This window comes from Pelobates fuscus, chromosome 5, assembly GCF_036172605.1.
Source record: "Pelobates fuscus isolate aPelFus1 chromosome 5, aPelFus1.pri, whole genome shotgun sequence".
NCBI lineage: Eukaryota > Metazoa > Chordata > Amphibia > Anura > Pelobatidae > Pelobates > Pelobates fuscus.
Genome location: NC_086321.1, coordinates 25,228,330 through 25,516,687, shown reverse-complemented (window position 1 = coordinate 25,516,687; position 288,358 = coordinate 25,228,330). Strand labels below are relative to the sequence as shown.

Below are 288,358 nucleotides of genomic sequence, written 5' to 3'. Positions count from 1 at the left end.
CAGTGCACCTGGTGGTAAGTACCCATTAGCAATAATTGTTTGTCCTATATAAGAGTGTTTTTAGTGTTTAGATATTTTGTGTCCTGATGAAAGCTCCTGTGAGGAGCTGAAACGTCGATTTTTTCTCTTCGAAATAAATGAAGATTTGAAGCATTTTCAATCCTTGAGTGCCGGTAATTTTGTATCCTGCCTGTATATAGGAGTAGTTAGATAAATATGATGCTAATTAATAAAAGTAATACCTCTGTGTTGGCCTAAAACCTGCAATTATCTCCCATCACTTCCATAAAATTCCAGAACTAGTGAATGACCTCTACTAACATTCTGGAGGTAAAAACACAAATATATACTGCAAATAGTCTTCTGAAATCAAACTAGACTAATTGCAGCTTCCTACGCTATAAATCTACTCCGCACATTTTTGTCTTTAGGTCTCACTGATGGTATATACTAATAAGTGTATATATTTAAAGTCTGACATAGGTCCCTAGTGAGGTCTCACGGGAAGCTGGGAACATTGCTTATACTTTATCATTACAATTTAATGAACCTGTTCAGAACTTGCTGACAGGAGAACTCACTAATAAACAGCAACTAAACTTCAATAAACCCCAGCCAGTGAAGACTGCTTCATTATCGCTTTGGTAGTTGTGGCTCAGCTGCAAAATCAGTATTATTCATCCTTGTGGATACTCACTCAGTGTATGGGCGAGAATATTCAAGCATGGGGTACTGCTGAGCTGGGAGATAACAACTTGTCACAGCTACACATCAATAGGAATATTCTTTAGGAAACAGACTTGCTTTTCTTTTGAGAGAAGACTTTCTGGTTTATTCCTAATGACGCAAATAATGGGTTATGTGTCCATTAAATGACCTACAGACAAACTGCACACTCATTTTGTATGATTCACTTATACGGTAAGTGTAAACTGTCCAACATATTAAGAGAATATTCTTTTAACTTGTAGTTCTGTGGGCAGGCAGCGGGGGCGATGTAGTGCAGGAGTCTGCCTAATAGTCAAGAGGTAGTAATTAAAAGGAACAGTAATAGTATGGAAAGGGGTCTTTTTAAAGGAGTGTTTATTCTGACTCAGAAATAAGACAGTTTATAAGCATTTTAAAGGGATACTACAGGTGTCAAATCAATGTTAGCTTAATGAAGCAGTTTTAGTGTAAAGATCATGCCCCTGCAGTCTCACTGCTCAATTCACTGTCATTTAGGAGTTAAGTCACTTTTGTTTCTGTTTATGCAGCCTTAGCCACACCTACTCTGGCTGTGATTGACAGATGCAATCTGCAAGTTAGCAGTTTTTTTCTCCTGCTTTGTAAATGTAACTTTAATTACACACAGTAGTCTCCTGCAGGGTCTAGACATTTCTTAACATAGCAGATACAAAATTGTAACTTTAACAGACTGTGAAATAAAGGAAATTTAAATGTTATATCTTTACAGGAGGTGTTTAGGAAGGCTATGCAAATCACATGAAGAGAGGTGTGACTAGGACTGCAAAAACAATTTTATATTTTTTTAAATAGAAAATGAATCAGTGAAACTTAGTGGCAGCTGGTAAAATTTTAAGATAGTGGGGTGCCATTATTTTACTCCTCCCTATACAGTACAGAGATATATAGAGCTGAGCATAATACAGAGATGATCATACAATAAAAAAAGCTGGGCACAACATAAAAATATTTATACAAACGACTACCTTCTCACCAGGACTGACCTGACTGCCGACATAGGGGAGACGCTCAAAGAATACTTTGTGACGAACACGGCCGAACAGACCTCGCCGACCATCAGATGGGAGGCTCATAAAAGCGTTGTTCGCGGGCACTTCATTCGACAGGGCGCCACCCTCAAAAAACAGACAGACAGCCGACTGAAAGAACCCGTGACGGAAATAAAAAGACTAGACGAGCTCAACAAAAATGCACAACACAGGGCACACCAGACGACATTACTACAACTACGACGGGACCTGACCAGCCTCCTCCGCAGGAAACACCACAGGGAAGTAGTCAGACACAAAGCCTTTTTTCTACTCCATGACAACAAAAGCGGTAAACTGCTAGCCAGAATGCTCGCAAAAAAGACACAAACGACGTACATCGATAGAATGAGGGACACACAAGGCACCCTGCAACACTTACCCTCTAAAATCCTAGACATAATACGGGGCTACTACTCAGACCTATATGCCCTCCCACAACCCCATTCAGATAAGGCGAAAGCCTGGCGGCCCACCCCCTCCCGTCTATAGACAAAGAAGCCGCCGACCAACTAGATGAACCCATCTCTATGGAAGAACTGACCCTGGCCATCAAAATGACAAAGCAAGGCAAAAGCTCGAGGCCCGGATGGGCTACCATTGAGGTATTATAAAACATTCACAGACCACTTATACTCCCCTCTGCTAGACGCACTAAATGCACTACGGGAAGGACATCACCTTCCCAAGCAATCACTAACAGCACATATCACAATCATCCCAAAGGGGGACAAAGACAGAGAATACTGTAGAAATTATAGGCCCATCTCGCTCATCAACTGCGATGTCAAACTAATGGCGAAAATCCTAGCTACACGTCTTCAAACAGACATTCCCCAATTAATACACCCAGACCAGGTAGGCTTCGTCATGGGTTGGGAGGCGAGGGACAATACGGTCAGGGCGTTGACCCTCATGCACGGACAGGGGGGGGGGGGAGACGGAGGCCTTCTTCTGCTGTCCACAGATGCAGAGAAGGCCTTCGACAGGGTTAACTGGCAATACATGTTCCATACACTGACACACATAGTGCAAAAATACAATATGTGTGTACACAAACCACAGTGCAATAAGTGCTCGATAGAGTACAAGCAGAAAAGAACCTCCCTGGACAGGGTAGAACTTCCCCAAAGACTTCCTCTTGTCTTCAATGAAATATGTACAAAAATAGGGGATAATCTGCTAAAAAAATAATAATGAAAAAAAGAACATAGCGTATAACTGTGTTTATGAATGAACCATAGGTGTAAGATTCACAAGTGGCCACTCACACTTTCACTGGAGTTAAAAAGCCTTTAGCATAGATTTTCTTTTGGCATACAAGCCTTTTCCAAATCAATTTCTTTCTTCTATGTTCAATGTCTCATAGACCAGCTGAGAAGTATGTGCTCAGGAAAAAAGATGCAATAAAATTGTAGTGCACATTCAAAGATGTAATAAAAAAGTATATTTAATAACTTACATCACAGTATAAAACAAAGGGTGTATTCTGTCTGTCACCACCAGGGGTCCTACATGTTTCGTCCGTGTATGGGACTTCCTCAGGGACTTCAGTAGTATACAATGACAGGATACAAGTGAATAATAAAAAACCCTTCCCTCCTCCTCCCTTTATACCTCCCCCAATGTCCACATAACCCATTATTCAGAGCAGGTGTTTCGTTTTTCGGTCCGGTTTCTATGATGTAATTCCGTGCGCCATTCAGTTCCTCATGCGTTCCAGCATGCGTTTCATTGCCGAAACCCAGAAGTATCTAGATACTCGATTGTTTTTTTCTCTCTCAGTGTCAGAACACGGACAAAGGGCAAAGAAAAGAGTGGGGGAAGGGGGGGGGTATTAGAAATGGCACTACTATGTTTAAATGTGCTTAGTGCACATACAAATCTATACATTTGCTTCTATATAAAAAAATATATGAATATATTGTAACATTATATATAAAATATAAAAATAAGTACAAAAAACGTCCTTTTCCATCTATAGAGCACACACACTTTCAAGTGAACAATATATGTTGCATTTCATCCATTTTTCATAAAATATGGAATATCTTTAATAACTCTCAAATAATTATTTCCATGATTAGGGATTGTGACAACAAAATAAATGAATAGTAATTATATATATAAAAACTATATTTATATAAAAAATAATAAAATAATAAAATAAAATAAAAATAAAAGTAAAAATAAAAATAAAAAATAAAAATAAATAAAAATGAAAATGAAATATAAAATAGAAATAAAAATAAAATAAAAATGAAAATGAAAATGAAAATAAATAAAATAATCTAAACTCAAAGAAAGTTGAGTGGTTTAATTAGAATATAATTCAATTTATTTAGAATTAATATAGCTTGAATGTTAAATTTAGAGCTCATACAACTATAATTCAATTAGAGTTAAATGATTTCGTTTAATTAAACTCTAATTTTAAATTCAAATCGGGGATAGTTCAATAATGTGTATTTCCCCCTTTAAATATAGTGATATAAATCATCTAAATATGAATATAAAATGGGTGTTTTAAATACTACAATAGGAACATGGATGAAATGCAGCATTTACATCAAAAATATAAAGGAAAAGAAGCATTCAATCCTCAAAAAAACTCCATAAGTCTATATCTAGGTTCAATCCATGTGGTTGTAATGTCTTTAATTTGTTGATCCAGAAGGTCTCTCTCTGTGAGAGTTTCTTCATTAGATTTCCCCCTCTCCAATAGGGGTCAACATGCTCAATGCCCATGAAGAAAAAGTTTTTCCAACTGAATTCTCTACAGTTGGTACAATGAATTGGCACTATATGTTTGATTGAATTTTTTCCAATATTATTTTGATGTTCCAATATTCTTTCTTTTAATATTCTTTCTTTTCTGCCAGTTCTTCCCACGTACTGTTTCCCACATGGGCATTGTAGCATATACACCACACATTTGGAGTTACAATTTATATTAGATTTAACTTTAAATTTTTCTTTAGTAGTTGTGCTTATACATTCCTTTCTTTGTATATATCTCTGATTTTTACAGACCTTACATGAATTACAGGGAGTGAAGCCTTTAATGTTTAAAATAGTGCCTTTTCGTGGAATTTTTAGGGCGTAACTTGGATCTAGTATGTTTTTTAGATTTTTAGTTTTCTTGAAAATTATTGGTGCTTTTTTAGGGAGTACCTTGCCTAGTATGGGATCTTTGCATATGATATCCCAATGCCTATTTAGAATCCTTTTGATTTTCCAATGTTGTGTTTTATATTGTGTAATACCGTATATACTCGAGTATAAGCCGACCCGAATATAAGCCGAGGCCCCTAATTTTACCCAAAAAAACTGGGAAAACTTATTGACTCGAGTATAAGACTAGGTTGGGAAATGCAGCAGCTACTGGTAAATTTCTAAATAAAATTAGATCCTAAAAAAATTATATTAATTGAATATTTATTTACAGTGTGTGTATATAATGAATGCAGTGTGTGCGTATGAGTGCAGTGTATGAGTGCAGTGCGTGTATGAATGCAGTGTGTGTGTATGAGTGCAGTGTGTGTGTATGAGTGCAGTGTGTGTGTATGAGTGCAGTGTGAGTGCAGTGTGTGTGTGTATGAGTGCAGTGTGTGCGCATATGAGTGCAGTGTGTGTGCGGATATATTAATTGAATATTTATTTCCAGTGTGTGTATATAATGAATGCAGTGTGTGTGTATGAGTGCTGTGTGTATGAGTGCAGTGTGTGTGTATGAGTGCAGTGTGTGTGTATGAATGCAGTGTGTGTGAGTGCAGTGTGTGTGTGATGCAGTGTGTGTTTGTGTATGTGTTGGTGGGGGTGGGCATTTTGATATATTATTAATTATTTTATTAATTATTATTTTATTTTTTTATTATTATTATTTATTACTCTATTAGCTCCCAGCACACAGTGTGCACATTGCTACAGCATCAAGAGATTGATAGACTCCAACAATGTCAACTTCTCCTGACTGACTATTAGCTCTCAGCACACAGTGTACACAGGGTTAAAACAGCAGGATACTGATAGACTCTTTGTTACGTTTGCAGCTAGCAATATAATTCATCAGCCAAGAAGTAGCTGACATGGTTAACAGAAGCAACAATCATTACAGATTAAAACAGATTAAAATCAGATTAGTCCTCAGAGTCACAGCCCCAGTCCTGCAGCTTGAAGCTTCACAACTTTTCAACTAACCAGAGTGCCTTAGTTCTCAACTGTTGAGTGACTGAGCACTTTAAAAAAGTGTAGTAGGAGTTATTAAAACTATTAGTGACAGGCAGCACCCTGGCTAACCATCCTTTCCTCCCAAAAAAATCTTAGTGTTTCTAAACTACTGCAATAATCTTTTCCCACACAAAAACTGGGTGTTTAGCAGAGCACAGTATTTTTCAGACTGCTCTCAGTTTGACAAAATTACCTGCTCAGGGACTCTTGGCAACATAACCATATAATTGATCTTAGTCTACAGAGCAGGTCCACTTATTCAATGTAAGGAGTACAGCTATTTGTGAGGAATAAACATTGTATCGAATACATGTTTGCTTATTAGGGGTTTATGTGATAATAATAGACCCCAATAGGAGGCTCCTGATTGTCGCATATTTTCCATGAGAGGGAGAGGTTGGGATATAGCTGCAGACAGATCCATAAACTATTACACAGTATGTCTGCAGGGATTTTTTAAAATGTACAGTATCTCACAAACGTGAGTACACCTCCCACATTTTTGTAAAAAAATGTATTATATCTTTTAATGTGACAACATTGAAGAAATTACACTCTGCTACAATGTAAAGTAGTAAGTGTACAGCCTGTATAACAGTGTCAATTTGCTGTCCCCTCAAGATAACTCAACACTTAGCCATTAATGTCTAAACCGTTGGCAACAAAAATGAGTACACCTCTAAGAGGAAATGTCCAAATTGGGCCCAATTAGCTATTTCCCTCCCTGGTGTCATCTGACTTAGTGTTACAATGTCTCAGGTGTGAATGACGAGCAGGTGTTTTAAATTTGGTGTTATCGCTCTCACACTCTCTCATACTGGTCACTGGAAGTTCAACATGGCACCTCATGGTAAAGAACTCTCTGAGGATCTGAAAAAAATTATTGTTGTTCTACATAAAGATGGCATAGGCTATAAGAAGATTGCCAAGACCCTGAAACTGAGCTGCAGCATGGTGGGCAAGACCATACAGCAGTTTCACAGGACAGGTTCCACTCAGAACAGATCTCGCCATGGTCAACCAAAGAAGTTGAGTGCACGTGCTCAGCGTCACATCCAGAGGTTCTCTTTGGTAAATAGACGTATCGGTGGTGCCAGCATTGCTGTAGAGGTTGAAGGGGTGGGGGGTAAGACTGTCAGTGCTCAGACAATACGCTGCACACAACATCAAATTGGTCTGCATTGCTGTCGTCCCAGAAGGAAGCCTCTTTTAAAGATGATGCACAAAAAAGCCAGCAAACAGTTTGCTGAAGACAAGCAGACTAAGGACATGGATTACTGGAACCATGTCCTGTGGTCCGATGAGACCAAGATAAACGTATTTGGTTCAGATGGCGTCAAGCGTGTGTGGCGACAACCAGGTGAGGAGTACAAAGACAAGTGTGTCTTGCCTACAGTCAAGCATGGTGGTTGGAGTGTCATTGTCTGGGCCTGCATGAGTGCTGCCGGCACTAGGGAGCTACAGTTCATTGAGGGAACCATGAATGCCAACATGTACTGTGACATACTGAAGCAGAGCATGGTCCCCTCATTTTGGAGACTTGACTGCAGGGCAGTATTCCAACATGATAACAACCCCAAACACACCTCCAAGACGTTGACTGCCTTGCTAAAGAGGCTGAAGGTAAAGGTGATGGACTGGCCAAGCATGTCTCCAGACCTGAACCCTAGGCCAAGCATGTCTCCAGAGCATCTGTGGGGCATTCTCAAACAGAAGGTGGGGGAGCGCAAGGTCTCTAACATCCACCAGCTCCGTGCATCTATGGGGCATCTGTGGGGCATCTGTGGGGCATTCTCAAACAGAAGGTGGGGGGCCGCAAGGTCTCTAACATCCACCAGCTCCGTGATGTCATCATGGAGGAGTGGAAGAGGACTCCAGTGGCAACCTGTGAAGCTCTGGTGAACTCCATGCCCATGGAAATAATGGTGGTCACACAAAATATTGACACTTTGGGCTCAATTTGGACATTTCCACTTAGGGGTGTACTCACTTTTGTTGCCAAAGGGTTTAGACATTAGTGGCTGTGTGTTGATTTATTTTGAGGGGACAGCAAATTTACACTGTTATACAGGCTGTACACTTACTACTTTGCATTATAGCAGAGTGTCATTTCTTCAGTGTTGTCACATGAAAAGATATAATAAAATATTTACAAAAATGTGAGGGGTGTACTCACTTTTGTGAGATACTGTATATGTCTTTTCCTTTGCTTTGCAAGAAATCACTAAAATAAAAAATACAAATAAAAAAAGAAACTTCAGATATAACCGTAACAGATACGTTTTGTTCTAACACACACACTACACTTATCAGTAATCCTCACAGGGCCAATACATTGTAATAATGTTAAATTTAATTAAAACTAGGGGTGTGCTACGCCACCTGCCCTACAGACCAGTTTCCACTCCTGCCTTTTTAGTTAAATCTAATATATTTTGTGTAATTAAAATAATGTTTTTCTCTATGGATTAGTTGTCCAAGCAATAAGTTGTCAGATCACGTACAGCAATTGTTCAGATTTTTATTCTTAGCATCATTCCAGCACATTTTTCTAATGCTCGTACAAAGCAAATCATTTTACATAACCTCTTGAATGCATATTTGTTTTACACCCTACATGATGTCCATATGTTCTATAGTTAGTGTTCCATTTGTATTACTGTATTTGAGTTGCCTAGCAATTGCATGAGTGATGATCCAAATTCAGTTGGAACTTGTAGTGGATGCATAACAAGCAAAGTATTTTACTCACTCGATATCCTGCAATTTTATTTTTGTAAATTCAGAAAATATTTATATAAAGTCAGTGCTCAGAGAAGAAATATTTCTTGAATATTGAATATTGAATAGCATTTATCTTATCGCTGAATACTAACTAGACTTTTTACCACCTTTTAAAAATAAAAAGAACGGATGCCATTTTGGTATGTTCTAAATGATTAAAACACATTTTCATATGATCATCAAATGAAAACTGACAGAAATATAGTTACTTTGGTCATAGTTAGATATACCGTATATACTCGTCTATAAGTCGATCTCGTGTATAAGTCGAGTGCAGTTTTTTGACCAACAATTGCGAAATATGCTAAGACTTGTGGATAAATCGAGGGTACGTTATTCAAATGGATTGTGCTGCTTATGTTCGGTTACTGAACAGACTCTGTGTGGTCCCCCTTGTTAACACCTTGTAATCACGAACCACCCCTGGCTGTTAACCACAAACAAGCATTCCCTAGGTGGCCATCATTCGTATATACGAACGCATGTGTTGTCTCCCAAATGCAGGCAGCAGTACATGGTCGTCAACGGCATGGCTCTCTGAGTCGACTACGCAAGCCCGCGAACCCCAATGAAACTTGTACCCCTGCCCGTTCGACTTCCCGACCTAGGACAGGGTAGGCAACCTTTCAGCAGCATTGTGCCAAAATAGGATTGTGATGTTCCATAGCGTGCCGGTTGTGCATGTTGCCATATTCTTCTTGTGTTATTTTATACTGCAGTTGCTTTGTATCATTGTATTTGTGTGTACATGAGCTATTATATTGTATATGTTCACGATTAGTTTGTCGTATCGTGTATGATACATATGAATGTGGGCTGTGTATGGGGGCTGATTGTGGAATTGTGTGTGTGGATGGATTTGTTACATTGTGTGTTTGGTAGTGTGTGTATTCGTGGGGCTGTTTAGGGTATTGTATGTAAGAGTCTGCATGTGGGGTTATGTGCATGTATGTGGATTGTCAGTGGTGTTAAATTTGTGAGGATTGTGTGTTGGCTGTTCATATTATTTGTATGAGGGGAGGGTTATTCTGCATCTCTGTGTATATCTAGCAGTGTGGGTGGCTTCCCTGGCTTCCAGTGGGTACCAGGCTGGCCAGGTACAGGTCAAGGACAGGAGCTGCAACAGTACAACTACCGTGTGGATTCCCATTCACAAGTGCTGGGAGGAAGTGATCTGAGATCACTTCCTCTATGTGCTGCAATGCATAAAGTGAGGATTGTCCTTCACCACCTTTCCGTATTAGCAGATATCTGAAGTTTCACTGGGACTCCTAATAGGCCAGAGCCTGTTTGGCTCTAGCAGCCTTGAGTGCCGTGCAAAGACACCTTGAGTGCCGTGCATGGCACCCGTGCCATAGGTTGTCTACCCCTGATCTAGGAGAACAGCGTTCGGGAGTTGACATTGCCCTTCATTCGACTCCCGATCACCAATCGACTGCCGAATGCCATACAAAATTCTATCAAAACTAGCACTGATCCGTGGAAAAGCTGACGCTGCATTTTAAAATGAGGTTTAAGACTAAAATTTCTCGACTTATACATGAGTATATATGGTAGGTCACTCTCCAATGACCAAATATTAAAGGGTTATTAAAAGTCTCAGAAAATGTGCAGTCCTGATCTCTTGTTCCAGGTTGATTAATGACGCTGCCGGAGGTTGATTTACAACTTCGGCACCAAGGCCAAGGCCAAGTTCTCCCAGCCTAATCCGCCTCCGCTGATGTCACTCCTTCTACAGAGGGATGAAAGGCTGAGGATGGGACATGGGCAGCACAGGGGAAGCAGTGCTGCCATTGGCTGTCTGGCACCAGCGTGGATGTCAAATATTCACAGAATTCTTATTAATAATGCCCCAATGACCTGGCCGGAGATGGAGTTACACCTCCAGCAACAGATTGGCTAAACTCTTTATGTGCAGAGTGTCATAGTAAATCAGTGCATATAAAGCCTCCAGACATCATGGCCACTTCAAATCACTAAAGTGGTCATGGTGCTTGGAGGAAAAGTTAAACAGTATTATAAAACTTTCTCTAAAACCTATTTTGCTATAACTGGAATTTGTGAAAGTTATTTAGTCATATACACTGATTAGCCACACTGTTAAAACCACTAACAGGTGAAGTAAATAACATTGATGATATTGTTACAATGGCACCTGTCAAGGTGTGTGATATATTAGGCAGGAAGTTAATAGACAGCTCATTTCATGTGTTGGACGCAGGAAAAATGGGCAAGTGAAAAGATCTGAGTGACTTTGACAAGGGCCAAATAGTGATGGCTAAAAACCTGGGTCAAGAATCTCCAAAATGGCAAGACATGTGAGGTGTTCCCGATATGTTTGTGGAGTCCATGTCTTGACGCATTAGAGCTGTTTTGTCAGTGCGAGGGGAACCTACACAATGTTAAGAAGGTGGTTTTAATGTTGTGGCTGATCAGTGTTTGCCATATCTATGTAGTTATATTTTGCCACTTACAAATCTACACAGTGACACACGAAAACAGATTCACATTAACACACAGCCAAACACAGTTGAATACAAACTTACACCCACAGTTGTACACAGTTACACACAGACTCACACATACAGCAATATTCTTAATATTTATAATGCTGTTTCCTATATCTTGGTGTGAATGGTACAGGGTGTGACATCATACCCTGTTACCTTCGACCACAGACATCCCAACACCTGTCTACATAGTCAAAGTAGCTTTACAGGGCAGCTCCCACTTAACTACTACTACTGGGAATTGTGGGTAGCACGAACCTACTACCACATTTTTTCTCAGATTTTACTGTTTATCAAAAAACATGCAATAGCAGTTTTAAAGGCAATAAATGTTTGGCCATTATATATTTTTTGTCCGTTAGCAATGTCAGTGAAAATAATTGGGCTTATTAAATGTATCACTACGTACTATATATCTTATTAAACCGCTTTTGAGTTGGACAAATGCCTACTGCTGCAAAACAAATTTATTGCAAATAAAGAAACATTTGTAGGAGATATTTTTATTTTAAAGGTCATTTGATCTAAAAAAATAAATAAAACAGAGCATGTTAAATTATTGGTGCACATTTAGAAATGTTTTAATTAAATTTCAATAAATCTATGCTAAATGTAAAACTATATTAATGTTAATAAATCTATGCTAAATGTAAAACTATATTAATGTTAATGTGGTAATAAATAGGTGAGATATCTTTGGATAAAAGTAAATATTTACATATAAATTATATTGTAATGGTTATGTAACCAGGCTGTAGATCCTACAGTTCCTGGTCTATTAGTGCCTTGCCCTCCCTTCCTGTAACCTGATAGACAGTTTACCCAGCCAATGAGGAAGGGGAGGAACAGAGGCTAATGGGAACAAGAAGAGGCTCCAAGATTGCGCTATAAGCCTGAGCTGCGCATTTCTCTATCTGTGCAATCAGAAAAAGTGACTACAGTCGGTTTGAGAATCACCCTGTACCAAACAGTCTTCCTCATCTGTAGAGATAGAGAGAATGAGAACTGCAACTGCTGTCCCAGTATCTACTACAAAAAAAATACTTTTGCTAATTACCAGATGATGAGTGCTGAATTGAAGACCCAGCAATCTGGTGAATAATACTTATCGAATCTTCCAAATGCAGGTAAGGAAGGGGCTACAGTTATAATAATAATAAAGAAATGTTCCTGAAGGAATTGTACTCCAGAAATGTTCCTGAAGGAATTGTACTCCTTCCTCCAGGGAGTATAAAAAAACAGAGAGAATTGAATCCCACTCTACAGTGCTTCTTTGCTGACTGCAATAGCTGCCTACAATGTCCCTCTCAGTACAGATGCATGGTTATAACCATATAGCGCACGTATCCTGTATGGAATACGTCATAATAAAGACATTATTTTAACACCCAGATGTTATCTCCAAAAATGCAATTCGGTTACAGATACCACTAAGCACAGTACTTGGCCATTTTCGTCACACCTACATGTTTTATTTCTTCTTCTTTGCTAAAATAAGAGCCTAAGTCTGAAGTACTGCAAGTTAAAAATTACAATATAATTCCTAAAACTTTTATCCTTGCAGTAGGGACACTATAGTAGCCAGAACAAATGCAGCTTAATGTAGTTGTTCTGGTGTGCATAGTATGCCCATCAGGCATTTTAATGTAAACACTGCCATTACAGAGAAATGGCAGTGTTTACATTGCTGCTCGGGGACACCTTTCAGTGGCAGTCACTCAGATGGCTACTAGATGTGCTTCCTGGGTCACAAGGTGCGGCACTAAAGTTCAACGTCTCCAGCTCTGCATTGATTCAATGCATCTTTATGAGGCAATGCTGACTGGTGCAGAGAGGCATTTCGCCTTGAATGTGCGATAGATTATCAATGTTTTGCTATAGGAAATCATTGGATTGGCTGAGATGATAAATTTTGATGACCTCAGCCAAGAGGGCAGAGTAAACTCACCTTTTACATTGCTTACAGGAGGGCTTGTCACCTAAATAATGTTTTCTCACCTATACATGTTTGTATTCTTGTCACTATGGTGTTGTAAAATTAAAATTGAGTGAATTTACATTCATAAATATTGGAAAGTATTCTATACACATACTTTCTGTCTGGTCTATTTTTTCCATTACATGTTATTTTTTTTCAAATTAATGTTACTTTTTTGTTTTTAAATAGATAGAGGTTTGAACACGCACTAGCAGTATTCCTCTCTATGTCCAAGTATGGCACAAGCGAACCGGTAGCTCACTCCTTGTAATTATAAAACTAACGAAAACTGAATTGCAATTCGTTCTTCATTCGTTCTTTTTCGTTTTTATTTGTTTATTCGTCTTTCTGACGAATGAATGAAAAGACGAAACTCCTGTCTGAATGCCCAAGTGTTAAACTGGGCATATGCGGGAATTGCACAGCATGTGTGGGCAGATGACGACCCTGCAGGTCATGTCATCTGGGAACACTAAGATGGCAGTGCCTAGGAGATTGTTCCGGAGAAGAAATAAAGGAAAAACCTAGATGCGGCCATGACAGTGCCGCTTTAAGTGACCAGGGTTCTGGAGTATCTATTTTGTAACTGTATTATTTATCATTAAATAACCTATACATCACCCAGGTGAGATTCTTGGCAGATTCAGATGATGATACATGTCTCTTGATTATGAATGTCTCCAGAACCCATAATGACATTATTTTCATATAGTATGTAATGTACAATTATGTACAGGTATGTACAGTTATTTTTATATAATTATTTGTACGATTTATATAATTATTCTTTTTATATATTACAGTTAGGGCTTGAGTTAGTGTTAGAATGTTTGTGTTCCTTTAATCTCACGGTAGCAGAGCGATGTACAGGTTCCAGTCTACCAGACACTGGTTCAAGCTACATATTCAAGCAGAAACTGATATTTCCTTCCGCATCTTCATCTAATTCTCTGATAGAGACAGGCAAAGAGAGGAACTGAGGAGACAGATGATGGATGACATAATCCACAGTGCAAAACGGGTTTTGCAAACTTGATTAGCCCATTAAAACAACTGGCTGGCTCATTTAATATAGTTAACTCTCCCCTTCTAGTGTTTTTTTCCATTTCACTCTCTGATGCTTATCCAGAATATTTATGAGCCACTGGAAGAATGGTGTCTATTTTTTCCTCTCTCTCTTTGTTTTTCTTCCCTCCTACTCCAATTAGACCTGTTCACTATCTGCTCTGATGTTGCTTTAACCCGTGTATCACAACTTAAATCCAAGGTGTTTGTTCAGAAATACACTAGACTTGATAAAAGGAGGATATCCCAAAAGCTACAATACTAAAATACTAAGATTAGCAATTATTTTACACAAATATATATATTTACATTGTAACACCTTTTAGTAACAGGTTGACCATATTATTTACAGATCAGATGTTTAGGAAACCATTAGATGAAGCCATCTCAAAAGCAGCCGAAGGTAAGAAAGCCCTTCTCCCACCATATAGAAGAGTCACAAGGTATTCCAATGGATGGTGGAAGTGGAAACAGAGAACAACCTTTCCTTCAAGGCTCCAGATCTTATAAGCCAGGAAGTGAATACAGCAAAAATTCTTACTGGAAATGACAACAAGGACAAGCATCTAAAGGTGTGAGAGGCAAAGGAAGAGGAAAATCATACTGATAGGGGTAGTATCCAAATTGACATGGCGGAGTCCACCTCAGAGAATCTGGACCTTGCATGTAAAGAATTATAAAAACTGGGTACTTTCTAGAATTTGTAGAAAAGTCTGTCAGAAACATCATGGTCAGATCTTCCATATCAAGTTTAACCCCTTAAGGACCAAACTTCTGGAATAAAAGGGAATCATAACATGTCACACATGTCATGTGTCCTTAAGGGGTTAAAAGAAACTCCAATGAGAGAATTTATTCAGAAACTTTTACAGCAAGAGGTAATTTGTGCAGTTCCTTCCACAGAATAATTTCAATTAATATACACTCCAGTATTTCTAGCCCCCAAACCAACGGTGAAATGGAGAATTATTTTGGATTTTAAAAAAACTAAACACTCTTCTAAAGAAAAGAGCATTCAAGATGGAGATCCCATTCTTCCTCAACTACACTCAGTGGAATGACTCATTTCAGTAGATCTTCAGGATGCCTACATTCCCATTGCACTCTAGCATAGGAATTTCTTTCAATTTTTGATTTTCCATCACCTTTACCAATTCCTAAGGATGCTGTTTGAGCTCAGGTCTTTAAAAAAAAAAAATATGAGTCTCATAGCAAATAGGGTGAATATAGTTGTTGTTTTCTAGTGCTAGCAATACAAAGATATTTGGTCATCAAAACCCTATGGAAATTTGGATGGGTGGTGAATTTCAAGAGCCAGCTGGTACCATCCCAAGATATAGACTTCCATGGAGTCCAGATCAGCATAAGGGAAAATTAGGTATCCCTTACAGAAGACAGAATCACAAGGCTTCACAACAAAGTGATGGCTGCCATAGGTCTCAGGTATATAAAAGCAACAACATAAGCCTTCTGGGTACCTTGGCCTCTATGATCGGTCTTGTCAAAGGGGCCCACTGGAATCTCAGTCCTGTTCAAGAAAATTCCTTAAAACAATGCATGCATGCCGATAGAACTAGGATCAAGTCATTATCTTGACAGAAGAAGTAAGACTTCACAGTGATGAATGCAAGACTGCAATATCAGGAAAGGATCCAGAATAGTGAATAGTAACAAAAGACAACAGTGGGAAAGGTCGGGAAACAATTTGGCTCAAGGAGTCTGGCCAATACAAAACTAAAATCTACAATCAAAGCTTCTGGAACTTCTCAGCAATATACAAAGATATTCCTTCAAACATCTGCTGAATAACAAATGGATCATGTCCAAGTAGACAATGTTAGAGCAATGGCGTACATAGACCATAAAGGTGGGACAAAGAGCCATAGAATTGGACCTTTCATTTGGGTTATGTCTTTTATCCTGTTCCATAAATTCTGAGAATCCTCAAGAAAATCTGGAAGGACGATCTCAAACTGATCGCCATTCTCCCATACTGGCCCAGGTGACCTTGGTTTCTGTTTCTAACCCTAAAATGTGTGTTCCTTATTGCCATACCTCTGCTTGTAAGGCCTCAGAAACCCAGACTCTCTCCTCAGATGCTCCATTTTCCCAATTTGTGGGAGAAGCTGCAGTCCTTTGCCCAGTTCCGGAATTCCTTACAAAGGTCGTCTCTAGGTTCCATATCAATCTGGATATTGTTTTGCCAGACCCGCCTCCCATAAAGAGGGTTTGTGGCATACTCTAGATGTTGTAAGATTTGGATAGATCAAAATAATATCAGAAAGTAAGTAGTCTGTTCATCATTCCTTTTGGGCATCTCAAGGGCCTGGCGGCTTCAGTATCCACTATCCGTAGGTGGTTTAATCCTGCTATTCAGAAGTCCTACCAGGTAGCCTAAAAATATTCCAGAATGCAGTAGGGCTCGCGCTAAAAGGGCTGTCTCAACATTCTTGGCTTCATTGACGGACACTGAGGAGATTTGTAAAGCTACAGCAAGGTTGTCATCCAGCACTTTCGTCAGATACTACAATCTGAATGTCACCCCCTTCTCTATCTCTTTCTTTGGGAGAGGAGTCCTACATTCAGCCATATCTCATCAATAAATGTAATTATTTGGGAAGTTATTACTGTTTACTCTATGGTATTTCCTACCTGTGCAAACTTTGAACATCCCATAGGTGATGCTGACATGGATTAGGCAGGAAAAATATAAATCTTTTTCAATACTTACCAGAATTTTCTTTTCTGGCTATTATCCATTTCAGCATCAAAGTTTCCCTCGCCCTTTAGTTGACTTGGTTACATGACTGCGGTTTAGGGGGCAGAGGCTCCTTTTATAATTTTCATATAAATATTACTGTCCTATCAGCTAAGGGGGAGGATCTTAACCCATAGGTGATCCTGACATGGATAATAACCAGGAAAATAAAATTGTGGTAAGTATTAAAAAACAAATCTGTAATACTCTATAAAAACCTTCAGTAGTGCAGGGCGTAAAGCGGTTTATCTAATGCAGACAGAAAACAGATTATAGAACCACCTCCATAGTGGCTTGGAGAATTTATGTCTCTCATTATCTATTCTTTAAATAACCTACAACTACTTTTTTAAATAGCATGTGTTGATGGACAGCCATGATTTTGCCTGCACAGTGAGTTAGCGGGTTAAGGGAGACTGTATTTCTTATTCTCCACATTTGATTATATTTTATTAAGATGTATTGAAAAAATGATACAACAAATAACTGAATTCACTGCAAATAAGATGGGGTCGTTTTCACTTATATATGTCGGTAACTGTTTGTTGTTTATTTCTACGGCAAGTCAGCACTCTTGAGAGCAGAAAAAAAGAAAGCTCAGATTTATGTCCTACCAGAAGATTAACAAATGTTTTGTGTCCTTATCGCAGAGAATCCAGATTTGTATTTTCCATATAGCCAGAGTAGACTGAAATACAAATTACCTGTGGCAGTAATGGAAATTTATGATATTTTCATCCCACAACTAATCAAATCAACCTCCTCTTTCTTCTCTTTTGGTAAACGTGCAAGCTGTTCTTTCATTATTGCATTTTAGAGCCGAGATGAGAGAATGTGGGCAATTTTTCTTGGATTCTGAACAGGTTCATAGTCACGCATGCATCACCTTCAGGGCTTCAGTGATTAGGAAAAAAACAAAGCTAAAATGTAGCAAGTACTGTCAGGCAATTAAAGTAGTATTGAACTGGCACGTAACACCTATAAACATTTCATGCCATTTGTAATATGGAGCAAAGCTAAATATGTTTCTACAAATTGGAAACGAGAATTATTCTCCAATCCATATTCTGAATGAATCATTTGGCTGCCAGGGAGCAAACTATCTCTCTCCCTTCTTAGTTGAATTCTCTTTAAATTTAACTCTATTTTATTATTATTATTATTATTATTGGCATTTATATAGCGCCAACTTATTCCGAGGCGCTTTACAATATTATAAGGGGGGAAATTTAACAATAAATTAGACAGTTACAAAATGTTACAGGGACAATAGGTTGATGAGGACCCTGCTCAAACGAGCTTATTATAACAGCAGATAAGAACCACTCAGCCCATCTAGTCTGCCCGATTTTCTAAATACTTTCATTAGTCTCTGGCCTTATTTTATAGTTAGGAGAGCCTTATGCCTATCCCACGCATGCTTAAACTCCTTTACCCTCTCAGTAAAGAAATACTTCCTGATATTATTTTTAAATCTTTGCTCCTCTAATTTAAGACTATGTCCTCTTGTTGTGATAGTTTTCCTTCTTTTAAATATAGTTGATTCCCTTTATATATTTAAACGTTGAAATGTATCTATCATATCATATTGCTGGAATCCTGACGCACTCTTCATCTTTCCAGCCTTGTACATAGGAGCATTTCTGGGAAGCTCCCACCCTACCTGAGTAGAATGCTCTCCCCGGCTGGTCCGAATTCCTATAACCTCCGATCCAGTACTAGCACGATGTTTAGCATACCGCAATACAAAGGTAAACTTTGTTAAATTTACATGTGTGTGTGTATGTATGTATATAGTTTGTATATTGTATTTTTGTAATATTGTATCCTATTGTATCAATTCAATGTTTTGTGGACCCAGGACATACTTGAAAATGAGAGAAATCTCAATGTATCCTTCTTGGTAAAATATTTTATAAATAGCTTAATAAATAAATAAATATCCCCCTAGTCTCGTCTTTCCTCCAATCAGCATGCCAATCAGACATGCATTGTGTAACTCCAAAAACGGTCATATCTTTTACAGCAATTAGAGATCATTCTGAACATTCCCAGCTGATAACATCATGTACACATTGTTAGTTCACAAACACTATGGATCAAGGCAAAACTGGACAATTCTGGGGCCTTGTGCACATTTTATTGCAATCATCACAAATATTCCTTTCGCTTCCACGTGTCTATAACAATACATGTTACGCCTTGCCCCAGATTTATTTCAGACCAACTTTACTTTAAATATCACTTTACTTAAATTGGCTGGCACAGCTTAGAATCCATTATTGGAACATTACGCATTATGTTCTAGGTTTCTTTACTATGTATTTTCTAAGAAATCAGAAAGAGAAAGGATGAGAACTCTGACAACAGACAAAAGTTTAGGGAGACTCAATAGATTGCCCTTCGGTACATCCCCGCTCAGGTCTCAAAATAGTTTTTGCTCACTTGTGCCATTCCAGAGAGAACATATCTGAAGCATATCACACGGGTCCCACCCGTATGGGCAGTCCAGATCTGAAATGCCAGCAAGTTTCCTGAGCGGGGATGTCCCGAAGGTCAAGTTATAAAGTCTCTCTAAGCTTTTGTCCATTCTTTTTTCCTACAAAATCCACTTCACTGTTGCAGAGGTAATCTGTACTATTATTTTAGCACAGATTTTAGCGCTCTGGGCTTTTTCGTTGTCTGGTTCTGACGGAAGGTGATACTTGGAGAGTATGTTATATAACAGATAGCATTAAAAATGAAGGCTAAGAAAAAACTCATAAATGTAATAATCAAAAGTCAATCAATATTATGTAAACCAGCACATATTGCTTTTAAGATGATTTTACACATTATGATATGCTGTTTATGTGAAAGCAGGGTAATAAATATATCAATATTATTGACTACTTGAGAAAAACTCACTAAACAGTTAATTGTGGTGTTTTAAAAGCCAATTTGACATCTATTACAGCCATAATAGTTTATCTTCTCAAGGTATGATCAAATCCATTACTTTGCAATTGCCAAAACAAAATACCAGATTTGTATGGATTCACTTCTGTCTGTTCTTTGCTTCTTCTAAGTCGGTGGGGGCTTATGTGGATCGTCCTTCTAAAATAGCTCAAATATACTGTTGTAAAAAAACACTCTTATCATCGTGCTATATTTCTTTAGTATTGTTTGAAAGTGATCAATGGTAAAATGAATTTAATATTTCAATATACAGAGGGTCACACCTGGCGGTTATATCTAAGGATGTAAAAATACTGGACCCAGATTTACTTGGACAAAACAAAGCCATATTGGAAGAAAATTCCAAGGTTGCTTAGTTGGAGTTTTGTACCAAATTCATACAGTGTAAACATTATTTGTAAGGTGTTATTCGGCCTATTATTTTACACGTGATGATGTGCTGTTTTATCTAAGTTTTAGACGTTATAAATATAGCAATGGATGAGTTACTGTTTTAAAGCTAAATCCTTCCAAATTAGGCATGCTGAGATGAAACATTCCAAATTGTCCTTAGAATCTAGACCTGCTATACAAACGTAGAACCCCCCAGCTATTTAACTAAGAGCATTTTGACACTTTTCATTTAATCTTGTATCGCCAACCTCAATCAAATCTGCTGGTTATGTCTACTTTTCTGTGTTTTTCCATACTTGTGACTTACTTTCACGGGGAATTCCATCGACCACATGTGTGCTATTACTGTAAAGACCCCATATTTGTATTCTGCTACTGTTCTCGAATATATTGATAACCCACATGTATACCTTTGCCAGGTGTTTACTGTAGGGTTAAATAACAGGCATGCCCTACATTTGACATGCCTCTGTGCTTACTTACTAGGAATTATATTTTCTACATTGACACTACAGTAGTACTAAGCATTGGTTCTATTTATAAACCCAACCCTACCTCTAATCCAATCTCTTACTTAAAAACTGATCCTAACTCTGCTTAAAGGGACACTACAGTCACCTGAACAACTACAGCTTAATGTATTTGTTCAGGTGAGATCTATAGCTCCCTGCAGCCTTTCTCATGTAAACACTGTATTTTCAGAGAAAATATAGTGTTTACATTGATTGATAGAAATACCTCTAGTTGCCGTCACTCAGACGGCCACCAGAGGGACTTCCTATCATGTATGGCCCTAAAAAGGCCATGTACACGTCAGATGTATTAAAATACGTCTGACGTGTGCAGGAGAGAGAAGGCACTGTGTGCGCGCCTTCTCTCTCCTGCCTGTCAGCAGATGAGAGGGGGCGGGCAAAGACCGCGAGCTGAGCTGTCAGTCAGCTCAGCTCGCGGCCGCGCACACCGCGCGCATGCGCAGTAGTGCGCTCAGGACTTCAGAGGGTGACATGAATGCCGCCCTATGAAGTATGTGTGCATGTGCGTCTGATTGCTCCCTGCTCGCGCGCGCGAAAATGACGAAATAGGGGGTGCGGCTTCACGAGGCTCCCGGCGCTGGAACCAGGTGAGTAAAATCCTCTGCCTGGAGAGTCCCTTTAAGCAAGTATTTATCAACAACTTTTCATCGATTGTCTACCCAAATAGTCAAGACATTGTGTATTAAAGTACTCAATTCTTGTAACCTTCTCTTTTGTTTTATTTTATAATACTCTCATCAGTACACATAAGAAACACATTACTATATATGACTCAAAGAAGAATTTAAAACAAAGGAAATAAAAAATCACCATATAGAGAGTAAGTTGCATTGGAAATTTCACATCCAAAAAGATAGGTTCAAAGTCTTGTCAGTAAAGCTTTGAATGCCATAATTAAAGGAACACTATAGTCACCTAAATTACTTTAGCTAAATAAAGCAGTTTTAGTGTATAGACCATTCCCCTGCAATTTCACTGCTCAATTCATTGTCATTTAGGAGTTAAATCACTTTGTTTCTGTTTATGCAGCCCTAGCCACACCTCCCCTGGCTATGATTGACAGAGCCTGCATGAAAAAAAAAACTGGTTTCATTTTCATACAGATGTAATTTAACGTAAATAATTGTATCTCAATCTCTAAATTGAACTTTAATCACATACAGGAGGCTCTTGCAGGGTCTAGCAAGCTATTAACATAGCAGGGGATAAGAAAATCTTAATTAAACAGAACTTGCAATAAAGAAAGCCTAAATAGGGCTCTCTTTACAGGAAGTGTTTATGGAAGGCTGTGCAAGTCACATGCAGGAAGGTGTGACTAGGGTTCATAAACAAAGGGATTTAACTGCTAAATGGCAGAAGATTGAGCAGTGAGGCTGCAGGGGCATGTTCTATACACCAAAACTGCTTCATTAAGCTAAAGTTGTTCAGGTGACTATAGTGTCCCTTTAAGCATATAAAGTAGTAATAATTTTAAAGGGACACTATAGTATTTGCTTTGACCTATATTATGGTTAAAAAGGTTGTGTCTTAGTCAATCGTGGGTGTAGCTGTCAGACAATGTTTCTTAACCAATGAGCCTGGACCCAAAATTGGTTGTCCATGTTATTTCAGTAGGCATCCCGTGGTTGTAACAATCATATTCATCAGGTCCTGGGAAACAGCATGCAATACATTGTTTAGAGCACCAGCACTGCATACACAAGTGATTGAAAGCTTAATTGACTTGAGAGTTTAATGAAGGTATTTGAAAAATGTATTTTCTTACATTGCAATTGAACAATATGCCACTAAGATAATTTTATGACTGATGATCGGGTTGCCAAGCTAATGCTACTGTTGAAATTTAGACTTACGCAATTTTTATAGCACGTTTTTTCCTAAACTAAAATAACTGTGTAGCGGAGCACCCTGTACCCCGGCTGGGTACCTCCGCCAAGGATCGCTTCCTAGCTGGAACAGGGGAAAACCTGAGCGCTTCTGCCCCAGTCGCCATGGCTTGACTGGGGTCCTCCTCGAGCCTCTCGGTCCTGCAGCAGGATAGGCGAGCAGCTCTATTCCCTCCCAGGGACTGGACAACACACAGTCCTGGGAGCTCTAGTACTTAAAAGGACTTTCCCTGTCGAATCCTCCACGAGCTGGAACAAGGTGCTGAGTATCACTTATATCCCTTCCCCTCCCAGTAACTAGACGACACATAGTTCTGGAAGTACAATTGATTTTAATGAGCCAAATTTGGCCTTTTTATGCACAGACCCCAGCAGGGGGTCTCCATTGTATTCAGCTCAAGCCCCTCCCAGGAATCTCTGGGCTTGGGAGATAATTGCATTAAAGACTGGTAAGCTAATTATCTCCCAGGAACAGAGAGCCAAACACAAAATTTAAAAACATAAAATAACCCCACAAATAATACATTGTTAAATAGCCCTGATCTGAGTGCCCAAATTCTCCAAATAGCGCTCAGATCCATGTGTAGGGGAAACGCCACCGTGTTAAAGTTCTGACTGGCCGCACACGTGGTCCTATGCCCAAAATAGTTCCAGGACGTTTGGTGCTTTTGCCGGTTAACTTTCAGGAGCTCCTGCGGCCGTAATACGGGTGCTCTGCCTGGCTCTTAGGTAGCGTTTGTTCCCTTAGTCTCAGGCATCTTCCCTCCAAAAAGCACTCTCCTGGCGAATTTCAAAGTGGTTTAAAGTTGTCTGGGAACTCCCCGGTCACCTCATGCTGAAAACTGTTCCATAACATTCAGAGCTAAGTCCCGCTGAGGTGACTGGAAACCCACAAAGGCCTGATGTCGAATTTAGTTCCACAGAGGTCGCAGCAAAGTACCGCTGGGACTATTCATGGTTCGGTTCATGCAAACGGCTGCCAGAGAGCCTTTGTTCGGTTCTATTCTCATGAAGGAAAAGTTCCGAACCAGGGGCACCTTGGGGAAGCTACTAGTGGCAGCTGGGCAGGGTAACTCCCAAACGGTGTCCCAGACGTGGATCATAGTCGGTGGGCAGGAGGCCGGCTTCTACACTCCTCCAGGAGTCCGTGGCAAATGTACGTGGGAAGGAGCGTTTGTCACAAACTAATTCCTATAATTGGATATATTAACGATTAATGAAAATAAAAAACTAATGGTACAAACAGGGTATTTTTTAAAGGTTCTAGTTATACTTTTTTCTCCTGGAAGGCCTCAGGACAGTGCGATATATTTTTTTCTCCATCATATTTCTGCAAGTAACAAACATTTGTGGTGGCTAGGTGTTAACCAGTTAGCATTATTCTACAGTCTTGCTATTAATATTAGTCAATATAAGGGTTTTATTTTTATTTTTTTTCTGCTGTGCCAGGTAAGTCTTGAATAAACAGGTCAAGTAAAATCAACTTTAAACCTGACTGTTTTACCTTAACATTTTCTTTCTCAACAACATGTATCCAATTGATTCAATTTAACTTGCATTGACACTGCAGAGAAACAATTCTCTACATTTTTGCAGAGAGAGTGAAAACGTGGGCTATCTCCCTGCTTCTAAAAGCTACAGCATGCTTTCTAGGGCAAACATTATGGCTGCATTTTATCAGCTAGCAATAAGTAAAGGAAATATGAATGGTTCTAAACACATCAAGTTCAGGAATTAACCTGTATAGTACCAATATATGGCATGATTTACTGTTTGAAATATTGCAAGATTAGATAAATCATACAATATCTGTAAATATTGAGAATTGTGCATAATAAGATTTTTTGATGTCTTACACATTGTTCTTTTATAAACCATGCATGTGCTATAGATCCCATGCTACAAATAATATCATGCTAAATTATTTAAGCTGAGAACCAGTTTACAAACTTTAGGTCAAAATTGTTGAGTTGAATAAAATGACTGATACTTGTACATTGAAGGAAGAAAAATGTTAACAAGAACACAGTGACATTTTAGATGATGGCCTCTTAAATGAACTATGATTTAAAGTGATCAATGTACTTTCAATGTACCTTGTACAAATAAAAAAATAACATGAGGGCAGACAGACAAGCAAGTACTAGCCAACCAACCTGACATCATGGTGGTTGACAAGGAATGGAAGACTGCAGTGGTGGTGGATGTGGCTATACCCGGTAAACAAAACATCAAGAAGAAGGAACATGAGAAGGTGGACAAATACCAAAGACTGGAAGTAAACCTAAAAAGGATGTGAAAAGTGAAGGCAGCAATAGTCCCAGTTGTGATAAGAGTAATTCGGGCTGTGACCCTCAAGTTGTGGGAGTGGCTCCAGCAGATTCCAGGTGGAACATTCGAGATTGCTGTCCAGAAGAGTGCAGCTTTGATACAGCTAATTTACTGCGCAGAACCCTCAGACTTCTAGGTCTCTGGTAGAGGACCCAAATAATGAGGAATATATACCACCCAGGAGGGGTGAGAAAACACATTAAAAAAATATTTATATTAATATTGTTTTTTAATATTATAACAATAGTTTTTAATATTAAAGAAAATTGATACACACTTGTGCCCCCTGCTGTCTTCTATATTGAACATTTACAACACTTTAATAAAGATGATCAAAATAATGATAGAATAAAACCGCCACTTTTTAGAACACTTTGATAATTAGGATGTAGATGTGTTCTGCTGTCGTATTTGGAAAGGCAGAGTTATATAGAACAGGCAAAAGTTGGAGCCATACATGCAAATAACGTATACCAAAATTAAAAAATGTAAAACAGTTTATTTTCAAAAGATTGAAAATGAATAACAAAAAAAAACAAAAAAAAACACATATATTTCACGATTTGATAATGTCCAGCTATGATTTCCCTATCATCCCTGTCGTAATTAATACTGCAATATTTGTATCAAGTTGCCTCTGATAGACATTGTATTTGCGACCTGATTCATATAGTGTATGAAAATCAGAGTTTGATATCATTTTAAATATCTTGCTATAGATCATTTAAGGATAATGAAGAGTTTTATCAGAAAGAAGTCTGAAAACCATTTTCCAAAAATTATTAAAATATTTCATATGTCAGTTGTTAAAAACAAATTTGCATATCTTTTAGAGCATAACTTGATGGAATAGATGAAGGATGGTTACTAATAGTATTTAATGTATTGCAAAACAGTCTAGATGCATTAGACCTTAGACAAATGAAACAGTTGCACATACAAATTGCAGAAAAATCTTTTTTTGACATTTATGGAACCCATTAAATAGTAGAATTACCTACTAATGTTATTCTGTTTTAATTAATGTTAAGAGAAATAGCAAAGTACTTATAAATCTGCAAGCTGTTTTAAAAATATATAAAATAATAAAAAAACAAATGATTATCACAAACAGCACTCAACAATCACAATCATACATAGTAAGAAGGAATATATTCTGGGATAAATGAATTAATATATCAAGAACCAACGAACCGACAATGTGTTTTAAACACATGCACCCTGCATTTTTCAGAATATAAGAGATATCCTATTATGGGACAGTCCAGGTGGAGAAAACCTGACTGTTCCCAGGATCAAAAAGGTAGTGTTGCACATTTAAGAGCTCTTAGTTGAGGGGTATCTCGCTAAATGTTCCAACAGTATACTAATAGAACCATTCATGTAAGGTGGTTCCTAAAAATGAGAGAGTGGTAAGTATAAGAGTGACCATTACCGAGACCAGGGGTCCAACCAGTAGCTACAACTATACTAGCTAGGCTGGTCTCCCAGGCAGGTATCATCCCCTCTGCCTGTGCTGCCTCTTTCCAGGCAGGTCTTGTCTCCTCTGTTTGCTCTGCATTTAACTAATGCCTTTACAAAGGCACTTTTGGCTTTATTTGCACTCAGGGACTATACCCTATGCACATTACATTATACTTATGGCGACAAACATAATCCAATACAGAAAACATAATCTGGTGGGGAATCATACAAAAACTTATAAAACAAAACACAATATTCAAAAAGTGTTGGTGAAGACAAAGACTAACAAGAAATATGTCCTCTGCCTGCATAAACCATAATATACAAATCTATCTGAATATGCAAATTACCAAGCTTTGCTATTCAGGTATTGCACATAAGTGTTAAAATAAACCTGATTTATAACTAGCAGGTAGCCAGACAGGGGATTAAACAAGACATTTTCCAAATAACATTATGATACACACCCTGCACCTATAATGAGTACAGAGTGACTGATACATAAGAGTCATCCAGGAACCAACAAGTGTCACACATACGCTTCCAGTGATGGTGACTGTGAAAAAATCCACTTCGCCACTGGCTTTTGGAGGGGCCTGTGTGCCAGCCTCCTACCCTGGGACTATGGGCCCTGTGATAACCCATGTTCAAAAGTACTGTTTCTGCTCCTTGGACTTTTAACTGGAACAGATTCAAACATGTGGCAGCAGCCATCTTAAATTGTCCAGCAGTGTTTTGTCGTCGAGTTGTTTTTTTCTGTTTAGAGTTAATTGAGTTAGCCCTTTGTTAATTGTATGACAGGCAGAGGGGAGGGATTGTGTGCTGTAAGTGGGAGTGTTGGACATTGTTGTATTGTTCTGATTGGTTTTTGTCCTTTGTGTGCCTGTGTTCGATCAGGTCCAGGGGGTGTGCCTCTGGCCTGAGGAATAGTATATAAGCAAACCTGTACCAATAAAGCCTAAGACTTGTTCTACCCTTCATGAAGTCTTGGCTCATGTTTGGGGAATTGGAAAACTACACTCTGGGGATTGCTATAATCACTATACTCCCCAGAGTATAATCACTAGAGTATAATCACTCTTGTAAGAGCTGTTCCTGTTCCTGCTCTCTGGATTACAAGAGAGGTCTACCTACTTGAAGCTGAATCCTGGTCTTGGGTCCAGAGTGGGTGGACGACGGCGAGACCCCAACCAAGCTGCAGCGGTTCGTGGGGTCTGCGGTGGTTATGGTGTCTAGTGGAGTGCTTGGAACCCTCGGGAAGCACTAGGAGCTTTCGTCAAACGGAGGTACCCAGTCGGGTGCCAGGCAATCTATTACAGTGGTGGCAGCGGTGGGATGGCATCCTAGTGTGAGGAGAAGCAGCTTGGTGACACCGGTATTGTATGAACTCTAATTGAGGGCAACGCTAGTATCCGTACAGTGCCCCTGGCTACAGCAGTATGAAATCGGCTAGTCTTCGGACAGCGTTCCATGATGAGGAGGAGGCAGCCGCGGACTACAGGGATGCAGCCCAGTGGTGGCGGGGTGAGTGTCTCCCCAGTGATGAGCAACGACTACAGAAGCGTGTGGCGATGCGGATGTATCTATTGGGAGAGCAGCCCTTGGATGAGTGGGTGACAAGACTAGAGACTCTAGTATGGCGAGAGATTTGGCTAGACAACGCATACCAGACCCTATGGTGGTATACTGTTGAACTACCCCCTGATCGGCCGAACACAACTTGCCCGAAGGTGATGATTATGATGGCCCTGGTTTGCTATGGGATGCCTTGGAGGAGGACATTGATTTCGGCAGCAGGGAGGAGTCTAGGTTTTGGGACATCTATGGCTACCGGATGGGCATGTATGTTTGGGCTGACGACCGCGAGGTGAGCAAAGACATGACCCATCTGGTAACAAGGGAGTGGGAGCCCGGGCCGGACTGGGGATACAAAGCATTTAATAAAAATTATGCCTGCCCCATACACAATCAATATATATATACATACCTACATACATACACACACACACACAAAAAATCACTATAGGGCTATTCATCAGGGCAATAAAAAGATAAACACTATATATATATATATATATATATATATATATATATATATATATATATATATATATAAAAATATCAAAAAATAAAGGCTTGCACTCACGGTCTGTTGTTAGAATTAAAACACTTCTTCTTTATTCAAAATTGCTTAAAACATAGTTGCTGTCATCTTATCGACGTTTCAGCCACATCAGTGGCTTTCATCAGGATCAACTCGGCTTTTTGTAAGCTGAGTTGATCCTGATGAAAGCCACTGATGTGGCTGAAACGTCGATAAGATGACAGCAACTATGTTTTAAGCAATTTTGAATAAAGAAGAAGTGTTTTAATTCTAACAACAGACCGTGAGTGCAAGCCTTTATTTTTTGATATTTTTACATATGTTTTGGCTATGGCTGGAATGCACCCGGCATTTTTTGACAATCTGTGAGTGTGTGTGCTGGGTACAATTGGATAATATATATATATATATATATATATATATTGTTTTTGGTATGTCCCTTTTTCAAATTCAAAATATTTGGTTGTTAGGGTAAAAAGTTTAATTATACAGTAAGCATACTCACATGCAGACACAGACAGACAATCTCACCGACTCATTGATACAGCTCATTGATACACTGGCTCACAGACAGACAACCTCATTGATACACATAAGCTCACTGACATAAAAACATAAGCTCTCTGATATACACACATGCTCACTGACACACACAGACAAACTTACTGGTACACACACAAACTTAGTACAAACTCAAACACTCACACATGCTTACTACTGAGAAACTCATTCATATACACACGATTACTACAGACAAACTCACTGACACACACATGCTCACTACAGACAAGCTCACTCTCACACACACACACACACACACACACACACACACACACACACACAACCACTGTCATGGTCTGAAGCAGAGAGTGTAGACTTTGTTTAATGTGTATATGTATTATAATAATAATAACAATAATATATCACTATTTATTTATTTTATTACATTTATGTATTTATTCATTTTTTGGCTTTTTGAAAAATCCTACCCCCCAGCCTTTGGAATATTATGCAGATAAAATTGTTTATTGAGTTGGTTTAACTATATATATATGCAATGACTACAGTACACATCAGCCCCAATATATAGTAAAAACAAGTTACCAGCGCTCTCTCCTTAATCCCTATGTATTTTTAAACAAATGGAGGTTTTTTAGTTACCTCCAGTGGCCATGAGGGGATGAGCCCACCTCATCCTCTCATAGTAATATTGGGGCTGATGTGTACTGTAGTCATTGCAGCCGCCCAGTGATGGGAGTGAGCGCAGGACTTATCTTTCTGCATTTGTATCCATTTTTTGTATCACTCAGCCTTGTTACAATGCAGCCGCCCATCCCATGTGTTCCCTATTAAGGGTTAATAATGTATACGGGTGTATATAAAAAATACCCCTTTCTGTCTCAGTAGAGATTTTTGCCAGAGGCTCAAGGAAGCAAGGTGAATGGTTAGAGTTAGGACCCACCTAGGGGGGTCTGCCTTGACGTTGGCAGGTGGGCTCATCCTCTCATGACCATTGGAGGTAACTAAAAAACCTCCATTTGTTTAAAAATACATAGGGATAAAGGAGAGAGCGCAGGTAACTTGTTTTTCTTTTCTTTTTACTATATATTGGGGCTGATGTGTACTGTAGTCATTGCAGCCGCCCAGTGATGGGAGTGAGCGCAGGACTTATCTTTCTGCATTTGAAAATATGTATTTATACTCTGTTTACACCCAAAAAAAAGGAAAAGAAAAAGTTATTTCAAAAGAAAATAATAATAATAATAATAATAATAATAATAATAGAAATAATAATATTAACAATAATAATAATTATTATTAAGTGGCGAAGCAGTAACTCTACCAAGGCTTGCTCTTAGACAGGATTCTAGATTCCACATCACAATATTTAAAAAAATATTTATATATATTTTTTCAGCTTAATAAGTTATCTTTTATATTGAGATTAATTCACGAAACAGCGTGTTGTGGCGAGTTGGAAACAAATTTAGGGGGAAAAGTTGATTTAGTACACCAAATTGGAGTGAATTCAAAACCGAATTATAACATTTAGGCTAAGACAGCAAACAGGGTTATGTATGAAAGTGAACTTCAAATTTAAGGCCAGTCCAGTAGTCGACCTAGAAGCATAGCTGAATTTTTTTCAGTTCGGCAATTTTAATCTAAAGTTTGAAGTTCACTTTAAATTCTCACTTTAGTAAATAGCTTTGTATGACTGCAACTGAGACATTTGTAAACTGAACACTTTTCCCCCAAATCTTTGCAGTTTGTTTTTCATTTTGAATGAATTCATTGTATAGAGGTTACACCCCAATTTTAAACTTACTTTCAGTCACTGTTTAGTGAACGGATTCTTGTATCCCAGTTAAGTTAGGATTGATTTATTCTATAGACTATATTATAAGGAACTGTGTGAATGCACAGTCTTTTTTTTTTAATTTTTTTCTTATTTATGAAATACATAGATTAGGTTTATAGGCAGTGATGTATTTAGGATTTGTGCTGCCCTAGGCAACGAGGCTCGGGCACCCCCCCAATTTAAATTTTCCCCACCCCTTCCTGTCAAGGCCGCACTTTGACTTACAGACGCACACTCACTGACAGACGCACACACTCATTGACAGACACACACTCCCATATACACTGAAACAATGACATGCACACACACTCACTGATTTGACACACTGATAGACAGACACACACTATTACTCGGACACACACTGACAGACACACTCACTGACCGACACACTCTTACTGACAGACGCATGCACTCACATTCACTGACAGACACACACACTTACATTCACTCACTCACAGACACACACATTGACTTAGACACACACACATTCTCTTAGACACACACATTTCCACCAACACTCACAAATTATTATTTTTAAACTTTTATTATAAATACACCCAGCCTCCCTGGGAGAGCTAGAGTGGATTACTTACCTGTCCAGTGGGGCTGCTGGTCGGGCAGGCAGGGGGTGGACAGGCAGAGTAGGCGGCGAGGGAACTTTAATCTTCCTACCAAGCTCCCTCGTGAGCTGCTTAGTGATGCCGGGAGCTGGAGTACGTCATATTCCGGCTCCCAGCTTTATTAAGCAGCGCGGAGGTAGCTGAGCAGGAAGAGCTCAGGTGAGTATGCTCCCTTGCAGCCTGCCGCCAACCTCAGGGGGGCTCAAAAGTGGCCAGCCGGCCAGCTGTTGAGCCCCCCAGGACACGAGGCAAACAAGGGGTCTGCCTGGGTGTTTTTGGTGTGGCTTTTTTGCCGTCCCATGCACAGTGCAGCCCAAGGCAGATGCCTTGTTTGCCTCATGTAAGACACGTCCCTGTTTATAGGTTTGAGAAACAAAAGATCTTGCTCATGACAACAGATCATTTAATATAACCTTTCTAAATCAGGTCTCTGTAAAATAATTCCTGGATTATATATTTAATGTTAATAAAAGGTGCATGGTAAAAAAAATAAAACAAAAAATTATATTTTTATATATTTATTAAAATTCTGCTTTAGAAATTAGTGGAATCTGAAACTAATTTCAGAAAACTTATTTTGTTATATTAAGAAAAATAAAACTCAAAGCATATATATATTATTTTTAAAATGCCACAAAATAATTTATTTTGCTTTGTGACCAAATTAATTTGTACATTTAAAATACATATAATTTAGGCAAAATCAATATAACCAGGCAAATTTGTTTAATCAGAGAAACTAAAAGATAAGGATACATAGTGTAAAGACAAAAGCAAACATAAAATGGGATAAATACATGGAAATCTGTGAAAGTGCATCCATAGAGTGTATAAACTGTGTGGGCAGTCAACCATGGCAATCACATGTTTTTAGACTCAGTCTTTACAATTCTCTGTCCCCCAGGAGTTATAGGCAAGTTTTAAGTAAGTGTACACTCTAAAGCACCATGGCAACTTCCCCTTACTTACCTGTCACAGAAGGCTGTGGGAGACAAGGAGCACTGGGAGGTGATGCCTCCATTTTCTGACCTCTTCCTTCCAGGTCAGCAGTGTGTGGGGGTGGAGCTTGCTCACAGGAGGTGGGACTTGCATCCGAGAGGCAGGACTTGCTTCAGGGGGCGGAGTGTAAATGGGCCACCAGCCCCTCCCTGGAGCCCCAGCCCCTCCCTCCCTTCCTTCCCTCGGACTGACACAGGCTATTACTGTCAGGATCCCGCGGGCGGCTGCGAGGGGAGGCTGCAATCCGCTCGCGGCACTCACCCTCCAGCCGTCCACGGTCCCCTTCCTGCCAGGTGTTCGGCGGGCGGCATCCTCCCAGCCACGGGTGCCGCCCGCGTCTTCTTCCGGGTCCCCCAGTGGCAGCATGCATGACGCTGCACGCTGGGAGACCGGCCAATTTGTTACACGCCGGGGTCAGTCACCTGACCCGGCGTTAAAGGCACAGTGCCTCAATCACAGTGGGAGGTTGAGATATCTCCCACGTGTGATTGTTAATTCTGATTGGAAATTAGCCAATCAGAATTAACCTTCTGGTTTATATACTTACCTTTCCTGTTCCTCCCTGCCCTGTTGTGGTCTTTGCTTTATAGTATTGATACTGAACGTGTGCTTTCTGGTTACGTACTCTCTGGCTTGTTATACTGACTTTGTGACTTTCTCCTACCCTTTGACCCCGGCTTGTTTCTCGTTATTCTGTTTTCTGGTTCCCCTTACTTGGCTTGTCTCCTGACTATTCTGTGTGTGCTTAGCCCGGCCACTCTAAGGACCGGTATGGCACACTTTCTGTGTGTGTGTCTGTGTGTGTTGGCGTGTTGGGTTCCCCGAATCGTGACATTACAACAGGGCCATAATGGAACCTGCTGACATACCACAGCTCCTAGTTAATCAGGAGGCTAGAATGGATGGCTTGGACCACCGTATGGATCAGTTTGCTCAAGCTTTGCAAACCATACTGGCTCGCACTGCACACTTGCAGCCTGCCGTTCAGGAGGTTGCTGCTGCTGTGCTCGAGCCCATTCCCACTCCGGCACCCGTTCCTGCCCATGTAGTGCATATGACGCCGCCACAGCGCTACAGCGGTGACCCGGCATTGTGTCGTGGTTTCCTCAACCAAATTGACATCCATTTGGTGATGAATCCACGTTCCTATCCCACTGACAGATCTAAAATAGCCTTTTTGATAAACCACTTGTCAGGGAGAGCTTTAGCATGGGCTAATCCCATGTGGGAGAATGCTTCCACAATGTCCTTTGCAGACTTTTTGACCGCTTTCAAACGCACATTTGATCAACCCGGTAGGGTTGCTTCTGCTGGCAAAGCTCTGCTTAGGGTACGACAGGGTAATAGATCTGTAGCGGATTACACTATCGAATTCCGCACTCTAGCAGCTGAAGTGGTTTGGAACAATGACGCCCTCGTAACAGCCTTTCAGGAAGGTTTGGCCGCTTACATACTGGATGAAATAGCATCCAGGGAATTGCCTGTTCTTTTGGATGATGTTATAGACTATGTGATCCTTATTGATAACCGCATTAGAGAGAGGCGTAGTCAAAGACGCCTGGATACACGGGTGTTACCTGCCCTACCCAGCACTGCATTACTAGCACTACCCGCTCCTAGGCCACTATCCCCTGAACCCATGCAATTAGGCGCTACGGGGTTAACTGAGGCTGAAAGAGCGTACCGTAGAAGGGAGGGGTTATGCCTTTATTGTGGTAAGAGGGGGCACCGCTGTAATGCATGCCCTAAGGTACAGGGAAACTACAGCACCTAAGGCCTAGAGAGGGGTCGGCCTCGGGTGTTATGACCTTGTCCCCTCATGTGTCCATCTCCAGACCATTTATTACGGTTTCTCTTTTGGTCAATAAAACCACCATAACAACTAAAGCCTTGATCGATTCAGGTGCGGCAGACAACCTTATGGATGAGAACTTTGCCAAAACCGCAGCCTTGACTTTGATCCAAAAGGCCACACCCTTGGCCGTTGAGGCCATAGATGGTAGACCGCTTGAGAAACCTCTGGTAACCCATGAAACCCAAGAAATCATTATGTCTGTGGGTGCTTTACACAAGGAAAGGTTAACCTTTCAAATAATTGACTCCCCTACTGCTTCAATCGTTCTGGGTTTTCCCTGGTTAGTTAAGCACAACCCAGTACTTGACTGGGGTTGTTTAGATATACTCTCCTGGGGGGAATCTTGTCAACAAGACTGTATGGCTCATGTACATCCTGTTTGTTCACTCAATGTGCCCACGGCTAAACCACTTTCTGTTTCTGTCCCTTCTGTGTATGCAGACCTTGCATTGGTTTTTGAAAAAAGGGAAGCAGATAAACTACCCCCACATCGGGAGTATGACTGTGCCATAAACCTGTTACCGGGTACTATGCCTCCTAGGGGTAAGGTCTACCCTCTTTCTGAGAAAGAAAACCAGATCATGGAGGAGTACATACGGGAATCCTTAAGTAAAGGTTTTATTAGAAGGTCCTCCTCTCCTGCTGGCGCTGGTTTCTTTTTTGTGGCAAAGAAGGAGGGCGACTTGAGGCCATGTATAGACTACAGGGGTCTGAACAACATAACGATTAAAAACGCCTACCCTATCCCCCTCATCACTGAGTTGTTTGATCGTGTGAAAGGTTCTAAGTACTTCACCAAATTAGACCTCAGGGGGGCTTATAACCTCGTCCGTATAAAGGAGAATGACGAGTGGAAAACAGCGTTTAATACGCGCAGCGGGCATTACGAATATCTGGTCATGCCTTTTGGACTGTGTAATGCTCCTGCTGTGTTTCAGGACCTCATAAACGATGTCCTTAGGGATCTTTTGCATGTCTGTGCCGTGGTGTACCTGGACGACATACTTGTGTATTCCCCTGATTTGAAGTCACACCATAATCATGTTAGGATGGTGCTCAGGAAATTATTACAGAACGGACTCTACTGTAAGTTAGAAAAATGTTTGTTCGATCAAACCTTGGTGCAATTCCTTGATTATATAATTACTGAACAGGGTTTCAGTATGGATCCTGCTAAATTGGAAGCCATACTGTCCTGGCCACTTCCCCAAGGACTTAAGGCTATCCAGCGTTTTATAGGATTTGCCAACTATTATAGGAAATTTCTAAATAACTTTTCACCCCTTATCTCTCCTATAACGAAGCTGACTAAAAAAGGTCTACACCCTAGGGTTTGGACACCCGAAGCCCTTAAGGCCTTCGAAACTCTCAAGAAGGCATTTGCCTCTGCTCCAGTACTGCACCACCCTAATCCTTCTCTTCCCTTTGTTATGGAAGTAGACGCTTCTGAGTCAGGTGTGGGAGCAGTACTGTCACAGAGGTTATCGCATGACGAACCCCTCCATCCCTGTTGTTTCTTTTCAAAAAGGTTGTCCGATTCAGAAAAGAATTACGATGTTGGGAACAGGGAACTATTAGCTATTGTGTTAGCTTTTAAGGAATGGAGGTACTTATTAGAGGGTTCTAGACACAAAATCATGGTTATTACTGATCATAAAAACCTCTCCTATATAGCTGACGCTAGACGGTTATCTGCCCGGCAGGCTAGATGGTCCCTATTTCTTTCACGTTTTCAATACGTTATTACCTATAGACCTGGTTGCCGTAATGCCAAAGCTGACGCTATCTCCCGACAGCATGAACCTTTAGAATTTGTTAACCTGACTCCTGTACCTATTGTTCCTGCGTCTCAGATAATAGCTGCTACCCGTTTGGTTGTTTCATCTCCTTTTCTTGATAGTATTAAGACATACCAAACCCAAGCACCCCCTGAGACGCCGGCTGGTAAACTATATGTTAAAACAAAGGACAGAAAAAAGCTGTTAACTTTATTTCACACCGCCAAAACTGCTGGTCATCCGGGAGTAACCAAAACCTATAAGGGCCTCCTTCAACAGTTCTGGTGGCCTTCGCTTAAGCAGGACGTAGTAGATTTTGTACAGGCTTGTTGGGTCTGTACTCAGTGTAAGTCCCCTAATGTGAGACCCCAGGGTCTACTCTTGCCTCTGTCTATACCAAAGAAACCATGGACCCACTTATCCATGGATTTCATTGTAGACCTTCCTCTTTCTGATGGTCAGACGGTGATTTTGACTGTGACGGATAGGTTCTCTAAAATGGCGCACTTCATTCCGCTTAAAAAGCTTCCTTCTGCGAGTCAGTTGGCTCAGGTGTTTGCCAAAGAAGTGTTCCGCTTACATGGGGTTCCTCAGGATATCGTGTCTGACAGGGGTCCTCAATTTGTCTCTCGGTTTTGGAGGGGCTTTTGTGCTGAGATGGGGGTCTCCTTGTCGTTCACTTCCTCCTATCACCCGCAATCTAGTGAACGTGCTAACCAGTCTGTGGAATTGTATTTGCGCTGCTTCACTAATGCGCACCAGGACGACTGGTCTCACCTCCTTCCGTGGGCTGAGTTTGCCAGGAATACGGTGTCTCACTCGTCTACTGGCTTAAGTCCTTTTGAGGTTGCTTATGGGTTTCGGCCTTCTGTCCTTCCCGGTGCGTTCTCCGACAAGGGAATGCCCGCCTTGGACCAGCACCTCGCCTCTTTGCGGAAGATGTGGGATCAGGTCCATGTTGCGCTATCTCGTTCAGCTGCTGCTCAGAAGAGGTTTGCTGATCGCCGTAGGGTTGCGGCCCCTTCTTATATTCCGGGTGATAGGGTATGGTTGTCCTCCAGGAACCTCCGTCTCAAGGTTCCCTCGATGAAATTTGCTCCCAGATTTCTGGGTCCCTACAAGGTGTTGCGTAGGGTTAACCCCGTTTCCTACTCCCTTGACCTGCCTCCTTCCATGCGTATTCCGAACACGTTTCACGTCTCGCTTTTGAAGCCCTTGCTGTGTAACCGGTTCTCTCGTCCCCTCGGGCGGCCCGTTTCCCCTCGCGCGGTCTCCAGTGGCGTGTACGAGGTGGCTGCCCTTCTCGACTCTCGTGTTTCTAGGGGTCGGTTACAGTATCTGGTGGATTGGAAGGGGTACGGCCCTGAGGAGCGGTCTTGGGTTTTGAGCTCTGATTTGCACACTCCCTCTTTGGTCCGCTCCTTTCATGCCCGGTTTCCTTTGAAGCCTTCTGCTTCCCGCCCTCCGGGCGGTCTTCAAGGGGGGGGTAATGTCAGGATCCCGCGGGCGGCTGCGAGGGGAGGCTGCAATCCGCTCGCGGCACTCACCCTCCAGCCGTCCACGGTCCCCTTCCTGCCAGGTGTTCGGCGGGCGGCATCCTCCCAGCCACGGGTGCCGCCCGCGTCTTCTTCCGGGTCCCCCAGTGGCAGCATGCATGACGCTGCACGCTGGGAGACCGGCCAATTTGTTACACGCCGGGGTCAGTCACCTGACCCGGCGTTAAAGGCACAGTGCCTCAATCACAGTGGGAGGTTGAGATATCTCCCACGTGTGATTGTTAATTCTGATTGGAAATTAGCCAATCAGAATTAACCTTCTGGTTTATATACTTACCTTTCCTGTTCCTCCCTGCCCTGTTGTGGTCTTTGCTTTATAGTATTGATACTGAACGTGTGCTTTCTGGTTACGTACTCTCTGGCTTGTTATACTGACTTTGTGACTTTCTCCTACCCTTTGACCTCGGCTTGTTTCTCGTTATTCTGTTTTCTGGTTCCCCTTACTTGGCTTGTCTCCTGACTATTCTGTGTGTGCTTAGCCCGGCCACTCTAAGGACCGGTACGGCACACTTTCTGTGTGTGTGTCTGTGTGTGTTGGCGTGTTGGGTTCCCCGAATCGTGACAATTACAGTCCGAGGGAAAATTATTTAAATTACACATTAGGGCTTCCTGCCAGCCCCAGGTGCAGCGGCCCACCGGGAAATTCCCCGGTATCCCGGTGGGCCAGTCCGGTGGGAGCTGGAGCAGGACTACCAACACCTGCTCAGCTTCGTTCAGCCCCAACATTTTTTCAATTTTTAAATAACAATTCTAGAAATATCACTCTCACCAGTGAATATAGTACCTCCCATGTAAATTTTTTAGACCTGGTTATCTATATAGAGGATTCTTGTATTAAAACCAAAACGTTTTTTAAACTGGTTGACGTCAATAGTTACATTGACACAACCAGTTGCCATTATGCCCCTTAGATCAACAACATGCCAAAAGGACAATATATAAGAATGCTGAGGAACTGTACAGATCCCCATCAATTTGATAACCAAGCAAACACATTGACGTCATTTTTTAAAGAGAAACATTATGATCCTACAGTCCTGAAAGAACAGATTCAACAGGTGAAGAACATGGATAGAGTTGAGGTATTAAAACCTAAACCAAAGAAAGATATAATAAGTAGGGATAAAGAGTATGTACCTTTAATTTTAGATTATAATACCAACTCTAAACAAATTAAACACATAGTGAATAAACACTGGCATATTTTAAAAACGGATGGGGATCTTAAAGATATCATAGGTGAGAAACCGAAGGTTATTTTTAAAGGGGCTAAAAATATTAAAGATCACTTGGTTAAAAGCTTTATTAATTGCAAACAGGGAGACAAGAATGTTTTTAACCAAAGACCAGGTTTTTATCCATGTAAAATGTGCTTACCGTGCAAGAATACTACTTTTAAGAAAGATACACAGAGCACGTTTAAATCTAATGTTACAGGAACTAGTTTTAAAATACGCGATGTTGTCACATGCCACTCCAATAATGTGGTGTATCTCCTCTGGTGTCCCTGTGGGCTCCAGTATGTCGGCATGACCACTAGAAGCCTAAAAACTCACATTATGGAGCACATGGGGAACATACAGAGGGGATACACTAAACATAGTGTGTCAGCACATTTTATTGAATCTCATAATGGTGACACTTCTCTCTTAAGTTTTATGGTTATTGGGAAGAAGCGGATGAATTGGAGAGGAGAGGATAATGTCCGAGAACTTAGTAAGTTAGAGGGTAAATGGATTTTCGCTTTGGACACTATGTGCCCTAAAGGTCTCAACATAGATTTTGAGTTAGTCCATTTTTTATAATATAATATTTTATATATTTTTTAAATATTATATTTACATTTTTATATTAATATCTTTTCTTCTAGGACGTTTCCTCTCCCTTCCACATCCCCCTGAGTTACATTTCTTCTATTTTATATATGATGTTTTATATGTACCTATATTAACAAATATTTTGTATTTTATATTTCTATTCCGATTTATTTATTCACAGCTTACTCAATTTGTTTATTTATTCTACTATATTATTGTATTATTTGTTTGGGCAAATGCCCTCTTTCAATATGAACACTTTCTGTAGTCAATTCCACCATGCCCGAGTGTGGAACGCATGGTGGAACACAAATACATCACATGACCGCATCCAACCGGAAGTCACATGTTTTTTAAATAAAAAAAAATATATATATTTTTTTTTTTTTCCAAAACCGGAAGTGATATGGCTGGCGGGATTTCTGAACCACAGCTGGATGCAGTTGGACTTATCAAGGGGGCTACTTAAGCCCTGAAGGTTCTCCAGGAATTTATCACTGAGGAAGGCCCTATCTAGGGCTGAAACGCGTTTGCACTTTACTGGACTTTTTACTGGGACTTTCATTTGGCGGTATTGTTATTTTGTGTATATGCTGTGGTGCTTTGCTGCTTTTAATTTTGGCCATTATTGCAGTACCATACCACGCTGTATTTTATACATATATCTGCCTATTTTTGTCCTATATTATTAATATTTTAATATAATATTTCATCAATTAATAAACCCTTATTTACTCTTGAATTCGTGGAGTCTGGGTCTTCAACTGAAAATTATCGAAAGCCTGAATAGGCACCCGAGAGCGAAGTACATAGAGCCTAAGAGGCTCCATCCTTGTGAGTTCAATCCTCATATGATATAATTGTTTGTTTTTACCTATATGGAAAACACTATGTATGTCTCATTTGTTTTACAGATGTAACCACCATATCTATATCTGCAATAGGTGGTATATCCTTTTTACTCTGTATATTTTTCTAAGTGGGTGTGAATTATTTTAATTGTTCAACTTCCCCTTACTTACCTGTCACAGAAGGCTGTGGGAGACAAGGAGCACTGGGAGGTGATGCCTCCATTTTCTGACCTCTTCCTTCCAGGTCAGCAGTGTGTGGGGGCGGAGCTTGCGCACAGGAGGCGGGGCTTGCATCCGAGAGGCAGGGCTTGCTTCCGGGGCGGAGCCTAAATGGGCCACCAGCCCCTCCCTGGAGCCCCAGCCCCTCCCTCCCTTCCTTCCCTCGGACTGACACAGGCTATTACAGTCCGAGGTAAAATTATTTAAATTACACATTAGGGCTTCCTGCCAGCCCCAGGTGCAGCGGCCCACCGGGAAATTCCCCGGTATCCTGGTGGGCCAGTCCGGTGGGAGCTGGAGCAGGACTACCAACACCTGCTCAGCTTCGTTCAGCCCCAACATACCCAACAAGCAGAACCAGACCTGCAACCCTACAGCTGGGAAGACATGGCTGAGGTACCCCCTGCTACCCTACCAACTACCGAAGTGGGGGACCTCACCGACTGGTTCGGGGATGACCTCCAGATGGCAGGTTGAGATGGGACCAAGGTCTCTGCACCAGCCCTACAAGGATGCTGGGCAGCCGACCCAGATCCCCAGCTACAGCCAGAGCTACTGGGAGAGGAGACAGGCGGTCTCCCTCCACAGCTGCAGTTCATCTCACAGGGAGAGGAGACAACCCACCTCTCTCCCCAGCGGCATTGTGAATCACAACGAGTCAGGATAGTCAGTCCTACTCCACAGCAGCAATGTACCATACAGGGAGAGGAGACAACTGGTCTCTCTCCCCAGTGGCAGGGTGAGTTACAGGGAGAGGTGATTGTTGGTCCCTCATCCCAGCAGCAGCAGGCGGTTAAGCACCAGGCAGCGTTACCAGGAGTAGAGACAATTGGTCCGACTCTCCAGCAGCAGCTTACCTACCCGGGAGAGGAGACAACCAGTGTCTCTCCCCAGCGGCAGTGCATCTCACAGGGAGAGGAGACAACTGGTCTCTCTCCCCAGTGGCAGACAGTATTACAGGGAGAGGAGGTTATCAGTTCCTCATCCCAGCAGCAGCAGGCGGTTAAGCACCAGGCAGCGTTACCCGGAGTCAAGACAGTCGGTCCGACTCCCCAGCAGCAGCTTACCTACCAGCTTAACTACCGGTCTCTCTCCCCAGCAACAGTGCATCTCACAGGGAGAGGAGACAACCAGTCTCTCTCCCCAACGGCAGTGTATCCTACAGGGAGAGGAGACAACCGGTCTCTCTCCCCAGCGGCAGTACATATCACAGAGAGAGGAGACAATCGGTCTCCATTCCCAGTGGCAGTGTGCAACACAGGGAGGGGAGACAGTCTGACTCCCTCCCCAACTACAGGGGGACAGCACGCCGGACCTCAATGGTGCAGATGGGACTGCGGTCTCTGCACCAGAGCTACAGGGATGCTGGACGATCGGTCCAGAGCCCCAACTCACCACGCCTGAATACCAGGAGGAGGGGTTAAGTGATTTCTCCCCTCCACAGCCAACTCCCAACCAGGTACTGGGGTCAGTGAATGAGACTGAAAATCCCACTGGCCCCCTTCCAGCAGAAGAGCTGTTATCAGGGCAGAGCGATGCGGGTCCCTGCCCTAACGTTCCCCATGTTACATGGCAGGACTATGTACCCGTTCCCCAAGCAGAAGCGCTGGCACCAGGGCAGAGGCCAACTACTAGTAGTTGGCCTCTGCCCACCAAGTACCTGCAGCTGCATGCCTGGGAGTGCAATGGAGACCAGAAGGACCAGATGCCCACTTGATCACTGGGGACATACAGGACAGAGATGGGCTACAGGCGTCAGTCCAGTACTTGCTTGTTGTGGGTTCGACTAACTCAGGCACCAACCAACAGAAGGTCAGGTACCTGGTTAGTCTCCCCCGGAAAGGGAAGGTGTGTGATGAAATCCACTTCGCCACTGGTTTTTTGATGGGCCTGTGTGCCAGCCTCCTACCCTGGGACTATGGGCCCTTTGATAACCCATGTTTAAAAGTACTGTTTCTGCCCCTTGGACTTTTAACTGGAACAGATTCAAACATGTGGCGGCGGCCATCTTGCATTGTTCAGCTGTGTTTTGTCATCGAGGGTATGGAACTGTTTTGGGCATTGGACCATGTGCACGGTGGGGAAAAAATAAGACTTCCAGGAAATTCCTGAACCCCTGAACTGATCTGGGGAATTTTTGGAAATGTTGTCCACCCAGATCGGGGCTATCAGGGGATGTGACTATTTGTGGGGATATGTTGTATTTTGGGGTACTTTTTGGGGTTTGTAAAAATTTATGTTTTTTCTCATCAGAGTTAATTAACTTTGTTAATTGTATCACAGGCAGAAGGGAAGGGATTGTGTGCTGTAAGTGGGAGTGTCGGATATTGTTGTATTGTTCTGATTGGTTTGTGTCTTTTGTGTGCCTGTGTTCCATCAGGTCCAGCGGGTGTGCCTCTGGCCTGAGGAATTGTATATAAGCAAACCTGTACCAATAAAGCCTGAGACTTGTTCTACCCTTCATGAAGTCTTGGCTCATGTTTGGGGGATTGGAGAACTACACTCTGGAGATTGCTATAATCACTATACTCCCCAGAGTATAATCACTAGCTCTTCTAAGAGCTGTTCCTATTTCTGCTCTCTGCATTACAAGATAGGTCTACCTACTGGAAGCTGGATCCTGGTCTTGGGTCCAGAGTGGGTGCACGACGGCAAGACCCCAACCAACCTGGGGCGGTTCTTGGGGTCTGCGGTGGTTATGGTGTCTAGTGGAGTGCTTGGAGCCCTTGGGAAGCACTATGAGCATCCGTCAAACGGAGGTACCCAGTCGGGGTGCCAGGTGATCCGTTATAGTGACTACTGTCACAATAAGATACAATTACTCAGTAACAAAGTAAAACTACGGGGGGCGGATCCTGCTATCACACGGCACCAGACGCCATTTCCATTCACTCCCGACTAAACAATCCAATCTGGGCAAAATCCGCAAAACTGGCACCCATCCAGCCTTACCACCCACACTGCCAGGACCAGCAAGGCAAGAGGCACAGATAGATGCCGTTTTTTCAACCCCACAAGCTCCCCAAGCGGAAACGCAAAACCGGGGCCTACCTCACGCCAGCGATCTGGGACCTAGAGGAACTCCTGTTCCGGCCATGGACTGAGAGGGAAGGGCATCCACTACCCCCCTCACCTACCGAAACACCAGCTCACTTACCGGCAATGGGACGCAGATCCCAAAACCCAGCGGCTGATGGCAGAGATATAGGCGTGCTGCTGCAACGCCCAGCACCGCCGCGTCCTGCTCCCATGCCGGTGGGAGACGAGCGGGAACCAGACCACACTCCCCACTCAGAGAAGGTCCCCACCAGAGACTCCCCCGGCCACGAAGACAACGCTGATACAGCAGCCTGACTCCCCTGACGATGCAGCACCAGCCACTAAGGGAGATCTCAAACTCCTACTCACTGACATCCACAGGCTTTTAGCAGCTGACACGGCCCTCCTCAAGACAGAGGTACAAACGGTCACAGACCGGGTAACAGCTGCAGAACAAGACGTGGGGGAGGTTAAAACACACCTGACAACATTGGATGAACAGGGACAAAATATACAACACCACCAAAAACTTATGGCACTCAAAATGGCGACCATAGAAGACAGACAAAGGCGAACACATATCAAAATTAGTGGAATCCCAAACACAATCACTGCAGAAGAACTGCCTCATTACGTTAGGCGCCTCCTGGCCAGCATACTCCCCCACGCAGCTGCAAAGAAAATCGCCATAGACGGAATCTACCGGCTCCCGACCTACACTCACCTGAAATCACCGGCAGCACGAGACGTCATCTTAAGATGCGTCACAGTCCAGTACAAGCTCCATATCATGGCGGCGCTTAAAGACCGAACGCCACTACCCTTCGAAGACTCAGAGCTGACCTTCTACCAGGACTTATCTAGGGCCACTACTGTGGCGCAAGTCATACGGCCCGGCAGCAACACAGCTACGCGCTGCAGGTATAGCCTACAGGTGGGGAGCAGTGGGCTCCATGAAAGTTACCCGCGCAGGGACAACACAAGTCCTCACATCGCCTGAGGAAGCCTCCAAATATCTGAAAACCCTCGGCTTGCCGTACCAGACCCCGAAATGCCAAGGAGAGCACATAGAACACATGACCACCTCTCTTCATGCCCCGGGAACGAGTGGACTGGAGGCACAGGGCCCGTGAATACTAACCGGTTGGCAAAGCCCAAGATATGATTAAGACGGACTGATATCCCACACCGTCCTCATCCCAATGAAGGAGAAAGCCTCCAACATTATGTTACTGTTTCATGTTCATTATGCTTTTTACTATAATTTTATATTTCTTTTCCTTTTGATCTGACTACCCCACTGACACTCAGGTCCTCAGGCCTGCGACCCACGTGGACATGGGGCTACCTGAGCCCTACTACCACTAGGACTAGACACCACAGAAGACGCCCGACTGGACACATAGTCCACAAAATCATACATCTTCCACCCCCCCCCCCGCCATCCCCACGGTTAGGGGTCCCTTACCTTAATGCAGAGGCAGAGCAAGACACCCCAAGCACAGCCCAAGGCCCAGCTACACCAGAAACTATCGCAATGCCCACGCACGCGGCTTACTACACTCACAGCAGAATATATACAAGCATGGAAGCCTAAAAATACCTACAATGCCCCTCCTGAGAGCATACGACCACCCAGACACACTGCTGACACAAGCCATTGTAGTGCCTTTAAACTACCACGCCTGCCCAGGATGTACACCCCACCACGCCCAGCTAGTCGCACAGTAGACTGCAACGTATCACACAGACTACATAGCCGAACACCACACACAGCTAGACCAACTTCACTGTGACTAACCTAACTGTTACATTTTCCTGTTATTCCATATTGGAAAATGTGCTTCTTACATTTATGCCATGTAATTGTCTTTCTAAACATATTATATCTAAGCCTGTTACCACTGAAATGGCAGCACAACAAAGCTATGCACAACAAAATAAAGAATTAAAAACAACAAAGTAAAACCACTAAAGTGGAACAAGTAGTTTGAACCCCTTATCAGACATGCTAAGAAGAAAGAAAGAGAAAAAACAGACCTGTGTTCTGTGTAAAGTAAAAATGTTCTAAGTGCTAAATTCCTTGTAATCGGGTATACTTGTTGTAGCGGACTGGACCCTGCACCAGAGTCTGCCCCAGTTTCCTGGAGGGGACTGCTTGCTTGCCTCCTGCCCAGTGATTATGGTCCCGGGAAGATGGGACCCTTTAAAGCACTGCATTTGGACATATTGTACTTTATTGTACTTTATTGTACTGTGCTGGCCTTTTAACAACAGTGAAGGGAAATACTGAAACTTTTTGGACACTTCCTCTTCCCCTCCCCCGGATCCATTGTTCTCCAGCAGGGTCCCAGGGACACTGCCAGACTCTTATGAAACTGGTTTGGGCTGGAAAGCCATGCTGGCAGTGGGTTTTAAAAATACTTTTGCAGACTTTTGAACCCCTGGTCTGATTCGTGCCATTTTTTAATATGTTGTTCCCCTGAATGGATTGATTATGAAAATGTATGTTTTATGTTTGTGACTAGTGTTGTTGCGAACTCGAAATTTTCGGTTCGCGAACGGCGAACGCGAACTTCCGCAAATGTTCGCGAACCGGCGAACCGCGCGAACCGCCATTGACTTCAATGGGCAGGCGAATTTTAAAACCAACAGGGACTCTTTCTGGCCACAATAGTGATGGAAAAGTTGTTTCAAGGGGACTAACACCTGGACTGTGGCATGCCAGAGGGGGATCCATGGCAAAACTCCCATGGAAAATTGCACAGTCTGCTTTTAATCCATAAAGGGCAGAAATCACCTAACATTGACACCTGTCCTCAAAGCCCAGCCCTGATACACACTGACACAGAGCAGAATAGAGACTGTTCCCCCTACATAGGGTCACTTGGCAGATATGGATTGACACCTGTCCTCAAAACCCCTGATACACACTGACACAGAGCAGAATAGGGACTGTTCCTCCTACATAGGGTCACTTGGCAGATATGGATTGACACCTGTCCTCAAAACCCCTGATACACACTGACACAGAGCAGAATAGGGACTGTTCCCCCTACATAGGGTCACTTGGCAGATATGGATTGACACCTATCCTAATGATCCCTGATACACACTGACACAGAGCAGAATAGAGACTGTTCCCTGTCCACAGAGACCATGATACACACTGACATAGAGCAGAATAGAGACTGTTCACCGTCCACAGAGACCATGATACACACTGACACAGAGCAGAATAGGGACTGTTCCCCCTACATAGGGTCACTTGGCAGATATGGATTGACACCTGTCCTCAAAACCCCTGATACACACTGACACAGAGCAGAATAGAGACTGTTCCCTGTCCACAGAGACCATGATACACACTGACACAGAGCAGAATAGAGACTGTTCACCGTCCACAGAGACCATGATACACACTGACACAGAGCAGAATAGAGACTGTTCCCTGTCCACAGACACCATGATACACACTGACACAGAGTGTCCGCGTGAAATAGGGCCGTGAGTAATGACGTCACGGGTAGCCTGCCCATAGTATCGCATAGGGTGGAAGAGCTGATAGGACATCTGAAACGTATTGGGATGGAGATGCTTAATTGTTCTCCAAAATGCTTGACACCACCCCATAGTGAATCTCTGCAAACTTTAATACCATCAGAGGAGGAAGAATGTGGCAGCCCACTGGGATTATTCGAAAAATTTCAAATTGATGATTTTCCAGACCCTGGGGTTGACATTAGTCCAGATTTACATCTTGTGACCCATGAGGATGTTCCAGGCACTACTTGTGAAATAAAGACAGATAATAAAGTGAATGATCCTTCTCCTTGGGACTTGCACCCTGTCGTTGAAGGTGGAGTAGGCAATGGCAAGAGCATGCTGTGGGTAGTCAGTGCAAACACTCTCTTCCCGGTGAATAATGAGGAGACTAACTATGATGACGTTATTTGCGTTGAAAGTAATGATGCCAGAGATCTTTTGAAACCATATGGAAGGAACGAATTGGTTAAAAGAAAGGCAAGAGACCACCTGCATATAGACAAGAATACGCATAAGAGAAAGAAGAGAACAGGTGAAAAAGAGAAGCTGCAGACTGCCTATCTGCAAATAGTTGAGTTATGTCCTGAAGATGTCCGTGTTACCACAGTGCAGACTCTGTTTGATACACTACTGAGGAGAGTCAGAGGAACCCCAGATCTTCACGTATTGGATGAGTCGGTGCGTGGAGTTGCAGAGAACGTAGAACAAGAAATATTTAAACTTTTCCTGTGTACTGACAGCAGATATACATAGGGTCACTTGGCAGATATGGATTGACACCTGTCCTCAAAACCCCTGATACACACTGACACAGAGCAGAATAGAGACTGTTCCCTGTCCACAGAGACCATGATACACACTGACACAGAGCAGAATAGGGACTGTTACCCCTACATTGGGTCACTTGGCAGATTTGCATTGACAAATCCCTGACAAACAGCTACCACATGCAAGGAAGGCAGCAGGGGCGCAAATGACCCACTCCCGACGCGGGAAGGTAGTAACGACAAATAACAATACAGGACTCTTTAGAGGCCCTGTAATTGTAATCAGTCCACTTGAAATCCTTTAACTTTGATCAATTGGAGGGAAGTCTGGTGCAGAGCCACTGACCCATGCGCAGGGCCAGCCTTAGGCCTTTGGGCGCCCTGTGCAAGAAATCTTCACCCTGTCACACCCATGTGCAAGAAATCTTCACCCTGTCATGGGGTCACTTGGCAGATATGGATTGACAAATCCCTGACAAACAGCTACCACATGCAAGGAAGGCAGCAGGGGCGCAAATGACCCACTCCTGACGCGGGAAGGTAGTGACGACAAATAACAATACAGGACTCTTTAGAGGCCCGGTAATTGTAATCAGTCCACTTGAAATCCTTTAACTTTGATCAATTGGAGGGAAGTCTGGTGCAGAGCCACTGACCCATGCGCAGGGCCAGCCTTAGGCCTTTGGGCGCCCTGTGCAAGAAATCTTCACCCTGTCACACCCATGTGCAAGAAATCTTCACCCTGTCATGGGGTCACTTGGCAGATATGGATTGACAAATCCCTGACAAACAGCAACCACATGCAAGGAAGGCAGCAGGGGCGCAAATGACCCACTCCCGACGCGGGAAGGTAGTGACGACAAATAACAATACAGGACTCTTTAGAGGCCCTGTAATTGTAATCAGTCCACTTGAAATCCTTTAACTTTGATCAATTGGAGGGAAGTCTGGTGCAGAGCCACTGACCCATGCGCAGGGCCAGCCTTAGGCCTTTGGGCGCCCTGTGCAAGAAATCTTCACCCTGTCACACCCATGTGCAAGAAATCTTCACCCTGTCATAGGGTCACTTGGCAGATATGGATTGACAAATCCCTGACAAACAGCTACCACATGCAAGGAAGGCAGCAGGGGCGCAAATGACCCACTCCCGACGCGGGAAGGTAGTGACGACAAATAACAATACAGGACTCTTTAGAGGACCTGTAATTGTAATCAGTCCACTTGAAATCCTTTAACTTTGATCAATTGGAGGGAAGTCTGGTGCAGAGCCACTGACCCATGCGCAGGGCCAGCCTTAGGCCTTTGGGCGCCCTGTGCAATAAATCTTCACCCTGTCACACCCATGTGCAAGAAATCTTCACCCTGTCACAAACACACACACAGGCAGACAGCCATACACACGCACACACACAACTGCGACTGACTAGGTTTGTCACCTCCTCAAAAAGGACGCATGAGCCTACAGGCATTGCGCATGAGCATCCAGTAACGTGGCAAAAAAATTCCAAGCTCCCCAGAGGCTGTCCTAGCACCCCGGTCATACAAATATTCATTAACAGCTTTTTCTTGTTGGAGCAGGCGGTCGAACATTAGGAGTGTTGAATTCCAACGTGTAGGGCTGTCGCAAATCAAGCGCCTCACTGGCATGTTGTTTCACCGCTGGATATCGGCAAAGTGAGCCATGGCCGTGTAGGAACGCCTGAAATGGCCACACACCTTCCTGGCCTGCTTCAGGACGTCCTGTAAGCCTGTGTACTTATGCACAAAGCGTTGTACGATCAGATTACACACATGTGCCATGCACGGCACATGTGTCAACTTGCCCAACTTCAATGCCGCTATCAAATTTTTTCCATTGTCACACACCACTTTGCCGATATCCAGTTGCTGCGGAGTCAGCCACTTTTCCACCTGTGCGTTCAGGGCGGACAGGAGTGCTTGTCCGGTGTGACTCTCTGCTTTCAAGCAAGTCAAACCCAAGACGGCGTGACACTGCCGTATCCGGGATGTGGAATAGTACCTGGGGAGCTGGGGGGGTGCCGTTGATGTGGAGCAAGAAGCAGCGGCACAAGAGGACTCAGCCGAGGAGGTTATGGAAGAGGATGGAGTAGGAGGAGTAGAGGAGGTGGCAGCAGGACTGCCTGCAATTCGTGGCGGTGTCACCAACTCCTCTGCAATGCCACGCATTCCTTGCTTGTCAGCCGTCAGCAGGTTTACCCAATGCGCAGTGTAGGTGATATACCTGCCCTGACCATGCTTTGCAGACCAGGTATCAGTGGTCAGATGGACCCTTGCCCCAACACTGTGTGCCAGACATGCCATGACTTCCTTTTGCACAATCGAGTACAAGTTGGGGATTGCCTTTTGTGAAAAGAAATTCCGGCCGGGTACCTTCCACTGCGGTGTCCCAATAGCTACAAATTTTTTGAACGCCTCAGACTCAACCAGATTGTATGGTAAAAGCTGGCGGGCTAATAGTTCGGACAAGCCAGCTGTCAGACGCTGGGACAGGGGGTGACTTGGTGACATTGGCTTCTTACGCTAAAACATGTCCTTGACAGAAACACATGACTGTGGGCAGATGAGCGGTAACTGCTCAAGGCGGGAGACGGAGTGGCGGATGGTTGAGAGGGGGCAAGAAGGACAGCAGTGGTTGACGTGGCTGAAGATGCTGGACCAGGAGGAGGATGGCGGCTTAGAGTAGGTGTGCTGCTTGTACTCATGTGTTGATCCCATAGGCGTTTGTGATGTGAGATCATGTGCCTACGCAAAGCAGTTGTACCTAGGTGGGTGTTGGACCTCCCACGACTCAGTTTCCTTTGGCACAGGTTGCAAATGGCATCGCTGTTGTCAGAGGCAGACACACAAAAAAAATGCCACACTGCTGAGCTCTGCAATGACGGCATTCTGGTGGTGGACACAGCATGCGTTGATTGGCGTGCTGTCGGGCTGACCCCGGGTGCCGATGCATGCTGTCTGACTGTGCCACTAGCTCCTTGGGACGACCCCCCCTGCTTCCAACTCGTCTCCTCCTCCTCCTCTCTGTCTCCCCATCTGAACTTTTGCCCTGTTCTTCTTCTTGCCGAGCGGGCACCCACGTGACATCCATGGACGCATCTTCATCATCAACCGCTTCGCTTGTATCTGACAACTCAGAAAAGGAAGCAGCAGCGGGTACAACATCATCATCATCACACCGTACCTCCATGTGTTTAATGCTGCCTGCCTGAGACATATCCCTGTTATCTACATCCTCTAGCAATAATGGTTGCGCATCACTCATTTCTTCAAACGGGTGTGTGAATAACTCCTCTGACATACCAAGTAAAGCGGCTGTGGTGCTAGTTTTGGTGGTGGCGGCAGGCGGGTGAGTGCTATCTTGAGAGGTGCCTGAAGCTAAGCTGGAGGATGGTGCGTCAAGGTTCCGAGCGGAGGCTGTACAAGATTGGGTGTCCTGTGTTAGCCAGTCAACTAAGTCCTCAGAACTTTTCAAGTTCAGGGTACGTGGCTTCTGAAAACTGGGCATTATTCTAGGGCAAAAGGGAATCACAGCACCACGACCACGACGGCCCCTGCGGAGTGGCCTGCCTCTGCCTGTCATTTTTTGGGGGATTTTTTGGGGGATTAGTGGTACTATGCGTGCAAGCTACTGTGAGACCAGATATGATTGGCAATGTGCACTGGAACAGTTCTGCAGAGCACACGCTGAAGGAAGGACTGACAGAGCCGCTTGAAGACAAGTAACTGCTATTCAATCTATAACAGTGAAAAATTAATTTTGGTTTTAAAAGCACGCTATAGAGACACCAGATATGATTGGCAATGTGCACTGGAACAGTTCTGCAGAGCACACACTGTAGGCCTGAGACACCCGCTTGAAGACAAGTAACTGCTATTCAATCTATAACAGTGAAAAACAAATTTTGGTTTTAAAAGCACGCTTTAGAGACACCAGATATGATTGGCAATGTGCACTGGAACAGTTCTGCAGAGCACACACTGTAGGCCTGAGACACCCACTTGAAGACAAGTAACTGCTATTCAATCTATAACAGTAAAAACAAATTTTGGTTTTAAAAGCACGCTATGGAGACACCAAATATGATTGGCAACTGTCAAAGCACGCTGGAACAGGTCTACAGAGCACACGCTGAAGTAGGCCTGACTCCCAGACGCTTGCAGACAACTAACTGATCTTCTATTACAGTGAAAAAAAATGATTTCTTTAAAATCTAAAGCTTAACCAATTGTTAAAACAGATATGAGTAGTGGCACTGGGCAAGTAGGCACAGTATCCAATGTGAACCTCACACAGAAGCTGGCAGGCAGGCAACTGCTCTTCTATTACAGTGGAAAAAAATTATTTATTTTAAATCTAAAGCTTAACCAATTGTTAAAACAGATATGAGTGGTGGCACTGGGCTAGTGGGCACAGTATCCAATGTGAACCTCACACAGAAGCTGGCAGGCAGGCAACTGCTCTTCTATTACAGTGGAAACAAAATTTTGGTTGTAAAAGCACGCTATAGAGACACAAGATATGAGTGGCAACTGTCAAAGCACGCTGGCAGGGTTGTGCAGGGCACACGCTGAAGGAAGGCCTGACAGAGCCGCTTGAAGGACACTGACTGTCTGCTATTAGCTTACACTGGAAACCTTTTTTCTTTGTAAAAGCACGCTAAAGAGACACCAGATATGATTGGCAACTGTCAAAGCACGCTGGCACAGGTCTGCAGAGCACACGCTGAAGTAGGCCTGACACCCAGACGCTTGCAGACAACTAACTGCTCTTCTATTACAGTGAAAAAAAATGATTTATTTTAAATGTAAAGCTTAACCAATTGTTAAAACAGATATGAGTGGTGGCACTGGGCAAGTAGGCACAGTATCCAATGTGAACCTCACACAGAAGCTGGCAGGCAGGCAACTGCTCTTCTATTACAGTGGAAACCAAATTTTGGTTGTAAAAGCACGCTATAGAGACACAAGATATGAGTGGCAACTGTCAAAGTACGCTGGCAGGGTTGTGCAGGGCACACGCTGAAGGAAGGCCTGACAGAGCCGCTTGAAGGACACTGATTGTCTGCTATTAGCTTACACTGGAAACCTTTTTTCTTTGTAAAAGCACGCTAAAGAGACACCAGATATGATTGGCAACTGTCAAAGCACGCTGGCACAGGTCTGCAGAGCACACGCTGAAGTAGGCCTGACACCCAGATGCTTGCAGACAACTAACTGATCTTCTATTACAGTGAAAAAAAATGATTTCTTTAAAATCTAAAGCTTAACCAATTGTTAAAACAGATATGAGTGGTGGCACTGGGCAAGTAGGCACAGTATCCAATGTGAACCTCACACAGAAGCTGGCAGGCAGGCAACTGCTCTTCTATTACAGTGAAAAAAAATGATTTCTTTAAAATCTAAAGCTTAAGCTATTGTTAAAACAGATATGAGTGGTGGCACTGACTGTGCAAATGGGCAAGGCATCCAACCTGACACAGAAGCTGGCAGGCAGGCAACTGCTCTTCTATTACAGAGAAAAAAATATATTTATTTTAAATCTAAAGCTTAACCAATTGTTAAAACAGATATGAGTGGTGGCACTGGGCTAGTGGGCACAGTATCCAATGTGAACCTCACACAGAAGCTGGCAGGCAGGCAACTGCTCTTCTATTACAGTGAAAAAAATGATTTATTTAAAATCTAAAGCTTAACCAATTGTTAAAACAGATATGAGTGGTGGCACTGACTGTGCAAATGGGCAAGGCATCCAACCTCACACAGAAGCTGGCAGGCAGGCAACTGCTCTTCTATTACAGTGAAAAAAAAAATATTTATTTTAAATGTAAAGCTTAACCTATTGTTAAAACAGATATGAGTGGTGGCACTGGGCAAATAGGCACAGTATCCAATGTGAACCTCACACAGAAGCTGGCAGGCAGGCACCTGCAATTACATTACACAGAAAAAAAAAAAAAAAAAAAAGCAGCCTGATGTTATAGCCCTAAAAAGGGCTTTTTGGGGTGCTGTCCTTACAGCAGAGATCAGATGAGTCCTTCAGGATTGTAGTGGACACTGAATACCCTAGCCTAGCTATCAATTTCCCTATCTAATCAGCAACTTTCCCTCCTCTCACTAAGCATGCATCTTCCGAATGAATCGAAAATGGATGCTGGGAGGGAGGTTGAAGGGTGTGGAAGGGAGGGAGTGCTGCTGATTGGCTGGAATGTGTCTGCTGACCGAGAGGCACAGGGTCAAAGTTTGCCCAATGATGACGAATATGGGGCGGATCGAACTGCGCATGTGTCCGCCCGCCGCGGCGAACGCGAACACGCTAAGTTCGCCGGGAACTGTTCGCCGGCGGACAGTTCGGTACATCACTATTTGTGACATGTATATTTTAGAAGTTATAAATATTGTGTAAAAACTGTATTCCTCTGCCTCTGATAATGAGATTAACCATTGTGTTCAGTAATCAAATCACAGGCAGAGGGGAGGATTTTGTGTGGGAGTGCCTGTGTGTATTGTACGGATTGATTGGTTGTTCTGTAAAACCCTGTGGGCTGTACTGTGTTTGGGGATTGGGAATAAAAGAGGCTGTATGGGCCAGGACAGAGAGTTCTTGTTTTAACCCTTAAAGTGAAGTGTCATCTCATTCTTGGTGGAGGATTTATTGTATGCTGTTCCAGTTTGACTGCTAGGAGTGTAAACCTATTCGAATGGTTTCCTATTCAACTGTCTACAGCATTCATATGCTTGAGAGGATTTATATGCTTCTTCGGTTCGGTGATTGTGGTGCCTGCCAGAGTGCTTGGAGTCCTCAGGAAACGCCAGGAGCATCCGTTAACGGAGGTACCCAGTCGGGGTGCCAGGCGATCTGTTACACTTGTGATAATGTGTGTGGATGTGTGTTGATACAAATTTCCACTTGTCAGGGTACCTGTGGTCTCTACCTCCAAAAGAGGTAGAGACTTAGCTGTTCCACCTTCCAGACGGTCTGATGACTCCCTTCCCCGCGGTCTATCCGGTCATACAAGGCCGGCCGCGAGGGAGTGACTGCCTTTTACACCATCTAGGCAGGAAGTCATCATCAGGACACTCCCCCGGATCGACCTGTCAGTCAATTGCTGCAGGACCAATCAGGACGTCTCGGAGGTGTGGTTACTGCTCTGAACAGGGTATTTAACAGAGCTTCCTTCATTAGCTCATTGCCCTGTCGTGGTTCTAGCTTGCTCTAGTCACTCAGTGCTTGTGTATTCTATTATCCCTTTTGGTTTTGACCCGGCTTGTTTACCTTACTCTGCTTATCTCTGTTACCCTTGATTCGGCTTGTCTCTCGCTTACCTGTCTTCTGTTACCCTTGACCTCGGCTTGTCTTTGACCATTCTATACGGTACTACTTACGTTAGTCCGGCCATTCTAAGGTCCGGTATACGTATCTGGCTACTGTTTGTACTCTGCGTGTTGGATCCCTGTCCCGATCCTGACATTACGACAGGGCCAATGGATCCTGCAAGTACAAACAGTCAGCTGGCTTCTCCTGATCCTAGGTTTGAAGCCATGGATCACAGAATGGATCAGATGGCGCTTGCGCTACAGGCTCTATTATCTCATGCCAATAACCCACCAGAGGAGATACGTAATACCCCTGTTTTTCCTGTCAGTTTAGGTCTAGAGGTAGCCACAGTGGGTGCTTCTTCTCGCATTACCCCCCCAGTACGCTATGGTGGGGCTCCTGAGAAGTGTCGTGGTTTTTTAAACCAAATTAGTATCCACTTTGAATTGCAACCCCGCTCTTATCCTACAGATAGGGCAAAGGTAGGATTTATTATCACCCTACTTATTGAGAAAGCTCTGAGATGGGCCAACCCACTATGGGAGAACGATAACCCATTAGTGTATAACTATAACGCATTTGTAGCTGCTTTTAGAAGAACATTTGATCCTCCAGGTAGAAAGGTTAATGCAGCCAGATTACTGTTGCGCCTGAGACAGGAGAACCGAACACTGGTGGATTATGCACTAGAGTTCAGGTCTCTGGCGTCAGAAGTCAAGTGGAATGAGCAGGCGTATATGGATGTATTTTTGAATGGCCTATCTGAAGTAATCCTTGATGAGGTTGCTACCAGAGAACTCCCTGAGAATTTAGAAGATTTAATTTCGTTCATCTCTTGTATAGATGAACGTTTAAGAGAGAGACAGAACACTCGAGAGAGGAACCGGAGACCTTCTTTTAGGTTAGCCCCCGCTTTTCCAAGTCCTGACTCCACGGTATCTTTGCTTCCTGAACCTATGCAGATAGGTTATACCCGCCTCTCTGAGGAGGAAAGACAGTACAGGAGAAGAGAGGGTTTGTGTATGTATTGTGGAGCCAAGGGTCATTTACTCTCGAACTGTCCTAACCGTCCGGGAAACGCTCGCACCTAAGTCTCTCTAGAGGACAAGCCTTGGGTGTTTCTATTTTGTCCTCTACTCCTAATTATAAAGATCACAGGCTTCTGCTACCAGTTTCCTTAACTTGGGAGAAGGAAGTAGTAAGGGCTATGGCATTGATAGATTCCGGTGCTGCTGAGAATTTTATCGACCAAGACTTTGCTATTAAGAACAATTTCCCATCCCAGCTAAGGGAGACACCCTTGGCCGTTGAGGCCATAGATGGTAGACCACTACTAGACCCTGTTATCTTTCGTGAAACCATACCCATTAGTTTAAATGTTGGTATCCTACACGTGGAGAATTTATCTCTTTTGCTCATTTCATCCCCTTCCGTTCCCATAGTTCTGGGGTACCCATGGTTGAAGAAACATAACCCTATTATCGATTGGGAGTTAGGGGAGATACTCTCGTGGGGCCAGGGTTGCCAGGATAGGTGTTTATGCAAGGTTTCTCCATTAGCTAATGTTAACATACCTGAGACTCCTATTCAGTCCACAGAAAGACAGATACCAGACCTTTACCTAGACTTAAAGGCAGTATTTGACAAGAAGAATGCCGATTCTTTGCCGCCACACAGGCCATTTGATTGTAAAATTAAGCTTCTACCTGGGACTATGCCTCCGAGGGGCCATGTATATCCTTTGTCTGTTCAGGAAAACTTGGTTCTAGAGGAGTATATTCGGGAGAATTTAGAAAAGGGATTCATTAGGAGGTCTTCTTCCCCGGCCGGGGCTGGGTTCTTTTTCGTTAAGAAAAAGGATGGCACGCTGAGACCTTGTATCGATTACAGAGGCTTGAATAAAATAACTGTCAGAAATGCCTATCCTATTCCACTTATTACCGAGTTATTTGATCGTCTTAAGGGCTCCAAAATCTTCACCAAGTTAGATCTCAGAGGGGCATATAATTTGGTGAGAGTCCAGCAGGGACACGAGTGGATGACGGCGTTCAATACTCGGTACGGTCACTATGAATACACAGTTATGCCGTTTGGACTTTGCAATGCTCCTGCAGTATTTCAGGATCTGATTAATGAGGTACTTAGGGAGTTTCAACATGATTGTGTCATTGTCTACCTAGACGACATACTGATACACTCTAGGGAGATTGAAACTCACCATAGACAGGTCAGAGCGGTATTACAGAAACTTCTGCAACATGGTCTATACTGTAAATTGGAAAAATGCAGCTTTGATCAGTCTCAGATAGATTTTCTTGGTTACGTGATTTCTGGGGAAGGTTTTAAGATGGACCCTGACAAACTCCAGTCTATTTTAGATTGGCCATTACCTAAGGGACTCAAGGCTATTCAGAGGTTTATTGGTTTCTCCAATTATTATAGGCGCTTCATTAAGGGTTACTCGTCTATTATTGCGCCCATTACCAATATGACCAAACAGGGGGCAGAAACTAAGACGTGGTCTCCTGAAGCTCTCGCTGCTTTCAAGAGGCTCAAAGAACTTTTTGCTTCTGCTCCAATATTAGTCCATCCTGATACGACTTTGCCGTTTCTACTCGAGGTCGATGCCTCTGAGACAGGAGTAGGTGCGGTTCTGTCACAAAGATTAGCGGTAGATAAACCATTACACCCGTGTGGTTTTTTTTCCAGGAAACTTTCTGGGGCTGAGAGCAGATATGACATCGGAGACAGGGAACTGTTAGCAGTCATTAAAGCCTTAAAGGAGTGGAGACATTTGTTGGAGGGGACCCTACACCCTATTACGATTTTGACAGACCACAAAAACTTGTCATATATTGGGGAGGCTAAGCGCTTATCCTCTAGACAAGCTCGTTGGTCCTTATTCCTGACTCACTTCAATTATGTACTGACTTACAGACCTGGTTCTAAAAACTCTAAAGCCGATGCATTATCTCGCCAATATGAACCTTCTACTGTACCTGAACCAGTTCTTTCTTCTATAGTTCCGAAGTGCAATATCATTGCTAATACGAATCTCAGGATTCATTCTCCATTACTGGCCGAGATCATTAAGTTGCAACATCTCGCACCTAAACAGACCCCTGCGGGTCGTCATTTCGTTCCTCCTGCTTTTCAACTGGAACTTTTACAGTGTTTACATAATAGCAAGATGGCGGGACATCCTGGTATTCGCAAAACTTACGCCTTGATCTCTAAGGACTTCTGGTGGTCTACTTTACGGAGGGATGTTGAGGAGTTCATCGCTGCATGTGAAGTTTGTACTAAAACCAAACAACCCCATACGCTTCCATGTGGACTCCTGCAACCCTTGGAGGTTCCAGAGAAACCATGGTCCTGTTTGGCCATGGACTTTATTGTCGATCTACCTATCTCTAAAAGACAGACTGTTATCCTCACCGTGGTTGACAGGTTTACTAGGATGGCACACTTCATTCCCCTGCCTAAACTTCCGTCTTCTCCCGAATTGGCAGAGATATTCGCCAAGGAGATTTTTCGTCTACATGGGATACCCTCTCAGATTGTATCGGACAGAGGCTCCCAATTTGTTTCCCGCTTTTGGAGGTCCTTCTGCTCTCAACTTGGTATTAAATTAAACTTTTCTTCTGCCTATCATCCTCAGTCTAACGGAGCTGCTGAACGTACCAACCAGAAAATTGAACAATATTTACGATGCTTTGTTTCTGAACACCAGGATGATTGGGTCGGTTTGATTCCTTGGGCGGAGTTTGCACACAACAATCTCGTTTGCGATTCTACTCATTCAAGCCCCTTCTTCATGAATTATGGTTTTCATCCGTCTATTCTTCCTTCGGATTCTCCTTCCCAGGGGGTGCCGTCGGTTGATGTTCATGTTGCCAATTTGAGGAAGTTGTGGGATCAAACTCGACAAATCCTTGTGCACAACTCTATGTTGGTCAAGAAACACGCTGATAAACGTAGAAGGGCGGCTCCGGTCTTTGTTCCAGGTGATAGGGTATGGCTGAGCACGAGGAACATCCGTTTAAAAGTGCCCTCCATGAAGTTCGCTCCTCGTTATATTGGACCCTACAGGGTGCTGACCCGTATCAATCCGGTTGCGTATCGTTTAGCTCTTCCTAATACCTTACGCATTCCGAACTCGTTTCACGTTTCATTGCTGAAACCACTCATATGTAACAGATTTTCCTCCACAATAGCCCCTCCTCGCTCCGTTCAGGTGGAGGGTCAGGAGGAGTATGAGGTCAACTCTATTATTGATTCTCGAATCTCCCGGGGGAGAGTACAATATCTGGTTGATTGGAAGGGATATGGTCCTGAGGAGAGGAGTTGGGTACCTCAGGAGGATGTTCATGCTCCCCGTCTCCGCAGGGCGTATCACTCTCGCTTCCCATCTCGTCCCGGTTCATTCCGCCCGGTGGGCGTATCTGAGAGGGGGGGTACTGTCAGGGTACCTGTGGTCTCTACCTCCAAAAGAGGTAGAGACTTAGCTGTTCCACCTTCCAGACGGTCTGATGACTCCCTTCCCCGCGGTCTATCCGGTCATACAAGGCCGGCCGCGAGGGAGTGACTGCCTTTTACACCATCTAGGCAGGAAGTCATCATCAGGACACTCCCCCGGATCGACCTGTCAGTCAATTGCTGCAGGACCAATCAGGACGTCTCGGAGGTGTGGTTACTGCTCTGAACAGGGTATTTAACAGAGCTTCCTTCATTAGCTCATTGCCCTGTCGTGGTTCTAGCTTGCTCTAGTCACTCAGTGCTTGTGTATTCTATTATCCCTTTTGGTTTTGACCCGGCTTGTTTACCTTACTCTGCTTATCTCTGTTACCCTTGATTCGGCTTGTCTCTCGCTTACCTGTCTTCTGTTACCCTTGGCCTCGGCTTGTCTTTGACCATTCTATACGGTACTACTTACGTTAGTCCGGCCATTCTAAGGTCCGGTATACGTATCTGGCTACTGTTTGTACTCTGCGTGTTGGATCCCTGTCCCGATCCTGACACCACTATTACATATTATGTGTACATTATTGTAGTCATTCCTCTTTCTTAATTTCCACCAATAATTCTACCATTTTATCTGCCTTTTCTGTAGTACTCCAAATAAAATTATCTTCAGGACACAATGTATTCTTCATTTTTTGCTCCATTTTTATGATGCTTCTACCATTTATTACATTCACAAAGTAAGAGAAATTAGTAATATTACTATGAAAAAAATTTCATTATCGATATTTTGAAAGATTTTTTAAACATTGAATATTAAAGGAACACTATAGTCACCTGAACAACTTTAGCTTAATGAAGCAGTTTTGGTGTATAGAACATGCCCCTGCAGCCACACTGCTCAATCCTCTGCCATTTAGGAGTGAAATCTCTTTGTTTATGAACCCTAGTCACACCTCCCTGCATGTGACTTGCACAGCCTTCCATAAACACTTCCTGTAAAGAGAGCCCTATTTATGCTTTCTTTATTGCAAGTTCTGTTTAATTATGATTTTCTTATCCCCTGCTATGTTAATAGATTGCTAGACCCTGCAAGAGCCTCCTGTATGTGATTAAAGTTCAATTTAGAGATTGAGATACAATTATTTAAGGTAAATTACATCTGTGTGAAAGTGAAACCAGTTTTTTTTTCATGCAGGCTCTGTCAATCATAAAACTTCGGGATACGGCTGAAAATAAATCTAAAAGGAACATAAAAATATACTAATAGTGAAGTACAATTTACACACTTAATCATGCGCTGTACATAAATGCACTCACAGGATTATGTAGAATATATCGCTCATAGGGTGCCTCCCCCGATGAAAATGGGGGGCTAGTAGTCCCTTGGTTCCTTGTGACGTTTCTTAATAATGCTCAGGACTTCAGATGGAAAATGGTAGGGAAAAACAATGCTATTTATTGATAAAAGGTGAATAATCACCATCAATATAAAATATAATATAAAGAAAAACGGTATGGTCCTACGCGTTTCGTTCTGCGAAGAACTTCATCAGGGACCGCAATTATAAATAAAATCAGTGTACAAATACAGCATGTAAAAAAACATCCTATTCCCCCCATCCCCAAGTCCCCTTTAAATAGGGCTAATCCCTACGTCCATTGGTGGTTTCGTGGGTGGTGTCAATCATCCATCACTTGATTGGTCCCACAGGGAAACTGCTCAGCTGTTTATCATCCTTATCGTATCGCTCAAATCAAATTTGGCGCGTCCGGATAGCCGGAACCGGAAGTGTATGTTGTTCCGTACAGTTTCCCTGTGGGACCAATCAAGTGATGGATGACTGACACCACCCACGAAACCACCAATGGACGTAGGGATTAGCCCTATTTAAAGGGGACTTGAGGATGGGGAGAATATGATTTTTTTTTTGTATGCTGTATTTGTACACTGATTTTATTTATAATTGCGGTCCCTGATGAAGTTCTTCGCAGAACGAAACGCGTAGGACCATACCGTTTTTCTTTATATTATATTTTATATTGATGGTGATTATTCACCTTTTATCAATAAATAGCATTGTTTTTCCCTACCATTTTCCATCTGAAGTCCTGAGCATTATTAAGAAACTTCACAAGGAACCAAGAGACTACTAGCCCCCCATTTTCATCGGGGGAGGCACCCTATAAGCGATATATTCTACATAATCCTGTGAGTGCATTTATGTACAGCGCATGATTAAGTGTGTAAATTGTACTTCACTATTTGTATATTTTTATGTTCCTTTTAGATTTATTTTCAGCCGTATCCCGAAGTTTTGTGTTTTGTGGTTGTCTATATATGGAAAGGTCATCTTCTTTGGGTAATGATCTTGGGAGGCTGCATTATAACTTTTAAGTTAAGTAGTTGTATATATTCCACTACGGTTATTAACCATAGTAGTGTTGATATTGTATTGTATTATCTGTCAATCATAGCCAGGGGAGGTGTGGCTAGGGCTGCATAAACAGGAACAAAGTGATTTAACTACTAAATGACAGTGAATTGAGCAGTGAAATTGCAGGGGAATGATCTATACACTAAAACTGCTTTATTTAGGCGACAATAGTGTTCCTTTAAGAAATAGGATTTTGAGCCATAGAACTGATTTTGGAGCTCATAGAAGCTCACGCTAGAGCTCTGACAGAGGGTGAATTACAAGGATTTAGTAAAAATGGATGGTAGGTTGACAAGTATACCTTATTTTTTTTTAAAGAAGCAATCTGTGCCTCAGACTTGGTGCACATTTCACCAGTTCTTCTTACAGGCTTCTAAACTGATCTCATCAACTATGTTTTGTGAAAAGTGATGCATTAATGGTCTTCAAAAAAGAGCTGTCAATGGTGAGGGCCTGTAAGGATTCAACAAAGAGCTACCCAGTTCAATCAAACCGAGTTGAGTAGCTGAAATCCTTTTAACGGCAAAAGATAAACATACCCGAAAGTCTAGTCATATTTGAAATAATAGTGATCCAAAGAATGGTGGAAGATTCCACGGTTTAACTAGTGATCATAACCCAACTGTCCACGAGGTAAGTGTCATGACAATAGTAGGGGTACTACATGTAAATTCCCCCACTCCCTACTAGGGCTGCGTAACTTCGAAAGAGTCACATTTACGGTAAATAAACATCTGTAATTTAAACGTTTCTTTGTCTTTTAAATAACTTTAAGTATATTATTTTAAGAATCATTTTAAAGTAAAAAAATTAACATGATAAAATAGAGTTTTTGTAAATTACAAAATAATTACATAAACTTAATTGTGCGTTAATAGAATGCTTTATGAATTATATGTTTAATGTATGTATCTGTTTGCTTAACTCTTTGCAGGTATTTTATCATCAATGCCGTATTGTTGAACTATAGCCTGTTTTCTGGCAGAGAGGCTTTTATAAATGCATTAGACACACATCATCTACCTTAATTACCATTTTAAAGCTCCAATGCTTCCTTTATCTTTTGTATTTAATAAGTTATTTGAATATATTCACCTGAAAGTGTAACTTTTATTTTCCGACATACAGTGAAGATAGAATTCAATTAAATTGTTTTTTCTCCTACATATATTTCCCTTTCAAATTACTTTTCAACCAGGAAGCAGTCCTTGAACTGTTTTTGCTTCGTTGGCAATTTATTTCCCTACAAAATCGCACAGTTGGAATTTAAACATTAGGCAAAATGTAACTATCCATTGTCATTATTAAAAAGTACTGGATAACACCAGCTTCTTGTTATTGGAGCTGGTAAAAAAAAAATCCCAAAATATTTTTTCTAACGCACATGACAGAGTGATAAGTTTGTTGGGAAAAGGTAACATTTTACGTGATAATGAGCAAAAAGTAGTAGAATAGCACAAAAATAGTCGGTTCAATGTTAAAAAGGTACTGAAGTCCAATGGTCAATAAGCACATGATCTGTCAAAACCTTTCAACTAACCATGTAGCACCCTTAACAAAAAGAGAAATATGGACTGCTTACTGGTATTGTCATCATAACTGTTATTTTCAAGGTCTTCCTCCATTATTTTATAAAAGTTAAAAATAAAACAAAATATTGTGCCGGTTGTCTGCAGAATACATAGATAAACTACTTGTCAAGGTCTTTTTTAATCCAGTGAAAGTAATGCAAAGAGAAGCAATAATAACGTGAACTGGATTTCACTGGGTTCTGCATGCTACCCAGCCAATGCATCGTCCGTAGGTGATAATTGGGAAAATCACACAGGGGTCTCAGGACTTTCGTGTAGAGTCTCAATGTAGAAAGACTCCTATTTGTCCAAACTTGGTGTGCATGAGGAATTTATGTTTCAATGGGCAATCTGTAAAAACTGTTTTGGAATCGTCACAGTTAAAACTTCTTAATTTCTTCTTGTCTTCAGTTGATTGATATATATACGTCTTTTGTATATATAGTCTTGGGCTAAATGCTCGCCACAATAATATATGTCTATATTATTGAAAAGTACTAATACGCAATCTGACTTACAGTTTCTTCAGGTTTATTCTTAGTTACTGATACATAATAAAACAACAAATGATGTTACAGGATAATGGACATGCAACAGCAGATGGTAATTGCTGGGCTTCTTTGCACCCTTACATCTTTACATCGAGAGAGAACCAGAGAGAGAGAGAAGAGAGCCAAGAGAGAAGAGCGAAGAGACCTCGTGTATCTTTGTTCAGTTACTATAAATGTGCCCATACTGACGTCAGAGCATGACTCTTGCCATATAAGGACAAGACCCCGAAATCCACATTCCAGAGCTCTCAGACAAAGAAAGCCATGTGACTTATTGATACCATCTGTTACTTATGTCAATCCACACATCCATATATATAATCAATAGAAACATAGAATATGCAATATTCTACACAATCCCAGACTGATAGTGACTTATGCCCCAATCTCTCTTCTCCGGCCAATGTATAGCTGCTGTGATATGCAAAAGTTGCATGCTATATCACCATTGCTCAGACCATCTTATAATCTGAGAGTTACCCGAGGGCAAGTTCCATATCTGTAAAAATGTTCAGGATAACCCATTTTTGCCTTTAAAAACTCTGACTTGGACCTTGACAACCATGAGATATTTTATTTAAAGTTTTGTTTGTAAATCAGGCATGTATTGAGATTTGATTGATTCCAGTTAGTGGATCTTAGAATAATGACCAGAAAGAGATTATGTCCAGAGCCAGATAACATGATAATGGTGGTAGGTGAGTTTACCAAGAAAAAATGTGGATCATTCTGAGCAATGTAAATACACTGACTTTTTTTCAACCCATTTTGTCTACCGAGGTTCCTTATTACAGTTGATACAGGGTACAATTGGCTGTCTAACCTTTATTTTGTCCAGAAGGTTTTTTTTTTTAGTTATAAATAAGTTTGACGGAGTGAACAACCTTGCGGATACCTTACTCTGAAAGAATGAGGAGTGCAAGAACACGTACCCTGGATTTTACAAGTTGACTGGCTACTCTGTGGTAGGCAAAACACTCAAAAAGTTCAATGGTGAAACTTCAAGCAAACTACTAAAAGGTCCAAAAAAGCACCAGGTCAGTTAATTTATCAAAACATATGGAAGAGCATAAAGAGTTTTTAAGAGCATGCAGCTTCATGAAAACGAGTGTATCATCGAGCTTTTGCTTAAGGCTTTCAGGCGTAAGTTAAGAACTATACAGAAGGTAAAGAGAGGAAGGTTGTGCCAAGGGAAAAAAAAGAAAACTTATAACATAAAATATGGCCGCCGATCATGTGACCAACTTTAATACAGTTTTTATCTATGTTATAATGTTTATTTTAATGCCAACATTTATACACAAGTCCCTTATATAATTAACTAAATGTATGTAAGATTTCTTTTGTAATTTGAAAATGTAATTTTTTAGTCTATGACATCATTTGGGCGCCAAATTTGTAATTGCTTTATTATCAGTCCCCTATATATACCCTATTTTACCAAGCATGTCTTTTACCTCTACTTGAGAAAACCTTCATAGGTGAAACGCGTTGTAGATATTTTTATATTGTGTTTAATAAAGGTTCCTTGGCTACTTTTAACTACATTGATTGTGCAATTTTACTTTTTTAGTACTTTTACTACTACTTTTATTTTTTTACTATTGCTGCTTGGTATTCAGATTTTATTATTGCAGTTGAGTACTACTCCAAAGAAATCCTAGGTGGGGATTATACCACTCATGCCTTATTCATTGAGCAGTTTGCCTGCTCAATTAAATGTGAGTACACGCTTTTATATATATATTCCTATATACTCCTACTATCTTTTTATACAGTGAGCACTATCTGTTGTCTCCTTTTTTTAAACCCATTTATGGTCTACAAAACTGCTGTGATATTTTAATCTCTTCACATATCCTATAAGTGGAGATTGTACCGCTGTATGCCATTCATACTAGAGCTGGCTTAACCCCTTAAGGACACGTGACATGTGTGACATGTCATGATTCCCTTTTATTCCAGAAGTTTGGTCCTTAAGGGGTTAAACCTCTATTACACATGAGTTGGACTACACTAGACCCTGTTGCCTTAGAAATATATGTAGTTATTGGACTTATTCATCCTTTCTTTGTTTCCACATACAGATCCCACAAGTTGTTCCCATCTGGCCCCTACAGAGAACATTCCTCCCAAAAGACTGTAGGTTGTTCCATTGGCAAAATTTGGATTAGGACTCTTTATGGCATTGTTTGTGGTTTGAGTTTGTTTCTTATTACCGCTGTTATTTATCTCTTTTAGATATTTTTTCTCAGTTATAAGTTTTCTTTTTTTTCCTTGGTGCCACCTTCCTCTCTTTACCTTCTGTATTACTCGTGTTAGTAGGGCTTAGAGAGAACCCTACTTTAGGTTTGCTGCCCCCTATATATTTTTTTTCGTGTATGTTTTATTAGGTTTTGTACACATAGCATACAACTGTGCCAATATATATCCGAAAGGAATAAACAGGTCAAGATTATTTCAAGGCTGGAAACAATGCAACAATTTCACCTCTAATAAAACAATATAAGAAAATAAACATATAAGTAGCCTCGAATTTCAAGGCATATATGCATTTCAAACTTTAGACTATAGCGTACTTTGGAGGGTCGTGCATAGAGCAGCGGCTTTGGGTCATTGGAGGAGGACAACGTGAGTGTCTCGGAGCCCTAAGTGACTGCAAGAGATCCCTCTGCATTCCAACGATACTTAATTGAATGATCTCTAAGTATTCTGGCAGTTGGTGCCAGCTGCCTGCGTTCTGTGAGGGCAGAGAACAGGATGTCACTGTAACGGATCCACTGGCACCCCGACTGGGTACCTCCGTTGAACGATGCTCCTAGCGCTTCCAGAGGACTCCAAGCACTCCACCAGACACCATAAGCACCGCAGGCTGCAGCTATCTCCCTTCAGAACGAAGCAGGAACAAGCTCTTACAAGAGCTCAGTGATTATAGCAAGGGAATATGCCTAGCATAGCAATCCCTTGTAGCAGATTCCCCCAATAAGAGACAGGACTCAAGTTGAGGGTAAAAATAGAACTCTCTGGCTGCTAGCTTGCAGCCCTTTTTATTAGGTGCTCCCATGAAGGGGAGGAACACACACAGTAACGTACATTAACCAATCACACAATAGTTACATCCCACACATAGCCCTCCCCTCTACCTGTTCTGGATTCCCCTTCATCCTGTGAGTCATCTGAGACTTCTGGCTCACTCGGGGGCACAGACACCGCTATAGGAGGTAAGTGCTGGGCCGGTCGTTCAAATGACAGCCTGATGTCTGGGAGTGCAGGCCTCTCTATATGGTAAGGCTTCTTGTGCTTGCGTCCCATTATAGCCTCTGGGGATACTGTGATTTCCCTCACTGGTAAGGGGTGGGGGTGTGGGGGAATTGTAGAAACTTTGGTGGTCTCCTGAGAGTCTAAGAGCAGCAGGATTTGCCAACTCCTTACGGCCTGTGCGTAGTAGACTTCAGTTCTGACCGTGTCTAGGTGTGCAGAGTCCCGGTAATTCTGCCCCAAGACAAATCGAAATATTAGCTGCCCGTGGTTCACAAGGTATGGGGAGCGATCAGGGTCGTATGTGCTGATTTTTTGTGGCAAAAGTCCCTTTTATTATTTAGGAACGCCCGGAACTCTTATGAAGTGCGTCTGGCCAGCTCAGCGGTTTAGCTCAGTCCCCTCTTTTATAGTATTGGTTTCTTTAGCGCTGTTTCCTTTGTTTTGTATTTTTAAGTTAAGAACTCACCATAACAGGCTCTCTCAGAAAGAACATGGAAGGGCACATTAAACAAACGGTTCAGAACACAGAAAATATAGAAAGCTGATAAGTTCCTGGAGGTGAGGTGAAACTTTATACGAGGTATCCCATTGACACATTACCTGTCCACTCGGTCATGCATCAGTCAGGAATTCAATCTCTCTGTGTCTGCATATGGGTAAATCCAACGCAGAACCAGAGTACTGTTGTAGTCTCTCTCACTCAATAGCATGTTCTTGTTCTCTGTGACCTTTTAGTATTATGACCTGACCTGTCCTAACTTTCCTGCTCTCGGGTATCCTCTGACTTGGCTCAGTATAACACTCACATGTACCTGTCATGTCCTTGATCTCTGCTAGTAGTTTGACTATTCTCTGTCCATGCGTTAAGTGTGGCCACACTACAGACTGGTAATATGCTTTCTACCTATCCTCTTATCATCTGATATGTTGGGTAAAAGGTACACTATAAGCCCATACAGTCTCACTGCTCAGTTATCTGCCAATTAGGAGTCAAATCACTTTTGTTTCTTTGTTTATACAGTCCTAGCCACCCCTCCCCTGGCTGTGACTCACACAGCTGCATTGTTTCATTTTCAATCAGCACAGTGTGTTTACTTTAGAGGTTTTTATCTACTGCTCTGTTAACTGAACTTTAATTACATACAGAAGGCTCCTGCATGATCTAGAAGGCTATTAACAGAGCACGAGACAATACATTCTAAATTAAACAGAATGTGCAATACAGGATTGAAACATTAGATCCCCTTTTACATAAAATGTGTAGGGAATGTATGACTGGGGCTGCATAAATATAGTGATTTAACAACTAGATGCAAGGGATTTGAGCAATGAGACTGCAGGGGCATGATATATACACCAGCAAACGTTTAGTGGTCTTTCATCTACAAAACCAATCAATGTGGAGAAAAGAGAAATTATATTTTTATTAAGTACAATCCCACCCTGTTATCAGCCTGCATTATAGCATGCTTATCCAGCTGCCTGATACTTCATTAATTTACCTCCTCATGCTCTTTGCATCTCAACATTGGCTGTCAGTATAATTTAATTTAATTATTATTGCCATTTATATGTTGCCAACAGATTCCGTAGCGCTTTACAATATTATAAGAGGGAGGATTTAACTATAAATAGGACAATTACAAGAAAACTTACAGGAACGATAGGTTGAAGAGGACCCTGCTCACATGAGCTTATAGTCAATAGGAGGTGGGGTATAAAACACATTAGGACAGGAAATCATGATTCCTCTTGTCACAGCTCCCCATTGTAACCTTCAGATTGTAAGCTCACGGCCTATCTAGAGCTTTAACTGCAAGTTCACGGGCAGGTCCTTCTTACCTCTGTTATTTGTCAATGCATGTTTTCCATTATTGAGCTGCAGTTTGTTGGCATTTATAAATGCCAGTAAAATAATAATAATAAAATGAAAACCCGCATTATTAAAAAATAAAGTTGTTTCCTAAAGGAGGTGAGCACCCTCAAATCTAAATTTTAATAGGTACTATAATACAATGTTTTGTTAAAAATAATTTTAATTCATTTTTTTTTTATATAGAAAATTGCAAAGTCCTTGTTTTCAGTGAAGAGATGGATTAATTAATTTATGTTTTGTACTGCACTTACTCATTAATTCTCTAAGGGTTTTGAAAACCAAACCATTAAAAGCTTTTAATTGTTAAATCTATCATGACTAATATGAATTTTGGTTAATACATTTGGAATAGTCCCGAGAATAGTTTCATGTTTCAAGTTGGTTGAAGTCTGTTGTTAAAATATGAAAGAATATATTTAGAAAGATCATTTTAACACTCTATTGATTAATGCAGTTTTATGAGGTGACAAGTAGACTTTGCCTTTGAAACAATGACATCACTGAAAAAATGTCAAAATTGTTCAGTTATATTTTATTCATTGTAATAAATTATCACTGTTCCTGGGTTGGACATTACGGCTATTTTATTTTACTTTGTGAATGAACAAAATTATTCAAATTGAATTTAGGAATGTGTATTAATGATTCCATTTATTGTAAGATGTTTGAATTGAAGAGAAAAATAAAAATAATAGAAAATAATCAAAATGCAAAAAAAATAATAAATTATCCAATGTTGTCTATACATTTGTCTACCTTATGTGGTTGTTCATTTTACACACTTGAGAAAAAACAAACTTTATCAGTAGTAGTCCAAGCTTTTTATGTCCCGTGTAGGCCCCTATGCTCTGCCGGAGACCTGGTCTAACCTCTGTTCGTACTCCTACTTCTGATGCCCACTTTAAAGACTTCTTTAGGGCTGCACAGTTCCTATGGAACATCCTTCCCCTCTCTGTTAGACTTTCACCCAGTCGTCACTCCTTCAAAAAATCTTTGATAACGTACTTTTTCCAGAAATCATATCAATTAAACTGTCAACAACTTTGCCGCCTCACATCCTGATTCCTCTCCTGCAACGGTCATCAAAACAAAACACTTAGTCCTCAATGAATACTATCCTAGCAACCTACTTTTCTACCCTACCATTACCTTTTGTGTCACTATACCCCACTCCCTCTAGCATGTAAGCTCATTGAGCAGGGCCCTCAACCCCTCTGTTCCTGTGTGTCCAACTTGTCTGGTTACAACTACTGTTAGTCCACCCATTGTACAGCGCTAAGGAACTTGTTGCACTCTATAAATAATAATAATAATTATAAAATGTGAGCTGAAACATAATATAACAGAGGGTGAGGCAAAAAAGAACTGGGGTTGAATTTAAAAGCTGAAAGAGAAAATTTACTAATTTATACTTTTTTTTGCCAACAGGGTTATGTACTAAAGTAAGGATTATAAGAGGGTTCAAAGTCAATTTCAAATTTAAGGGCACAGTAGTAAAAGTGCAAGTGTGGATCGCCTGGAGAATTTCCCCAGTTCTGCTATTTTGACATTAAATTTTAAATTCACTTAGAATTCTCACTTTTGTGATTAACTGCAAATATCAATAATATATATATATATATTATATATATTGCTACGGATGTAATATAGAGCTCAATACAAGACAAGCTGAACCTACTGCTGTATGTTGATTCTTCGTTCAGACGAGCATGTACAGACCTCGCAAATCAATTCCTACTTAACAAATATAAAACACGCTGCAGCTAACTTTAATACGCCATTAAAGACAAAGAGAAACCAATTCACAAGTGTTTTTAATTGATAAGAATAATATCCACAAGTATCCTTTTAAAGATAATCACCGTCATTGTCCACAAATTACCAAGAACAATTGTCACTCGTTTCCTTAATTAACTGATTGAACGGAACAAAGATCAGTGGTATGACCTTTCAATGTCTAAGTGCTAGAAACCACCGTGTAGCACAGTTAGCGGATGTGAGCTTATCAACAGATCTGACACTTGAAAACAGGAAATAAATATAGAATGTTTCTTCCTTATTGTCATCAGGACTCCGCTCTGCTATTGAGGTGAATACATTTAAATCGAAAACTGGAACATCCTGCCAAAACCTATGACCATCAACCCTATGACCATCAACGGTCGTGGGAGGCCACAATCTGTGGAAGGGTCAAATCAAACAGCTATGTATACACTGGATGACACATTATGAAAATAACCTTTAACCAGCACTTAATCTAATTTCATTGTAATAGTTAATTCTTCAAAAGACTGTTTCAAGTATCTACTACACTTTCTATTTCACTATTACCCTTTTACCACTTCGTCTTGAAGGCTGTTCCATATATCTAATATTCTTTGTATATCAATGTTAGCCTCTTCCACTGGTAGGTTGTGATATTGCAAGGGAAGTAGATACTTGGAACGACCTTCCAGTGAAAGTGGTAGAGGCTAATAGTGATATAGAAACCGACTTCCAGTGGCAGTGATAGAGACAAACAGTGAGTGTTCTGCATGTTATAATTTTGTTCAGTGTAAGTTTACCAAATTAGGGAGGTATTTACTAAATAGGTGGAATGTCAAAATTAAGAAATAAGAGCTTATTATATATGTCCATCATTTGCTTTTGGATTTCTGAAATTAAAAGTACACTATAGTCACCAGGACAACTACAGCTTATTGAATTTGTTCTGGTGTGTAGAATCATTACCTTCAGGCCTTTTGCTGTAAACACTGTGTTTTCAGAGAACATGTGTTTACATTACAGCCTAGTGATAACTTCACTGGGCACTCCTCAGATAGCGGTTAGAGATCCTTCCTGGGTCATGGCTGCCTAAAATGCATCCAAACATTCAGTATCTCCTCCCTCTGCATGCAGACACTGAACTTTCCTCATAGAGATTCATTGATTCAATTCATCTTTGTGAGGAGATGCTGATTGGCCAGGGCTGTATTTGAATCATGCTGGCTCTGCCCCTGATCTGCATCTTTGTCCTTCTCAGCCAATCCTATGGGGAAGCATTGTGATTGGATCAGGCTACCACTTCTGCTGATGTCAGCAGGCAGTGGGTAGGTCTAAAGGAAACAGTGACAATGCAAGCAGCTCCAGACTTGAAAACAAGTAAGATTTCTATATTTAGGGAGGCATGAGGGGACCAGGGTGGCTAGATGGTGGTTTTAACCCTGTAGGGTAAGGAATACATGTTTGTGTTCCTGACCCTATAGTGCTCCTTTATGGATCAATTCATTCTGAATGTGTTACTATTTGACTTGATTAATTGTGTAGAAATTCTGAAATGTGTTCACTTCCAAATTGCTGAATTAGTCTAAATATGGACAAAATTTTATTCAGAACGAGACAAATGCCTGTCCAGTATTTAATAATAAGTTTAACTTTATAACACTTGAAAAGGTGACATAATTTCATTCTATTTTGTTACTTTACATTTAGTTAATGTAGGGTAAATAACTTCCATGTTTTTTTCAGTTGTACAGCTCATTAGCTTTTAGCAGATTATTTTATTACAAAAGTATATGCGGTATACAGGGGCATAACTAGAAACCTCAGGGCCTCGGTACAAGATTCTGTTAAGGCCCCCCACCTCGTTATAGAGTACATATACAGTGACACACACACACAGGGACTCACTGCCATACACAGAAACACACATATACTAACACAGATTTTACTATATACTAGCAGACAGACAAATTTACAGACTTTGCCCATGAAGTGTGAGCAGATGGACAGCATGAAGATCTGGGTGGCTGTGTGCCCCAATACCTTCGAGGAGGCCGCGAAGAACAAGCTGGGGTTCATCGTTGTCTTTAACCATGTGGAGAGCAAGTTTGCAGTGACCTTTCACAAGCTGACTGTGCAGCGCAAGAGGGGGATGGAGCTGAGTAGCTGGACCGGCATGGAGGATCTTCAGTACATTCACCGTCAGGTCAGCTCGGTGTGCAGCCAGCTGGAGCCCTGCTTCCCCCACATGACCTGCCGGATTCCCTGGACAGCCTGCGGACGCCACTCTTCCCTGGCTGTATGCTAGAACTCACAAATGAAGTTTGCCTTAATGCTAGCAGGGGGGCTTACACTTTAATGGCCATATAACAGTGGTAATAAAAACCTCTAAAGTAAATTTAAAGAGAATTTACCTTTTTTTGGCAAAACTGTTAACTACAAGTGACATGGAAATTATTTCCAGTTATATATTTACACTTTAGAAAAAGCTCTGTCATTGTTGTTATTGTGGTTTATTGGTAAGAGGACTATTGTGTTAATTAATATCAAATTATAGCAGCACCAAACTAAAACATGCATTCTCTTTTAAAGATATTTTTTATTTATGTTTCAAAACTATCAATAAATCCATGGAGAGGAAACGGCATATATACAGCATATCAGAATAAAATGAGGGTAACATTGATAGACGATAATGTATATAGTTCATTAGGGTCAACATAAATATTAGGAAATTATAAAGTAGTCTTAATTAAATTGAGGTAGCCGAGGGGGTAACCTAAGACAGAAAGGGGAGAGGGGAGAGGTACAAGAGTAGCACAAAGTAATAACTGGGAATTAGGTGAAATTACCATGAAATTGAAAATTCTATGCCTAGAACGCTAAATTAAAAAAGAAAAGTTTCAATTTTTGCTATTTATCCTGCTGTTACTCTGGCCAGAACATTGCAATTTCCTCATCAATTCTCCATAATTAATTTCCCACAGAAAGGAGTGCAGGCGATGAACACTGGCTGAGCAAATAGTATGAAGTACATGATGCCTTACAGCCTGTGCTGCTGAATATTCAATGTTTACAAGAACAGAATTATAACACTCTCTCCAACCATGACTTGGTCTATTTAAAAGTTCTAAGCACCGAGTATGGATACATTCATCTAAAATAAATGTGTCAAATTTAATGTGTCATCTAATGAAGCTAAACATTGGGTGGCGTTTGCTCAGGTACAGAATCGAGGCACTGTACGGAAGAAGTCTACAGATTCGGTTAATGCAAGGTGTGAGACTCCAAATTCCAATTCTCTTCTACTTTGTGGACAATGAATGATAAACGCATAATGAGGTGACTTGTAAAGGGGATTAAAGGCACTTTGACAACAAAAAGAGTCTATTATGTGAAGTGTTTTAAATCAGAGCACATTAATGCTTTTCAACAAGAGTAATTACAATCAGCTTTCCCCATTTAAAGCAATTTTTCTATATCAAAGCCACTGAGCATGTATATATTAGCTATTACAGAACATCGACTTTCTGAACTGCTGCAATTTCTAGTTAGAAAAACTTCTTAATTCTTGTGTGATATAATTGACTTCACATACAAATGTGCTTTTGCTAAAATGTATATGTTATATCTGCTTCATTCCCACCTTGATGATTGCTATTTCGTGTCCTAATGTGTTTTATACTCCACCTCCTATAGACTGTGAGCTCATTTGAGCAGGGTCCTCTTCAACCTATCGTTCCTGTAAGTTTTCTTGTAATTGTCCTATTTATACTTAAATCCCCCCTCTCATAATATTGTAAAGCGCTATGGAACCTGTTGGCGCTATATAAATGGCGATAATAATAATAATAATAACATAGGGTTATTATCTAAAGCAAGCATATCAAACTCGCGGCCCAGAATGAACTATCTTGCAGCCCAGCCAATCAGGGGCGCCCGTTGAGAGGGCACAAAAATCACTTGTCTAACTGACAAGTGATTTTGCACCGTCCTCGTCTGGTGCTCCCTGCGCACCCAGGCAGCGTACGGCTCCTTAAAGGAACCGCACACAGAGTACACAAGGAGGGCAAGCGCATCCCTCTTTCGCTTTGCGTAGGAGCGCCGGGTGTCACGTGACCACCCTGCGCTCAATCTGTCAGCGTGCTGCAGGAAAGTGAGAGGAGAGGCTCCCCTGTCAGGTAAAACGGAAGGGCAGAGCAGAGCCGGCGCTACCTTAACCTCGGGCGCCGGCTCTGTGAGAGTACAGCTGCCTGAAAATAGGGAAAGTGGGAGGGAGTATAAAATGGAAGGGATAGGAAGGGAGACATGAGGGGGGAGATATTAATGGAAGGTGGGGGGAGATATGGATGAAGAGACACATGGATGGGATGTGTAGGGAGGGAGATATGAATGGAATGGGGAGAGGGAGATATGAATGTAAGGGGGAGAGGGAGATATGAATGGAAGGGGGAGAAGGAGATATGAATGTAAGGGGGAGGGGGAGAAATAGATGGAAAGGGGGGATGGATATATGGATGGGGAAGAGAGACATGGGTGGAATGAGTAGGGAGGGAGACGTAGGGGTTATAGATACGGGAGGGAGGGAGACATGGGAGGGAGACATGGATGGAAGAGGGGAAAGGGAGACATGGATGGGAGAGAAATATGGATGGGAGGGTAGAGAGACATGGAATGGAGGGTAGAGAGACATGGAATGGAGGGTAGAGAAAATAACAACTCAAAAAACACGGTGTAATAAATATCAAAAAAATAAATAAAACGGGCTGCAACACACATATACAAGCGACTAGATCTGAGTGTAAGCTCACGATATAAAATGCATGTGCGCACCTAAATACATTGAAAAAATAAACAAAAATGTTTATACCAATATAAATGTATTTATTATTAGATGATTAGTAAAAAGATAGATTAGTAAAAAGATGGAGGGTAGAGAGACATGGATGGAGTGGACGGAGACAGAAGTTTGCAGAGGGACTGAGGGAGGGGGCGGAGCGGGCACTCCAGACGGCGGCATTACTACTGAGACAGTAAGTAACTTGAAGAGAAGCTTTTGAGTAAATTATTTGAATGTACCCAGGATTACATATTGTTTGCATGAGAATAATACAAGTCATTTTAGTTTGTGTTTGTCTAGGTCTAACTTTTTTTTTGCGGCCCACATAAACTTAAACTTTGTTTATTTGGTCCTTGCCAGACTTTGAGTTTGACATGTTTGATCTAAAGTAAATTTTACAATTTAGGATAAAATCGCCTTAACTGGAAAAAGTCTCCAATCACGTGTTTTCAGTTTGGCTGTTTTTGCTGAAAATTTTTATATTCACTTTGAATATCGTGACAATTTATACTTTAGTAAATAACTATGGCCAGAACCAAATATATAAAAAATTATTGTGCAGCAAATTGGAGTAATCACTATGGAGACAAATGAATAGTTCTTTAACATATAGACCATTATGATTATGCTTCCCCCTCCCAAACATCCTTAAAGGGAAACTATAGTGTTATACAAAACAAACTTGTTTTCCTGGCGCTATAGCTTCCCTTCTGTGAAGGCTCCCTCCCGCGGCACTGAAGGGAGCCTGAGTTCAGTCACTTACCTGAATCCAGCGCCAATGCCCCTCGGCACTGGCTCAGCTCCGCCCACGCTCCTCCCCATCAGGAGACCTAATGCGCATGCGCAGCGATGGCCGCATGCGCGCACTAGACCTCCCCAATGCTTTCAATGCTTTCTTATGGGGATTCCGGTGACACTCGGTATCCTCATGCAGAGCGTCGAACGTCATTTAAAACACTTTTAACGTCATTTAAAACAGAACATGGAAGCACCATCTAGCGTCTGTCTTAGAGATAGCAACTAGAGATGGGATTAGCCCTGTAATCAAAACACTGCAGTTTTTAGACACCCAAACCACTACATTAGGCTGGAGTCATTCTGATGACTATAGTGTCCCTGTAAGGTTTATAATAGGTGAACTGGAAGCATAGTTGACTGGGAGAGTTTTTCCAGTTTTAATTGAACTCACTTTGAATTCACCTTGAATTCTCACTTAAGCAAATAGCCCTGATAATGTTGTATATGGGGAAAGTCCGAGCACTTTTGGAACTTTGTCTTGAACATGACAGATTCAAAGCTAAACAAATACATAAATATGCAGATATGTTATAATTTATCGCTCCATATTATAATGTATCGCTCTATCCTAATTGAAACTGAATAATAGAATAATTATCTCGCTTATGATTTCATCTGGGCTACTTTAGTTCTTTGAATTCTCCCTTTAGTGAATAACTCTGAATATGTTTTAGCATAACTCCCTTAAAGAGCAACTGTCACCTCTAAACTTTTTTTTTTTAAAGGAACACAAACATGTATTATTGACCCTGTAGTGTTAAAATCACCATGTAGGTGGCTTGCCCCACCTTAGCCACCTTAGAAAGGGTTAAAACATACCCTATTTCTATGTGCCGCCACAAGCCCAGCCTCCAATCTGCCTCTTTGGCTGACTTAATCAGAATGGATTATCTCAGCCAATCTAATGATTTCCCATAGGAAAAGCATTGGATTGGCTGAGATCATCAAGGAGGCGGACAGTGGCCAAACGCCGGCCCGGCCAATCGACATCAATGCATCTCTAAGGAGAAAGTTCAATGTCTCCATGCAGACCGTCTGAGGAGTGGCCACGTGAGTTGTCCCTATACAGTAATGTAAACACTGCCTTTTCTCTGTTAATAACAAAAATCCTGAACGGACTGAGTATACTCACCAGAACAACTATATTACGCTGGTGACTTTAGTGTCCCTGTAATATAATAATCCTTTCATCAAGTATTCTATATTCTGGTGACTTTAGTGTCCCTGTAATATAATAATCCTTTCATTAAGACTTGAAAGGAAATTGTAGCAGACTTATTCCCCTCTCTGTATGGTTGTCCGTACCCCCCTTGTTTGTATCCCGAATGAAGATGAGTTTTCCCCTTTTTTTACCCACTGAACACTGACCACCGCTTGGCTTGTTATCTTTAAAGGAGTAATAAGCTCTAGTGCTTTCCCTGGGTGGCGACCATTCATATAACCGAACACACATGCTCTAGTGAATGGCGGCCATTTTGTCTCCTGAACGCAGGTAGAGGTACATGGTCGTCGACCGTGTGCAACTCTTTTAAGTTTTGGGCTACCACCTCATGGCCGACCAGTCAGAACTTTACCCCGAATGGTGATTATGTTCTACAAAATTGATTCTGAGTGCTATTTGGACAACTTGGGCACTCAGATCCGTGCTTTTCTGGGATATAAGACTATATAAAACTGTGTTGTTTTATATAGTTCATTTATGGTTCCCTGTAACTGAAAGATAATTGAGTTACCGTTCTTTGACTCAATTATTTCCCAGACACAGGGACGCCTTGGACGAGTTTTTGTTGTGTTGAATGGAGACCCCATACTGGCAGTTGTACTCCCAGAACTGTGTGTCATCCAGTTACTGGGGGGTTGGAAGGGGAGGGGGGGAGAGCTATTCACTTCACAGCTTCTTGTTTCTGAATTCCAGTTACTACGGATCTAGTGTAGAAAAGTACTCGCTACAGTAATAAAAGTTTTTTTAAAATACTTTATAAAGGAAATGGAATTTTAAATGAAGAATATGCAACAAAATGAGAAAAGCCCATGCCTATTTTAGTATATGACAGGGCCATTTACATGCACTCAGGGTCAGGCAGTGCTTGAAAACCAACATTCTCTGTGGTCTTCCTGCATCACTATGCGCACAGAAGCAGAGAATACCATAGAGACTAACTCAGATTTCAAACACTTCATTTAAAAAATTCTATTTCCTTTTAAAATGTGATGAAAAGGTTATTATATTAAGTTATAGTTTGAAGTAACAGTTGTCCTTGAAGCTCACTTTGCTTTGAACATTCTAAGAAAGAATTGTAGCTTGTTCGTGTTTCAGTCCGCAATGCGAATGCTCGTTCGAGATGGCATCAATTATGTGTGGAGTTGTCTTGGCTGAAATGTTATATTTTTGTTTCAGGTTGTGATCACCCCCAAAATGAACACTTTTTATACATACAGAGATACCCATTCTTTATTGAATTGCAGGCTACATTAGAAGGGTTTGTGTTTCCTCTGATAGAGCTTGAATACTGCAAGTTACATAAGGATCTATATCGGAGTGAGACTATCATCTCAAGTTTGGATTCATATTTCAGTGTCACAATATTTCCTACCTAAACTCATTTTGCCATCACGATTCCATGTAGTTACACTATTGAAATACCATTTACACCTAAACAACATCCTAAAAACATTTAACCAATTTCGATTTATAATGAATCTTTACTCGGTGAGATTATCCACACTGCCCCGAAGTTTTAAACAAAGCTTTGACAGTACTCCACATTAGAAACCAACACTCACTCCCCACAACATTATAGACACTAGGTCATCAAAACATATTATTTTGCCTATTCTGACCTAGTCGTACAGAGTTTTAATTTGACCCGTCAGGAAAAAGTTGCAAATAGTTCTGCAACAAACTTCTTCAGATGTAGTATAAATAAAATGCTGCGTATTAAATATTAACCGCTTCTTTATTTTGGGTTAGAACCAATCACTCTGTGCACAAGTTCAATAGTGTTTACCTATCTTTATTTAACGCACCAGTTTTTATTGCACTTTTTCTTTAATTTATTATTCTGTTTAACGCTACGGTGCCTATCCTTATTGCTTTCCTTTGTGAAATATGGTTGTATGACTGCTGACGAGTGAACATATTTGTTAGGATTCTTGCGTTATTTATGAGCTCTGGACATCTCAGAAATATGTGAGTGACTATATCTCTGAACATTTCAAAATCATAGCCATTTGCATTGGATTCATTTAATAACTTTTCTTTTTTAAATAGTTATCAAACTTTAAGACAGATTTCTTTCTGTATACTATACATACGGCATATTTTTTTTCATTGCGTATTAAAAAAAATCCCCCTCTCTGTGTGCAGCAGAGGATCATGGGAGTTCTAGTTCACGAGACAGACAGCCTACCCATGGTGCACAACAGACATTTGTTGTCAACGTATCTTGTTTAGCTGTCTTCACTCCTGGCAATTACATCATATTCGCCCTTTTAATCTGCATTTCCCATTTATTCTCTGCTCAATATGACAAACCACCCTGTCTGTCTGGGATGTAGATTAATAAAAGACTGCTGCTAGTACAGTAACCATATGATAAAAATCTGCAAAACTGCCAGCATGACAAGCCAACTAACATGGATCCCAGCAGGGGCTGTTTTATCATTGTAAGCTGCCAGGCACAGAGAAATGTAATCCACTAAGAGCAAATAGGCCTCAGCACATTGAAAGAAATGTAAAATATTATTTAACGTTAATAACTTGAACGAGAGTTACACTGCCAGGCAGCTGCCACCATTTTAATTTAACCTTTTTGCAAATCAAAAGGAGCTAGAAACGTTAACAAATATATGGCCATACGGCGTGACTAATTCTCCATATTTATTTGCCAGTACATATAGATTTATTTATTTATTGACTGCTCGTCCTTTTTTCCCCATATTGGTCACTTCTCACTTGATCTTTTAATAAAATAGACATTTATTGGCTTTACTCTAGACATTTATTGGCTTTACTCTAGCCTTTAATCATAATTTTTTTTTCCCGAATCATTCATTATTTTAATTTGGCTCCAAGGGCAGAATTCTAAATGATGAACATGTTTAGCCATCGCGCTACTTTTGTGCTCATTGTCAGGAATATATAGGGATCAAACACGCAGTGTGTAGTAGAATAATAATGTGTAGCGGATAGAGTGGTCGGGCTAACGTCACAAGGACAGAGAGTAATCAGGAACAAGCCGAGGTCAGGGGTGTCAGAAGTCAGGAACAGCAAGAGTATGAAAGCCGAGTCAAACGTAGCCAAAGTCAGAACTAAGAAATATACACAGTAATAACGCGCTATTGGGGCTATACAGAATCACAACAGGGCAATGAGTTAATTCATGGGATCCCCTTTTATAGTCTGCTCTTTACATTTGTAGCCATGCTCCCAAAACAGTTGAATTCAAATGTTTTGGTGGGCCGTGACATCACTAGCGTGTGCCAACACATAATGTACCCTCACTCATTTATACATTCGCAGAGTGCTCCGGGATATTGAATGCGGCCGAACAATCGATCGGCCTAAATTTGGACTAATTGCAACAGGGACAACACCAAATGCACAAATCAAATTTTAAGTAGCTTGGTAAGATTCAAAACTAACTTTGTTGTTTGGGCTGTTCTCTTAATCTGCATTTTACATATATTTTGGTCTTTACAGCAGTACTACTGTTAAAACATGCATGTTCTGGGTGAGAGACTGGAAGCGGTTTAAGCAATAAGAATTGCAGTTAGCATGTTTGTCTCGCATATTCAGTTTAGTGACTAACTTAACTCCCATTCGTGATTTTGTAGGCCTGTCCAGCTGTCCTAATTTCACCTGGACATTTCTATTTTAGGGTCCTGTAACACCATTCTGATTTTGTTCCTTGGTGTACCACATCCAGGGATACCAGGGAGCTGTCTCCATGCAGCACATCGAGAATATCATTAGATGTGCTATATCTTTCCCTTGGCCTCTACATTGGAGAGAATGGGTAGGGGCCAATCACCGTGTCCCAACCACGTAGATCTTTCCCTATACTTTTTGCCCTTTTAACGCTACAGAAAGGAGTAAAACAATTGCACTCATCACAAACACCTCTATTACTACGATACCACATATAGCTTCACGCACACAATACCACATGCAATCCCCAGTCACCCCCGCCCCTTATACACATAACACAATAAGCAGCCTCCCCAAATAATCACAATATCACAAACAGCCTCCACACAAACACACTGGTAATATAATATATAAATCTGTGTGTGAATGTGCGTTCCAAAATAGGAGAGTATTGCAGTATGCAATTATATCTTTTTATTGGACTAACAAAATACTTAAAGGAACACTATAGTCACCTAAATTACTTTAGCTAAATAAAGCAGTTTTAGTGTATAGATCATTCCCCTGCAATTGCACTGCTCAATTCACTGTCATTTAGGAGTTAAATCACTTTGTTTCTGTTTATGCAGCCCTAGCCACACCTCCCCTGGCTATGACTGACAGAGCCTGCATGAAAAAAAAACTGGTTTTACTTTCAAACGGATGTAATTTACCTTAAATAATTGTATCTCAATCTCTAAATTGAACTTTAATCACATACAGGAGGCTCTTGCAGGGTCTAGCAAGCTATTAACATAGCAGGGGATAAGAAAATCTTAATTAAACAGAACTTGCAATAAAGAAAGCCTAAATAGGGCTCTCTTTACAGGAAGTGTTTATGGAAGGCTGTGCAAGTCACATGCAGGGAGGTGTGACTAGGGTTCATAAACAAAGGGATTTAACTCCTAAATGGCAGATAATTGAGCAGTGAAGCTGCAGGGGCATGTTCTATACACCAAAACTGCTTAATTAAGCTAAATTTGTTCAGGTGACTATAGTGTCCCTTTAAAAGACAAGCTTTCAAAAAATTTCCTCTCTCACACACACACACACACACACATCGTGATTAATTCTTAATTATATTTCTTATTGGAGCCAGTGCCAAACTCTAATTTCTTTACTATTTATATAAAACACAGCTGTTAGATTGTCTATGTTTAATCCTAGTATTATTCTATGTTGAGAAATGCAACACTGTACTATGTGTGTATCTGAGGACTTACTTGAAAACTAGAACAATCTAAATATACTCTTCATGACAAAGTCCTTTTTAAGTGCAATAATTGAGCACAGCTATTTTGGTCTAAAATCTGAAATTCACGTTGAATTCTCCAAATTCTCACTTTTGGAAATAACCCCCTCAAACCATAACAACTTCAGTTTGATAAAGTTGACTTTACTTCTTCTGTATGAGAAGCATTTGAGAAAAACCATTACATTAAGATAAAGTGGTTTTGGTGCTTAATGCCCCTTTAATGATATACTAAATGTAAATGCTAGATTATCTACTACAGTCATACAGACCGGTAAAAATCTGAAGAACAGATGTGAAGGCTGCACAATAGCAGCAAGTTTAACCATAGTTTTTTCATAACTGGCAGTGAAACATACATTTTAGAAACTAGAAGAAAGGTAGAAAAGCCAGAGGCAGTTCACCTATATGAGTGGAGCATACAGTGATATTAATGGATACCTACCCTATAACAAGGGTCGTCTAGTCCTGATATTGTAGCAGTATCACTTTAAATTCAGCGTATATATACATAGAAAGAAAAACATATACAGCGAAATAATAGTGCAAATCTGTATGGTAATTAACCGTTGTGCAGTGATCAAAACAGAATGCTAACTCACATTTTTTAGAGCCTAAGATGGGATAGGCTCAAATCACTTGCGCTTTAGTACCGTCTGGTGGTACTTGTCCCCTTTTTTTGAAGCGTTGGTGGAATCCCTCAGAGATAAGAGCTACAGGGAAAACGTAATAGGAGATAATATAGTGTAGTAACTTAGGTTATAAAGGTGAGTATACTGTATCTTTAAATAGGTGCTCACCTTATTCAGAGCCAGGTACTCGGCTCTGAGTTTACCAGCTTGAGTGTCAATAAGGGAGACACTTTCCCTTCTTGGAGCAGGTTTGGTGAAGATCAGAGGAGACTTGAATTAAAAATAAACATTTATTTTGCCAGCAGGCAGTAAAATACAAACAAATAAAACAGAATAAAAAAATGTCCCATAAATATCCTTCACTTCCGAATTTACATTTTAGCCTGGGGGCCTTAATCACCTTTTACTTACTTTATTTAACCTGGCCACAGTTGCCCTCTCTCTGCTTATTCAAATCATCAATCCTGATGATATCAGCCAATCCTATGCTTCATCGTAGGGAAGAGTTGGGAGGGTAAAACAGAGACTATGAGAACTTGTAGAATGGAAAGAAGCTAATGCCTCGTTTCCACTGAGCGGTATGGTTCAGGTTCAACCGCACCATTCCTGGGCCCCCTTTTAGGCCCCCCCGGTTAGGGCGGAGCTACTAGCGTCACACTATACAATCCATTGATTGGCTGACATGAAAACGTCAATGCTCACGACAAATGACACACTAGGCATTTGATCTAAACCCCACATGCCCCCTGGCGGTCCGACTTGCAGTGGAAACGCTCACCTGAATAGACTGGACCATTCTAACCCTTCCAAACTGTACCGACCCGAACCGATCCGCTCAGTGGAAACGAGGCATTAGAGAAACTTCTCTCAAAATAGTTCTTTCTACTTATGCCATTAAAGAAAGAACCTATACAAGTTGAATTTTAGACTAATCCAACACACAAGGCGAGTCTAGATCTGACATGCTGGCAAGTTCCCTCAGCACGAAAGATACAGCAACCCAGACAATATTGCATGTGCGGTAATCACTATGCCAAACTAATCAGCATCTCCTTACAAAGATAAACATTGAGTCAATGTATCTCTATGGGGAGTGTTCAGCATCTCCATGTAGAACATGGAGATCCTGAACATCGGTTTGGCAATTTTTGTTGGACTGGATCCAGGAAGCCACTCTTAGAAACAGCAGCATTTACACAGCTCAGCCTGCAGGGACAGGCTCTTTGCCATAGAAGCACTAGATAGTGTAGTGCTTCTGGTGCCTAGAGTGGCCCTTTAAGGCCATCAGGTCAAAACATTGTATGTTTTACTGTCTGTTTAGAACAAACTTCGGTTAGACTTGCCGCTACCATGCAGCCAGTGCATCTTTTCTCGTGTCCACTAAAGGGGACCATGGATTCCACAAAGCTCTGGGAATGGGGATACACTTGGTTATTGTTCCTACATGCAGCACCCACGATTTGTTGAATACTAACAGTTAAAACAGTTAATCAAATTATTGATAAATGTATTCTATTTGTGAACAGTACTCTTGTAATCACTTACACTCACAAATCCGGTGTCAGCTGACTAAATTGTAGTAAAAATACTTTCATGCCCACCAAAACTAGCCTCATAGATTTCTTCTTACATAGCAAGTTCTCCTGTTTTATGTCTTGCAAAGTTAAATTCCATGTAGCCATATTATTTATAAATCACTGTTCCTGCGGCATCCCCCCATGGTGCATTCAGAGGGTCTCCATCAAACTGGCTTTGCACACGTGAAAAATTCCTTCCACTCAAACCTGAGTTTATTCAAAGGTATTGGAAAAATATATCTTTATTGTTAGAAAATTTTAAAAGAAAATTAGATAAATGTAATTAAAAATGGCAGGTTGTAAAGGCTATTACCCCTACTGCTAACCCAACGTGGGTGGGGGGCACAAGGTAGGTGGGGGGCAGGGCTCAACACATTTCTGATTCCAATGTATATTCCATTTATATTCCAAATATATATGGGTATCCTTCACTTTCACTATTGTCTGCCATAATCCATTTAAAATGTACCTTTTAGAACAGAACAATACTATTTATATGAAAACAGACTACACAGTACAACCTACCAGCTCGTGAGACTCATTTGGGGTCTTTGAGCGCATCATAGCCAGCCACTATGGTTGGAGTTTGCTTTGAGATTTCTTAACAAAACATTTGTATAAACCTTGGTTATTATGGTTTTTCACATTTCTTTTTTATTTCAATATGTTTTGAAAATTTTAAACTAAAATATCAATATCAAACTAAATATAAAATAAAATACAATAAAAAAAATTCAGTATGATAAATAGTTCTGTTGGAAAAGAATACATAGCTAAAAAAAAAAATATATCCAATTTTACTTATTTATTTTTGGCAAGGTTAATAAACATATTTGGCATTCTTCCAGGAATATTTAGAAATTCTTCTAAAAAAATGTTTCAATGGCTTCTGGTTCTCATCGGGCTATATATATATATATATATATATATATATATATATATATATATATATATATATAATAAAAATAACTACAAATTTGTCAAAACAGCTACCATTGAATGTCCAATAATTAAGTACATATTTATCAATAAATGTTTCACAAACCCCATAGAGACTCCATGTTAAATATAGTAATGGCTACCAGATGTCAACAGCGCTACGGTCATGGAACATTTTGATGCAGCTAATGTTAAGATTATTACCAAGAAACATGTGTAGGAGGAATACACTATATGAAAACAATTCTTCCAATTTGTTTAATTTCCAGGATAAATGCAGTTGTTATGGGATACCTGGTTTGACATGATGAAAAGAGACAAAGATAATATAGTACTCTAACGAACCCCTTAATGATAAAGTGCAGAAAATGGAATTGAAATAAAATTTAGCTTAAGTTTAAATGTTTATGCCAGAAATATTTTTTTACATAAAGAATAACTATTACAATGCAGATTATTAAATAATATTTCTCAACGTCTTTGTCACAAAGCTCTGATGCGTCGAGACATGGACTCGACAAGACCTCTGAATGTGTCCTATGGTATCTGCCATCAAGACATTAGCAGCAAATCCTTTAAGTCCTGCAAGATCTGAGGTAAGGCCTCAATGGATCGGATTTGTTATCCCAGCACATCCCACAGATGCTCAATTAGATTGAGATCTCATGAATTTACCCTGAGCTCTTTGTCATGTTCCTCAAACCATTCCTAACCAATTTTTGCAGTGCATCGGGGTGCATTATCCTGCTGAAAGGTTCCACTGCTATTAGATAACACCATTGCCATGAAGAGGTGTACATGGTCTGCAACAATCTCCAGATAGGAGGTACATGTCAACATGTAACATCCACATGAAGGCCACGACCCAAGGTTTCCCAGTTAAACATTGACCAGAGCATGATACATCCTATGTCTGTCGGCCTGCCTTCTTTCTACAGTGTATCCTATTGCCATCTCTTCCCCAGGTAAATGACACACATGCACCCAGCATACACTGTATGGTTTGAAACCTTTCTATCATGGCCAGCATTAAGTATTTCAGCAATTTGAACTACGCTAGCTCTTCTGTGTGAACTAGCCTTTGCTACCTACATCTATCAATGAGCCTTATAAGCCATGGGCGCCCATGACCCTGACGCTGGTTAACCTGTTGTCCTTCCTTGCACTACTTTTGTTAGGAAGTGACCACTGCATACTGGGAACACCCGACAAGACTTGTCCTTTTGGTGATGCTCTGATCCTGTCGTCTATTTGGTCCTTGTCAAAGTCACTCAAATCATTTTGCTTGCCCATTGTTCCTGCTTCTAGCAAATGAAATTCAAGAACTGACTTTTCCCTTGGTGCCTTATATACCCCACCTCTTGACAGGGGCAATTGTAATGATATAATCAATGTTATTCAGTTCACCTGTCAGTGATTTGAATGTTGTGGCTGATCAGTGTGTATTGAATATATATATATATATATAAAATCATTCCTCCTATTCTTTTCTTCCCCAACCCTTTTCCCAGCAGGGGCGGACTGACAGGTTGGGCAGATCGGTCATGGACCGAGGGCCCGAGGCAGTCAGGGGCCCGGCAGCACAGTCATGCTCTGGCTGAGGAGATCAGAGATCCACATCTGCTCCAACCTCAGATCAGAGATCTCCTCAGCCAGAAAACATGATTTCTCTGTTATTCCAGTGATATGCTGCAGGACCCCTGCAGCATATCACTCTGTAGTTAACCCCCTTCCTCCCTCACCCGTTTCCCCTCTCTCAGGGAGACCGGGCAGTGAGTATTCAGTTCTTGCTGCCAGGTCTCCAGCCGTGCGGTGCTGTGTGTGTGAGGAGGAAGAGGCGGGGCCAGGAAGTGACATCACTTCCTGCCCTGCCTGAAGAGCACTGGACGATAAGGAGCTGGAGCAGCCTGGCATACAGCACAGGTAAGCTTCTTATAATTTTAATTCAGGTCAGCACCCCCCTGTCTCCCTGTACCCACATCAGCCCCCCCCCAGTTCCCACACCAGTACCCACATCAGCCCCCCCCAGTACCCACATCAGCCCCCCAGTACCCAAATCAGCTCCCCCAGTACCCACATCAGCCCCCGCAGTACCCAAATCAGCCCCTCCCAGTACCCAAATCAGCCCCCCCAGTACCCAAATCAGCCCCCCAGTACCCAAATCAGCCCCCCTGTACCCACCTCTGCACCCCTGTACCCACCTCTGCACCCCTCTACCCACCTCTGCACCCCTCTACCCATCTCTGCACCCCTCTACCCACCTCTGCACCCCTCTACCCACCTCTGCACCCCTCTACCCACCTCAGCACCGCTGTACCCACCTTAGCCCCCAGTACCCACCTCTGCACCCACCTCAGCCCCCAGTACCCACATCATCCTCCCAGTACCCACCTCTGCTCCCACCTCAGCCCCCAGTACCCACCTCAGCCCCCCTGTACCCACCTCTGCCCCAATATCCACCTCTGCTCCCACCTCAGCCCCCCAGTACCCACCTTGGCCCCCCTGTACCCACCTCTGCTCCCACCTCAGGGCCCACATCAACCCCCCTGTACCCACCTCAGTGCCCACATCAGCCCCCCTGTACCCACCTCAGCCCCAGTACCCACCTCAGTCCCCACCTCAGCTCCCCAGTACCCACCTCAGCCCCTAGTACCCACATCAGCCCCCCTGTACCAACCTCTGCTCCCACCTCAGCCCCCCTGTACCCACCTCAGCCCCCAGTACCCACCTCAGCCCCCCTGCTCCTAGCTCAGCCCCCTGTACCCACCGCAGCCCCAGTACCCACCTGTGCTCCCACCTCAGCCCCCCTGTACACACCTCTGCTCCCACCTCAGCCCCCAGTACCCACCTCAGCCCCAATATCCACCTCTGCTCCCACCTTAGCCCCCCTGTACCCACCTCAGCCCCCAATATCCACATCTGCTCCAACCTCAGCCCCCCAGTACCCACCTCGGCCCCCCTGTACCCACCTCGGCTACCACCTAAGCCCCCCTGTACCCACCTCTGCTCTCACCTCAGGGCCCACATCAGCCCCCTGTACCCACTTCTGCCCCACCTCAGCCCCCCTGTACCCACATCAGCCCCCCTGTACCCACCTCAGTGCCCACATCAGCCCCCTGTACCCACCTCAACCCCAGTACCCAACTCAGCCCCTAGTACACACATCAGCCCCCCTGTACTCACATCAGCCCCCCTGTACCAACCTCTGCTCCCACCTCAGCCCCCCTGTACCCAGCTCAGCCCCCAGTACCCACCTCAGCCCCCTGCTCCTAGCTCAGCCCCCTGTACCCACCTCAGCCCCAGTACCCATCTCTGCTCCCACCTCTACCCCTCATTACCCACCTCAACCTCCTTTACCCACCTCAGCCCCCAGTACCCACTTCTGCTCCCACCTAAGCCCCCAGTACCCACCTCTGTTCCTACCTCAGCCCCCCTGTACCCACCTCAGCCCCCAGTATCCATCTCTGCTCCCACCTCTACCCCTCATTACCCACCTCAACCTCCTTTACCCACCTTAGCCCCCAGTACCTACTTCCGCTCCCACCTCAGCCCCCAGTACCCACCTCTGCTCCCACCTCAGCCCCCCTGTACCCACCTCAGCCCCCAGTAGCCACCTCAGCCCCCAATACCCACCTAAGCTCCTCCTCCACACAGCACATCTCCCCTTGCACCCACCTCAGCCCCCTTTCTCCCTGTACCCACCTCGACCCCCCTGTAGTAACCACAGCTCCACCTGCACCCACCTCAGCCCCCCTGCACTAACCACAGCTCCCCCTGCACTTGCCTCAGTTCCCGTGCACCTACCTCAGCCACCATTCCTCCTTGCACTTACCCCAGGATCTACCTATCCCTGTACCCACCTAATCCCCTATGCACCAACCACAGCCCCTATGCCACCTCCACGTACCATTGCTCCTATGCCTTCCAGTACCCACCACAGCCACTATGTCCCTCCCTGTGCCCACAACAGCCCCTTGTCTATCCGTACCCACCACAGCTCCTTCTGCACACACCACATCTCCCCCTGCACCCACCTCAGCTCTCCCTTTACCCACCATAGCCTCCTGTGTCCCTGCACCAACCACAGCTTCCCCTGCACCCACCTCAGCCCCGTCTGCATCCACCACAGCTGCTCCTGCACCCACCTCACCCCCCCTGCACTCACCTCAGCCACCATTCCTCCCAACACTCACCCCAGGATCTCCCTATCCATGTTTCCACCCAAGCCCCTATGCTCCCACCACATCCCTTATGCTACCTCCAACTACCATAGCTCCTATCCCTTTCAGTACCCACCACAGCCCCTATGTCCCTTCCTGAGCTCACCACAACATCTATGTCCCACCTCATACTCTGTCCAGCCCCAGCCCCACTTCAGTCCCCATGCCTCCCTGCGCCCACCTCAGTCCCCGCGCATCACAGTGCCCACCACAGCCTCTGTGCCTCCCTGCACCTATTTCAGCATTTATCCCCCTACACACACACACTACAGCCACTATCCAACTTATACACAGTAGAACCTCTATTATCCAAACACGCATACACTACAGCCCCAGTAACCACCAGATGCCTACTACAGATTCTATCCCACACACACTGCAACACAGCCAGCCCTCTCTACTCACATAATGCACTGCAAATAGCCCCATTCACACACGCAAAAACCCACAAGGAGCCTCACTGTATAGACACACCACAAGCAGCATCCCCACATACAAAATGACATGCAGCCTCCCTTCACATACACATCACAAACTGCATACCCACCATTGCAATACTGCACACAGCCTTCACACACACAACTTTTACAATCTCTTATAAAGCGCCAACATATTCTGCAGCGCTGTACAATAGGTAAAACAAGAGAAAGGATTAATCTAACACAACACTTGGACATACAGGGACACAACATCACTAGCAACATACCCACACACGCAACCCCACAAGTAGACTCCAAACACATGGGGCTAGTTTTAAGGTTGTACATGTGGGGGATGCTGCTTGTGATGTCCAAAGCAAAATTAGTGGAAGTGTGTAATTAAATGTGCTTTATTTTAATTGCTGGGGAGGCGCGCCAGCAAGGGTTACTCCATCTAAAAACAGTGTTTATTAAAACACTGGTTTTGGTTGGATTAACACCTTAAAAGTAAATCTGGCCATTTTGGGGGCACTCGGGGATGTGGGAGTCAGGGATGTGTGGCTCTCACACATCCATTCTGTGTGCTGGGCAGCCTACACATAATATATGTGTAAAAGCACCAGAAGGAAGGGGTAGAAGAATAGCAGGGAACCAGAAAACCTTGGACCAGGACCAGGAGGGCGGGCCCTTGATCACCCACTGCCCGAGGGCCCTGTGAGGTGTCAGTCCGCCCCTGTTTCCCAGTGTGAATTCTCCCACCAAACCTATACTTACCTTGGTTCTTTATCTTGTCTGCCAGTCAACTCAGTGCTATTCCACAAGCCTCTTACTTCTCCCACATTTACATTAACTACTCCTCTTCAGTTTCCTGTCATTGCCATAAACTCCACCTTTTCTGCTACCTTTCTATCCTTCAACCCTGAACACATTTGTTCCCTCTAATCACATTATCCACAACACCCATTCTATTTGTGCCACCACATTCTTTATTTATCCACTAATTATTCAATTTTCTCTCCCCACATTTAACTTCCATTCACTCAGTCTTATTACACTTTCATTCTTAGTACATCTATCTCAGCTCTCCTCATTCTTCTCCCCTTTCCATTCATTTATTTCCATGCTTTATTCTCCCATTTTCATGTGGTTTCTTCTTATTACATAATATTCCCTTTATTATTGTGTTTGCCCAACCCACAATTTCACAATAACAATAACAATATCCACAGGGCATAAAGGGTAGATAGGCCAAATTATATGGGCTCGGAGGTTGAAGGAAAGAAAACAAGGTATCAATTTGGATGGCATGTGAGGCCATGTGACAATGCACAACCTGAGATGAGATCCTGAATCTAAAATTAATATTAATAACCATGCCATTGTATTTAGTGTACTGTCCATTCATCCTCAAAACATACCATACTTTAAAAAATTATGAATGGCAATATATTATTCATAGTAACATACTTACTGTAAAAGCGAACATTTTATACAAGTGATAAAGCCATCATAGTATTAGGCACTGTAGATAACCTACAATAGTTTGTTAGTTTCAATAGCTTTTATATCCACTAAAAACACATTCATAATTTAATCCTGGTGCATGAAAAGTTTGAAAAAAATATTGATACCTTAATGAAATATATCTTTAGAACATTTTTTGAACTAACACATGTTCTGTTGGTAACACAAAAACAAAATTATTTTTTAAGGTTTAAAGTATAAAGATTGTTTCAGATGCAAAGTATAACCAAGATTATATTTTTAATTTAGGTAATAAAGACTTGCACTAGTCTTTATGTTTGGTAATTCGGCGTTATTTTTGTGCCGCAAAGCTTTAAATAGCGAACATAAGGCAAAAAGTAGTCAAAAGGCCCTTTTCGACTTATCTCTCTCCTTCAATGAAATTCTCTTGTCTGAAGTCAGGGAAAGGAATCCTGTCAATCATGATAGAAGTTTTTGGTCTGAGTAGTTTGAAGCCTAAGCCAATGATCGTATCACAATCATTTATATAGAACTTGAAACTAAATGCTAAATGTTTTGTTTAGGCAATAATATTTCTTTACGTATATAGCCACTTACATTCATAATATCGGAAAAAATTATATCTATACCAATTATTTTTTGCAAAAGTAGAACACTGTGTCAGGTGGAAGAATGAAAAATGAATGTTACTTATCAACTTAACGTAAACATAACTTTGCTTTAAACGTATACATTTACTTGCAAGTATTATAGAAACATTCGACAAACACAAAAGTGTTTTTTTTTTTTTCAAAAGTGCAAAAAAACACGGACTTAACGACAGATGGACTAGAAAACCAATTTAATATAATTCATAATTGTACAAACAATTAAATAAAAAAAACTATACATAAAAAATTGACAATTATTGTACAGCGATCTTCAATGAGAGACAATTGCAAATGTCTACAAAATATCATGTAGTCGTAAGTACCAGGAGAAATGACTCTGTAAAATCCAATTAAACATAAATAAGCAACCTCTGTCTAGTGGTTCTATATCCCTATGTACAAACAATTGTGCTTTTACCTACATTAACAGTGCTTCTAGCATGGAAATAATGTGCAAATACTGTCAAAAAGAAAATGCAAAAATGGCAAGCCCGTGACAAAACTTGCAATTAAAGAAATGTGACTGTAAGGTTTTTTCGTTTTGTTTTTTTATTGATAACTCATACAGCATTAGAAACAATTATGCAGCATTAATGCCAATAACCTTGCACATTTTATGTCTAAACAGTGACATTTAATTTCAGTGATAAGCAATGACAGAGCATTAATGTAATTCAGAAATTATCGTTGAGAGACATTTCGTTTTCATTCCTGTATGAAATGGTCACTTCTTTGGAAATTCACAATATAAATAAAACATGGAAAGTCATCTATAAGTTAAGTTAACCATTTCTTCAGGCTCCATTTTCTTCTAAATTGTATATAAAAATGTTAACAAGTGACATCACAAGTTTGTTCAGTCTGGGCACAACTAGGGCATTTAATGCAAATAAGGAGAATGGCACCATTGTTTCAATTTCTCCTCTTTCATGACAATGTTCAATGACAGAAAATGGTAACATTTGTAATGATGACTTCCAGGGAGGAAAAATGGAGGCGTCCAGTCCCAAATTAAATGTGTTAATTTCTATATTTAATTTTAGTTTTTTAGACCTCACAAAAAAAAACATATTTGCTAGCTTCAGGGGATAAGTAAAGATCATTTAAAAAATTCTGATTCTGGTATTGCTAATGTTAATGCTTAGAGTGTCCCTTAAAGTAAATTTATATTAATATCATGAATTTAGCTACGCGATTCTCCGTAGCTAACACAAGTGAACATGTATTCAAAAGAAAAATAAAATAAATGATAGAAACTATTATAAAGCACTTAAACATAAAAAGATCTCAGGCAAGTGAATTCATCACAATTTCTATACCAGCAGGATAATTCCCTAAAGTGAATTTCAAATGTGAGATGAACGTATTAAAATAAATTACAAAAAATAAAACATAAAAATATTTAAATCAGCTATGTTTTAGTACAGTTATTGTGACCTAAAACGTAAAATTCACTTTGAATTCACATGTTAACGAATAACCCTCCGTTTGTTTCAGAAAACACTCAACGCACATTTTCAGGACCAATTTAAATCATCTTGATTTTATGAAACATTTTGTATTTGATAAAAACATCTTTACTAAGTACTTGATTCTTTTTACTATGAGCCCTAATTGTATTGGAAAGCAATGCCTTTAGCATTATTATTTTCAAACTTATTTAATTATCTGAACAACCAATACATGTTTTCAAGCACAACTGTACAAACACAAAGTACATCGTTTTTTATTTTGTAAAGTGCAATTTAAGATTGCCTGTTTGGAGACCAATTTCACAGTTCAACTTTTAATTAATTTAGCAAAATGGCACAAATAATGGTTTTTTTTTTCCAGAGAAAATTGGTTCAGTACATTAAATGTATCCCTCGTGTTTAATACAAGTTTTTAAAAATAACATTATTGCTTATACTTTGGTGAAGCAAAAAAAAAAAATCAATGAAGAGTAGACACTGTGCTAAAGTGAGAGATAGACCAATGAATAATAAGGAAGGGTCTTGCTTAAAGTGAACATATCTTTCATAAACATATGGATGGATGTCATGCCACCCTTTAGTTAGGTCATATACTTTGAGCTTGCTGAAGTGCTTTATGTGTCTGGAGCCCGTAACATGTGTGACTGTGTCCAAAAGTGCTAGTTTCAATAGAAAACAGCATCTTTATAATTGGGATCAGAAACACTTGATTGACAGCCATGGAGCTTCTCTTCTGCTTCCTCGTGGGTCCAGCACAGCGACATCTCAATGAGAAGCCACTACTCGGAATGTTCCTCAACACAAACTGAAGGTCTATGCTGGGGAAAGAAGGGAGAGCTTGCAAAGACTGCAGACAAAAGCTGTTTTTAGATAAACCACCAATGAGAAAAATGCATGCATGTTTTTATTGGAGCTATATCTTTTTTTGAGGTGGGGCAATGAAGCGTTCCTTTAATCTATAGTTTCTGCTGTGGAAATATACAGCTTAATCCTTTAAGGACCAGATGCTACATTTTGAAAACATCACAATTTAGACCTTATGCAGCCATTGGTCCTAATTTGTATAATTGTTAGGCCTATATAGCCATGCCCCATGAATTAAATCTATTTTGCAAATGGGTCTTAAAACACCTCGTTGTATAGACCATCATTGGTCCACAAAAATGAAAAAGAATGCAAAGTTTTATGGCTTTTGTAATAGCATCAATGTAACTGTTGATCACCGTGATCACTGTGCAGAGATATAAGCTGCACTCTTTAGTATTCAATAACACTGTATCAAACAATATATAGATTTATATGAAATTACTTGCAAACGTGTTATCACACTAGTCTCCATGACAAACTCTTTTTACGTTAGACAACACTCTCCAATTTGATTCTATCATTGGAATGTGCCAAATGCAGCTACCAATTACTAGAGACACCATGCTATGACATTGATGATTCACTTGTTATTAAATAAACTCGGTAGAATGTTATAGGAGCTAAAGGGCTTTTCCTCATCTAAAAGAAAATTGAACAACTAGGTTATGTATATTTGGTTTGTTCTAGTCCTGCAACTCTACAAATAGGAGTAAAAAAAAAAAAAATCTGATCCCTCCGCACTAGCCCTGTTAACTAAATACTCAATGAGTAATTGACAATAAAATACATTTTACAGGGTACAAATAAAAAAAAAGACTTCATAACAATAGCAACATTAATATCAACCCTAGTATTATCCCAACAAGACTCGTACATTCAGAATCGGATGAATTGTAATTTGGTCCGATCTGCTGTTCAGTCAAATTCTGTATCTCCGAAGCACCAAGACAACCACTTTTGCAGGGATAGGCAGCCATCATCACTACAGATATTTTGGGCTACATTTCCCATGATGCTTTGGTAGCAGTATCACTGTAAGAGAAGTACGGGAGATGTAGTCCACACCATCTAGAGTGCCGAAGGTTGCCCACTACTGCACTAGTGCAATGGCCAACCATGTACGTTTGATTTTGGTATTCAGAGTTCCGTCCTCCTTGTAAAAAAAAAACTATAGATGATTGATGAGAAAAAAAAAAGATGTTTGATGACTTGGCAACAGCAACTAAATGTTGATTGTATTCATAAATCAAGTAAGAAGGGATGAATAAATGGAAAAAAGGAGGAGCGGTAAAAAAATAAAATAATCAAACTATATTTATGTATTATATATTTAATTAATAAATATAATATATAACAACATGATATACAAAATTCTGAAGACACGGAACAATCCAGCACTGTGAATATATACACTTTAAAGAATATACAATAATTTTAAGTTGATCTTCATTTACAGAGAAAATATTCACAATGTGTCAACCTGCTGCCTGAAGTGTGCTGTAAGAAATGTTTCTGGTTAGATAGGTTGTGTCAAATTATAGCTCATTTTATGACATCAAGGGAAAAGCTCTTTGTCAAGTACCTACACACGGCTTTTTTTATTACGTATGCCATGGAGGAAACATCTTAAGGAAAGTCACTGCCTTATTATTGAGGTGTCATGCTCGAGATACAAATAAACACGTGAATAGCTCTGAGACTGTCTGGGTGTGCTTGCTATAACCTCGAACATACTACGACAGCATTAGAACAGCTAAGTGTACATATTCACTAAGGTGGGTTGTTTTGCGTCTACAGAAGGTACCTATTGAATTTTCCTATATAGTTTTGCTGCATGTGTTTTGAGGGTTAAGTCAGTGGTAACTGTTTATCATTTGATATTTGAACCAAATGGTGGCTATGTATATATTTCGCAGTAAACTGATTGATCCATTATTGCACCTTTTTGGATTGTCTGAATATATTTCCATTGACTATATCCAGTTAAATCACTCCGCCATGTAAATGAGCGTCAGACATTCTGAAAACGTCCAACCGAATTTTCCTGCCAACATGTCTGATCCAAACTATATTATGTATAATATTGTATTTGCTACGTTACTCCTTGCTTGGAAACGCTTTTTCTAAGAATCAAGAAAGAATGACCTCTCTTGGCTTACTAAAACATACCGAAAACACTAAACTAGCTATTAGCCAAATCAGAATACCTAGAACCTTTGCTCTGTCAAACATAAAATAAAATGTTACCAGTAGCACAACAAGATGTCCGAATCAATAACTAGACAAGAATGAGCTCATGATACAAAACAGAGACATTTTACAAATCCTAGTTAGAGTTGTTTGCAAGATTTAGGAGAATGTTCTACAAGTATCCCTACTTAGCCTGCTGCCTCAATCACTTTTTACACTGTTTTCCATAGCACCTACCTTGAGAAACAGTACTTTGCTATAAAATAAGTGGACACATATTAACCAATATAAGCTAGGCAAAGAATCCAGATCAAATAGAATTCCATGTGTACTACAAAGAATCTAAAACCACTATCTTGCTCCACTTTATCATATCAAGTGTATAACATAACATAACAAGAAGAAATTATAGACATGAGCCAGCAAAAAATCTGCCTCTTTCTTCTAACGATTAAGCAATAGCAATGAACATTCCAGACATACTCATATTCTAGACCAGTGTTCTCCAACGCAGTGCTCATGGACCACCAACAGTCCAGGTTTTGTCAGTATCTCCATTGGAATAAAACAGGGAAATACATAAATCCTGGACTGTTGGTGGTCTGTGAGGACTGGGTTGGAGAACACTGTTCTAGACTTATTGATAGTCATAACACCAAGAGATAGTGTGAGCCAATCCGCCATGTGAATGTCTACTTAAAGCTACTTGTGAATATTAGATGAGATTTTTTTTTTTTTTTTTAAAGAAGGCTCTTGCTATCTTTGGCATTTGGTGCCTGGAAGCATATCCCTCACACATGTTAGCAACCCATAGACTAAATTAGAAATAATATTACTTGGATCTGTCTGTTCCACAATGAATGAAAATGTTTGAGACCTTGAACTCCTAATTTTATATATATTGCAGCAACCAATATTCCCCCAACTAACAGTGACACAACTAAATTTCAACCAATATTTCCAAGCAGGTTTGGAATGCTAAATAGCTTAAAAATTATCATCCCTTCTCTTTAGCAGAATGAAAAATTATGTGGCCTACCTTACTTCCTTCCCCATTTATGTGGGAACCACAAACATTTGGTACTTACAGCTGGCCATATGTTCTCCTGCTATACTTCCATCCATGCTGCTATGTGCTGTAGTATGTCATAATACAAAGCCTTTACATAAATTACAGACATCTAAAAACACAAAATCACAAGACATTTCCAACTAAGACATTGTCAATTGCTTTCTTTATGAGTGCTATTCTCTTATTAACATATGTAAAATTATACAAACTCTCTTCTTTATATGGGTTGTTCTTTGTATTGTAGAATGAGGGATTCTCCTTTATGTGCTTAAAATATGAAAGTATAATAATTGGTGCACCTTAAACATCTGGCTGGAGTTTAACTGGCCATAGAGACTTATGTAGACTATTTCACAAATGTTGCAATGCAATTACAAAATTCTTGGTCTTCCATCTTAAAGGGGCACTCCAGATCCCTAAAGCACTGTAGCTTGCTGAAAAGACTTATGTGTGAAGAGTGTGTCCTCGTTTCTTTCATTTGCAAGAAGTGCAGATTTCAAACGGACACTTTAATCTGGTTAAACCCCCTTAGCTTTCACGCAGACAACAGGTCCTGTTACTTCCTGGTTTGGTTAGCTTGGATGCACTAAACTCAAGAGGCAGCAATTACCCAGAGCACCTGGCATGCAAAGACTTCTCATTGAGCTGCATCGGGAGGTCTGTGATTGGACAGACACAGAAAGTCTGGGTGGAGTTAGAAAGGGGAGGGTTTGCACAGGCTGCAGACAAGAAAATTGCAGATTTTGCAAGCTGTTTTTATGTATACCCCAATGAGAAAATGCGTAGTTAAATGCATGCGTTTAGATTTGCGTATGTATTTTAAAAAGTGATTTTTAAAAAAAAAATGTATTTGGGCAATGGAGTGTCCCTTTAATACCCGAACTCACTCTTTTAGAAGGTTCCCAGATTGTCAGATGGTCTTGAAGATCCTTCCTACCCTTATGTTGGTTTCTCCTGGAATCCAGACAGTAAAAACTGTAAACTGCAAATATTTCCTCACATCACAAATCATCATTGTAATCAATTCCATTATGGAAAACATAATCCCAAATTCTACAAACCTTTTTAAAATAACTGGGAATCAAGCAACATACCTACAACAAACCATAATATACAATAACAATTCTTCTATCTAAAACATTGCTTAACCTTTTAAATACAAACAAATGCCAATCCATTACCAACTCAAGATTATCCAAATCTTCTATGCTACTGTACCTAACCTACATATCCTTTATACCCCTAACTACAATCTACTGGATCTAATTAAAAATGTTCATTATGTGTATACCCTGTGATCTAATTCCTGGCTTTCTAGTGCCCACAAATATCTTCCTTGTCTTTATTCTCTTTCTTATTTCTTCTTCAGAAATTGCATACTGTTCTTCTGAACAGTTTGTATGATCCTAAATAGAATATAAAAAGTAAACAATATTAAGTACTAAAATTATATTTATTAAAACTCAATAAGGAGCTGTGTGGATAAAAAAACAAGTTTAAAACATAGAAAACGAAGTAGTTTTTAACATTTACCAGTGTATAAACATTTTAATCTCAAAACCCGTAATATCTTAAAATACTCGCTGCTCGACTTTAATTTGTCTTTAATACTACTTTTTTCTTTAATACTGTCACACATAAACACTTTTCTAACACTTACATTTGAAAGGGGTTTAGATTTACAATCAAAATGCTTTATCTCATAGTTACATTAATGTATCAGAGTGTAAGGCAATAGCTGATTGGTATATTTTGCAATGTACTTAATTATTTAAAAAGGCGTCATATATAAAGAATACATAGTGGTGAATTCTGCATTATGAAAAAATAATGCTATCCTCAGGAGTTCTGCAGACATTTATAAACCAGTTAACCTTCTGTCTTGTGGTTTCTATTGTGTCTACAGAACGGCACAATGGCATTATTTTTCAATAATGTACACACTTCACTGATATGCATCATATTTATGTATTTTTGAGGTATGATCTATTCACCTCTGCCTATGCAAACAGAATACAAAGTAAAACTCTCATACATAATGATATAATGACCAACAGGGTTCTGAAAATAGTGTCTACGACACAAAACATCTGGAATTTCATATATCTCTAAATGTCTATCACTGCGCTCCAAGCACGCTGTAGTAGTTATAATGCTAGCCATGCTCGGTCTCCTCCACAATACCCAATTTAAGTAGTCAAACTATTGGCTAATAGTTTGGGCAACATAGCTGGGGTCGACCAAGCACAAGCCCATTCCCCCTGCACGTAGCTTCGATTTTGCGCTCCTGAGCTAAAACCTGATGTGCAGGGCAAGCTCATTGACTTAGAGTGTCATGCCATAGCGCTTACTCAATGAACTAAGCCCTGTACCATCAGTTTAGCTTCCAGCTCTCACGGAGAAGGTGACAAATGGCTGGTAGCAAACATTGTGGGGGCACTCCTCGCACCATTACCATTATAGCATGCTGTAGTGGTTATTGTGCTTGGAATGTTCCTTTGATGTAACACTGTATACTTTTGTAAACTTTGGGATACTTTTATATTTTAATGTATTACAATCAAAGCATATGTGAATATTAGACAAATACAGAAATTCAATTTGAATCCTTAGAATTTTATACTCACATTAACCCCTTAAGGACACATGACATGTGTGACATGTCATGATTTCCTTTTATTGCAGAAGTTTGGTCCTTAAGGGGTTAAATGTAAATGGGCATATTGGTGGACATTCTAAAGCCTCCCTCCACATCTCTGTCTCGAACAGGTATTCTGTTATAATATTTATTGAACTATGGTATGGTGCAACAAAGACTTATCCATGTTTTGTGTTAGTGTAATGGGTGCTATACCATGGATATTAAAAAAATCACAATATAGCATGGCTTCACACATTTCACATGATAAGTTATTGGCAATAACATTATATAGAAATGCTATGAAACACGCATTGATTTTGCCAACACAATAATTAAGAATAATTAACAAAAAGGCACACTATAGGCACAAAGACCACTTCATCTCATGGAAGTTGTCTGGATGCACTGTACCTGTTCTATTAATCCTGCAATGTAAAACATTGTAGTTTTAGAGAAACATCAATGTTTACATTGCAGGGTTATGACTGCCTCGGGTAGCTGTGTAGAGGCGCTTCTTGCAGTATCATGGAGTTTGACTCCATGAAGCAATGCTGGACGTCCTCACGGTTTGCATGAGGATGTCCATCTTGAAAAACCCGATAGGAAAGCATTGATTCAATTTTTCCTATGGGCAAGGCCAAATACACATGTGGCGCTCGTGTTAGGCTACCCCTATAGGCTGATGAAAGTGGAGGAGCCAGACCCAGCACCAAGGGACATCTGTGTTGGAATCAGGTAAGTGTTTAAAGGGTTTTTTCACCCTTGACATTGCCGTGGGGGAGATGAGGGGGACGAGGGGCAGAAGGACACTATCGTTTTAGGAATACAGCTTTATGTTACTAACACTATAGTGGTCCTCTAAATAGGGCACTTTTATGGGATATTAAGTTACTGGAGAAATAGATCCAGTGTTAACATTAGTGTCAGTTATTTGACTTTGACTGTGAGGAAATCTGAAGTGTGGCCAGTATTGTCCTATGGATTTGTAGCTACTTTGTGGTCATCTGGTACTCCTATCTGTGCATTATCTCATCCAGCCAACTTCGCTTCCACTAAAATAAGATACCACGAGTTTGATGGACAAAGCATCTCCATCAAATTGCTGATTCCTACCTTGAAGTCCACCTCTTATAAATCGCTCAAATCAATGTCTGCCATGAATTGCAATTAAAAAATCAGTTATAAAATTGGAATGTATTCAGAGCCTTCTTATTTAACATTTTTAAACATTGTTTCAGGATTTACATATTATGTAATACATGAAGTGCAGATTAACCTATCCCACATCCTAGTTTTCAAACTCTCATTGACGTTTACCGATGAAATATATACAACTAGATAAAGGTACAAACAGCATGTTATGTCAACAGCCAATCACAATCTGTAAATTGCAGAGTCACTCCTAAATAAACGTATAGGTAGATGTCCAATTGAATCAACAAAAGTGAAGCCATATTTATTTTTACAATGGATTATCTTATTGCAATCTGACACACAGTATGGACATGGCTCCAAGCCCTCTCTATTCCACTGACCACCAACTAGTTGTTAAACAATATCGCTGTGCTTTTTGCACTAGATACTAACAAAATATTCATTTTGAGTAATGTGAGAAGTTCCACATGATTACAGTTGCAATTTATTGTAATTTTCCTTCATTTTTCCAGGAGCTCATTTTCCACATTCTTTCTTCAAGTATTTTGTTTACATGTACTCGAAGTGTAATTCTATCAGTTTTATTTTTAAAAGACCAACTTTATAAATACAAAACAGTAAGCATTATATAGATTTCAGTGGCTTTAACTGCTGTGTACTTCATATAACCAAACAGAGGGAAAGTGGTAACCATCAACTTTATGTTTGTCTAAAGATCTGATTTAGTTTCACGTTGTACAATTTATCTACTATAATGCACTGAACAAAACGTCTTAGTGATTATGAACGTTTAGACCTTGGTAGTCAATAAGTAATTACTTTTATTGTACTTTTTTCCGGTTCTGTGGTAAGATTTGAAATACTTGGGCCTATCTTTTCCTGTGAGACAGACTGAATATAAAAGGCTATGGTGGACTAACTAAACAAGAATTGTGTTACATAATTGTGACTTTTAGCAAGGAACACTCTAAGAACTACCACCACTGTAGTGGTTATAGCGCCAGGATAGACCTGACACCCTCATTCACCATTGTAAGTAATCAAACAATTTTTATGGTTTGACTATTTACCTGGACTTCACCTCCACCGGGCACACCTCCCTGCCTGCCCGACTAAAGTTCATCAGCTGATGCTGATAACTTACAATGGGCGGTTGCTGGGGAACTCGTGGCAATGTGACTAATACAGCAATCAGTAGTGGTTATGGTGATTGGAATATTCATTTAAGAAATGGATGCTCCTCAAATTAGTTCATATCTAATATTGGGATACAAGTTTTAGTTTCTAATCTAATCAAACTTTAGACCCCCAGGGACTCGCCCCCCCAGTAATCTTTTTCTGTGGGAGTTCTACTTTCAGGGGTTATATTATTGGAATATTTTATATGCGTTTGCTTCGATAAATGTTTGTCCTTTTTACTTTTACATTTGTTAAATAATGCCGGGCCCCCTAAAAAAACAGTGAATTGTTTTGTTACAAATAACAAAATAATGCAATATACTTTTAAAACAAAGAAAATCATGAGCATTTTCAGTGAAACAAATATTATAGACAATACTTAAAGGTATTTTCCAGCAGCATAGCTTCGCAGTACTAAAACATACATTTCTTTATATTTACGTAATATAAAAACAAAACAAAACAAAATAAACAGAAAACGTTGCACATCTATACAAAATCATTAAAATCTTTGGTACCAAAAAGTAAGGGCACCTATCGTTTATTAAACAAAACATTCTTAAATAATACTGAAATTAAAAAGGTCTTTGTTTCTCCTCAGTAGCAACATGGCCGACTCACGGCCGACTCAAGGTTCAGTTTGCGCTAACAGGTTAAGCAGGGCATGATGCTACAGTTTTTTTGAAAAAAAAAACACACTTTTTTTCTTTTAAACTTTAACAGTTTGCCGGAATAGTATGCAATATCTCATTCTGGAGGCAAATTCTGGCACTTAAAGGGTTAACCAAGAGGCTCTAGTAAAATGATCTTTCAAGGCCATTTTAGACTTTTTTTGTATTCTGAGAATGTTTTTTTACTTTTTTTTTAAATTTTTTTCTATTTACATTCATTTGCAATTTCTACCCTACGAAAAACATTTTTTTTTTTAAAATAAATAAAAAAAAAAAAAATTACAAATCTATAATACAAGTGCAATGCAAATCATCAGGTGGAAACCATTAAATTAATACAGAATTATCAAATTGAATGTAAACTAGGAGCCGAACGTTCTTCAAACTTTATAGAACTCCAGTCACTTAAGCTGCACAGCTTTCTGCCCATCTGTTGCTTCAAGCTGCAGAAACGTATTCAAGTTCATTCTTTGAGTTAGTTGTGATTGCATTTTTAGGTCTTGTAAACACTAGTTAAACATTCAGGCTCTTTATTAACAAAAGTGGCACTTACTGTACGTCAAAACCCAGGCTTCTTAGCATTGTTTATAGCACCTTGCAACTGGCAGTCCAACAACCAATCATAACCCAGCCTTAAGTATTATGTTCCGGATCCCAAGAAATTGTTATTCCTAATAAAGAGCCCTCCTTTTCAAAGCTCTGACCACATCCCAAGAAAGATGGTTCGTTCTATTCAACCATTGAATTACAATGTATTTTTATTGCTCTAAGCATTTTCCAGTTGTCAGTTTAAGTGCTCCTTTGTTATGTAATAAATTCAAAGTCTTGAATTCCAGAGGCATCCGATGAGGTCCCGCATTGGAAAAATATTTATACTTAAGCTCATCGTAGTAATGATATTTGACGTGATTTCCATTAACATCCTTCGGGAACGGCCAAAATCCGTACAGATAAATTTCGTCACAAAACCTGGTTGCCAGTGTATACATTAGGAGGCCAGTGCTTGGTCTTTTAATTTGGACTTTGTTTGTTATCCAATACCTAGAATAAATAAAAATAAAAAATAAAAAAAATATCAAGAAGAGGAATTCAATGCGCATGTTAGTATAAGGACATTATTGCATGACTTCCGAAAATAAAACATCTCATCCTACTGGCCAAATCCTGAAATGCAGTTATTTCAACTGCCACCATTAATTCAGTTTGATATTATGGAGGCAGCTGCTGTGTGGGAGTTTTAACTCCCGTTAATCTTGGAAAGACGGGGAAATGTTCTACCAGGGATTAGGGATCATGATCTGTCCAGAGGTGAGGCATGATTTATCCCCGGTTTATTACACAGAATAATTGTACAGAAATCATCACTACCCATGCATCGAAGTATTCTAAAACAAAATCGCTCTAGAACAAGATTTTTTTTTTTAATGTACATAATACAGTGAAACCTTTTCCAAACTAGATTTAAAGCCTATAAAGTAAAAAAAAACAAAAAAAAAAAACAGAAAGTTAAAATATGACATGCATAGCATAATATTTCCATAACCATTGATATACACCATGTTGGCTGGTCCTTTTCAGTCCAAACCTAGTGACTGCTCTTTTGAGGTTGACCCACTCCTTTGGTACCCTGACAGAATCAATGGGCCAAGCAGTATCATATTGCGAACAGCAGAAATAGGCAAAGGGATAATAAATGGTAATACCAGTCTTAGAGCGGATGGAGTTTACAGAAAAGCTAACAGAGAAAGCACACATATCACCAACAATCCCTGTCATGGACCATGGACCAAGGCTGGTCACCTCTTATATTCAGGGGACTCCAAATTGGCAACAAGCGCTTGGAGAAGCAATAAATGAAAGACACAGATGGTTGTGAGTCCAGAATTACTTCTGTTTGTTTATTCAATGTAGGGTGTATTTATACACAATATTGTTACTGCTTAGCTTGAAGGTTTAAATATAAATAATGTAGTTAAAGATAGGAAAGTCAAAAGATAAAATTAGTTAATGTGGTTATATTTCATAAGATATAAAATTTGTTTACGAAACAATATGTGGTTACATATTTCATAAGATAGGAAGGTCGCAAGATAAAATTAGCTATGTAGTAACAATGTACAGTTTCCAATAAGTGCTCTGGTGGGGGCTAGAGTACACAGAAAACGCAACTTATGCTGACACGTATACAGCACTTTACAGAGAAAAAGTTCCTTACATATGAAGAGCATCAGATGTAGGCCTTAATTACGCTGAACATTGGAATCAAAATATATTCCCTCACATCCCTGGTCAAAAACCCAGAGGTTTTATACAGCAGATGTTGTTGTGGGTGGCAAACAGATTGATGAATAAAAGAACCGGGTCAGGAGTAGGGAAATTAGGATAGTCAATAACAAAATACAACATACAGAGCTGGCGCTTCCTATAGACCAAGTAGGCGGCTGCCTACGGCGCTGCTTTAAGGAGCTTTATGATCATCTGTGCCGCGGCCGACCCACTATCACATTGGATTATTTAATTAATCAGAGCGTGCTGCCGGCCATGTTACCGGGCGCTAGGATGCGTTTACATTGCTGCTAATTAGCGCCCGGTTGAACATCAGTCCGGCATCCACCTAAGCCCGCTCAGCCAGGGTCCCCTCCCAGTCATCCATTGCCGCAGCACCGTGAGGACGCTTCAATTTCTTGCTCAGGACAGGAAGTGAAGGCAGCCAGGCAAAGGAAAGATGGACACAGGAACCACAATGAAGGTAAGATGTGTGTCAGAAAATGTGTGTTAGTCTGCTTTAGTCAGTATGTTTGCGTATGTCAGTCTGCATGGGTCAATGTGTGTCTGTATGGGTTATAGTGTGTCTTCATGGGTCAATGGCATGGGTCAGTGTCTGTGTCTGTATGGGTTTTTGTGTGTCTGAATGGGTTATTGTGTGTGTCTCCATGGGTCAGTATGTGTGTCTGCATGGGTTGTTGTGTGTGCCTGCATGGGTCAGTGTGTGTATCTGCATGGGTCAGTGTGTCTGTATGGGTTATTGTGTGTCTGTATGGGTCAGTGTGTGTATGGATGGGTCAGTGTGTCTGTATGGGTCAGTGTGTGTGCCTGTATGGGTCAGTGTGTGTGCCTGTATGAGTCATTGTATGTCTGTATGAGTTATTTTGTTTCTCTATTGGTTATTGTGTGTCTGCATGGGTCCGTGTGTGTGCCTGTATGAGTCGTTGTGTGTCTGTATGGGTCAGTATGTGTCGGTATGAGTTATTGTGTGTCTGAATGTGTCAGTGTGTGTTTGTATTGGTCAGTGTGTGTGTCTACTTGAGTCAGCATGTGTGCTAGTCTGCATTAGTGGGTGGAGCGAATGGGGCAGCAAAATGTTTTTGCCTAGGGTGGAAAAAATGCTTGCGCTGGCCCTGACAACATACAAGATCTAGCGCACTCGCTTATTCATCAAACATCGATTTAAAGTTCAACAGAATGTAATAGTTTTATTTAAAAACACCTAACCTAGACAAAAAATAATGGGGGTTTAGCCTGCCTGCCACAACGTCAATGTACCCCATTCTTGGCAGGCCCTACTCTAGCAGCCTAATGTCTGCTATTATGAGATTAACCTTGAAATTAACCACTTACTTGAGAAATGCTTCCTCCTGGGACTCTCTGCATGGGTCAAGGTTAAATAAGGTCTTGGAATGAGGCACTTATGACAGGGAGGGGTGCAGAACCAGGGAGTGGGCCTAGACTCCCAAATAGAAATATATATATCCCAAGAGGCTGCACTCATCTAAACATGCATATGTTATAGGGTGCTGCTGTGTATGAATTGGCCCCAGCAGCACCCCTTTATATATGCATGTTTAGGTGAGTGCAGCCTCTTGGTTTCAAATAACAAAATACAGTCCTAATTGATTGAGACACTTCCTTGGCCATTCCCAGTAGTTTATTGTAGGGGGGCAGCAAAACATGTGCCTGCGACAGGTGCCGTGTCTTTGAAGGGTGCGGTGTCCTACACAGAGTCAGTACAAGTTGACTAATTAACAGACAGGTTTGCAGAGTATCTGCTGTCAAACATATATTTAACACGTATGGTTAACACTGCACAGCTGGTAAGCCTAACACAGCCATCGTTTGATATTCAAGGTTTTAATATGGTCCTGTAATAAGGCGTCCGCGCTTGGCTCAATCATTAGATTTTAGGCGAAAATAACAAAGAGAACGGAAAGGCAAAACTCACTTGAACATACAAACGTCGTGCTGCTGGAAAAACTGATATAAAACATACAACTCACTCCATCATAAATTAAAGCATATACAGAGAAGTCAAGGTGAATTCAAAGGGCGTTTCACATTTTAATTCACAATACACAAAACTGGGGAAATGCTCTAGATCCGCTATGCTTTCAGCTTGTCTATTCAGGCCTTCAATCTGAAATCACTTTGATTTCTTCCTTTAATAAATGACCCTGTATAAAGTTTATAACAATGCCTGGAGGTGTTAAGTTACCAAATCTGGTCACACATAGCAAAAGCACAAAACAGTCACAAAGTTCTATACCGCAAACAACACAATTGGGTGTATTAGACTCTAAAAGCTAGTTGAGCATCATGGGAAATGTAGAATAGAAACAATTTATGGTGTCAAGTTTAGGCATCACTGTTTCACACTATGCTTTTTAGAGACACGTCCCTGGTGTACCCAAATGTGGAACACCAGGGAACAAACCTGGGTCAGAAGAACATGATCCTAAAAATCAGGATTGTCGTGACGATTGGGGGGCAGAGACTATAGCAACAAAACCACTACATTGAGCTGCAGTAGTTGTGTTGCATGGAGTGTTCTTTTACCTTACATTATATATATATATATATATATATATATATATATATATATATATATATATATTACAAATTGATGTGGCTGCACTCACGGATGTTGCTTTAAAACTTAACTTTTATTCGGTTCCATAAAATAGATCAACGTTTCAGTCCAACATGTGGACTTTCATCAGGATCATGATGAAAGTCCACATGTTGGACTGAAACGTTGATCTATTTTATGGAACCGAATAAAAGTTACGTTTTAAAGCAACATCCGTGAGTGCAGCCACATCAATTTGTATTTATGGATAAATGGCCCTGTTATTGCACCCGGTTTTTTGGAAATAATTGGCAGCCTGAGTGCAAGGTACTGTACATATTTTTCTATATATATATATATATATATATATATCTTAGGGATATATTGTCACATATATTGAAACAATTATATTAATAGTGTCTTTCAACATAAATGCAAATAATATAACCAAAAATAAGGCAATATTTTTTTGATTAAGCCCTCAATATGTCCAGAAAAAATGAAAACAGTACGTTCTGTAGGCATGAAATCAGTTGACTTACTCAGATATCATTTAAATGCAAAAATGTGATGATACATTCCATTGTTTTTCCTAGGAATGACTATGAAATGCATTGACTTATTATGCTAGCTACACGTAAGGTTTCGGACTGCAGACCCTGCAAATTTCCTTAGTTATATATTTTCCGTAGTGTTATAAAAACATATTATTATATATATATATATGCAAAACTCCCGGTACCTGGTAAGTGTGTAAAATGTAAAACTCAGCTGGTAGTGCTGGCTTTGGATCTCAAATAAGCACTACAAGCTGCTTGTGGATGTCTATAAGTCTATATTCTCAGTAGGGCGGAATTCTTTGAAGTTGTCCAAACGTCTGTAGCAGTGTTTGAAATTCTAACAGACAAGCACAGATCCCTGTTCTTTCAGGCATGAGTTCCTTATTTTCTCAACCGTGATAAAAATTATGCAGTGCGCATATAGACAATAAAAACACAGGATAAAGTGCTGCTGAAATGCATACACAAATCTAGGTTTTAAACCAAAGAAACTGGTTATTTCTTTCTTTATATTTTAGAGTTAAGAAAATTGAGGGTGGAAAAAGATAATACTGAGAGATATTTGGAGACAATGTAACACCGGCAGACAGCAGGTAAAATGGAAGCCAATATACTCACAGCTCAATTTCTTATCAATATTTTACACATGAATGATGAGCATGTAAAATGAAAGAGGAAGCAAAGCATTATGGGTAATCTTGAATTAAATTACCATTTTGCTCAGGTTTACAGAGATAAAGACCAGAAGCCACCAAAAGTCTTTTGTATTCAATTGAGCCTGCCAAGACTGAAATTCAGAAAACACAGACATATTTTTTTCCAATTTGAAGCTTGTTAGTGCAGTGGAGCATTGTGCTCCATCCGGTGCTCTTATAAACTATTAGGAGGGAAGATGCAAAATATATAACGATTATACGATAAAATGAGCGAGGCACTAAGTGATGAGAAACACAGGCACGCACTGTCATCTTCTGGACGTATGTATGCAACAAACACACTTAATGAGAGATAAAGCACTAGATTGAACGATTCATTGCCAGATTTTTATTGTTCCAGTAATACCGTATATGCTCCAGGCGTTCGGCCTCCAGTTGTTCAGGACTACATCTCCCATAGTGCTCTTGCAGACAATGCTGGCAAAGCATCAAGGGAGATGTAGTCCAAAACATCAGGGGTGCCGAAGGTTGCCCATCCCTGTGACTATATAGACTTGTACTGATTGCAAAAGACAGCTTTACATGACATATGTTGTAATGTTAAAGATGCTTCAGTTACTTAAACATCATTAATTGCTCATTTTAAATCGTGTGTATAGTGTTAAAAAGAACTATTTGCTCACTGCAATATGGAGAAGATTCAAGCAATACTGACAGAGGTATTAACTAAAATATGACATGTTGGGCATTTGAAATTTGTGGCCAAAATATCTGATAAAAAAGGGGATAATAGCAATAAAAAAGGGGATCAGCAGGAGGGAGGCGACCAGCGCTCTCTCCTGTCAGTCCCTCTGTTGTAGCGTGGCTGAGCTCCGGTCCGCGGTACAGGAGAATCCGTGTCAGTCCGGCTGGGTACAGGAAACAGAAGCTCCTGTACTGTGGACCAGGCCGGAGCTTGGCCATGCTACAACAGAAGTAGGGGAGGGGGAGATCACGAAGGGAGGGATGGGGACGGGGGAGAGACCATGAAGGGAGGGATAGGGGAGGGAGAGGACCATGAAGGGAGGGACAGGGGAGGGAGAGGACCATGAAGGGAAGGAGAGGGGAAGAGAGACCATGAAGGGAGTGAGGGGGGGAGAGAGACCATGTAGGGAGGGAGGGGGGAAGATAGACCATGTAGGGGAAAGGGAGGGGGGAGAGAGTGACCATGTAGGGACGGAGGGAGGGAGGGAGGGAGGGGGGAGATACCATGGAGGGAGGGAGGGGGAGAAAGACCATGAAGGGAAGGTTTGAAGAGACCACTATGTGAGGGAGGGGTGGTGGTGGAGAGACCACTAAGGGAGTTGGCGGGTGAGGAGAGACCACTATGGGAGGGAGGGGGTGGAAGAGAGACCACCAAGGGAGAGGGGGTGGTGGAGAGACCACTAAGGGGAGTGGGAGAGGAGAGACCACTATGGGAGGGAGGGGGGAACCACTGAGGGAGGGGGTTGGAGGAGAGACCACTAAGGGTGGGGGGAGAGGAGAGACCACTATGGGGGGGAGGAGCAGGGTGAGGAGAGACCACTATGGAAGGGAGGGCGTGGAGGTGATACCACTACGGGAGGTAGAGGGGTGAGGAGAGTCCACTAAGGGAGGTAGGGGGGTGGAGTAGAGACCACTATGGGGTGGGGAGAGAGGAGAGACCACTAGTGGAGGAGGGGTGAGGAGAGACCAAGAAGGGACAGGTGAGGAGAGACACTAAGGGATGGGGGAGCACCAAGGGACGAGGGGGTAGGAGAGAGCTCTAAGGGACAGAAGGGGAGAGCACTACAGGGAAGGTGGCAGGGAGATCACTTGGGGGGGGAGGTCATGAGAGAGGATAGACCAATAAGGGACAGGGTGGGGGAGAAGAGACCAATAACCGACAGGGGAGAGCTCTAAGGGATGGGAGGGGAGAGCTCTAAGGGGCAGGGGAGAGCTCTAAGAGACAGTGGGGCAGGGGAGAGCATTAAGGGACAGTGGGGCAGGATACAGCAGTAAGGGACAGGAGGGGAGAGCACTAAGGGAAAGGGTGCAGGGAGATCACTAAGGTACAGGGGAGATCACTAAGGGACAGTGGGGCAGGGGAGAGCACTACGGGATAGGAGGGGAGAGAGGCTGAGGAAGGAGGGAAAGAGAAGCACAAAAGGGTTGGTAGGACTCAGCCCCTATCCTACCCCACAAACTCTTTATTTCACACTACACATACGCAATACATCCCTATACATACATAGAAACACACAATGCATCCCTACCCACACATAAACACACCATGCTTCCCTTACACACAGAGGAAATACACAATGCCTCCATTACACACACACACACACACAATGCAACACTTACACACAAAGACAATGCACCCCTTGCACACACATGCATAAACACATAAATGCATCCCTTACACACAGAAACACACACTGAAACACAATGCATCTCTTACACACACACTCAATGCACCCCTTACAGACACGCACACTGCGTCCCTTACATATACAGATTCACACAATGCATCCCTTACACACATCCAGAAACACACAATACATCCCTTACACACAAACACACACTGCTTTCTATCCCTTACACAAAAACACACTGCATCCCCTCCACACATACACTGCCTCACCTACACAAACTGGTATCCCTATTCACTACATTCCATAAGCACACACTTTAGATCCTCTACAATAACACAACACATCCCCTACACACTCTAGGCAAACTTTTCTTTTGCCTAGGGCGGCAAAAATCCTTGTACCGGCCCTGCCATCAATGATAACACATCATATTGCACAACAACACAATGCAAGAGTAAGACATCACACCGGCAGCTATCATACCGTGGTCACAGGGGTTCACAGCTGCGACTGGGCCTGTCACTCCAGGGGGCCCAGCCGCCCTGCGGACCTCTGTGACTGGGTGCCCGCCGCCATGTGTTGCAGCCCAGGCCGCGCAGTACAATTGCCGGGGACGCAGGTGAACAGGCCCATCGGGTGTCCCATGCTGTTAGGACCACCCGATGGAAATGAAGATCATCATCACAGTGGGCACGGTAACAGCGCGACCAGGCCCACTCTGATGATGTCAGACGCTGGGAGGAAGTGACTGCCACGGTCACTCCTCCCAGTAACCCCCAGGAGCCTCGCAGGAGGAAGTAGAGGGAGTCAGAGTGGGAACTCTGACTCCCATCAACCTGAGCCACTGGACTCCAGGGACGTCACCCTCCTGCACCTAAAAGGTAGGTAATAGGAGGGTGACTAAAATATTTTGCATGTCTGTATGTCTATGTATGTGTGTCTGTGTGTGTGTGTGTATGTGTGACTCTGTAACAACTATAAGGATGTGGAATCCTCAGCCTGAAGAAGTGGTTTTATCAGAGTCCATACAGATGTTCAAACGGCAACTAGATGCATACTTGCAAAAACAGAATATTCAAGGATATTATTTTTCAATGTAGGGTAATAGCGTCTTGATCCAAGGATTAATCTGACTGCCATTCTGGGGTCAAGAAGGATTTTTTTCTTAGTTTGTTGCAAAATTGGAAGTGCTTCAAACTGTTTTTTTTTTTTTGGCTTATTTTGGATCAACAGCAAAAAACAAATGTGAGGAAAGCTGAACTTGACGGACACAAGTCTCTTTTCAGTTATGTAACTATGTAATGGCAGGGTAACACACCATATTACAACAATGGGAGGGTAGCACACCAAACTACAACATCAATGGGTGTGTAAAACACTATACTATAACAACAATGGGTGGGTAAAAAACTATACTATAACAAAAACGGGAGGGTAACACACCATACTACAAAAGGAATGAGAGATTAACACATACCGCATAAGAAGTGCAAATATACACCAGTAATGAGAGGATCTAACTGTCAGAATCAGTAGGAGGATTCAACTCCATTTTCCAGCAAACAATGAGAGGATAATGAACTAATTAAACTAGTTTGTCTGTGTATCTGTCTGCCAGTCTTTCTGTCTGGCCACGGAAACCCGAGGTTGCATTAGAAGAAGCCACAGCAGCCGACGGAGATCAGAAGTTTACGTCACTGGAAACGTGTTGTAGAGGAATGCTTTCTGAATAACAAGAATTTGAATAACAAGAATAACCAAGAATTTGGGATCATTTTGGTAAAGTGCAGATTTTTTCAGCCATAGTTAACTTGAATGGGTTTATGACACTTTATGGCAGAGCTTTTTAGCACTTATTGAACTTGACTACTCAGGCCGACTGATGATTCTTAAAAAGACTATAATGTGTAGAAGTATCATAATGTAACAAAAAGAACTCACTTCAATCTTGTAAGAAAATGCTTTTCATTTCACATTTACTTTCATTTACCTTTTTCATACTGCATGCACCTTGCACATTTTAAAACGGTATTTACGCTAACTGGAGCTTTTAAAGGAACACTCCATACAAAATAAACAAATCAGTAGATATATCTGCGAAGATAAGTTCCATGTATTTTGTTTTGCAGGTTGACTTTGAGGGTATATGAAATATTGAGAAAAACAACAGAGTTAACCGTCAAATACTATATAGCATGCATATATATTTGACTTGAAATATAATATGAAATATTGACTTGCAATAGCTGAAGATCTAGTAAACCCTTTTTCCCCAGCACAGACTTTCTGTGGATGTTCAATATCATACTTCTTAACTAAAAAGTTTTGCAATGCAGCTCAATAAGAAGTCTTTGCAACGCAGGTGCTCTGAGCAATTGCTGCCTCTTCAGTTTAGCTCCACTGAGCTAACCAAACCAGGAACCAATAGGACTTGGTGTCTGATTGATGGCCGGTGGAGGGGGGAGGGGGGGAGGGGGGAGCGGTGTAACAATGTCAGTTTATAAATATGACAATTTAATCTTTTAGAAAATGGAGGACACAGTCTTCAAACATAAAGCGTTTCAGTAATGTTATGTGTTCATAGTGTTCCTTGAAGGCAGGGTTGGGTACATGGTAGAACTACAACTGCCATGATGCTTTGACAGCCATTAGAATGGCAAAGCATCTTGATAGTTACAGTTCTGCAACAGTAGACTGTTTGCCCTCCCCAAGACATGGTGCATAGATGGGTTGCATACTTCCCAACATTTCAAGTAGACAAAGAGGGACATTTTCATTTTAAGGGTGTGAGTGGGATGTGGCCAGGGGTAGGACTTTTCTGATAAATTGTAGGTGACTTACTAATAACAATTTCTACAACTGAAATGCAATTTAGAACATGAACCATGGATCTTATTTACAGACTGATTTCTAAACACATTTATCGTAGTTTAAAAACACATTACTGTTACTATTATTGCTGCGGAGCTCCGTTATACACTCAGACACACAAACAATATGGAGCTTTTAGAAAAGAGGAACATTACGATAGAAAAGAGAGGCAGAAGGATTTGGGCCCAAAATCGGATCTGGGGTTGTAATTGTTCCCAAATCACCACGTTACAGTCTGTATGAACATTATTAATGCTCTTTTTACTAAAATAACATTTCTCTGTACAGATCAGTTCTCTCTTCATGAACTACTCTGCAGAGATACAAATTGTTCCATTAAATGAATACGTTTTGCTTTCAAGTCTGAACTCTGATTCATGGTACTGACGGATTGGAGACAATGGTTAGGAGTGAGGAACAGTGTGTAAGAGTGGTTGGGTTAATAATAGGAAGTTAGACCTGGATCCTTTCTAGGCTCCCCTTTGTATTGATTGATATGTAAGCATTATGTTGTTTGAGTTGAACTGTTTTTTAGCTGAGATGAAGCTCCCCTTAGGTGTAACACTGAACTTGCTGACAATCTATCTCGGCAAATCTAATTATGAGAGATAGGGATTGAAGCAGAGAATACTTTAGAGAATAAATAAACTGATAACTATTGATTTTTTATGTAACAATTCTCAGCTGCAGTGTTTAACAAACAGATCATTGAAACGCTCACATTTGCTCAGCTTGGGGTATATCACGCTTAATATTTGAACATTTTTTTCTGATGTTACCTATGGGCATTGTGACTTGCTTCAGGACCCCCTTGCCTTCAGGCTCTGATTTCTCTACCCACTTTAAATTTACTCTAAATGCAAGAGAAGTGACTAATGAAATCTTGCTTAAAAAGACTACGTATTGTAAAACAACACTACTACAAACAACATAAAGACTTGGCATGGGTTTAAGTTGCTACGGTCACTATCAGCATGTCCATTCATATGGCATTTAATAATAGTGGTTGTTTGCAAAACTGTCCCCAATTCTTTGCTCATGTCCTAATTCATATATATCACATTCAGAAGATATGGTGTTAGCAGCTTACCAAGAGATCCACACTCAAGGAAGCAGGGTGAAAGGTCAGTGTAGGACCCATCTAGGGGGGGTCTGCCTTGACGTTGGCAGGCGGGCATTCCCTCCATTGGCCATTGGAGTAACTAAATGACCTCCATTTGTTCAACTATACATAGGGATTAGGGAGAGAGCACAGGTGACTTTTTCTTTGGTTTTACCAAGAGATCTTTTTATGTTTGCTGTACTCTAATGCTATGGATGCATTTGCTTGCAATGGATTCATCATAAACCGCAAGTGGGGAACCTCTCAGAGATGGTCTTTGTACTCTACACGAGTACCTGTATAACCAGGGGGATCATGGAGCCTGGAGTTCCCCTTAATATGTTCTATTATAAAGGTCACATGTACTTGAAGTTTGCTTAATGATATCTGCCCTCATAATGTGGGCCATTATACCTCTGCATCATCGCTGAAGGAGCCAATGTGATTGGCTGTGCAGATCCACAGACCCAGCCAATTAAATTGCTTTCTCCCTATTGAATCCAGTAAGGTCAATTCTCTGCATTCAAAGTATTCTGTATGTATTTGGGATGTATAAATCATTATGTCTGATAAGCAAAACTAAAAAGCAAGGTTACAAATGCAGTGAGCATACACCAGTTACATTGAAAAAGAGAAATCTTGAATAATGAATGGAATTGTAAATAGTCAAAACATTTTATAACAGTGGGCTTCATAACTAGGGGGCAGCTGGGTGACAATTACTGCCTTCTTCACCTCACTTCCTGTAGACCAAAGTGAAGGCAGGGAGCAGGGGCCCGGCAGACCCCAGTTAACAAGTCCAATTGTTCTAACATGGTTTGGCTACTTACAACGGGGGCTGACTTGGCACTACTGACACCATAACCACTTCAGCATTATGTAGTTGTTATGGTGCTTGGAGTAGTCGTTTAATAATAGCCACATTATATAGTTTATTTCTTTTAGTGCAAGTTCAAATGTTGGCCTACTTTCTCCAAAAACAATGCATAGATAGATGTTTTAGAATATAATTGATGTTTTGGTTTGATATATACAATATAATACAAAATAAAACTAATAATTGCCATAAGAGATGGATTATAAGAATATATCATTTAGAAGCCGCTCAAAGGTCTGCTGTAAACAAATTCCGTATCCTTCAAATTCGATTTTTCTGTGAAGGGAGCAGAATTCGACAGGCTTTTTCAAAGACACGCTGATTAAGCCCACTTTCCCTTTGGTTCAAAGTAAAGTGTAAAAGGGCACCTGACAATCAAATATTGAAATCTTAAATTAATTTAAAACTTTGCTATGATATCAATTCCCACTTGTACAAGTACAAACCTCTGTTCTAGAATTTGCATTTTGTATTGGCTTTTTGATTCCCTAAACGCAAGTGTTTTTGACACACGTTAAACTCACTTTCAATCCTTTAATCAAGACGCCTTTAGCCTTAGAGTCTGTATAATTTAATGTGAAAAAACAGATAAAAGGAAGTAAAGGATTTTGATTGATCTTGGCCCAACAACAATGTTACAATATATTTAAAATGACTTTACTGCAGCAAACATTTATCGCAAAAGTAGAAAAAAAGGCTGATATTCAATAATTATTTCTTCAATCCATATCAGTATATTTGCATTTATAGCATATTATCTGAATAGAAATAAAATAAAAATTACATGAACTCCTAAACGGTTACTCCAAGTATCATGACCATTATATCCCACTGTAGTAGTTATGGTGCCAGGAGAACCCTGATTTGCTTTGTCCCCTTTCCTAGGTCCTTGTCAGGCTCCGATGTTCTGGTGATGCACTATAGCCACCGGCATAGCCGCAGAAGCCAGAAGTTGCGGCCGTCGAATGATCTCAACCAATGACTAACATTCTTCGCAACGACAGTTGCATAGAATTGATTTAGCCAGCTTGGAACTCTTTTCTGGGGCTGGCTGATGACACCCCTATACCTCCAGTACCTAAAGGGGTTAATTTCTGTATTTGCAGAGTTTAAAAGGAAACGCAGCACATACTAACTCCAGGCACCAGTAATGTTTAAAGTTATGTATTTATGCTGCATTAATGCAGTCTAGTTTTATTAAATCATTTATTCCCCACTTATTATGAAGTAGAGGTCTAAGTATTTACTTTGTCAGCATTAAATCAGATTTGTAGTACTGTATTTATTTTTACATGTTTCATCTAGAATATAAAGCAAGCAGAAATTACAACCAAGGGAGACAATTACATTCATAGGAATTCTTGGGAATTATCGGAAATGCTAACAACGGGGGGACTTGTAAAGATGTACGAACAAAGGAATAATGACAAAACGGACATTGTGCACTTAGTGCAGGAAAAGTGTAAGTTATGAGGAGGAAGTGTACGGACTTCCAAAAGTAAGTAAACCATGAAATATCCGTATTCAAGAGATGATATTGACACCAACTTTAGTCAAGACAAAACAGACGTTCTCACAAAACGGCGTGGGTCACAAATAGAACCTGCAGAAACAAGATCCATTAGAAATGTACTCTAGAGTCCAGAAGGAAATAGAATTGTGATTAATAGGATAGCAAGAAACCTGCGTGGAAGGAAGCGGTGGATAAATAGTGTACAGAGGAAAGGAAGTGATCAAAATGTGTAAAAACAACAGCAAAGAAAAAAAAAACACAAACACAAGAACTGGTGGCTTTTAAAAAGTCACGTGGTCCAATTCTGCCTGCATGCAAATAAATAATTTATTGTTGGAACAAAGAAGGAAGAACAGGAAGAGAATATATCATTGACTAGTCTGTAGAATGTTAAATGTACCAGGATGAGGTCATGATCATGATGAGTGCTCTGGGATTTGTACCCAGGAATAATGAGCCGGCTGGCAGAGGTTTATATATGTGGATATTTATACGCAGTGAATCTGCTGATACGTGAGCTAATTTATTTCAAAGTGGACGTTTCATCCTTAAGGAAGCAAATAATATATATCGCTCTACATAAACGATTGATCTGTCTGTCTATCTCGCATGATCCATTTCTAATTCCATACGCACAAAAGCATACAGTACAATTTCAATATTATGATAACAGGGACAGTTATTTTAAACATATAGTTAATTCATCCCATTCATATAAAATATATTTTAAGACAGTAACAGAGTAGAATTCTGTAAAAAGACTAACACAAATAGAGGCTTTAAAAAAAATAGTTGACCACCTCGAAACAGCTGTTTTATCTAAATCTGTCAGGACTGTATAGTTAATGGTGAAACAGACATTCTAATAAAATAACCGTAATGTCTAAAAAAAAACTTTGACCCTCTGATGCCATCACATTTCCATGAACCATTTTCAGATCGTTGATGTGATAAAAGATACCGAAGAGGCATACGTCAGTGTCGTGTTCCATTTTTTCTAGGTGACCCTAATTCAGACCCTAAATGGTAACCCTAAAATGGGGCATATCTACTGCAGATTAAGAAATTGTACAATAAAGCATATATATATTGCTTTCAAGTTTAGGTGCAGCTTGAACTACAAAGTCATATTTCTGGAGAACAGCTGCTCATGGTTTATTTTAAACTAGGACATGTCCCTCTTACCTATTTTAACGTTCTGCAATCATGCAGAGGTTAGCACACAGTGAGATTGTACTTGTTTTTTTAGGCCACACATTACTTTCATCTGAGCCACGTTCCTGTGACCTACTCAAGGGACACCTGTTTCCTAAACTTCTTGGAGGTGAGCTGAAGGAAAGACTACAAGCTATTCATAAAGTGTAATTAAATAAAGAGGTACTTGTCCACTGGTGTCAATTTAATTAAAACATAACATCTAATATATCAGTTTTAAAATATTACTGTTGAAGATCAACAGATAAACTCAAAAGATAGGAGTTAATTAGCAATAATATAGACCAAACAAACAAAACAAAAAGAAAAAAAAACAAATACATATAAAAAGAAAACAAAAACATATATTTTTTTAATGGAAAAAGACTAATATCTAATTATCCAATATATAGTGTACAATCTATAATATTTATATCCATAATGTTTATATCCAAAATATTTAGATTGTACACTATTTATTGGATAATTAGATATTAGTCTTTTTCCTTTAAATTGACACCATTAGGCAAGTACCTCTTTATTTAATTACTTTCTACCTTGGGTTACCCCCCTTTTTTTCTTGCCACATCTTCTCTGACATTCTCAGTTCCTATCTCTTTCCTCATTAAAAAAGTCATAAAGTATAATTCATAAAGTGAATTTTAGTCTACGGAAAACTAAATTGATTAATTTTTTACTAAGATAGTTAAACTAATTTGGATAATTCTTTTGAACAATCAACTTTTTTTTTTTTACCAACTTCGTTTTCAATTAACTAGAATTTTGTTTTTAGTGTATAAATGCCCAAAAGCACAGCACACAAAGTAAGCCTTGTGGGATGAGAGTGCCATTTCTTATCAGATGTCATGAAGAATGGCTGGTGGGAAGAAACATCTTCTCACAAGGTGAGTTATTTATTTATAAAATATTTTACCAGGATGGATACATTGAGATTTCTTTTGTTTTTAAGTATGTCCTGTTTTAACTTTCTTTGCATCAAAAACTGGGAGCACAGACACAGCCCTACCTACCTCTATGGACCATCTCTTTTTACAAGGACAGCTTAATGTAGTTGTTTGGTGAGTATAATAGTTCCCTTCAGGCATTTTCATGTAAACACAGCCTTTTCAGAGAAAGAGCAGTGTTTACATTGCCCCTTGGCCACTCCTTAAATGGCCACTGGAGGTGCTTCCTGGTTCAGGGCTGCACAGTAAGCAGCCCTGCCGTACACTTCTGCATGGAGACGCAGAAGTGTCCTCATAGAGATGCATTGATTCAATGCATCTCTATGAGGAGGTCCCGATTGGCCAAAATGGCATTTGGCCCCATCCCTGTGGGAAAGCATTTGATTGGCTAAAAATCAGCCAATTTGATTATGTCACAAAAGGGGTGGAGCCAGCGCCTGCAGACCTGCGTGGCGCTGGAAATAAGGTGAGATTTAAACTTTTATAGGGAGCTAATGGGGGGGGGCAAGTCACCTAAATGGTGGGTTTAGCACTATAGGGTCAGGAATACATGTTTGTGTTCCAGACCCTATAGTGATCCTTTAAGCATGACTGCAAAGAACTGAGATTGTCAGGATCTTCCATAGACCCCCATTTAATATTGTTGTGTATGCACCATGGAACCAAGGTGATAAAAGTCTTGGCATGCCAAGGTTAAGGATGAAGATGGTGGCACTCAGGAGGTTAAAACTAGAAGTTTATAGACATTCACTTCTCTTTTTATCACTTTCCACCATTATACTGAAAATTGGCTACAACCCTTGTAGTCTAAAAACTTGGACTATAAATCTTGTATAACATAAAGCAGTACTGCATTCGGTGGTCATTTGTACCAATTTATTTGCTCCGCTAATGATTAACAAATGGTGGAATTTCTTGCTTTGGCTCTTTCTATTTCTTTTGCCGACTTTCCATGTGTGACAGAGGTCATATCTCCTATCTTTTTAAGTAGCTGATTGTGTTTCTTTTAAGAATGCCCTATTAGTTCAAGGTCATTAAATACCCTGTGGTTTGCTTACTGGAATTACACAGTAATTATTTTTCCTGGCAACAACTCCTAAAAGCGAAGCATCGTTTCAATCAATTACAGTCCTCATTTATAGTTTGTACCTTCCATAGTTCAGCTTTTGTATTGTTATACACTGGTTATCTGGCAGATCAGCTTTTCCATCAATATATCGAAATTAAAAAAAAAAAAGGACAGCAAAAGCAATTTAAAGTGATACATTGTAATAGAAAGCTAGCTACTGAAAAACAGCTTATGAGAAGTTCAACATTATGCAACAGAATAACAAATAATCTAATAAAATAGAGAGCAGCTCTCCTACAGCGAACAATACATTTTAATCATTCCCACAAAATACTGTATGTGTCTACAAAATTATAGATGACATTTCAAAGAAGATTAATGCTTCAGAATATGAATGCTTTATTATGAATTTGGAAGTCTGGTAGATATTGTAACTTGTTTTTTTTAAAGAACAGGAATTAAATTAAAATTGGTTGGACTTGCTGTATAATGTTTCGCCTGGATAATGAATAACAGAATGCGCTATTTAGAGGTTGAATAAAACAAATTAAGGTCTTTATCTACAAGGGTGGACTTGAGGTTCTTGCCCTCAGACCACCCTCCACCTAAATACTTTCATGGGATTCATGGTCTATCTTTCAATTTTTCCACTCTATTGGAATATCTCATACATGGACAATCCAGGATATAGGGTCATATCATGCTATAAGCAACAAGCAGAACAATTCTGGATGTATGTATATAAACGCCAAAAGCGTAATCTATAAGTAGCAAAATATCAGTATATTGAATAGTAAAATGAGACACCAATATACTCCAACCCCACAAACATAAATACATATACAAAAAAAATAAAAATAACAAGCATACCAGACGTAGAGAGAAGCAGGGACAGAGTCAATCACCAAAACACCCCCAACATTTTGGCAAAAAATGCCTCTATCGAGGGAGCCAGTGATTTGTGAATTTTCATAGTAAACTATATAGAAGTATAACGTTGTTGTATAATGAGATGCTTTAATAGTGAGATTATGGTCCTGTAAATACCCATGTATCTAGTCAGGTCTGGAGCGATTATGTTTTTGCATAGACAACATTCTTATTAATGTTTTTAATTACATCCACACAGCCCAGTAAGTGCAGCTGTTTCCGCACTTTGCACTTACTGGGCTATTAGTTTTAGGGTTTTAATTTAAATTTTACTATATTTTAAATACATTATAAATTTATATATATTACTCCTGGTTTGCACATATTGCACATATTGTTTTTTTCAGAGCATATTACAAACCAGACTTTTTAACCCCTTAAGGACCAAACTTCTGGAATAAAAGGGAATCATGACATGTCACACATGTCATGTGTCCTTAAGGGGTTAAAGAGACCAACTTACATGCAGGTCCAAGCACGTCTGTTTATCAGCGACATGCACAATTAAATATACACAATTTTGACTTAGTAGCTGTGGTATTCTACTGACCAGGGTAGTAAATGAAATGAGTCAATTAATACTTTAAACCACTCTACTTATATTACATAAGGCGATCTGCAATGGACTAATTGATTTCTTTGTGAGAAATTGCATATTTATTAAAAGGTGAGGTCATGAAGCAAAACGAGTTCTAGATCTCATCCGACTAAAAGTCTCCCAAGTGACAGTGTATCATCTTACCCAAAGTTAGTACCATGGTTTAACACAGTGGTTCCTACACCAGTACTCATGGCCCAACAGGCCAGGATTTATGTATTTCCCTTTTTTGTTACAATGGAAGGCTGTCCCCCTCCCAATTTTCTTCAATTCCTGCACCCATGGCTATAATCTAAGAGAGACACACTGTATGGTAATTTGCATATTGCATATAAAGTTTCACATTTCTGTGTTTAAAGTTTCATTTTTTTTATCTGGTTAGCACTATGTAGTTGATGCAGGCCAGTACTGAAAAGTTTGTTGTCAAAAATGTTATTCTTTATAACTCAAAGTATATTTATAATTAAATACATACACACCTACATATAAACATAAACATGGCAAAAGCATGTCCTTATCAGCCGTCCAGAAGAATGTTTTCCCAATATCACTTCTTTACACATTTTCCTACTCATTCTGATTAATTCTGTACACCCCTTTGCTGTTCTCCACCCAATGAACAATCAACTTAAACGACTAACTGTCACGTCCCGAGCACAGACTATTCCTCATTCCTTCATCCGAGTAAGCATAATTATGGTGTTTAATGGGTAAACAGCGCAGAGGAGGTAACCAAAAAGCGTACTTTTGCATTTTGCGGGCTTTATTGACCCATGATGCCTCAAGTGTGCGCTTGGTCATTTAACAGAGAGATATTCCAGGAGTGTGCATGCACCCTCATAATTCTCTTTCTCAATGACGTATGATCGGCACAAATGTGGTTAACTAATTTACATACATATATAAGTTTGAAAAATCAATAAAGAAAAATAAAAAAAAAAACCTTTAGAACTTTTAAACACAACCAATAATAATTTGTTAGCTATTTGGTTGTTTTAAAAGTGAGAAAGTCACAGTTCCCCCTTAAATGAATACTTACAAACTCCACCACAATTCTGCTCCCTACATAATTCCTAACTCTAAACCCTATTGGAAAACTCAATGTGTATGTTGTAAACTGCAGACTTACTTTAAAGGGACACTCCGGAACCCTAAAGCACTTTGGCATGCTGAAATGCTCTTCATGTAAACAGTGTTTCCTTTTTTATTTTAGAAAAAGTGCAGTTTTCTAAATCCATACTCCCAGTGCCCACCCAACGTGCAAAAACACAAACCATGACCAACATTGAAACAATGTGTCTGGCACTAAGCCAACCAAACAGAACCATGTCTACTATATACCATCTCCTTAATGATCGATAGAAGGACATGGAAAGTTTTATGGCCTCTTGGCACAAAGAACCGGTCACCATCCTCCCAGATGACCTATGGGAAAAAGCTTTTATCGCTCACAAAGGTAATACAGCATGCACAATCCATTGTCGTAAACTCCTGAGAAAACATAGAAACATAGAATGTGATGGCAGATAAGAACCATTCAGCCCATCTAGTCTGCCCAATTTTCTAAATACTTTCATTAGTCCCTGGCCTTATCTTATAGTTAGGATAGCCTTATGCCTATCCCACGCATGCTTAAACTCCCTCCCAGTGTTAATCTTTACCACTTCAGCTGGAAGGCCATTCCATGCATCCACTACCCTCTCAGTAAAGTAATACTTCCGGATATTATTTTTAAACCTTTGTCCCTCTAATTTAGGACTATGTCCTCTTGTTGTGGTAGTTTTTCTTCTTTTAAATATAGTCTCCTCCTTTACTGTGTTGATTCCCTTTATGTATTTAAATGTATCTATCATATCCCTCGTCTTTCCTCCAAGCTATACATGTTAAGATCCTTTAACCTTTCCTGGTAAGTTTTATCCTGCAATCCATGAACCAGTTTAGTAGCCCTTCTCTGAACTCTCTCTAAGGTATCAATATCCTTCTCAATATACGTTCTCCAGTACTGCGTACAGTACTCCAAGTGAGGTCTCACCAGTGTTCTGTTCAATGGCATGAGCACTTCCCTCTTCCTACTGCTTATACCTCTCCCTATACAACCAAGCATTCTGCTAGCAGTTTCTGCTGCTCTATTACATTGTCTGCCTGAGGAAAATTCTATGTTGCTGGTACTTAGTCCTAGATAAACTGCCACAAATATATCCAAACTCCTCTAACAAATGCTGGAGAAGCAACACAAATGTAGGGACGATGCACCATATCTGGTGGTCCTGCTCCATCATCCGCCCATACTGGAAAATGGCAGAAGACATAATAGCCAGCCTTCTGCCTTTGCAGCATTTGCTGACCCCCGAAAAATGCATCCTATTTATGTGACAAGAGGAGATATCTAAAATAGAAGAAAAATGTATCTTCCAAATCCTTGTGGCTGTCAATACACTGATAGCTAGAGCTTGGAAAATGCCAGAAGCCCCCACTAGGGGAGCACTGCTCAACCAGTTCAACACTAATTGGGACTATGAAACTTTAGCAAACAGGGAAATTAGACGAGGGAAACACACTGAGAAAGCTAGTTGATTTGGAGGGAATACTGGGAAACTGAAAAATCTCCTTTGTAAATCGAACATCTTACAAACCTATATTTTGAATCCCATACTGTTCCTAAGAACCTTACCTACGGCGTTCAGGAAACACCGGGACAGAACGCCTGCTACACCCCAGGCATACTTACACAGTAGGGGTAAAGAGATAAGATATTCCACATATATACCCCATTTTTATTAAACTACTCCCCACCTGAACCCAATTTTGTAGACACGAGGTCCGCTTAGAGGTGCCTACCCACTAAGTACATAGATTCTTATTGTTTTACATAGTGACTGACCTCCCCACCACACGGGTAAAGGCGGCCTACCACCACCAAGCAGCTACTCACAAGCCTGGCCACCAGAGGCACAACACTTTATAACAACCCCTCAGCATTCCGTACCAAGTGCCGAATCTCACACTTTCAAACTGTTACAAAGTGTATTCTCTACTGTGCCTTGATATGATTATTGCCCGCACACCCACATGTGTATCCACCACAATTTGTGTAATTGATTGACCTAACACCTAAACTGTAAACCGTGTACCTGCAAATGTTTATGTGCCTAATGCATGATAACATGTACAAAAATTATCATTGTCTAACTGAAATAAAAAGTGCAGATTTCCATAGAAATTAATATTGTTACACCACCCCTGGCTGTCAGTCAGACAGCCTGTCCTGTTACTTCCTGGTTTGGTTATCTCAGTGAAGCTAAACTCAAGAGGCAGCAGTTGTCCAGAGCACCTGCCTTGCAAAGACTTCTCATTGAGCTGCATTGGGAAGTCTGTGATTGGAGGGCTTGAAAAAGCAGCAGACAAGAGAACTATAGCTTTTGCTTATAGCTGTGTTCAGATATACCCCAAATGATCAAATTCGCAATTAGATGCAATGCATGTTTTTTATTTGGGATATATCTACTAAACAGTGATTTAAAAAAAAAAAAGGTTTATTTGGGCAGTGGTGTATCCCTTTAATAATATAAGTGAGGTATGTATTTTTTTTTATCTTTTAAGTGCATTAAGTTGAAATAAAAGCATTACTGCTTAAGCAGGACTATTCACGGAAGTGAGAATTACAGTATGGCTACTTTGGCCTTCAATGTGAACTCCCTGCAATTCTCATTTTAGTGAATAAAACTTTTAAACTCTTAGCACCCCATATTCCATTGAGTTGTACCCCGTTTATAAGAATTTCAGCCTTCACTTCTAGAAAAAAAGGTTCGTGGTTACCTGTAATGGATTTTTCCAGAACAAAACAAATTCCCATTTTGCATCAAACGTCAAAATTAAGTGCTTCCACTTTAATTTACATTTTCATCTCATTGTAGGTCTAACATAAGAGTGCACAAGATATATTTTTTTTCTTATTCTTTCAGTAAGCGGTCAAGTCTACAATTATGTACAGAGAGGGGCAATTTTTAAAGCAGATAACCTTTTCAATATGTACAGCAATGTAGAACGTACATTTTCCCATTATTCAAAATGATCAATTATTTTTGCAAGCTCACATAACTTACATTAAAAAAAAAAATAGAAGAAAATCTAACCAGACTTTGCAAGACTTTTTGAGACTCTCTTATAAAACATAGTATGCAGTAGTATTGTTATATAAGAGTTCAATTGGACAATTTAAACAAATGTATCTAATTTAGAAAAAAAATCTTCGATACGGCTATACCCACAGCTTGGTTATTCTAGCCAAATCGGTGTTAAACTAGTAAAGAGTTATGTTCAGAAGCCAGTTTAAAGCCCTATTTACTATCACTTCTTGTGGGCTAGCTTCATTTATACTTAAAATAGGGAACGTAAACAAACACGGCCCACGGTCACCACCCCAGCCCCTTGCTATATTCCTCTAGTGTAAGAACGGCCACGTTGTCACATTATAAAAATAGCAACAAGCCTGTTCCTGGTTAAATACATTATTAGTATTATTATTGCAACTCTCAAAGCACAATACGATAAATAAGTGATGTAATTATACATTTAAATACTCTGCACCTTCATGAGTTTGAAAACAGATATGTGATTCAAAATCACACAAGAACTTCAGAGGTGTGAAAACACCAATTAAGTAATTATAAGTGACTTATTCATACTGTATTGTCACTTCAGTGTATATTTACACCATATAGAGCCTTTAATTATCTAATCAGTGAATATTTACAACGTTACCAAGAAAATGCAACTCCCCTAGAGAAAGAATGACTAATTTTTCATCACGTTTCAACACTTAATTTCAATTACAGATCTAGAATAAGTTCACTGTACATCGACTGAACACTAGTCGGGCTTGTGAAGAACATTCACATTAAAATGTTTGTTTTCTTAATCAACAGAAAATGAATGATAGATAGCAATATGTGCAGATTTCATAGGTCTAGCAGAGAATGTGTCTTTATTCCTTTGTAGTGGTAAAAAAAAAAAAAAAAACAACACTGCGTATCGAGTCCTATTTCTCTTTTTCAGTGTTACTTTCCCATCACGTTTAATCTTTGTATCTGATATGCATACTCCTACTTATCTACTTAAATAAGCCCTTTAACTTTTTTTATTAACCATTTCCTGTGCTTTGGTTTCATTTGCGACTTAAAGGACCACTATAGTGCCAGGAAAACATACTCGTTTTCCTGGCACTATAGTGCCCTGAGGGTGCCCCCACCCTCAGGGTCCCACTCCCGCCGGGCTTTAGGGGGTGGAAGGGGTTAAATTTACCTCTTTCTCCAGCGCCGGGCGGGGAGCTCTCCTCCTCCTCTCCGCCTCCTCGGCTGAATGCGCATGCGTGGCAAGAGCCGCGCGCATTCAGCCAGTCTCATAGGAAAGCATTTACAATGCTTTCCTATGGACGCTGGCGTCTTCTCACTGTGATAGTCACAATAAGAAGCGCGGAAGCCCTCTAGCGGCTGTCAAAAACTGCTATGTTTATAGAAAAAAGGGTTAATCCTAGATGGACCAGACACCCAGACCACTTCATTAAGCTGAAGTGGTCTTGGTGCCTATAGTGGTCCTTTAATCACGCTAAATTATGTCTTTGAAGTGAAATGAAATGCTATTCAGAGACAGAAAAAATATATATACTCAACATAAGATGCTAAAACATAAACCCAAATCTACGAGTCAGTCAATCAGCGTGCAAAGAGACAGCCGAGGGTTTCACATAAGTTAGAAATAAAGTAGAATTAAAAATCCATATTAATTTATTATTATTTTATTTTTGTTCTTCCTTAGCCTCTTCTCGGTCTGTAGAGACATGGAAATCCAGTCTACTTTGCTTGTGAAAATTTAGACTGCAAAATATTTACCCACGCGGAGGTCAAATAAACGCTTATCTGACCAAATGTATGCAAAGTCCTGTTGCTCATAAATGCAAGTAAGCGTGCATGCATGCATTTCAATATTGCTGTAGCTGGATTCTGAAGAAATACTAAGTGCTCCCTTGGTGAAATGCACTGTATTATGGTATCAGAAAGCACATCTGGCCGAGACGCACATGAGTAGTTGCCAACAAAATAAAAAGTTAACAAAGCAAGGATTACATTTGTACCCTTACAAAACGTAACTTTTAAAGCCAGGAAAAATCTAAAGTGAAGAAAATGGTATATATTAAATACCCACGCGTTGGATTTAATTTCATCAATTTCGAATACTAAAAAACTTAAATTGAAACCAGTTACAGTTTATATAAAACTCTCCTTTATGCTCTCTTATGCTGTGCAGGTCATACTGATAAAGGTTGAAGGGGGTCACGCCTTCGAACGCTAGCAGCCGCCCCCTGTCAGACCCATGCACACAGAGTTCTGTGACTTTCATCAGTGGTATAAAACTATTTATTTGTACCCGCCCACAGATAAAAAGCTTCTAGTCCTCCACTGGGGCTAATTTGGGAAAATACATGTATGTCAAAAAGTCCACATGTAGAACATTGAGTGTCTTTAAACATGCTTGCAGCTCCAACAGTAGATAAGTAAAAGTGTGAATGGCGTGTCTATATAAAACCATAAAAAAAATTACAAAACAGTGCACATGATGCCCCTCTAAATAATTGTCCCCTCACGATCACCCAAAAGTAACCAAAAGAAGAAATAAACAGAGTGCGTAATGTTATACTACATTCCATCTTAGATTATCGTGTTAGCCAAGAGGAGGGTACCTGAATATGCATTCTATAGAGCTTGATCATGGCTCTAAGATATGTGAGTAGACAAAGTTGTCATTTACTAAATTTTTTTAATTTTATTGTTATGCTATGATTGCTTTTTTCTCTTTATGTCCTCTATAGATATTTTTCCCACTGATATCGTTGAACCCTTTAAGGACTGAGCCAAATGTACACGTTGTGATCAAAACAAAACGTAAAAAAAAACATGAATTTGCTCTATATGTCTGTTCAGGCGTAATTCGCCTCATATTATGTGCACCCACACTTATTATATATCATTTTATTCAGGGGAAACAGGGATTTCATTTAGCATCAAATATTTAGGTATGAAAATAAGAATTTTAAAACCTTTTTTAGTTCTATGTGACATTCTAACTGTGAATGTCATAATACTGTTTACTTTTACTGCAATAAAATACACATATTTGTATTCAGCGATGTCTTACGTGCAAAAAAGTACCCCCTATGTACAGGTTTTATGGAGTTTTGAAAAGTTACAGGGTCAAATAAAGCATGCCTTTGAGACCGTATGGTAGTCCAGGAATGAGAATTACCCCCATGATGGCATACCATTTGCAAAAGTAGACAACCCAAGGTATTGCAAATGAGGTATGTCCAGTCTATGTCAGTAGACACTTGGTCACAAACACTAGCCAAAGTTAGTGTTAATATTTGTTTGTGTGTGAAAAATGCAAAAAACTAATTTGAATGCCAATTTTGGCCAGTGTTTGTAAATACTAAAAAAGACTGGACATAGCCCATTTGTAATACCTTGGGTTGTCTACTATTGTAAATGGTATGCCATCATGGGGGTAATTTTCATTCCTGGGCTACCATACGGTCTCAAAGGCAACATAACCAACCTGGCGAATTTCAATGTGAAAAAACTGAAACGCAAGCCTTATATTTGACTCTGTAACTTTTGAAAACACCATAAAACCTGTACATGCATAGGCGTGCGCAAGGGGTGTGCCGGGTGTGCCTTGGCACATCCTAATCACACTTCCATGCTGCACTGCCTTAGGGCAGACTAACATGTCGGGTCCTCGGTCTATGACCGAAGACCCGACACAGGAGGGGGCCCTGCGGCTTGCTCACAATGCCACCGGGTGCGAGGCCCCTCCTGTCAGTCTGCCCTGATGGAGATCCAGCCTAAGTCTGCAGCTCCGCCAGGAGTGAGCTGCAGACTGAGGTGTCTCGCGATCTCCAGTCTGTCAGAGCGTTGCCGCGGCAACGCTCTGACTGGAGATCGTGAGACTCACCATGTGGTCTGCAGCTCACTCCCGGCGGAGCTGCAGACTGAAGAGAGAGGGCGCCCACTGGACCACCAGGGTAGGTATTTAAACCCCCCCCTCTGCCCCCTGTCACTCACTGCCCCCCACCCTGCCTCTGCCCCCATACCCCCCCTAATCCCTGTCACTACGACTCTAACCCCTGTCACTACCCCTCTAACCCCTCTAACCCCTGTCACTACCCCTCTAACCCCTGTCACTACCCCTCTACCCCCTAACCCCTGTCACTACCCCCTAACTCCTATCACTACCCCCCTAACCCCTGTCACTACCCCTCTAACCCCTGTCACTACCCATCTACCCGTCTAACCCCTGTCACTACCCCTCTAACCCCTGTCACTACCCCTCTACCCCGCTAACCCCTGTCACTACCCCTCTACCCCCTGTCACTACCCCTCTACCCCCCTAGCCCCTGTCACTACCCCCTAACTCCTATCACTACCCCCAACTCCTATCACTACCCCCTAACCCCTGTCACTACCCCACTGTCACTACTTGTGTGTGAAAAATGCAAAAAATGTCACTTTCACTGACGATATCATTGTTGTAATACATTTTTTTTAAATTCTTTATTTTTTCCGGTTGACAGAATTGACACGGATGTTGTACAAAAGGTATTGCGTGAGCTTATGCAAAAGCCAAAGTGCAAACAGTGCAACAATACATTGTGATACAGAGAGGTATATACAGGTAGAGTAGTTATCTGATACATTATTTTCTCGTATGCGATTCTGTTCTGTCGAGTTTCTAGACATTTAAACAAACCAAAACAAATATAAACAAGTTTGAACGTATGGTCATGTTTCCTTGTTACAGCACAAGGAACCGAAACTAAAAGTTAAGGGGCGAGAGGGGATTAAACTTCGAGGATAGAGTGTGGTTTGGGGGTTCCACACTTTGGAGTGTTGTAATACATTTTACTGTTTTTAAACTCAAACATGTGTGTTCAGCGAAGTCTACCGAGTAAAACAGTACTCCCCATGTACAGGTTTTATGGTGTCTTGGAAAGTTTAATAGAGTGCTAGCAAATTAAATTCCCTGGACTTTTGGCCTGGGTTGTCAGGCAGGTCCCGTAAATTGTAATTAATAAAATGACCTAATTATGTAAAATTATTACATAAATATATATGTAGAATTATTATATATAAACACACATGTGTGTATATAGACCATGGGTCGTCAACCTGGTCCCTACCGCCCAGTAGTGGGCGTTTCAGGATTCCAGGTGGGCGGTAGAGATTTCGGCGGCTAAATCCTCTGTTTGAGAGAGTGGGTGGCTGGGCTGGTGTGGCTGGGGTTGGGCTGACAGACCTAATCATTCTGATTAATCCACCCCTCAGACTGTGCCAGCCTGTCAGCCCAAGGGGAGGAAGGAAGGAGGAGCTGGGGGCTGGTGTGGCTGCCAGCAGCTGCAGGGAGACCTCTCAGTCTCCCTGCACACTCTAAAATCATTCCGGTTGCATGCCCCGCCCCCAAACAGAATCTCTGTCTCCCACCCACAAGCTCCGCCCCCACACACGTTACTGGGAAGCTGCCCACCGGACCAAGAGGACACTGAAAGGTATTTACCTTTTTCAGCCCCCTACCCACCATTCAAATGCCCTCCACCTCACAGACAGTCCCTCTACCCACTATACTGCCCCCTACCCACCTCACAGCCCCCTACCCACTATACTGACCCCTACCCACCTCACAGCCCCCCTACCCACCTCACTGCCCCTACCCACCTCACTGCCCCCTACCCACTATACAGCCCCCCTACCCACTATACTGACCCCCTACTCACTATAATGCCCCCCTACCCACCTCACAGCCCCTACCCACTATACTGCCCCCTACCCACATCATAGCCCCCCTCTCCACATCACAGCCCCCCTACCCACCTCACAGGCCCCCTACCCACCTCACAGCGCCCTACACACTATAGAGCCCCCCTACCCACTTCACAGCTCCCCTACCCACTATACTGCCCCTACTCACCTCACAGCTCCCCTACCCACTATACTGCCCCCTACCCACCTCACAGTCCCCCTACCCTCTATACAGCCCCCCTATTCACCTCACAGCCCCCCTACCCACTATACAGCTCCCCTACTCACTATACTGCCCCCCTACCCACCTCACAGCTGCCCTACCCACTATACTGCCCCCCTACTCACTATAAAGACCCCCTACCCACTATTGAGCCCCCCTACCCACCTCACAGCTCCCCTACCCACTATACTGTCCCCTACCCACCTCACAGCCCCCCTACCCACTATACAACCCCCTACCAACTATAGAGCCCCCCTACCCACTATAGAGCCCCCCTACCAACCTCACAGCTCCCCTACTCACTATACTGCCCCCCTATTCACCTCACAGTCCCCCATCCACCTCACAGTCCCCCTATCCACCTCACAGTCCCCCTATCCACCTCACAGTCCCCCTACCTACTATACAGCCCCCTACCCACCTCACAGTCCCCCTACCCACCTCACAGTCCCCCTACCCATCTCACAGTCCCCCTACCCACCTCACAGTCCCCGTACCCATCTTACAGCCCCTCTACCCACTATACGGCCCCCCTACCCACCTCACAGCCCCCATACCAACTCACAGTCCCCCTACCCGCCATACAGAACCCCTACCCACCATACAGAACCTCTACCCAGCTTACAGAACACCTACCCACCTTACAGCCCCCCCATCCACCTTACAAAAATCGAACCAGATAATATTTAGTCTCGCAGCATCAACCTCAAGGACCTCATTAATCACTAGTAAAGGTAATTTCAATTTACTTTATTGTATTCTCATTAAACTTTATAAAGTTAAAAAACATTATAAACATGGATAAAGTAGAAATAAAAAGATAAATGTACGTACATTTGTTTTATTTTTAAAAACACCCTCCTTTCTAAAAAATATTCTGCATTTGCGCGAAAACTGGTGGGCGGTAAGGAAATTTTTGCATCAAGAAAGATGCATTAGTGGGCGGTAGGTAGAAAAAGGTTGACTACGCCTAATATAGACACACGTGTGTGTATATATATACATATACACACGTATATAATTTTTTAAAATTATTTTTATTTATATATAGGTATATATTGTGATATATACTTAGGTATATAGATATATATATATATATTATTTTGTTCTACATGTATTTTGATATCAATATATATTACTTTTAAAATACAGTTAGAACGAATTTACACATATATTTTTATTTTTTTAATTTTTTTAACGTATTTACATATTTATTTATTTTATATTATATATAAATATAATGAAAATGATGTATATATTTAATCAATATCATTGTACATGTATTTTGATATTAATATATATATATATATATATATATTTATATATATATTAATATTAAAATATTGTGTAAATACAGTGTAAAATACAGTCTATATATACTTAGATCATATATATATAATAAATATATATATGATCGAAGCATATATTTTATTTTAAACTGTATCTTTAACATGTTTTACTATTTCCAGGCAGCAGGGGGAGTACCTGTCATTACAGGCACTCCCCCTGTTGGCAATGCCTTGGACGGCTATGACGGCAAGGACCTCGCGATCACATGGCCCAGGGGGGCCAAAGAGGAAGGAGGGGGACTCCCTGGGCTCCCAGGTAAGTCCCCACATCTGTCCCCACAAAAGGACGGATTGGGTGTTCTATGCCGCCCGCCGGCATTTAGAGCTGGGTCCCCAAGTCCGGCATAGAATGCCCACCGTCCTTAAGGGGTTAAAGATTTACTATTATCTATTTTGAAAAAATTTTTTGCAGCCCCGCCAGTCTATGATAGGATGTTTTCACACTTACTCTTGATGCTTTGCCCCACCTTCCCCTAGGGAACCACTAAGCAAAGCATTTCCTACCAATATATAGTCAACGTTGAAACCAATGCATGAAACCCTAATAATCTCTAAATTTCAAAAATGCCAAAAATATGTATTGTTGGAACACAATGTAATATATGCATGTTTTATTGGACTAACAATATATATTAAAAGACCAGTTCCTACACTTTTTGCTTCACTGTTGAATAATAAAGTGGTGTATAATCCTATGCTCTAAATAAAATTACCAAGAGCTATAAGTCACAATTGTGATTAGATTTTATTTAAAAGGTTCGCACTTCCCTACTCCATCCTTTGATTAAGTGCTCTCGGAAAGAAAAGGAAAAAAAAAAAAGTCTATTCCCCCTCGCTCCTTCTAATGCCTTTTGTATTGACTCCAAAGAGCATTTTCTAATCGAACCCACTTTCTACACGAACACACTGCTAATTCTTAGAAACAGAGATGAAGTGCCTCAGTTCTATTTGCAGGAATATTGCCACATCACAACTCGCTGCCATGAGCCATATTCAATAAAAATTTTTTTTTAAAAAAGAAGATCCTCTCAAATTTGTTTAAACCACTGGCAAAAACTAATACAAGCCCCCCTTGTCACTATCTAGTGACAGTTTATTAAATTAAGCAAAAGTGCATGTTCATCAGTTTCCTTATAAAAACACATTCGTGCAGATTCGCAAATTAGTATAAAGCCAACGTGGATGGTAACTGCATTGGAAAAGTTTGTTCAACAACATTTAACATTTTCAAACAATGACAGAAAAACAAGGCTAGAGAGCAATACGGTACAATTATTTATATAGCGCCAACATATTCCATGTCACGGTTACAAGAGATAAACAAAACCGACACTAAATTGTAACAAAACATGATCAACATACTGGTACAAGAGGTTGAGAGGGGGACCAGCCCAATGAACTTACAATCTAAAAATACAATGGTGCAGTGCATTTTATTCCTCTCCGCCAGTCAAGGCACAAATCTCTGCACTATTTCTTGAAGCCCAATTTCTCTAATAACAGAAGCAAGAAAATTCAGTTTCCTAAACACGCTTTTGACTGCAAATATTTTGTCCGATAGCCTTGGATACATAGACTGTCTCCAATGAGACAAAAATAACATGATACAACATTACAATTTACAAGGATACTGTGTTTCTGTAAAACTAAACTGTCCGAGAGGTATTTACTAAGCAACAGATCCCCCCATGTGAGTGTTACTTTACAATAACACAAAAATGAAGTGATGGCAATAAAGATACAGCATTTACTATACAAAGAGGTGGCGAGGTGGCTTTATCACATTCCTATTGTTTCCACTTCTCTTCCTCTTTTAGAAACTGTTCTTGTTGTATTCATTTCTGATCAATTTCGCTTTAAAACATAAGACAAAGTAAGGACTACCTTGTCTTATGTATTATTCCTCTGCTTTACACTTTGTCACTGTCACTTCCTACCAGCCGGCCGACATTACAGGTGGACAGTCGCGGTCTTAAAGGACAGCGGCACCCGACCGGGCCCCTGTTCAGCAGTAATGTTTCCCCGGTGCTGTAATCGCACCCCAGGGCACCACGGCACACAGTTTGGGAACCGCTGGGTTAGAAGATGAACTGAGCATTCTTCAGCCTATGTTACTATGTATCTATAATTAAATGGTAGAAAGTTATCTTCAAATTTTGATTACGATGTAACCTGGCCAAATTGAAAATATTCATTGTGTACAGTAAACACTAGTTTAAACAAAAGTGAAAATCCAAAACAAATAATTAAATATGTGCAGTGCTGTTGCAATATGTCTAACAATAATGTAATAAAAAAAATATCTGCTACCGGATAAGAGCACTTTCCTTTTGGCAACCATTGCTCAATTTGAATGACAATGAGCTACAGTATAAGCAAGTAATTAATACAGAAAAAACAACATTAAGTACTAAACAATAAATAATTCACAGCATGTCGAAAACAAAGAATTGCTCTAATCTCCAAGTAACACAGAACTCAAATGCAGTTTTTGCCAGCAACTTTGTTTCTTGAAGACACAAAGGGAGTTTGGAAAGTAGGATAAAACAATCTCAATTATTGCCACGATGAACAATTGATTGAGCAGTATCTGATTGCATTCTAAAGAGCAACGTTTTTGTAAGGGCTTTGGATGTGTTCAAGAAAAAAAATATACAACTAAATTCAGCACTAGATGTTAACCAATTCAAATGGAGTGTACATTGAGTAAGTAAAGGACACCAGTCTATTTAGACATTTTGTACCCAAATAAGCCTTGAAAATATGATTTGCAAATAAAATGTGTTCATTTTTAACTCTCTCTTTATCCATCTATCTATGTGGACAAAAGGGCGGAACATACATTTTTAAAGGCGTGAAAAGACTTACACTCTAAGCATCAAAACCACTCTAGCTGGATGAAGCAGTTTGGTGTGTAGAACATGCCCCTGCAGTCGCACTGTTCAGTTGTCTGTCCTTTAGGAGTTAAATCACTTTTGTTTCTGTTTATGCAGCCCTAGCCACCCCTTCTCTGGTTTTGACTCACACAGCCTTAAAAAAATAAATAAACAGTTACAATATTAAGCAGACTGTAACTTGCTTTAGAAGTTTTTATCTCCTGCTGTGTGAATTGAACTTTAATCACAGATAGGAGGCCCCTGCGGGATCTAAAAGGCTATTAACACAGCAAGAGATTATAATATTAACCTAGAATGTATTATTATTATTGCTAATTAAGCAGACTGTGCAATACAGGAAACTAAAATAGGTTATATTTCAGGAAGTGTTTAGGAAGGCTGCGCAAGACAGATGCATGGAAGTGGTTTAAACAAAGTGATTTAACGCTTAAATGGCAGAGGATTGAGCAGTGAGACTGCAGGGGAATGATCTATACTCCAAAACTGCTTCATTAATCTTAAATTGTTTTAGTGCCTATAGTATCCATTTAACATTGACTTTGAGTGGCTTTATCCTTGTACAGGTAAAACAATAGGTTTACAATTATTTCTAATAAGTGGCCATAACTTCAGCCTATATAAAGAACCCCTCCTTCTCCTGAATCAGAAACAGTTATTGTGTTTCGTTTATACGATCACTACCTTTTAAACATCTTACGGTGATACTCCAAACAGGACGCTCTGGGAAATCAAATTACATAAGATTATTACAATATTATTCAAGATCTGCGAAATTACAAATAAATGCATGCTATCATAACAGACATACTGAAATACGAGGTAACTGAGCTTAATACTGCCCCTTGGGGATGTACATTAAAACCATTCTAAAAATGATTCTTCTGCAAAAGAACTGAGTAATAATAAGCAACTAAGTCCATCTTGTTTATCACAGAAAATCCCAGTGGGGCAAAAATAAAAGCTTGTTCACTCCAGTCGTTCAGCTAGCCAACCTTATTACACAAATCACGTTGTATTAAAGTAGATATACTTTCTAATCTTAAGAAACAAAGTGAGAAATCCAATAATCCTGTTATGTAACAATGCATTTGATAAACCTTCTAATGTTGTTCTAATTACTATAGATTTAACATTCTCAAAAGTGTTAAAAAGTCAAAACATATTTTCTGATTTTATTTTTTTTTAAAGACAGACACTTGCAATAAATATTTTTTTACTTACTTTTCACAGATACAAGTTTACTTTGCCAGATTACGAGCATAACATGCTTGATCCACGACATGACATGACCATCAAGCTACATGGTGTTATAAACTGTTTAAGTGAAATAGGAACCCCAATGCATCCAGCTTATGAGATACAAACAAAATATTATTTTTTTAAAATAATTTATTTTTTGGGGGGTTTGCCCGTCTTTCCCACATTTTTTAGTTAAGTCCTTCAAACAAACTATAAGATATTTTTTTTTACTATTTTGTCAATTACAAGTCCTGGTGATCTCAAGCCGTATCATCCATGTTAGATATTTGAATCAATTATAAAATAACATTCACAGCATGTTCTACCAAATCGAGCCAATGCATTTTTGGGACTCTTGTAGGGCATACTTTCTAACCCCCACCCCCACAAAAAAAGGGGAAAAAACTAAAATCTTTGAGTTTTTTTATGGACTTTTAAATTTTGTGTAACTCCAAGTAGCGTGTCCATGTCATTGATTTGAAGTGGTCATGGTGCCCGGAGTCTATATGTGTACTGTTTTTCTCTGACATGCTTCACATACTGAGTTTAATCCCTTTGCTGAAGAAAGTGAAACTCCACCTCCTGCAAAGTCATTGGGGCAATCAGCTGACGCTCTAATCAATGAATGAGTGCCAGGATCAGGGCATTGGGGCTTCTGGGCTGAGCGGCTGGCGTGCGGGTGGCAAGGGAGCAGTGATCTTCCTGCTCAGCTCCCTCACGCATCTCTCAGTGATGTTGGTGTGATGTCAGATTCCGGCATCACTGCTGTGCGCGCCGGGATAGTGGCCATCGTGATAATCCCCTGCTCAGCATATTGGATATGGTACAACAGACTGTCACTGCGTAATTATCTTCTGCTAATGAGTGCTGATCAATGCTGCAATCTCGGAGGCTGATGCAGATTATACTTCCAATCAGTTCTTTCTTCAATCTCACTAATGCCAGATGAACTGACAATGCAAGCTTGTGTGTATAATTAGGGCTACAGTATTCATTTATTGTGCATATGTTATCTACCAACATGTGGATGAGAACAACAATTTCAGGTAGTTAAGGGAATAACGCTATAGCGCCCTAGGTCCTGACTCTTTGGCTGAGATCATGGAGATTGATGGAGAGTCTGACATGGACAGAAAGTAACTGCACAGTGCATTGGGTAATGTGATGCATGATTTTAATGTGCAGTTTAGCAAAACTCATTGCTGAACATGTCTTACATTTTGACTATTTTCAGACGTTATGATAACAGAAATCAGTGGTAATGTAAGATGTTACTAAAGTATAAAAAAAACAGAGAATCTGACCTGAAGAAGAGAGCAAACGCTTGAAAGCTTGTCTTTGAAATATTATGTTAGTCCAATAAAAAAGGTATCATTGCATACTGCAATACTCTGGTATTTTGGCATCTTGTCTACTGGACTAATACGGCTAATCCGATCTACACTAACGTATAAAAACTAACAACAACAAAAACAAACAAACAAACAAAAAAAAACCTCAAACCCACAAATATTCACCAGCAGAAAACAGCGATTTAAACACTGCCAAAGCACATTATATTGTATATGTCTGCAAAAGCAATTTGATAAATTAACCAATAAAAGAACGAAAAGTCAACTATACCACTTTGTAAAGGGCACTGTTTGAATCAATGGAGGTTATCGATGGCAATTATTTAAAATGAGGCAAACTAATTAATTAATACAGCCGTCTCCCAGGTAACAGATTTACTTTTAGTTTCTATGTTAAATTGCAAATAAGAGGACTATTGAGACACACTTTTGCATAAAAAAAAGACAAAACTTATAATGTTTTGTTTTGTTTAGTTTTTTTAACATAAACAAAATGTAAGCAAAAAAAATGAAAATTTGCATATTAAGAATACATATTTTGATAAATAAATGTGAATGTATGTTTGATTAACTGGAGTTTACCATTAAAGTGGCTTTGTCATCTCAAACTTACTATTTTCCTATGATATCCCTCTCTCTTCCTCTTTCAGAATCTGTTCTTTTCTCCATTATTAATTTATTACTCTTTAAAACATAAGACAGATTAGGGACTACTCTGTCTTTCATATTTTTCTAGGGTTCATAATCTCAACAAGCGGTAGAGCTCAAGGCATTAGGCAAGCTCCTCTTCCTTTGTCAAGATAGTGGAGCTTGCCTTAAGCTTCAGCCTTTGTTAAGGTTAGCAATCAAAGGAAAAAGACATTCAACAAAATAGTCTCTTCTTTGTCTTATGTTTTAAAAAGAAATTGGTCAGAAACAAAGGAAACAGATTCAGAAGAGGAAGATAACAGGAAACAATAGGAGAAAAGTAAGTTTGAGGAGAGACACTTTGCAACTGAATTTCCCAGGGCTGAAAATGATACATTTTGATATTGGTAAAGATTTATTTTAGAACATTTAATATCAAATCATAAAACATTACATTTAAGATCATGGGATTTCTCAAAGGCTCTTACAAGGAAATCTATGGTGTTATAAATATCATCCAGTTCACAGGAACCCCTTTCTTCTCCCCTCCCCCCACCCCCCCCCCCCAAAAAAAATATATAACTTTGATCTAATCCAGTGACAAGAGGGTCCCTTGCAGCTCTGCTCTACCTCTAGAAGATCATCACTTGATGATGACATTCCGGTGAGTCCGATTTTCTAATAATGAAGCATTTGGTAGCACAGCATATACGTGGCATTTGCGTCCAATAGTTCTCCATAAGAAGCACAGCCTTCCATTTTGGGCTTATGCACAAAGCAATCAGGAAGGACACTCTAGGCCGGTGGTTAGAAACCTTTGGCACTCCAGAAGTTGTGAACTACATCTCCCCTGATGCTTTGCCAGCATTGTGGCTGTAAGAGTATGATGGGAGACGGAGTCCATAAAATCTGGAGTGCCAGAGGTTGCCTACCCATGCTCTAGGCTGTCTGACAGCTGGGTGGGTGCAATTTAGGTGCTTAATGTAAAAGCCGAGTTCTTTTGAAAGATAGGACACTGTAAACTTCAGCAAGCTGACTTGCTTAAGGGGTTTGGAGTGTTCCATTAACCCCTTAAGGACCAAGCTTCTGGAATAAAAGGGAATCATGACATGTCACACATGTCATGTGTCCTTAAGGGGTTAAGAAACGTACTATGGCTACTCACAGATTTATATAAATATAGTGTAAGGTATATATTAATTATATTAGGTTTCACAATACACAAGATTTAGAAGTGATACATAGCAGAGCCTACAAGATCACATTTTTGCTTGCGCATGTAGACCCACATTATTTTTATACGTTAAGAATTTTTGCATGATGATAGAAACATTATTAACTTTTTCTCTGGATCTAAATCAAGCCTTGCACATGCTAAGCTTTATCTTTACCAGGTTAAAAATCACAGATCACGTTACACATGTCTAAATCAGTCATGTACATGCTCAAAATCATACATACACTTGTGTGTACTCAACTCATCCTGCTGAGTACATTGCATTAAACATTTATACATTGTGCATATGTACACATGTCGTAATAAAGAGGGGAGATAAACAGCACATTTTATGCCCATTGTCCACCAAGGTGAACAGTGACAATTTATCATTCTGCTGAATGTTGTAAAGAGCTATGCGTCACTTTACAGCAGACTATGATAAAAAAAATATATGGAATTGGCGAAATGCAGGCTAAACATGCACAGAATTTTTTTTATAATTTCAGAGTTACTAAAACTCACCTGTGTTTAAGTAAAAGGATTGTTGACTAAAGAGAGAATGTGAAAAGTTCAATATTTATTAAATGTACACCGGAGCAATTATGCAAATTTTTCTAGTAACTGCTCTAAGTTTAGCCCATTCGATCACTTATGCCTTAATAAATATGGTAATAAATGTCACAGTATGGTTCATTAATTTACTGCTAGAAAACAGTGACCAAGCACAAGCTGCTGTCAGCCATAAGGCTAACAAGGCATCATGGGAGTTGACATTTTACAACATTAGCGATCTACTTTATGGCGACAACTGCCTTAAAGTTTAAACATACCTTTAAGCATGCTGGTTTAATGTTTTGCAACTTTACTTTCTACTAAATTCTTTCTCTAAATAAACAGTTCTTGTGTAGCTAACATTTTGTGCACTGCTGTGCAGATATATTCAGTCTTTGTTGAAATGAACTTAGTATATTGAGAGGATCTGTATAAAGGACACCAATTTCTGCATGAAAATTAGTATATATTAAAATGTTGTATCGTTCCAGTATTCTATATTTTACCTCAATAAATCCAATCAAGAGAAAAAAAAACTTTAAAAAAACTATAATATGAATTTTATAAAACAGAACAGAGTGAAACCAGTCAAATTATACATTCCCTTTAAAGCATTTCAATAAATCATTCCTTCAGCTAACATTTTACTTATGAAATCAATTGTCCTGAGGACAGGCACGTCATTTTCAGGTACTTACCCTCTGACAGCGTGAATGAGTCTAAGTGATGGATAGGCAGTTCTTACTTTCAATTTATTCTTGAGAATTAATGCATTAACCCACTCCACATGTTTTTCTCCTCCTTTGACCATAAAAGCGGGGATCCACAGCACGCTGTCGTTGAGCATTGAAAGCCGATGGACAAATTTTTCTCTGTCACTCTCATTACGAAAACCTCCGAACGCTCTCTGAACCACAGATGGATTCATGGTAATAAAATCTGACTTTGTTCCTACATCAGAGGCAAACTCCACCACAGGAGCAAGGTTGCACCTGGAGAATAGAAAACAATTATTATTTAAGGTTATTATTGATGACTGCACGTTAGAAAGAAGATAACATATCGCTCATAAATATTTACTAGAACAAGCTCCGGAACCCTAGATATAGAAGTATCAATTTATGTTTTCATTATAGTCTTTTCAGATATGGACCAAAGGGCCAAACAGGTGTCTCAGTGTCTCCCGGCCTGCCTAGGAATATTCAGCTTTGCCATATACATTTCTGCTCTATATCCCTACATACGGCTCACACAGATCTCCACATGAAAGGACTGGACCTTATTGCATTAAGAATAATGTTCACAAAGGCACAAAGAATTTACAGGTCCATCACTCAGGGTATGCACTATACAAATAAAGTTTTTAAAAAAATGGTTAGTGTTTAATCTTAATAGAGATCATTAAAAACTGTGTGGTTTTAGGATATCCATTAACTTGCGTATTATCAATCTGTCAAGTGTTGGCCAAACCACTCAAAACAGTTTGACCCAGAACAGGAGAATTGCACCCACAGCTCTGCAGCACTATAACTACTGCAATGTCTCATATTGGCTGTGATGCTTAGACAATCCATTTAATCAATACCTGAAAGTCTATCACTTGAAAGTTTACTACAGGGTAGTCTAATCATAACTTAAAGGTACAATTTTTTTTTAAATAAGAATGTACCTTATATTCACCCAACAAAGGTTGATGTTTAATGATAACCATTGACCAGTTATTTTGTAATTATCATGTAAGGTTCGTCCTAGTTACTAAAAAACAGAAAAACGCTAGAACTACTAAAATATGATGCCCATATGATGATATGAATAAAGAGTAATGGACGTTTTTTTATCCAAGTGTCGAGATAAGAAAACCGGTTCACGTTTATAAAAGTTGGATATCACCATGGAAACCAATGAAACTGGCAGAATCAATACATTGGCAATCACTTTTCTGATAGAGACCGTTTATTCGGTTTATTCACTAAACACATTTCCGTGCTCTGAAATCCAGATTGCAAAATATAGTCTAAAACACACAAGATATGACTATAGAGGACTTGAATATATCTCTTTTACAAATTACCGGTAGCTATTTGAACGCAGTTTAGTGTTTATTAAATAAACCCCGATGTCTTCATTTAGGAGAGAATGTTACAGGAAACTTTTATCACTTACATTACGTATTTAAGTACCATAATTTTAGCCAAATGAATGAAGCATAAAAGGGCAGTTAAAACAAATTGAATCATGCAGTTGTTGTGCAATAGTTAGTTGACCATTTACAGTGTATACCAAAATGAACATCCATACATCTAAATAAAATACAGACAAGATAAATATGTTAAGAAGATATTTAAACATACTAAAAAAAATCTTGAGATATTGGTTATAAATAATAACCTATAGGAACAAAAATGCTGTAATGTACTGTTTCCCATTGTGTGTATGTCCATCACATAGAAGAAGGCGTTCAGAAGCTGGAGCATGAGGTAAAGGCAAGAGCAGCTGAAAGACTATCCACTAAATGCTAAAATATGATCATCTAAACTATTGCAAACTTTGCTGTGAAATGCTGCACATACAACGTTTAACCTATTTGTTCTGGAAGCATCACTGGGGTGGGGTGTCATTTGGTAGCCAGCAACAAGAGTTCTGGCCTGGCCAAGATCAATTCTGTGCAGATTGGATGTCTGACATCAGCACGCACAGCCTGCTCTGGCTGCAGAAGTCAACTGGCTACATGGCCCCCTCGTCCGTGCCACCCATTCTCCCTCTACATCCCACTCGTTAGGGGGAACGACCTTAGCAGAGGAAGATTGGGCTGAGGGGAGAACTTGGCCAAAACACTGGAACAGAGGTAACTTAATGCTTTTTTTTTTTTTTTTTAAGTTTTAAGTTTGGGGGGAGGGCAGGAAGGGTCCCTTCATAACACACTGGTTTTTGGTTAGAGTAAACCTTCAATCAAAAAAGTAGCTGAAGTTGAGAAACTCTCTAGTTTAGCAATAGTGATAGATTGTCTGTTTTAGTCTAACTTTTGCGATTTAATTTGCAATTATTATCATTATTAGTAGTATTATTATATTATTTATATAGCGCCAGCAAAATCCACAGCACTGTACAATGGGTGGACTAACAAACACGTAATTGTAACCAGACAAGTTTGACGGACAGGAACAGACGGGTTGAGGGCCCTGCTCAATGAGCTTACATGCTAGAGGGAGTGGGGTAAAGTGACACAGTAACAGAGGGATTGAGGGCCCTGCTCAGTGAGTTTACATGCTAGAGGGAGTGGGGTAAAGTGACACAGTAACAGAGAGATTGAGGCCCTGCTCAGTGAGTTTACATGTTAGAGGAAGTGGGGTATAGTGACAGTAACAGAGAGATTGAGGCCCTGCTCAGTGAGTTTACATGCTAGAGGGAGTGGGGTAAAGTAACACAGTAACAGAGGGATTGAGGCCCTGCTCAGTGAGTTTACATGTTAGAGTGAGTGGGGTATAGTGACACAGTAACAGAGGGATTGAGGGAGTGGGGTATAGTGACACAGTAACAGAGGGATTGAGGGCCCTGCTCAGTGAGTTTACATGTTAGAGGGAGTGGGGTATAGTGACAGTGACAGAGGGATTGAGGGCCTGCTCAGTGAGTTTACATGCTAGAGGGAGTGGGGTATAGTGACAGTGACAGAGGGATTGAGGGCCTGCTCAGTGAGTTTACATGCTAGAGGGAGTGGGGTATAGTGACACAAAAGGTAAGGGTAGGGGTAATGAAATAGATTGCTAGAAAGGTATTCACTGGGGGCTTAGTAGGTTATTTTTGACAGTTGCAGAAGAGGAGTTTAATTGATACACTTTGTAAAGCGCTACGGAATCTGTTGGCGCTATGTAAATGGCGTTAATAATAATAATACGCTTTCCTGAAGAATTCACCATAATTCAGTGTTTAGTGAACAAATGCTAGATGAAGAACTTTTGGAGACTTGACAAGAAAACCACAAGTTAACTACAAATTTTAGGGGGGAAAAAAATGTTGGAAAACTAGCCGAGCTGAAGAATTTTTCCAATGCGGCTATGTTGGAATCTGTAATACCATTGTCAATTCCGTTGGAGAATTCCTGGTTAGTGAATACAAATTATAAAACTCACAGATGATTGTTTCAGAGCAGGATGAATGAATCACTTTTTCATGACGCTTATGCTCTTAGTGATTTCCTGAGCCAGAGATTTCTGTAAATGGTGGCAGGAAGTTAAAAAACTGAAAAAATAGAGATTCTTAAATAAATTGTACCAAAATATAAAATAAATAAAAAGGTTATTTAACTTAAAACATGGTTTTCCCACAGCTCTGCAGTACCATAACTACCGCAAAGCCCTACATTGGTTATGACGCTTAGAATGTTCCCTAATCAATATCTCAAAGTCTATCACTGGAGAATTTGCTACAAGGTAGTCTAATCATACCTTACAGGTGAAAAAAAAAGGTTGTATTTAACAATTTAAAAAACAGAAAAACGCTAGAACTACTACAATAGGATGACAATATGATAAATTGAGAGTAATGGACGAGTTTTATCCAAGTGTTGTGATAAGAAAACTGGTACACATTTATAAAAGATGGAAATCCCCATGGAAACCAATGGAACTGGCAGAATCAATACATTGGCAATCACTTTTCTGATCGAGAACGTTTGATAACTCTCCTATGAGTTTATTAGTTTATTCACTAAACACATTTCAGTGCTCTGAAATCCAGATTGCAAACTATAGTCTAAAATACACAAGCTATGACTATAGATTACATATATTTCTGCAACATGATTTTTATGGTTTAATTTCGTATTAAAATTATTTTCTTTTTAAGGGAAAAATTATTCTTTACATTTACATTTCACAAGGTATTAACGTGAAGGGGCACTCCAGACCCCTAAAGCAGACCCTAACTTGCTGAAAAGCTTTATGTATAAGAGTGTGTCCTCTAAAAAGTGCAGATTTCAATAGAAATTGACACATTTGTAAATTAACATTTTTACTTGTACTAATTGAACAGCACTGTGGATGCATTGGCTGTTTATAAACAACAAATAATAATAATAGCAACATCTCGGGGTTCTAAAGACATCCACAAAATGTTCTGCCCTATTATAGAGGCGTTATTTTCTCATTTTAGAAATATCATCATGTATCATCTAGATTCATACATGTTTATGTTCTATGTGCCCTAATTCAGAGACTACAGTCGTCTGACGCTAACATACTTCATTATTATTCCGGATTAAATAACATAACAGTTGCTCTGCACAGAATAAAATCCCAAGGCTGCTTGAAGCGCATATTGCAACATTATTTCTCTTTAGTACAAATTAAGAACATAAATAAAAATATAACATGATGCACTATGTCAGGTAAATGTCCGGGTTTGCCAGAGCCACACAGATTTTCAGATGAACTGATTATTTCCTTATTGTTGTTATTATTTTAGTAAATAATCCCACATATGTGTAGAAGGGAAGGGAAATTAAAAAAAGTGGAACTTGAAAAACGTACCAACTGCATTTTCAATGTACTCTTTGTTTAATTGTTGGTTAAGATTTATGTTAGTGTCTGTGTACAAAATTGGACAAAGATGGTGGCAGCATGTTTAAGGTCAATGTTTTAAGAGTCGTATAAAAAACATTTATAGTTGAAACTCTTTAAATGTCAAAATTGTCTCCAAAGCAGTCCATGAGGATGATGATTTCTGTCTGTGGTGCTTAGAGGCTTGCTAGGATCAGCACAACTGTACTTGTGGAATATAGGTGAGATTACACTGAATGGATAGAAAAGCATTAAAGGGATAGTAAGATTTTTACAGCTCCATAGACATGGTTGAGCTTAACCCCTGAAGGACACACCTTTTGAAATAAAAGGGAATAGTGACGGAATATGTCCTTAAGGGGTTAATGAAATACACCTCCAAGAAGGCAAAAAAAGTGTTTGCAAGCAGGCTAACAAAGTCAAATTATGGACCAAAGTCTACTTCACAGAGAGCAGGATAATCAAAAGGAAAGAAACATGAAAAAGAACAATAATGTGGACTGGCCACGGGTCAAAACCAATATTTAGAAAAGGCAGAATAAATGCTCTGTTGGGCTATGAAAGACGTGGAGGTCTTTACAAATCTATACAGATTTTACCGGGGAACCTACTTTTCAGTAGAAGAATCTACCATCTTCCCAAAAACTTATATTGCATTTAAAGGGGAATTCCTTTTTATTCTGGACGATTTCATTTAATTAGTGACAACAGTATTTTATTGTATTCTTGTGGCGCAACCTTTTTTTAGTTTTTGTATATTTCACTTGGGAAATAGGGATCACAATATGGTGTCTTATGAAATAAACCACAAAAAAAAAAAACATGCACATATTTTAAAAAATACCAATTTCAATATGATTAGGGCAACTTTACAATATATTGACTGGCATAAACGCTTTAGTGAAAAAAAAAACCTGAAGATAAATGGAACATCTTCACACAAATATTAGAAAAGTATATTTCTCAGTATGTACCATTGCATAATAAATATAAAAGAAACAAATTGAAATCAATCTGGCTTAGTGGGAAAGTTAACCAAGGTTAACCAAGAAACTAAAAATAAGAAATAGCATTTAAGGCACCAAATCAGGGGCATCCAATATGAGGAAGCCAATAATGCGTGGGAAAAAAAATGATTAGATGGGCTAAACTAGTAAGTGATAAAGTGATAGCAAAGAGAGCAAAAGCAACCCCAACACATTTTTTAGTACACAGACTCCAAAAAAAAAAGGAAAGTGTAGGTAGACTGAAAACAGAGATAGGTGTATTACTTAATGAAGACCAGGAAAAAGGCAGACATTTTAAATGACTATTTTTCCTCAGGAACCTATGGCAAGAAATATGCAAATGATTGCTGCAAAATACTTGCAGAAAAATGTGTTTGGATGACCCAAGTCAACAATTAAAGAAAGCTAATATAAACAAATCAGGGCCTGATGGTATTCACCCAAGTTTACTTAACCCCTTAAGGACCAAACTTCTGGAATAAAAGGGAATCATGACATGTCACACATGTCATGTGTCCTTAAGGGGTTAAGGAACTAAGTTTGGAAATAAGTGAACTTCTGTTTTTAATATTTCAGGATTCTTTGCTGTCAGTAATTGCACTAGAGGATGGAGTAAGGCAAATGTGGTTTCTATACTCACAAACGATTAAATAAAATTCTGGAAATTATAGATCTGTGAGCTTAACGTCTGTGGTTGGGAAAGTATTTAAAGGGTTATTAAAGAAGAATTTTCAGGAACCCACTGAAAAGACCATTGTTGTTAGCAAAACTCAGCATGGTTTTATGAAGTATAGGTCATATCAAACTAACGGAAATATAAGTAAGTAGAAGGTTGTTATAGTGGATGTGGTCTACTTAGATTTTGCCAAGGCATTCAAATGGTTACACACAATAGGTTAGTGTTCAAACTGGAAGAAAGTGGCCTAGATGAAAATTTGTGTACATAGAGTTGTCATTAATGGTACATTTTTAAAGGGGTATTCCTTTTTATTCTGGACTATTTCATTTGATTACTGACAACAGTATTTTATTGTACTCTTGTGGCGCAACCTTTTTGTTTTTGTTTATTTCTGTTGATTCTGAAAAGTGTTGGAAGGATCCCCTCTTTTTGGTTTGCTGTGCTGCCTTATCTGGTTGATTAGCGCTAAAACTGCTCTATATTTTGTACACTCTTTCCCAAGTGCCTGAATAAGTCGTTCAAAATTGTTTCCCTAAAAGTCACTAAAATCAACCTCGTCTGCAGATTATGGGCTAAGATGGTCCAAGATTGTTCACAAATGTCCATGTTGCTTGGCAGTGTCCATCTCACAGAGATGCATTGAAACTACAGGGAGCACATTTGTGTTCTATAAAATGATATTAATAAAATAGAATACTCATATTGTGCTACAATAGGTCCCACAAACGAGCTTGTGTGATTTTAGTTTCCTGTGAGGTTTTTGTGATTATGATCTCAGTTGAATTATAATCTTACACAGGAGGCTGATTACAGTGCTATTCGCTGATAATAGTAGGCAGTTGCAATAGAGGAGAACTTGTACTGACTGAACAACATCTTTTTTTTCAGGAACTGTATGTAGGGAGACTATATGAGTCAACGTCATGGGTATTGTGGCTAGGGCTACAGTAATAAAGTGGTTTAACTCCTGTATGACTGTAAATATGCAGCGAGACTATAGGGAAGTGATATGCAATCACATTTTACTTAAATTGCAGTGGTTTTGGTGCACAGACTGACCCTTTAAGGAACAAACTAAATGCTGTGACTAACTGGTCATGAGATCAAAGATCTGCTCAGTCAAGCACATCCTTATGTAGGTTCACAGGGAACTTCTGGTCTTCACCCTCTTAGGTGCAAACCATTAGCACTGTTCCTGTGGCATGAGTACCAGCCACTCAGAGCATTGCTGTGTGTTTACCATGATAAAGCCCCTGGTACTTCAATCAGTGCCAGCTGAAGGGAGCAATATAGCCAGAGGTGCAGACAACCAGCTGTCCCCAGAGGGTACCAGGGATCATCATTCCACCTCCTTGGTCAAAGATAAGCAAAATGTGGGAGGCATGAAGTTGTTTTTTTAATAATGTGTTTTTTGTTGTTGTTTTTTTTGTTCATTCTCTATCCAAACATCACCCTCCAAACACTACACACATTCATTAGAGCTCCTGTACGCGCACACTACAAACAGACTCTAATCAGACTGCTGACATCTTCTCCCTGGTTGTCTTTTTCCGGTTCCTGGTGCTTTTTTTTTTTGCAAATGCAGAGAGTACAACACTGAGGTCTATGGAGGATCCTGAAAGACCCTCCCTAGAGGATGCCTCGCAATGAATTAGATCAGTGGTGGACAACCTTCGGCCCCCAAGATATTGCGGACTAGATTATCCCTGATGCTTTGCCAGCATTATGGCTCTTAGAGCATTATGGGAGATTTAGTCCACAACATCTGGAGTGCTGAAAGTTGTCTGCCCTTTGAACTAAACCATGCCTGAATCCCCCAGTCATTACTTGGGATGGCTGCAGGGATTGAACAAAGGGTTTAAACAATTCCGCTGTCCTCTTTTGTCCAATCCCATAAGGGAAAAGCAATCCCTACTTTGTCTTTGGATTTCATTTAAATTCCAACACAGTCAGCCTCAGTATTTAAGATTATATCTTTACGAAACAGTGAGAAGTAACAGAGCAACTTTAACCCCTTAAGGACCAACCTTCTGGAATAAAAGGGAATCATGACATGTCACACATGCCATGTGTCCTTAAGGGGTTAAACCAAAATGATTTGGAAACCAAGTAGGTGAACTGCTGCACAGGGAAACCAATTCCCAATGTATGTGTTGCAGATACACTATTAGTCTCAGGACAGAAACCAGGGCTCGAGTCCTGCAGGAACGCGTGGGAACGGCGTTCCTGCACTTTTTCCACAGCAGGAACGCCGTTCCCATTACTAGTCCTGCAGGACCCAGGGCTGGCACAAGCAGCTGCCAGAGCAGGGGGGAGCACAAATCCGAATCCCCTGCCTCTGACTGGGGACTCGGATTTTTAAACTCACCTCTCCCCCTGCAGTCAGTGGAGTCGTCCAGCCTCTCCTGATGATGTCAGTAGGAGGGGGCGTGACTTCCTCTGCTCCCCAGCGGTCCTGATAGAAGAGCAGAGATTGTCACGCCCCCTCCTACTGACATCATCAGGAGAGGCCGGCTTACTCCACTGACTGCAGGCTGCAGATCCTGTCCCACCCCTCCTGGCCCAAGGTAAGCCTCAGGGAGGGGGAAGGCACTTTAGTTTTTTGTTTGTTTGTTTTTTGTCCCTGTCCCCCTCCTCAGTCCCTGTCCCCCTATTTAAGGCCCTGTCCCCCCTCCTCAGTCCCTGTCCCCCTATTTAAGGCCCTGTCCCCCCTCCTCAGTCCCTGTCCCCCTATTTAAGGCCCTGTCCCCCCTCCTCAGGCCCTGTCCCCCTCCTCAGTCCCTGTCCCCCTATTTAAGGCCCTGTCTCCCCTCCTCAGTCCCTGTCCCCCTATTTAAGGCCCTGTCCCCCCTCCTCAGTCCCTGCCCCCCTATTTAAGGCACTGTCCCCCTCCTCAGTCCCTGTCCCCCTATTTAAGGCCCTGTCTCCCCTCCTCAGTTCCTGCCCCCTCCTCAGTTCCTGCCCCCTCCTCAGTCCCTGTCTCCCTCCTTAGTCCCTGTCCCCCTATTTAAGGCCCTGTCCCCCCTCCTTATTTCCTGCCCCCCTCCTCAGTCCCTGTCTCCCTCCTTAGTCCCTTTCCCCAGTCCCTGTCCCCCTCCTCAGTCCCTGTCCCCCTCCTCAGTCCCTGTCTCCCTCCTTAGTCCCTTTCCCCAGTCCCTGTCCCCCTATTTAAGGCCCTGTCCCCCCTCCTCAGTGCGTGCCCCCCTCCTCAGTGCCTGCCCCCCTCCTCAGTGCCTGCCCCCCTCCTCAGTCCCTGTCTCCCTCCTTAGTCCCTTTCCCCAGTCCCTGTCCCCCTCCTCAAGCCCTATGCCCTTACTCAGTCCCTGTCCCTCTCCTCAGCCCATGCCCCCCTCCTCAGCCCCTGCCCCCTTCGTCAGCCCCTGTCCCCCTCCTCAGCCCCTCAGTTCCTGTCCCTTTCCTCAGTTCCTGTCCCTTTCCTCAGTTCCTGTCCCTTTCCTCAGTTCCTGTCCCTTTCCTCAGTTCCTGTCCCTTTCCTCAGCCCCTCAGTTCCTGTCCCTTTCCTCAGTTCCTGTCCCCTTCCTCAGCCCTGGCATACAAGTGTATCATTTTTTTGGGGGGGAGAGGGGGCGGGGAGTGGATCTTGGGTGAGTTCCTGCACTTTTTTACCCAGGACTTGACCCCTGACAGAAACCATTACTGACCTTCATTCTCACCTTTAGGAATGTCCTCAGATAAGTGTGACTCTGTTTGTATATTGGATTAACCAATTAGCAGACCTCAGCGATCTCTGCAAATACCTGCTCAAGCAGTTTATCTTCACACTTTTTTTCCCACAATCATACTCCAAATTAGGCAACTGAAGACTAGCATTAGCCCTCGATCCTTTTAATGTGTAAAAATATGTTTCCGAGGGATACCATATAATCTTTAAAACCTTACCCCACTATTTCAGTGTAGAGGGGGCTCAATAAAAGTGGCAATTTATGTATCTGGAACATCAACCTATATAATAAAGCTTTATTTTACTCGTATAAGCTGGCTATGCAACCCAAGTGTATAGCATATTATAGGCTAATAATGTTAAAAGTAAAAATGAAAGCCAGTTAAAGGTTTATCCCATTTATTTATTTAATTTATTTATGTGTGTCAGTTTTAAAGCTACACGCTATTTTGGTTTTATTTTTGGTTTCCTGACTTCTTATTTTAATAATGTTTTTCATTAGTACTTATCGGCTGTTCACATTATTCTTCTTCTTCTTATTATTATTATTATTATTTTATTATTTATGTAGCGCCAACAAATTACGTAGCGCTGTACAATGGGTGGACTAACAGACACATAATTCAGATCAGACCACTGGACGTACAGGAACAGAGGGGGTTGAGGGCCCTGCTCAATGAGCTTACATGCTAATATGTCCCGTCAATAAAAGGAGATAGGGTCGCACTCAGTCACAACAGTTAAACACAGGGTGCTACTGAGCATGGGTCAGCAAAGAACCCCAAGGGACATATACAAAATAGAAAAAATCTCAGGCACTCACTGTGATTGTTCTTTAAGCAGGTTTATTGCAACGTTTCAACCTCAATGAGGTCTTTTTCAAGCTTGAAAAAGACCTCATTGAGGTCGAAACGTTGCAATAAACCTGCTTAAAGAACAATCACAGTGAGTGCCTGAGATTTTTTCTATTTTGAATATGTCCCGTCAAGACCCCTGCGCTCAGCCCAAGACCTCCGCCTATCCTCTGCCCGGATCCCCACCTCTGATGCTCGCCTTCAAGACTTCTCCAGGGCTGCACCTCTTCTGTGGAACTCCCTTCCCTCCTCAATCAGACTTTCACCCAGCCTCCACTCCTTCATGCAGATGACACACAAATCCAATGTAGTGAATTCATTCAGACTCCATTTCATACACTGTATGCATGTACGTGTGCCGTTGTTAAATCATACTTTATACACAGGTTGTAGTGCCTAGTTTTGCTACAAACAAGATAACAGTACAATGGCGATATTCTCTTGGAATTAAAGGACCATTAGAGGCATTCAGACCACTTTACATCAATGGTGCTCTGTAGTTTTATTCCTGGTATGTAAAACATTGCTGTTTTTTTTTCCTAGATACAGCAATGTTTTCATTGCAGGACTAAACACACTTCTATTGGCTGTCTTCCTGAGCCGCTGTCTCCCTGACAGCCACTAGAGGGTGCTTTCACTGCAATAACCAAGTGAGACTTTGGTCTTCAATCAATGATTCTCATATAGAGCAGTGCTCCTCAACCCTCTCCTCAAGGCAAACCCAACAGTATAGGATTTAGGGATTAGCTGGATGTGTCTAAGGTGTTTAGCAAAAGGGGACACAAAAAACACCTTAGAGTCTAAGGTGTTTTTTCTTTTTTAAAACTCATTAGACACACCTTGGACAATCCCTAAATCCTGGACTTTTAGATGGGCCTTGAGGAGAGGGTTGAGGAGCACTGATATAGAGGATTTGATTGGAGGAATGCAGTATTTTTTCACGCATGCACTTTTCATCCCGGATGAAAGCATTGGATTGGATGGGAAGACAGAAGAAATCAGCATCCTAGTTGATGGAGAAGGAGACTGAGCGGGCTGGTGCAACGATGAAGTCTCAGCGCTGAAACAGGTCAAGTAAAATCTAATACGACTTAACATTTCCAACAGAAAGGCAGGTCACTGTAATGAAAGGGTAATTGTAGCCGCCAAAGAAAGATTCTTATTTTTGGGACTAATGGAACCCTTTAAAGTAATGTTACATCGCGTTCCACTCTGTTTTTACAAGTCAGGCTGATCAGTATTACTGGTAAGATTCTGCACAGCTGTAGGGATTTCTCTGGACATTTCTAGAACCTTCTAAATAGCGTACTGAATTTAGCAGCTGTGACGTAGCATAAATAGATCTTGCTCATTAATTGTCTAATGTACATCTTCATGCAAATGTTTGAAAAGGCCAGCACTTGCATTCAATTATCCTGGACACAAACAATTAGTCTGGAAAATTGCCAACTCAATCTCAAACCAACTGACCTATTCCAGAGCCGAGGGTCCATTTATAACTGGCTTTTTATGTAACTGCAGAACGGATATTATTGAGTGTTAAAATGCTTTGTCGATTTAACAATACAAGAACTCCTAACAATTGCACTGCTTTAGGACTAAGGATACAGCATCGGGAATTAATGATGTGAAGTTAAGTCGTCTTTTCAGTTATAATCGTTATTTTATCATGATTATAAAACATAACATTAAATGAGCTGTACATACTGCATAACGAACTGACAGTAATGCAGATCCTCAGAAAGGTAGGAGTCAGAATACATTTATTACAGATATATTAACCATGTTGTCCAATTTAATTTAATATTTTATAATAAACTCTTCGGATCTATTGCTTCATACTACAAAAAAATGAAAAAAAATAATACCAGCCTGAAAAAAATTATTTAGTGAAGCCCTGCAGTAATGGTTCCAACTGGGATTTAGGATCTACCCAGTTATGTTCCAAAGGGTATATTTCCAAAGCAGGGCTATTGGTGGGCCTTGCGGACCACATTGGGAGCCATTTACACACAGGGCACAGAATAACATTTTCTTTAGTGCTGACATAAGTGATAAATTATTTGTAGCAATTCACACTTCCAACAGTCTCCTAATTTATACCCAAGCTCACATTACAAATGAAATCAGACTTAGAATTACATTGTATAGAATTATTTAACACACTGTGAAATAAATACATTACTATTTCTCTAAACACAAAGTAGCTATGATTAAAGGACCACTATGCATCCATAACACACTCCAGCTTGCTGAAGTGCTTTATGAGTGAGGAGTATCCCATATAAAAGGCACTTTATAAAAAATACAGATTGCTATGATACAATTGGCACTTTTATAATAAAATTATGTAAAACACACCTTTGCTGTCAGTTGAAACAGCCAGGAAGGTTTGCTTCTGGACTCCATTAGTGCACTAAAGCTAACGGAAATGGAAGGAGTGAGTTACTTGAGTGCAGCTACCTCCCTCTTGCAAACCTCGTCTCAGACTTCAGATCATACCGGGGTCCATTCTGAATGCTGTGCTGTTTGTGTGTGCGTACATGTGGAGATCGCACACGTAGGGAAGCTTCTGTTGTTTGTCAATGAGAGGCAGTGCCGGAACTAATGTAGAGAGGGCCAAGGTGCAACATTTTTTTAGCCCCCCCTCCAGCGCAAGGGTGGCCAAAAGGTAGACCCCCATTTGTTGTACAACAAGGACGTGACATCTGGGAATCGACAATGTGCCCATTCTTGTAGAGTTGTATCTGTGAGTGTTTATGTTTGAATGTAAGGGTGGTTTTGTACAGCGTACGTGTCTTTGCATGTAGGGGTGTATTTGTGTGTAGTATTAACATTTGAATGCAGTTGTGTGTTTGTATGTACTGTTGCTTTTAGAAAGCAGTGGTGTACTTGTGTGTAGTGTTTATTTTGAATGTGTTTGCATGTAGAGTTGGTATTTGTGTGCTTTTATGTACTTTGGTATTTCAACTGGGGTGTGTTTGCATGTAGTATTGGTGTTTGAATGATGGATGTATGCCACACACACACACACACACACACACACACATATATGTTGAAACGCAAATAAAAAACACACCTTAAGAAACACTGAAGCACACACAGATGCTCCCACACATGCACATATACAAACACTGACCAGTATATACACATTTACACAAACTGGTGCTTTCTATGTTTATTTTGTTTTGTTTCTTTTTTAGATGGGGTGTGCAATATAATGATAGGGCACCCTGTTACTGATTAATATATTTATTGTTTTTTTGTCTCAGTTATTTAATTCAATGTTCAGGGAATCTGCAGCCTATTTAGTTTGGTATGCATTCTGGCTTTGAGGTTTGCAGGTTTTTCATATATAGGACTAACTAGGCAATTCTGAGAAACTTTTATCTAAATCTAATCTGATATGCTGGTGTGAAGGAGCCTTTTGCTCTGAGGTGTTACTTCTTTAACTTAGACTCTCTCTTACTATTAGATGACTAATCATTAGGAGGGTTGTTAATGAGTTTCCTTGTTAAGCTTGCTTTTTACCTAGCAGTTTTTTTTTTTAGACTAAATTCAATATGAGCCAACTCCATATGATTCACATTCTTTAAATATCAAATTGTGACATTGTTTCTGTATACTTCTCAGTCTTTGGAGCAGAGCACAGAGATACTACGTTTCAGGCAGAATTTTTCTTTTATTTTCCAGCTAAGTGGATAGTACCCTTTAAAGCTAAGTGTTAACCTAATATCTCACTTAATTAGGAACGTTTCAGGACCTGTTACTCTGAAATACACAGGTTTGAGATTCTCCTTTGAGATTATAACACTATAACACAAATCAAGGTTTCAATCCAATTGTATATGGATTAAATTATGATATTAAATTAATGCTGATCCTGCCAAATAAACAGACCCATACAAAAAAGCGCCAATAAAGGATTATCCCAATATAGGCAATTCATTGAGTGTGAAGTTCCATCTCACTCTGCTTATTACATTGAATTAATTGGTACTACTATGTATATAATATGTATTGTTCATTTAGGTGTATATAGTTCTTTGTATTATTTTTTTAATTTTATTTCCCCACATGTAAGCACAAGCACTTTCTAACCTAGGGTTAGGTATATTCTTATTGCAATTCTAGGGATTTTCTAATTCAGGGGTTCCCAAACCAGTCCTCAAGAACCCCCTACCAATCCAGGATTTAGGGATTATCCTGTTGTGTCTAAAGTGTTTTGTTTTTCCTTCTAAAAACAATTTAGACACAACTGGGTAATCCCTAAATCCTGAACTGTTAGAGGGTACTTGAGGACTGGGTTATGATCCACTGCTCTAATTATATCAGCTTTATTTGGGTTTATCATTATTTCTTTTATAGACATTTTAGGGTTAGGCCCTATCTCTCACAGAGATTCATCTACATTAAGCAACTCTTTTTCTGTTTTTCTCTCCACAAACTGGCACATGCACACACTGACATACAAACACTCAGATACACACATATATACAAACAAACACATTAACACACAAATTTGCACATATACACACATTGACAAAAACTGACACATAAATACAATTTAGATATTTTTAGCAACCCCCTGCTTCCATAACTTTTGGGTGCAGGAGGGTGGCTTCCCTTGGGACCAGTGGCATCAGACTGAGTCTGATGGGAGTCTGATCCAGGTTTCTTATGTTGCTCATTGCACATGCCCACTAGCACTGCAGCTTCACATGTAACAGAGGTCACGGTCATGCTGTTAAAGTGCTGCGATGCCTGACCAGGCCATTGGTTGGCCCTAAGTAAGAGGGCTCCCCCTCACCGATTGGTCTTCTCATCTTGCAGTCTCGGCAGTAGTTCTGCCTCTAAGACTGAAAGTCTCTTCTAGAGAAAAAGGGTTTATAAGAACTGCAGCTTTTGCAAGCTCTTTAAGATATTCTACTAATTAACACACGCAAGAAAGGCATGCTCGTATTCATTGGAGTTGCATATACTAAACAGTTATTTTATCTATGTATTTATTTATTTGCAGTGTTGAGTGTTCCTTTAAGGAAATACTGATTAACCTATATACTTTCCCCATGTTTAACAGTTTTAGATGTAGATGTACAGTTTAGAAAAGACTGTGCTGTACATTTCTTTCTGCTACATATCCATTTATTCTCTGTTGCCAGGGGACCGAGACCTTAAATGAAAATTGCCCCGGAGTCTAGAAGTGTCATATAGGTCTTACTTTTGCAACAAGCACTTGACATACAGTGACATGCCAGTTTCCATAGAGGGACCACATGTCACAATCTGTGACCATGGGGCCCGAAGACGAAGCACTGTGCTTTAATCTCACCAGTTCCTGGTTCACTCAAGAAAGAAAAGGAAAGTATCAGAGGACACAGTCGAGAAGATAAACGACTTGACCTCTGCAAGTCTTGCAATAAAGATTCCATTTAAACAATGTTTCAGTATAATTCAAACTTGACTTACAGTGTTTAGACTTGCATTGTTCTTTCCCGCAACCCAAGGAGTGACTTTAAAAACATTTATACATGGAAAATACATCAGAAAGCACTTCAATGGCAATTCAGAGTGGTTGTGTTGTTTAACCTGTTCAGGACAAGCCTGATTTCATGATAGTTCTGGCATGTAATTGGTTAATGTATAGCTTTGCTGACAGCGTATTAAGAAGAAACAACATGATGTATGTCAGCGTAGGTACATAGTCACTTGGGTATGGTGTAAGTGAGAATCAGTGTGTATTACTGTCAGGATTACCCTTCTCCTGGTGACGGATTACAATCTTTATTAACATTACACAGAGAGACTCAAAAACACAGCAAACCCTGATACATGACAAAGAAAATACTGGAGTATTCTACCGTCTATGTCTCCCGGGATTTGGCAAAACAGTCTCAGTTTTTAGTCCGAATCCTCCAATCAATAAATTAATACGTGTGGTTATTTCACTAAATCGCACCTTGTTTATTACTACATCAGTTTTATTTTTATTTTTATTTTTTTAAAGTATTTTCTTATATTTCAGTGCATTAAGAGTGCATTAAGACTTCATAAAATAAACACAAAATATTCAGATAGGTGTTGGAGGGGCTGTGGAGGTCTTGATACTCTTTCACTTAAATGGTGGCACTGTGCACAATTGCAGTCATCAATTATAACATTCTCTCCAGAGGTGGGTTTATTCAAAAATCTCCCTAAGATATCCAGTAAATTAGATAGAATCATAGTAGGCCACGTTTTTATTGCGGCCACGTAGATCAAACCTTGATATTGCAAGTCTACTACTTTACCATCAATTAAGGAAGCAGTGATTTTAGTGCTCGATAACAAAAGGTATGAACTGGCGTTGCGGCAGCCCTCACCTCAAAAAGTGAATTTGCAGTTTCATTGGGACGCCTGGGAAAATGATATAAGTAAAGAGTTTCACCTGTAGACAATTCCACACGCCCTGTTACATATTGATATACAATATATTTAGACATACAATTGGTTATATAACTCTGTGTGTTATATTTTGACAGGAACAAATCCACTATTTTATTATTATACATTTGGATAGTACCCGTCCCCTCCCTTTTTTATTTCCATTTATTTTTTATTATAATTCTTTTCACCTTCCCTTCTTATTTCTACTTGTTTGTATTGTTAAATGTTGATTGATTGATTTATATACCAAATTAATGGGAAATAAGTTTTTTTTTTTTTTAAACACTGTTTAATAAAAATAGTTTGAAAAGAGTGCATTAAAAGTTAACATGTAGGGGGGGCGTGGCCTGACTCCGCATGGAAGCAGTCGCATAATCTGAGTGCTCCGCCATTCCGTGGACTAACACAGCGTGTAACACAGCATTACACCACCAACAACACGACTGAAAAGCCGAGGAGAGCTCAGGGGAAGTCATGTCGACTAAATCAACGAAAAAAATGAAGCAGAGAACCCTCCACTCGCACCTCACAACGGGTCGCAGTGACAGCCAAGATGGCGCCGACGACCGCAGCCCCACAGCTATAGACTGCGAACCGGGTGAGAGTCAAGACCCAACGGACCCCCCCTGTACCCAACCGGCCACGGATGCCTCCGTGAGCCACATGCTGCAGTCACTGCAGTCCAATCTCCGCTCCGATTTCTCTAAAATGGCGGCGGACGTCAGGGCAGACATCCAGGCCCTAGGGGACAGGACGGCGCATTTAGAGGAGGCGACAGAAGGGCTAAGGGAAGCCCACAACGACTTAGCAGAAGCACACACTGCACTGCTGCAAAAGGTACAATACTTAGAAGGGAAAATAGCAGACAATGAGGACAGAGACAGAAGGAACAACATAAGACTGAGGGGGGTGCCTGAAGAAGTAGGCCCACAAGACCTGCCTAAATTTGTACAGGAAATGTTTAAGGCACTCATCCCAGAGTTAGAGGCCTCAGACCTCCGGCTAGACCGCACGCACAGACTGCCTAAGCCTAAACACCTGCCTTCCTCCACACCAAGGGACGTAATCACCAGAGTCCACTACTTTACAGTGAAAGACCAACTCATGCAGGCCTCCAGGAAGCACCCTCCGCTGCCTCAACAGTTTGCAGACATCAAGTTGTTCATTGATCTATCAGCAGCGACTATGTTCAAGAGAAGAGCATTTGCACCAATAACCCTTGCTTTACGATCGGCTAACATCCCTTACAAATGGGGATTCCCTACGAAATTACTACTTAAAAGGAATGGAACCGACAAGATAATCTCCACGCCACGTGATGGCGCGAGACTACTCAAAGAATGGGACATTCCTGTACCACCACCACCGGGCATCTCCAGATCCCCGACGACATCGCCGCCCCGAAAGCAGACAAAAGGCCACAACTCGCTCCCTTGGCACAACATGAACATTCCAGAAATTTACCAGCGACAAGACGACAACTTGGGGCGCACCGTTCCTGCCCATCGTTGATAAACCACAGATATGTATATGTTAACAGAGACTACACACGCAAATCCCCCCTGTGCACCCTCATACCTGTCTTCACTTTCATGGTGTCGTACAGCCAAGAGTCCACACGAGGCGGCTGATCATATATGATTGTTACAACTATTAGTTATATACTGTTATAATATTGAATATTTCGCTTTCTTTAAGAAATGAGATTTCTGATACAGAGTGTTACCAGTGGAGCACACCCACTAATTTGAGTTATCTTTATTTTAGCTTTTCCCCACGTGTGCACACCCCATTAGTAACGCAACGACAGCGCCCACGGCACCCCACAAGGCTTAAATACTAAGCCACTTTATTACCCGTCAGCAGATTTCTGCACTAGCCACCTGGCTATCGGGCTTGTATATAGTTCACGTTTTTCTGTCATATAGTGCTACCTAACCCTCCCCCCCCCCCCCCACCAGTGTCGCCCACACACTCCGACGACGCTGTCGAAAAGCTCAGGTAGACAACGAGCCTAGAGTTACCACTGGTGACATGTCCCTCAAGGTACTTTCTCTTAATGTAAAAGGGCTAAATACACCCAATAAGAGGAGATTGGCACTACTAGAGGCCAAAAATCAGAAGGCGCACGTCGCTTTCTTTCAAGAAACCCACTTTAAATGGGGATCTCGCCCCAGATTCAATTCACCCTGGTTTCCTATAGACCATCACTCCTGCTATTCCACAAAAAAGAGGGGAGTGTCCATTTTAATTAGCAAACAAACCACTTTTGAACTGATCCGAAAAATCACTGATAAAAAAGGTAGATACCTGATAATACAATGCCATCTCAACAACAACCCCTTCACCTTAATGAACATATATGGGCCTAACGATAACCAAGAGGAGTTTTTGTCTAGAATGTTTGCATTATTGAATCTGTATAAATTTGGGGAGGTAATACTTGGAGGCGACACCAATTTTCTTCTAGATAGCTTTAGAGACTCATCAGCCTCGAAAACAGTGGCAACGACCACCTCCAAGAGGCGGCTCACACAGTCACGTAACATTCAAGAAGTCTTAGCAACACATGACTTTGTAGACCCTTGGCGAATCACACACCCCACTGAAACAGATTACACCTGCTACACTGCGGTGCATAACAGCTACTCCAGGATAGACAGGTTCTTAATAAAGACCACCTCCCTCACAAAAATACTGGACACAGAAATTGGAGACATCACGTGGTCAGACCACGCTCCTATCACATTAACACTCAAAGAGAGATTCCCTAATACCGGCCAAACATCTTGGAGGCTAGACAACAAATTGCTAACACAGCCACACATAGTCAAACAAATAACAACAGACCTCAAGAACTATTTTACAGACAACGATCAGCAGGACATTAACTCAGACTACGTCTGGCTAGCTCATAAAGCGGTCATTAGAGGAAGCTTTATCAAGCACGCTAGCCACACCAAAAAAGTACGCCAAGCGCAATACTTGACTATAGTCAATGAGATTAAAACTCTCACACACGAGAACAAACAATCACCCAATAACACACTACAGAGAAAACTATTGGCACTCCAATCCCAGTTGAGGGATATTGAACTGGCTAAAACTACCTACCTCTTACAAAAATCAAAACACAAATTCTTCGCAGCAGGGAATAGAGCGGGAGCCAAATTAGCAGCACAAATAAAACAAAAAACTGTCGCCTCCAGAATTGCCTACCTACAAGATAGCAACAACCACAAAATCATTGACCCACAGGGGATAGTAAATGCCTTTGCAAAGTACTATGGTCAACTATATAACCTTCAACACGAAGGAACAACTATAGTCCCGACAAAAACAGACATAGACAGCTTCCTATCGGACCTACACCTACCCTCACTGACCCCAACCGCAATAGAGGCCTTGCAGAAGCCTATATCACTGGACGAAATCTCGGCAGTGATCAAGGCGTTGCCCACAGGCAAGTCACCAGGACCTGACGGACTCACAAATACGTACTATAAACTGTTTGCAGCTGTCCTCTCACCTCATCTGCTAAAATTATATAGGCAGAGTAGCAACAAAGGTGCCTTACCAGAAGAAACTCTCCTGGCCCACATCTCCACGCTCCCTAAACCCGGGAAGCCACCTACACAGTGCAAAAATTTCAGACCCATATCATTGCTGAATGGAGATGCCAAAATATACGCCAAAATACTTAGCAATAGAATAGCCCCCTTCCTCACGCAACTAGTGCATAACGACCAATCAGGGTTCGTCCGCGGCCGGCAAGGCTCGGATAACACCCGACGCATTCTAAACACGTTGGCATGTATGGATAGGAGCAACACAGAGGGCCTTCTCCTTGCGCTGGACGCGGAGAAGGCCTTCGATCGCCTCAATTGGACATACATGTCTAGGGTCTTAGAAGAATATGGGTTCCCACCAGAAATGATCACAAGTATCAATGCACTGTATAGCACGCCAGCTGCCAAGGTTTCTAGTGGAGGCTTCATCTCGGACAAATTCCATATCACCAATGGGACACGCCAGGGCTGCCCTCTATCCCCCCTCCTATATATCCTGTCACTAGAACCTTTGGCCCAAAAGATCCGCAGTCATCAAAACATCAAAGGAATACATGTACTAGGCCAGGAACACAAATTGGCTCTATTCGCCGATGATGTCCTAGTGACGTTAACAGACCCGGAACATTCACTGCCCCACCTGGTACATACCCTTAGAGACTTTGGCCTGGTTTCCCACTATAAATTAAATCAGGACAAGACCCAGGCATTACCAGTTAACCTGCCTTCAGGCCGCATAACAGCTCTAAAAGACAAGCACCAATTTGATTGGAGGTCATCCTCTCTTACATATTTGGGGGTTAAAATTGCGCCTTCGGTTGACAAAACTGCCCGCTTAAATTTTTCAACTCTCCCCAACATGTGCAAAACGGAGACACTGAAATGGAAACATACACATATCTCTTGGTTGGGAAGGATTAACGCCTTCAAAATGACCATATTGCCCAAGGTCCTATACATCTTTCGCATGCTTCCCCTAAAGATAGCACAACCCATACTCAAGACCCTACAAAAAACATGTAATGCCTTTATATGGGACAATAAAAGACCTAGGATCCCTGCCAAACTCCTGTACACACAAGTCAAACAAGGGGGTGTGGGGTTACCGAATATAGCCCAATACTACAAAGCGTCGGCGCTAACAGCCGGGATCCTACTACACTCCCCTAAAGGAGAGTTGAGCTGGGTAGATATGGAGAACAAACAGGTTCAGGGAGGGAACATGGTTGACACCCTGTGGACACCCAAACACCTGAGAACCCCCGGACTAGCCCTGTACCCAACCACCACTCTCACACTCAGCATCTGGGACACGTTCATGTCCTCGCTAGGATGTAAAACCTTGTATCACGTCAGGGCACCACTATCGGCTTTAAAAGCCACTTCACCGCACCTACCTCTAACTAGGTGGGTTAAAGCTGGTGTCACCAACATACAACACTTGCTGGAGGACAGGGAGGTTATACAGTTCGCTGACATACAAGCGAAATGGCACCTACCACCGGAGGAACTATTCACATTCCTCAGACTTAAAGGTACCATACTGACTCATGTACAAAAACACGACGATACCCGTGAGAAAATCCCTTCAACAGAGGGAATTATAGAAAGATGCTGGGCTGTACCAGGCAAACCCAAGTCTATCTCCCTCTGCTATAAAATGTGGGAAGAAGTGGTCCCCCGTCAAACTCCCCAATGTAAAAAGCAATGGGAGGAAGATTGCTCCCTCAATTTATCCACTGAGGATTGGGTTCAGGCTCTCAATGGTCTCTCTAAACTCACTAAATGCTACACACACATTGAAGCACATAGAAAACTGCTCTACAGATGGTATATGACGCCACTGAGACTACACAAAATTTACCCTACTGTGCTGCCAACGTGTTGGAGGTGCTCCAAGGAGATTGGAACATTTTTCCATATATGGTGGTCGTGCCCAGTGATTCAGCCCCTCTGGACAGAAGTCCGGAGTTTGCTGGAGTCGCTGGGCGTAGGGAGCCTAACTCCGGATCCCCAAATGTACCTCCTGCTTATATTCCCGACCAGGATTCCTAGGGAACACAAGCAAATAAGTGCTCTCATACTATTGGCTGCTAGGAATCTTATAGCAACTAACTGGAAATCACAAGCCTGCCCATCCAAGTCTCAGTTATGGGACAAGATCCAACAGTATCAGATCTATGAGAGCATAACAGCGCACCAAAGTGCAGACACACGACGGTTCGAAACCGCATGGCAACCATGGCGGACAATGTATGCTAGAGTATTGAACAAACAAAACCCATAACGAATGCTCAGAGGTACGATTGATAACAATACCGACGGACCCCAACGGTCGTCTGGGATGTCCCCAACACACGTTTGAACCGAGGGCTACCCAGGAGGTTGGGGGTGACAAACCCGACAGATAACTTATCAGGTTAATACCAATGTACATGGCCATACCATGAGATGTAAAGACACTGACCCACCACTGTTTAACCCTACCTATCCCTCTACCCCTCTTTGCCTTGTAGGCCTTCGCTTCCCTACTACCACCCCACTGTGTCATCCCAAATTGTATAGCAATGCATAATTTGTATCTTATTTCTGTATAACACGTTCGCATATTGTATAATTTGCTGAGATATGTAACCTCGTACCCCCCCCCTCTCTTTTCTGTACCCCGTAACCTGCAAAACAATAAAAAGTTATAGTAAAAAAAAAAAAGTTAACATGTATACAGGCTCTGTTCTATTCTATGATATTTTTGAGCTGTAAATAATCACTTTAAAGGATTGTTTCAAGGTGTCACATGATTCCATCAAGATTATAGATGACTTTCAGAAATCTATGTGATTGCTTGTGTGCACAGAGATCGATAATAACTTTATACCTGGACTGATTAACCATATTGCTTAGAAATATAAATGTCTGATTTATGAAACAGTGAGTTTTTGTTAACATCATACAACAAACGTTTGCTTGTGCAAGGAACATTTATGGGAGTAAGATCATTTTTGATCCCTTTTCTGGACTCATCTGTTTTTTTTTTCCCCTTATAAGAAGGTAGGAAAAAGTTTGTGACTCGTATAGAAAAAAGGGATCTGGCAAATGTAAAGTCCCAAAACATAATTTTATTGGAGCATACAGCAATTGTGCCTCATATTAGCTAAACTATCTTCCATGGTGCTCCTGGAATTGTGAGACCATCTAGAAGTGTTTTAGATGTGAACAAAAAATATTTTTTGAATAATTTTTCCACTTTTGAGGTTTGCATATCCATTCAAATCAATCAATGGAGAGGATCGATTAAATTTAAAGGAGCACATTTTTATCTTGCTTTTCGTGACATTATAGTACACACAACATTCAGGACAGCTAGCAGAGACATGTTTAATACTGTCCTATGAAATACAAACTGAGGACTTTGTATGACAGTAAAGCTGAATGGGGAGCGGTCATGGGTATGCTCTACAAACCCAAAGAAGAATTACTTTACTTGTCATCATGTAAGCCAGCCACACAATCTGGGGATATGTTTACCGATATGGTAAAATGGGTGAATTTTTCATTGCACGTGCATACGTAAATACTTGTGGCTTCCTGCACATACACACAACCCAGAGTCACGTGTTGTTGATCTTTCTCTAATGGGATTTCCTTGCCAAACTATTTATTATTACGCTCCCAGAACTTCTCTATTTAGGTTCCTCTTCCAAATTCCTCTTTTCAGGTCTGTTGTAGCACAGTGTCTTGGTGCTGTTGATGGTAATTCTAAGGACAGTGTTTATAATGAATGTTTTTTTGTTAGAGTAACTCTTGCTGCATCAGTCCACCCGTGACCAAACCCTTAATTAAAAAAAAGCTAAAAATAAAAATGACCTCAGTACCAGCATTGTTCTCTCTGCCACCCGATCCCCCTCTGCTGATGTCACTCGTCTTTGCGGGAGGTATAAGGATGTCAGGGTGGGTGGACTTAGTGGAGGACATGTGTGGTACAGGGTAAGTGGGCATGCCATCATTGACATTAACCTGGTCAGAACTCTAGATTCCCCAGTGATGCTGCTGGAGGTGAAATAACGACTCAGTCAGCAAGAGGGTTAAAGTCTGTGTGTGCAGTATTTCAATGTTGCTCATAAGACTCCAGGAACCATGACCACTTCATATCACTAAAGTGGTCATGGTTCCTGAAGTAACCCTTTAAAATGTCCTTTAAATTAACTGCAGTTGTAATTTTGTAGGTGTAAGCCTTGGATGTTTAACTATCACTGCAGCCGCCCCTCCATAAATAAATAAACTACATGACATATAGCTAAAATATAGCTAGTAATCTCAGGATGACATTGCATCCGTACTGAGAACACCAATTAACTCTTTCCGAAGTTCAGCCCAGTCTACTAGTTTCTTGCCTCCTTCTCCTCATTCCCTCTTCTTTCATTGCTCTATTTTCCATTTGCTATATCTTTCGTTCTTATTACATAGTTTTTCCTTTCCTTTCTCTCAATTGTTTATTTATTTCCCCTTATTTTCTTCGTCTGCACCATATTTTATCTCTATCCACTCCTTCCACCTGCCTAACAAACAGGGCTCACACATGCAATCAGAGACATTCTGTTACTCATACATGCAATCAGAGACATTCTCTTACTCATACATGCAATCAGAGACATTCTGTTACTCATACATGCAATCAGAGACATTAGCTTACTCATACATGCAATCAGAGACATTCTCTTACTCATACATGCAATCAGATACATTCTCTTACTCACACATGCAATCAGAGGCATTCTGTTACTCATACATGCAATCAGAGACATTCTGTTACTCATACATGCAATCAGAGACATGATCTTACTCACACATGCAATCAGAGACATTCTCTTACTCATACATGCAATCAGAGACATTCTCTTACTCATACATGCAATCAGAGACATGATCTTACTCACACATGCAATCAGAGACATGATCTTACTCATACATGCAATCAGAGACAGTCTCTTACTCACACATGCAATCAGAGACATTCTCTTACTCATACATGCAATCAGAGACATTCTCTTACTCACACATGCAATCAGAGACATTCTGTTACTCATACATGCAATCAGAGACATGATCTTACTCACACATGCAATCAGAGAAATTCTCTTACTCACACATGCAATCAGAGACATTCTCTTACTCACACATGCAATCAGAGACATGATCTTACTCATACATGCAATCAGAAACATCCCGTTACACACACAAACATGCAATCATAGACATTGTGTTACTTATACATGAAATTATAGACATTGTGTTACTCATACATGCAATTAGAGAGACCCAGTTACTCATAAATGCATTAAGGGACACAATGGCAAAAATAACAAAAAAAAGGGCACTGGGGCAAGTATTTGTTTTGGATCGACCTACATAGCAGACATGGCCAAACTACAACTCCCACAATACTTTGCCCACTGTGGGACTACAATTTCCCATTTCTTGCAGGTTTGTATTTGTGTGCAGTGCCTGTGTGTGTGTGTGTGTGTGTGTGTGTGTGTGTAGGCATGCTTTTGTATAGTGAATGTGTGTATGATTAGTTGTTGTATATTTGTATATAGGAATGATGTTTCAATGTAGGTGTGGGTTTGTGTGTAGTGTTGGCAAAGTCTTTTTGTGTTCTGTGTTGGTATTTCAATGCAGAGGTGTTCTTTGCATACAGTTGTTATTTGCATGCAGGCATGTATAGGTATACACTTACATTACCACACACACATACAGATGCACATTGTCTCACAAAACAAACACACAAATACTGCTATACACAGATACCCAAGCTCCTACAGATACACGTTAAGAGATACGCACATACAAGCAGACTAATGCACATTCACAGATCCACACAGATCCAAAAACACTGACACACATGCACAGATATATACACTGACAAACACACTGACAGAAACACACATACACAAACACAAACACACACACACACATACACTCCAAGAGATACACACACACTGAAGCAGACAAACATATGCACACCTATACTCACATAGATTCACACGCAGATCCACAAACATCAAACACATGCACAGATAAATACACTGACACTATCGCCCAGCTCTTGTTCTGGCTCTGCACACTATAAACATCTCCCCTGGGCCCCGGTAACTCTGGTTTCAAGCTTCCTGCAGTCCTGCCTCTTTCTCTTGCGCAGCAGGATTACTGGCTGTGCTTGCGCTGACCAGCAGGGCACCATGGTGGTTGTGCCTATATTTAGCAATGGCCTATTACAGTGGGCCCCTGGTCTGGTTGTACCTACCCACTTGCACAGGTCGTTGGAGACAGGCAGTCAATCACACATGCAACCAGTCACTCAAAGATACAGCCACCCAGTCAAATCACAAATGCTTCCAATCAGTTATGGACTCACTGATTCTCATTTACTTAGATATACATTCACTCACAACCAGTCACTCAGATACATTCACAGATACCCAGTCAATTGTTGACATCCCGCCATTCAGAGATACACTTACTGAATCTCAGACAGGCATTGACAACAGTTAGTTGCATCTAGTACACAACTACACACACAACGTTATTTATTAAAGGGAGAATTCAATGTGAATTCCAAATTTAAGGCCAAAGTAGACAGACTGGAAGCACAGCTGTTTGATTATTTTTACCTTGAATTTGAAATTCACTTGCAATTCACATTTAATTTATATCTAAGTGAAAATTCCTGAAACTACCAAAAACTGAACACAGCGTTACTGTTCTTAATGATCATAAGTATTTAGCATAAACCGCGTGAACCATCAAGTCCTTTTTATCCCACTCTGAACCCCCGCCTTACCAACATTCCGGGATTTTAAGAAAGAGTTGTGGGTACGAACCGGAAGGACAGATCTCCTTAATTACTCCATGGCTAATCCTTGTAGCTAAATAAATAGCAATATAACCTTGCATTTTGATTTATTCAGCAGAGTGCAGCAGAGTCAGGAAGAGGTAAATGAGGTTTGCATATCCATTCAAATCAATCAATGGAGAGGATCAATTAAATTTAAAGGAGCACATTTTTATCTTGCTTTACGTGACATTATAGTAGACACAAAATACAGGACAGCTGGCAGAGAAATGTTTAATACTGTCCTATGAAATACTGTCCTATGAAATTCTGTTCATTTGGCAAGTATCATCTACAGGCAACAACGTAAAGCATACAGAGAGGCAGCTGCACACATATTTCATGCAATGTGCCACTTTGCCTTACTGGAATTTCACACTGAACTATAAATACAAACAAAAAAGAAACCATTGCAGCTAATATAAAGGCGAATTAATGTTCATAAAAATGTGCCTTAAAGGGAACATCTGGGCACCATAACCACGTCATTGGAAATAAGTTATTATGGTGCCAGGAGGTCTCTGGCACCAGCTTTCAGTTAGAGGTTAAACCGTTAACAAACATTTTAACCCCATTTTTCTCTCCTGCGTTGTTAAGCTCTGCACCTGTACTTCCACTTCTCGGAGGTTCTTCACACAGGAAACCATGGACGGGGAAGCTGCTGACTGGCTTAGAGCATCAGCTAACGTTCTAAGCTAGCCAGTAGTTCCCCAATCATAACACGGCTTAAGAAACATATGCGTTTTTCTAAAGGCGTTTCACAATCTGCATGACCCCTAAAAGTAAGCTAACACCAGGAATGACTCTGCTTTGATACAGCACAATCACTGATAGCAGTCAAAGATGGGGTTCAATTCAACATCATCGCAATGCATGTTTTGTTAGTTATTGATCTGCCATGACAACTTCTACTTTTTTTGGGGGGGAGGGGAAGAGTTGCTGTCCATTATGCCTACTATATATTTATCTCCCCTTGGCATTTTGGTTACTAAGCTTTGGTCAGCATTCTATTGTTTGAGTTAACCCTGTTTTTAGCCATTTTCTCATTACTGAGATTGCTAGCGATAACCTATAAACATCAACAGTATGCAGAGTTTTTGTTTTATAATAGTGTAATATATTAAGGTCTCCCTTTTTTCCAATCTGATTTATTTATTTATTTAAGATATTTTTTATTGAAATATTTTATCGTATAGTTATTATATGATCTCAAAACGCATAAATAATTGTAATAAAGTAAACCAGTCAAATTAACAATACAAGGAAAGATATTTGAATCTGTACATTGATACCAATATAATTAGATCATTATACTATATCTACAATAATAAACAATGGACCAATTTCATTCCCTGAGGGAGAGGTTGAGTCCGACCCCCGGTCACTTAAGAGGGTACCCAGGCTAGCCACTTTTACAATAATGCGTTGCTGGGTCTTCAGGGCTTAGAGGATGAACCCTGGCCGGGCTAGAAAAATGTTGCCTGGTGAACATAAAAAGAAAATTCTAGGCCTGCTTAAGCAGACTCCATCCAGACTGCTGTGAAGGACAGGAACAAAGACTGCCTGGTGGGAAGGGGGAGGATCTATTTATACCAGTTTCAGAGTTCTATTTCCTGTCCTTTCTGATGTGAGGGGAGGAGCTAGCCCATGAGTAAATTCTGCCATGATTGATCATGAATACACCTTTTTATGGGGGGGATAAAAAAAAATTACAAATGCATTAATTGTAAGGGGGACAGAAAAAGGGAAGCAAAGAGGGAAAGGGGGGAGAGGGATGAAGAGTAAACCCTTATGTTTATGTAGTGATATATAAGAAATTGTGTCCATCTGATTTATTTTAATGATCTCTTTGACGAAGTGCCCTTCGCCACTTGTGCCTGGAGGGGACTACTGGCTAGCCTCCTGCCTTCCGACTATGGCCCCTGTGCTGATAGCTGTATTTTCCCCTGCAGAAAGGTTTATTTGTTTATTTCTGCATATTTCTGACTTTCAGTATGTGAGTAGTGCTACCCCAGATAGCTATGCCATGGAGCCTATTCGTGTAACGAAAGACTATGGAAAAGACAATGGCTCCATGGCGATTGAACTGTATGTATGCGATCTGAGCGCCATTCAAAAATAATGTGCACTCAGATCTAAGCTATCTGGGGATATGTTGCATGTATATGTTTTATGTAGTAATTGTAACATTGTGTAATTTTATGTATTTTTGTAACCATGTGGTTAATGGAGTCTTGCCTCTGTCCTGGGAGATAATTTGATTACTTTCCAATTATCTCCAGGATAGAGAGGAGGGATTGTGATGTCACTGTTGGAGTGTCTTGTTTGTATTGTCTGTGATTGGTTGCACTGTGTCCCACCCTGTGGGATGGCCCCTTGCATGGGGACTTGCATAAAAGCCAGTGTGTGGTCATTAAAATCAGATCATCTTGTACCTTTCTTGAAGCCTTGGCTCATGTTTGGGGGAAGGGATACCTACACTCTGGGGATTGCTATAATCACTTACTCCCCAGAGTAAGCTCTTGCAATAGCTTGATTTGTTCCTGCTATGCTCTCTGGATTTAGGAGAGGTTCACCCACTGGGAGCTGGATCCTGGTCGTGGATCCAGGGTGGGTGGAGACGGCGAGACCCCAGCGCAGCTGTATCGCTGGAAGTGGGGTCTGCAGTGCTGATGGTGTTGGTTGGAGTCCTCAGCGAGGCGCATTGATTGGCGTAGGTACTCAGTCGGTCACAATCTCCCAGAAGCTTGATATCTTTATGCCCTCGTGCATTTTATTTAAAAAAAAATCATGATACAACACGTTCATTTTTGTTCGTATTATATAAATTGCCCCTCCTGTCTTACCACCTGCATGCTATTGAACGTGTCTGTTATCTTACTTAATAAAAAGTAAAATGTATATTTGTACAAGTTTGGAATACAGAGTGATGCAATCTCAGATTCCCTGCCCTAAACAATTTTTGGCTGGTCTGTTTTTCCAGCAAATCTTTTCAAAGTTTTTTTTTCCCCAACTATAAGCTAAATATAGCAATGAATAGAAAAACGTCAAATCCCAGGAATCTACTGGGAATGCCCCACCAGGAAAAAGTTGTGTATCATATACTAGACACGTCTAAAGCTAGCCGTTTCCTAGACAGACCAATTCAACAGCAACAATACAACCAAACATAAGAGTTTAGTCCATCTTCTTAACCCTTTAAAAAACAATATGACCAAGATGTATTTGTCTTCAAATGACCAGAGCTTTTTTCTTTTACTAACCTTAACCATATTTCCTGTATGACATGATGGCAAAACAATGAGGAGTTGGACAGGAATTAAAATCAAATGAAAGGGTCACCTGTTAATTTATCAGATACACTTGTTTTCCCCTTTTTTAGTTTGGGCGGTGGGGGGTAAGTAACCTTCAGCACATCTACATCTTCCATAATTCTCTTAAATACAATGCTGGCAAAGCATCAGGGGAGATGTAGTCCATAACATCTGGAGTGCCATAGATTGTCTCCCCCTGGTTCAGGGTCTATTTGGCCCCTGGCTCAAAGAAGTTCAGTTATTTTACCACAGGAATTCCCAATACACAGTATATATGTGTATAGATTTCAGTCAAAAAGCGTTTACCAAACTAGTATCCAGGCAAATAGTTATGAATATTTATTACAGTTTTTTTTTATTTATATATTTGTTTTTTTTACAGATTTCAAAGATGTTTCCCTAAGAAATAGGCACCCAAGCAACCTGGGAAAGTGGCCCTTTCTCGCCAACAGCCACTCAGTCAACCCCAGAAAGTGTCCCTGCTCAGAAAAAAACTCCACGTGCTTACATATAACAACCGAGGCACCATTAAGCAAAGTGTCCCCTGCTCACAAATAGGCCCCCGGGAACCCCAGGAAGGTGGCCCTTCCTTGCCAATAAATGACTCATGTGATCCAGGAAAGTGGATCCTGCTCACTAATAGGTTGGGAAACTGGCTCCAGCTCGCTAGGTGTGGAAAGAGACCCCCACTTGCCAATAGATGCTCAGGCCCTAAAAAAGATGTCCCTACTCACAATACACATTCTGGTACCCCAGTAGAGTGGGTCATGTTCGCCAATAGGTGCCTAGGCACCACAAGAAAGTGGCCTATGGTCACCAATAGTCACCTGGGATCATTTGAGGAAAGTGGCCCCTGCTCGCTAATGCTCTCAGGCACCCCTGTTAAAGTGAACCATACTCCACAAATGGTTTTGCCTGAATACTAGTTAGACAAAAAGCTTTTCCCTTGGCAAATGATGTTTTAAGGAGCAAATAACTATTTGTTTAGGTAAAAGTTTTTTGTTTGAAATTACTATTTGTCTACCACATATATACACCTGACCAAAGGTGTACTCATCTGGGTTATTGGCACACCCAGAACCTGGCCACCCCACCTCAAATATATCAAAGCTGACAAACATAGAATAATAAAGAATTTGGGAAACAAAAACTTCCCAGCTATAATACCGCAATATGGCTCTGCGTGGGCACACACACAAATAATCTTTCAAGTCTCATATTTGAACTGTGGGGCTTTATTCACACAATGTGGAGATATTGTGTTTAAAGGACCACTATAGGCACCCAGACCACTTCAGCTCAATGAAGTGGTCTGGGTGCCAGGTCCATCTAGGGTTAACCCTGCACCTGTAAACATACATGTTTACAATAGGGATAATCCAGCCTCTGGTGGCTGTCTCACTGACAGCCGCTAGAGGCGCTTCCGTGCTTGTCACTGTGAAAATCACAGTGAGAAGATGCTGACGTCTATAGGAAAGCATTGAGAAATGCTTTCCTTTGAACTGATTGAATGCGCGCGCGGCGGATGACGTCGGAAGAGGGAGGAGAGTCCCCAGCGCCGAGGGAGCCCAGCCCTGGAGAAAGGTAAGTGTTTAACCCCTTTCTCCCCCTTCAGCCCGGAGGGAGTGGGACACTGAGGGTGGGGGAGATGAGTTTGTTTTCCTGGCACTATAGTGGTCCTTTAAGGCGACCACTTTTAACATAGTACCACAATAACTTTTAGTCCTATCCTACATTTTTCAATTTTAGCTCGGGAGAAATATATACTGCAAACTGCTTCACTTACTGCCATCACTGCATACTTGCTCCAAGAAACTCCCACATTTGAAAGGGGACACTACAGACTCCTAAAACACTTCAACTTCCTGAAGTGCTTTATGTGTGAAGAGTGTCCTCTTTTTTTCATTTTACAAATTGTGCAAATTGAAAGAACCTAAATGCTTTATTGGTAAATACACTTAAAACCAAGCAGTAAAATAATAAAGTCCTAACGAGTTTTACAGGTGGACCTTTATTTAAAGTTGTTTTTAAGTGTATTTACCAATAAAGCAATTAGGTTCTTTTAATTTTTTAAACCTGCCAGCCTTTATTGTTGTTTTTATTTTATTTTACTAAATTTTATTTTATTTATAGTTCCTGGCACAACTTGATACACATTTTGCTGGAATAGTACTATTAGATCCTCGTGGGGATCGTTACACCTACGCTACAAAAACTGAACAAATTGTGAATACATTTTCAACTTTTCCTTCATATAACGTAATGCAGGGAGTACTATATATTGTCTTCTTTTTTCGTATGTGTGGAGAATAAGTGAATCAGCCATATCCCTGGGTGGGGATGATACCACTTTACACCTAAAAATGTGAGCTTTAATGAAAAGCTCTTCTTGCCTATATTTGTTTGTAATTTTATATACTCTGTACTTACAATATTGCACTATTGGATTTTACTCTGTCATTACATGTTTCATTGTGAGTTACAAGAGTGACCTTACCTATGCTTATATCCACTAGTGGAGATAAGACCACTACACATTGATACTACTACTGGAGCTTGCACGAAAGCTCCATAATATGTGAGTGGGCACTTACGCACGTTGTTGTCTGTTATCCACCCAGTGTACCAAATACTACACTATCCGTACATTTCTCTCTCTCTTTTTTTTTCCGCATTTGCACGCAGGGATGAAATAAACTACATAAGAACTCAGGCCACTATAATATTTGGATTATATTTGTAAACCATGTATTTGTTTTTACTTTCCTTTTATTGGATATTTTGGTTTATTAATTAGTTTTTATGGCACAACCTGTTTTTATACTACCTGTCTATAATGTGTTGGGTCATAATTTGTTGGTACCTTTGCTTGGCATATCTGCCACTTTTCAGAATGTTCATTTTCAGGTTTGTCCTCATTAGGCTCCCCACCCCTGCGGAGGGCCTTTTGGAGGAGACGCTGACCTTGGCCCTTCCACAGACCCTTTATTGTGAAAGACTTGGGCATTTCATGTTGCTGCGTTCATGATGTTTGGGTGTTGGCTGCCTTCTAGTCTTAGGCTGGTATGGTGCTATGCCTTGGCTCTGATTCAATGCGTTCCTTTTTGGACTCTGTGTGATCACCATAATCTTACCTAGCTTGGGAATTGGTTGACTATTCATTTTTGTTGAAACATACTGGCCCAATCTCAAACTTTCTTTTTGAGCTTAACGATTTGTGTCCTGTGTGATAAGTAGCCTTCCTGTGGCTCCTATACTCTAATATATTCTGTATATATATATATATATATATATATAATCTGTTTCAAGTGATCATTCTCTATATAATTACTGAAAATTGCAGTTGTGTATTCAGTAGTTACTGTGGAAAGTTTCTAAGCAGCTAACTGACCTGACAACAAATGACTATTTTTCAATAAGTGTTCAGCAATGTATGTAAGCATATGTGTGACCTGCAATTGTATACAAGTGTTTTCTTAGAAACTGCACAAGAAAAAAATAATAATAATAAAATAAAATAAATGTAATTTAATAAAAAGTGTTATGAGTTTGAGGTTTTTTTCTGGTGTCAGTTGGAGAGTGTGAGTTATCTTGCTGTGAACATCACCTTATCAGTTGATTCACATCATAATGTTCTATATCCTTGCGATCAGATTATTTTGCTAAGTAGCAGACAATAACAATTACAGCAAAAAAGGCTATATTAATAAGGCAGTTATTCTCGTGAAATCATATGACACTTTTATCTTCAACAGACAACAGTTATAATTACAAGAAAAGATCGAATGACACATATTAGCTTTGTTTGGCAGGGTGAGGTTATTGTCAGACAACCTCCCTTATATGTTCTGTTACTTTAAACATTATAGGCATTGACAGAGGTATTTTAAAAAGGGATTCTCCAAACATTATGGCCGTGATTTCATATTGTTGGGTAATCTTTCATATTAATAAATAATTTTGGATAAACTTTTAAAATTATTATTTTTTTCTGGCTAAAATATTCTAATATCAAACAATAGATCATATTTAAAAAAAAATAAAAAAAAATCAGTATTTCAAATAATATTAAACTATTACAAAATTAGTTTTTTTTTTCATAATATTACATTTTTTTTAAAAAGCTTACCAAGAAATATTAAATCATTTGGAAAACTTATCCAACTATACTAAATTGAGGCCTCTATCCATTATGTTCCTTACAAAGGCAAGAAAGTCTATCTCTCTCTTCCTTTTTATAACCTCGGCAGGTTACACAATCACTGCAGCAATATGCCTATACATCACCCATTTATTTCACATCTGAAAAGCTATTACTCGCTTTTCACATACAACTGTAGAGTTCAGGGTACTGTTCAGCTGTGCTGTGTCCTTGTGGTTCTAGGTTCTTAATGGGTTATTCAACACCAACATAGGAAATTATGTCAGCATCTTGATGGCCGAGTCATGTCTTTAAATCGGCAAAGATCAATGTAGAAGCTACAAAGTCTGTAGCCTGCAAATTTAGGAACTGCAAACGTGAGTCCCTTTTTAATTTATTATTCAACAAAATATATACTTTTTTGTATATGTTTTTAAAGCATTGTCTAAATAATACACTTAAAAAATGAATAGGTCAGCTATACCCTGAAGCGTTTCTTTAAAGCTTTAGATATCAACCTTCAGCACCTTAAGCTGATAAATCCATCAAGTGTTAATCTCTAGCACCAGATGGACGCTCACCTTATTACAAAGTCATGGCTGTCAATCTCCTTGCCGCATCCACTGTTAAGGAGAATTCCAGAGTTGCCCACAACCGCACACGTCCTAAAACGACGGCTCTTCATCGGTGACACTTCTGGCAGAAGGCTATGCAAGTTCTGAGAAATGTTCAGAGTACGACGTCTGTCCAGCACGTAATGAATAACATCTCCAGGTTTGAAACTGCTTTTAACCACAGACACATCTCTCTCTGCATCCAAAAATCGCAGGATATCTTTTCTGGAAACATGAGAAAAATAACTGTCTTAATACAAAATAATTTGTCATTTAAAAAAAAACAAAAAAACATTTTAGACAGAACAAACATTTACAAATAAACAGAGCTATTTACTAAAGTGAAAAATTCAAAGAGACTTTAAAATTTTATTCCAAAGTAACCAAACTAGAATTATAGCTGACTGAGAATGTTTCTAATTTGGCTATTTTGACCTTAAATCAAAAGTTCACTTTGAAATCTCACTTTGGTTAATAACTCTGAAAAGATATAAAAACATTTATCAAAATAACAAATGAATAAAAAATTTCAAACTAACAGCTGAACAAACTACATAGGTTTTTCACATATTCAGTGTTTATTTTTTTTTATTTTTTTGCTACACTGGAAATCAATAAAATAGTTCCCAACAGCAAAGAGGGACAAGTTCCAAAAGTAGAGAATTCAACCTATAAATCTAGTTGGAAATTCCACTTCTTTCAATGGTCACTTGCCCACTTATTACATTGCTCTATTTTTGGATTTGCATTTTTTTAAATACCCCCTATTGGGTGGGAACCGATGGTGTCCTGACCTGTAGACACAGAGGGAATAAGTCTATTTGAAAAATAGAGGGAGTCTCACTCATACCAAATACGGGGCAATAATGACAGAACTTTCACTCCAGAAAACATAGCATGACAGAGGTTGTGGCTCTAGAATGGGAGGAGGTTGACATCATTTATGCCATTAGTTAATGACCAAAGGTATCGGAAAAGAAGGAGGAAATTGCGTAGGGACTAAAATATGATTTCAAACTCATTGTTACTTGACTGAGGAATCCTCTACAGCAGGAATGCCTTGACCATATTTTTCCTGCACATTTATCATTGACATGGATGGGAATAAATGTTTCGTAAAAGGAACACTGTAGTTACTATAACCATTTCAACTGGTAAAAGTGGATATTGTGCTTGCTGCATTTATGTTTGTGTTCTGTAACTAGCCACATGTGTAGTGTAAGCACTACTTCCTCACCATATATGCACTATATGGTTTTCATCTCCTCCCCTCCTGTTCATGGCTCCAAATTTAAATTTGTGAATAATCCTTTTAACCCTCTTCACATGCCTGCCATGCTCCTACCACTACCCTCTTAAGCACCACTCACCACAAACGGAGAACCAAATTCGTATACATCATGGCCTGCTTTGTTTCTGTAATTTATCTGCCATCCAGCCCTCCAACCCCCACCCTACAAAAGTATAAAACCCTACAATTGCAATACTACCAAACAAAGATGATGTCCAAATTCCTATTACTCATGTTACTTGCCCTTGCAAATGATGTAGGGTCTAACCATGGTACCCCAACAGATTCCATTCCTAGCCTTCCAGCTAAGAAAGGCCTCTCTTTTGTGCACTGTAATATCCGCAGCTTACTACCACAAATCGATGCACTGCAAGCGTGGTGTTCACATTACAAGCCCAAAATCATTGTGCTCTCTGAATCGTGGCTAACCACATAAATACCTGACTCTGCCATTGCAATACATGGGTATTCATGACATAGAAATGACAGATCAAAAAGAGGAGGTGGCATTGTCATTTATGTTGACAATTCCATAAAGTTTACCCCCTTACACAACTTTAGCTCTCCTACTACCTTTGATTTCCTTTCTGGCACAATCGAGAGCCCGATTCAATCATTGTCGCAGGAATCTACTGCCCACCTAGCTCCCCAGTGCATTCCCTATCTGACATAGCCCATCTCCTTAGTGAAACCACAGCGCTGCTAACATATGCGGCAGGATCTGGTCTGTCTTTTTACTGTAACATTTTGCATTTATTTTTTAAGATATTGTAATCTTTAATCTAATATTTCTTGAACATTGTTTTGCAAAGTATCCGCTGCATATAATTTCATATTGATTTTTTTTGTTGTTCATAAAAATACCAGTTCATGAAGAGACTGCTTAAACAACCTTAATGCATTCTGCTACATTTGTGGTGAATACACTCTGCGAAAACAAAGGAAAGACATCTCTCAACTTTGCAAGACAAGCAAAACTTGCTTATTTTAGAGTGACGCTTGAAGAACACTCCGCAAAGAGTTTGTAAAACCTTTGAAGAGTGCCTATGATAGTGGGAAAATGGACAAAGGAAACATTTTAACTTTTTTAAAAGGTAGATAGAGCGTACACCAAATGGCAAGCTACCGGTACTACTGGAGCCTCCAACATGATTGTCCTATCAAAATATCAAAATATGACAACATTTAACTATGTTTGATAATATTAAATCATTTTACCAATGTATCCATAATTATTAAATCAATTGGAAAGCTTATCTAACAATATTAAATGAAAACCTTTGTTTTTATGTAATTCCACTTTCCATTTAATGTAAGGAGCACCTGATCAATAATTATTCTGCTTTTGTTATCTATTTCACTGGAAGAAGCCAGTATCTCAAAAATTAGAGCCAATCGAAAAAAGAAACGTCATATTTAGAGTTAGCTATACAAAGTTACCCTTAATCGTTTTAATAACATTGGCAATAAATCACCATTAACCTGTGCTATATTCAGAATATATGCTTTAATACTCAGTCACTTTCTAACCTTAATAGAATAGGTGACTGTGGGTCTGTTAAATGTCTGTTGTGACTCGATAGTAAACACAAATGGTATTTAAAGGACCACTCTAGGCACCCAGACCACTTCAGCTTAATGAAGTGGTCTGGGTGCCAGGTCCGGCTAGCTTTTACCCTTTTTTTTTATAAACATAGCAGTTTCAGAGAAACTGCTATGTTTATACTGAGGGTTAAGCCAGCCTCCAGAGCCTCTAGTGGCTGTCTCATTGACAGCCGCTAGAGGCGCTTGTGTGCTTCTCACTGTGAAAATCACAGTGAGAGCACGCAAGCGTCCATAGGAAAGCATTATGAATGCTTTCCTATGCGACCGGCTGAATGCGAGCGCGGCTCCTGCCGCGCATGCGCATTCAGCCGATGACGTCGCGAGGAAGAAGAGGAGGAGGAGGAAAGCTCCCCGCCCGGCGCTGGAGAAAGAGGTAAGTTTAACCCCTTCCTCCCCCCAGAGCCCGGCGGGAGTGGGTCCCTGAGGGTGGGTGTACCCTCAGAGCACTCTAGTGCCCGGAAAACGAGTATGTTTTCCTGGCACTAGAGTGGTCCTTTAACCCCTTAAAGACACATGACATGTGTGACATGTCATGATTCCCTTTTATTCCAGAAGTTTGGTCCTTAAGGGGTTAAGGATTCATAAGAAAAATTAACAACTCAAAATTATTTGAACTTATCCAGGAATTAACAAACAGCTATCCAGACACTAGCAAAAGCTTTCAATTAATTTCACAACTTTGTATAGAGCTGCCATTGCATTTGCTAAGTTTGAAATTGCAAAATTATTTGTGCATTATTAGACACAAAAAAAAAGAAAAGGCATAAAACCAAATCAAGTTCAAAGCAGAACAGTAATTATAGTGCATAGTATGTTTACTATGATTTAGTAGCTCTCGTGGCTTTGACATTTTTATAAACAGTACTTATAATAAGTAATTGCTTACTAGAACTGTAGAAATTCTGCCTGGGAAAAAAAATATATACATTTATAGAATAACAAAGCAAGATGAAGGCACTTGAAGAACATTTGGTGTATAGATCATGCCCCTTTTAGGTCACATCTCAATTGTTTACAGTTTGGAATGAAATCTCTTTTGTTTCTGTTTATGCAGCCCTAGCCACACCTCCCCTATCTGTGACTCACACAGCCTCCATGAAAAAAACGTTTATTTTTACAGCACAAAGTGTTTATTTTAGAAGTTATTAACTCATGTTCTGTTAATTGAACTTTATTCATATACAGGAGGCTACTGCCAACTTTAGTAAGAAAATAACGAGAGATAGCAGCAAAAGCAGGAGCTAAATAACTATAAAATTAGCTCACAGCGCAATAAGTGAGTTAAAAAATGTCAGCTCCTTTAAGGAAGTGTGTAAGGTGAGGCTGAGTGAGTCTTGGCTAAGGGAGATGTGTTTAAGGCTGTATAAACAAAATTATATAATTCTTAAATTAAAGACAATTGATCCATGAGACAACAGGGACATGGTCTATACACTGGAACCACTTTATTAAGCTAAAGTTGTTTTAGTGCTTAGAGTGTCCCTTTAACCCCTTAAGGACACATGACGTGTGTGACACGTCATGATTCCCTTTTATTCCAGAAGTTTGGTCCTTAAGGGGTTAAAAGAACACTAAGATCTTAGAGTATTGCCTACATGCACTTTACAAAAAAAAAAGCTCAGCATTTTGTAGAGAGATGCTAAATAAGTGACCATTTGAAATCGATATTTTATGGTAGGCCTATGGGTGTTTTAAGTTAGTAAAAATTCTGCAAGACATCTAAATCTGTTCAGTGACCAAAAACTTTGCCAAGTTTAAATAAAATATAGAATTTAACTAGCAATAACAATATAAGATTATTTCCATTAAATTACTTTTTCGCAATTTTTTTTTATTTTTATTTTTCTAAATATGCTGTTCTGTGAATAGTGCTATGATCTTGCCCTCATGACTTATTCAGTTGTGTTTTTTTTCAATAAAGCAAACTTTGGGGCTGCACACACTAAATATGTTCTCACACTGAAAGCTATGGAAGTGTCCTTTCAGCCACGGAGGATAGTAGAGCTGCATGTGTTGCTGCAGTATACAGTTGTCCTATTTCAAAAAACAAAAGCAAGCACTGATAACTAAGACAGTAGAAGGCATTAATGTATAAGTGGAATGAATTACCGTATACAAAATAGCTAACTGAACTCCTAAGATGGGAATCATCACCTAATGAGATTTCAAAAACAAAACTACCTTCCATAAAAAGAACACTCTAAAAATGAGTATATTTATTCATAATGTTAAAGATAGAGTGCTCCTCTTCTTCTTTATATTATTGGGCCCTCCCAAAAAAAAGTTAAACTCACCATTTATCCAGCACCATCCTAGTCTCACTGCTGCAGGTGCTTCAAATCTTTTGATAACATCCTGACAGATGACCTCGGACAAACACATCTCTAGAGAGTCATTGGGACCTCAAGGTGAATACATTGAAATCACTGCTCTAAGCCAAGCAGATGCTTCTCATAAAGAGGTATTGAACCTAATGTCTCTCGATGAGAAGCTCTGCAATGCCAAAAGTCAACGTTTACAATTATTGAAAGTCTTAACAAGGAAGTGCCTCTGCTGGATGACTGATTGGCAGCTACTAGATCAATTCTGATTGGCAAATGTAAACATTGTTTTTGTTACGATTTGTCATACAATTGTCAGACTGCAGGACAGGGTCATGGCACCAAAACCACTTTACTACATTAAGATGCAGCGGTTTTAGTGCTTAGAGTGTCCCTTAACGTTTCTATTTTTATTTTTTAATTTATTTTTTTAAAGGATGCTTGCATAGCAGATATTGTGAAATGTATCCTCAAGATAGGTAGGACTACCTTGATACAATTAAAGACGTGATATAAAAAAGTAGGATACATCAAAACGGCTGAACATTACTTTAGCCGAGAAGCATGCGGCCGGTAGATCAATGTTTAATGCTAAGCAAGAATAAGAAGTGAGAAATTCACACGATATTAAGGGATATAACTCTAGCTATTACTATAATATTTTCTATATCATTCTAATGTTCCCTTGTGTGTTTTTTAATCCATGCTACTGGATTCTACTAGAAGATATACAATTAACTCTAATTGGAAAAAAAAAAAAAGTTATCTTGTTGACATCTATTTTGAAATTGCAATTCAATAACCAGAGCTATGCATACTTGTTATAATGGGAAATCTACCTGCTTAAAATTGTACTTAGGATGAACTATGATTTTTTTCATACCAGACAGTATAATTAGGTTCTAGCTAAGCATTCAGAAAGTGGATACAAATGATATATCATTGTTTTATGTTTCTGTAGGATTTGTCCTGGTATGACTATCACTTGTCATTAATGTGACAATACTAATTATTTCTCCCAGCAGGATAACAATTATTGTAATTGAGAAAAGTATAATGACACATAAACAATAACTCACGCTATTAGCGCATGTTCACTTAATTGAAAACGAACATCTCGCAGTAAATGAGGTTTATACAAATAGCAGACAAACAGGTTGTATTGGATTTAATAAAAAAAAACAAAAAAAAAAACACAATCTTTTCTAAACAAGTAATTAGCTTTCTCGGATATCTGAATAAACGTAACCCAACATAAGATATGAGCTGCAGATGGCTGACCCTGCTAGCACGTTGGTATTTGGCAGGTGTTATGCGGTGACCTGGCAAGGCCTTTCTCCCTGCTGTTCTTTAGTTTCCTTTGTTTTTACAATAGTAAGGTTTGGGTGCTGTTCTAGATCATAAAGGCTGCACAAGCTTTGAATTGATAAAAAAAAAACCATTTGTTGCCAATTTCCATATTCCGAAACCTTATTGAACGTCTAGCAGAGTGTAAAGTGTTGCCATTCTCCAAAGTAAAGATAGACAGGGATTAGTGTGAATTACCTGGGATTCAAAGTGAATCTGAAATTTCAAAACAGCCAAACTGATGCCCAGTTGAATGTTTCCATTCTCCGCAATTCACCCGGAGCTCTTTTGTTATTTATTGTATGATAGGACACCAATTCTGCTTCCAATAAATGACACATTTTCAAAGTGGCCCAGAAAATAAAAAGCATGTCATTACACTAGTAAGTGCTATGTTGCAGATAAAAATACTGGGTTAGTGGCAGTGGGAATATTAAACTGTGGTAGGACTGACCACTCTTGTCGCTTCTCAACAAAGCGTGATGTTGATTTGTGCTTCTATTCTACGCATTCCTTCTGAAAATGCAGTGTTTTCATTTATTATTGTTACAACGAAAAAACACACATCTATTATTTCCCCTGAGGCCTGTTATCTGCTGCTCATTCTCTGTATATACATTGCTGTTAGCCATATCATAGTTACAGTTTTATAACTGCTTTAAAGTGCCAGTGTCAGGTTTGGGTTTTAAATTAATTCCCTTTTGTCCTTCGCTCTCCTTCCCCTTGCATATATATATATGTGTGTGTGTGTGTTTTTCTTTTTAATTTATATTTATTATTTTTTATTCACTTTACGTTTTTAGCTTTTTAGTTATCGATCAGGAAAAGTAAGAGGAGTGTGATACCTGACAATCTGCAGAGTTTAAGTTAAGTTCCATTTTAGATATGCCACAATCCATCAGTCAAAAGAATCCCGCAGAGAGGGAAACTGTAGACATTATAAACAGCGAGAACATTTTCACATCTCATTTAAAAAAATATATATATTGCATCTAATAAAACGTAATAATTTATGGCGCAGAGCCTAGCATAGGAGCAGTCATAGGAGCGGTCACCATATCTCTCAGCTCCGAGTGCCAAACTCTATCCTAATAAATGCCGACGTCATCTCATCACCCACACCCAACCTGAGACCAGATCTAACATCAGGACACCGTCCTGAAGAGGCCGATGCCTTGCTTTCTCACACCGGGCAAGAAATACCGCAGCCGAGGCTCTAATGTCTACTGCACAGATGACCCGCCTCACACATCCGCAGGGGGCCACCCACTCTGGGGAGAACTGGGCCTGACAGACCTGCTGTCCACTTACAAGACAGCTAGAGACATGGGGCGAAAATTCCAAAAAACACCCGCGACTGCCGCAAGAACGCAGTGCGACATTGGCCAGATGCTGATGACCCCGACACCCTACTCAGACAACCCGATGGGCTCCCAGCTTACCGGGATCAATGGCTCCAGCAATGAAACAGGACATACAAGAAATGCTCACCGGCCTCCAAAATAACCTCAAGAAAATGTAGGAAGCTGACTTAGCTGCACTCACCACTGAGGTACAAGCTGTCACAGCACGCACCCAAGCCACTGAAGAAGATGTGTTTGATTTACAACAAGGCCTAAAGGCACTAGGCGACCAGGTACAACAGCTACAAATGGCCCAAAACAAGACAAGTGAACATCCTGGATGACAGGGGCCGGAGAAAAAACATAAAGATAAGAGGGGTTCTAGAAACTATCCCCCTAGAAGAACTGACGCACTTCATAAGACGGCTGGTGGCGTCCCTTCTACCAGTGTAACAAGCTAAGTACTTCACCTTTGACTGGGTGTATAGAATAGCCAAGTTCCCTCGAGTTCCAGCCACAGCAACACGTGACATCATACTCAGATGCCAAGCAGTAGCCGACAAGTTGGGACTAATAGCGGCACTAAAAGGGAAATCTGCCTATGATTTTGAGGACTGTCACATATCCTTTTTCCAGGACTTAAGCAGAGCCACCTTGATGTGGCGCAAGACCATGCAACCCCTCACAAGGACATTGCAAGCGGAGGGACTGACCTACCAATGAGCAACCCCAAACACCCTATGGGTAACAAAAGAGGGAAAGACGTCCAAATCCACTGCACCGTCAGATGCACCTGCACTACTGGCAGCACTGGGCCTACACACACAAAGCACCCCAATACAAAGACTGCCTCAGTCTCACAACCGGTCTGTCACTGACACACCCTTGTTTGAACCCAGAAGAAACAAGGGACCTACCCCCTGAAATGGCCCTAATATCCTTTCAGCTACTGTAGGACTGTATTTTACTTTTTCTTTATATGTTCTTGAGTTTTATGTGCTCCCTTCATTCACCTCTTAAGGTTAATGCATTGCAATGTACATTACCTGTTGGTACACTACACCCAACTACTCGCACGGAGAGGTGACAGTGACTTACCTGCCATAGTCCCCTGAAATACTTATCAGGCACACAAAGCACTCCATGGGGGGAATACCACCACTATCCCCTCTTCCACTCCCCCCAACACCCCAGGGTAAAGGGGTAGAAGTCGCAGGGGCATGAAGGGGTTAACACCCGAACATAGACCCACAGATCACTAGACACGTCTTTTGCAGCAACCGCTAAGCCCCACATCATTATAGCCCTCGCAACACGACCTCCCTAAAAGCTCCCTGGACAAGCAGCTGCCATAGACGACACCTAGGGCACCACCAAGGAGCAACAACTCCATGACTAACCCAGACTGCGAACAGCACGACAGCCAACCTACAGATACTACACCGGGCTTCTTAACTAGGCCCTACCAAGACGCACAGTGTCTTCCGAATCGCATACGCAACCTACACTCACAGGCCACCGTCCACACTACCCCACCATACCGACGACAGGCCATGAGAGCATTGCCTCACGGACACCACGGACAAATAGGGCCATTACACCATGCATAGTGTGGAGGTTTCAATCACATACAAAGGTCATCCCGATACAACCAAACAGACCACTTTATTTGAAAATGTGCAAACTAATTGATTGCCATGCCTGATTATGATATGTTGTTTGTAAATGAGCCGAATCCTGCTTCTAAGGATGTGGCCTAGAAAATGTGTATTGTAACATGCAAATTGCACCAAAAATAAAGAATTAAAAAAACAAACAAACAAAAAAACTTAATTTATTAAATGAGGTATATTTTTTTTGAGAAAATGTCATTTCTATCTGGCTGAGTGGCCATGCTTAATTAGACTTTACTATTTGACCAACCGCCATTAAACCAAACTTGCCTCCTGTTGCGAATGCTGTGTGTGAAACTGCAGAAGCAGCCAAGTTAGATTGAGCAGCAGTTGCTCAGATATCAGTCGTGTCTGGCCCAACCTGGCTACTTAGGCAGGAAAAAAAAGTTAAAATAAACAATTCTCAAAAAAAAAAAAAAATCAGTATACATTATTTAAAAAATTTTATTCAGTTTTATTAAATGTAATAGTTAAAGAAATTAAAAAAGAAAACTATGGGATTGAGTAGACTGCCATGAGAGAAAGATTACCATTCACAATTCTTATTTGGAATATTTTTTTTTCATTTATAGAATCATAATGTTTAATTTTATGGTAACATATATTGTATTTCTTCTCTCTCCCTCTCTCTCTCTCTCTCTCTATCCATCTATCTATCCATCTATCGATCTATCCAACTATCTATATTATATATTATATTTGGTAAACCTCAAGAATTTATAAATACCGGTACATTTAAAAAAAAATGTGGAATTTAAAAAAAAGTGAAGTGACCATGTGATGACAGTTGTCTTTTAATATGATACCAAAGAAAATAAAAATGTACCTGCGCTCTCTCCTTAATCCCTATGTATATTTAGACAAATGGAGGTCATTTAGTTGCTCCAATGGCGATTGGAGGGAATGTCCGCCTGCCAACATCAAGGCAGAGCCCCCCTAAAGCAGATCCTACACTGACCCTTCAGCCTGCTTCCTTGAGTTTCTGGCAAAGAGAGGGGTATTTTTATATACACCCCTATATACTTATTAACCCTTAATAGGGAACACATGGGATGGGTGGCAGCATTGTAACAAGGATGTGTGATACAAAGTAAATACAAATACAAAAAGAGAAGTCCTGCGCTCACTCCCATCACTACTGGGCCGGCAGCAAGGACCACAGTGCACATCAGCCCCAATATATAGTAAAAACCGAAGAAAAGAAAAAGTTACCTGCGCTCTCTCCTTAATATTAGACAAATGGAGGTCATTTAGTTGCTCCAATGGCCATTAGAGGGAATGCCCGCCTGCAGAGGCGGCTCTCTAATTAGGCGGTTTAGGCGGCCGCCTAAGGCCTCGCGCTAGAAGGGGCCTCGCGGCCGCCTAAAACGCCTAATTAGAGAGCTGCTGCAGGGCGTTCTTTCCCAGAAAAAAAATAAAATAAATATTATTTAAATACTTTAATGTCGGCCGGAGGCCGCATCAAGATTGCCGCAGCGCCGGCGATATTAGCAGATGAGAACCTTTCACAAGGGTTTCCCATGCAGGAGTGAGTCCGCTTCACTCCTCCTGCACACTAGCTGGTAATTGGCCAATCAGCGATGCCGATGTTGATGACGTCGCGACGTCACGACGTCGCGACGTCACGACGTCACAACGTCGCAACGTCACGACGTAACCCCTCCCTGCATCCCCCGCATGCGGTACCAAGAAGAGTAGCTGCTGCTGAAGAAGAAAAGAGAGCAGAGGAGAAGAGAGAAAACGGAGATAACTGAACGGAAGGACTCAGGAGAGCAGAGGAAAAGAAAGAAAAAGGTAAGGAGAGCAAATAAAAATAAACTAAAGGAGAAGGGAAGAAGGAGAGCAAAGGGAAATAAACTAAAGGAGAAGGGAAGAAGGAGAGCAAAGGGAAATAAATTAAAGGGGAAGGGAAGAAGGAGAGCAAAGGGAAATAAATTAAAGGGGAAGGGAAGAAGGAGAGCAAAGGGAAATAAATTAAAGGGGAAGGGAAGAAGGAGAGCAAAGGGAAATAAATTAAAGGGGAAGGGAAGAAGGAGAGCAAAGGGAAATAAATTAAAGGGGAAGGGAAGAAGGAGAGCAAAGGGAAATAAATTAAAGGGGAAGGGAAGAAGGAGAGCAAAGAAAAATAAACTAAAGGAGAAGGGAAGAAGGAGAGCAAAGGGAAATAAATTAAAGGGGAAGGGAAAGAAGGAGAGCAAAGGGAAAGAAATTAAAGGGGAAGGGAAGAAGGAGAGCAAAGGGAAATAAATTAAAGGGGAAGGGAAGAAGGAGAGCAAAGGAAAATAAATTAAAGGGGAAGGGAAGAAGGAGAGCAAAGGAAAATAAATTAAAGGGGAAGGGAAAGAAGGAGAGCAAAGGAAAATAAATTAAAGGAGAAGGAGAGCAAAGAAAAATAAATTAAAGGAGAAGGGAAGAAGGAGAGCAAATGAAAATAAATTAAAGGAGAAGGAGAGCAAAGGAAAATAAATTAAAGGAGAAGGGAAGAAGGAGAGCAAAGGAAAATAAATTAAAGGGGAAGGGAAGAAGGAGAGCAAATGAAAATAAATTAAAGGGGAAGGGAAGAAGGAGAGCAAAGGAAAATAAATTAAAGGGGAAGGGAAGAAGGAGAGCAAAGGGAAATAAATTAAAGGGGAAGGGAAAGAAGGAGAGCAAAGGAAAATAAATTAAAGGGGAAGGGAAAGAAGGAGAGCAAAGGAAAATAAATTAAAGGAGAAGGGAAGAAGGAGAGCAAATGAAAATAAATTAAAGGGGAAGGGAAGAAGGAGAGCAAAGAAAAATAAATTAAAGGAGAAGGGAAGAAGGAGAGCAAATGAAAATAAATTAAAGGGGAAGGAGAGCAAAGGAAAATAAATTAAAGGAGAAGGGAAGAAGGAGAGCAAAGAAAAATAAATTAAAGGAGAAGGAGAGCAAAGGAAAATAAATTAACCCCTTAAGGACCAAACTTCTGGAATAAAAGGGAATCATGACGTGTCACACACGTCATGTGTCCTTAAGGGGTTAAAGGAGAAGGGAAGAAGGAGAGCAAAGGAAAATAAATGAAAGGGGAAGGGAAGAAGGAGAGCAAAGGGAAATAAATTAAAGGGGAAGGGAAGAAGGAGAGCAAAGGGAAATAAATTAAAGGAGAAGGGAAAGAAGGAGAGCAAAGGAAAATAAATTAAAGGGGAAGGGAAGAAGGAGAGCAAAGGGAAATAAATTAAAGGAGAAGGGAAAGAAGGAGAGCAAAGGAAAATAAATTAAAGGGGAAGGGAAGAAGGAGAGCAAAGGAAAATAAATTAAAGGGGAAGGGAAAGAAGGAGAGCAAAGGAAAATAAATTAAAGGGGAAGGGAAGAAGGAGAGCAAAGGAAAATAAATTAAAGGGGAAGGGAAGAAGGAGAGAAAAGGAAAATAAATTAAAGGGGAAGGGAAAGAAGGAGAGCAAAGGAAAATAAATTAAAGGGGAAGGGAAGAAGGAGAGCAAAGGAAAATAAATTAAAGGGGAAGGGAAGAAGGAGAGCAAAGGAAAATAAATTAAAGGGGAAGGGAAAGAAGGAGAGCAAAGGAAAATAAATTAAAGGAGAAGGAGAGCAAAGGGAAATAAATTAAAGGGGAAGGGAAAGAAGGAGAGCAACAATGATGCCCGGTTGCACAATGATGCCCTGTTTCTTTCATTAGTGGACTGGTCTGAGATGGGTGTGGAAAAGGGGGAGAAGCACTAAAAATGCATTCTGACTTAGTTTATATTATGTTTATAAACGTTTAATTCATACTTCTGAAAGCTTCTCATTTTATTTTGTTTGCTTACTGGTTTAATAAAATATCAAGCAATGCCCCTGATAATGACTGAGGTATTGTTAATTTTTCTCTTGAAACTTACAGGGTTATTCACACGAATTTCATCTAAATTGATAAAAGCCCTTTACTTTAACACATGGCTCCATCAATTTGGCCTGCAATTCAGGTTTATTTGTTTGATAGTGATTAAAAATAATAATATAAATATATATATATATATGTGTGTGTGTGTGTGTTATGAAGCTTTGTAGGGAGTGTTTTTCAAAGTTGCTTAAGTTGTATGGTTTCAGTATTTTGAGATTTTGAGCATCTTCTGTTAGGCGTATATTCTCAGATTAGAAATGATTTGGTTTGTTATATAATGTGGACAGTGAGGGGTTTTACTTTACATGAATACAGTACTTCAAATACATATTTTGTTAAAGGAACACTACGGTCACCATAGCAACTTAATGAAAATGAAGTTGTTATGGTGCCAGTATGCCCCTAGTTGCTTTCTAACATGAAGGTGTTAAGCTGTTCTTGAACGGTGTAACCTCAGTGGTTGCCTCCAGCACTGGATCTCCAAATCCCCCAACAGCATCCGGCTGCTGAAATTGAGTTTCAGGAAACGCGGGTGCTGCTGATTTGCTACTGTGGTCAGCAGATGCTCTTAACCAGTCTGTTGCTCCTGGGAGATACCAGTGTCAGCTTACCTCTAGCCAATTAGTGGCACTCTTGAAACTTGATTCAGCAGCCAGGTGTTGCTTGGGGAAATAGAGATTCGGCACTGGTGGTAACCTTTTGAAGTTAAACCATTCTGGCACCGTCCTTGAACCATAATAACTCCATTTCGATTATGTTTTTTATGGTGAACACTGTTCCTCCGATTCGGCATTAAAAGAGATTTAATAATGACTAAGGTATTGTTCGCTGCAGCTGAAATGATAGGATCCTTAACTTTAAAGTAGGGCGACAGCAATTCGCGTTAGTTTGATCATAAATAACCTGTTAGAAGTTTCTAGGACAGAATAGTGCAATCATTTATTGTCTTTTTCATTATTTATAATATCTCATAGATATAAAAAAAACCACATGATTTTGTTTTGTGTCTTAATATTTAAGTTATTGTTTGTTCTTGTTAAAAAGAAGAAACAGTTCTTTATTTGATATTACTTGAAAAATATTGTACTTTGTGCCCATCATTGTCCATGCACTAATGAGTAAACTGCTGTTTTTTCATGTTTTTACATGTTTGTAAAAAAAATGGACGTGGCACATTACAAAAATTTCTTGCACAAAACATGTTTAATGTGATTTATTTCTGGTGAATATTGTCCATCCCTGCAGGCATTTTCATGTAAACACTGCCTTTTCAGAGAAATGGCAGTGTTTACATTACAACCGAGGAGCACCTCCAATGACTTCTCCTTAGTCTGCCAGTACAGGTACTTTCTGGGTTAGTGCTGCACTGACGTTCAGCACCTGCACGCTCTATTAGGAGATGATAATTAACCATGGCAGCCGCCCCTGACTTGACTCCTTGGCTGACATCAAAATTGAAGATCTTAGCCAATCCAATGGGAAAGCATTGTGATTGACTGAGATCATCAGTTTACATTATGTTAGCCAATTGGGCGGATCCGGCGCTGGCGGACTTGTGCAGCTCTAGAAATTAGGTAAGTTTTTACTACATTACATAGTTAAACACAATAGGGTCAGGAAAACACATTTGTGTTCCTGATACTGTAGTGTTCTTTTAATACTCTGTTGACAACTTTATTTCAGTTTTAGGAGACATCAACAAGAATAACTAAGTAGTCAGCCACAAACCTTTTATATATACCCAATGTTTGTGTATAGGTATTTTGTAGAATAATTTAATAACAAAAATAAGTTTGTGAATAGTGAGATTATGAGGTTTATTAATGTTTGCCTTAAAATATGCAATTTATACAGTTAATTTTAATATCGCCTGCTTATTATTTTTATTTTTAGCGCGCGTGGGGGGGGGCCTCATATTTGATTTTCGCCTAAGGCCTCAAAAAGTCTAGAGCCGCCTCTGCCCGCCTGCCAACGTCAAGGCAGACCCCCCTAAAGCGGGTCCTACACTGACCCTTAATATGATACCTCTATATACATACATTTCCCTACTGTGACACCAGTGTTATACATAATCTCATAAACATCTCAACCAATCATACAGAGAACAATACGCGTAGCATTAAGTAATGAAGTGTATCGTAGCACACGGCATGAGAGAGTAACAAGCCCCAAAGATACTTCTATTTTTAACACGTCTACAGAAGCAGAAATGCTTGATATGCACAGTGTTAATAATAGATGCAATAGACATGTTAAGATGTAATTTCAAAACATTTTCATCTGCACTAAGGAATTAGTCATGGCATCTGCTTCAATATTGTGAATAATGAGACTTCTGGAAGTCAATGAATACATGTGCACAAGTAACAAAGGAAGGGTGGAGCATATTTTAGTAAATAATATCCTTATGTTATGTTTAAAATCAAGAAAAACATGATGCCAGTAAACAACATATGAAAATATCTATCTATCTATCTCTAAAAAAACAATAGATTTTCTCACCCCTCCTGGGTGGTATATTTATTCCTCATTCTGGGGCCCTCTAGCAGAGGCTTGGTAGTCTGAGGGTTCTGCACAGTATATTAGCTGTTCTTAGAACTTCATTCTTCTGGACAGCGATCTCAGATGTCCCACTTGTATAAATATATATATATATGTCTATCTATCTATCTATCCATCTATCTATTGCTACATATATCTTTCTCGACAGCTATACCTTTGTATATGTACACATGCCCATATATATTTTACAAACGTGATTTAAAGGGATACTGTAGTGCCAGGAATACAAAGCTGCATTCCTGGCATTACCGATCCCTCTGCCTTCCTCATGCCCCCACCCCAACTGGTAAATAAAGGGTTAAAGCCCCTATATTTACTTACCTTATCTCAGCGCCGATGTCCCTCTGCCCTGGGTCGAAGCTTCGTTCTCTCCTCCGCTCCCTGATGAGCGAGGTCTAATGAGCATGCGTGGCAAATGCCACACGTGCATTAGACCTCCCCATAGGAAATCATTGAATCAATACTTTCCTATGGGGAAAATCTGATGCTGGAGGTCCTCATGCAGAGCGTGAAGACACCCAGCATCAGATAACGGACCAAAAGTCTGTTACGATTCCGGAAATCCCCCCAGTGGGAGTGGCAGACAGCCACTGAGGGCAGACTTAGTGATGCAATGTGAACATTGCAGTTCTCTGGAACTGCAATGTTTAACAATGCAGCACTAAGTGCAAAAGGGTCACAGCAGCCAGATCACTTCAATTAGCTGAGTTGAGTCTTATTACTTCTTCAAGGACCAATTGCATTTAACCAGTTTCCGACCAAGCAGTTTTTGCTTGAAAAAAGTATTAGAATAACATTTACTTGAAACATCGGATACATAGCTAGTATTTAACTGTATTAAATTGCAGGTTTGTTTATAGCTTGCTTTTCGGCAACTTTATTTGAATTATGTAAATGTGACTTTTTCATTTATTATTTTTATCCTTTGTAGAATTTTGAGTTAATGAAAAGCTTTAGACGGCATCCAGATTCTTGCAATATATTTTACACAGAGTCTCAAATGTTAGTATAAGAAGTAAACACAACACTATTATTCACATGCCGAGGGTGTGCGAAAATAGAAAAATAAAAATGGTCAAATAGCTTGCTTAAAGAGAAATGTAAAGACCCCGACTGCACTGTTGGCAACAAAATGTAAAGAAGAATGTCTGCATATGAGCATAATGCAGCAAATACAGTTAAACCATAATTTTTTAAAATAAAAGGTATATATTTTTTTTATATTTCCTACAGTCTGGGATACTAATTGTCACGTCTAAACATTAGTTATGAAGGAACACAACTGCAGATTTCTTATAGTTTGAATATTTATTATAAAAAGTAAAAGGTATTGACTTTAATTCCAATTTACAGGTACTGTAGCTTTAAGTAATAAATGATAACTGAAGTCCACAATTATAGGCACTGTAGCTTTAAGTAGTAAACGATAACTGAAGTCCACAATTATAGGCACTGTAGCTTTAAGTAGTAAACGATAACTGAAGTCCACAATTATAGGCCCTGTAGCTTTAAGTAGTAAACGATAGCAATTAGCAGACACTGAATCAGAAAGAGTCCTTTAGTAGTATTAATGAATTAGGTGAAAGAAGTTACAATAGCTGTTCCATAGGCTTTAACTGAAGCAAGACAGATGCAGCTAACTGAGACAAAGTATGAGTTGAAGTTAGCTGTAACGGGTTTGTTTTAACGAAGGACTTTGGAGACAGTAAATAACAGCTTTGAGATGCAACGCTTATCACAGAGGTTTTACTTAGCTTCCGGCACATAGAACACTGGTTCCCGAGATCTCCTCAGAGGCGGTTTATCCTGAATGGAGAGAGTTCAGCTTTAGTCGTGGATGAGGAAAGGTGAAGGGAACTTGAAGTCTTCCAGTCCGGTCCGGTAACAGAGGGCTTTCACAACGATGTTGCAGCCGGTTCGTGAGTACGGAACGTAGTTCAATAATCCAGCGTCGATGCAAAATACCAGAGTATTGCAGTATGCAATGATACCTTCATACTATTTCAAAGACAAGCTTTTGAGAGTTTCCTCTCTTACTCAGGTTTTGTAGGATAATGAACAAGTGACCAGACATAACATATACAATGAATTAGACAATGTATTGACAATGCATCTTAAAAAACTGAGAAGTGATATTAAAAAAAAGAAAAACAAAAACTGTAGGTTTAAAAATGGAAAATAATTCTTCTTCTGACACTGTTTCTAGTGAAAATCCTTGAGGTGTTTTTTTTTTTTTTTTTAGAAGATTTGCTTGCAAGGAGTTTGAATAAAAGTTTTATTTTTATCTTTCATCAAATTGTTATTATATATTATTACTGTCATCAAATTGTTATTATATATTATTGCAGGACAGCTGACATCAGGTGCAATCACACTAGGGCCCACTCCTGGCTACCCATCTGGGGAGGCAAAGTAGAAACAGGTCCAGCAATGGTAAGCTGAAGCTAAAATACACCCAGTTTTCTTTCTTAACAGCAGGCAAGGTCCCACGAATGACAGAAAGAAGTGGATTTTAAGTCAGTTCCTACCTCCAACTAACCTCCTTCTCACTTCAGAATGCAGTCTGCCTTCCACATGGGATGGTGGAGCAAGCAACTAACTCCTTCAGCCTATTCTAGGTGTAGCCTCTGGTCTGCAGCACAGAAAGGAGCTATCTCTTGTGGTGGCTGAGTGAGTCAATTTGTCTGTCAGAAGAAAGGGAAGTGGACTCGAACTTGACGTCTGACTGAGAAGGGTGCTAGGAGCTGCATACTTTGATACTTCCATTTATCTGGAGAGGTCTGCTAGGCAATAGGGACAGAAACACGATAGGGCACAGCATTTTAGGAGCCAGGAAAGGGACCTTCATAGGGACCACAATGGATAGCAAGAGGAATGAGAAGATCTGTCTAGGTTCAAGAAAGGGGTTATTTGGAAGAAGAATGTGGCCCCCTATTTGGTGCCAGGACAGGGGTAATTGTCAAGTGAATGTCTCAATCTATAGAAGAAGGCTAGTTGGCAAGCAAATGGGGCAAACCTAATTTGGGCATGGAGAGGGTTTATTGTCATGGAAAAGTGCCATTCTATTTTGGGAAAGGAGAGGGTGGACTGGCATGGGAATAAAGGGTTACCATTGGCAAGAACATTTTTGGAGAATCAGAGGTCAATTGCCTGGGGTGGTATGGGACCCCTTGAAAATAATTGCGACAGGACCCATTTTTCACTAGTTCCACTACTGGCTGACTGATATACAAGGTTGCTGATTGCTACCTTATGTTGTTCAAAACCAACAGAAATATAATTTTTTTTTGTCTGACATTTAAAACAATGTAAGCCAATTTGTAATAGGATTTATTACATATGTAACGGCCTGTGCTGAATGGACATTTGAGATGCTGACATATACTCAGTAAAGAGGATTTTAATGGAGCATTTTTAAAGACTATTTATACACTTGTTACCGAGGCAAAAAACTGCAAAATGTTCTTTGACTGTAGATATTCCCTTTCAAAGAAAATCTGTATTTATAAATTAATTTAAAAGACTCATCAAATACTGAATTTATTGAACTTATTAAATAACTAAGAAAAAAAAACCCCAATAAAACAACAACTGAATCCAAACCAATGAATCTATGCAAGGGGTGTGGGAATATGTATATAAACCATAGAAAGTATTACGTTAACTTAGACCTGTCAAGTGAGGTTTAAAAACATTTTTGTTGTGTGTGTGTGTGTGTGTGTGTGTGTGTGTTTTTTTTTTTTTTTTTTACTTTGTTCATCTTAAAAGTAGAGTCATGGAAATTTGGTGGAAATACAAAAAAAGGTGAACAAATACCTAACTATGGTACTTCAGTAAACAGGATTTCCACCGGCTGCTTTACAACACATTGAAACATTCTTTTGTTAAATACTGACTTAGGGTCTCGATTTAATATTTTTGGAAATAAACTTTTAAAATGATTTAATATTAATAACTCCTGTTATTGTTAACACGTTTCAACGAATAATGACGAGAAACAGAACAATACAAATATCTTCTTCACTCACAGAGAACCAAAGGCAGAGACAAAAGAAAACTGAAATGCAAACAGCTCATGGCATAGGCTCCCCTGCGACCAAGCTCCCAGGTGTGCAGTAAGGCTGCATAACAACAGCTGACAAAGTTCATTAAGCCAGCTATTGTCTCAGGGATTTTGTTATTTTCATAAGTTTTAGAATTCCTCGAGTGAAACTTGATGTAACTTGAAGGATGCAAAAACAAAGAGTGCACACTGCAGACACTACCAAAATCTCAACATGTTTTTTTTCAGAATGTAACCAAGAACACTTCTATATAGAATGCAAAGAGAGGACACTAACTAGGTAATATGTTACAATCTCATATAAAACCTGGAGGGTCTTCTGCAGTAATAAATAAGAGATTCTCTCATACCCCAAAGACACTTTTGGCCGCAGTGCTTGTTGACTGCACACATACCCTCCTAATGCACCTTTTGTAAGGGAATGGAAAAGCACACAGACAGAAAAAAAAATATCTAAAGTTCACATAGATATTAATTAACACATTATTATATAAATAAGATCAATTGTGGTGTCCAGAACCAGATTAATGTCAGAAGGAGACAATTTGTGCAGGCCCGGGTCGCCTAATGGTTAATCTGGCTCTGGTGGTGTCTCAAGCTCTTACACGACCTGCAGAACACTGGACTGAAGTATATATATATATGTGTCAACACCTCTGAAGGCCAGATAAAATGTTCCCTTTACGCTGTCATAAGACTATTAGTATCACAGTAAAGACTATATGAACATTCCATGCTATAACTCTAAAATTATATACCTGCAGTACAAATCTCTCTTACAGCCTGACCACCCAATACCAGAGATCTGAACTATTATTATCAGGAATTATTATTTTAGAGATCATATCATTAAAGCATTAAAGATCTCTTCCCACTGCAGACGAACAAAGGGGCACCTTGTTCCTTTTATTTCAGAGGAAAATAAGGAATGGGAAAGTACATTAATGTAAATTTTGAATCTGGGCTGCATGTGGTTTTCTGTATAATAGGATTCAATAATTAGCCTGCCACTATCGCAAGGAGACGGCCAGAGAAATTAAGGAGGAAGGCAGATTTATTGAAAAAAACATACAGGTAAGGTAAACATTTTGGTAAAACAAAGGCAAGACATATACACACTAAAGATAACAATATTAAATACGTAAGACTAAATATGCTCCAAAATGTACCTCACAGACACCCAATAAATAACAAAAACAAAGAAAGGCGAGAAAATCACCCAGTATGCGTATACAAAAAATTGCAACAAACTGGAAATATAAACCAGGATCCATAGACCAATTAGAGATCTATAATAATAACAAACAAAACATAGCGTAATACAGTATAAAATTGGTAGAAAACTCACAAGCAGACGATAAATCAGGCTTCTCACCCCACCGGGGGGTTAAACTAATCAATTGTATGGAGACTCTAAGATGATGAAGATTTCTAAGGTGTGGTTCCCTTTTGAGGTGTACACCTGTCTTTAATAGATCTTTAATTGGTCTACTGATCCTGGTTCATATTTCCAGGTCGCTGCAATTTTTTTGTATATGTATACTGGGTGCTTTTTCTTTGTTTAAAGGACCACTCTAGGCACCCAGACCACTTCAGCTTAATGAAGTGGTCTGGGTGCCTGGTCCCTCTAGGATTAACCCTTTTTTTTTATAAACATAGAAGTTTCAGAGAATTCAGGTTAATTCAGCCTCCAGAGCCTCTAGTGGCTGTCTCATTGACAGCCTGTGGCGAAACCGAGCTCGCCACGTGTCCTTGGAGGGGGCTGCTTGCCCGCCTCTTGCCTTTAGACTATGGCCCCTGTTCTTTTTCGCTGGAGAAAGGCTGGTTTGTGCCTTTCTGCAGACTGTTAAAGCCATGCTACCCCAGATAGCTATGCCATGGAGCCCAGCCGTATACTGAAAGACTGTATGAAAGACTTTGGCTCCATGGCGATTGAACTGTATGTATGTGATCTGAGCGCCATCCGGTAATAATGTGCGCTCAGATCTAAGCTATCTGGGGATAGGTAGAATGTCTGTATTTTATGTAATAAATGTAACCTTGTGTATTTTATTGTATTTTTATGTCTTTTATTGTCTTTTGTCTGCCATGTGGCTAATGGAGTTTTGCCTCTGTCTTTGGAGATAATTGGATTACTTCTCAATTATCACCAGGATAGAAGACTCTGTGGAACTGGTTTTGGGCAGAAAAGCCATGCTTCATTTGGTCACAAAGGACTTCGATCTATCTTTTGAACCAATGGACCAATTTGGATGATTTTGACATATGTTTGTATTTGGAGTATGCTGCTTATGAAAATGTATGTTTTATGTTTGTGACATGTATATTTTACAAGTTATAAATATTGTGTAAAAACTGTATTCCTCTGCCTGTGTTGATGAGATTACCCATTGTGTTCAGTAATCATATCACAGGCAGAGGGGAGGATTTTGTGTGGGAGTGTCTGTGTGTATTGTACAGATTGATTGGTTGTTCTGTAATACCATGTGAGCTGTACTGTGGTTGTGGATAGGGAATAAAAGAGACTGTATGCCAGGACAGTCAGATTCTGCTTAACCCTCAAACCGAAGTGTCGTCTCGTTATTGGGGGAATTGGAATGTATGCTGACTGCCAGGAGTGTAACCCTTTTGTATGGTTTTCCTGTTTGGCTGTTTCCAGGATTCGTAGAGATTGCAGTTCGGGAGATTGGTGCTTATAGTTGCTGCCTGTGCATCTGGAAAGGGGAATATCGCCTAAATGTTTTTTAACCTCTGGTGAGCAAAACGGTCCGTTACAATTCCAATAGTAACGGCACCCCCAGTAATAAAGGGGGTTAACAGCCGTTAAGGAGATCTTCCCCTTCCAGAGATACAGGCACAGCTACTGCAGAACACCAAACTCCCGAACTTGATACAAAATAGCACTCCAACTCCCGAACTGGAACCTCACTAATAGCTGCTAGCAGACGAACAGGAAAAGCAGACAATCAGCTTACACTCCTGGCAATCAGTCTCTAACAGCATACAGTAAATCCCCGCAAGAACGAGACAAGGCTCCGTGTTGAGGGTCAAGCAGTGGTCTGTTTTAATTAACACTCACAGACTTTTATGCAAGTCCCCATGCAAGGGGACATCCCACAGGGAGGGACAACATGTAACAAATCCCGTACAGTAAAACATAAAACACACCCAGCACAAACACATCAAATCCTCCCCTCTGCCTGTGATATAATTACTGAACACAGTGGGTTAATGTAATTTATCACAGGCAGGAAAAATACAGTTTTTACAGCATATTCGTAACTTCTAAAATATCCATCACATTCACAATCAATCCATTCAGGGGAACAACATATCAAAAAATGGCATGAATCAGACCAGGGGTTCAGAAGTTAGTAAAGTATCTTTTGGGGCCTGGCTGGCAGCATGGCTATCTGGCCCAAACCGGTTTCACAGAGCCCTCTATCCTGGAGACAATGGGGAAAATAATCCAATTATATCCAGGGATAGAGGCAGACTCCATTGAGCACATGTTACCAGTAAAACACAAAAGGATACAAAAATACATAACTCCTATCATACTGAATTGTAACGGACCGTTTTGCTCACCAGAGGTTAAAAAACATTTAGGTGATATTCCCCTTTCCAGATGCACAGGCAGCAACTGTAAGCACCAATCTCCCGAACTGCAAACTCTACGAATCCTGGAAACAGCCGAACAGGAAAACCATACAAAAGGGTTACACTCCTGGCAGTCAGCATACATTCCAATTCCCCCAATAACGAGACGACACTTCGGTTTGAGGGTTAAGCGAATCTGACTGTCCTGGCACATACAGTCTTTTTTATTCCCCACCCACAACCACAGTACAGCCCACATGGTATTACAGAACAACCAATCAATCCGTACAATACACACAGACACTCCCACACAAAATCCTCCCCTCTGCCTGTGATATGATTATTGAACACAATGGGTAATCTCATTATCACAGGCAGAGGAATACAGTTTTTACACAATATTTATAACTTTTGAAATATACATGTCACAAACATAAAACATACATTTTCATAAGCAGCATAATCCAAATACAAACATATGTCAAAATCATCCAAATTGGTCCATTGGTTCAAAAGATAGATCGAAGTCCTTTGTGACCAAATGGGCTCCATGGCATAGCTATCTGGGGTAGCATGGCTTTAACAGTCCGCAGAAAGGCACAAACCAGACTTTCTGCAGGGAAAAAGAACAGGGGCCATAGTCTAAAGGCAAGAGGCGGGCAAGCAGCCCCCTCCAAGGACACGTGGCGAGGTCAGTTTTGCCACACAGCCGCTAGAGGCGCTTGCGTGCTTCTCACTGTGAAAATCAAGTATGTTTTCCTGGCACTATAGTGGTCCTTTAAGGTAAACATTTTGAATGATTTTGTTTTCGTCATAAAAACAAAAGCAGGTGCTTGGTTGGGATCAGGCGGCAGACCTACGTTTTTTGTGTGAACATGAGGTTGACAGAGGAGAAATGAAAATGCATTTGAGTTTTTACATTCTATTTTTTTAATTATATGTCAGATATCCAATTACCACAAATAAGAATATTATTACGTGCGTTATCCTGGATATGCTACTATATGGTTTGACCTGTTTTTCAAATAAGTTAATTTGTTTTCCAATTCTAATTTAATTGGTATTTTATGTTACATGAGGTTTCATGCCTGTCTCCAGCCGTAACACAATCAGTTCTCAGAGTTGTTTATGTTTTATTGAGAAAATATTAACTATTTAGTGAGCCTTTAAACGTCACTCATATTACTCTGTGGTCCTGACCTATGATCGTTCTACAAGAAAGCAGTAACCTGCATGTTTTTTTGTTTTTTTTTTATCTTTATTTAAATTTTAACAAACGTTAAAGTGAAGGTCAAGCAAAAAACAAAAAAAAATAGTTTTTTTTTAAATTTGAGTCCAATGTGAGTAATTCCACAACGTTATACAAGATAGAATGGGGATATTGAGTTGTATAGTTTTTGCCTCCCCTGTATTTCTTAAGTATTTTTGCAACAATATATATTTACTTTCTATTTGCCTGAAGTCCTACTGTTGTATATGTCCATTAAGACGGTTATGATTCATGTATAGTCCTGATTAGAACATTCAATGATGGATTCGGAGTTGGATTATCTATTAGGAGATAAAGCTTTTTAAAAATTCTTACCTGGTAGTCTGTGGTGCAGCCCCAGTCCCTTGCGGTTCTAGCACTCTGTCATGGAGTCAGAGCACAGGCACTGGGTTTCCTAGTCATAGTTCTGTTTTCATTATTGAGCACCGGACCAGAAGGCCTGCTGCTGCACCAGCGGACCATCGGTGACCCCATATACCTACACTCACACACACACACACACACACATGGATATATATAAAGAAATATATAGAGAGACAGAGAATGTAGTGATAAAGTACTAATTTTAAATTATTAATAAAAACACTGTTATGCTGATATATAAATACAAAAGAAAGGTGAATAAAAAATAGCTACTGCCCAGAACTAATGAGTTCTTTAAAGGTGAACTGTCAGTTCTCTTGAATTTACACCACTCAAATAAAACATTGAAAACCATCCAGAACCTTTGTTAACCTTTTTTCTTTTTAAGTGATGGTCCATTTTATTTTATATTAAATATTTAGCAACTTGCATCATAAACCAGTTCAGACAAGAAAAAGTCAGGACAAATATTACAAATGAAGAGGAGACATAGAAATATTTCTAAATCGTTGTTCCTCTTCTCTATATATGTTTTCTCCATGTTGACTGCCAGGTACAGACAGAACTTATAATATCTGAAAGAACCCGTCACGGAGGTGCCCAGTTGGAGGATAAAGAGGTGTGAATTTCTACATTTAATATTATTTTTCACACCTTCCAAATATATATTAGTTCAATATAAAACTAAATAAACATAATATTAAGAATCCTGTTAAGTCACAGTTCCACTTTAAGAAAAAGTCAAAATAGACATTAACTAGGTGTGCTTTGCTTAAAATAGGCTTTACTGAGAGGGTAGTGGAGGCATGGAATAGCCTTCCAGCTGAAGTGGTAGAGGTTAATACAGTAAAGGAGTTTAAGCATGCGTGGGATAGGCATAAGGCCAGGGACTAATAAAAGTATTTAGAAAATTGGGCAGACTAGATGGGCCAAATGGTTCTAATCTGCTGTCATATTCTATGTTTCTATGTAGGCATGTTATTTATTAAAGATAGATGTAAAAATAAGCAACAAAAATAAAAAAAGACTTATAACATAGAGGTCATGTAGGTTAGCAAACAGAACTGACACATAAATATGCCAACCAACCATACAGATTCAAACCAGTTCACAATATGGACAGAAAATCAAGGATTATCTCAATAATCACAATAAACAGGTAAATCTATCAAAAAAGGCAAACACAGACCCAGAGGGAACAAACTCTGACTGGACAAGAGCCCAAAATCAAGACTGTGCCAACAAATCTGGGACTATTTTGCCGAGCGGCTTCTTGTGCTGTTAAGACGGCCCCGGTTGTGAGATGTGTTGCGGTACCCTTGAAAAGCCGCTCAATGGCGAAACGCGCGTCGGGGCTTTCTGACGTGTATCTTCATTCTCTGTTCGTTGGCAAGCTGTGCCTTTAGTTTAGCTAGTCCGGATATTTGAAGCACTAGTTAGAATATTAGAATTTCCGTGGGTCTGTCTGCTCATGTCTACGCCTAGGTTCGGTGCTGGGTGATTTGTAACCGCGGACCAGCACATATTAAATAGTCAGACGCTACAATTTAGCTAACTTTGCCTCTTTTAGGATTATTTATTCAGTCTAGAGATTTCTAGCTGAGCCACTTGCCCTCTCGCCGAATTTTAGATTTTAGCTATAGCAGGGATTTTTCGCTATATTAGTTACACGTTCCACTTGTAGTCCAGGTTTATTTAGGACTATTGGTCCTGGGCTACTTTTTCCCTTCTGTAGCACTCACTTTATCTCTACATTTTTCTCCTGTTGATCGCTGCTATTGTAACAGTCTAGTTGTTACTTTCTAGATGTATCTCGTTGGAGATAACATCTTAGAGTGCATAGGGATTAGTATTACCCTTTATCTAGGGTTTTCCTCCTTTTTTCCTCCTTCCATTTGTTTGTCTGTTTATAGCCAGATATCTTGACAGCTCTTTTTATATTAATAGTTATTAAAAGTTATATTTTAAATATTTGCTGTGGTCACTGGACAGTCCAGTTTCTCCCTTTCTTGTATTTGTTCTATGGGTTAACCCCTATTATCTCTGTCCAGTATTATTGCTTCATCCCTTTGTAACAGTACACTTGTTTGTTTATTTTTTTGAGATAGTAACGTTTCTATGAAAGGTCAAGATTAATCCAGTAGATTTGGCTAGGTAGCAAAAAAATAAATAAAATAAAACAATACATATGTATACTATTTGTACAAAACATTCTTAATTTTGTAGCAATATGGCATTGGCAGAGAAAAAGACAATCTTCAACAAATAGTTCTTCTTTTAACTTCTGAATATTGTTAGCAGATGTTGCAGCCTTTGGTAAAAAAAATTCCAAATTCCAAATTCCAATTTCTGAAATGCTCATAAAGACTGTTGGATTTGTATTGATAATCCAGTGCAGTCAAATGATGTAGGACAAATACTTAATCTTATAGTAAATGCAAAACCTGATAAAAGGAGGGCAATGGACTGTGGTGCCAGTAGTCGTCTGATGCCATCCCAAGGTGAAAAATTGTCCCTTCTGCATTGGCATACCATTATTGCCATTATTCATGAGCTGAGAGTGTCAGCTGACAGATCTAAGTCAATAAATAATGTTAAAAGTCGATATACTAACACAGAATTACAAATCCAACTTAGAATAACACTGTGTACTAAAAGGACGGTGGATGTTCAAAAGGACCAGGTAAGTGTGCAAAACAATCATAAACTGTTTGACAGCTTATCAGGGGCAGGCACCTGGGGACTCATGCTCCAACACCTGAGGTAGTAGTTTGGGTGCTTATACAGTTGTAATCAAAATAATTCAATCCCCATTGAAAATCAGGTTTATTGTCAAAATATACAGACTTTCAGCTGTTTGCAACGAGCAAGTCAAACAAAAGCAATTGCAATGGCTCAACACAAGTGGTTTCCCCAAATTAAACTGAAAATGCAATTTATAATGACTTCTCCAGTCTCACAATTATGCAATAGTGACTTTGATCACACGGATTTGTGAAGTTTTTGTATTTGATCTGTGATACATTGAGCATCATTCCACATGAAGATTAAAGCGAATATAAAATAAGAACTATGTGATAGGTGCTAGGGATGTACATGGGCAAAAAAATTGGTTCGGTTCGGAAATTCGGGTAAGTAAAAGAATTTGTCTGCTTCGGCAATTTGGACCGATGGCATTCGGTTCGGCACTTTTGAACTGACGAACTTCGGACATTCGTAAGAATCTTAATGTCTGAATGCATAAAAATTCGTACTAATGTACATTTGGAACAAAACAAATTGCACATGTCTAATAGGTGCAGAAACTGTCACTCCTGTGAGAAAAAACCTCCCCAGTTGTTACTCTGTGCATTCCATTTTCTAAAATTAGAATATTTGTTCTACAATATAAGTGAGGATGTTCTTACAGGCAGAAGCTACGCTCTATAAGGGATCATGGCAGAAAACAGATTTCCCAAGAAGGTAATAAACACTAAACATGGAATTTGTGGCCGAACGACATATCTCTACATCAAACAACATTTTAGAGGAAATATCTTCATTCAATTGTTTCTGCAATGGTGCGGAAATTGGACGTTTTACAAATTAAAAGGCCTGTGGCAATCTCCCTTTGCACACATTACTTCCTGGTTTTAATTCCAGTCTCACAAACAACAGCTTAATCATCAGTAGATGTAACACACAAAATTAGAAACAGAGGGGAATTTAAGAAGAATAAAACAGTTAAAGAGTTTTTCCAAAGAATAATACATAAAAATGAACCACGTCTCTATATACACAAGCCAGCTCTGATCCAAGACGTAGAGGAGGGCACCATGACTCGAGTCTCACCAAAATGCTCAGTAAGCTCAATAAGGCAAAAAGAGACGGCAAGAATAACCCACTGAAGGAGGAGTGAAGGTCTATTATTTATTTAATACATATAAAGGCAGTTATAAACACACACACACGTGGAAAAGAATGTGCACATTTGTAAAGTGAGAACTACCCTTTTTGTTATTATTTTTTTTTTAAATAAAGTAAATAAATATAGTAAAGGACTTAATGCCCTCCTTAGCCTTCAAGTTGGGCAGGTGGGGTGGGGCAGTTGCCGTGGACTGCCATGGGCTGCGGCCAACAGGGAAGAGCCTGCCTTGCTGGTTGCCTTCTTGGGTTCGTGAGGAGATCAAAGATCTCCTTCACCGGCTCAAAGGCATTTCACTGCAGAAGAGGGAGGATAGGAGGACTCGGGAGGACACCCGCAAGCAGGGTGTTCTGAGTGTTGCCACACGTTACCATGGCAATGCTCTGACACAACGCTCAGCTCGTGGGAGGAGACATTTCAGCCTGTAGCCAGAGGAGCTGCAGGTTAAGGTTCTCTACTCATCCCCAAATCATTAGGCAGAGCAATATCCACCCTCCCTGACCAAGGGTAAGAAGAAAGGTTGGTGGGATATGAAACTTTATTGTTATATAAAAAAAATAATATATATATATATATATATATATATATATATATATATATACTTTTGCTCCCTTATTACCCCCGCGCCCACAATACAGACCTTCATGCACCCCTACACACAGTACCCCCCCACACACACACTGCACCCCTCTCACACACACACACACTGAATTCCCACACACAGTATACCTCTTACACACACACTCCATTCTGTAGTCTATGTGTTTCTATTCAGCAGTCTGTGTGTATTCAGCAGGCTGTGTGTTTGGGTTCAGCAGTCTGTCTGTTTGTATTCAGCAGTCTGTGTGTTTGTATTCAGCAGTATGTGTGTGTATACAGCAGTATGTGGGTATTAAGCAGTCTGTGTGTGTGTGTGTACTCAATCGTCTGTGTATTAAGCAATCTGTGAGCATGTATTGTATGTATTGCATTTGTTAGAGGCATGAATGATGATATCTTTTAAATGAGCTTCATTTGCCGCCTCACAAAGTCGGGCTCTTTTGATTACATTGTTTCTAACATTAGTAATTGTTAGAGGATCTAGCACTCAGATTTTTGCACGGATATTCTCCGTGAGCTGCCTAAGAGTACACGGTTTGTTCACGTACACCCGCTCCTTCAGATATCCCCACAGGAAGTAACCAAGAGCTGAAAGGTCGGGCAAACATGGGGGCCAATTAATCTCTGTTTTTTTTTTAATTATCGGCTGGCCGAACAGTTGTCCTTTTAAAAATATAATTCCACTATTTTTTACCCGATGTTACAATATGTATCTGAAACAAAAAAAAATTAACTACTGACAAAGTTATTTAATTGTTAAATCCTGCTCTGAATATTGGCCCACCCTATATAAAGGCTTTGCCTGTTATCAGTGCTCAGTCTATGGCAAACCCCCGATGGGTGAAGATGAATTACTTTTTACTATTATATTGATGCTATGTGAGAAGAAATTAAATTAAAAGTTTATTGCCACTATAAATGTCCTCTGGAATTTTCTGTGTGGCATAAGTTTGTGGAGAGTCAGATTGTCTTTTTTTTTTTTTTTTATTCATTACCATATTTGTTTATCGTGAAGCTGGGGATGGTATGAAGGGGCATTGCTGGCATTGGAGTTTGCTGATCAAATGATTTGCATCACTGGCGTTGAAGTTTCCAGGCATTATGAGGACATGCAACATGACGGGTTGTTTAGCAAGGTGGCCAAACAAGTCGGATCGAAACCAGAGCTCTATTAAAATACCCTGGAAATTTCTGAAAGGTTTGATAAGCCTATGGATTCCTACCTCATGGGTGTGTGTATTGTAAGAATGCTCACACTGCACTTTTCTCTGGTCTCTCCATAAGGGGGACTCTTGAGAAAACACACAGGATGATAAAACAGATTCCCAAAAAAGGGACTCTTTACCTCGATTCAGGATTGATGGTTCCTATGGTAGTCTAGATGTGGATGATCATTAGTATTGTCAAAGTGATCTGTCAACCAGACAGTGTCACTGGTATAAATATTGACCCCTTCTCTAAAACTTTGGTCATGGTACTGATTTGGAATGTGATCTAGTCTCTAAGAGTAAGTTGTGATGACTTAAAAAGTAACCTGCAAAAAAAGGACAACATATCAATGCCGTAAAAAACATGGAGATATTTTCAGAAAAATTTTCAGCCTTAATTTAAAAAAAATAGCAAAAAAAATCTATAATAAAGCATTTTAGTCTGGTTTTCTATCTGTCAAGCTATTGACCTTTTTATGTACTTTGTATCAGATGCTTTTGTACATTATGCTGTGTTTCACGTTGAATTGTATTCCAAGAACATGACACATCATTGACACTTGTGAAATATCTATCTGCAGTGTTTAATTGGATATATAAAAGTATATAAAACTATTTATTTTGTTTCACCAGGAGTAGAGTAAGGAAAGTTAAAAATTGTACAATCATACTTTTCAGGGAGCTTAAATACAGCTCCAACTTGCACGCCTGGGCACAATGATCCCCACCTATGGATGTATTTTATTCCAGAAGTTTGGTCCTTAACGGGTTAAGCAGCCAATGATCAATTAACTTACAAAAAGCGAGTGAACGATAATTTGCTTAAGTGTCCCCCCTACTGGATGCTTTCATTTTATCATTGGTATTAATGTGGTCGTGGATAAATGTCCAATTCCTATGCTTTGTATTGGTTCACGGATGCGGATATTACCGAACGCTTCCGAACGAATAATAGAGAATCGGTCCAAACTGACTGAAGCCTGACCACATTTGACTTTAGTAAATCTGTGAATTACCAATAACTTAGAAATTTGGTCATTTTCACTAGAACATCCAGTGTTTAGTGAATAACCCTGAAGGAGTCTTTTAGCTGTAAAGCTAATGTGGCCTTTATTTAAAACAGGAGAATTCCATACGGTTAACGTGATGTCTTTAAGATGAGCCTGTCTCATGTCTAGACAGCTTGCTTGTTTTTTAATATAGTTTGATTGTTCCTTGCTGTGATTTACTCTTTTGCTTTCACCTCTTTGTTTGCCATTTGTGCCATCATTGACTTTTTCCCTGTTGTGTATTGATCTTTTATTCAATAAATATTTACATAAAAAAAAAAAAAGCATACACATGATTCAAAGATTTTCAATTAGAAAATATGGTGGAATTCCAGGATGCAGGGGTCCTGCTTACTACAGCGAGAATGCTGCTGCCGTCCAGACAGAGAGAGACACACACACTCAAACACTCTCTCTCTCTCTCTCTCTCTCTCTCTCTCTTTCTCTCTCTCGGTGAGGTAGAACTGTGGCTAGATTGGGTAGTAGATCCTGCTCAGTATAGAGCATAACAAGGGTGTACTAAAATATTTGCACAGAGGAGGGTCACTGGCCCTAGATCCCAAAGACAAAGGAGATATCTAACATGAATGATGCTCCTGGTGAGGAAGGAGTTCCAGGAACATGAAATCCATGTAAGCCACCTGCCACCCTTCTTATGTCTAGTGTCAGAGGAACACATAGACATTGCATGACTTCAAGCCAGTTCTAGTGGAACTTGGATTACATAGGAACAGTTGTTTCTTTGGGCTATCCTAAGAGAAATCTTATCAGAACACTGGTTTTCCCTGAGGATGCCACATAATTATTTTATTTCAAGATACAGGGACCATTAAGTGTAAGATTCCTTGGGTAGGAATGCCACAGTAATAACCTGCAAAAAATTTCCCTGGCACAAATAAGGAGAACAAACACTCTGAGAAGTGTATTTTAGGTTGTGGGAGTGGAATAAGTCTCTTTCAGAAGTTATTGACTTCACAAACTCATTATTTCTTGTTTCTTTCAGGGTCAACAGTTAAACCTCTTTAGAACAGGTCTGTCTGGTGCACTCCGCACCTCCACTACTTTTGACAGAGTTTCCAGCTCTCTGTGTGAGCTAAGCCTGGTGGTGTAAGACTTACCTCATTCATGCAGAGCAATCACTGTATTGCTCAGCCAATGATCTAGTCCAGAGTCACTGCATGGCTTAGCTCGGGAGAGGCAACAGAACTCTCAAATGATCTGAGGTATTGGAAGCAGAAGGCAGCACCCAGCAAACCAGCTCTAAAACAGTTTAACTACTAAATGGTGGGGATTCCGGACACTGTAAGGGGATGGTGCTTTGAGTGTTGCTTACAAAAATATGGTGTGCAGTGGATAATGTTCTCTTTCATAAGAGTGCCTAGGTTGAGCAAAGATTGAGGACCACTGAGTTCTAGGTAATGACACGGAAGAGAATTCACAAAGTGGAAAAGGAATCAGTCTGTGTATATGCATTTACAGCTCATAACAAAAGCTGTTATGCTATATTACATTTGACTATGCGCCATTTGCCTTTATTTCAAGCTCTGCTTTCGTACCCGATGCAATCATTTATCATTTGGGAATAGTATAAATCATCCCATGCATTGTTTCATTCACAAATGAAAATCAATAGAGTGGTCTGCAGATCTGTTTACAGAGCCATTTCTGCATGAAGCCTGCTAGCAAGGTATCCTCTTATATAGGTCACGCTTTTTCAAAAATGAATGAGGAGAAAACTATATCACAGTGTGGAGTACAACACAGAAAAAAATTAATTTTGCTCGATGCTGTGTAGAATTTAAATCTCTAAATGAGCAATGTGAAAGCTTCAATTTGCATCTCTGACATACATGAAGTGCTGCAATGGCTGTCTGAAGACAGTAATGAATCACTTAGACTCCTTCAAAAGGTAGCTTGAAGGAAGGTAGTTTTTCCATTTTTGCTTTCTTGTTGAAAGTGTGTTTGCTTCATCAACTCAATTAGAAAGTTCCATAGTTAGCCTGACAATCATTTCACAATGGAACACAAAGAGTTCTCTACGTGTTATTTCGTACACCTTGTTATGGTGAAATCAAAACATACTACAATTGCTCTTGTCAAAACAGACCCATCTCCAGACACGATGTGTTCTGAGAAAAACAGGCAAGATAGGAAAGGGACACTCTATACTCCGAGTATCTGAATGTCTCTCATTTATCACCAATTATGTATAAAATTATATTCATTTTTGCCTTTTACGCCAACCAGTCTCACATCTTGTTGCCTAAAATACTTGAATTTACACAGGTTGGGAATTCTGCATGGTAATAGTTTAAATTACCCTGAAGACTGTAAAAAACTTAATGACCATCCAGTCTAGTATGTCATAAGTCTGTACATATACATACATATACTGATCACCCAAAAGCAGGGCTCGAGTCCTGCAGGAACGCGTGGGAACGACGTTCCTGCACTTTTTTTTAGTGCAGGAACGCCGTTCCCGTTTGTGGTCCTGCAGGCACTCAGGGGGCGGCAAAAAATGCCGCCCAAATGCCCCTTTGTTCCCCCTGTCATGGGGGGGCCCAAGAGGTGGCCTAATGGCCACCTGATGGACCTCCCCGGCCGGCTCTTGTCTCTCTCTGTCAGACGCGGCGAGGGAGCTGTGTTCTCACTGCTCCCTCTCGCCGCGCGCCGTTTGCTGATGCTGGGAGCCGGAATAAGACGTCATTTCCGGCTCCCGGCATCAGTAGACAGCCCGCGCGGCGAGAAGGAGCAGAGAGAACACAGCTCTCTCGCCGCGTCTGACAGAGAGAGACAAGAGCTGGCCGCACTGAAGCCTCACTAGACAGCCGATATGAACTGATCGGCCCACCCAGACTGCCCCTTTTACTAGCTGTTGATGCTATGAATCTGCAAAAAAGGTTTTAATGTGTCCATAACTTTTTTTTTTCCACTGTTACACCTAATGTGATTGTTTAATTTATATATTTTTCTTTAGCTAAAACATATTTTTGGGGGGAATGGGGAGAGGACGGGGTGAGGGGAATATTTGTTGTGTTAGTATGAAGTTTGATGTGTTTTGTCGAAAAAAACACGCCAGCTCTCCAGGCTGGGTGGACATTTTAAATTTTTTTAAAAATATGCAATAATTCTTGTGTATATGTGTGTGTCTGGGAGTGTATGTGTGTGTGTGTCTGGGAGTGTATGTGTGTGTGTGTGTCTGGGAGTGTATGTGTGTGTGTGTCTGGGAGTGTATGTGTGTGTGTGTCTGGGAGTGTGTGTGTGTGTGTCTGGGAGTGTGTGTGTGTGTGTGTCTGGGAGTGTGTGTGTGTGTCTGGGAGTGTATGTGTGTGTGTGTCTGGGAGTGTATGTGTGTGTTTGTGTGTGTCTGGGAGTGTGTGTGTGTGTCTGGGAGTGTGTGTGTGTGTCTGGGAGTGTGTGTGTGTGTCTGGGAGTGTGTGTGTGTGTGTGTGTCTGGGAGTGAGTGTATTTGTGTGTTGGTGTCTGTGAGTGTGTGTGTGTGTCTGTAAGTGTATGTGTGCACCTGAGTGTGTTTGTGTACGTGTTTATATATGCATACATGTTTTGGGTTTTTTTTGGGGGTGGGGGTGGAACCGAGTGAGTTCCCACACTTTATTCCCCAGGACTTGACCCCTGCCCAAAAGTATGTAAAAATCACAATTTGAACTGGTTTTACAATTTTGCTACAAAATAGAAATAAAAATATTTCTTGATCCGAAAATGGCAATCTCCTTTCTCCTTAGACCAACAAACTGATTCTACATATATTAATTATACCCCACATTTTTAAGTACCTACAAAAAAAATCTATATTGGATAATCGTTCCAACCAATCTGGTTATTTTGGCTTAATTACAGCATTTTTCTTATCAATTCTCCCCAATTATATGTCTATGAAATGCCTTCTCTTACAGGATATTAAGCTATGACATACAAATCTTTGTCCATATTTCACTAAACATTTACAGTATATTTTCTCTTTCTTTGAAAAAAAAAAAGCTTAATAATACATCTCAGCCAATCCAATGCTCTCCCGTAGGAAAGCATTTGGAGGGTAAAGTGCTGGTAAAAAAAAACACTGTGCTGCGCCAATCAGCATCTCTTCATAAAGATGAATATCTATGAGGAACATTCAGCACCTCCATGCGGAGGGTGGAGACACTGAACGTCACTGCTGCACATTGTGCAGCACTGACCCTTTTCTCTGAAAAAGCAGTGTTTACATTAAAATGCCTGCAGGGACATTAAGCTGTGTTTTTTCTGGTGACTATAGTGTCCTTTTAATTATCATAACATACATAGTTACATAGTTACATAGTTACATAGCTGAAAAAAGACTTGCGTCCATCAAGTTCAGCCTTCCTCACATATGCTTTTGCTGTTGATCCAAAAGAAGGCAAAAAACCCAGCCTGAAGCGCTTTCAATTTTGCAACAAACTAGGAAAAAATTCCTTCTTGACCTCAAAATACCAGTCAGATGTCTCCTTTGATCAAGCAGCTATTACCCCACTAATTAGAAATGATATCCTTGTATGTTAAGTTTTTGCAAGTATTTATCCAATTGCAGTTTAAACATCTGTATAGACTCTGACAAAACCACCTCTTCAAGCAAAGAATTCCATATTCTTATTGCTCTTACTGTAAAAAAAACTTTTCTTTGCCTTAGATGAAATCTCCTTTCTTCAAGCCTAAATGTGTGACCTCGTGTCCTATGTATAGCCCTGTTTATGAATAGATTTCCAGATAATGGTTTGTACTGGCCCTGAATATATTTGTATAATGTTATCATTTCCCCTCTCAGGCGCCATTTTTCCAAACTGAAGAGATTTACATTTTTTAACCTTTCTTCATAACTAAAATGCTCCATTCCTTTTATCAATTTTGTAGCTCGTCTCTGCACGTTTTCTAGTGCCATGATATCTTTCTTTAGAACAGGTGCCCAAAATTGCACAGCATATTCAAGGTGTGGTCTTACCAGCGATTTATAAAGAGGCAAAATTATATTTTCATCTCGAGAATTTACACCCCTATTTACATGACAAAACCTTACTGGCCTTAGCAACGTCAGATTGACATTGCATATTGCTACCTAATTTGTTGTCTATAACAATTACCAAATCCTTCTCGTGTGTGGTTATCCCTAGTTCACTACCACATACAGTCAGAAATGCAGATATACAGATAAAACATTATTAAATACACATCTATTGCCCTACTGCATAACATACTACTCGGCCTAGTCTGTATTAGCAGATGTGGTGGTTTTTACTTGTTTGTTCCTTACAGAAAACTGTGTAGTTAAGCAATCACTGCATATCTAATAAATACAATGCAAATCTAGCCACAGCATGTGTTTCTGGGGAATTTCCTTAAGCTAATTCCGACACAAATGGAGAAGTTCTATACACCAACAACCATATATTTACTGTTACTGTTGGACTGTTTTTTTTGCTTGGAATTTTTCAATCCTATTACTAGTCCTTGCCCCTTGATTATAAATAGAAAAAAAAACGTGGTTGAATCTCACCATAAAAACGTACCTTTGATCCAGCACTGGGGCAGTTTCCTCTCTGCAACTGCTCCATCTCCAGAAATGTAATTAGTTATAACTTTTGTTCAATACAGTGTCTGTCTTTTCTCATAGAAAAGTATTAATAGCATAATGTGCCTCCTTAACAATTGTCATACTCCTCGTAGAGAAGCATTTAATGTGTTTGGCATTATCATGATGGCACTGGACCTGGAGACCATCATCATGGCACTGGACTTGGAGAACATTATCATGGCACTGGATCTGAAGACCATTATCATGAAGGCACTGGAACTGGAGACCATTATCATGATGGCACTGGACCTGGAGACCATCAAAAGCTGTAGGTCTTCGATAAGAAAGTGTCTCTAGTGGCAGTCAGTCTTATAGCCACTAGAGGCATGGCTAAAGCAAAAATGTAAACATTGCGGCTTTCGGACAAAATCATATTAAGATTAAGTAGCGCTGAGGCTTAGACAAAAAAATGTTTTTGTTTTTTTTATTCAGGTTAGAAATCCTTAGAAAGGTACAAAACACTGACCAGAACAAACCGATATTAGTAGTGTGTTACTGAAATTATCAATGTTATACAATGCTCTGATTGATGGGACACACAATATGCATCACCCGATACAGGAGGATATAAATCTATAGCTTGATTTATACAGAGTAACCTATCTTTGCAATACACCTCACAGGTATGTAGTAGAAACAAAAACAGTATTGTTCAATCTTACAAAAGATTGTAAGCTTGTTGGGACAGAGCAGTCTTCACCTTTTGTCTCTGTTAACACTCTGCACGCATGCCATGACGTCATAAGGGTCAAATCAAGCAATCTTTGCCAACCTAAAGCTAAATATACTCATTACCTACTCATGTACCCTGCCATGGTTTACCTTTAGTGTTTATCCAAGAGAATGTTTTCTATACTTGTATTTAAGTTATCTGACCCCAGTTTGTATCATGACCATTCTCCGCTCTATTGTCCTTGACCTTTGGCTTGTCTACTCATTTACATTACTCTCTGTCTCCCTGACAGCGTTCTATCTTGTACTATGCTGTATAGCATTACGTCCGTACACTCTAAGACTGGTGATCTGGTTTAGTATACTGTGTGTTGGGCGTTAATCCATCCGGACATAGGTTTTTTGTTTTGTTTTTAAGCAAAGCACAAAATGCTATTTCTACCTGTTCATAATTTCCTGATCAGACAAACCACATCAAACAAACTTCAAGTTTTTCCTTCTCATCTATGATAACAGATTTTGTAAAAGGTTGAATTCCCAAAATTGTCTTCTAAAAGATTCTGCACAGTACAACAAATTGCCGTTTAATAATTTTAACAAAGCAAGCAGTTACAAAGATGTCCTTTAACATTTTGGATAACTCACCTTATCTCCAGGGCCAATGAAGAATTGATTCTCCAGCCTTTCCCAGCATGGTGAAAGATCGCCGTTCCTCCCTTTCGAAGGATTTTATCGGACTGGTTTACCATCAGCCTACTCAGTGTGAGCTCCCCCTCTCTAGAATACAATAAAGAAACACATATTAGTTGATATTACGGAAAATACATATTTCATTGATATAAAAGAGACACTAACAACTCTCACACAACACCAAAAATATTATATTTATACTTCTCGTGTAGCACATGAGATTTCAAGATTCCAACTCCCTACTGAGTTCCCTACCAGTTCTGAAGCCTCGGAATGCAGCTTTGTTATTTTCTCTATTGCTCTCATGCAGTGGATCAAATCTCCAACTGACGAAGCTGGTAACACTTGGCCTTACCTTTTCTAGCCTGTATTTAGTATATGTAACATACTGTTTCTACTCTCTAATCGCTATGTGCCTTGTCCTTAGCTTCATACAGCTTTTATTTCTTGGCCGACTTGAAATCTTGAAAGCAGTCATGATTCTCTGTCGATCTCCAGATTATCATCTCTGTCATCTAGATCTGCTCTTGCAATAATCTAGCAAGTTTCCGTTTACAATTCCAACTTTTCAACTACCATGTAAAAAGGTCACTCTAATTCAGCCAGCATTACGTAGCAGCCACAATTCAGACACACACAATCAACCCTGTTAATTCTAACATGTTTCAAGGATAGCTGAAGAAGATCTTGCATTGCATATGACTTTCTGCATTGTAAATTCCTACTATGTTTCTACAGGCTGTCCCTCTCATTTGACAATCTCATTTATTTCACTTGCCTTATCATCACAGCCTCTTACAATCATATATATCTCTTTTATTCTACAATCTGCCACAACTCCCACGTCCAAAAATCTCATGGCTAACAGATTAACGATGCACTTTTTTGAAAAGACAGACTAAATAATGCGCAAAAAAACTCAACATTTTCGAGCTAGCCTGCTCACCGAACCATCGGCTCAGTTCCTTTCCAAACTCTTGACATTTTCACTTTGTTTTCAGCTATCCCCTCATTTGTGTACCCCTTCATTTCACCATCCCCACCATCATCTATTTTGCTTATCTTAAAAAGTTATTTATTGACACAAGTTTTAGCTTGATTGTCCCAATGTTCTAGGTCACATTCTGCTTCCTGCTCTATTCTGCTTCTTGTAGCACTCTGAATTTCAGTTCCATATATGCATTTAGTCTGGCATATTTTGTTCCGGTCTCTCTCCATACCACTTGGGTCAAGTCACCAACTGTCACACCTCAACCTTTATTTGGATGATTGCCTGTTTCCTGTGAATTTATGTACATAAACACTTCTTCCTCAAACATATATTCTTTACTATTCTCCTTTCAAATCCTGCTGCTTTTATTTTAATACAGCTCATAATTCAACACACAGTGCAACCAAGGCCCTTTATCACACACTATCGCTCATCTCAATTAGAGCAACTGCATGGATCAATCAGATACAACACATCATTGCTCCTACACACTGCCCTAAAACTTTTATGTATCTTGTGTTGCCATGGTGTATGGGATGCTCAGTGTGGGGCAGCACCCGTGTCGTGGCGGGCAGTCATACTCCTTTGGAGGAAGCTTGTCCATCTGTGGTTCCCACCTGGCACTCGGCACTAACTTGTGGCTCCTCGTAGCTGTAGCATGCACAGCGGTAACAAGCACAGCGGCCACACCTCAGGCAACAGCTTCGACTGGCTGGCTAAACCAGGTTGAGGCGAGCCAACAGGCCTTGTCTGCCTTGCAAGTGAATACTGGATTCAGATGGCCTCGAACAAGAAAGTGAGGTTCATACATTGCACAATTCTTCCTCATTTTAATCCAAATTACCTGTGCAAGTCACTTTATGTCATCTGCCATTTATCTACTAACTTCAAGCAATGTGTCAACAGGAACGCAACAAAGCAGCAGGTGTGGGTACACTGCCAGCCATAGCCTCGAACCTGCAGAAAGGTGGTTCAGGCCATAGGATTGACCCACCTATGTCGTTCGCTGACACAGAGCAGTAGTGAAGTTCAGGAAGTCCTTGAGTGACTGAGCAGTTCTCTTTGAGAATGCACTGCTCACATCCATGACATGAGGAAAGGGCTAGAAAAGGTACCCTAACAATTACCTTTACTAACTTTCCGTAGCCAGCTTACCATGACTCGTGGGGACACTACTAAAACAGTTGAATCTCAAACAAATCGAGGATCGTTCCTCTTATATTATGCACATGGAATGTGTGCGCACATCTTGGTGCACTATATGTGTGGATATGCATATTTTTTTATTATTATTATTATTATTTAAATAATCAAGTATTTTATCAAGATGTTGTTGAGAGCACTTGAGAATTCTATGCCTACAGGAGCTTGTGACATAAATCCAGCTCTGGCCCTCTCAATCTGTGAGTGTGACACAGAGTTCCTGTATTTAAACAGCATTCAAACAAAACCCTTCCTATATGTTCAATGGCTCCAATTCACTGTCTTTGACTTCAGGTGGGACTATTTCAATCAGGAGGACAAAACCAAACAAGCCAGTAAGGCTCCTGTGCTATCTGCAGGTAAAGGCTATTCATTACTGCAACATAGATTTTCATAGAGGCAGAAAGAAACCATCAGAGAAAATACATACAAGATAAGAATGGATACTGCATTATGCATATAAATCATAAACACACACATGCTGCTGGTGGATGCACGTCTTTGATTGTGCACAAAACGGTATGTTTATGAGTAAGGAGTCATATGATGGACCAATCCGTATCAAGTAGGAGAGAATACCAAAAAGAGGAAAACAACAGAAAAAGAAGCTCCTACGCTCTCTGCATGCCAGCTGGGGTGATCTGTGTAGGTCTGGGCTTAATGGGACACTATAGTCGCCAGAACAACTACAGCTGATTGTTTTTGTTCTCGTTAATAGAATCATCCCCTTCAGGCTTTTTGCTTTAAGAAAAAAGTTAGTGTCTACATTTCAGCCCAGGGATACCTCAACTGACCACTCCTCAGATGGCTAGTAGAGGTGCTTTCTGGAGCAGTGATGCAGAGTGTGACTGACATTTTCTGTGCTTTCTGGGGCAGTGCTGCACAGTATGACTGACATTCAGTGTCTCCACCCTCTGCATGGAGACGCTGAACTTTCTCATAGAGATGTATGGATTCAATTCATCTCTATGAGGAGATGCTGATTGGCCAGGGCGTGTTTGAATCATGCTGGCTCTGCCCCTGATCTGCCTCCTTATCAGTCTCAGCCAATCCTATGGGAAAGCATTGTGATTGGTTGATACATATCACCATCATGCCAGCCATGGAGGCAGATCAGGGGCAGAGCCAGCAGCAAACTGGAATAACGGTAATATATTTATTTAGTAACATTTGAATCAATTCTACATGTACTTCATTGAACGCAAACTGTTTGAAACTTTCAAATAGTAAAAACGACTTCAAACTCTTATTTAATTTATCTTATTTGATATAACCTAGATGTGATTATGAAGTGTAAGGGGGTTGTCACAAGTCAGAGACCCAACATGCAGAGTGTAAACCAGAAATGCACTATAACGTATACTGGTCCTTAGAGTGGCCTCCGGGCTTTATGCAGAGAATGGGCAAAGACAAGCCAGGTAAATGGGAACAAATCGGGAGAGTGAGAAAACAATAGCTGAGTCAAGGCTTACAGAGATGACAATAGTCTGGATAAAACAGTCAAAACCAGATAGACAGTATAGATAATATAAAAGCGCTATTGGGACCAAAATAGAACCACAACAGGGAATAGAACTAAGCTCCAACAAACTAGTTATAGTGTGGTTGATTATGTGTAGCCACTAAAACGCGAGCAATGCTGTATTAAACGTAACATGAAGCTATTTGTGTTATGACATTGGCGCCCATGCCACATCATAAACCGGCATCCTTACTGGTGAAGGATTTGGAGAGGTCTGAGAGAGGAGAGAGGCTCCCTGCCGATCACCATGAGAGTGTTCTTGAGGCAGGGGTAGAGGACTAGAAGCATCATTTTGAAGAATGTAAAAAGGAGCCTGTCCCAATTTTGCAAAGTAGACATGCCACATACTGAAAAAGTTGGGGATTCCAAACCCCTTTTCTTTTATGATTTTTGATTTTATGTTTCATTGTTTGTATGTTTGTTATCTAGTGACCAAAAAAAAACAAAAAACAGTGTACGCGTGACTTACAAAGTCTGTTTCACTTCAGTCTTTGTACAACACTCATGAAACTAGAACTTAGTTTGCATGCGCAAGTCTCATGCAAAAGGTGATTCATAAGTGAACATCAAGTACTAATGTGGATTTGAATATAGTAATAAAGGCACATAATTGATGCCTCAAACCACTTCGCCTGTCAGAGAGAGAGAAAAGCAGTGGTCTAGATCTACACATTGGCTTCCAAGTGTCAAAAACATTTTAACGACTCCAGAAATTAGAGTATCAGTCTAAAATTACCATGCAATTTATTTGTTACAAGGCAATTCTGTATGTATATTCTACGGGGATGACCAGTCTCTAAGGCCTGCACATAATACAATAGCAAATATTAGATATACAGCTCTTATTTGTCGCTCTATTAAATAAAAATACTGAGTTGAAACAGCCAGACAAAACTCATTCAATATAGCAGAACTGAATAGGAAACTCTCTCCTATTTGTTTTTCAAACTTCTACTTCATTTGTTTAATTATTTCCTTCGTGTAGAACCTTCACATTTTACGCTAGAAAAGTCAGTAGGTTGCAGCTACAATGCTTGACACAAGTCTGCAATCATCTGTTGCCACTGCTGGTGACAGTTCCTTTCTTGCGACAGCTGTTGATGCATTTATTGGGGTGAGTTGAGGAGCAGAGCTTAAAAATTACTTATTTTACTACTAGTGTGAACATGATATGGAAAGGCTTGGCGTGCATGCGCAGTGTGTAGGGGAATGTGGCAGCTGGAATTTCCTGCTCTATAACAGCGTTACACTTCTCAGATTATTATTTTTTTTTTTAACTAACTTTATTTTTAAAAAATAAAAAGCTCAATTTATAGCTTTGAGACAGGGACTAGAATAGGCCACTTCTTCAACTTCTATATGTAAGAATACAGACAATGTAAAAAAATGTAGAGTCAAATTTCTACTTTCATTTCAAGCATAAAGACTTTAGAATAAAATAGTTAATTGAAGGGAAAATTTATTGAAAAAACCCAATACTCAATTTTCTACTGTTTATATGGTTGATGTGCTAAATTTGTAAAAAAAAAAAAAAAAAAAAAAAAAAGTATTTATAAGTTATTGTCCATATTTTTGACAAGCTGCCAAAATTCATAAAACAGTTCTGAAATCATTAAAATTTGTATTAGTCATTTTCAAAATACGGAAGATGACAGCCCTCGAGACGAGCAAATTTCCTACAGCAGGACACAGATGTAAGTCTTTAGAGTAGGACAAACAAATAGCATTTGTGCGGCAAAGCAAACAAGACAATGTGAATACTAAAATCAATATGCATGGTACACAGTTGCATAATATAGCTCCAATTACTTTTGTAGAAACCAAAATTGTTGTGCTAATTAACATATTCACAATCTGGGTCTTTTAAAATTCCCATTATGGTGTCTCAAGCAAACTGGATGATATCCAAACCTGAATCTCGCAAAGTGGGAACAATCTGCTGAAGATGTCGCTCTTTACATAATACTATATGCTGATATACTACAGACGTAGTACATTTTTTAAGCCATTGTAGTCCCCAGATTTGTATACGGTTATACAGAATGAACAGCCCCAGACATTGGCATGCAACCAATCTGTTTCAGCCTCTAGCTTTGTAATTGCTTAAGTTAATTAAGAAGGAGGGCGCTCCTTGTCTGAACTATCCATGCTACCGTGTTTATTTTAACGCAAAAAGGGATTTGGGGGATTTATTTTATGCCTTTGGACTAGATTTGTTTCTCAATATTTTCTTGAACAAAGCAAGAGTAACCACTGCTGGCAGACTAAATGTGAACAAGTAGCTTAAGCATGATTATTAGAAGGGTCACAAGGTGTGATGTTAAAAAAAATCAATAAAAGCCATTGGACAAGTGAGACCTAATGACTGCACAATGTAGTTGACTGTCACTTTCTTCAGTAAAATGCCAGTTATTCATTTGTGATTTACAGGCCAAGCAAGACTGCTCTCACACACTTATTTGCGTCTATATCGAAACCTGTCTTCGTGATCCTCTGGGTGATAGACAGTCGTGTTCAATAAAAATTAGACAAAATGTCTCACACCCATCGTGCTTGCCTTTCAGACGGATTTCCCGGTTAACCCCCTAGCTGCATGTTACTTGTATTCCGACAGCCCGCAAAGGGTTAAAGGGACACCTCAGTGTTTTGTTTTGTGGTATTAATGCTGTGTACTGTGATTTCACACCACACATGTAAACATGGTTTCTTGTGTAGTTTTCTAAATGGTTTTGTATTTTCTTTCCTGTGCAATTTTTTTTTCTGTCTTTTTTTTTTGTCCCCAACAAAAACCATGTTATTGCATCTATGTCATAACACGAATATAATAGATTTTTTTTTTGGAATTTTGTATGTGCACCTTCTGGCTTGTTCCTTTGTCTTTGTTTCTTTGTTTGTCTCATTCTCTATGCATGTTTCTTTGTCTGTGTCTTTATGCTATCTCCTGTGGCTTTCTTGCTTTTTCCATTTCTATCATCTCTCTTTGAACCATTCAGCGAAGGCCTGCCTCTATAGTAAGCTATTAAGTCTCTTGACTTCTCTGACCTTTGGTACACCCATCTAGATTTTTCGGTTCATCAGATTTGGTTGAGATCCTATGTCACATTTTATTTTACGCCTCTTAAAATTCAACACCTGCTCTAATCCTTAAAACCGATGAGCTTTTGGATCAAATATATTTTTATAAGGAGTAGTGGATGGGGAAACCCTACAGCAGGAACACCGTATTTAATTTTTTAATTTTTTTTTGCAAATCTCAAAATAAGTATTTGGGTTGACATAAACACTTTTTACTGCAGAGAAAATTGGGGCAAGATTGTGACGGCAGATAAAAATAATTTGGCCCATCTAGTCTGCCCAGGTTTATAAATACTCTTATTAGTCCCTGGCTTTATCTTATAGTTAGGATAGCCTTATGCCTATCCCACGCATGCTTAAACTCCATCACTTTGATAAACCCCTACCACTTCAGCTGGAAGGATATTCCATGCATCCACTACCCTCTCAGTAAAGTAATACTTCCTGATATTATTTTTAAACCTTCGCCCCTCTAATTTAAGACTATGTCCTCTTGTTGTGGTAGTTTTTCTTCTTTTAAATATAGTCTCCTCCTGCACTGTGTTGATTCCCTTTATGTATTTAAATGTTAGACATACCTGGGAAGTGGTGTGATTAATCTAAACTATGATTAAAGGAGAAATAAAAACAGATTATCCTGCATTAAGTTTAAAAGAATATCTTATATGCATTTACTTCTGCAATACAAACATAGAAGTGCATTTGTCTAAATAGTGCAGAACAAAAAATGAAATTTGGAAAAAGTAAAAAAAAAACAAAAAAACACATGAATAATAACATGTGACTCTTAAATTAGGTAGAAAAGACCTTTGTCTAGAAGTATATTAGTTCTAGAAACAATTAATTTTACTTAAAATCACAAGAGACATTGTCCTAAAGAATACACTTTAGATTGTAGAGTCAGTGACAGGATTACATTACAATCAGCTGAACAGCTTCAAGTTCACAATGTATGACCCAAAAACGAACTGAAAATAGTCAAGTACTATGTTTCTTATAATTTTGGGGACAATTAGATGAACTTCTGAAAGTTGAAAAGAAATAAAACACACCAAGTGACAGGAAGTGTGCAGAACTGCTGAGATCACAGTACAGGATAAATCAGTCAAAAAACGAAAACAATTGGTGGAAAGAGGTATGATCAAGGCCAGGGGTTAGAATAAAGACTGGACACTGGCGACCAGAGGTTCAAATAACTAGCCACACAGGGAGCACACAGCCTTAAACTAATGGCAATAAAATCCATTGTGGGCACTATTGCTCAACCCACAAGAGGAAACCCTCAGACTGTCAACGTACAAAAAGAAATAACAGCCTCTGTATCAGCCTGGGCTGTTTATCCCTCTGTGGTCTGGACTACAGCCTGGCCCTCCCTTTCAACTCTCCTAATTCTCTGCTTGACCATCAGGGAACCATCACTCAATAAACCCAGGAGCAAGGACTGCTGGAATTAATTAAGGAAGAACAATAGATGAACAGGGTTTTTTAAAAAACAAACAAAAAAACGCTGGCACTTAAAGGGTTAATGACAACACATTGAGGTGTGAATTGACCTAACAGCTGTACTGCCTAGCGCTCAACGGGTTAAAATAATGGCTGGACAACGACACACACAAACACACCTGACAAAGGGTTAACCCCTTCAGTGTCTTGTCACCGGGGTAGACAAAGCCTTTACACACACACACACACTGGTCATTTACAGGTTAACCCCTGTAGTGCAGTGACATTAAAACAGAATCTTGCTGGTACTCTTTGGGTTAAAGTGCCAAGTTACCCCTCTCACTGTCAGGGGATACAATGTATCAAGCCCCGTACGGCAGGCTTTGTACGGACAGGACTTTGGATTTACCCGGCGAGTTGCGAGTCCAGGTGATCCTCACTTCTGGAGATCTCTTTGGTTTTGTAGAAGATGAGAAGAATGCTTATTGTACAGATAGTCCATCTCTTCCTTATGGACCTCATGTCTCGATCCCTCCAAACAAATCCACAGATGCAGGTCTTCTGCCCTCACCCCAAAGAAAGGAAAAAATCTAAAAACCTACATCAATATTTACATGATGGAAAAAAAAATATATATGTACAGAATAAAAAATAATTAACAGCAGCAAAATAATAAAAAAAATAAAAATAAAAAGCTCCAAGGAATAGAATAATTCAGATTTGGGAATTGATGCTCCTGTAACACTGTATCCTTTAGAATGTAGCTCCTTAGAAATAGATCCTTAGGCATATGTTGGCTGCACCAGAGTATGGCAAGCAGAGCTCTGTGTTCCCTCCTTCACTTCACAGAGCTCCCCTCCCCACATTTCTAAGAGAACCACACCTCTTTTTGCAAGGGGTATGAACTAAATCCGCCTCTTATGACATCACTAGGCAGCCAGCCTGCTTGAATCCAATACTCCTTCACAGCTGGGCATAACAAAACGTGTGAGATTCATCTGGTGTCTTATTGTAGACACAAGGAAGTCACATGCAGGGGGAATTAATGTCCTCTGATGGGCCCTGATGCTATTTTAAGTTCAGAGGAGCTGAAGAGGTCTAGGTGACTCAAAGTTATCAAGCAGTGATACAAGGAATCCTGTGCAATAGACAGTGCCTGGACTGCCACTGTACTGTACTGTAATTGTGAAAGGGGGAGATGGGTATATGACTGATCAAGGCGTTATCTTTTAGAAAGCGCTCACATATACTGCAGCACTGTACAGTTTTATAGTGGCAGGTACAAATAAATTAATGTTGGAAGAACCAACACGTTTATAATTTAATAGTTAAACTGTAAAAGTTACATTAATTACCTAATTACGCTGTATTCTTTTGTTTATTTAAAAAAAAAAAAAATTATTATTCAAGATCGTACTTGGTATTCTTGTGACACCAGCAAGCAAAAAAAAAAAAAAGGACGTACATGCGTAGTGTAGCATTGTGTTGCATGCTATATATATATATATATATATATTTAAGGAGTCTTTAGAGGGTGTTTAAGTTTAAGGGATTTATGGTTCGAGTGTACCAATGTACTGTAATGCCAATCACTCCCAGCGATGCCTAATGCAACCCCTAGTTCTAAACCTTCAATCACTATCTTGCCGTATTGAATTCCCTTTTTTTTTCTTCTATATAAATCATCAAATCAACATTTAACAGCATACGTACCAACATTTAAAATGGACAAAGTAGAACAGGTTAATTGTTTAGGGGTTGAGTCAGGGTTTGGGGGGCAAGGTCGGGGTGATCTGAAAGACTTTAGGTGGTTTCCTAATAATTTATTAAATGAAAATGTAATTTAGAGCTTATCTTGACATTTCCAAGTGAAACGATATGCGTACATTTAGCTGTTACGAGCAGTTCACAGTTGATCATGTTTGGAGCGGAATTATCAACGAGGTGTGGTGTCTATATCACTGTGGGTTCGAGCATCTATATCGGTTACGTTACACAAACTGCAGACCCTTTCTGAGTTCAATCTATATCTCAAGCTGGAGAGCTGGCTTTTATTAGGCAAACAAGAAAAAGGTCTCTAGGCACTCAATGTGTTCAAACCAATAGGCAGATTTATTAGCTCAAAAAAGTGACAGAGCAGCAACGTTTCGACCTGCTATGAAGTCTTTGTCAAGCCTTTTATTAGGAGCACATTTTGTCCGGATTGCTAATACCAGTGTTTGGGGTGGACTACTAAACAAAGGGTTCTATACCATTTACCAGCATGATATATTCACGCGTCCTACGACTTTGTTGCACTGAACCTGCATGGTTCTACGTGATCCACCTCCTGCATTTTTACACTGCCTGCTGAATTCAATATTCTCCTGATCTGCTATTTTTGTATACTTGTACATGCTTGTGATATTTTGGTTTTTAAGAAATACTTGAATTGTATATACTTTGGCGCCCCCTATATATGCTTATATATTATATCGACGAAGTTGCCTATATTTAGTGGGGTGGCAGACTAAGTTGGTTATTTTATATATATATATATATATATATATATATATATATATATATATTTTATATATTTTTTTTTATTATTCACTATTTTGTAATTAGAACCAGAACAATGAGTCTTATTTACACAGACTGATTTCTAAACACATTTATTGCACATCCAGACAAACAAACAATATGCAGCTCATAGCAAAGAGAGACATTAGAATAAAAAAGAGGGACAGAGGGATTTGGGCCCAAAATAAGTAATGTCCCTCCTAATTGGCAACAGTTGGTAATGGAGGTATAGAAAAGCAGTATTTTATATGTATGTGTAATGCCTGGCACATTACCTGATTATCCAGTGGATGCTTCAATATTGCATTCAGTCATTTTTAAGTCCTAAAATTTATATATTCCGACTTAAATTAGGTGTTATTTTACACATGAATTATTGAGCATTGTTACATAGTTACATAGTTAGATAGCTGAAAAGAGACTTGCGTCCATCAAGTTCAGCCTTCCTCACACCTGTTTTTTGCTGTTGATCCAAAAGGAAAAAAAAAACAAAAAAAAAAAAAACCCCAGTTTGAAGCACAATTTTGCAACAAGCTAGGACAAAAAATTCCTTCTTGACCCCAGAATGGCAGTCAGATTTATCCTTGAATCAAGCAGTTATTACCCTACATTGAAAGATTATATCCTTGAATATTCTGTCTTTGCAAGTATGCATCTAGTAGCTGTTTGAACATCTGTATGGACTCTGATAAAACCACTTCTTCAGGCAGAGAATTCCACATCCTGATTGTTCTTACAGTAAAAAAAACCTTTCCTTTGCCTTAGACGAAATCTTCTTTCTTCCAGTCTAAACGCATGGCCTCGTGTCCTATGTAAAGTCCGGTTTGTGAATAGATTTCCACACAATGGTTTGTATTGGCCCCGAATATATTTGTATAATGTTATCATATCCCCTCTCAGGCGACGTTTTTCTAAACTAAATAGGTTTAAATTTGTTAACCTTTCTTCATAGCTGATATGTTCCATTCCTTTTATTAATTTTGTAGCCCGCCTCTGCACTTTTTCTAGTGCCATGATATCCTTCTTTAGAACAGGTGCCCAAAATTGCACAGCATATTCAATATGTGGTCTTACCAGTGATTTATAGAGAGGCAAAATGATATTCTCGTCCCGAGAATGAATGCCCTTTTTCATGCATGACAATACCTTACTGGCCTTGGCCACTGCTGATTGACATTGCACATTGTTGCATAGTTTGTTGTCTATAACAATTCCCAAGTCCTTTTCGTGTGTTGTTATCCCTAATTCGCTTCCATTAAGGGTATACGTTGCTTGTGTATTCTTTACGCCGAAGTGCATAACTTTGCATTTTTCAACATTAAATTTCATCTGCCATTTGAGTGCCCAGTGCTCAGTCTATCTAAATCCTTCTGCAGCAAAGTAATATCTTGCTCACATTGTATTATTTTACAAAGTTTTGTGTCATCTGCAAACACTGAAACATGACTTTCAATGCTGTCTTCAAGATCATTTATAAAAATGTTAAATAGAAGGGGTCCCAGAACAGACCCCTGAGGGACACCACTTGCCACCTCTGTCCAGCTTGAAAATTTACCATTAACGACAACTCTTTGTATTCTGTTTTTAAGCCAATGTTCTACCCAAGAACAAGCATTTTCATCGAGACCGATTTCCTTGAGTTTGAACACTAATCTTTTGTGTGGAACTGTATCAAATGCCTTGGCAAAATCCAAATAGATCACATCCACTGCAACACCCTGATCTATACTTCTACTTACTTCTTCGTAGAACGCAATCAAGTTAGTTTGACATGACCTGTGCTTCATAAAACCGTGCTGATTTTTGCTGATAACCATATTCTTCTCAAGGAATTCTTGAATATTATCCCTTAATAACCTTTCAAATATTTTACCAGCCACAGAAGTTAAGCTCACAGGTCTATAATTTCCAGGCAAGGATTTTGAACCCTTTTTGAATATAGGAACCACATCTTGTAATCACATTAAAGGGACAGTAACAGCACCATAACCACTACAGACCATAGTCGTGGTTATGGCTCCTGGAGTCCCCTGACACTGTCTCACAGTAAGCAATCAAACAATTTTTGAACATTTTGACACTTAGTTGGTTCCCTGAGAAACTGCAATCCAGCCTCCATTTCTGATATATAAAATGGAAGTTTCCTGTAAACAATAGATATATACATTTGAATTAGTACTATCAAAAAAGGAGGCCAGAATAGCGGCACCTAAGGGACCCAGGTAAGTAAAAAAACTGACAGGGAAAGTGGTTTGACTGCTTACTGTGAAACAACTCCCAAAAACTCCTGGGACCATAACCACTGCAGCACAATGTAGTGGTTATGATGCAAGGCTGCTCCACTAACCTAATATCATATAGAGCTCAGGAGATAGGAATAGGTAGCTTTCTGGCATATCTGACTACAACTCTTCCACTGTCATTCTCTAAAATTATAATTGTCTTGAATTCAAAGCAAATTTCATGTTTGAAGGAACAATGTGCTGTGGTTATATATGTCTCTTCAATAATGTTATTCATGTCAGTATAATCAATTAATAGAAGTGGAACCCATTCAAACATTATCATTTTTAAAATTGAAACATGTACTTACATTCATTCTAGCTCTGTCAGCAGTCCCTTTGCGACAGTTTGCTCTGCCTATTTTGACATCATCAGCAGAGGACAACAGTCCAATCAAATGCTAGTCATTTTAGAGTCACCGTGGACTCTCACCGCAGTCCTCTCACAGAGAATCATTGAACACTATTATTCTCTATGAGGTTCTGTGAATGTGACACTGTGCATACATGCAGTGTGTGTGGTCACAAGAGGTGAGCTCATGGTCAACTTAGCTCATCGCTGAGTGTGGCTACTTATTTCAAACCTCCTACATCTGCCTCTTCCTCTCCGGGGTAATTAATTCTGCAAATACTGGTGCAGTGCACGCTCACAGGAGCATGCACTACACACTTTAGGTGCTCAGACTCCCAAATATGTCGACATCAGCATGCTAGTCATGCTGACATCATGGTATGCTTATTATGAGAGCCAGGAAGTACATGTCCCAGTTCTATGATTCAGAGGGCTTGGAGACATGGCTTTAAGGTCTGTTTCCAGTCTTCACACTAGTACAATAGATGGCATTTGAGGACAAGACTAGTAGGGAAATATGAAAAGTACTATAACAACTTCAATAAGACCAAGTTGTTACAGTATCCCATTAATTCCAGAATAGTTCATGAAAGCTGAATTGACTGGGAGAGTTTTCCAATTCACTTTAAATTCACTTTTGTGAATTACCCTGCCAAGGGTTTTCTGCCAAATAATGAAGGGAAATACTCGGATTTAGCTTACTTTTTCCAACATGCCAGCAGGACCTTCCCTTTTTTCTTATTACTTTTTTTCCCTCTTTTCTTTACATTTCCAGAGCACTCCTGGCACCATAACCACTACAATGGGCTGTAGGTGTTAAGGTGTTTGGAGTTTTCCTATAAATACAAATTGTTGAGATACAGAATATGGAAGACTTATAACAGAACCTACGGTGTTATCAGGTAATCTACAAACTGGTCATAATAAAAACCATAATAAAAGAAGAATACAAAATAGCAGAGAAAAACAAGAGAGGTGAGAACGGACTATTTTTATTTATTTATTATTGCCATTTATATAGCGCCAACAGATTCCGTAGCGCTTTACAATATTATGAGAGGGGGATTTAACTATAAATAGGACAATTACAAATAAAAATACAGGAACAATAGGTTGAAGAGGACCCTGCTCGATCGAGCTTACATTCTATAGGAGGTGGGGTGTAAAACACATTAGGACAGGAATTTACAATCAAATAAGGTGGGCTGCCCTTTAGGAGAGGGCAAGAGACAGGTATGTGAGGTAAGGGTTAGTCTTGGAGGCCATAAGCTTTCCTAAAGAGATGGGTTTTAAGGCACTTCTTAAAAGATGCAAGACTAGGGGAGAGTCTGATGGCGGTAGGCAGACTACAGCTCAATTAGCCTGCCCTTCAGTGGGTCCCCGTTTAGATCTCAAACTGGTTTTCGCTCATCTAGTGTCATTACAGAGAGAACATATCTGAAGCATATCAGACTGGTCCCACCCGTACGGGCAGTCCAGATCTGAAATGCCAGCAAGTTCCCTCTGCAACCCCAGACGATCGTTTCAACCTTGTAAGGTATCATCAGTGAGGTATAGCCAACATCCCTCTAGGCACCGTGAGCAAGGGGTCCACGTCTGGATTGTCCTTTAAACTTAAGGAGAGAAAAAAAAGCAAAATAGTATAAACAATTCAAATATATATAGATATGTATATACAATAATTTTACAAATCCAATGACAGGCCTGGCATTTGATGGTATGAAAGGATTAGAATTTTATCTGCTATATTTTGCTCTATTTTTTCCTATCTGTTATTGCCATGGAGCTCAGTTATACACATATAAACATTGCTAGGGGTTTAATTGATGTGGAGCTCTGCGGTTCTTTGTCTTAGCAAACATCACTGAACTTTATTCTTGTTAAGCACTGTGATACATGCTACTCACTGCTGAGATGTTACTCTAGAAATCTGTTATACAGTAACAGTACACAAACCTTAAAACATGTTACCCTATAAATCTTATCAAATTGAAATACTTAGGTTTTATTTTTAAAACAGTCTCTGCTATAACGGTTTCTACTTTTATTCTTTTATGATTACTGTATTGTTTGTCGTCTTGCTGTTGTGGAGGACTGTTATTCTCATGAACAAAAAAACTAGTTTTAATATTTCACATTCCTTTTTTAATATGTATTTGCCATGTCACCTCCTATGCCAGATTCCAATCCTCACTATGAATATCCAAGATAAACCAATTTTTGCAATGTTTGATCCAATTTTCCATTCCATTTTTACTTACCCCTTGCCATAATTCCCCAGTCATACCTCTCTTTCACAAGCTATATCTCATCTGCATCCCATAGTCAATCACAAACGGTCATGTTTCACCCCATGTGATGATATTCTGGAACTGACTTCAGTTTGTTGCCACCTTATGTATCTCATCATGTATCTCATCTTTCCCCCCCAGCTTATTTTACTTCTGATTTGTACATGAATGAAAAATGTAATTATTCCAAAGCCAAACCAAGCAAACCTTACTATTTCAAATTGTGCCAATGTAGTAATTGTTCCAACATTTCCCTGGCTTGTAACAGGTCACGCTGTCTTCTTATCATCCCAGTAGCTCAGAGTGTCCATGGTTGAGGCAACATTTCACCATTTCAAAGACGTTAATCTTCTTTCTAGGTGGAACTCCAGTGAGTTCCACCAAACAGTATAAGGCTTCTACTCCATTTAGACGTGCTTTTACCGCTTCTTTGAGGTGCAGAAATACCTGACTTCTGGTATGCTTGCCCTCCTCCATCATGACCATACGCTAATACATGTCCCATACACTTTGGCCAAGTTTCTGCCGCCAAGTCTAGCTTCTGAGTGCCAACTTCCTCTCAATCCTTGGATCACACAGAGTTGCTGGTATCTATTGGGATCTTTCTAATCCACTCAATGTTGCTGGCAGCTCAAGACAAATAACAGTGCAAGAAGAAGAAATCTCTATTACTTAGAATTGTCTGTAATTGGTAATCCCTAATTGGTGATGTAGATGTGGTGAAACATTGACGCTTGCAACTAATCTTAATAGTAAATATCCCTTGCAGAGTGTCTTTCATGCAAGTCCCCAGTGGTTCATGAGCTTTTAACAAAGTAACCAGTTCAGAATGCAAACACGTTTTCACTATACTTACTTCCTCTTAGGTTAGCCTTAGCTAAAATGTGGAGGTTCATGTAATGCATAAGGCTGTCAAGTGTCCATACACTTTATGTGTTATTTTGTTTTACAAAGGTTTTTTTTTTTTTTGTGGTGCAACTGCATGCATCTTTGCCTTTTAATGATCCCAGTAAGCATATATTTTATGAGGATTACCATGATGTTGGCTTTATATATACATCTGCAGGTTCCGTTAGCAAGCACCGTCTCCTGTGGATACATGTTTCTGTTTGTTTCGTGGTTTGCTGAACTCCAGACCCTGTGGTGAGATAATACCTGCTCATATTGATATTAACTTTGGATACAAATTGGATGCGGTCTGTGGTCTTGTTTTTTTCCCCCCAAGACATATCTTAGTGTGTTGTTAACTGTACTTACTTCCTGATAGATTTTCTTTTTTTTAATTGAGGTCATTAATTATATTTTAGCTATAGCATCTATTTGTCCTTTAATTGGTGTGATTAATTAACAAGATATTGCTTCTGAATGCCAATTGAGCATGTGATCAAGGCAGGGGAGGTGTTTACTGTTGTGTTCATTCTGATTATTATAATTATTTTATTACTTATATAGCGCCACCAGAATCCATAGCGCTGTACAATAATGCACTAAGATTTAGTCATTGGTTAGAAAAGTATTATTCAATTGTCTCTGCAACCAAAACAACCCCTTTTTTATTATCTGCTTACCTAATCTATGTTCCTCTGAGCATTTTCCTCTGAGTGTTTTTCCTGAGGGTTTTGATAATGTACGTAAAGAAAAGTAGGGACAACTATTCCTTATGTATAGCAGTTAAGGTGGACCTTGAAGCAAGCTTTTGTTTCAGTTGCCAGTCAAATTTACCGATAATCTTCAGTAAAATCAACCTATAGAATGGCTGTACCCAGGCAGCACAAGAAGAAAAGTAAAAAAATATACAGATAAAAGCGAGTTGCTAGGGGACAGTATAATAATAATTAAGATACAGGGGTCGTGAGGAAATGAAAACAAACAAACTAAAAAAGTAAATTTTTACTACATTTACATAAATCAGATTTTCAAGAGTCGACAATGCCTCTCCCGCAAGATTGTGATTGGTAAAATGTTATTTCATGTAATGTATAGAGCGCTTTTTCATCGAACTGCTAATGGTAAAAGCATATTGAAAAGTATCAAATTGGTGGGATTGGGATTGTGTCAATATCATTTGTCATATATTACAGCTGTTAACTTGTTGTAAACATTGGATATGAGGTGATGTCCCTAAACGTGGCGCGTCAAGTTGAGTAGAAAACAGGCAAGAAAGTTTAAACATTTCACAAAACTTGCTGTATCCAGAAACTTGGAAAGATACTGAAATATAAATTATTAGTTATAAGGAGAGTGTTCTAGAGTTCTTCAGCTGAAGAGAGAATTTTGTATAAGTATGATGAAGATGAATGATTTTGAAGTGATCACAAAGCTTCATTTTAACATCTTATCTCTTATTTTACAGTGGAAACCTTATGTTGAAGATTATACTTTTGTCATTAAATTAAGCTGTTAGTGGAACATTCTCAGAGGTTTATTCACTAAACCGTGCACTGTAAAAAATTACAATTTGAATGTTGAAAATAGGTAAGTAAACCCTGATAGTGTAAAATCGCCTTAGGTGTGAATAGTTGTGAATTAAAGGTTACTTCAATTTGATTTTCAAATTTAAGGCAACAATAGCATATGGAAAAAAATCTCAGAGTCAAGTTTTTGTTTGGCTATTTTGATCAAACATTTTACATTTATTTTGGGATTTTAGAGTCAAGGTCCCTCTGCCGGGACAAGTCCAGTGGGTTCCTGTAGTCTCATTCAAAGGCAGGGCACAGCAGAATTTTACCACATCACAGGAGGCTTCATATTTGCATAAATCTCTTTACTTAACCCCGATTAAGGAGTCTAAGCCGCATTTAAGACTTGCCTCTTTAGAATTTTCCACAAGTGTATCACTCTACACGTTTTAATAGTTATTAATAAATCTTTGGAAACATACTGTTTTTAGGAGGAGTTATTTCTTGTTAATTGTAGTTTATGCTAACGTAGTGTACCTATAATCTTAATTTTTGTCATGAAAGGAGAGGAATATTTGCAGAAACAGAACAACCAATCAGAAAAAAGTCAGGTGATACATAAAAGGCCCTGACAGTCTCATCATTTCCTCTTTCTTTGCTGCTCCAGCCTGGCACAGGTCAGAGTATTTTTTTTCTCCCTGGTGAATTACTGTTAAAGAACTTTTATTACTTGTTTTATGTTTCTAACTACACTTTTTACACTCCCTGGCTCTCCCATACCTGTCTCTATTTTTATAATTCTGTATCTTGATCTGTCTGCTTGCCTCATCCCATCTGTCAGTTTTTTCTTGATCTTGTGTGTTCTCATTTCCTCTCCCCTCGGTCCGCGAGCTTTGCGGCTGTCAGTGCCACGCCCGCACCGCGGGTCTATTGGGGGTCACTGCTGCAAGGGTTACTAGGCTTTGGGACAGGTTGGGGGGAGGCCGGGACCCTTATTTGAACGGGCCCGCGTTTACAGGGCTTGCTGACTGTTGCGCGCGAACGGCGGCCATCTTGGGTCTAGCGAGTACCGTGAGATTCACGGCGGCCATTATTCTTTCTCTATTCCAGATCAGGAATCACTCGATCCGGTCTTTAGGTGTACTGTTGGATTTGGATTTTTGCTTCAACAAACTGTGCCCTTTCCAACCTTTTGATCAGCCAAAGGTACTTCATACAAACTGGATTGGTACATTACCTGCCATTTACACTATTGATGCAGAGCTACCTAACAGTACTGGATATTTGTTGCATGTGGGGTTTTCTGGATACTGAGTGTACTTCATGTTACCCTTTAACAGGGATATATATGTATACTGTACCTAGCATACAATTAATGATATGGGTGTCCTCTGGGTTTTTTTATGGCACACCACCTGGGATGAGCCCCCAACTATTCATATAATACCATTATTGTGCCAAAATGATGATGTGGGTGTCCTCTGGTTTATCAAGGCACAGCACCTAGGGGTAAGCCCCCAGCTAATCGCATAGGGGTCCTGCTGACGCAGACCTTACTGGGACAAGTCCCGATATGATACAGGAATTCCACTGTTCTCATGTGCACTGCATATTGCTCATCTCAAGAGAGGTACAGCTCTGATGTACAACTGTGGTAAACCCCTGTTTTTCCTACACCGATCACATATTAGAGGATCACCCTCAAGCGTATACCATACCCTGTGTAAGGGAGTTGTCGGGTCACCTTGTTACTACAAGACAGTCAAGTCAAAGGTATCCCAATACCAATAGAGGAGAGCCCTCTAGCATTGACACTAAATCTTATACATCACAGGCACTTTAGGCCACTATACCCTGGGTGAACCCCAGTTGTACCAGGAGTCTGGCACCCCTACGTGCTGGCCCCACTGACTGTCACTGTCTCTCACACAGGACAGGACTGGGCCATGGAAGACACATGGCTACAGACCCAAGATTTCCAAGCAATTATTAAAGCCGCCATGGCGGCCTCAGTGGAGAAGGCTCTGCTACGAGCTCTACCCCAATCCCATGGAGACGCAGGCTCCCCTAAAGGCGGCACAAGATAAATTACTAGACTTGCTTAGCCCTATTGCAAAGATGCTCTACTTTGCGGATTTAGTGCTCTCCCAAGGCACCCACCTCGACCCTAATGCTATCCGCGAATGGGCTCAACGCTCAATATGTCTTCTGGGCAATGCCAATGCGCACAGAAGCAAATGGCCTGTTGTTTTGTGAATCATTCATATCCGAACTTAAGAGGCATGTGAACTTGTTTACCACCTTAAATAAAAAGATAGATACAAGGTGTAATTAATCACAACTACTAAAACTGGCAGCAACATACGTTTCACAAGCATCTAGAAATGAGTGAAAGCTCAAAAATCTAAAAAGTATGTGCGCTCAAAAGTAAATACTTTAGAAAATGTATAATATATTTATTGAGTTATAACTCATATAAGATCACTATAAATGTAGATAAAATTACAAATAAATATAAGTAAATGAATCAAAACAAACAAAAAATAAATAAAAATATATAAACATGAACCCACTGTTCTCAACAATGCACAAATGAATTCTTTATTATAGATACATAATATGCATTGTATAAAATAGAATATCAAACCAGCTGCCTAATAAGTGACACAAATTATATGAAAAAGAAACAACATCAAATGTATACAAATGAAAAATAAAAATAAATAAAGGAAAATAGTACCTGTCTCGGTGTGGGCCCCCCACCTCGGTGTGTATAGATATGGAAATCGAAACTTAAAAAAGCAGAACTAAGTAGACAATAAATGAAGAAAAATAAGTGTGAGTTCTAAGCACCAGACCTCCGTCAGATGGCAATGAAGTAAACCGCGGTCGGGATCTTCAAAAAAGACCGCGGTGTAGTTGTAGCAGACCACCCACAGCTGCAGCCGATGGAACACAAACAAACAAGCCGTGAACTTACACCGCGGTCGGAGTCTTCACAAAAGACCGCGGTATAGGTAGATGAAACGGCGGTCAGTGAACCCGAATGTCCTCACCTTCCAGGGATCCGGAGTGAAATGGCACAAAGAACCTTCACTAACAAAAAACGAATAATGAATGGCTAAAATGAAAATAAGGTAAAATCAAAATAGGCAGCCGAAAAAACACAGCGGGTCCAGTGATGAAATGCAGCCACGTCTACGCGTTTCGTCCCGCTCACGGGACTTTATCAAGACTAGATAGCTGCAAAAAAGACCTGATTTAAATACCCCCCAAACTAATGAAGTAATTGAACATATAAGGGGAAACACCCTAAATTAGGGAAATTTATCAAATACACAACAGAATAGCAACAATTTATATGCATATATGTATAAAGAATACTCTTTAGAAAAATGTAATATATATAATAGTTAGGCAACACAATATAAATAACTAAATAAAATATTAGTCAAAAATACAAAAAATATAAACATATGTACAGAAAATCAATCAAATCACCATTTAAAGGGACAGACTTCATTTATACAAAATATAATTAAAGTTGAAAATAAAATTAAAATCCTTGATAGAAGTTAGGATGTCACTACCAATGACCAGAAACGATAGATACATATACATCTGATAGAAAAAATGCGGGGCCAAATCTCCCCACTAGACATAGGTGCAAAGTGAACCAAGAATAAATTTAAATACTTATCCCCCATTAAACAAAGGAGTAGAGTGAACTTAAGTACTTAGAACAACTCCAACTCCTCATTCAAGCCATTAGGTGTCATGGTATTGAGCCTAAAAATCCAAACTGACTCAGACTTAATCAGTTCCCTTTTCCTTATAGCCCCATCCTGATGGGGGGGAATATAAGCTATCCCCATAAGTTGAATACCAGATGGATTTTTCTCATGAAAAATGGCAAAGTGACGGGCTACTGAAGACCTGTTGTCATTACGAATAATGGCTGTTCTATGCTCACGAAATCTACATTTCAGGGGTCTTGTGGTTTGGCCTACATATTGACGCCCACAAGGGCAAGTTAGTAGATATACCACAAAAGAAGTGTTACAAGTAATATCAGAATGAACTGAAATAATTAAGTCAGAATTATTATAGGGGCTAAACATAGAACTCTGATGGCAAATATAGCTACATGTGAGACATTTGGTATGACCACAACGTTTATTGGGTAACCCATCTTTATGAACCACTTTGTATTTCTCAGTGGAAGGATGTAACTTGGAGGGGGCTAATATGTTCTTTAGACTTGGGGCCTTTCTGAATGTGACTTTCGGGATTTCTGAGATACAAAAGGATAGCCATGGGTCCTTGGTTAGAATAGGCCAATATATGTAGAAGATATTAATAATATCGTCAAAACCCTTATTAAACGTGGTGGAAAATATAGGTGTAGAACCTTTTCCCACCTCTTTAGTGCTAATATTAAACTTGGCTCTTTTTAATGTGGAAACATGAGATTTACCCAATAATTCAAGGATCGTATAATGCTCATTGGTATGAGATTCATGTTCCCCATGAGTCAATGACGTTGTCAGATTGGAAGGACTCAGGACTTGAGACTTAGGCCAAAGTGTGTGATTTAAATTATGCCCTTTCATATAGGCCTTTAGGATCTTATCAGGTGGATACGATTTTTCTATAAAACGCTGACAAAGCATAAGAGACTCTTTCTCATAATATGACACAAACGTGCAATTTCGTTTGATTCTGGCAAACTGCCCTAAGGGAATATTTCTGAATCCATGTAGGGTGATGGTCACTATTGGCATGTAGATAACCATTCACATCTACGCTCTTTAGGTACATTTTGGTGATAATATGCCCTTCAGAGCCCGTAAGTGATAAATCCAAAAAGTCAATAGTAGACTTATGTTTCTTTTATGTGAAGGAAAGACCCCAAAGGTTACTATTGATATAGACATAAAATCTTCAACTTCATTCCAATCACCCCTCCAAACAATGAGGATATCATTGATAAACCTACGATAAAGGGTGAGTCGCACGTTAAATAAGGCACAATCATCCCTGAAGCAGGTCTTCCATGCCCCACCTGGAAGAGGTGTTTTGGAAAGGGCTGGTCATCAGCAAAGCCAAGCCACGAGCCGCTTCTGGGCAACAGGCTCCAGATCGTACCAACTTCTTCCCAGCCACTACGCAGAGGTCCGCATTCTACAGAGATGCAGCTAAAGCCAGAGGCTCCAGAGGGCATGGACGTGGTCACTTCTCTACAGGTGAGTTCAACTACCTGCCTACCTGTTTCCAACCTCATCCCCTCATGCTAGGTCAGAAGCTAGACCTAGTGGTCTGGACGATTTCAGGGGATCCTGGTCAGTCCATGGCCTATCGCAATCGGCTAAGGACCTTTTAAGGGATTCATGGGCTTCCGGCACCAGGGACTGCTATATTTCCACATTGTCTGCCTGGAGTAGTTGGTGTCTGGAGAGGTATTCAGATCCCTTTACTGCACCTGTCCAGTTAATCCTCAACTACCTCTCACAACTGTTTTCATTAGGCTAGATCGGCTATTTCAGCGGTACACCTTCCTGTACAGGGCATCCCGGTGGGTCAGGACCCATTGGTTGTCGGTTGTTACAGTGCGCTAAAATATTCATGTCTGTGGGATGTGGATGTGGTGCTACGCTTCCTTAGAGATTGGCCGGATAACTCGTACCTCTCTCTGAAACAACTTTCGGCCAAACTTACCCTCTTGCTGTGTCTCATTTATTTTTGTAGCATGGCGGACATTAGGGCGTTCGATGTTGATGATTTCTCCTCAACTCCAGAAGGGGTTTCCTTTTTTATGATCTCCCTTCATACGAAGTCGGGTTCCTCTTCGGTATTCTACCCGTTTTACCAAGCGGACCCCAGACTGTGTGTGATATACCAAAATCTCAGCTCCCCTCCGAACCTCTGCCGCGGGTCAGCTTTTGATTTAATATGTTAAGCCTCATGGACCGGTGTCTACTACAACACTGGCCAGATATGTCCGCTGGCTTTTATCGTTAGCTGGCGTGGAACCCTGCTTTGGGGCCCACTCGGTTAGGGGTGCAGCCGCATCGCAAGCTTTCTTGGCAGGAGCCTTTCTTGCCGACATTATGCATTGTGCGGATTGTACATTCAGGATGTTTTATTTTCGTCAGACTTCTCATGCTTCCTTTGCCCTGATTAATTCTTAGCGTTAAAAATGCCAATATGAAGCCTTCTGTGGTAAAATTGTAGATTATGCTAACGTAGTGTACCTATAATCTTAATTTTAGTAATGACATGAGGCGAATATTTCCCTCCCTACTTTTCCCTCCCGAATTGTAGGTATGGCATTGTAGTGTTAAAAAATTTTTTTTCTGTTTAGACATTATAGGATTTGTAATGTATCTAATTTATTTAGAACTAGCGATTAATTGACTCTGTTTTTCTTTTTCCATCATGACATGCATAATAGATTTTCAATGATTCTGGTGTTTGTTAAATGTGGGCAACTCGCCAATTCAGATGCCTTTCACTTTTTTATATTTCTTTCAGTGTGATTGGGTCTCTTCAAGGGACCGATATGCCTTTCTGCTTTTCTGCATGAAGTTCCTACCCAGATTTGGGATAACACTGTTTTGTTGAACTTTTTGATTTATGTTTCTTGTCATTTTTTTTCTATGTTTTTTTACCCGTGTAATATTCGCTACAAAGAAAGAGGAAATGATGAGACTGTCGGGGCCTTTTATGTATCAACTGACTTTTTTCTGATTGGTTGTTCTGTTTCTGCAAATATTCCTCTCCTTTCATGACTAAAATTAAGATTATAGGTACACTACGTTAGCATAAACTACAATTAACAAGAAATAACTCCTCCAAAAAAACAGTATCTTTCCAAAGATTTATTAATAACTATTAAAACGTGTAGAGTGATACAATTGTGGAAAATTCTAAAGAGGCAAGTGTTAAAAGCGGCTTAGACTCCTTAATCGGGGTTTGGGGTGGGTAAAGGATATTATAAAGAAAAATAAACTAAAGAGAAAGGGACACCATGTCTCAAATACAGTTTTGTATTCCTAACGCTATAGTATTCCTGGTGATGTAATAATATTAAAGGGAAACTCCAGTGCCAGGAAAACGATCCGTTTTCCTGGCACTGGAGGGTCCCTCTCCCTTCCACCCACCAATCCCCAGTTACTGAAGGGGTGAAAACCCCTTCAGTCACTTACCTGAGGCAGCGGCGATGTCCCTCGTCGCTGTCTCCTCCTCCGCGACGCTCCTCCTGTCCATTGCGTCGGCCGGTGGATGAGACTGATCCCGCCCACTGGCCGAGGAGACCTAATGCGCATGCGCGGCAATGCCGCGCATGCGCATTACGTCTCCCCATAGGAAAGCATTGAAAAATCATTTCAATGCTTTCCTATGGGGTTTTGAGCGACGCTGGAGGTCCTCACACAGGGTGAGGACGTCCAGCGATGCTCTAGCAAGGAAAATCCTTGCTATAATCCAGGAAGTGACCTCTAGTGGCTGTCTAATAGACAGCCACTAGAGGTGGAGTTAACCCTGCAATGTAATTATGGCAGTTTATGAAAAACTGCAATAATTACACTTGCAGGGTTAAGAGTAGTGGGAGTTGGCACCCAGACCACTCCAATGAGCAGAAGTGGTCTGGGTGCCTGGAGTGTCCCTTTAATACATCACTGAACTGAAGCAGACATGGTGGAGCTAAAGTATGTTCCAAGATTGCAGCTAGGGCTGTCTAAACCTACTGTATCATTATATTATTGAATGTCAAAGTTCTAGGTAGCTTCCGTGTACACACAGATGGATGACAAAAGCTGTCTTAGGGCCTATTAATACAATAGCAAGTCTGTCAAAATAATTGCACACAGACAAACATGGGAGCCATGTTTTGTATAATTATAAAAGAGAAAGAAACGAAATGAATTAGCATGTTTCAATGTGTCGAATGAAAACCTATGTGCAATACATCAGGGGATCAGTTTACACCACATCAAATACACTTCAAGCACCTTAAGTGCGATGTAGTGGTTATGGTAAAAGATGTGCCCTGGTGCTTGCAATCAATTTGACTTCCTACTCCATGGAGAGTGGAAAGCTGCAGCACTGAGCTTCTATTGGCTCTCCTTAGGTAAACCCTGCTGTGCAGGAGCAGCTCATTCGCTCGCACCGCACAGCCGAAATTCCAGCTCTCATAGAGGAGGTGACCAGCGGCTCCCTGACCTCAGTTAAGTAATCTAACAACATATGGTTTGACTACTAATAATGGGGGACACCAGGGCACTCCTGGCACCATGCATATTTTAAAGTGGTTATGGTGCTTGGATTATTCTTCTAACAATAAAAAACACTTACCTCAATAAAAACCAATAAAAACATGCTATGTTTATTTAGCAGGTCCTTTTTTTTTTTTACCATAACCACTACTGCCTAAATACAAAATAAATAAAAATCAAGGTTTAGTAGATATAACTCAAATGAAACCATGCATGCATTTAATTATGCATTTTTTCATTGGCTTTATATCTAAAAACAGCTTGCAAAAAATTGCAGATCACTTGACTGCAGCTTTTGCAAGCCTGCCTCTTCTAACCCCGCCCAGTCTTTACGTGACTGACCAATCCCAGACTTCCCAATGCAGCTCAGTGAGAAGTCTTTGCAAGGCAGGTGCTCTAGGCAATTGCTGCCTCTTCAGTTCAGTGCAAATAAGCTAACCAAACCAGGAAGTAACATGACCTATTGCTTACTTGAAAAGCCATGGGGTGTAACCAAGTTCATTTCTGTATTGCACTATTTCCAAAATGAAAAAAATATTGGACACACTCTTCACACATAAAGCAGTTCAGAAAGCTAAAGTGCTTTAGGGGTTTGGAGAATCCATTTAATTTTATCTATTCTAGTAGGAGAATCATAAATGTAAACTCTCCAGTGATACATTTGCTTCTTGAGGATATTAAAGGCAGGCGCTAATAATCTCTAGAAATCTACAGACTACTTTTGGAAAATGTATTGCAGGAGAGTCTACTATTATTTTCTTTTACAAGCACTATAGACATAAATTCTGTTTCATATAAAGTAATTATTTCCAGATGTTCACAGTTTTCTTTTTCCCAGCTATTTTACAGTCTATACTGGTTAAGATCAGCATTTTTTTTATCTGTGTTTCCCCCCCAAATATTAGCAAAATAGAAAAAGAATGCATTTAACTGTCTCATGAACAACCTCAACCATATAATCTCATTAAGCATGTTATTTTATTTTTATTTTTCTGTGACAATGTGATTAAGCCTCACCTTAATAGCACCTATACGCCAAATTTTGTAATAGAACAGTCATATGATAGCCAAACAATAACTGAAGGCCATACTCTATATAAATCTGCTCTGGCACAGTGTTCATTTTGGCAGCAAATTTCAATTTAGTCATAGTCATAGACTTTTGACTAAAATCCATTTTAGTTTTAGTCGTATTTTAGTCATCTGAATTGTTTTGGTTTTAGTCGACTAAATCTCCACTAGATTTTAGTCTACATGACTAAAAATGGGTTTAGTTAGAGCCTCTATCTGTCTGTTTTGCCCCTTCCCCAGCCCGCCTGTGTCTCTTTGTGTCCTCCAAGCCCCTCTAGGTGTCTCTCTCCCAAGCCATGGTCTGTCTTTTTTGCCCCTTCCTCAACCCCTCTGTGTCTCTTTGTGTCCTCCGAGCCCTTTAGGTTACTCTCTCCCAAGCCATGGTCTGTCTTTCTTTGCCCCTTCCACAGTCCCGAATGCAGTGTTAATTTTGGCTGCAAATTTCTGTTTAGTTTTGGTCATAGTCTTTTGACTAAAAAGCCATGTTAGTTTTAGTCGTATTTTAGGCATCTGAATTTGTTTTAGCTTGAGTATAGTTTGAACTAAATCTGAAAATTATTAGTCGACAAAATGAACACTGCTCTGGCATGTTCTATTGTGGTTTTCTGTAGCCTTTTAAGAACCTATATGTTAGTGTTTTTTTGTTTTTGTTTTTTTGCTGTTTGACCTGGTTTGGTACACTACCTTGTTCCAGTTACTTGACCCTGGTTTGTGTTATGAACTATATGACTTCCTGATACCCTGACTTTGGCGTTTATCTTTACCTTGCCTACAACGTTTGGCCTATTTTATTCTCTGCCTCCATAGACGACATTAAGCCCAGCCACATGAAACATAGTTAACACTTCTCAGAATCCTCTATCTCTATTTTTCATTTTGTGAGTGGTATTGAACCACAACGTCACACTAGGGCATTGAAAGGTGGGATGCGAAGACAGTATTACTGGTGAACACAAAATGGTGGATGAATGGTGTGATAAATGGTGAAAATACCAAATATTTAACCTTGCAATAAATATACAAGTATTGTAGCGCTGCTTAATTTTCTCAATATGTCTCCAAAATGAAAAATTAAGTCTGAAATCCGGTACCTCAGCTGTGATTTGTGCTGGGTCGCTGTCTATATACATAGGTCATCCATACAAAAAAAAGAGTAACTTAACCTTAAAAGAAAATAGTAGAAACACAAACAAACCCAATAAACACAAACAAACCCAATAATATACTAAATAGACAGCCAATCATAAGAAAGGAAAGCAAGGGTTGACAAATTTTGTACTTTATATGGTACGATAAAATCTATCCAGAGCTGGTCCAGTGCCTGGCATAGAATATCTCTGATCTTTGGTAAATAACAAGTGAGAGTTAATAATTAATGGAATAATACATTCAGGCAAATAATAATATGCTTATCCATTGTACAGCGCTACGGAATCTGATGGCGCTATATAAATAGTAATAATAATAATAATTTGTAGCTTAGTGTTGTTAAGAAAGCATCCAGTAGTGACACGAAATGCGTCCTGTTTCCATTTTCCTTAAAACACTTTTTGTCCTCCCTCTTTTTTGATGCTCGGTGCAAAGATTTGTTAGTCACAATCATTATTGCTGCTCTCTTCCATGGTGGGCATGCCATGTTCACAATATTGTAATAAATCTGCACTACAAGGAAATGTGTGTGTATTCCTGACCATGTAGTGTTAAAAACACTATCTAGCTCTCCTGGTCCCCTTCCCCTCCAAATACAGTAACATCTTACTTTTATTCCAGTCTTCTGCTGCTGGCTCTGCCCCTGATCTGCCTCCTCAGAAGTAATGATCTCAGCCAATCACAATGCTTTCCCATAGGACAGCATTGGATTGGCTGCAATTGGCAACTATGATTATTTCTGCCAATGAGGTGGGCCGGGTGGCATAGCCAAATGTCGTCTAGGCCAATCATAATCTCCTCAAAGAATTAGAGGAAAGTTCAGTATCTCCATGAAGATGGTGAAAACATTAACTGTCAGTGCTGCACACTGTGCAGCACTGCGCCAGGAAGCACTTCTAGTAGCCATCAGAGTAGTGGCCACTGGGGGTGTCCCTAGGATGTAATGTAAACACTGTCTTTTCTCTGTTTACTGCAAAATGCCTGCAGGGAGTGACTATACTCACCAGAACAGTTACATTACTCTGTAGTTGTTCTGCTGACTATAGTGTCCATTTAAGTTCTTTTAGGTGTGGTACTTTTTGTGAATTTTCACTTTTCTAGCTTATGTTGACATATGTGAATTCTGTCAAATTTCAAGACCTTTTTCCTGCCAAAAACATGTATTGTAGCTTTTCTCTAAAACCTTTATAACATATCTTATTTTACAGGTTGCAGCGTATAATTTTCTACTGAGTGAAAGAAGCACAGTGTAAGATGTTCTATATAAACCTACATTTTAGTTGATTGGTAATGTACAAGGGCCGGATTAACATAGAGACTGATGGAGCTGCAGCTCCAGGCCCATGACCATGGAATAGGCCCATTGCAAACATTTTTTGTTTAATTATTTTTTTTTTTTACTGCTCTTTTCATGTGGATGTAGGAAAACAAACCTGGTGTGGACTGGCTGACAATTAAATTAGTTAAGGTGAAGTTTACTTTGTGCACTATGCAAATGCTCTTGCTGCTTCAGTCTCTCTAACTCTGTGACATGTCCCCCTTCTTCTATACTCACTACATGCACCTTTCCTCTGTCCCAGACTGTATAACAGGAGCTTCTGCCTGCTAGTAAGAAGGTAAGGAGAGGAGGGGACAGGTGAATGCTAGGGGACAGTCCTTAGAAAGCATGTAGCGATTGTATTACAAGACGCATTTATGACAAGTTCATGGTGCTGTCTGCACAGTATGCCCTTAGTTAATCATCCTGCATGATTGTCAGGCAGTCTGACATGCATTATTATTATTATTATTATTATTATTGCCATTTATATAGCGCCAACAGATTCCGTAGCGCTTTACAATATTTTGAGAGGGGGGGGATGTAACAATAAATAAGACAATTACAAGAAAACTTACAGGAATAATAGGTTGAAGAGGACCCTGCTCAAATGAGCTTACAGTCTATATTAACACCAGGCTGACCTAATTCCTCAGGCAGATTTTTTTGGGCATGTTTGCCCCTTTAGGCGGTTCTGGTTACGTGATTCGCATCAGTCACCCACCCACCGAAATTCTGTTATGTGTATGGATTTACTTGAAAGTTGAAAGAGAGAGATTAGCATAGGATATGTGTTTTCTGATAGCTATATCCTGTGAGTTTCCCTCCAGCACCACCTTCACCAAACACATGATGATTGGGAGATGTGACTTGTCAATAAGATTCTATAATTAGGCTCATCATAATTGTCAGCACCAGGCCCACTGGGCTCTTAATCTGGCCCTGTAATGTAGGCTAACAGCATTATGGAGTGTACTAGTCTTAAAATGACCTGGTGTTGCAAAATATGTGAGTGAATAGTCCACTATTTAGTAAATAGAGGAGAGACAAATGCAGACATACTCTCCGCTGCTTGCCTGTGGATTAGTGGCTGCACCATGGAACAGTTTTTTTATTGATTTTTGGAGGGAATGTTTAGCCTTTCTATATCCTTGTGAAGGCTAAGCTGTACACAATCTATGAGCGAGTCTGATGGATAGGAAAATATGGAAACTGAATTCATCAATCATAAAATATGTGACGTTGTTATGCAGTTGCTGTAGTTTCATTGTATCATCTCCTTTGTAGTTAATATACATGCTTTGTCTTTGCAACTTTATTAACCAAGAGTATTCAGATGATCAAGAATGGAGCAACCTGTATCCTGCTCCCAGCAGCCCGATTAATGTTTAATAGCTCTATATTAAACTCTTTTTTCCTGGAATTTCTTAAAAATAGAATAAGAATCATTTAACCTTTAAAGCAACAGTTTCCAACCCAGTTCTCAAGTACCCCCTAACAGTCCTGAATTTAGGGATTACCCAGTTGTGTCTAAGGCAGCGGTTCCCAAAGTGTGGGTCGCGACCCACTGTTGGGTCGCAGGGCGATTCCCAGTGGGTCGCGCTGACCCACACATCCAGGGTCGCCGGCTAGTCAGGCAGACTGACACCAGGAGGGAGCACAGCGGCTTGCCCAGTATGCTGCCGGGCTCCCTCTAATCAGTCTGCCCAGCAGCTCCGGCCTGCAGTTCCGCTGGGTGCAGAGCTGCAGACCGTGTGATAGGAGTCTCGCGAGCTCCCAGAGCGTTACCATGGCAACACTGTGGGAGCTCGCAAGACTTTTATTACACGGTCTGCAGCTCTGCACCCGGCGGAGCTGCAGACCAGAGAGGTAACCCACCGGACCACCAGGGAGACACTGGACCACCAGGGAATTCAGTGAAGGTAGGACACAGCCCCCAGACATCCCCCTGCCCCCCCCAAGTAACCCCTTCACTCCCTGCCCCCCCCAAGTAACCCCTTCACTCCCTGCCCCCCCAAGTAACCCCTTCACTCCCTGCCCCCCCATGTAACCCCTTCACCCCCTGTCCTCCCCCAAGTAACCCCTTCACTCCCGGCCCCCCATGTAACCCCTTCACCCCCTGCCACCCCATGTAACCCCTTCACCCCCTGTCCTCCCCCAAGTAACCCCTTTACTTCCTGCCCCCCATGTAACCCCTTCACCCCCTGCCCTCCCCACATGTAACCCCTTCACCCCCTGCCCCCATGAAACCCCTTCACCCCCTGCAACCCCTTCACCCCCTGCCCCCCCATGTAACCCCTTCACCCCTTGTCCTCCCCCAAGTAACCCCTTCACTAACTGCACCCCCATGTAACCCCTTCACTCCCTGCCCTCCCCCCATGTAACCCCTTCACCCCTTGTCCTCCCCCAAGTAACCCCTTCACTCCCTGCCCCCCATGTAACCCCTTCACTCCCTGCTCTCCCCCCATGTAACCCCTTCACCCCCTGCCCCAATGTAACCCCTTCACCCCCTGTCCTCCCCAAGTAACCCCTTCACTCCCTGCCCCCATGTAACCCCTGCACTCCCTGCCCTCCCCCCCATGTAACCCCTTCACCCCCTGCCCTCCCCAGGTAACCCCTTCACCCCCTGCCCTCCCCCCAATGTAACCCCTTCATCCCCTGCCTTCCCCCAATGTAACCCCTTCACTTCCTGCCCCCCCTCAATGTAACCCCTTCACTCCCTGCCCCCTCCCCACAATGTAAGCCCTTCACCCCCTGCCCTCCTCCCCATGTAACCCCGTCACCCCCTGCCCTCCCCCCATGTAACCCCTTCACTCCCTGCCCTCCCCCAATGTAACCCCTTCACTCCCTGCCCTCCCCCCAATGTAACCCCTTCACTCCCTGCTCCCTCCCCCAATGTAACCCCTTCACTCCCTGCCCCCTCCCCCAATGTAACCCCTTCACTCCCTGCCCTCCCCCCAATGTAACCCCTTCACTCCCTGCTCCCTCCCCCAATGTAACCCCTTCACTCCCTGCCCTCCCCCCAATGTAACCCCTTCACTCCCTGCTCCCTCCCCCAATGTAACCCCTTCACCCCCTGCCCTCCTCCCCATGTAACCCCGTCACTCCCTGCCCTCCCCCCATGTAACCCCTTCACTCCCTGCCCTCCCCCCATGTAACCCCTTCACTCCCTGCCCCCTCCCCCAATGTAACCCCTTCACTCCATGATTACCATGCTGTGCCAAGTTTATGTATTTAAAGCTGCCACAATGTTCTGAATTTATGCCTCTAAAGCTGATTGCCATGGTGTGCCAATTGTATGCACCTAAAGTTGCCATGATGTGCCAAGTTTATACATCTAAAACTGATTGCCATGATGTACCAATTTTATGCATCTAAAGCTGATTGCCATGGTATGTCAATTGTATGCATCTAGAGCGGATTGCTATAGTGTGCCAATTGTATGCATCTAAAGCTGACATAATGTTCCAATTGTATGCCTGTAAAGCTGATTGCTATGGTGTGCCAATTGTATGCCTGTAAAGCTGATTGCCACGGTGTGCCATTTGTATGCATCTAAAGCGGATTGCTATAGTGTGCCAATTGTATGCCTCTAAAGTGGTTTGCCATGGTGTGCCAGTTTTATGCCTCTAAAAGTAATTGTCATAGTGTGCCAATTGTGTGCATCTAAAGCGGATTGCTATGGTGTGCCAATTGTATGCCTCTAAAGCTGATTGCCATGGTGTTCATTTTTTAAAATATGCATTAAAAGCAAGTGGGTCTCGAAAAATTACCGTTTTGAAAAGTGGGTCTCGGCCCAAAAAAGTTTGGGAAGCCCTGATCTAAGGTGTTGATAAAAAACAAAAAACAAAGACACTTTAGACACAACAGGGTAATCCCTAAATCCTGGACTTGCAGGGGGTACTTGAGGACTAGGCTTGGGAACCACTGCTTTAAAGGAATACTATAGAGTCAGGAACACAAACATGTATCCCTTACCCTATAGCGTTAAAACTCCCTAAATATAGTAAAATCTTACTTTTATCCCAGTCTGCTCATGCTGGCTCAGCCCCTGATCTGCCTGCTTGGCTGACATAATCAGAAATGATTCTCTCAGCCAATCACAATGCTTTCCCATTGGAAAGCATTTCATTGGCTAAGACTGTCAAGGAAGCAGATCAGAGGCAGAGCCAGCACAAGCCAAACACAGCCCTGGCCAATCAGCATCTCCTCATAGAGATGCATTGAACCAATGCATCTCTATGGGGAAAGCTCAGTGCCTCCATGCAGAGGGTGGAGACATTGAATGGCAGTCACACTGTGCGGGAAGCACCTCTAGTAGCCATCTGAGGAGTGGCCAATGGGGGTATCCCTAGGCTGTATTGTAAACACTGCATTTTCTCTGAATGATTCTACTCACCAAAACAAATGCAATAAGCTGTAGCTGTTCTTGTGACTATAGTGTCCCTTTAACCTATTGCATACTGATTACAACACAGTTATAGTGCCATTGTAGTGGCGTGTGTGTTCCCAATGTAAGGTCTATATGTTTTGAACCCAAGACATAAATGCTTTTTAGATAGACCAGCATGCTACAACATTTAAAAAAAAAAAAGAATTAAAATATAGGTGATTTCCTATAAAAGATCACTACGCTAATTTAAAACCATAGTATGGAACAAAATTATGTTCTTCTTTACTCAACCTTCAATAAAAAAAAAATGTAAACTGTTCTTTTAATATGCCCAGATGCAATCAAAAATTGTTTATGCATTTTTAACTCTGGATATTAGATATCTCCCACTTTCAAAATAGATTAATTGGTATCAGACCAATCCGAAAGCTATTTCATGGTGGTGTCTTCCCACTAAGCTCAGCTAGCCTCTGGAAAAGAGAGTGTTAATGGGAAAAAATCGTGGGGCTGATACCATTTTTACGTAAGGATAGAAACTCCATTGGGGGCTTCAGAAAACTATCATAGTATATTCTCACCGTTCTGATCTTATCACCTTTTGAGAGAATCAGAGAGAAACTCTGTCACTCTTGCACATACTAAGCTGTGTGTAGAAGACAGATGAGGCAAGTGCGCATTCATTCCTCGTCTTTGATTGTCCCCCCTCTGAATACCAATTTCAGGTCAAATTTAAGGATTTATCATTTTTTTTGCAGTAGGGAGATTCATTCAAGCTATAGAAAATTGCTCCCTAGATATTTCCCTTAAAGTAAAGATTTCTTCTGTATGTAAAAGAAATGGATATTTGAGGATTTGCTCTATAGAGATAACTATGTAATGAGACTTTAAATTCCACATACCCTCTATCTACTCAAACAGGAGAGTTTCCATTGGTTGCTGATTGAAAGGCACCGAGGAGATAAATTCTTGAGAAGCATCATTTATAGCGTTTTCCAAACAATCCAATTTCCTTTCTGTTGTGCGTATTAGTAATTGTCTATAAGATGTGGGATGCATTTATTTTCGGTATTTGTGCTCCGGTGAACGCTTGTACCAAGGTTGTTATTTAGAAGTTATCTTAGCTACGTTATTTCATGAAGGAATTGCCTCAGGATACTTAATATATATAAAAAAAATCCCAACGCTTCTTTTCCTCTGGCTGATGCACTTATCGGGCTACCTGCTGGACAGTTGGGCAATTTGCCAGCTAGAAATACATTGTCCATGTGTGACCTTTTATCCAACAGCAGTCACTGGAAAAAATACACATTAAGGATTTTATCAGTCAGGTTACAGCACAAACAATTTAAACATCCATGAGGTAAAAGAGACAATGCACAATAGCTCATTAACAAATCAGTTTATTGGAAAGCTTCCTGGATAATGAGATCTTCCTTATTATCCTGCTCTTCCTGACACTAGCTATAAATACAGGATACATAAATATGCGGTTGTCTTTTAACTGCACGTTGCTTATATGTATCTATGTAATAAGGTGAACACATATAATCTTCAGTCACTCATTTTACCAGAAAAGAAGAAACAAACCAGGAAATAATGGTTAGTATATCGTCTATGTATGGATGAGCTCATTTTGGACTCTGCTGGGGATTTACATCAAGGTGACACTGATCACACAGGGTCAGTTTGAATAAGGATTTTTACCAACAGGAAAACCAGGTTGAACAGAACACTTTGTATAGGTTTGGTGAATGGGTTTTATGGTTCTAGAACCACTGTCTACCACCAGGGTAATAGGTGTCTGCCGAAAGTCACTGAATGGTTAACTGCAGGCTGCCAAAGAAATTAAGATCTACTTATATGACTGCTATATCTTCATATATGACAAATTTTAATTGAAGGACTATATGAGCTCTGCAATTCCTGATCTGGTGCATCAATCTCTTCGGTATATATCTGGGTTGTTTACCTCCTAAAGGACTCTGGTATGAGTTAGTCCACCTAAACTAAATCTCACGTAACACCATTCACTGGATACAAAGAGCAGTCATTAACATCTAAAAAGAGGCATAGATGAATGCGCATGTATACACAGGTTGGGAAAAGTAGAAAAGGGAGAAAGAGAATCTTCAAGGAGACCACCCATGTAGTCCATATTTTATTTTAGGACATGATTTGGGGGTTTTGAAATATCCCTACAATGACTTTTTCTTAGGTTTACCTGGTCACATTGTGTTTTTGCTAAGTTTTGAATGATAAAAGTATAAAACCAGTGACATATATTTGTTAGCACAATAATACCCTCCTCTTCCCCCCCCATATTTATATTGTATAACTGAGTTCCAAAATAGCTAATGGCATACAGGCAATGACCTATTAACCAGAGCAAATCTGGGGGTAACCTTTCATAAACATTATGTGCCCTTAGGGAGTATTTATTAAACCATGCAGTTTTCTGTAGGTTAAATGATAAACTATGATCATGGAGGCTCTTAGCAGAATAGGATAAATACTTAAATAAGCTACCTGACCTCCCTTTTTAATATATAGAAAATATGCAATAACTCACACAAATAAAATCTAATATTCAATAAAGCACATTCACTTAAATTAACTTGTTCAAATGTCCTTGTGTTAATGTTAAAAAGATAGATGGGGAAGATAACCAAAACATATTCCCACCCCCCAATAAAAAAATAAGTAAACTAATTGATTAATTCATAAGAAACTGGAAACAAATACATTAGGGAAGATTCCTGAAGATAAAAAGATGGAAACCAAACCAATACATTTAGCATTTTGTACCCACCATGGCATGCATGGCCTTAAAGAAATACTCCATAGGAAAGCGTTGTTTTTTTCTAACTGTTTAGTCGATATACCCACAAAACAAAAATGTTTATATTTTTTTCCAAATGTATTTTTTGGGGATATAATGCTGCTTGCAAAAGCTGCAAGCTTGCTATCTGCAGCCTTTGCAAGCCCTCACCTCTTTGCCTGACACAGACATCAGGTCTGTGCCAGGTAACACACCAATCAGAAGCTTAGCGAGCTCTATCATTATGGCTTACCTGTGCGTCTCAATCAGATGTAGTAAAGCTCATTGAGAAGGGGGGAAGGCAGGCATGTGCTAATGGAAGCAGAAGAGAACCCCTATGGCTATCTGGTTGGCAGCCATTGAGATATCTATCCCAATTGTAAACGTGCAGATTTCTATTGAAATCAACATTTATTAGAAACTGTCACAATTGTAACAGACTCCAGACACACAGAGCACTTAAGCAAGCTGAATTTCTTTATCTGTCTGGAGTGCTCATTTAATAAATGCCCCAAATAGTGAGAAACATTTATAGATAAGTTCTCATCTTTAGGGCGTCAGTGAAAAAAGAAGTACCTGCACACTAGCCCAAATACCTATGCATATTTATATAAATGGAGTTTTTTCAGTAACACTCTAATGGTCACCAGAGGTAAGCCCACCTGCCACGTCAAGGCAAACCTATGCATAGGGATTTGGGCTGGTGCGCAAGTAACTTTTTTTTTTATTGTATGTATTGGGGCTGATATGTGCTGTGGTTGTTGCTGCCGCCCAGAAGTAGTGGGAGTTGGAGCGCAGGACTTATTTTTTGTGTATTTGTATTCAGTGCCTAGAAAGTAAGTAAGTAAGTAAAATAGGGGTTAAACATATAAAATGTTCATTTTCATAATCTATATAGAACTCCTAAAGTATGAAAATGTCACAGAACATGAACAACTAAATTTCCACTGCGAGATAACCTTGCAAAAGCATAGCTCCAGCGACAGAGTGAAGTTAATAGAAAACTGTTGAACTGATTTGCAAGGTTCTTGTTGCTTAGAAAAATGTCATGCTTTAAAGACATTAATAGTAATAACAATGACGTACGTGATTTTAAAAGAACATTATAGTGTCAGAAATGCAAACACATATCCTGACACTATAGTGTTTCAGTTTTTACTTACATTTTCTACCACGCTGCGCTGGTCTTCTCGCGGCTGGCCCTGCCTCCATGGCTGGGATCATCGATCAATTACGCATGTGTGCCAATAGGCATACCATCATAGAGATGCGTTGAATCCATGCATCTCTAGGGGAATGTTCAGCGCCACCATCCAGAGCGTAGAGACTCTGAATGCCAGTGCTGCACACCATGTTGCACTGGACTAGACAGCAGCTCTAGTGGCTGTCTGAGTGACTGCCAGTAGAGGTGTTACTAGCCTGCTGCCCACATATTTATTTCACAATGGATAAATTAATGGGTTACTCTAACTGGTCTGTGCAGCAGTGAGGTCCATTTAAAGGCTTCTCATAGAAGCCTTTCATTGGACCGTTTAATCTGCTCAAAGCACATGCACGCTCTGCGCTGGCGAGGGGATTGAGGGAGACAGGCACAGGAGGCGGCAGGGAAAAAAATAAAATAATGTAGGGTATAGGGAGCCGGGGGAAGAGGGGGAGGGTGACAAACGCTTCCCCTTGCAAACTCTGCATGCAAGGAAGTAGATAATTACATCAGTGGCCAGCATGCAATGCGCGCTGATGATTAACATTGTTTTGCCCAGAATTTACCTTTTGCAGCGCTGCCGGCTGCCAAAGGTATGTGTGCCCCGAGATACAACTATCTCAGCATGTGCAGCATTTCAAGCAGAACAGTACACATACATAATCCTACCACACTTTACCTGTCGGGGCGAACGCTTTTGAAGAAGCCTTGTTGCTAGAAATACTAACTCCAACCTTGTCTTCTTCATTATGTACATTTTCAGATTGAATAATTATTCACCAAGGTATATCTACAAAAACGCACATCATACCTGCTAATTATATTCCAACAGTTTAGTTATTTACCAACCCTGCTACACAAAGACTCTAGAGCACTTCAAACCATTTTCCGCAGATACATTCACACGTCCATATTTACAATTATAATGTCTTTATTCTTTAATGCATAGCACTATAATACCCTATATGTTTAATAATGAATTATTACGTTGGCTTTTGTTACACTGTATAATAAATCCGTTGTTCTTTTTTTCACAACTTTAGGACAATACGCAGGCATTGAATAATTGAATAAAAACTATTTTGTGGCAAACATAAATTATACTGTATCTTGAACTATGTGTTTTTACAATGTCTTTGAATCTAACCTTGAACAACACTGAGCCATTCTGTTTCTAGGAAAAATCTGTGTCTCTGTTTGAATTTGTTTAGGTTGTTGCCGCTGAATCATCACTAATATGTGACCAGGTAAAGAAAACCACATTATCTCTTTTCTAAACACAAATAAACAAATCACATTTGTCCAGATGCTTGCTGTACTTGCAATCTCTATGAAGTCTGCACAGACTGGGTACTTAAAAATATAATAATATATAAAAAAAAATGTATTTATGGGAATACGAGAAAAATGTATTCAGATTAACTACACAGAGCAAAAGCATTTATGTTCTGAAACAATTCAAATCTTTAAATAATTCAAATGTGTCTAAAAGGAACATATTTTGTGGACAGTAATAAACAATTTAACTTTGAATCCATTTTTTCCAATTCTAAAACAATGTCATAAAATGTAGATTTTTCACATTGCACGCTGCTTCATTTCTTTGTTTGGTTTTGTAGTTTAAGCATGCACGGGATAGACATATGGCTATCCTAGCTATAAGATAAGGCCAGGGACTAATGAAAGTATTTAGAAAATCGGGCAGACTAGATGGGCCATTCTTATCTGCCGTCACATTCTATGTTTCTATGTTTTGTAACGCTGACTGTGTGAAATCATGTATGTTTTTTTTTTTAATTTGTCTTTTCCTGCTTCATAATCTTGTTAAATACAAAAAAGGGCTTGCTGTGTTATAGGGAACTGTTGGCTTTTTTTAAACCCATAATTTTCTTACGTTCTTGCCTTTCAAATGCTTTCGTTTGCATATACAATGAGGGCAAAAATAAGTATTTTGGAACATACAGCAGGTGTTAATTTAAAATTACCATAAAAGAGTCAGATTATCTCATATTTTTAAGTTATTCTTAGCATTTTTGAAAATGTATTATATGCCACATGGTGACATCAATCATACAGACCTAAAATCCGAGGACAAATCGTTTACTAAAAACCGAGAAACTGATAATGGCAGAACAGGTTAATCAATGAAATGAGGGAGGCCCTAAACCTCTGATAATCATCTGTCTGTGTGTCTTTAAATGTAGTGCCACCACTTACCTTTGGTAATATTGGGTGCCAGCAAACAACATCACACTGAGAGCACATGATCCCAACCCATCAATGCTAGAATAGTATTCATTTATTTATTTTGTAAAATATTTTACTTGGAAGGATACATTAAGATTTATCTCATTTTCAAGTATGTCCTGGCCCACAACCACTGCATTGTTAAAATAGGCCACAATACAATATAAAAAATACAAAGTTATATTTAAATACACACATACATTTAACACAGAACAGATAAGAAATATAATCAACCATGGTGCATCATGTATTGAGATATGTTGACAGGGATCTTTTAAAGGGTTTTACTGTGGAGGTAATTTCAGTGTGTTGGCTATTAATGTGTGTTTGGGGCAGTGTGTGTAGTGTGTGTATGGGGGCAGTGTTTGTGAGGCAGTGTGTGTAGTGTGTGTATGGGGCAGTGTTTGTGGGGCAGTGTGTGTAGTGTGTGTATGGGGGGCAGTGTTTGTGGGGCAGTGTGTGTATGGGGGCAGTGTTTGTAGGGCAGTGTGTGTATGGGAGCAGTGTTTGTGGGGCAGTGTGTGTAGTGTGTGGATTGGGGCAGTGTTTGTGGGGCAGTTTGTGTATGGGGCAGTGTTTGTGGGGCAGTGTGTGTAGTGTGTGTATGAGGGGCAGTGTGTATGGGGCAGTGTGTGTAATGTGTGTGGGGGCAGTGTGTGTGTGGGGAATTGTGTGTGGGGCAGTGTGTGTAGTGTGTGTGGGGGCAGTGTGTGTAGTGTGTGTGGGGGCAGTGTGTGTACGGGGCAGTGTGTGTAGTGTGTGTATGGGGCAGTGTGTGTATGGGGCAGTGTGTGTATGGGGCATTGTGTGTAGTGTGTGGGGACAGTGTGTATGGGGCAGTGTGTGTAGTGTGTGTGTGTGGGGGCAGTGTGTGTATGGGACAGTGTGTGTATGGGACTGTGTGGGGGCAGTGTGTGTATGGGGCAGTGTGTGTAGTGTGTGTGGGGGCAGTGTGTGTGGGGGCAGTGTGTGTAGTGTGTGGGGGCAGTGTGTGTAGGGGCAGTGTGTGGGGGCAGTGTGTGTAGTGTGTGGGGGCAGTGTGTGTAGTGTGTGGGGGCAGTGTGTGTGGGGGCAGTGTGTGTAGTGTGTGTAGGGGCAGTGTGTGGGGGCAGTGTGTGTAGTGTGTGGGGGCAGTGTGTGTAGTGTGTGGGGGGAGAGTGTGTGGGGGCAGTGTGTGTGGGGGCAGTGTGTGTAGTGTGTGTGGGGGCAGTGTGTGTATGGGGCAGTGTGTGTAGTGTGTGTGGGGGCAGTGTGTGTATGGGGCAGTGTGTGTAGTGTGTGTGGGGGCAGTGTGTGTGGGGCAGTGTGTGTGGGGCAGGGTGTGTGGGGGCAGTGTGTGTGGGGCAGTGTGTGTATGGGGCAGTGTGTGTAGTGTGTGTATGGGGCAGTGTGTGTAGTGTGTGGGGGCAGTGTGTGTAGTACAATGGGGTGATGAAAGTAGAAAGGTCACAACAGACAAGACCCAGTGGAGCGCTAATAAAATAACTTAACTCACCATTATATTAAGGGATATAAATGTGAGAGAATCTGGAGGGAAAGAGGTATAATAGAAACAATGGTGTAGTATATATGGACTTGATGGTATTAGAGAGAAGAATTGTGTTATAACAAACTCACATGGTACAGAGCCTGAAAAGGATAGGCTCAAATCATAAGCGCAGGGGTATTTTAAAGCAAATACCAAGCTTCTTCAATGGCTGTGTGGCAATCCTCAAAGAAAGGGAGAAAGAAGGACAATGGACCGGAGTCCTAGTGTATTATCCTCAACCCAAAATGGTGCCAGAACAAATACAAATGCTTGCTCACCTTTAAGAGAGCCAATCCAAACTGGGCTCTCAGTATAATAGATAGTGTGCTTTTAAGAGGGCACTGCTCTTCTTTCTAGCAGGAAAATAGATGCAGGTCGTGGACTCAAATATAAAAAACTAATTTATTATAAAACACTTACATAAAATGCAAAATAAAAAGCTCCCATAAATTAATGGTGCAGAAATGAGTCCTCTTCCGAGACGCGTTTCACCTTGTGCAAAGGCTTTTTCAATCGGTGTCCTGCATCACACACACTGCATCACACACACTGCATCACACACACTCACACTTCATTCATATACACACACTGCACTCACACACACTGCATTCATACACACACTGCATTCATACACACACTACACTCATACACACACACACACTGCACTCACACACACTGCACTCATAGACACTGCACTCATACACACACACACTGCATTCATTATATACACACACTGGAAATAAATATTCAATTAATATATACGCACACACACTGCACTCATGCACTGCACTCATACACGCTCTGCACTCATACGCACTGCACTACATTCATTATATACACACACTGTAAATAAATATTCAATTAATATAATTTTTTTAGGATCTAATTTTATTTAGAAATTTACCAGTAGCTGCTGCATTTCCCACCCTAGTCTTATACTCGAGTCAATAAGTTTTCCCAGTTTTTTTGGGTAAAATTAGGGGCCTCGGCTTATACTCGGGTCGGCTTATACTCGAGTATATACGGTACTTATGGAGTCAAGATGCAAAACTGATCTCCTTTCTCTTTTCCTCTATGTTCGTTTATATAATGTTGAACACACTAATGTAATGAGAACGAGTTCGATGCCTGCCAATGACAAATATGGCGGCTACGATCGAAACGGAAGTGACGTTGCGGCAAGTGCGATACGTCACTTCCGGTATTACGAACTTTCACAACAGCTGATCGGAACATCTCTTGCCATATTTGGCAAACCGGAAGACATCAGGAACCAATAGGAAAGGACTCTCTGGGTATTTAATCAGCGGGAAATACAAGCAGGACACCGATTGAAAAAGCCTTTGCACAAGGTGAAACGCGTCTCGGAAGAGGACTCATTTCTGCACCATTAATTTATGGGAGCTTTTTATTTTGCATTTTATGTAAGTGTTTTATAATAAATTAGTTTTTTATATTTGAGTCCACGACCTGCATCTATTTTCCTGCTAGAAAGAAGAGCAGTGCCCTCTTAAAGGCACACTATCTATTATACTGAGAGCCCAGTTTGGATTGGCTCTCTTAAAGGTGAGCAAGCATTTGTATTTGTTCTGGCACCATTTTGGGTTGAGGATAATACACTAGGACTCCGGTCCATTGTCCTTCTTTCTCCCTTTCTTTGAGGATTGCCACACAGCCATTGAAGAAGCTTGGCATTTGCTTTAAAATACCCCTGCGCTTATGATTTGAGCCTATCCTTTTCAGGCTCTGTACCATGTGAGTTTGTTATAACACAATTCTTCTCTCTAAGACCATCAAGTCCATATATACTACACCATTGTTTCTATTATATCTCTTTCCCTCCAGATTCTCTCATATTTATATCCCTTAATATAAGGGTGAGTTAATTTATTTTATTAGCGCTCCACTGGGTCTTGTCTGTTGTGACCTTTCTACTTTCATCACCCCATTGTTCCGCATGTTATTGTGTTAAGGTTTGGAGGTACCTTCACATGTGTTGAGCTGCTTAGTGGAACCAGGTTCTTCATTACATTATTATTTGAGCGCCTATACAGCACGTTTTTTTTGTTATTACTTTCTGCAGTGTGTGTAGTGTGTGTGGGGGCAGTGTTTGTATGGGGGTAAGGAGGGTAGGGAGGATTTTTTTTTCTTCAATTTAATTAAAATCAATATTAATTATGTCCCCCCCCTGCCTTCTTACCTTTACTGAGGGAGGAGGGGGGACATTTCCCTGGTGGTCCGGTGGGGGATTCATTGGTGGTCCCAGTGGTTACAGTGAACTCTAGCCCGCGCTCCAGGGCTAGAGTTCACTCTCACGAGATTACCAGGGCAACGCTCCAAGCTCGCGAGAGGAGGACCCAGAGGAGCTGCAGGTAAGAGCTCCCGGGTCCTCTCTCTGTCCCTCCCTCCCCTGCCGGCTGTCAGCACACTGCCTGCAGACCAGGGAGGGAGAGCTCTGATCTCCCCGATCCGCAGGCACATTGCAGGGCTAGCGCTTGGTCCATGCCAGCCCTGCATTAGCCGGCAGGGGGGAATCTGGGGGGGGGCAATTGCCCTGTTGCCCCCCCTGGATCCGTCACTGCACTGCATTCACTATACAAACAGACACAGATACACACTTATACATGTGTGTCTGTGTATCTGTATGTGTGTATCTGTATGTGTCAGTGTGTGTCTGTTTGTGTGTCTGTGTTTGTATCAATGTGTCTGTATGTGTGTGTCTCTATCTGTATGTGTGTCTGTGCCTGTTTCTCTCTCTGTGTCTGTATGTGTGTGTTTTTATCTATATGTGTGTCTATATGTGTGTATCTATGTCTATCTGTATGTGCCAGTGTTTGTCTGTGTATGACTGTTTCTATGTAACTGCATATGTGTACCTATGTGTCTGTGTATGTGTGCCAGTGTGTGTATATGTATGTATGTATATGTACATACATCTCAGCATTTCTCCTACACTACACACAAATACAACCCTGCATCCAAATGTCAACACTACAAAAAAAAAAACACCCGTACATTCACTCACATACAAAAACATGCTTACATTCAAACATACAAACAGCGCTTGGTCCTAAATACATAAAAATAAAAACACTGATCAGTGCTAAAGACAGTTATAAAATTTGCAGGTGTCTTTTTGTAATTTTATAATTTTGGGGGGGGGGGGTGCCAAATATAGGATCCGCCCCGGGTGCCAAATGCACCAGGTACACCGCTGCCCGTGGATATAGCTCCTATCCAAACCTCTCCCTCCATGTATTTTGGCCCTGCGGTCGGTCACAGACAGGGGAATACAAATAGGCGAATTATTGATGTTAAGTAGCCTGACGAGGATTCGGATGAATCCCCTAGTTCGTGGGGTTCTTTCTACCGAATGGCGGGCCGTTCGGTAGTTTCCCCACGAAGTACTGGGAGTCTGGAGGTCTCAGCGGTGTTTGCCTAGTCAAGTGTCCGATTTCGGTTCCAGACACTCGACGGCAAAACACCGCTGTTCGGCAGTTTAAGATGGCCGCCGCCACGTGTTCGTATCCCGAATGGCGGCCACCCAGAGAACAAAGACCACACTGTACGAATAGGTAATTACCCGTTTGCAACATTGTTGCAAACGGTAATTGAAGGCACACTTTACACAGGGTGGTCTGGTTGTTCGGTAGTTTCATTCCCTTGTTTTATTCGAATGTTTCTACCGAACAACCAGAGGAATACAGTGATTCACACACACATTAAACCAGCAATATAACCAAATACAATTATTCCCATGCATGTTGTAGGACAGCCCGGTACCAATCCGCTACACAGTCGACTGAGGAAGCCCAAGGATTTGGGAGAAACGTGTCTTGGCAGAAGGAGCTGATGTGGACATTATTTTGATCAATTTTATACTTTTTTGTATTTTAAGCGTATTTTCGCTAATTTTTTATTTTTTTTTAATTTGGAATAAAGTACTTTTTTTAGTCCATCTTGGCTACCTTCACTACAGCTTCTAACCAAGGAGGGAGGTGTCCCTTATACAGACACCCAAGCAATCACACCTAGAGCCAGGCCATAAGGGCTCTATAGAAGGTGAGCAACCATTTGGTTTGTGCTTTAATATTTATATTAGTCACAATATATTTCACCAGAGAGCGCTCTGTATTTGTATCTATTTCTTTGAGGATCATCTTTTATATGATCAAAGGGTAAAGTGCCACCAGTTGGCACAGGAACGTGTGTGATTTGAGCCTGTCCTATCATAGGCTCTTATAAATGTGAGTTGAACCCATTTATTTATTGTTATTTGGAAATTAACCTAACAGAATTATACTTGTGATTTGTCCTCTTTTTTATTTTACATACGAGTAATATTTCATATGCACATTGTATGTAAAGTAAGTAAACGATATTTCCTGGGTGTCTACCTTTTTAGAGAATTGTTGTGGGAAGCAAAAGTTCAGTTTCCAGTTTTAAAAGGAAACCTTTTTGTCTAAAAAACTATAACCATTATGTGTTAAAGCATTTTTGAGCAGTTTGATACTAAATAAGGATCCCTGGCCACCCACAGCCCGGCTCCTAATGAATATATATCTAAGGCAAATGTTATGCAATTCTTTTAATAGATCAGGGTGGTGCAGTAGACATTGCTTACCTAGATTTCAGTAAGGCTTTTGACACTGACAGAAGGAGAGGATACAGTTTGTGGCACTAGAACAATAGCAGCTAGAACACACTGTGGGCACAATCACAAAAATCCCACAAGGACAAAGATAAACAAAAACAAAATAGTGTGCAGCGCATGTATGGAAAAACCACTAGTACCAAAATATAAACCCAGAGGGTGAACTAGTGGGAAAAAGGTATAAATACTCGATATACTTTTAATCTCTGAGGACCACAAGCCTAAAATGCAAGAAAGAAAGAAAATGCCATAGCATAATACTGTAATAAAAATAAATAAACTTATAAAGACTATGTGGTCCAACTCACATTTACCAGAGCCTGTTACAATGACTGGCTCAGGTAGGGTTGCTCAGGAACTAGGGTCTTTAGGGTTTTCCTCAGTTTTCCTTAGAGATGACTCAGATTAAGAGTAGTTGGAGCCCTCAAGGTGTACAGAGTAACGGAAAGATGTATATACAACCAATTAGGAAGGTAAAAGTAATACAATTTATTATAAAACAATAAAAAACCTTACATTAAGGTCTTGAAATTGACACTGTTGCACATAGAAGGCTTATCAATAAACTGCAATCTTTAAGTTTGGATTCCAATATTGTTGAATGGGTAAGGCAGTGGCTGAGTGGCAGGCATCATAGGGTTGTAGTCAATGGAGTATATTCGAAGCAGATACTCCCTTCACTCGGGAGCTAACGTCGGTAGAGGAGGAGAGGTCACCAGTGCTGAGGGAGCTCGGCGCTGGTTTAAGGTAAGCAAATAAATTGTTAATTAACCATTTATTCGCCACGGAACGGGGCCCTAGTTATCATTTAGGTGACTTGGGCTCTATAGTGTTAGGAATACATATTTGTATATAATGCTAAATGGAAAGATGGCACCAGGGGCTTCAGACACAATAACCACTTCAGTGAGATGAAGCAGTTACAGTGTAATCAGTAATCATTGCAAAAAATGGATTTGCACAATTATTCCCCAAGCCCCAAAAAATTAATTTAATTAGCTTCAGTAATGATTCTGCAGGTTAATGGAAACTAATGCCTTTTCGACAGCATTTACTTTTGTTTTTAGTGCTATTTTAACTCCTACCAGCCTCAGTGATGATATCATAGTTTGATGGGACATAATTTCGTAAGAGTGACTTGTGACTTTTTCCTCTTCACCTAGAAAGGCATAGGTCTAAAACCAGAACTATTGTTGATGTTGTTCCTTGTAACATATGACTTGTAACTGCCAACATACTAAAATCCTAGGTATATAAAGTATTTTTTTTTAAAGCAGTGCAAATAGGTGTGTGTATTTCTCCTTCATGTACTAGCTGTGTATAATTTATAAATGGCAAAACTGTGTTTTTCCCCAGCTTTTATATTTTATGTTTTTGTACTAAACAATGTATTGTAGGTAACCAATGAGGCATTGAAAGAAACAGGGACATATACAAGGAATGATTGACAGGGAGCCATAAGAAAACTTCAACTCATCACGTGCAAAAGTCACAACAAAAACCCACACCATGGGGATAGTAACGGATGGTACATCTATATTACATACAAGAGAATGGAAATAATATCGAACACCAGAGTGTCTTATAATGAACATCAGTACAGTTATCCTTAATAAAAAAAACATACAAATATGAAAATATGATAATTCTGTAACAGTCTAACCTCAAGCTACGTTTTACCAATTCCAATCTAAAAAATGAAATTCAATACATTTGTATTTTAATGGCTTGCATCTTAATTCAAGCATTTACACTGCCAGAGCAAGTATAATGCTATGCAAATTTATATGGTTTGCTAAAATATTTAATTAGATTTTACAAACGGATACTGCATTTGGCAGACAGGCTTCAGTTTAACTATCCCAGTATCCGTCATCTAGTCTTATAAAAATATAGTGTCGTGTTGACACTGTTATCTAAAGACAGATTTACATGAAAGGTGCGGAATGATGCGATTACGTGTACTTCTGGTATGATAATGTTTCTTTCTTTTAGTAGCATAGGTCAGTGCAGCTGTGACTTGCATATTATATCGGTGACCTTTCTGGTTTTGGGTTGAGGTTGAAAGAATTGCTCTAATTACTTAAAGACCAGACCGAACAGGAGGATTCACATATAGGGCTAGATAAAGATTAAAATAACAGTTACTCGTGCTTTGACCCAGATTGATAGACAATAAATTATTGAACTGGATTAAGATAAACAGATTCAGTGATGCTAGAATTACTGAAATGCTTATAATAATGAACACGTATGGCATGACTGCAACCACAATATAACAGATCTGTACCAGTGTCCGCTTAGTCAAGGACATAAGTAAGGGATATTGGTTGCATAGAATGAACAATGCTTTTGTGTATATATGTGCATGTGTAGAAATGAACCTTGACAGCATGACTATGAGGGGTATACAAGCCATAGTATTTCTACAGCAAGGTGGATAAAGCAACAAAAGGAGGCATATCTCTGTGCTATGTTAGTGGATTATAAGTGGATGAGCTCAGTGTATGATTATGCACAACTCAATTTAAGCAACTGCCTAGTGCCCATAGCATTTGTTAACTGCCTAGTGTCCATAGCATTTGTTAACTGTCTAGTGTCCATAGAATTTGTTAACTGTCTAGTGCCCATAGCATTTGTTAACTGCCTAGTGCCCATAGCATTTGTTAACTGCATAGTGCCCATAGCATTTGTTAACTGCCTAGTGCCCATAGCATTTGTTAACTGCCTAGCGTCCATAGCATTTGTTAACTGCCTAGCGTCCATAGCATTTGTTATCTGTTTGCGCATAATATGATTTCTCATTTGTGCGTCAGCTCATCTCCTCTCCCTCCTCAATTCCCCTCCCCACCTTTTTTCCCCCTTTTTTCTATTTTTTAACCTTCCTTATAGCAATGCCCAGTAGGAAGGCTGAGCTAGGTAGCCCACTTACTATAGTCCACTATAACAGACAGGCACACGACACACACACGACACACACACACGACACACACACACGACACACACACACGACACACACACACGACACACACACACGACACACACACACGACACACACACACGACACACACACACGACACACACACACGACACACACACACGACACACACACACGACACACACACACGACACACACACACGACACACACACACGACACACACACACGACACACACACACGACACACACACACGACACACACACACGACACACACACACGACACACACACACGACACACACACACGACACACACACACGACACACACACACGACACACACACACGACACACACACACGACACACACACACGACACACACACACGACACACACACACGACACACACACACGACACACACACACGACACACACACACGACACACACACACGACACACACACACGACACACACACACGACACACACACACGACACACACACACGACACACACACACGACACACACACACGACACACACACACGACACACACACACGACACACACACACGACACACACACACGACACACACACACGACACACACACACGACACACACACACGACACACACACACGACACACACACACGACACACACACACGACACACACACACGACACACACACACGACACACACACACGACACACACACACGACACACACACACGACACACACACACGACACACACACGACACACACACGACACACACACGACACACACACGACACACACACGACACACACACGACACACACACGACACACACACGACACACACACGACACACACACGACACACACACGACACACACACGACACACACACGACACACACACGACACACACACGACACACACACGACACACACACGACACACACACGACACACACACGACACACACACGACACACACACGACACACACACGACACACACACGACACACACACGACACACACACGACACACACACGACACACACACGACACACACACGACACACACACGACACACACACGACACACACACACACACACGACACACCACACACACACACACGACACACCACACACACACACACGACACACACACACACACACGACACACACACACACACACGACACACCACACACACACACACGACACACACACACACACACGACACACACACACACACACGACACACACACACACACACGACACACACACACACACGACACACACACACACACGACACACACACACACACGACACACACACACACACGACACACACACACACACGACACACACACACACACGACACACACACACACACGACACACACACACACACGACACACACACACACACGACACACACACACACACGACACACACACGACACACACACACCACACACACACACACACACGACACACACACACACACACACACACACACACGACACACACACACGACACACACACACGACACACACACACACGACACACACACACACGACACACACACACACGACACACACACACACACATGACACACACACACACACACGACACACACACACGACACACCACACACACACACACGACACACCACACACACACACACGACACACCACACACACACACACGACACACACACACACACACGACACACCACACACACACACACGACACACACACACACACACGACACACACACACACACACGACACACACACACACACACGACACACACACACACACGACACACACACACACACGACACACACACACACACGACACACACACACACACGACACACACACACACACGACACACACACACACACGACACACACACACACACACGACACACACACACACGACACACACACACACACGACACACACACACACACGACACACACACACACACGACACACACACACACACGACACACACACACACGACACACACACACACGACACACACACACACACACGACACACACACGACACACACACACACGACACACACACACACACACGACACACACACACACGACACACACACACACACGACACACACACACACACGACACACACACACACGACACACACACACACGACACACACACACACACGACACACACACACACGACACACACACACACGACACACACACACGACACACACACACGACACACACACACGACACACACACACGACACACACACACACGACACACACACGACACACACACACGACACACACACACGACACACACACACACGACACACACACACAAGACACAGACAGGCACACACACACACACACACAAGGCACATACATACAAACAGACACACACACAGACACACATACGACACACACACACACACATACAAGACACACATATAGGACACAGACAGGCACACATACAGACACACATATACACACACACAAAGACACAGACATGCACACAGACAGGCACACATACACACACATACAAACAGACAGGCACACATACAAACAAACAGACACACACAGACATGCAGACACACATATAAGACATACATAGACACACACACATGCAGACACACATACGATGACACATACATACAAAGACAAGACACATACACACACACAATACATACATACAAAGACACATACAGACAGACACACACACACACAAGACATACAAAGACACACAAGACATACCTACAAAGACACACACACACAAACAAACACACACATTATATTTAAGTCACCCTCCTGTTTCCTACCTTTAAGGTGCAGGAGGGAGAGTTTTCCTGGGGTCCAGTGGTGGCTCAGGTGGATGGGAGTCAGAGTTCCCACTCTGACTCCCTGGTCTTCCTCCCGCGCGGCTCTCAGTTTTAGCTGGGAGGAGTGACCGGGGAATCACTTCCTCCCAGCTCTGATGTCATCACAGGGGGCCCGGTCATGCTGGTAAAGCGCCCAGCGCTGACCGGGCCCCCTTACAATTTTTTAACCTTCCTTATAGCAATGCCCAGTAGGAAGGCTGAGCTAGGTAGCCCACTTACTATAGTCCACTATAACAGACAGGCACACATACACAAGACACAACACACATACACAAGACACAACACACACACACACACGACACACACACACACGACACACACACACACACGACACACACGACACACACACAAGACACACACACACAGACACACACACACAGACACACACACACAGACACACACACACAGACACACACACACAGACACACACACACAGACACACACACACAGACACACACACACAGACACACAAGACACAGACACACAAGACACAGACAGGCACACACACACACACACACACAAGGCACATACATACAAACAGACACACACACAGACACACATACAACACACACACACACATACAAGACACACATATAGGACACAGACAGGCACACATACAGACACACATATACACACACACAAAGACACAGACATGCACACAGACAGGCACACATACACACACATACAAACAGACAGGCACACATACAAACAAACAGACACACACAGACATGCAGACACACATATAAGACATACATAGACACACACACATGCAGACACACATACGATGACACATACATACAAAGACAAGACACATACACACACACAATACATACATACAAAGACACATACAGACAGACACACACACACACAAGACATACAAAGACACACAAGACATACCTACAAAGACACACACACACAAACACACACATTATATTTAAGTCACCCTCCTGTTTCCTACCTTTAAGGTGCAGGAGGGAGAGTTTTCCTGGGGTCCAGTGGTGGCTCAGGTGGATGGGAGTCAGAGTTCCCACTCTGACTCCCTGGTCTTCCTCCCGCGCGGCTCTCAGTTTTAGCTGGGAGGAGTGACCGGGGAATCACTTCCTCCCAGCTCTGATGTCATCACAGGGGGCCCGGTCATGCTGGTAAAGCGCCCAGCGCTGACCGGGCCCCCTTACAATCCGCATCCATCGGGTGGCCCTGACAGCATGGGCCACCCGATGGACACTTTGGAAGGCGGCCCTGGCGGTTTACCGCGCGGGCCGGAGCCGCAAATGGTCACAGCGGTACCCAGTCGCACGGGTACCGCCGGCTCACACCCGCCCGCCCGCACTATCAACCTGGAAATCCCTACCGCCCACCTGGAATCCTGAAACGCCCACTAGTGGGCGGTAGGGACCAGGTTGACGAACCATGGCCTATAGCATTTAACTGCCTAGTACCCATAGCATTTGTTAACTGCCTAGTGCCCATAGCATTTGTTAACTGCCTAGTACCCATAGCATTTGTTAACTGCCTAGTACCCATAGCATTTGTTAACTGCCTAGTACCCATAGCATTTGTTAATTGCCTAGTACCCATAGCATTTGTTAATTGCCTAGTACCCATAGCATTTGTTAACTGCCTAGTACCCATAGCATTTGTTAACTGCCTAGTACCCATAGCATTTGTTAACTGCCTAGCACCCATAGCATTTGTTAACTGCCTAGCACCCATAGCATTTGTTAACTGCCTAGCACCCATAGCATTTGTTAACTGCCTAGTGCCCATAGCATTTGTTAACTGCCTAGTGCCCATAGCATTTGTTAACTGCCTAGTGCCCATAGCATTTGTTAACTGCCTAGTGCCCATAGCATTTGTTAACTGCCTAGTGCCCATAGCATTTGTTAACTGCCTAGTGCCCATAGCATTTGTTAACTGCATAGTGCCCATAGCATTTGTTAACTGCATAGTGCCCATAGCATTTGTTAACTGCATAGTGCCCATAGCATTTGTTAACTGCATAGTGCCCATAGCATTTGTTAACTGCATAGTGCCCATAGCATTTGTTAACTGCATAGTGCCCATAGCATTTGTTAACTGCATAGTGCCCATAGCATTTGTTAACTGCATAGTGCCCATAGCATTTGTTAACTGCATAGTGCCCATAGCATTTGTTAACTGCATAGTGCCCATAGCATTTGTTAACTGCATAGTGCCCATAGCATTTGTTAACTGCATAGTGCCTATAGCATTTGTTAACTGCATAGTGCCCATAGCATTTGTTAACTGCATAGTGCCCATAGCAAAAAAACATTTTAAAAAACTGGATTAGAACAGTGAAGTTGCTAAAAAGATCTACAGTGTCTCTTACTGGCTAAACATACTGAAAATCCAATTGTTTTGCAATTTTAGGAAACCCAAATGCTATGAAAGCACAATTATTACAAAAAGGCATGACAGAAATAGCATTGATTAGACTACAGAGGAAGATAAAATAGAATTCTAAATATCAATAGTAATATAAAGAAGAAGAATACATCATTTTACATGAAATTGCCATGGAATAAATACATGATTCAAATTAAGAGACAGCGCACAAACAAAAAAATACAGGTTTAAAATATGCAAGGCTGTTTAAAATCACCTATTTCAGCAAAGAAATATGGGGACTCAGTTCCACCATATGGCCATATTGTGTTAAGACCATCACTACGTCACAGTACCCCAATATCGTTCCTACCCTAATTCTAACATGGGAGATTAAAATGCTAACTGCAATACTAACTGCTTAAACCACTTCTCGAAACTCATCAATTTATACCTTCCTGTGGTCCCCTCCAAAGAAGCACCTGGAGTGGATGGGTGGGGTGCTCAACCCAAAAGGAATCTATTCTGGATTCCAAATATACACAGAAAAAAGGGGAATTGGGAACACGTGTAGAACATGCAGATTGGAGATAAATTCAGAACTGTGGACTTCAAGTTCTTATTTCACTTTTCAGAACTCAAAGATACATTTGCTAAAATATGGGATAGGTATGTTTAAAGGGACGCTATGGTCACCAAAACAACTTTAGCTTAATGAAGCAGTTTTGTTTTATAGATCATGGTCCTGCAGTCTCATTGCTCAATTATCTGCCATTTAGGAGTTAAATCACTTTGTTCATGCAGCCTAATCAGACCTCCCTTTGTGTGACTTGCACAGCCTTCCTAAAACTTCCTGTAAAGAGTCATCTAATGTTTTTACTTCCTTTATTGCAAATTCTGTTTAATTTAGCAGGTCTTATCGCCAGCTATGTTAATTGCTGCAGGATCCTCCTGTGTGTGATTGAAATACAATTTACAAACAAACTTTAGATGTAAGTTACATCTGATTGAAAGTGTAAACATTTTTGTTTCATGCAGGATGTAACAGTCACAGCCAGGGGAGGTGTGGCTAGGGCTGCACAAACAGAAACAAAGTGATTTAACTCCTAAATGGCAGAGAATTGCGCAGTGAGACTGCCAGAGCATGATATATACCCCAAAACTGCTTCATAAAGCTAAAGTTGTTTTGGTGACTTTAGTGTCTCTTTAATAGTAGTAATAATAATAATAATAATAATAATTAGTAATAGTAGCAGTTATGGATTCCGTTCAAAAAAATCATCTGAGTGAATAAGTATGGGTTATTCTATTCAGCAAAAAAAACATAAAATGGTCAGTTTATTAAGTGTAACTTTGACTGTCCCCTTCATTTACATAAAAACATATATCTTTGCTATTCTCAGTTGGAGCAGCCCACATGCTTTTGAGGTTTTATAGCCTGATGTCAATTTCCAACAATAATTCCATTGAACCAGCACACCTGCTATTCAAATCAATGTATCTGTTATATGGAATTGTTCTATCAATATTCATAGCTCGGAATTCCACACATGCTGCAGAATTCGACTTGTGGCTGTTTCATATGCATAACAATTAACTGCAAACAAACCTGAAGATGAAATTGCACAGTGAGCACATGTGACATATTATCGATAAATAATTGAAGTTTGTTTTCAGCTTACATTATTAATTTAATTCGCTTTGCATTTCAGATCTGAGTTCAGCATATTTAAGCATGCATTATTGTATGATTAGTGATCTCGCTGTCAAATTATGTAAGCGTTACAGTTTCATGTAATTAATAAATTGCATCATAATTACTTACGTTTTGTGTATAGAAACCAGGGATATTGACTTTGTGCCATGAGCATAATTTTTAGACAGTTTTACTTAATTATACGCCTAGTGCTTAACGGGCGCTGTTGTATATTATAGTTTGTGTATTATAGTTTCATATTTCATACAAATGTAAAGTTAGAAACACAGATAATTATGACAACTTTCACATTATCTCAATAAAACCTGAGATAAAAAAGAAAAAAAAGTAAATTGGAGGCACTTCTGGAAGATGCATTTCTACGCAATTGTGCTACCATAGAGACCAAAATATATACAGAATTCAGATTAAGGAACAGCGCACACACACAAATACAGTTGTAAATTTTACAAGGCTAATTCAAATCACCTATCTCAGCAAACAAATATGTGGATTCAGTTCCACCAAATAGCCATATTGTGTTAAGCCCACCACTACTTCACAGTAACCCAATATCGGTGGGTCCTACACTAATTCCAGCGTGGGAGACAAATTAAATAGTGTTAGTGCTAATTAAGCTAAAGTGTATTTAATTAATCTGTTGTAAGAGCATTGTGAATGTATTGAATACAAAATTATATCCAGATGCCCCTACGGATGTGTCCACAGTAAAGTATAATTTGAAGAGGTTTTGGAATAATTATAATTTTCATTTGGTATAGAGCAGATATATGGTATGCACTAGGGGTATATACATCAAAGCACTATTACTTAAATCGTTTATTTTTGACACTACATTTTCTTGATTTGTGTTTTTTTTTATCACATTCATTTTGCATTATATATATAACCATATGGTGGAATTGTGTGCTGTTCCTTAATCTGTATTTTTTTAATAAAACCTGAGACGACTGGAGTGGATCCATCAAAAGAGATATCTGGAATTCCCAGCCAAAAGTAGACAGCCAAAGTTGTGCTTTTGCTTTGAGACAGTTCTTCTTTTTTTTTTTTTTACCTTTTTTCTTTTTTTTTACCTTTTTTTTTTTTTTTTAATTTTTTTATTAGAGATGTGCATGTTTATCAACAATTAAAAACTTCCTAAGGTTAAATGGGGAAAACTGGAGGCTTTCTGTGACCTCTCCTTGCTTTCATTAGCTCCTTACACAGACTGAATGAGATAGGGATCATGTGCCAGATACCTGTTGGTGGAAACAAAAGCCTGGATTCCTTTCCTTAAGCCTTTCCCACCACTTGAGGATGAAGCTATTGTCAGCTCTCTCTTGTTTGTACACAGGTATTGTCTACATGTCACTCTGGAGTTACCTCTTGGGTTCTCAATTGCTATTTGCTTGAGTTTTTAACTGATTTAGGAGCAGAATGAGTGAGGGCCCAGGCGAGGTCAGTGGTGTATCCTGGTTTTGTGCTGCCCTAGGCAGGACAAAACTCAGGCACCCCCCCCCCCCCCCCCCCGCGCCACCCCCACCCAACCTTTACCCCGTCCCGCATTCTAAATACACACACACACATTCACTGACAGATACGCATACACTCGCTAACAGAAACACACACACACTAACAGACACACTCAGTAACAGACACACTCACACTCAGTAACAGACACACTCACACTCAGTAACAGACACACTCACACTCAGTAACAGACACACACACACTCAGTAACAGACACGCACTAACAGACACGCACTAACTGACACGCACTAACAGACACGCACTAACAGACACACACTCAGTCACTAGCAGACACAAACTAGCAGACACACACAGTCACTAACATACACACACAGTCAGACACACACACACACTCACAGGCAAACACACTAACAGACACACTCACACTCAGTAACAGACACACTCACACTCAGTAACAGACACGCACTAACAGACACGCACTAACAGACATGCACTAACAGACACGCACTAACAGACACACACTCAGTCACTAGCAGACACAAACTAGCAGACACACACACTAACAGACACACTAACAGACACACTCACACTCAGTAACAGACACAATCACACTCAGTAACAGACACACTCACACTCAGTAACAGACACGCACTAACAGACATGCACTAACAGACATGCACTAACAGACACGCACTAACAGACACGCACTAACAGACACACACTCAGTCACTAGCAGACACAAACTAGCAGACACACACACTCACTAACATACACACACACACAGTCAGACACACACACACTCACAGGCAAACACACTAACAGACACACACACTAACAGACACACACACACACTAACAGACACACACACACTAACAGACACACACACACACACTCACACTCACTAACAGACACACACACTCACTAACAGACACACATTCACTAACAGACACACACACACACACACTCACTAACAGACACACATTCACTAACAGGCACACATTCACTAACAGACACTCACACTCACTAACAGACACACACACACACACACACACACACTCACACTCACTAACAGACACACACTCACACTCACACTCACTAACAGACACACACTCACACTCACTAACAGACACTCACACTCACTCACTCACATTAACACTTTTTTATTTTTTTTTACTTCAACCCCCCCAGCCTCCTTACCTTTGGGAATGCTGGGGGGGGGGCATTTTTTTCCCTGGTGGTCCAGTGGCTGCTGGGCTGCTGCTGGGCGGTCGGGCGGCGCTCTTGGGCGGCTGGCGAGGGAGCACTTCATCTGAGCTGTCTGCTCAGCTCCCTCGCGCGCCGCACAGTGAGGCTGGGAGGCGGAGCTGGAATATGACGTCATATTCCGGCTCCCAGCCTCACTCTGCGGCGCGCGAGGGAGCTGAGCAGACAGCTCAGATGAAGTGCTCCCTCGCCAGCCGCCCAAGAGCGCCGCCCGACCGCCCAGCAGCAGCCCAGCATGTCTGTTAGCCACAAGGCTAACAAGACATTTGCCTTGGGCATTTGGGGGGCGGCTTTTTTTGCCGCCCCCTAGAAAATGCCACCCAAGGCAAATGCCTTGTTTGCCTCGCGGCTAATACGCCCCTGGGCGAGGTACATGTGTCCACTATCCCATAAAATCCATCATTTTGCTGAAGTGGGGACAGCGACACATGCAACTGAAAGGTAAGTTGAAATAAACAAAAATAAGTCCTGCGTTCAAACTCCCACTACTCCTGGGTGGCAGCAACAATTATAGTAAACATCAACCCCAATACACACAACCCCCCCCCCCCCCAAAGAAAATAGTTACTTGTGCACTATCCCAAATCCCTATGTACATTAGACAGTTAAGTTTAACTTTCTGAAGAACAGAAGGCCCTCTCTGGAAGTGAAGTATTATGCAGCAATGATACATTATCTAGGAAAACACTGTATATCAAGCATGTCAAACTCGCGGCCCGCAGGCCGCATGGGCCCACAAGGACCATCTTTGCGGCCCGGCGAGCTGTGAGTGCATGCTCAGTGTTATAGCAGAGTAGGCACCTGCTTTCCCCACATTGCAGGTGCCTACTCTGCTAACATTTACCCGGCCGGGGAGGATGGCCGTGAGGTAGCTCAGTGTTCCAGCTCCTCACTACTCCCTTGCGCGCGACGGGCATCACTAAACCACGCAAGGGAGCAGTGAGGAGCAGGAAGGACCCCAGTGAGATGCCCCCCATCGGCTCCATAAGGTAGGGAGCAATAAGGAAACGTATGTGTGTGTAAGTGTGTGGATGTGTGTGTGTCTGTCGGCAAGTATGTGTGTGTCTGTGTCAGTGTGTGTGTGTGTCTGTCAGCAAGTACGTGTGTGTGTCTTTCAGTCAGTATGTGTGTCTGTCAGTGTGTGTGTGTGTGTGTCTGTCAGCAAGTATGTGTGTGTGTGTCAGTGAGTATGTGTGTGTTTGTGTCAGTGAGTATCTGTGTGTGTCAGTTTGTGTGTATGTCAGTGAGTATGTGTGTGTCTGTGTCAGTATGTGTGTGTCAGTGAGCAGGGCCGCCATCAGGGGGTGACAACCATAACCACACACTTAGGGCCACCCGATGAGCCCCCTTCTTCAGGGGCCCGGTCAGCGCTATGGCCGGTATAGCGCGACCAGGCCCCTTTAAAAAAAAAAAAGCAGCCGCAAGTGCTGCTGGGAGGAAGTGGTCACTTCCTCCCAGCTCACTCCGCGCGGGAGGAGCATGCGCCTGTGAAGAGGTAGCCACGCCGACTCCCATCATCCCCAGCCACCCTCCTGCAAAGAAAAAGTAAGAGACAGGAGGGTGGCTGGAAAATGAGCTCTATGTGTGCATGTATGTATGTCTGTCTGTATGTGTGTGTCTGTATGCATGTATGTGTATGTATGTATGACTGTCTGTGTATGTCTGTCTGTCTGTATGCATGCATGTATGTCTATGTAAGTCTGTCTGTCTGTGTATGTCTGTATGCATGCATGTATGTCTGTCTGTGTATGTCTTAAAAAAAAAGGAATAGGGTCGCACTCAGTCACATCAATTAAACACAGGGTGCTACTGAGCATGGGTCAGCAAAAAAAGGCCCCAAGAAATATATACAAATGGAAAGAATCCCAGGCACTCACTGTGATTGTTCTTCAAGCAGATTTATTGCAACGTTTCGACCTCAATGAGGTCTTTTTCAAGCCGTCTGTGTATGTCTGACTGTCTGTATGCATGCATGCATGTCTGTCTGTGTATGTCTGTCTGTCTGTATGCATGCATGTGTGTCTTTGTATGTCTGTCTGTCTGTGTATGTGTATGTCTGTATGCATGTATGTCTATGTATGTATGTCTTGATGCATGCATGTCTGTCTGTCAGTATGTATGTCTGTGTGCATGACTATGTCTGTCTGTTTGTCTGTATGCATGTATGTGTATGTCTGTCTGTGTATGTATGTATGTCTGTGTGTCTCTATGCATGTATGTGTATGTATGTCTGCCTGTCTGTATGTATGTATGTCTGTATGCATGTATGTCTATGCATGTATGTATGTCTGTCTGGATGCATGCATGTCTGTGTGTATGTCTGTATGTATGTCTGTATGTATGTCTGTGTGTATGTCTGTCTGACTGTATGCATTTATGTCTGTCTGAGTATGTATGTATGTCTATGTATGTCTGTCTGTATGCATGCATGTATGTCTGTCTGTATGTCTATGTATGTATGTCTGTCTGTATGTATATGTCTGTATGCCTGCCTGTCTGTATGTATGTATGTCTGTATGCATGTATGTATATGCATGTATGTATGTCTGTCTGGATGCATGCATGTCTGTGTGTATGTATGTCTGTATGCATGTATGTATATGCATGTATGTATGTCTGTCTGGATGCATGCATGTCTGTGTGTATGTCTGTATGTATGTCTGTGTGTATGTCTGTATGTATGTCTGTGTGTATGTCTGTCTGACTGCATGCATGTATGTCTATGTATGTATGTTTTTCTATGTATGTCTGTGTATGTCTGTATGCATACATGTATGTCTGTATGCATACATGTATGTCTGTATGCATATGCATGTATGCCTGTCTGTATGTATATATGTATGTCTGTATGTCATTATGTATGTATATATGTATGTCTGTATGTCATTATATGTGTATATACGTATGTCTGTATGTCATTATATGTGTATATATATATGTATGTCTGTATGTCAGTATGAATGTATGTCTGCATATCATTATGAACATAGGTCTGTGTGTATGTGTGTATGGATGTCTGTATGCATGTATGTCTGTATGTATGTCTGTATGCCATTATGAATGTATGTCTGTATGTATGTCTGTATGCCATTATGAATGTATGTGTGTATGGATGTCAGTGTCTGTATGTCTGTATGTATGAATGTGTGTGTGTATTTATGTATGTCGGTGTCTGTATGTATGTATGTGGCTTTATGTCCCCATGCATGTGTGTCTGTATGTATGTTAGTATGTGTCTGTCTGTCACTATGTATGCCTGTGTGTATGTCTCAGTATGTGTGTGTCAGTATGTATGCCTGTATGCGTGTATGTCTGTTTCAGTATGTGTGTCTGTTAGTATGTATCTGTGTCCTTTTGTATCAGTGTGTGTGTTTGTGTCTGTGTGTGTATTCCTGTGGGAAGTATTTGGCGATCCCAGTGGGCGGTATTTGGAGGCGGGCCCAGGCCCTGAGCTGAGTTAGGGGCCCCAAAATTTCTGGTGGCGACCCTGTCAGTGAGTATGTGTGTGTGTCTCCAAGTGTGTGTGAATCTGTGTGTGTCTGTCAGCAAGTATGTGTGTGTCTGTGGCGGCAGCAGCCACAAGAGACTTTTGCACTAAGTATTACATTGTATTTGAACTGTATGTCTAATGTAATCGGTACCCGAACCAGAAACTCTTAGCCGGTTCGGGAACCGATTAAAGTACCGAAAGAAAGACCACCCTGCTGTGGTCGTGTGCCTCACCTTAGGGGAAGGCAACAATGTTGCAAGTATTAGCAATTGGGTTCGTGTGTGGCCGCCGTTCGTATACCGAACACGTGGCGGCGGCCATCTTAACTCCCGAACAGCGGTGTTTGGTCGTCGAGCGTCTGGAACTAAAATCGGACGCTCGACTACCCAGACACCGCTCAGACCTCCAGAACAACGGAAACATACGATTCAAACTGCCGAACGGCCCGCCGTTCGGTAGGATGAATCCCCCAGACTAGGGGATTCATCCGAATGCAGAATTAGAGCCGGATGGCTAAACTGTTCGGTACTTTTTGTTCATTGAAATAGACCGACCGCAGGGCCAGAATTCATGGAGCTGTTTTCGGCTACCAAATCCCTGCGGTCGGTCAAAACTTTAACTGTCTGTAACTCCCGAACCCCTGGTCCGATCTGGGTGAATTTTGAGTATGTTGCTCACCCAGATCAGACCTACCAGGGGACCCCTTATTTGTCTCCGTATCCCCTGTATTTAGGGGACATCCAGAAAATGGAGAAAACTCTGTTCCCACTAATGAGTTTAACTGTTAATCTATGGGGAGGAGAGGGAGAGGAGGTGACCACGATAGGATTGGATACTGTAAGTTACCTCCCTTGCATGGGAAAAAGACATAAAAGCAAATGTGTGAATAAAGCTGACAGTTGACCTCCAAGCTATGTGTCGTCTAGTTCTTGGAGGGAAGGGATTGTAACTACGCTACCTGTCTTGTACCTGTCTTGGATTGCTGTTCCTGTCTACCAGCGGAGATACCTTGGATCATACCTCTACTCCGCTACAGTGTCTGTCAGTGAGTGTGTGTGTGTGTGTTTGTCTGTCTGTGAGTGTGTGTCTGTCAGTGAGTATGTGTGTGTGTCTGTCAGTGTGTCTCTGTGTGTGTGTGTCTGTCAGTGTGTGTGTGTCTGTCAGTGAGTATATGTGTGTGTGTGTCTGTCAGTGAGTATGTGTGTGTGTGTCTGTCAGTGTGTGTGTCAGTGTGTGTGTGTCTGTCAGTGAGTATATGTGTGTGTGTGTGTGTGTGTGTGTGCGGCCCACATAAACTTAAACCTTGTTTATGTGGCCCGCGCCACACTTTGAGTTTGACATGCTTGCTGTAAATGTACATGTGAGAATAGTCAGCAATACACTGTTTCTCTCATTGACTTCAATGGTTGGACAGGGCTTGGATGTAAGTTCTAGTTAAGGATAAAACAATCTTTCTAATGCTTTCTATTTTATCAATCAAATAAATAACATGAAAAAGGTTTGTAATATCAACACTGACATGTCCCTTTAAACGTCCTGCTTCAAACACCTCTCTACTGCACTGTCAGGAGTTCAAGATTAAGAAACAGGAAATCCAAAGTCACGTGTCTGCAACTACTGAAAATACACATTTGCATAGCTGGCATTTAACCACGAAATAGCATCTGTTAAATGTGAGAACACGTTAATAGATACATATAGAAGCCATCAGTAGCCTGTTGATTTAAACAAAAATGCATATTGTCAAGGTCTGTGCATGGGAGCAAATGTGTCTAGTCATTCCGAAAATTGTCTTTGCTACTCTTCCTGTTTGCAAGTCAACCATTTCCTATTGAGATTTTACGTGCTGCACAGGAAGTACCTCTTATATCTGCACCCCTGGTATATCATATGTCCTATTATGATGTCTGTAGAATAGGTATATCATATGTCCTATTATGATGTCTGCAGCATTAAGTATAACTGTACACACACATATATACTACATGGTTTGTACATTTATTGTATTAAGTGGAGTATAGATTTGAAAGTATGACATTCCAAATAAAAGTTTTCAATTTTTTCACGCTACAGTTTATATTGATCCATAGTATAATTATACCATATTTAATAGAATCTAATGTGCCATCGAATCTAATGAGCATTAAAATTTTGCAAATTTTATTTTGCCAATAAAGGTGCATATTAGATCCGAGTAAATACGGTATATGGTTATACACATTTTCATATTCAACTGTAAATATTATGTAAAAATAATAAGAAAACTGACCATCTCATGAAAAATATTAACCCCTTAACACCGCAGCCAAATGTACAAGTTGTGAACGAAACAAAACGTAAACAAAACCTGGCATTTGCGCTATATGTCTGTCCAACCGTAATTCACCTCTTTCATATTAAATGCACCCCCCCCTTATTATATATCATTTTATTCAGGGTAAACAGGGCTTTCATTTAATATCAAATATTTAGCTATGAAACATAATTTAATATGAAAAAAATGGGAGAAAATAAGATTTTTTTGATTTTTTTAGTTCTACATGACATTTTAACTGTCAATGTCATAATACTGTTTGCTTTTACTGCAATAAAATACACATATTTGTATTCAGCAAAGTCTTATGTGTAAAACAGTACCCACTATGTACAGGTTTTATGGTGTTTTGGGAAGTTACAGGGTCAAATATAGCGTATTACATTTGAAATTGAAATTCGCCAGATTGGTTACGTTGCCTTTGAGACTGTATAGTAGCCCAGGAAATAAATTTACACCCATAATGGCATACCATTTGCAATAGTAGACGACCCAAGGTATTGCAAATAAGGGATGTCCAGTCTTTTTTAGTAGCCATTTGGTCACAAACACTGGCCAAAGTTAGCGTTAGTATTTGTTTGTGTGTGAAAAATGCAAAAAACGCCAATTTTGGCCAGTGTTTGTGACTAAGTGGCTACTAAAAAAGACTGGACATACCCCATTTGCAATACCTTTGGTTGTCTACTATTGCAAATAATATGCCATCATAGGGGTAATTTTCATTCTTGGGCTACCATAGGGTCATAAAGGCAACGTAAGCAATCTGGCGAATTTTAATGTGAAAAAAATGAAACACAAGCCTTATATTTGACGCTGTCATTTTTGAAAACACCATAAAACCTGTACATGAGGGGTACTGTTGTACTCGGGAGACTTCGCTGAACACAAATATTTGTGTTTCAAAACAGTAAAAAGTATTGCAGCAATAATATCGTCCGTGTAAGTGCTGTTTGTGCGTGAAAAATGCAAAAAACGTCACTTTTACTGGCGATATCATGGATGTAATACATTTTACTGTTTTAAAACACTAATATTTGTGTTCAGCGAAGTCTCCCGAGTAAAACAGTACCCCCCATGTACAGGTTTTATGGTGTCTTGGAAAGTTATAGGGTTAAATATAGTGCTAGCAAATAAAATTCCCTATACTTTCGGCATGGGTGGTCAGGCAGGTCCCGCTAATTGTAATTAATTAGGATACCTAATTATGTAAAAATATTACATAAATATATGTGTAGAATTAATATATGTATATATATATATATACATATGTGTATATATATACGTATATATATATATATATATATATATTTTTATTTTTTTTTGAAATATTTTTATTTATATATAGGTATATATATAGTGATATATACATATATATTTATGTATATAGATATATATATTATTTCGTTCTACATGTATTTTGATATAAATATATATATATTAATATCACAATACAGTTAGAACAAAATAAAACATATCTATATATTTTTTTATATTTTATTTTTAATTATTTTTTTTATTTTATTTTTTTACGTATTTACATATTTTTTTATATTATTTATAAATATATATAACAATAATTATATATATATTTAATCAGTATCAGTCTACGTGTAATTTGATATTAATATATATATATATATATATAATTATATACATATTAATATTAAAATACACCTAGACGGTGTATGTGTGTGTGTGTATATGTGCATATATATATACTTAGATCATATATATATAATATATATATATGATCTAAGTATATATATATTTTTTTACACTTTTAACATTATTTTAATTTTATTTTCAGCCAGCAGGGGGACCAACTGTCATTACAGTTAGTCCCCCTGCTGGCATTGCTGCAGCCAGCTATACCGGCCATGTGATTGTGAGGTCCTCGCAAGGACCTCACTCTCACATGACCGGGAGGGACCGGAGGAGGAAGATCTGCTGCGGGGGGGCTCCCTGGGAGTCCCCCCAACCGCGATCGCCGGCGTGGGACCGCCGGCGACCGGGTAAGTTACTAAAAACCGGAGGGCGTACTATTACGCCCTGCGGAGTTTAGAGCCGCTTTTAAAAGGACGTAATAGTACGCCCTCCGGTCATAAGGGGTTCCACTGGCCAAATCCCCCCAATAAATTACAATCACTGTTTAGTAATAATACCATGTATATAATTATGCATATATCCAAAAATCCCTTGCAAAAGCTGGAGATCTCTTGTCTGCAGTCTTCGCAAGCCCTCCCCTCTAACCCCATCCAGACTTTCTGTGGCTGTCCAATCACAGACTTCCCAATGCAGCTCTGTTCGAAGTCTTTGCAAGGCAGGTGCTCTGGGCAGTTGCTGCCTCTTGTGTTTTGCTTCAGCCAGGAGGTGTAACAAGGTTAATTTTATTGAAATCTGCACTATTTGTAACAAGAAAAAAAAGGACACTGTCTTCACACATAAATCACTGAAACTAAAGTTCTTTAGACATGTGCAGTGATATAAGTGATTTTCAGTGTAAAATTCTATAAAGCGTAAATTCCAGGGGCATGAGAACTCCCCATTGAATTGCTCTAAATATGGCCTAAAAAATGTCAGCTGTCTAAATTCTGCTAATATTCATAGACATATCCATTTCCCAAAACAATACTAGATTTAAATTGGCACAAAAAAAAAGCAAAATGAAAACTAATACCTTGCTTTCTGAAAAAGTAATAGAAAGGTTGATAAATCTGTTGTGTCATGAAAAATATGGCATACACTAAAAATTGTCCCTCCACCCCCCACAAAAAGATTCATTTAAATAGCATATAGAAAAATGCCAATAAATGATGAAAAACTGTCTGTAGATGTTTTAAATGCCAAAAATGGCTGAGCTGTAAATATTCTCCAAGTCAGCTACGCATTCAGTTCAGCTACTTTGGCCTTAAACTTGAAATTCACTTTGACTTCCTGACACTTCTCACTTTAGTAAATAACTCTGATAAATCTCCATGTATATTGTGATGAACTGAACCTTGTCACGGGCTCTTGGAGGGGCTTGCTTGCCAGCTTCCTGCCTCAAGACTATGGACCCTGCAATATACCTTGCCCAATGCACCTTAAAAGGCTCCATTCATATGGTGTATGTACTTTTGTACTCCAGAAAGAGAGACTGACCGTTAGCCCTGATTCCCTGGAACTGTTTTGGGCATAGAACCATGTGTGTGGTAGGTTAAATTATGACTTCCATGGAAATCCTGAACCCCTGTACCGATATAAGTGATTTTTGGATATGCTGGCCCCCTAGATCGGGGATATCAGAGAATATGACTTTTGTGGGGGTTCCATGTGTTTTGAGGGTACTTTTGGGTTATTGTAAATATATGTTTTCTGTGCCTGGAGATAATTGAGTTTAGTACAGTTCCTGACTCAATTATCTCTCAGGCACAGGGGAAGGATTATCCTGTGTGGGAGTGTCCTAGACCTGAGAGCCAATGTAATTGCAGTGTGTACTTTGACACAGTGGGGAATGCCCCTAGACTATGTTATGGAAAACCCCTTGCATGGGAACTTGCATATAAGGTCAGTTGTGGCTGCCATTAAACAGTTCCTCTTCACCCTCAACATAGAGCCTCGTCTCATGTGTGGAGGGAACAGCTATATTCACTCTCGGGATTGCTATACTCATTATACTCCCTTGGATTATAATAACTAGTTCTTGTAAGAGCTATCCTGCTTTACTCTCTGGATTGGGAGAGGTCTACCACTGGAAGCTGGATTCTGGTCCAGGGTGGGTGGAGGACAGCAACCCCCCACCAAGCTGTAACGCTGGCTGCGAGGTTTACTGTGGTTTTGGTGTTTGGTGGAGTGCTTGGAGTACTCGGTGAGCACTAGGAAGCATCGATTGGCGGAGGCATCCAGTCGGGGTGCCTGGCGGTCCACCACATATATTTCCTCTAATCTGTACTTTGTTCCTGCATTAAACCTCTTAAACTTGGACCAGGTGGGTTGGGCCTTCAGACTAATGTTGCCAGTGATGCAACTTGTGTAATGGGTGGATCTGACCACTGAAGGAGCGGGTCATGATGCACACACAGTGCTTCTTGAGGACAGTTCCCTGGACACCGGGGAACTAGATCGGGATGCAGGAACAGGAACCTAAATTAGGTAGGCCTGCTTGCATATATAAGCATTCAAACTC

The 288,358-nt window shown here is 40.5% G+C and overlaps 1 protein-coding gene across 2 annotated transcripts; it reads right to left on the bottom strand.

Annotated features, from left to right (window-relative positions):
- Positions 1-104,710: 104,710 nt before the first annotated feature.
- ST8SIA4 (ST8 alpha-N-acetyl-neuraminide alpha-2,8-sialyltransferase 4) lies at positions 104,711-228,048 on the bottom strand. 2 transcript variants are annotated; one of them, XM_063456740.1, is made up of 5 exons: positions 227,656-228,048; positions 218,968-219,099; positions 179,958-180,215; positions 143,959-144,252; positions 104,711-105,442 (listed from the first exon to the last, which is right to left on the bottom strand). In XM_063456740.1, the coding sequence occupies exons 1-5, from the start codon at positions 227,766-227,768 to the stop codon at positions 105,160-105,162; spliced, it is 1,080 nt and encodes a 359-aa protein (XP_063312810.1). In that variant the 5' UTR covers positions 227,769-228,048; the 3' UTR covers positions 104,711-105,159. The 2 variants fall into 2 exon arrangements, with proteins under 2 accessions (XP_063312810.1, XP_063312811.1); XM_063456741.1 differs by lacking the exons at positions 104,711-105,442; positions 143,959-144,252 and having other exon boundaries at positions 179,954-180,215.
- Between the last annotated feature and the right edge of the window lie 60,310 nt (positions 228,049-288,358).

What these genes read in the sequence shown, in the direction of transcription:
- ST8SIA4 (XM_063456740.1), bottom strand. Translation starts at nt 227,768, where the DNA reads ATGAGGTCCATAAGGAAGAGATGGACTATCTGTACAATAAGCATTCTT. An exon ending in AGCCATGACTTTGTAATAAG is followed by an intron (nt 144,253 to 179,957) that starts GTGAGCGTCCAT and finishes TCTATTCTCCAG; the next exon opens with GTGCAACCTTGCTCCTGTGG. An exon ending in CTCATTCACGCTGTCAGAGG is followed by an intron (nt 105,443 to 143,958) that starts GTAAGTACCTGA and finishes TATTTATTCTAG; the next exon opens with GTATTGGATAACAAACAAAG.